The 288,358-nt window shown below is 48.6% G+C and overlaps 1 protein-coding gene and 1 long non-coding RNA gene across 3 annotated transcripts; both read right to left on the reverse strand.

Moving 5' to 3' along the window:
- Positions 1–16,464: 16,464 nt before the first annotated feature.
- Positions 16,465–156,903, reverse strand: LRFN1 (leucine rich repeat and fibronectin type III domain containing 1). Of its 2 annotated transcripts, none has more exons than XM_083753798.1 (3): positions 156,792–156,903; positions 29,906–31,301; positions 16,465–17,736 (listed from the first exon to the last, which is right to left on the reverse strand). In XM_083753798.1, exons 2-3 carry the CDS (start codon positions 31,279–31,281, stop codon positions 16,863–16,865), a joined length of 2,250 nt encoding a protein of 749 aa, XP_083609924.1. In that variant the 5' UTR covers positions 31,282–31,301; positions 156,792–156,903; the 3' UTR covers positions 16,465–16,862. The 2 variants fall into 2 exon arrangements, with proteins under 2 accessions (XP_083609924.1, XP_083609925.1); XM_083753799.1 differs by lacking the exon at positions 156,792–156,903 and adding an exon at positions 58,536–58,651.
- Positions 156,904–186,965: 30,062 nt separating this feature from the next.
- On the reverse strand, positions 186,966–227,586 carry LOC310851831. The gene is made up of 3 exons (XR_014567855.1): positions 227,514–227,586; positions 187,302–187,630; positions 186,966–187,180 (listed from the first exon to the last, which is right to left on the reverse strand). It is a non-coding gene; the product is annotated as an uncharacterized lncRNA (long non-coding RNA).
- Positions 227,587–288,358: the final 60,772 nt, after the last annotated feature.

Raw genomic sequence — 288,358 nt, forward strand, 5'->3', positions numbered from 1 at the left:
CGACGGGGTGAGCTCCCGTTGCTCGGTCCCTGCTCCTGCCAACCTAGCAGTTTGATAGCACATCAAAGTGCAAGTAGATAAATAGGTACCGCTCTGGCGGGAAGGTAAATAGCATTTCCATGCGCTGCTCTGGTTCGCCAGAAGCGGCTTAGTCATGCTGGCCACATGAACCGGAAGCTGTTCGCCGGCTCCCTCGGCCAATAAAGCGAGATGAGCGCCGAAACGCCAAAGTCAGTCACGACTGGACCTAACGGTCAGGGGTCCCTTTACCTTTAATCCCAAGTGTGTAAACCTGAGTTGTGGTTACTTAGACATGACACCCCAAAATTATTCTGGGGTTCAGATATCAATCACGTTCCTTTATTCCATTGCTGCGACTGACTCCCCTGATGGATTTTTGAGATTCCCGAACGTGGTACAAAAAGAGAGAGTCTGGCGCAATAAAGTAATAATAATACTACTAATACCAGTCATAATAGTTATAATAAAAAGCTTGTTAGCATAATGAGTTAATTACCGTGTTGCCTCATTAGCATAATAACGAGCCTCTTGCCACAACAAGCTAATTGCCATGACAAGGGGCTCATTTTGCCTGCTCATTAGCATAACAATGAGGAAATTGCCACTACAATGAGCTCATTATGAGGCCTCATTAGCATACCAATTAGCTCATTTGCATGCCAAAGTGCAAGTTGATCCTTACTGTCTTTTCACGGGAATATTTTTCTAAAAGTTTTCTTGACAAGGAGTCTGTGTCGCCTTCTTGGAGAAAGCAGATCAAGTACAGCAGTCTTGAAAGTGACTCGGAAATTCCTGGTGAAAATTGGTTTTCTGAAGGCATGTTCCTTCTCCTTGGCATTTCCTAATGTTTTTTCGCCTGGGCACCAGAGAGCGTTGTGCCAAGGAGAATGAACCCCAAAGTTCTGAGCGTTTGGACAGCACCATTCTGTAATTATGAAATTCTCTCTCCAAAACAAAAAGTCCCATCCCATCCATTTCAGGACCTTGCTTGCAAAAAGGGTTCAGATCCTGCCCTGGGGTATATTTACTGCAAAAGGAAGCAGGGGAAATGGGAGGCCTGGGACTGAGATGAGCTGGAATCCAGCACAGTTTGTCGTCTTCTCCTTCTTTGGCGATCCCTCGTAGCTGAGTAAGATTCCATAAACACGGTTTTAAGAGTGAGTCCGTAAGTGACTTTGGAGGCCAATTCTGGACCCACACATCCTTCCACAGTGGGGATATTGGTTTCCCGGCGGGAGTTGATCCCGGTGTGGATTTGCCAAGCGTGCCTTCCTCTTAGCACGTTTCTCCCTTGCGTCCTGAGTTTGAGTGTCTTCAAAGCCCAGGACACCTTTGGTCAAGGCTGTTCTCCAACTGGAGCACTCGCAGGCCAGTGTTTCCCAATTGTTGGTGTTTATACTACATTTTTTTTAACATTTGCCTTGAGAAAGTCTTTAAACCTCTTTTGTTGACCACCAGCATTACGCTTTCTATTTTTAAGTTGGGAGTAGAGTAGTCGCTTTGGAAGACGATCATCAGGCATCTGCACAACATGACCAGTCTAACAAAGTTGATGTTGAAGAATCATTGCTTCAACACTGGTGATCTTTGCTTCTTCCAGTACACTGGCATTAGTTCACCTGTCTTCCCAAGTGATGTGTAAAAATTTACAGAGACACCGTTGATGGAATCTTTCGAGGAGTTGGAGATGGCCCTCTTCTGGGTACTTATTTATTTATATTTTATTTATTAAAGATATATGCCGCTTCTTTGCTAAAAAATAAAATAATAAATCTGAGCGGTTTACAACTGTACATAAAACCACAAAATAAAGACCATGAAAATGGACGAGATGGTTGGACAGTGTTCTCGAAGCTACGAGCATGAGTTTGACCAAACTGCGGGAGGCAGTGGAAGACAGGAGTGCCTGGCGTGCTCTGGTCCAGGGGGTAACAAAGAGGCAGACACAACTAAACGACTAAACAGGAAGTCTTCATTCAAAGCTGACCGCAACCTGGTGAGGGAGGTTCAGCTCCTTGCGAGGTTCAAAATGTGAACCTGAGTGGCAGTGACTGGCCCAAGTTCATACCCAGTGAGTTTTGCGGTGGACAGGGGATTCAAACCCTGGTCTCTCCCAGGCCCTAGTCCTGCACTCTCAACACTATGCCATACTGCCTCTCTCTGGAGTGCATGTTATGGCTGTAAATGAGCAGTCTTAGACCTCCTCCAGCTGTGCGAGTTCCCTTTCAGGCAGCAATGCCAAAAGCCTCTGTATTCCAATCATGTCCTCCCCGGCACTGAGCTATGGCTTCTAATTCTCCGGGAAAAGGATCAGCGGCGATAAGGTGAAATTTGCAAATGGCATGTCATTATCCGACCCGGCAGAACCCAAAACAGGACTGATGTATGTGTGTGAGCGTTGGCTGAGCGTGCGAGCCTCGTGCGGAACCAAGTGACAGGAGACTCGGATGACAGGTGACAGCAGCAAAAAATGTTTGGTGGTGCCAAGGGTGGGGAGGGCAGACCCGGGAGGAGGGGAACGAAATATTAACCCTGGTTTTTTTCATGGTTTCTGAGCCAGGTGGCGAGGCTCGGGCAGGCGAGAGCTCAGGCCGGTGGTCCGGAGGTCGGATCAGACGCGGCGAGGGTCAGAGTGGGCCAAGAGAGAGCAGGGAGCAATTATGAAGGGGATTGAGAACAATAATAGCGTTTGACAGTTTCGCCGCCGGAGCTTTGGCTCTGTGGCCTTTTTGAAGCAGGGAGGCAAGATTTCAAGGCCGCCTCGCTTCAGACGGGCCTCGTAGGGCTACTTCCGTCCGCGACAAAGGCTGCAGACTCGCTGTGCATTTAGAAAAGGGCATTTCACAGAGCTGTAGGGTTCGAAGGGGCACCCCAAAGGTCATCTATTCCAGCCCCGAGGAATCAAGAGGTGAAGAGTCCCTCACAGGTGGCCAGCTGCCCTCTGTTGATGGTGGAGAGTCCAAGGTCATTCATCCCGCTGTTGAACAACTCTTACCTTCATAAAGTCCTTTCTTTTTGCCATCTCCTTTTGTGTTTCTAGAATCCCACTGGTTTCAAGTATTGCCCTCAGGGGCAGCAGAAAAACAAGCTCCTTCCTTCTTCCTCTTGACAGTCCATTAGATATTCGAAGATGGCTATCTGATCGCCTCTCGGTCTCCTCTTCTCCGGGTTATGCATTTAAAACGGACAGCTTCTCCAAAAGAATCCTGGGAATTGTAGTTTGGGAATTGTAGTTTGTTAAGGGTGCCGGGCAAAGGACAGGTCCAAGGCTCCTTTGCAGGATGCCAGGTACTTTACATGCACGCAGCCTGTTTTATTTATTTTTAAAATTACATTTATCTCCCTCTTCTGACCCTTAGGCAACACTTCCCCATGTCCCTGTGCCTCTGACACCCTTCCCTCCTGACATTTATATCCCACCTTTTCCTGGTGTGGTGTACATGATCTATTCCTCCCCATTTCATCCTCTGAGAGAGGCCCTGAGAGAGGGTGACTGGCCCCCAAGCGAGCTTCATGGCAGAGCACAAATTCGAACCCATCACCCAGATCTTAGCCTGACACTCTGAACTAGGGGTCAGCAAACTTTTTCAGCAGGGGGCCGGTCCACTGTCCCTCAGACCTTGTGGGAGGCTGGACTATTTTTTTGGTGGGGGGGAATGAACAAATTTATATGCCCCACAAATAACCCAGAGACACATTTTAAATAAAAGGACACATTCTACTCATGTAAAAACACGCTGATTCCCAGGCCGTCCGTGGGCCGGATTGAGAAGGTGATTGGGCTGGATCCGGCCCCTGGGCTTTAGATTGCCTACCCATGCTCTGAACCACCACTACATCCCACAGACCTTAAGGACTCCATAGCCAATCCATTTCCAAGTCATTTCATTGCTTCCAGTAATTGAGAGCCAGTGTGGTGTAGTGGTTAAGAGCGGTAGTCTCGTAATCTGGGGAACCGGGTTCGTGTCTCCGCTCCTCCACCTGCAGCTGCTGGGTGACCTTGGGCCAGTCCCACTTCTCTGAAGTCTCTCAGCCCCACTCACCTCACAGAGTGTTTGTTGTGGGGGAGGAAGGGAAAGGAGATTGTTAGCCGCTTTGAGACTCCTGAAGGCGAGTGAAAGGCGGGATATCAAATCCAAACTCTTCTCTTCTCTTCTTCAGTACACCGATTCCTGCATTGCAGTGGGTTGGACTAGATGACCGCTGGGGTCCCTTCCAACTCTCCAATTCTATGATTCTGTAATACTGTGGAGCCTGTGGCCCTCTGGATGTTGCTAACTACAGCTGCCGTCATATGCACATCCTCCAGCGTTGCCCATTAATCCAGATTTTCCGGACTGCCACCTGTAATTTTATCAATTAAATGACAGGGATGCTCACGACCGCAGAACCCCCAGATACTATTATTAAGGTATTTGAAAAAATAATCACACAGTATTGGAGGTGGACTGTGTGTTAAATTTACTATCTGTGGCAAAAAAGAAGTGAGGATTGCTAAAGCTTAGAAGAAAAGCACAACTTCCTCAGTTTATAAAATTATTTTTTTACTGAGACCTGAAACGGACGTCTTATGGACTTGTTACAGAAGTGCACTGTAAATATGCAGCTTGCTGTAATGGACACTGTTACAGGAGCTGCATAATACCTGGTTTGTACAAAACTGATTGTTTAGTTTAGCCGCATCTGCACTGTGGAACTCCCTGCCTATTGACATTGGGCAGGTGCCTTCACTGTAAGGGATGCAGGTGGAGCTGTGGGTTAAACCACAGAGCCTAGGACTTGCAGAAGGTCGGCGGTTCAAATCCCCGCGATGGGGTGAGCTCCTGTTGCTCGGTCCCTGCTCCTGCCAACCTAGCAGTTCGAAAGCACGTCAAAGTGCAAGTAGATAAATAGGTACTGCTCCGGAGGGAAGGTAAACGGCGTTTCCATGCGCTGCTCTGGTTCGCCAGAAGCAGCTTAGTCATGCTGGCCACATGACCCGGAAGCTGTATGTTGGCTCCCTTGGCCAGTAAAGCGAGATGAGCGCCGCAACCCCAGAGTCGGTCACGACTAGACCTAATGGTCAGGGGTCCCTTTACATTTACCTAGATGCCTTCACTATATTCTTTTCGGTGCCGGCTAAAAACATTTTTGTTTAGACGAGCGCATAAAGGCAATGCATATTATCGATGTGTGTTGTAATCTGGTCTCCGGTTTCTTGCCGATTTTATTTCTTGAATGTTTCAGAGGGTTGCTTTTGCTGATAATTTCATTGTTGCTTTCCTGTTTATAAACTGCTGTGAGGTGTTTTTTTTTAAATAGTAAAAAAACAAAGTGGTGCATAGGTTTTAGGAAATGAGTAGGTAAATAAACAAAGCCCCTGCAAACCAATCGAGACTGCAAGAGATACTGTTGTGTTGCTGTGTTTGTGCAGCCGTCCTAAACCAGCAGAAAGTTCGGCGCCCGAGAGACTTGTGTTGAGTGGCAACCCCCTGTATGCACACCTGCGCCACTGTGTTGCACGCACACAGGCGCACACAGCCTTTGATTTTATGCCTGAAACGCGCAGCAGGAAGCTGAGCTTGGCGGCATCTGTTGATGGTTTCAGCAGGCGACACAGTTTGGCTCCTTTCTCCGCGCCACGATTTGGGTTTCCAGCTGTTGGCCCTGCCTGAGGCTGCAAATACACCATGCATTTAAAGCACACTGAAAGCGCATCTGCTCCCTGCAGGGGACACGGGAACCACAGTTTACCCCTCGCAGATAATGGGCTTTAAATGTATGTTGTGGACGCAGCCCAGGTCTCTTTGCAATGGGAGCTCAAGGATTGCAAGGCTGCACAAACACCATTCGTTTAAAGCCCGTTTAAAGTCCATTGTATAAAGTCCGTTTAAAGCAGAGACATCACCTTGTCCATATAGTTAAAGCTATGGTTTTCCCAGTAGTGATGTATGGAAGCGAGAGCTGGACCATAAAGAAGGCTGATCGCCGAAGAATGGATGCTTTGGAATTCTGGTGCTGGAGGAGACTCTTGAGAGTCCCATGGACTGCAAGAAGATCCAACCTCTCCATTCTGAAGGAAATCAGCCCTGAGTGCTCACTGGAAGGACAGATCGTGAAGTTGAGGCTCCAAGACTTTGGCCACCTCAGGAGAAGAGAAGACTCCCTGGAAAAGACCCTGATGTTGGGAAAGATGGAGGGCACAAGGAGAAGGGGACGACAGAGGACGAGATGGTGGGACAGTGTTCTTGAAGCTACCAGCATGAGTTTGACCAAACTGCGGGAGGCAGTAGAAGACAGGAGTGCCTGGCGTACTCTGGTCCAGGGGGTCATGAAGAGGTGGACATGACTAAAGGACTAAACAACAAACAAAACTCCATTTCAAGGACAGTTTCCAGGATTTGGGGCTTGTGTGTGTGTGTGTGTGTGTGTGTGTGTGTGTGTTTGTGTTTATATGTACCATGTGCAACGCAGTCCAGCCTGTAATGGAATCTCATTCTTTCTTTGATAGACTCCTTAGCACAGTGGATCAGGGAATGCGGCCGTAATGTATCTTGATTTCAGTAAGTCTTTTGACAAAGTTAGAAATGTTAGAAGGAGTGTTTCTGGGCATGTGCAGAGAGACTCTACTACACATATATACACCCTGAGCTTAGTTTCCCCTCAGTTTTCTTCTGCAACACTTTATCTCAAATATCCTCTGAATGCTCTTACTCCCGGTACTTGATACCTGGGTTTGACCTTGGTTGCTTGATTTCTGCATTTGATATCCACAACGTGATAAGTAACGTTCAAAGGTATCTCATCTTTGGCAGCCGGTAGCTTAGGAGATTTTTATTCCTGATGCACGACAGAAGCAATCAGGAGATAGCCAGTGAGATTAAAAGTACAATTCCAGGTTAAAAAGCATGCGCTCGTGTGGATTTGAAGTTCAAACCCCACATTGTGCATTCAAAATTGGAATGGAGAAGTAAATATTTCGGAATATAAGATAAGAACATAAGAAGAAACTGCTGGATCAGGCCAGGAATGCAGCTAGTGCACCATTTAGGGTTGCCATATTTGAAAAAGTACCCCCAAAGTTGCTGAGCTGTTTTATTTTACAAAGTCAACCCCCGAAACACAATGACTTGCCTTGCCTAAGATCCACCTTTCGGGGGAAAACCCCAATTTCACCTTGGAAAGCCCATTGATGTCCGGGAAAATGTAGGGCAGCTCTAAGCATCCTCTTCTCTCAGTTGCCAACCAGATGTCCATTATGGGGAACCTGCAATCAGGATCCGAAAAACAAGAGCCCTCTCCCCTCCTGCATTTCCAGGAACTTGTATTCAGAAGCATTTCTGCCTCCAGCTGTTGGAGGACAGATCATAGCCATTGTGCTGGTCCGGGGGGGGGGGGGGACCGTGCGGTGTGGTCTGAGTCTGGTCCTGGGTCGAGGGTCTGGAGGCTGTCCGTCAAGGGCAAGGCGGGGTCCAAGGCAAGGTGCCGGGTGTGGTCAGGAACTCCAGAAGAGCAGGTCAGGGTTCTGGCAGGGACAGGTTTCCAGCGATGTTGCTTCATCAACTTGGGACTGGGGCTGGCCGGCTTTTATCTGCCCCGAGGCATAGGGTGGCCCCGATCCTCTGGTGACTCGCCTCTCCTGGCCTGGAGGCGAGCCCTCCTCCTGCGGGAACTTAGTTCCCTCCGCCTCTCTGCCCTGAGCCTCGGCAGCTCAGGAGAGGCTGGAGGGTTACTGGACCCAGGAGCAGCTTCACCTTCCCCTGACAGGGCTGAGAGTGGAGGATCTGCAGGCAATGGGTCTTCAATCACCCCCGGAGCCTGAGTGGAATCACCTGGTGTCTGCTCCTGAGGATCCGACACAGGTGAGGGCCCTTCAGATTCAAGGCCCTGCCCCGGCTCAACCGGACCTGGAGGCGGGGACTCCTGTGCAGGCTGGGATTCCTCCGGTTCAGCCTCTGAATTAGATTCCCAGGCCATCACAATAGCCATCTCCTCCTCTATTAATTTGTGTAATCCTCTTGTAAAGCCATCCAGGTTGCTGGTCCTCACTGTTTCCTGTGGCAGGGAGTTCCATAGTCTAACTGGGTGCTGGCTGAAGTAGGACTTTCTTTTCTTCGTCCCCAGTCTTCCAACATTCACCTTCACGGGATGACCACTGCTTTGTAGTGCTCCTATGGCAACCACAAGAGGGGGGGGATGGTCTTAGGTTCAAATCCTGCTTCGCTTTGGGGCCACCGTGAGAACAGCACGCTGGACTAGATAGGCAAATGACTTGATCCAGGAGGCTTTCCTTACGTTCTTTTGAAGTTCAAACCTAGCATGTTGCATTTGAAATTTGGAGAATTTGAGCGCTTATGAATATTTTGGGCTATTTATCTCAATCTTCACATGCGCGTGTTGCAGATGCAAAACACGACATGCCTAATTGGCTGACACACTCCCCATTCATTCATTTCTCTCTCTCTCTCTCTCTCTCTCTCTCTCTCTCTCTCTCTCTCTCTCTCACACACACACACACACACACACACACACACACACACACTGCTGAAACCTCATTGCAATGCTTGAGATTGCTCTCTCTCTCTCTCTCTCTCTCTCTCTCTCTCTCTCTCTCTCTCTCCAAATATCTATTGCATGCACAGCCCGTTCCATTGCAGGCACTATTTGGAATGTCACACACTCCTCTCAAGCCCAGACCCGCTTTTGCAAACAGATCTTGAGGCTGCCTTTCCATCTGTTGCTGCCCAGCCTGAGCGAGACCCTCTGACCCCTTCCTTAACGACGGAGTTTTTATTCTGCTCATGGAAAATCCACCTGTCGGCCTTTGGTCCGCTGTTGAGAGCACGGCATCAGAACCACAGGGCTTCCCCGGAGCACGCTCCCATTAACCCATATATCCTGATATATCTCGGACATCACTTTCCACCTTTGTCTCTCCAGCTCCACCACTGGTCACCTGAAGGTCTCCTGCAGTCTCAAATGACTTTGTCCTTTTTTCTCCTATTGCCTTGAATGGCCTCCCAGAAAATCTTCATGATCCCCTTGGTCTGAATGGGTGGAGTGTTTTCTAAAGGTCTTCTCCTTGCCCGTGCTCTGAATGGGCTGAACGTTTTCCAAAGGTCTTCTTCTTGCCCTTGCTCCGAATGGGCTGAACAATTTCCAAAGGTCTTCTGCTTGCCCTTTGTCTGAAGGGGCTGAACGGTTTCCAAAGGTCTTCTCCTTGCCCTTGCTCTGAAGGGGCTGAACGGTTTCCAAAGGTCTTCTCCTTGCCCTTGCTCTGAATGGGCTGAACGGTTTCCAAAGGTCTTCTCCTTGCCCTTGCTCTGAAGGGGCTGAACGGTTTCCAAAGGTCTTCTCCTTGCCCTTGCTCTGAATGGGCTGAACGGTTTCCAAAGGTCTTCTCCTTGCCCTTGCTCTGAATGGGCTGAACGGTTTCCAAAGGTCTTCTCCTTGCCCTTGCTCTGAATGGGTTGGATGGTTTCCAAAGGTCTTCTCCTTGCCCTTGCTCTGAACAGGCTGAACGGTTTCCAAAGGTCTTCTCCTTGCCCTTGCTCTGAACGGGCTGAACGGTTTCCAAAGGTCTTCTCCTTGCCCTTGCTCTGAACGGGCTGAACCATTTCCAAAGGTCTTCTCCTTGCCCTTGCTATGAACGGTTTCCAAAGGTCTTCTCCTTGCCCTTGCTCTGAATGGGTTGGATGGTTTCCTGAGTACTCCACAGGTCTTTCTTCTCCTTGCCCTTGCTCTGAACAGGCTTACAGAGTGCTGCCACCTCCTCCTTCCTTCGGATCCCTCCTCAAAACCTACTCCTTCGGTGATGCCTTTGGACTACTGCAGCTGGCTCAAATACATGCAAAAGAAATGATGGTGGATTTTATTTCCCCACCACCACAGCCCCGTCTTCATCCCCCTCTCCTGCCTCCTGCACCTCAGGCAGACCACGTCGGTGATATTGAGCTTGCAAAAATCTCTCACTGTCCAGCATGCAAAGGCGCAAGCAGAAACGCGTTTGAGCAGCTCACCATCTGCGATTGATGCAGCAAAGACGGTCTGGCGACCAGTTCAAGGCTGTTCCTTCACCAGGGAAGAAAAAAATGAATCCCTGGAACAGAAAACAAAACAAAAAACCACTTCTCTTCCCACTCGGCTGCCTGCCCTTGTTCATCAGCTCCAAAGCAAGCAGGCAGCCATCCTCATTTCAAAGAATGGATGAGCTCTGCAGGGCTATCGCACCTGGTCCCTCTGATAATGGAAAAGCGTATTTGGATGAAGCTGCAGAGGTCAACACATGGAAATGGCATTTGCAAGCAAGTAATTAGCAGCTAACAGCTACATGCCAGCAATGCAGGGAGTCCAGAAGCTACTGGGTGGGGAGGAAGGGGGCTCTGTATGAAGGAGTCAAGAAAAGGTTTCTTGAATCAGTTTATGTTCAGGGGAAGTGGGGAATCCAGCCACCTTGGGAGGTAAAGGTAAAGGTATCCCTGACCATTAGGTCCAGTTGTGACCAACTCTGGGGTTGCGGCGCTCATCTCGCTTTATTGGCCGAGGGAGCCGGCGTACACTTCCGGGTCATGTGGCCAGCAGAACTAAGCTGCTTCTGGCTAACCAGAGCAGCGCATGGAAATGCTGTTTACCTTCCCGCTGGAATGGTACCTATTTATCTACTTGCACTTTGACGTGCTTTCGAACTGCCAGGTTGGCAGGAGCAGGGACTGAGCAACAGGAGCTCACCCCGTCGCAGGGATTTGAACCGCCGACCTTCTGATCGGCAAAGTCCTAGGCTCTGTGGTTTAACCCACAGTGCCACCCGCGTCCCGCCTTGGGAGAGGTGCCTTCAATTCATCGTGCTGGGTTTTCAAAGAACTTTACAGGTCTTGCCCTTATATCCTGATACATCAGCCATCGCTTTCCACCTTTGTCCACCCAGCTCCACCACCGGCAAGCTCTCCTGCACTCTCAAGAACACCTCCCAGGAGATCTCCATGTTGCCCTTGCTCTGAATGGGCTTAATGGTTCCCAGAGATCTTGCCCTTGCTCTGAATGGGCTTAATGGTTTCCGGAGATTCTGCCCTTGCTCAGAATGGGCTTAATGGGTTTCAAAGCACTTCCAAGGTCTTCTCCTTGCGCTTGCTCAGAATGGGCCTAGGGGGCAGGGCCCACACTCACCCTGAACAGCTAAAAGAGGCTCCTGGGAGATTGCTGGAACAACTCTTGGGTTGGGGCAACTGGCTAAAATGTTTTACAATGTTTTAAACGGTTCGAATTTTGTTTCCTCTGTTTTGGTTGAACTGGTGTTGGTTAAATGTTTAGTTGGGGTTGGCAGTTATTTTAATTTGGGTATAACTGTAAACTTTTTATTATTGTTGCTATTATTATTATTCTTAGGAGGAGGAAAGGGCTATGGATGGCTCCGCCTCTACAGTTGGAGGCAGCAAAACTTCTGAATACCAGTTGCTGGAGGGGAGAAGGCTCTTGTGTTCGAATCCTGACTGCAGGTTTCCCATTGGAGTATCTGTTAGGCCATTGTGACAACAGGGTGTTGGACTAGGTGGTACCCTAGCCCTTCTTCCTATATACTGTTGCAGGAATTTATGTCTAGGTTAGGGGGGGTTGCCCCTCCAGCAGATATCATCCACATGCAGCCCACTACTAAAATCAGCACAATCTCTTTTGTGATTTGTCCCCACAAAACACTTGGTCACAGTTTCTTCCTATCTATTCCTAGGGCCTTTGCTGCACGATACCAAATATAAGAATTCACTGATAAACGTATCTATGTACTGGCTCACTGGGGAAACTTCAGAAATTCATATAGACAAGTGAGCTCAGCTACTCAGCAGCCCCTCTGCCTGAGCGATAATTCCTGGCATCCTGATACCTGAGTGCCAGACAGGTAGGCATTCCAGAAATAACAAACCGAGATGAAGACAAAAGGGTGTGGTTAACTTGGCTGGGAAACAGGGAAATGTAAATATCTTTTTTGTTACACTTGATGGGTGTTTGGTGGAGGGCAAGGGGAACCATGGGGCAGGGTCCAGGATGCTCAGATTACGGCCACCAGACCTCCCCTTTCATGATGTATGAGTGATGTAGTTTGGGGGGGGGTGTAACATGGGGATGAGCAGCTAATAAAAGTTTGGGTTCTCTTTTGTTTGGGGCTTCCATCTTGTTCCACCTGGTGGCAGGTGGGAGTCCTGTCGCGACAGTCTTCAATCAAGACCAAGCCTACTGGCTGCTGTTTTGCTCTGGTATTCCTGGCTGGTGTCCTTGTTTTTTGTCCAAGGGAGCCCTCAGATTTCTCCGTTAACAATACTGTGTACAGCAGCTTTCTCCAACCTCCAGATATTTTGCACTAAAACTCCTATATCAGCCCCGCAGCTAAGTCACATTTTGCAAACATTACGACATTTTGCAAACGATTCACGCGCAGGGCTTGCGGCCGCCTTCTTGCAATGAATTAAAATACCGGTTTGCTTTAATAATGGGTTAGGCTTCGATTTTCATTAGCTGGGCTGGAACTTGAAAGGGATCTTTGGCTCTGGTGCGCTATTCCTAAGAGGGAATGAAATAAATATATATCCCTGGTTGGCCTAAGAATGATGGGAGCTTCTTTCAGACAAAATTACATGTAGCTTCCTTTAGAAAGCCTGCTCTATTGAGGGCTGGCAACGTGCAGATTGATTCCAGTCGATGAATCAGTTAAAAGGAAGGTGATTAATCTTCTGGCATCACATAACATAAGACTGCATTTGCCAATAATAGGCGAATTTGTGGCATTTAAATTTCGGGGTGTGTGTGTGTGGTAGGTTTCCTCTACATATCCAACAGTACAGGTTGAATCCTGACAAGACAGAAGTACTGTTTGTGGGGTACAGGGGGCGAGCGGGTGTGGGGGACTCCCTGGTCCTGAATGGGGTAACTGTGCCCCTGAAGGACCAGGTGCGCAGCCTGGGAGTCATTTTGGACTCACAGCTGTCCATGGAGGTGCAGGTCAATTCTGGGTCCAGGGCAGCCCCATCTGGTACGCAGGATGAAACCCTCCCTGCCCGCAGACTGTCTCGCCAGAGTGGTGCATGCTCTAGTTATCTCCCGCTTGGACTACTGCAACGCGCTCTACGTGGGTCTACATTTGAAGGTGACCCGGAAACTGCAATTAATCCAGAATGTGGCAGCTAGACTGGTGACTGGGAGGGCCGCCGGGACCACATAACACCAGTCTTGAAAGACCTATATTGGCTCCCAGTACGTTTCCAAGCACAATTCAAAGTGTTGGTGCTGACCTTGAAAGCCCTAAACGGCCTCGGTCCTGTATACCTGAAGGAGCGTCTCCACCCCCATCGTTCAGCCCAGACACTGAGATCCAGTGCTGAGGGCCTTCTGGTGGTTCCCTCATTGCGAGAAGTGAGGTTACAGGGAACCAGACAGAGGGCCTTCTTGGTAGGGGCACCCACCCTGTGGAACACCCTCCCTTCAGATGTGAAGGAAATAAGCAGCTATCCTATCTTTAAAAGACATGTGAAGGCAGCCCTGTTCAGGGAAGTTTTTAATATTTAATGGTGTACTGTTTTTAACACTTGATTGGGAGCTGCCCAGAGTGGCTGGGGAAACTGAGCCAGATGGGCGGGGTATAAATAATAAATTATTATTTTTATTACATTGCATGCCACTCTAAAAGCCCAGAAAATGTACACTGTGAACTGGGCACATCATCTGGGCCCTGCAGTTAAAGAAGGATATTGCCAGGCTGAGAGGTGTGCAGAGGAGAGTCTGAAAGTCAAACCTTGTGAGGAACAGTTGAGAGAGCTGGGTCTGTTTAGCCTGGAGAAGAGGAGATTGACAGGAGATATGAGAGCCATCTTTAAATGGCTCTGGAGGGGAGGACCTGAACCAGTGTATTCAATCTGCAAGAACAGAGATGACAACTGATACAGTGGTACCTTGGTTGTCAAACAGCTTGGCTCCCGAACAAACCGGCTCCCAAACACCGCAAGTGTTCCGGTTTGCGAACTGTTTTTGGAAGCCGAACGTCCGACGTGGCTTCCGATTGAGTGCGGGAAGCTCCTGCAGCCAATTGGAAGCCACGCTTTGTTGTTGTTTAGTCATGTCCGACTCTTCGTGACCCCCTGGACCAGAGCACGCCAGGCCCTCCTGTCTTCCACTGCCTCCCGCAGTTTGATCAAACTCATGCTGGTAGCTTCGAGAACACTGTCCCACCATCTCATCCTCTGCCGTCCCAACATCAGGGTCTTTTCCAGGGAGTCTTCTCTTCTCATGAGGTGGCCAAAGTCTTGGAGCCTCAGCTTCAGGATCTGTCCTTCCAGTGAGCACTCAGGGCTGATTTCCTTAAGAATGGATCGGTTTGATCTATCCCCTTCATGGATCACCTGCCTTGCCGTGGCGAAGGGGCTTGAATAACTCAGAGAAGCTATGAGCTATGCCGTGCAGGACCACCCAAGATGGACAGGTCATTGTGGAGAGTTTTGACCAAATGTGGTCCACCTGGAGGAGGAACCGGCAAGCCACTCCAGTATCCCTGCCAAGAAAGCTCCATGGACAAAGACAACAGGAAGCCACGCTATGATAGGAATTTTGAGGTCTTAGATATATGGTAATGTTCACAAGTGTACCAACCAAGCACATACATAGATCAGCCCAGGAAGACCGACCTGAAACCATTTTGATTCCCAAACTGACCAAATGTTTTCCCTGCAAGGAGGGAGGGGGACAATGGCCTTCCCATTGTCTCAGGAATTGAGTAATCAGCATTTTAATGGGTGACAAACTATCAGGAAAGGCAATCGGATAACCTGGCAAACAGGAAAAACAACATGCAAATTTTCTGTTTTAGACCGCCATTTCTGTGATGTAGGTATGATGTATCTGGGGGTGGTCTTGATCTACAGGGTGGCAATTTCAAAAATCTATATAAGGCCTTGCGCACCATTGTTCTGGGTTCCTCCTCCTCTCCTGCGGGTGAGGGGAGACCCTGTTGCAACAGATCAATAAAGATCAGGCTTACTAACTGCTTTGCTTCTCAATATTTTTCTCCTACCAATAGCGAACCCACATAAGGACTCTACATGGGCTCTTGGATACCCCACAAGGGAAAAGGGGCAGATTTTGGTTACAACAATGCCTTGGTTTTTGAACGGCTCCTGGAGTCGAATGGACTCCTGGAACGGATTAAGTTCGACAGCCAAGGTACCACCGTATCAAGAAAAAGTTTATTGCTATTTGACAGTGGAACAGAAGACCTGGGGAGGCGGTGGACTTTGCTTCATTGGAGACTTTGAAACAAGAGGTTGGGTGCCAGGGATTCTTGGGCCGAGATTCCCGCATTGCAGGGGTTGGACTAGATGACCCCCTGGGGTCTCGTTCATCTCTACAGTTCTCCGATTCTGGCAAAATGCATTAGATTGAAATTGAATGCAGCTTTCCCTGGGCGTCCTTGGACCTGTTTGCCACCACTTCCAACCCCCCCCCCCCCGAGTACATATCCTGTCCCCCCCACCCCAGGAATAACATAAACCAGACTGGGCTGCAGTTCACACACAAAAGATTTAATCACCTCCAAAAAAGCAGCCACACCCTGTGATGGAGGAAGAGGAGCTGGATGGCACTGGGAGGGCGGGGAATGGATGATGGCGGGGGGATGGGACAAAGAGGTCAGGGCGATGGCCGGGTGTGGCAGGCACAGGTTTTTAATGTAAAAACTTGTGTTCATCAACACTCAAACGTTTTTTTGGGGGGTTTGACCTTGAAAAGAAATAAGAGAGTCATGGTTTGGGTAGGAGTTAGAAGAGGGCATTTGGGGGGGAGTTGCAGGGGAGAAGGGAGGGAGGGGTCTTGCATGACTTTAAATGGGGGTGGGAACAGGGTCCATTTCAAAGGTTTTAAGGAAAAAGGAAAGGGGGGGTCTGGATGTCATCAATGTTGGAAGTGGGGCAGCTGAGATGGAGGACCATAGATTTTGGGCGAGGGGGGAGGGAGGCGTGGGCTGGCAGAAATGGGGGCGAAGGCAGGGAAATCGGGGGGGGGGGGTTGTCGGTCGACGAGTTCAAATGACTTTTCCGATGAATGAACACACCAAACACAGAATTTCTTTTTATCTAGACCAGCCAGATACAATAAATATAGTAACCGAATATTGTCTCCGTGGGTCGTGGGGGTGGGGTGGGGTGTGCTGCAAATGGGAAGGGGGACCCCCATCCCTCCCTTCCCTTAAGTCGGACCACCACCCCGGTAGTAGTTTTTTCTGTGGTCTAATGCTCAGTTCTCTCCTGAAATAATTCCCCCCCAATTCTCTCCTTTTTTTCCTTATTAATGCATAAAGAGGAGGAAAGGGGAAAAAAAGAAAGAAAAGGATCTTTGTTTAGTTTTTCGTGTCATCTGTGCATATGTGTCTTTCCTTGGCCTCCCGCCCCCCCCAACCCCCCTCCCCCTTTCCCAATGCTCTTGAGCACTGGCACCCCTAAAACCATCCACAGCCCCCCTATCTCTCTCTCTCTCTCTCCCAACACCCTCTTTCCGGGAAACCGAACTTTCTCCCAATTTCAGCGAAAAAAATCATGGTTCAGTTCCCCTTCTCAATCTCTCTCTCTCTCTCTCTTTGTGGCTCGGTTAAGGCACCGCCGCAGAAGATTCTGGAAATGAGCGGTCGATTGCGGAAGAGGTTGGGGGGCAATGGGGGGCGGGCCGGATCCGCCCCTTGCCCCCTGTGAATATTTCGACCTGCTTCTCTCTCTCTCCCCCCCGGTCACCTTCCCTGCCTCCCTTCCTTGGTTGCTCTGCCCCCAACGAGTTGTGCGTCCGGCAAGTCCGTCCGTGCGTCCCCCCCTCCCCGCCCCCGCCCGCCACCCCGCTTTTCAGACTGTGCTTTCGAGCATCCATTCTGTGCTGCTAAAAGTGACCCTCCTATGGCTCAGGGGGTCCTCGTCCGAGTTCAATTGGGAAGTGGACATGTGTCGCTTTGTCCGTGCCCGGCGAGGGTAGCTGTGGCTCTGGAACAGCGAGTAGTCGCCGTCGAAGGAGTGCCGATGATGGTGAGTCCTGGACAACTCGCGCGTGGGGAATCCCACCAAGCCGCCACCAACGCCCATCTTGGCCCGCAACGGCGGCCCCGACCCGGCGTCCTTGACCAAGCACAAGGAAACCGTCGAGCCCCTCAGGGCACCTTCTGTCTGCCCTTCGTCAGAAGACAAGATGGCCACCGTCTGGAGGCTGGTGGCCATCTTGGAGCCTCCTCGGCTGTCCAGCTCCGTCAAGGCAACGTCTTGGCGGCTGGGCGCCTCTCCTGCAGCGTCCCCCCTCGGAGGAGGCTCCTTGGAAGCCAGTTCTTGGAGAGTCTCGTATTTGTCCTTGGAGGCCGAGCGGGGAAGGGCGTGGGCGTGAGGCTGGTTCCCGTTGGTCTGCGAGTAGACGTTGCTGACTTTGGCTTTCTTGTGCTCCTCCTGCCCGCTGTAGACTTTGTACCGGATCATGAGGATGATGATGAAGACCAGGACGGAGGCCACGATGATGCCCCCGATGATGATGATCATGGTGCCCCCCAGGAACTGGGTGTGAAGCGAGTGGCACTGGGTGGCCTCGCCCTCCGTGGTGAACTGGACGCAGCCCACCACACGGGTGGCCGTCAGGGACGTCACGCCGTCGTCGTAGACGGCCAGGACGCACAGGTCATAGTCCCGGCCGGCCGCCAAGTCATTCACCAGGAAGGTCTTGCTGGACGAGGGGATCATCCTGGGGGGGCGAGGAGAGAAGGAGACATTGGGATCAAACAAGTTGAGGGTTAGAAACAGCACCCAGCCACCCCTTCCTCTCTCACGGGCCTCATTCTTGCATGGCTTAGGGCCCTCGTATCTACAGGACCGCCTCTCCTGGTCTGCCCCGCAGAGGGAATAACCATAGTTTAGAGGTCCCGGACGCTAAGGAAGTCAGACTATCCTCCACCAGGGCCAGGGCCTTCTCAGTGATGGCTCCCACCTGGTGGAATGCTCTGTCCCAGGAGACCAGGGCCCTGCAGGATTTAACCTCCTTCCGCTTGGCCTGTAAGACAGAGCTATTCCACCTGGCCTTTAATTTGAATTCAGCCTGATCTTTTATTTCCCTTCCCTTCTCTTCCCTCCCCCTCCCCTTTTATGAAGATCACCCGCTCTGAGACCCCACAGCTAATTCTCCCCTGGCCTCCTCGCTGGCCCAAGTAGGACCAATTCAGCCAGCGAGCCCTGGGGATTATCAAATTGATTTTTGAATTTTATTGTCATTCATGTTTTCACATTGTATTATATATGATGTCTTTATAATTAAGTGTTTTAAAGTGTTTTAAATTTGTTGTTAGCCGCCCTGAGCCCGGTTTTTGAACCGGAAAGGGTGGGGTGTAAATAAAAATTTATTATTATTATTATTATGTAACTTTCACAAAATCATAGAATTGTAGAGTTGGAAGGGACCCAGGGGTCATCTAGTCCAACCCGCTGCAATGCAGGAATCTCAACTCAAGCATCCATGGTAGATGGCCATCCAACCTCTGCTTAAAAATCTGCAAGGAAGGAGAGTCGACCACATCCCAAGGGAGGCCGTTCAGCTGCCGAACAGCTCTTACTGTCAGAAAGTAATGTTTAGTCGGCATCTCCTTTCTTGTAACTTGATGCCGTGGGTTCGAGTCCTACCCTCCAGAGGAGGAGAAAACCAGCTTGTTCCATCATTCACGTGACAGCCCTTTTTATACTGGAAGGTGGCAGAGGAGGGTGAACAAGATGATCGAGGGTCTGGAAACCAAGCCATATGAGGAACGGTTGAGGGAGTTGGGCATGTTTAGCCTGGAAAAGAGGAGACTGAGAGGAGATAGGATAGGCATCCTCGAATATCTGAAGTCACATGAAAGATGGAACAGGTTTGTTTCTGCTTCTCTTGATAATAATAATAATAATAATAATAATAATAATAATAATAATAATATATTCTTTTTCTTTGGCGATCACTCATGTTTGAGTAAGATTGTCTTCCATAAACACGGTTTTAACACTGAGTCCGTAAGTGAGTGTAGAGGTCAATTCTGGATCCACACATCCTTCCACAGTGGGGACATTGGTTTCTGGGCAAGAGTTGATCCCGGTGAGGGTTTGCCAAGCGTGCCTTCCTCTTAGCATGTTTCTCCCTTGCGTGCTGAGTTTGAGTGTCTTCAAAACCCAGGACCTCTTTGGTCAAGGCTGTTCTCCAACTGGAGCGCTCGCAGGCCAGTGTTTCCCAATTGTTGGTGTTTATACTACATTTTTAAAGATTTGCCTTGAGACAGTCTTTAAACCTCTTTTGTTGACCACCAGTATTACGCTTTCCATTTTTAAGTTGGGAATAGAGGAGTTGCTTTGGAAGACGACCATCAGGCATCCACACAACATGACCAGTCCAATGAAGCTGATGTTGAAGAATCATTGCTCCCATCTGACTGTCTTGCTTCAGCCACTCTGAGCCCAGATGACCCAAACCAATGGCTTCACATTGCACCCAAGGAGATTCCGACTAAACGTCAGGAAGAGCTTTCCGACAATAAGAGCTGTTCAACAGTGGAATGGTCTCTTTTGGGAGCTTGTGAACTCTCCATCCTTGGAGGTTTTATTGCAGAGGTTGGATGGTCACCTGCCATGGATGTTTTAGCTGAGATTCCTGCATTGCAGCGGGTTGGACTAAATGTCCTTCAGGGTCCCTTCCAACTTGACAATTCCATGATTCTAACCCTACCTGGCATCTTTCCTTCAAACAGAGTTGGGAAATGATATAAAATTAATTGAAAAAATATGTTTAAAATAACTTTCTCTTAAAAAAAACCCCGAAGCCTTTCTTTTAGGAATTTTAGGTGCCGAAATCCCAAGGGAGCGGAAAAGTTTATTTATGTATGCAACCATGTTTATGTGAATATTATAGGCCCAGAGATGGAAAGAAGATAAAGTCCCGACCAGAGAGGAACGGCTGATGAAGGTGATGGATTATGCCAAAATGGCAAAAATGACTGGAAGAATCAGAAATTTAAATAAAGAAAGGGGAAATTATCTGTAAAACCATTGTAAACAGTTAAAATTGTTAGTAGGATTGGAATAACACTTGTAGTTTAATGTTGAATTGTGGAAATAATGGAGATGTAAAAGATTTGGATTATTATAAAAGATGCAGGAGGAAATGACTAATAATAGATCACAAAGGGGAGGGGGGAAGTCCAGGAGATTCCTTTAATCTTGTTTTTATGTTCTTCGTGTGCCTCCTCTGCAAGAGGTCCGGAGGGCGTCAAAATGAGAACGGGGCCTTTTCTGCCGTGGCTCCCTGTCTGTGGAATGCTCTCCGCAGGGAAGTTTGCGTGGCACCTTCACTATACACCTTTAGACACCAGGCAAAAATGTTCCTTTTCAAACAGGCCTTTGCCTGATTCGATCTACATCCTATACCCTTTTTAAAAATGCTGGGTCTTTTGGGTTTTGATTATTGTTGGGTTCTTGGTTTTGTTTTGATTTTATGTACAGCGGATGCTCGGGTTGCGAATGCGATCTGTGCGGGATGCACATTTGCAACCTGCAGCGTTCGCAACCCGCATCTGCGATTTGGTGCTTCTGCACATGCGCAAAGAGCGAACGCCGAAACCTGGACGTAACCCGTTCCGGTACTTCCAGGTTTCGGTGGTCGGTAATGTGAAAAAACACAACCTTAAGCGGCTGTAACACGAGGTATGACTGTATTTGATATTTTATGTGAACCGCCCTGAGACCTTCAGGTATAGGGCAGTATAGAAATAATAATAATAATAATAATAATGATAATAATAATAATAATAATAATGGTGATGATATTGTATGTTGGATAAGGTAAAGGTAAAGGGACCCCTGACCATTAGGTCCAGTCGTGACCGACTCTGGGGTTGCGGTGCTCATCTTGCTTTACTGGCCGAGGGAGCCGGCGTACAGCTTCCGGCTCATGTGGCCAGCATGACTAAGCCGCTTCTGGCAAACCAGAGCAGCACACGGAAACACCATTTACCTTCCCGCCGGAGTGGTACCTATTTATCTACTTGCACTTTGACGTGCTTTCGAACTGCTAGGTTGGCAGGAGCAGGGACCGAGCAACGGGAGCTCACCCCGTTGCGGGGATTCGAACCGTCGACCTTCTGATCGGCAAGTCCTAGGCTCTGTGTTTTAACCCACAGCGCCACCTGCGTCCCACCAGTATGTTGGATATGTGATTGTAAAGCTGTAATTTGAAAAAAAATCCCCAAATAAATAAAAAATAAAGTGAAATAAAACAGAGGTAGGGCAGGAGAAAACAGATGCTCAGCACCTTACTGTGTGCCCTAGCAGGCGAGGGATGCAGAGGATCCGGGCGGGAGAGGCGGGGGGGGGGGGCCCTTGCAAAGTGGTCCACAGACTGCTGAAGTGCCGCACTTCTGCAGAGCACTCGATTAGTTCCCATTTATTAGCAGGAGCGAGTGATGGAGAGGCCTGAGGAGCAGCAGGCAATTAGCCAAGAATTATAGAACCATGTCGCCAACAGCTGCAATTTTCTGGGGGTGGGAAAGACAGGATGGAGGGGGAGAAGAGATGTCGGGGTTGGGGGACGACACACAGATTGCACGTGGCCCAGGCGACCTGGCGGGAAGATGGATCGATCCAGCCAGGGAGGGGAGAGAGCTGGATCCATCATCCTGCCAGCGGAAAGGATTAGCCGGCGTCAGCCTTCAAAGAAACAAGGTATCTGGGCCTCCACACCAGGGTCTCGCTGGGTCTCCACATCTGTCTCCCACTGCAGGAACATGGCGCCTCTGGAACGGGTGAATTAATCATTGGGAGAGAAGGGGCAAGCTTTCCCCCATGTCCTTGGGAAACTGCCTCCAAGAGGATTGGACAAATTCTGGGAGGAGAAGGCTACCTGTGGCTTCTGTTGGTGGTGCAGGTCCATTCTGTGTCCAGGGCAGCTGTTTACCAGCTCCGTCTGGTACGCAGGATGAGACCCTGCCTACAGACTGTCTTGCCAGAGTGGTGCATACTGGACCAAGGCTGTTTAGGGCTTTAAAGGTCAGCACCAACACTTTGAATTGTGCTTGGAAACGTACTGGGAGCCAATGTAGGTCTTTCAGCACTGGTGTTATGTGGTCTCGGCGGCCGCCCCCAGTCACCAGTCTAGCTGCTGTATTCTGGATTAGTTGTAGTTTCCTGGGTCAAAGGTAGCCCCACGTAGAGTGCATTGCAGTAGTCCAAGCGGAAGATAACTAGAGCATGCACCACTCTGGCGAGACAGTCAGTGGGCCGGGAGGGTCTCATCCTGCGTACCAGATGGAGCTGGGAAACAGCTGCAGTGGATTGACCAGCAGAATTGACCAGCACCTCCATGGATAGCTGTGAGTCCAAAATGACTCCCAGGCTGGGCACCTGGTCCTTCAGGGGCACAGTTGCCCCATTTAGGACCAGGGAGTCCTCCACATCCGCCCGTCCCCTGTCCCCCAAGAATAGTACTTCTTTCTTGTCAGGATTCAACCTCAATCCATTAGCCACCACCCACCCACCAACCACCTCCAGACACTCACACAGGACCTTCACTGGTTCTGATTTGAAAGAGAGGTAGAGCTGGGTATCATCTGCATATTGATGGACGCCCAGCCCAAACCCCCTGATGATCTATCCCAGTGGCTTCATGTAGATGTTAAAAAACATGGGGGAGAGTATGGAACCCTGAGGCACCCCACAAATGAGAGCCCAGGGGTCTGAACACTCATCCCCCCCCCACCAATTTCTGGACACGGCCCAGGAGGAAGGAGCGGAACCACTGTATGACAGTGCCCCCAGCTCCCAGCTCCTCTAGATGGTCCAGAAGGATGTTGCGGTCTATTGTATCAAAGGCCGCTGATAAACCACGGTTGCAACTGACTGGGCATTATGACCGAAGTTGGCGAAGACTGGTCTGCTGTGACATCAGACACAGCCAACACCTCAGCTGCACATAAAATCCAGGCAGGGTGCTATTTCTGGCAGGTGCCCCCCCCCCCAATGCCTCTGAGATGCCTACAAGCTGCTCCTGAAAGCCACAGCCGTTTCCTGAAGTTAGTTGCCATCTGGCCCTCTGAGGTGCACTGCGCCTATCCAAGGAGGTTCTACTTAGCCACCGCAGCTAAAATTTCCAACAGAACAGCTGGCAAACAGCCAGAAATGACACCTGGGACTGTTGGCTTGCAAAGGCAGATGCTCTGAGCTATGACACTCCCCCTAAAAATGCACTAAAATCTCAATTCTGAATAGAAGGGTGTGAATCTAGGAGGTGACCTTATAGCATAGCTGCCAACTTACAGATCTGAAAATAAGGGACCAGCAGCCTCGAAAATAAGGGATCAGCAGCCAAAATAAGGGATTTTGCTTAGCTTATACAGAAATCCGGCACTGAAGGAGCCATGCTGCTTTGGCTGCTAGTGACTGTGTTTTGCAGGGGGTTGGACTAGATGATCCTAAGGGTCTACAACTCCCACCAAAGAAGAGGGGCAGACAAAACTGATGAACGACGTCGAGATGGAAAACCTTACAGGCAGAATTAGAAACCAGGAAGAGGACCTCTTTAATAAAGAACAGGGAAAGTTTATAATTTAGTTGAAAAGCTATTGTCAAGTATTACATACATTGGTAGGATTGACAGAAAAAATTGAACTACGGATGGACAAATGATTTATAAAAGTTATGAAAGGGATGCAGAGGGGGAAATCACTACATTAAGATGCTGCACTGGCTGGAGGGGATGCTAAGCAGCACGTCGGGGCTGCCGTCGTCCTGGCGCGAGGAGTTCCATCGGCCCTTCCCTGCCCGAGAGAGGAGGGGAGAGAGAGACTCTTGCCCACGCCGCCCGTGAGCCCGGCATGAGGCGGTTGTGGCACCACCACAGCCGCTGAAGCGCCGCCCTTCTGCGTCCCTCCCCATCCCCTCCTCTTCCTCCTCCCTCAGGCCGCCTCCGCCGCTGCCGCCTCCAGCTTCCCCTGGCAGCGCGGCGGAAGTCTCGCAAAAGAGGGGCTGCCTGCCCGCCCGCCGCCACCCGTCTCCTCAGGACGCGCCACTGAGGGGGAAAAGGGAGAGATGGAGACGCGGCAACTCATGCGCGCTCTCTCGCGCGGTGGAGGACCCCGAGCCGCTGCTTCCCTCCCGAGCCGGGTGAGTATGAAACCCGGGAAATTTAAGGGACATCATCCATAAGGGACAGCAGCGGGAGATGGCGCTGGGATAAGGGAGTTTCCCGCCAAATAAGGGACGGTTGACAGCTATTCCTTATAGCAAAGTCGGTCCATCGGTATATCCAAATCTGTCTATATGGACCAACGGAGTCTCTATGGGATTTCAAGCAGGGCTCTCTACCTGGCTTACCTGGAGTAGCTACTTCTGCATCGCAGGGAGTTGGACCAGATGATGTTTCAGGTGCTTCTACGAGTCTGTGCTGCTGGGGATTGATCCTGGGACTTTGGGTGAGCAAGGCAGGGGCTCTAACCACTGAGCCACAGCCCTCCCCCGGTTCTAGACAACTGGATAGCTCAGTTGGCTAATCGTGCCAAGGTTGCAGGTTCGATTCCCCTACATCCAACTCAATCCAATTCAATGGTGCAACGTTGTAAAATGTTGATCACTTCTCCTACCTGGGCAGTTATCTTTCCACAAGGGCCAACATTGATGCCGAAATCCAGCATCGCCTGAGCTCTGCGAGCGCGGCTTTCTCCCGATTGAAGTGCAGAGTGTTTGAGGACCGGGACATTCGCAGGGAAACCAAAATGCTTGTTTACAAAGCTATTGTACTACCAACCTTACTGTATGCTTGTGAAACATAAACCACTTATAAATGCAATCTCCAACTCCTGGAAAGATTCCATCAACGGTGTCTCCGGAAAATTTTACACATCACTTGGGAAGACAGGCGAACTAATACCAGTGTACTGGAAGAAGCAAAGATCACTTGTTTTGAAGCAATGATTCTTCAACATCAACTTTGTTGGACTGGTTGTGTTGTGCAGATGCCTGATGATCGTCTTCCAAAGCAACTACTCTATTCTGAACTTAAAAATGGAAAGCGCAATGCTGGTGGTCAACAAAAGAGGTTTAAAGACTGTCTCAAGGCAAATCTAAAAAAATGTAGTATAAACACCAACAATTGGGAAACACTGGCCTGCGAGCGCTCCAATTGGAGAACAGCCTTGACCAAAGGTGTCATGGGCTTTGGAGACACTCGAACTCAGGACGCAAGGGAGAAATGTGCTAAGAGGAAGGCACGCTTGGCAAATCCACACTGGGATCAGCCTGGGAACCAATGTCCCCACTGCGGAAGGACGTGTGGGTCCAGAATTGGCCTCCACAGTCACTGTTAAGGCTGTGTTTATGGAAGACAATCTTAGTTGGCTATGAGGGATCGCCAAAGAAGAAGAAAAATCTAAAGGTTATGGTTTCAATCCCCGCATTGGGCGAAAGATTCCTGCCTTGCAGGGGGTTGGAATAGATGATCCTCAGTTCTCTGATTCTAGGGCTGCCATGCTGAGCACAGAAGGAGAAGGTCTTTGAGGCTTCTTTCATGGCTACTTTCTTGCCTCTGCGCCTGAACTCTGCTTTAATCTTATTGCTGGCTTTGTGACAATTCCTGGCAGGGAATCCCAGTATGAGCAGCTGTTCCACCTCTCCTGCTCTCCCCTTCCCGGGAGATGGCTGCAAGGTGGCAGGAGTGGAGGAGATAAGATGTGCAGGATCGTCAGAACTCTGGAAGGGGAGGGTGTCAAAGCGGGGAATCTCCTCGGGGAGGCAAATGGAGGGGAACGTGCTGGTGGGTCAGTGGTGGAGCACCTGCTCTGCATGCAAAATCGTAGAATCATGGAGCTGTAGAAGGGAATCCGAGAGTCATCTAGACCAACCCCGGGCAATGCAGGAATGTGCATGTGTCTTTGAATGAGATTAAGAACAAATGAGATTAAGATTGTGAGTCAAAGGAGTGGGGAGTATGTGAATCCAGCGCTGCTTAGCTTATTTTGGGGTTGCTATTTCGTTAGTTCATAATTTATGAATATTGTTGTACTCTTCGAATCCTACAATAGGACTTTTGTTGTTCTTGGCCTGTTTAGCTTATCTTTTTAGTTGTTTGGTTTAACGTGGTTCATAGATTCTGATTGTTTCACTGGTAATTTGTAATTGCTTAATTTCTTAACTATTCTACAGGATTTTACGTGATTTATGTTGCATTATGTTGCATTCTGTTCTGTTGTCGTTATTTATTGTTTGTAAGGTGTTTCGCAATTTAATGAAATAATAAATTCAAAGAAAATGGCAAGGCTTTTATTAGCCAAAAATTGGAAATTGCAAGAAATACCAACAGTAGAAGATTGGCAGATGAAGATGTTGGGTTTCTTTGGAGCTGGCCGACCTGACTGGAAGAATCCGCGACCAGAAGGAAGAGGAGACACAAGAGGATTGGAAGAAATTTAAAGGATATTTAGCTAAATATTGTGATATAAGATAATTAGAAAATTCTTGGAAGTAAAAAATAGGCTTAGGGGCAGGATACGAATAGGTGGTAGTAAATATTAAGGATTAGAATATTAATAACAGAGATGAGGACAGTAAACGAAAGGAGTGAATATTATTAGAAATATGAATTTGGAGAACTGCTATACAGGGGTTAAAATGAAATTCAGTTAGAGGAGATTTGAGGAAGTCAGTTATCAATGTAAATAGAGATTTAAAGTAAGAATTTTGTTTTGTGTTTTCCTTTTTTTCTTTCCTTTTTCCTTTTCCTGTTGTGTGTTTTGTAATGTTTTCTTTTTCCTCCTCTATGTGATAAATGTGAAAACCAATAAAAAAATTTGAAAACAAAAAAGAAATAATAAATTCAAAGAAAAGAAAAGAAAGGAATATACAGCTGCCCCTTACAGGGATCGAACCTGCAACCTTGGGGTTATCAACAGCACTCTCACCAACCTCACTCTCTGTGCCAGGCATCCCCAACCTGCGGCCCTCCAGATGTTTTGGCCTACAAATCCCATGATCCCTAGCTAACAGGACCAGTGGTCAGGGATGATGGGAATTGTAGTCCAAAACATCTGGAGGGCCGAAGGTTGGGGATGCCTGCTCTGTTCCCTCTCCCCTCTGTTCACCCAGCTCCTGCAAACACCTTCCCACTTTCAAATCATTTCCCCAGCAAAAACATTTCCTGAGATCCTTCCCCTGCCTTATTTATTCATTTATATTAATCTTTTTCTATGCTATGCTACCCTTCCTTTGTTGCCAGCGCTGAAGGCAGCCCATTACGAAAACAATAATAACTATTAAAAAAACACCCACCAAAAATTAGCATCCCACATAACGATAATTAAGTCAAATTACTCGTAAGATTGTAAATACATATGATTATTCCTAATGCCATAACACGGCGAGAAATTTAACAATAGCTGTGCGCCGATCAAAACCTGCATGGATTTGGGCTGCGAGCCTGCGCATGCTTACTTGGGAGTAAGCCCAATGGGACTCTGTTGGGCTTACTTTGGAGTAGAAGTGCACAAGGTGGGGCTGTGCTGGCAGGCTGCAGGACCAGCTACAAAGTCTGTCCCACTCAAGTCGGTGGGGTTTACTTCTGAGTAAAAGCTCAGACAACTGTATGGAATAATGCATGACGGGAAACTATAGCTCAGGCATTCAGAAGAACAAAAAATAATTAAATCGCAGGGCTGATCTCACTTAGGTAGACTTCGTTGGAGACTTGACTGGGACGTTGCTCAGTCCCTACGTTCAATGGTGTGTCTCTCAGAAGACTAAGAGATGCCATGATAAAAAAGGTAAAGGGGCCTCTGACAGTTAAGTCCAGTTGCAAATGACTCTGGGGCTGCGGCGCTCATCTTGCTTTACTGGCCGAGGGAGCTGGCGTTTGTCTGCAATTTTTCCAGGTCATGTGGCCAGCATGACTAAGCTGCTTCTGGCGAACCAGAGCAGCGCACAGAAATGCCATTTATCTTCCTGCTGGAGTGGAACCTATTTATCTACTTGCACTTGACGTGCTTTTGAACTGCTAGTTTGGCAGGAGCAGGGACTGAGCAATGGGAGCTCACCCCGTCGCGGGGATTAGAACTGCTGACCTTCTGATCGGCAAGTCCTAGGCTCTGTGGTTTAACCCACAGAGCCACCCGCATCCAACCTTACTAGGAGTCAAATACCACCGGCACATCATTTTCATATAGTTTCCTTTCAGTGTACAATGTGCCGAGAATTTCAAATCAGATTTCCATAACCTTTCCCAATCTGAAAGATGGATAAGGGTTAAGGTAAAGGGACCCCTGACCATTAGGTCCAGTCGTGCCCGACTCTGGGGTTGCGGCGCTCATCTCGCTTTACTGGCCGAGGGAGCCGGCGTACAGCTTCTGGGTCATGTGGCCAGCATGACTAAGCCGCTTCTGGCGAACCAGAGCAGCGCACGGAAATGCCGTTTACCTTCCCGCCGGAGTGGTATCTATTTATCTACTTGCACATTGACGTGCTTTCGAACTGCTAGGTTGGCAGGAGCAGGGACCGAGCATCGGGAGCTCTCCCCGTCGCGGGGATTCGAACAACCAACCTTCTGATCAGCAAGTCCTAGGCTCTGTGGTTTAACCCACAGCGCCACCCGCGTTTATCACATGCCGTGATAGATGAAGGGCTGTCCTGTGGAAGATGGAGCAAGCTGGTTTTCAGCTGCTCTGGAGGGAACGACCTGAACCAACAGATTCCAATGACAAGAAAGTAGATCCCAACTCAATGTTAGGAAGAACTTCCTGGTGGAACGGACTCCCCTGGGAGCTGGTGGACTCTCCTTCCTTGGAGGTTTATAAGCAGAGGCTGGATGGCCATTGTCAGGGTTGGGCTGGATGACCCTCGGGGGTCCCTTCCAACTTCACAACAGTATGATTCCATACTTCAGAAGAGGCAGAGCAATTTCAAAAACTCAATACATTTCAACTCCCTGGTGAGCCCTCCTGCTGGAAACTCACATGATAGATCACTGCAGCTTCAACATCTCCGTAACTCTGTTCCTATATGAAGATAAATTCTAGCACGACTTCTCTCTCTCTGGTGACTGGGAGTGGCTGCTGAGACCATATAATACTGGTCCTGAAAGACTGGTCCTGAAAACTCCATCTGGTACGCCGGATGAGACCCTCCCTGCCTACAGACTGTGTGGCCAGAGTGGTGCATGCTCTGGTTATCTCCTGCTTGGACTACTGCAATGCACTCTACGTGGGGCTACCTTTGAAGGTGACCCGGAAACTACAACTAATCCAGAATGCGGCTGCTAGACTGGGGCCTGGGAAAAGCCGCCGGGACCATATAACACCGGTCCTGAGAGATCTGCATTGGCTCCCAGTACGTTTCCAAGCACAATTCAAAGTGTTGGTGCTGACCTTGAAAGCCCTAAATGTCCTTGGTCCTGTATATCTGAAGGAGCGTCTCCATCCCCATCGTTCAGCCCAGCCACTACTGTCCAGTTCCAAGGGCCTTCTGGCAGTTCCCTCCCTGTGAGAAGTGAAGGCCTTCTCAGTAGTGGCACCCACCCTGTGGAACGCCCTCCCGCCAGATGTCAAGATAATAAAAAAACTACTTTTAGAAGACATCTGAAGGCAGCCCTGTTTAGGAAAGTTTGTAATGTTTGAGGTTTTATCATGTTTTTAATATTCTGTTGGGAGCCTCCCAGAGTGGCTGGGGAAACCCAGACAGATGGGTAGGGTATAAATAATAAATTATTATTATTATCTCCACACCCATCCACCCACACCCACCCATTAATACCCCATGGCAATACAAGCCCCAGCCCATAAGTCCATCCACGTGGCAGCCACGGACACTGCCCCAACCACAGCCCAGCGACTCGAACGGTGCAACGGGCCCCGACCCACGTCACTCGCCTGTAAACCAGAGAGTCATCCAGGGAGCTGTTGTACTGGATCTGGTACATACGGATGCCAGGGATGTGCCGTTCAGACGGCCAGTGGATGACCACCGAGGTGGACGTCAGGTCAGCCGCCACGATCCTCTTGTCCAGGTGGTTCTTGGTGTCGTTGGTGCCCGATTTGGCAGAGGTGGTGATGTCCGACGAGCCGGGATCGGGCTCCTTCATGTGACCCGTGTTGTTGACCAACAAGGGGAGAGGGACAATGCAGATCTCGACGGGAGCCGTGGCCTCGCCGGCAGCGTTGGAGGCGATGCAGTTGAAGACCCCGTTGTCCTTCAAGGTGGTGATGAGAACTTCCAGGGTCCCGTTCTCGAAGACTGTCGTGCGGGTGGTGTTGTGGATCAGCTTGCCGTCGGGGGCGATCCAGTGGATGGAGGGCTCTGGGTCACCTACTGCCTTGCATTTGAGGCTGACGCCTTGCCCTTCCATGATGAAGGCCTTGGAGGAGTATTGGCGGGTGATGAGCGGGGGCTCACAGATGAACTCCTCCTCGGGGATGGACCAGAAATACTTGTCCATCAAGTGTTCCGGCGAAGCGCAGGTCTCCAGGTCATCCTCTCGGGTCAACCTACGGAGCCAGAGGAGCTCGCAGTTGCAATGGAGCGGGTTGCCTCCAAAGCTGATGGTCAAGGTGGACGGGTGAGTCCCACGCACGTTGGCCAACACTTGGGCTCTCAAGAAGAGGTTGTCCGGGGGCAGCTTCTGCAGCCGGTTGGAGGTCATGTCCAACCGGACCAGCTTCTGCAGCTGGGAGAAGGTTCCCTCGGCGATGTGGTCGATGAGGTTGTGGTCCAACGTCAAGGTGTTGAGGGTCACCATCTGCCCGATGGCCTCCCAGGGCAGCGTCTCCAGGTTGTTGTAGGAGAGGTCCAGGTCCTCCACGGTGGAGAGGAACTCGTCAAAGGCAGAAGGCTCAATGTGGCTGATCTGGTTGTTCCCCAGGATGAGGTGGCGCAGGTTGCCCAGCCCGCGGAAGTGTTCGTTCTTCAGGGCGGCCAAGCGGTTGCTGTTCATGTGCAATGCCCTTAAGGCACGCAGGTCAGAAAAGGCGTAGGGCAGGATCTGGCTGATGGTGTTGCGCGAGAGAGTGAGGTGCACCAGGCTGGTCATGTTGGAGAAGTCCTTGCGGCGGATGACGGTGATGAAGTTGTCCGTCAGGCGCAGCTCCACCGTCCGCCGGTCGATGGTGGGCGGGACAAAGAGGAGGCCCGTCTTGGCGCACAACATGGTCAGCGTCGGGGAGATGTTCTGGCAGATGCATCGGCCGGGGCAGTGCTGAGCTTTCGCCATGGTGCCAAGCATCAGAAGAGGCAGGAAAAACTTTTCCATCGTACCGGCACACGCCGTACCTGCAGAGGGAAGGGAGAGAGGTGTCAGTTGGGGACACAAGCGTGTCAGCAATGAATCACATGGAAGAAGTGACGTTAACTTTCTCAGAACAAACAAGGTCTGCTCAGGAGTGCCAGGCCTCATGAGTGTAGCAACACTTCTTGGTGGGTCTTGCCACTGTGAGGGAGTTGTGAAGACTAAAGGCAGGATTGCCAAATGCCCACTTTTTCCAGGACATGTCCTCTTTTTCTGGTCTGGTTGCCATAGGTCCATTAGACTCAGATCTAAGGCACATGGCTAAGCTAGTCTGCAGCAGAGAATGGCAACAGAGCAGTATCTTAAACTAGCTAAAGGTGAAGGGGTAAAGGGACCCCTGACCATTAGGTCCAGTCGTGGCCGACTCTGGGGTTGTGGCGCTCATCTCGCTTTATTGGCTGAGGGAGCCGGCGTACAGCTTCCGGCTCATGTGGCCAGCATGACTAAGCCGCTTCTGGCGAACCAGAGCAGCACACGGAAACGCCGTTTACCTTCCCGCTGGAGTGGTGCCTATTTATCTACTTGCACTTTGAGGTGCTTTCAAACTGCTGGCAGGAGCAGGGATGGAAGAATGGGAGCTCACCCCATTGCGGGGATTCAAACCGCCGACCTTCTGATTGGCAAGTCCTAGGCTCTGTGGTTTAACGCACAGCACCACCCGTGTCCCCTTAAACTAGCTATATACTGTATAAATCCCTTCTCTTGTGGCTGAATTAAAAGGATGCTGGTTCAACTACAAGATCTTGAAGAAGGCATTAGCGAGGACAAGAGGTAACACCTCCCTGCTCTTAAGGAGAGTCCATATGCACATGTTAAACAGTTCAATAAATTGTTCTGGGCACACTAATGTGAACACGAGCCCAAATACGTTCATGTGGCAAGTGAGGGAGCAACAGGTATTGTCAGGGAACTGCCGTCGGAGCTAGAGGTAGAGGGAAGGCTCCAGAGGGATGCCGGAGAGGGTCCCAGTAGGGAGAGAGGCAGCCCATCTGCTGGGGAAGGAAATCAGCGTAGCACCAGTGGAGAAGGGGGGCAGATGGGGGAATCGGAGAGGAGGCTCCAGGACTCTTCACCGGAGACCAGCGGGGAGAGCACGGGTCCTCCGCTGCCCACACCCTCCCTGCGCAGAAGAGTTCCGCGCAGGGAGAGTAGGAGGAGACTTGGCGTCAAAGAACTTCTTTGCTGGAAGAAGTTCAAGAAACGCCCACTGACGGATTCTGCCAGCGACTGAAACAGCCACGAAGTGAAGGGCTGTCCAGACAGAAAGGGTTCAACCAGGTAACCCAGCCAGGTGTGGCGACAACTTACGCACGAGCAACCCCTAGAACCATTACAGGTATTATTATTATTTTGCTGCTGAAAGTTAAGAACAGGCACCCCCAAACTCGGCCCTCCAGATGTTTTGGGACTGCAATTCCCATCATCCCTGACCACTGGTCCTGTTAGCTAGGGATGATGTGCAAGCTGTTATTCAGAATTGTGCACGCTAACCACAGCTAAATAGTGTATTGCACAAAAAGTTGAAAATAAAGACCCCACCCATTATAACTGATTGGTTAAGGAAAACCTGGCAAAGTAGCTTAATGATAAAACACAATATATAAAACTCAAGAAAGCAAATTTATTGAGAGGTGGACTCTGCTTTTACATTGTGGAATGACAATGCAAAGCACAATATTTAATCTACTCACTTTATTTTAAAGGTCTCTCCTGCCCCCCCCCCCCCCCGCTGTTTGATGTACACGAAATTCCCGCTATGCAAACACTCGTATGAATATTCATTTATCTGAACACAAAGAATTAGTACCCAAACTTTGCTATACACACTGCAGGTTCAGATATCCAAACATCTGGGCTTGCATATTGTACTGTAAACAGATAATCGGTGCTTTTCTTTCTTTTAAAAAAAATGTTTAGGGGTATTCTCATTTTCCTACTCGTATTGAAATACTGCCCCTTGCTGAGGCCAAACTTAGATTCACAAAATGTCAAGGGGTATGCATCCCCCCAGGAAAAAAAGCACTTATCAGCCTTAAACAAACCTCACTTTTTTGTGTTTTTCTGGTCTGCGGAAGCTGTTTCGATGGAAACCATGGTGGGATCAGAAAATTAAGGGAGTATTTGCCCCTTCCTTGTTTCACTTCTGCACAGTTTCAGACGGTTTCCCTGGGTTTCCTTTTCTCATTTTGGGGTCCACATTCGTGGTTGGGAATGCATTAGCAATTCCTACATAGGAATCAATCGGAATCGCTGACTTGTTACGCGAACGCCCGCCTAACGAACAATTTCCTGCAAACGCATTGTGTTTTATAGCGGGACCTGCATGTATCATGGTCTTGGCTGGAAAGTGCAATTATATAGTGCAAATAATATAGTAATAATGAAATAATTTTTAAAGGGGGAAAAAAGAATGGTGTATGCGTCAAACATGAAATACAGCTACAATCGAAATTATTCACCCCCTCCCATTGCAAATCAGGTTCATTATCAAAATGTACAGACTTTCAGCTGTTTGCAGTGAGCAAAGCAAACAGAAGCAATTGAAATGGCTCAGCTCGACAGAGGCTTTGAGTGGTTTCCCCCAAATTCAGCTGAAAATGCAACTCACTACAGTGGACGCTCGGGTTGTGAAGGTGATCCGTGTGGGATGCACGTTCACAACCTGCGTCTGCGCGTTTGCTCACGCACGGGTTGCGATTCAGCGCTTCTGCACATGCGCAAAGCTCAATTTAGCGCTTCTGCGCATGCGCGACCGCCGAAATCCGGAAGTAACCCTTTCCGGTACTTCCGGGTTTCGGCGGTCCATAACGTGAAAAAACGCAACCTGAAGTGGCTGTAACCCGAGGTATGACTGTATTTGATATTTTATGTGAACTGCCCTGAGACCTTCGGGTATAGGGCAGTATAGAAATAATAATAATAATAATAATAATAATAATAATAATAATGATGATGATGATGTTGGTGTTGATGGTGATGATGATGTATGTTGGATAAGGTAAAGGTAAAGGGACCCCTGACTATTAGGTCCAGTCATGGCCGACTCCGGGGTTGCGGCGCTCATCTTGCTTTACTGGCCGAGGGAGCCGGCGTACAGCTTCCGGGTCATGTGGCCAGCAGGACTAAGCCGCTTCTGGCGAACCAGAGCAGCGCACGGAAACGCCATTTACCTTCCCGCTGGAGTGGTACCTATTTATCTACTTGCACTTGACGTGCTTTTGAACTGCTAGGTTGGCTGTGACAGAGCAACGGGAGCTCACCCCGTCGTGGGGATTTGAACCGCCGACCTTCTGATCGGCAAAGCCCTAGGCTCTGTGATTTACAGAGTTGTGAACGTGATCCGTGTCTGTGCATGCGCGGATTGTGATTTGGCACGTCTGCGCATGCGCAAAGCGCAATTTAGCACTTCTGCGCATGTGCGACCGCCAAAACCCGGAAGTAACCAGTTCCAGAACTTCCAGGTTTCGGCGGTCTGTAACCTGAGGTATGAATGTATTTGCTCATTGCAAACAGCTGAAAGTCTACAGATGTTGATAATGAACCTGATTTGCAATGCTGAATAATTTTGATTGCAACTGTATATACATATATAGATATATCTACATTGTCAGAATTATGTCCTGATAATCTGTGCTGGGCAATGACAAACCTAGACAGCATCTTCAAAAGCAGAGACATCACCTTGCCAACAAAGGCCCGTATAGTTCAAGCTCTGGTTTTCCCAGTAGTGATGTATGGAAGTGAGAGCTGGACCATCAAGAAGGCCGATTGCCGAAGAATGGATGCTTTTGAATTCTGGTGCTGGAGGAGACACTTGAGAGTCCCATGGACTGCAAGAACATCAAACCTCTCCATTCTGAAGGGAATCAGCCCTGAGTGCTCACTGGAAGGACAGATCCTGAAGCTGAGGCTCCAAGACTTTGGCCACCTCGTGAGAAGAGAAGACTCCCTGGAAAAGACCCTGATGTTGGGGAAGATGGAGGGCGCAAGGAGAAGGGGACGACAGAGGACCAGATGGTGGGACAGTGTTCTTGAAGCTACCAAGATGAGTTTGACCAAATTGCGGGAGGCAGTGGAAGACAGAAGTGCCTGGCGTGATCTGGTCCAGGGGGCACGAAGAGTCAGACACGATTCAACAACTAAACAACAACAACATATTGCCAGAATTATGTCCTCGTCGGCCCTCCTTCTCGGCTCTCAGGAGTCACGACACAACCCCGTCGTGAACGTTTCTCTCTGCGCCCGGGCAGACGGTCTGTTTTGTCTGCCCGCTTCTTGAGACGACGTGGTGAAGGGGCAGCGGCATTGTGCTGGAAGAGGCGTCGGAGGACCCAGATGAGGAAGAGGAGCCTCTTTTCCTCCCCTGATGGCGGCTATTAATACGGCTCCTATTATGCCGCCGGGTGTCTGAAGTCTTCCTCGGAGGCAAGGGACACAGAATGCGGCGCGTCTCAGAACAAAGGCTGCCTGCTTTGTGCTCTTTTGAAGAGCCCTTCACCCACCAGCGATTACCTTGGGAAATGAGGCTCCACTGGAAGGAGAAGAAGGAGGAGGAGAGGCAGGAGGGAGGATCTCGGTCGGGGAAGCAGGGGGGGGGCATGTTATAGATGCTGGCAAATTCAGGGTGAAGGAGAGGGCTGTTGGAAGCTATGAGCCACAATGGCTCAGCTCTACCTTTCATGGTCGGAGGCAGCAAGCCACGGAAGAAGAGAGCACTTAGAATTGTTGTTGTTTAGCCGTTTAGTTGTGTCCGCCTCTTCGTGACCCCCTGGACCAGAGCACACCAGGCCCTCCTGTCTTCCACTGCCTCCCACAGTTTGGTCAAACTCATGCTGGTTGCATCTCGCCCTCTGTCATCCCCTTCTCCTTCTGCCCTCCATCTTTCCCAACATCAGGGTCTTTTCCAGGGGGTCTTCTCTTCTCATGAGGTGGCCAAAGTCTTGGAGCCTCAGCTTCAGGATCTGTCCTTCCAGTGAGCACTCAGGGCTGATTTCCTTCAGAATGGAGAGGTTGGATCTTCTTGCAGTCCATGGGACTCTCAAGAGTCTCCTCCAGCACCAGAATTCAAAAGCATCCATTCTTTGGCGATCAGCCTTCTTTATGGTCCAGCTCTCACTTCCATACATCACTACTGGGAAAAAACAAAAAAATTCCTTCCAGTAGCACCTTAAAGACCAACTAAGTTAGTTCTTGGTATGAGCTTTCGTGTGCATGCACACTTCTTCAGATACTGGGAAAACCATAACTTTAACTATACGAACCTTAGAATAGGGGCCAGCAAACTTTTTCAGCAGGGGGCCAGTCCACTGTCCCTCAGACCTTGTGGGGGGCCGGACTATATTTTGAAAGGGGGAAAAAATGAACGAATTCCTATGCCCCACAAATAACCCAGAGATGCATTTTAAATAAAAGCACAAATTCTACTTGTTAGCCAAACAGTGGTACCTCAGGTTACATACGCTTCAGGTTACAGACTCCGCTAACCCAGAAATAGTGCTTCAGGTTAAGAACTTTGCTTCAGGATGTAAACACAAATTGTGCTCCGGTGGCGCGGCAGCAGGAGGAGGCCCCATTAGCTTAAGTGGTGCTTCAGGTTAAGAACAGTTTCAGGTTAAGTACGGACCACCGGAATGATTTAAATACTTAACCTGAAGTACCATTGTATTATATAGCAAAAAAAATGCAATTTATTTCCTGTTCCTCTTTTGTTGCCCTGTAGGGCACATCTGCATAGACCAAGACAAGGGTCAGCAAATGTTTTCAGCAGGGGGATGGTCCACTGTCCCTCGGACCTTGTGGGGGGGCAGACTATATTTGGAAATAAATAAATAAATGAACGAATTCCTATGCCAGATGTGGACAGAGGAGCGTGACCAGGAGGAGGATGGGTGTGGAAACCAAGCCTTGGGATGAACGGTTGAGGGAGCTGGGCATGTTTAGCTTGGAGAAGAGGAGACTGAGGAGAGATATGAGAGCCATCTTTAAAATACCCAAAGAGCTGTCACCTGGAAGATGCTAAGGAGAGTAGGACCTGAACCAATGGATTCAAGGTGCAAGAAAGGGTCATGTAGCCAGAAGGACTAAACTGCTACTGGCACAACGGGACACCGTGACGAGTGCCAGAGCGCATGGAAACGCTGTTTATCTTCCTGTCACAGCATTACCTATTTATCTACTTGTACTGGCATGCTTTCGAACTGTTAGGTTGGCAGGAGCAACTGGAGCTCACCACCATTGCACGGATCCGAATCGCCAACCTTCCGATCGGCAAGCCCAAGAGGCTCAGTGGTTTAGACCAGGTACTGCTGCAGCGGGAAGGTATACGGCATTTCCGTGTGCTCTGGTTTCCGTCACGGTGTCCCGCTGCACCAGAAGCAGTTTAGTCCTGCTGGCCACATGACCCGGAAAGCTGTCTGTGGACTAATGCGGGTCCCTTAGCCTGAAAGCAAGATGAGCACTACACCCCATAGTCGCCTTTGACTGAACGTAACCATCCAGGTGATGTCTCTGCTTTTTTTTTAAAAAAAGCAGAGACATCACCTTGCCGACAAAGGTCCGTATAGTTCAAGCTCTGGTTTTCCCAGTAGTGATGTATGGAAGTGAGAGCTGGACCATAAAGAAGGCTGATCGCCGAAGAATGGATGCTTTTGAATTCTGATGCTGGAGGAGACTCTTGAGAGTCCCATGGACCGCAAGAAGATCAAATCGATCCATTCTTAAGGAAATCAGCCCTGAGTGCTCACTGGAAGGACAGATTGTGAAGCTGAGGCTCCAAGACTTTGGCCTCCTCATGAGAAGAGAAGACTCCCTAGAAAGGACCCTGATGTTGGGAAAGATGAAGGGCACAAGGAGAAGGGGACGACAGAGGACGAGATGGTGGGACAGTGTTCTCAAAGAAACCAGCATGAATTTGTGGGAGGCAGTGGAAACCAGGAGTGCCTGGCGTGCTCTGGTCCAGGGGGTCACGAAGAGGCAGACATGACTAAACAACTAAACAACAACAACCGTCCAGGGGTCCTTTACCTTTTACCTTATGTGTAAATAAACCATATATCATTAAGACCCAACAGTCTCCACTGTGCTTCATTCCCAAAGGTAATACAGATCCCAGGTAAGCATCTGGAACCCTTGGAATTTTGCTTCCCTTGGAGACTGCGGTTTGCATGCAATACTATAAACACTCATTAATTTAAAAGGAATAAATCCCTGGCCACTCACCAATGGCCAGTGGCTTTGTTTCTGAATTTAGCTGAATTTGCTTCCCACAAAGCCATGCCCATGTAAACGTCTATTTATTTAGTGGGTTTATATATCACCTGTCGGGACGCGGATGGCGCTGTGGGTAAAACCACAGCGCCTAGGACTTGCCGATTGCATGGTCGGCGGTTCGAATCCCCGCGGTGGGGTGAGCTCCCGTCTTTCGGTCCCAGCTCCCGCCCACCTAGCAGTTCGAAAGCACCCTTAAGTGCAAGTAGATAAATAGGTACCGCTTTATAGCGGAAAGGTAAACAGCGTTTCCGTGTGCTGCGCTGGTCTGGCTCGCCAGAGCAGCTTCATCACGCTGGCCACGTGACCCGGAAGTGTCTCCGGACAGCGCTGGCCCCCAGCCTCTTAAGTGAGATGGGCGCACAACCCTAGAGTCGGACACGACTGGCCCATACGGGCAGGGGTACCTTTACCTTTATATCACCTGTCACCAAAAAAAATGAGGTGGATAGCAAAAATTCATTGGAAACACAACACAGGAAAGTATAGACACACAAAACCCAGATTAATTAACAGTGACTGATAGCCCATAGTTCAGCATTCTGTTTTCACAGTGGTCGACCAGAAGCCCTAATGGGAAATCTGCAAGTGGCACCAGAACATAACAGCCCTTCTCCCCTCCTGCGGCCGCTTCTGACAATGGATGCAGTGCATAGCACATGTGGCTAGCAGCCTTGAATAGCCCTCTCCTCCATGCGTTCACCTAACCTTATTTTAAAGCCACAAAGATTGGTGGACACCACTGTCTCCTGTGTCAGAGAGTTCCGCAGTCTAACTCTCCACTGTGCAAAAAGTTTATCTGTTCTAGAGCAAGAGAGAGAACTGAGCGGCACAACCGCTTGGGTTGGGGCAAAAAACAAAGTCGCCCCAACCATAGGAGCCCTCGATAAGAAGAAGAAGAAGAGAAGAAGAGTTTGGATTTGATATCCCGCCTTTCACTCCCCTTCAGGAGTCTCAAAGCGGCTAACATTCTCCTTTCCCTTCCTCCCCCACAACAAACACTCTGTGGGGTGAGTGGGGCTGAGAGACTTCAAAGAAGTGTGACTGGCCCAAGGTCACCCAGCAGCTGCATGTGGAGGAACGGAGACGCGAACCCGGTTCCCCAGGATTACGAGACTACCGCTCTTAACCACTACACCACACTGGCTCTCAAAATAAAATATTTGAGCGGGCCATGAGCCCCCAAAGTTGACAGGCATTGCCATTCAAATGGCGTGCATGTGCCCCGCCATATGACTGATTATGCCGGGCGAAGCTTACCTGCTCCCAAATATCTTATTCAAGTTGGCACCCCTGGCACCGGCTGTCACCTGCCACTCATCGCAGGCTTGTTTACACAGGGATTGATTGACAGCGCCTCACTCCCCCCCCTCCCTGACTCAGAGCTGGATCCTGTTTTCCCAGCCGCTGGCGAACAACCGCCTTTGCTCACCTGCCCTTTGCTGGGATGCGTGGAATTAGCCCTCAGACAACCTCCTGCCACGCAAAACCTTTGCATTTGCAACACCTCCGACCTGCGCTGGCCTGTCCCTCAAACCGCAGCCTCCGTGCTCAACTGCTCCAGCCACTGCGCCCTTGGCAAGGTCTGGCAACTTCGCCCGGCTCTTCTTTATTATTATTATTATTTATTATTTATTATATGCCTGTTGTCTTTACCTTTATGCTGCACACATTTTCAGGTGTACACAATTTCCTCCCCTATATTCAATAAACATTTCCCAGTCCTTTTTTAAAAAACGTATGTTCTTCTTGTTCTCTTATTCTATATGCTACCGTATTTTCCGTGTATAAGACGATGCTTTTTGCTTAAAAAAACTAGGGGGGAAATTGGGTGTCGTCTTATAGACGGATAGTGAATACAGGGGGCGGGGTTATGCAATTAATGGCAGCAGCAAGCAGGAGATAGGCAGCAGCGATTGGGCGGGTGATTGGTGGCTGCGGCAAAGCCTGCTGGCGATTGGCTGTGGCTGCGGCAATTGGGCAGGCGATTGGCGGTTGTGGCAAGGCGATTGGCAGCTGTGGGAAAAATACACAGAAAAATACGGTAGGGCTGCAAGCTGCACATATTCCATCAGTTTAAGTTGCCATTCTTCTTTAGTTGGGACGTTGCTCGTTTTCCATTTTTGGGCTAACAAAATACGGGCCACAGTAGTAGCATACATAAATAGCCTTTTTCGACACCTGGGAATTTCTGTCTGAATTATCCCCAACCCAAAGGATGGTCTTAATTCATTTTATTAATTAATCGTTATTATAATTGCTATATATTTATTTGTGCCTCGCCTTTGCCTCTCCTGACAGGGACTAATTACCAATAAATATAGTAGGTCAAGCAAGTAAAATAAGAGAGCGAGACGATTAAGTATATAAAGAGGAGTGGAATTTCTTTGTGGAGTATCCCGAAAATAACGGTAAAGAAGTGAAAACGCTAGCAGCATTTGGGCAAATTCAACAGCATAATATACAACAAAGGAAGAATAAGGGGAGAAAGTGATCTAAATGGATATATAAAAAATATGCAGGAATGGTGGGGAAATCAAAGGAACCAGGAAAGAAGGGAAGTCGTTGAATGTTTTTATTACAAAGAAAGGTATAAACGGTGGGAATGTATATTTGAATGTGAATGTGTTTTTGGAAACGGTAATAATGAAAAAACCTCGAAAAAAAGATTGAATCTTTAGGCATCGAGCTGGAGCCCCTGTACAATTCTAGTGAGCAATATATCTCCCATAATATCCTAACTAGACTAAAGGATGTCGAGAGACAAAATATCATGGCAGCTGTAAACAAAATTTGCTCCCCCATATTCTATGAATTAAATATCTTAGATAGCAGAGCCAATTACGTCACTAAACTAATAATCCCAGCCCAACGTAGGGCTTTTATGCTGGCCCGTTTGAATGTTTTTCCCTCAGCATTTGTCAGGGGAAGATATCAAAACATTCCTAGAAACAAGAGACTCTGCAGATGCTCTATGAATGTCCCGGACACTGTAGAGCATATCCTCCTTCATTGCCCATTGTACAGTACGCTCCGTCAATGCGTGCTGTCCCCTCTTTTGGGTGGTCTGGAACCGCAGCAAGGTGAATGTGTGGGTTTCTACCTATCCGACGTTGACCAAAGGGTAACGGCGGGGGTAGCCGAGTTTTTGGTAGCAGTCCTCCAAGGAGCAGGATAACAAGGAAAACCACTGACTCTATATGTATATATATATATGCATTTAGCAAACTGCTGCCTTTTTATATATATTTCAAGGCTTTTATATGTTATTTTCTCTTTTAAGGTTTTATTTCCATAATGCCTAATAAAGGTTTGATAAAGTAAGTAAGTAATAATGAAAATTATATTTTATTTTTTTTAAAAAATATACAGATAAATATAAGAACAGTTTAAAAACAGAGGGCAGACCTAGTCTCCAACATTCCTCAGATGAAAATGTCCCTATTGTCATCCGACAAATGTTGGAGAGTATGTAATTGTCACATTTTCTCTAAAGGTAAAGGTAAAGGGACCCCTGACTATTAGGTCCATTTGCGGACGACTCTGGTGTTGTGGCGCTCATCTCACTTTAATGACCGAGGGAGCCGGTGTTTGTCCATAGACAGTTTTTCCGGCTCATGTGGCCAGCATGCTTCTGGCGAAAGCAGAGCAGCGCACAGAAACACCGCTACCTTCCCGCCGGAGCGGTACCTATTTATCTACTTGCACTTTGAGGTGCTTTTGAACTGCTAGGTGGGCAGGAGCTGTGACAGAGCAATGGGAGCTCATCCCATCACGGGGATTCGAACCGCCAACCTTCTGATCGGCAAGTCCTAGGCTCTGTGGTTTAACCCACAGCACCACCCACGTCCCTTTAAGTGTGAGTGTAAAGATAAAGGGACCCCTGGCCATTAGATCCAGTTGTGGCCGACTCTGGGGTTGGGGCGCTCTTCTCACTTTACTAGCCGAGGGAGCTGGCGTACAGCTTCCGGGTCATGTGGCCAGCAGGACTAAGCCGCTTCTGGCGAACCAGAGCAGTGCGCGGAAACGCCGTTTACCTTCCCGCCGGAGCGGTATCTATTTATCTACTTGCACTTTGATGTGCTTTCGAACTGCTAGGTTGGCAGGATCAGGGACCGAGCAACGGGAGCTCACCCCGTCACGGGGATTCGAACCGCCGATCAGGCTCTGTGGTTTAACACACAGCACCACCCACATTTTCTCTAAAGAGCCCCAAATGCTGCAATCTTTCCTTATTGGGGCGTCACTCCACCCCCTTGATAATTTTGGTTGCCCTTTTCTGAACCGTTTCCAACTCTATGATATCCTTTTCAAGATGAGGTTACCAGAACCGTTGATAGTACAGTGGTACCTTGGGTTAAGAACTTAATTCGTTCTGGAGGTTGGTTCTTAACCTGAAACTGTTCTTAACCTGACGTACCACTTTAGCTAATGGGGCCTCCAGCTGCTGCCGCACCGCCGGAGCATGATTTCTGTTCTCATCCTGAAACAAAGTTCTTAACCCGAGGTACTATTTCTGGCTTAGCGGAGTCTGTAACCTGCAGTACCACTGTATTCCAAATATGGTTGCACCACAGATTTGCAGAATGGTATTATGATTAGGGCTGGGTGAGATATTGATATATTGTCCAAAACCGGTTTGAAATCTATATTATGATAACGGTTTCACAATTTTTGACCTGGCAATATATCGCGAATCGTGATGTTTGCGTGTGCTATGCAAAATCACCATGTGGGGAAAACCGTGAAGCCAGCCAACGCCTCTACAAAGCTTCACCCTTATTTCTGACATTGTGTTATATTGGTACAGTGGTACCTTGGTTCTCCAACTTAATCCGTTCTGGAAGTCCATTCCAAAACCAAAGCGTTCCAAAACCAAGGCATGCTTTCCCATAGAAAGTGATGCAAAACGGATTAATCCGTTCCAGACTTTTAAAAACGACCCCGAAAACAGCAATTGAACATGAATTTTACTATCTAACAAGACCATTGACCCATAAAATGAAAGCAATAAACAATGTACTGCAGTCGCACAATCAATCAATCAATTAATCAGTGGCTGAACTGGGTTCCACAGTCACAAAAACAAAATAAAAAAGAGCCGCAAAAACGCAAAATAAATAGCAAAAACAAACAGACCTCGACATAACACTCAAATCGGAAGCGTAACACTCAAAATGGAGCACGTTCAACTTCTGAAAAAAGTTCGCAAAACGGAACACTTACTTCTGTGTTTGCAGTGTTTGGGTTCCAAGTTGTTTGAGTACCAAAGCATTTGAGAACCAAGGTACCACTGTATATCGCGATGTTTAGTTGGCGATTTATCACGATGTTGAAAACCAGATATCGCCCAGCTTTAATTCTGATACTGGCAGTTTTGTTTTCAACATTTTCCCTAATTATCCCTAGCATGGAGCTTGCCTTTATCACAGACAATGCACCCTGGGTCGACAACCTCATTCAGCTCATTCCTGTGCAGCCACTGCCAGTTCAGTCCCTACTGGCAAAATGTGAAATTATGGGGTGGGTGTGTTTTGCCTCGATAAGCATCCCTTGTGGGAAGGTTACTGGAGTGCTTTTGTGGCTAGACACAGCCTGTGGATTCTCCACTCTCCAAGTCAGAGGGAATGCACATTATTTATTCACTACAAACCGGAAACCAAAGCTTGGCTGGTTAATACAAATCAATAGGTAGATTTCAGCAGCCTCACCACCTGGCTCCTTGGCCCATGGGGCTTCAAAGCTCCTTTCCCTGCCCACTGTCTTCCTGTCAACATGTGGTATAGTGTGGTATAGTGGTTAGAGTGTTGAGCTGGGACCTCGAGACCAAGGTTCAAATCACCACGTCGCGGGGAAGCTCTCTGGGTGACCTTGGCCCAGTCTCAAGAGCTCAGCTGGAGTGGTTTAGCAATCAGTCGCCAAGAAACTCTGGGAATTAAAGCTCTGGGAGGGGTATAAGGATGGACCCCAACAACTCTCAGCTCTTTTAACTGTTGCAGGAATTTATGTATAGGTTCTAGACAGCATCCTAAAAAGCAGAGACATCACCTTGCCAACAAAGGTCTGTATAGTTCAAGCTATGGTTTTCCCAGTAGTGATGTATGGAAGTGAGAGCTGGACCATAAAGAAGGCTGATCGCTGAAGAATGGATGTTTTTGAATTGTGGTGCTGGAGGAGACTCTTGAGAGTCCCATGGACTGCAAGAAGATCAAACCTCTCCATTCTGAAGGAAATCAGCCCTGAGTGCTCACTGGAAGGACAGATCGTGAAGCTGAGGCTCCAAGACTTTGGCCACCTCATGAGAAGAGAAGACTCCCTGGAAAAGACCCTGATGTTGGGAAAGATGGAGGGCCCAAGGAGAAGGGGACGACAGAGGACGAGATGGTGGGACAGTGTCTTCGAAGCTACAAACATGAGTCTGACCAAACTGCGGGAGGCAGTGGAAGACAGAAGTGCCTGGCGTGCTCTGGTCCAGGGGGTCACAAAGAGTCGGACACAACTAAACAACTAAACAACTAAACAACAACAACATGTATAGGTTGGGGGGGGTTGCCCCTCCAGCAGATATCATGCACTTGCAGCCCACTACCAAAATCAGCACAATCACTTTTTGACTTGTCCCCACGAAACACTTCGTCACAGTTTCTTCCTATCTATCCCAAGGGCCTCTGCTGAACAATACCAAATGTAACAATTCACTGATATATGTATCTATGTTAAGAATTCACTGATAAATGTACCTATGTACTGGCTCACTGGGAAAACTTCAGAAATTCATCTAGACATGTGAGCTCAGCTACTCAGCAGCTCCTTTGCCTGAGTGATAATCCCTGGGATCCTGATACCTGAGTGCCAGACAGGTAGCCATTCCAGAAACAACAAACCCAGATGAAGACAAAAGGGTGTGATTAACGTGGCTGGGAAACAGGGAAATGTAAATATCTCTTTTGTTACACTTGATGGGTGTTTGGTGGAGGGCAAGGGGAACCATGGGGCAGGGTCCAGGATGCTCAGATTACTGCCACCAGACCTCCCCTTTCATGATGTAACCGTGATGTAGTTTGGGGGGGGGTGTAACATGGGGATGAGCAGCTAATAAAAGTTTGGGTTCTCTTTTGTTCGGGGCTTCCATCTTGTTCCACCTGGTGGCAGGTGGGAGTCCTGTCGCGACAGTCTTCAATCAAGACCAAGCCTACTGGCTGCTGTTTTGCTCTGGTATTCCTGGCTGGTCTCCTTGGGTTTTTTTTTGTCCAAGGGAGCCCTCAGATTTCTCCGTTAACAGAAAAAACTACAACTTCCAGAATTCTTTGATGGGGGAGCCATGACTCCTTATAGTGGTTTCATGGGTCTTTGAATGTATGAGATTGGGAACCTTGGGATGAGGCGATTATGTTCTCCTGGGTTTCCAAGCTGAGGAAAAGCTGGGTGTAGTAGGACAAGCACTCTGGAAAATATCTAAAAGGGAAACCAGAAGAATTTTTAGTGGGCATTGTTAAGAATGATATAAATAGAAAGGAATATAAGCTCTTTTTATATGCAATAACAGAATATTACTGGCCCAAAAATGGAAGCAAGAAGAGTTACCGTCGATTGAAGAATGGAGGATGAAGTTAATGGACTATGCAGAGCTAGATAAACTAACAGGAAGGATACGAAACCAGCAGGACCAGAAATTCACGGAAGACTGGAGTAAATTTATGGAATATTTGAAAAGTATTTGTGAAGATTAGACGATGTTTGTAGGTTTGCAAGAGGTTTTGTGAGTAGTATTATTGGAAGTATTGCAAAAATGGAGAAAGGGAAGGATGATTTGTTAAGAGATGTAAAGGCAATATAAAGTTAAGAAGTGGTTAAAACGGTGGATCATCAGAGGTGCTGATGGAAGTCTAAAAAGATTGTATAAGTGATAGGTTTTGTGGCACATTTTATAATTTATATGTTAAAATCAATAAAACATATTTTTTTTAAAAGGAAAATATCTAAAAGGAGAAATATTGAAGGGCCAAATGCAGACAATTCCAACAAAAAGGAAAAGTGGGAGGCGTCTGTTTGGCTCCAAAAGGAGCTTGCAGATGAGATGAGCTTTAAGAAGAGCATGTATAAGAAATGAAAGATAGGGAAAATCACAAAGGAGGAGTATACACGAGTAGCAACCATTGCAGGGAGAAGGTCAGGCTGGCTAAAGCTCAGAATGAGCTCAAGCTTGCAAAGGGAGGTTAAATATAATAAAAAGGTTCCTTTGGCTATGTTAGAAGCAAGCGGTAGGTCCTCTGCGTGGAGAAGATGGGAAAATGGTATGGGGTGACAGAAAAAAGACGGAACTGTTCAACACCTACCCCTATTTTTCGTCCCATAGGACGCTCCGTCCCTTAGGATGCACCTAGTTTTTTGGGGGGGAAATAAATGAATTCCCCCCCTTTATTTCCCCCCCAAAAGCCGGTCGGGGAAACCGAACCAGGTCGAGGAACAGCGGGATGGCGGCGCTGCGCCTCCCTGCTGTCCCCCGAGCTTGTGGGGCTGGCCGATGTCTGCCCGGCGCGAGGGGCGCTCTGCTTCAGGGCACTCCACCCGCCGGGTGGCAGGCTGCTATCCACAGCGTGGGGAGCCCTGCAGGGAACTCCCACAGGGCTCCCCACGCTGCGGATGTGTTCCCGAAGCGCCGGGCGCTCTGCTTTCAGGGCGCCCGACGCTCCGGGAAGCAGGCTGCGGATAGCAGCCTAGACATTCCTGTAGGATCTCCCGCAGGGCTGCCTAGGCTGCGGATGTCTTCCTGAAACTCTCCAAGTTTCAGCGAAAGCCTGCATTCGCCCCATAGGACGCACCCAGATTTCCCCTTCATTTTTGGAGGGGGAAAAGTGCGTCCTATAGGGCGAAAAATACGGTACTTTGCCTCCATCTTCATCCAAAAGGAAAGCGATGCCCAACCTGGTGATAAGAGAATAAATGATGGAAGGAGGGAGCTGCAGCCCAAGATAGGAAAAGAGGCAATAAGGGAACACCTAGCTACAGTACTTTAAATTAATTCAAATCTCCAGGGCCTGGTGTGCTGCACCCAAGGGAACTAAAGGAGCTTGCGGATGTAATTTCAGAGCCTCTGGCTATAAGCGTGGAGAATTGTTGGAGAAGAAGTACGGTCCCTGCAGACTGAGGTGGGCCAATGTTGTCCCCATCTTCAAAAAGAAGGAAGAAGAAGACCCAGGTAACTACCGACCGGTGCGCTTGACATCGATACCAGGAAAAGTCCTAGAAAAAGATAATTAAATGGTTGGTTTGTAAGCACTCTACAAACACACAATTGTTGCCTTCACACTTGCCATATAGACATACATGTAAGGATACCCAGCATGAAGAATTGTCATAGTTCATTTTAACTTTTTGTTGTTGTTGCACTACGGCATGGGTAAGGAAACTAAGGCCCGGGGGGCTGGATCTGGCCCAATCGCCTTCTCAATCTGGCCCGTGGATGGTCTGGGAATCAGTGTGTTTTTACATGAGCAGTATGTGTGCTTTTATTTAAATCAGTGTGTTTTTACATGAGCAGAATGTGTGCTTTTATTTAAAATGCATCTCTGCGTTTTTTGTGGGGCATAGGAAATTGTTCATTATTTTTTCCAAAATATAGTACGGACCACCATATGGTCTGAGGGACGGTGGACCGGCCCACGGCTGAAAAAGTTTGCTGACCCCTGCACTAGGTCTGTATCCCTGCCCTCTCTGTTCACCAAGCCCTTCATATTAACCCTTAAAGCATCCCTCTCCACATCATGCAACTACTAAGCTCACTTTCCACCTTTCCAACGCCATTACTTCATGCAAAGCCAGGATTGCGATGCAGCACTAGGAATCCTCCACTAGGGGCTGCGTGACGACAGCCTTACATTTTTATGGCTATAGGCAGAAAGAGCACTCAGCTTTACTGTTTCAGCATCAGACCAGACATGGACCTTGTATGACCATTGGCCATGCTTGTCGCTGAACCTGATGGGAGCTGTAATTCAACAATGTCTTGGAAGGAGTCTCCCACCCCACTGGTGCAAGAGATCTCCTGTTTAGTCTGTCGTACGATTTCCCTGCAATGGGGCGTGTGTGATTTTTAAAGACATTCTGGCTCATTTATTAAGAAGCATCTTTCATGTCTGGTTTTAAATGTCAGCCAAGTTGCGGGCCTGAAGTTCAAATAGTGGGAGATAGATACACACACTCTATATGGAGCTTCCTTTCACTTAATCTCGAAGCTGAAGTCAGGGCAGAATGCTGCAGCACGATTGCTGACACGAGTAAGGCCTCATCGGCATATGACTGTTGGGCTCAGAGATCTAAGGTTGTTGCCGATTTGCTCTTGGGTCAAGATCAAGGTCTATTGATCCATAAAGCCCTTAACTATCTGGGACCAGTTTACGTGTGAGACTGCCTTACCCCATAAACCATAGCTGTCAACTTACAGATTTGAAAATAAGGGACCAGCAGCCTCAAAATAAGGGATCAGCAGCCAAAATAAGGGATTTTCCAAGGGGCACAGGTATGTTCAACTTCTGAGCCCCTCCGAGCCAAAGGCAGAAAGCCCGGCCAGCAGCCAAACGAAGCCTCAAGCGTTGGTTCCCACAGCGCAGCAACCCGGCAAAGGGGATGCAGCAAGGGAAACCACCGTCACCTCTCTGCTGGGAAGCGCTGAGCAAAGGCGAGTCCCCAGGCAACGCGGCCGATTTGATCAGCACAAGGCATGCCAGCTCCACCCCCCAGTCGTTCTTAGACTCCTTATTGGGTGACCAACGCAGCCAAGCAACACGGTTGGAGCCTCCCTCCTCCCTGGCCAGCAAGGAAGGAGGGAGGGAGAGGAGCTGCTTCCTTTGAAACCCGGGAAATTTAAGGGACATCATCAATAAGAGACAGCAGCGGGACACGGCGCTGGGATAAGGGACTTTCCCGCCAAATAAGGTACGGTTGACAGCTGTGCCATAAATGCCATAAATGCCCAGTCAACCAATACTGGTGAATGCAGTGCTTTTTTTTCTATAAGACTCACTTTTTCCTTCCTAAAAAGTAAGGGGAAATGTGTGTGCGTCTTATGGAGCGAATGCAGGCTGCGCAGCTATCCCAGAAGCCAGAACAGCAAGAGGGATCACTGCTTTCGCTGCGCAGCGATCCCTCTTGCTGTTCGGGCCTCTGAGATTCAGAATATTTTTTTTTCTTGTTTCCTCCTCCAAAAACTAGGTGCGTCTTTTGGTCTGGTGCGTCTTATAGAGCGAAAAATATGGCAGTTGCTTTCACTGATAATTTTATGTTTATTCTCTTTGCAAGTGGCTTTTTGTATACATTTTATGAAAATGAACAGATTAATCGATAGAGATCTGTATCGTGGAGGAAGCCGCTTCCAAAAGCACCGGGGCAGGTAGAATAGACGACAGCGAGCAGATCCTGCAATATAATCCATATCATCGACTGCAAAAAAAAGCCCCCAGAAGGCTGTACCCATTACGCAGGTAAAACTGCAACCGACCTGCCCACGCCTTTCTGAAACCACAAATCGGCCATTTTGACCAGAGTAATTATATCAGTCCTGAGAGGCACAGCCAGCCAGACTTATCAATAATTGCTACAGAGATGCTGAGAGATCCAGCGACGTTAGCAAAGGCCGGACGCATGAATGCTGCATGGCCTGAGCATGGAGGGAAGCGCAGCATCGCTGAGCTTCAGCAAATTAAACCACTCTGACCATCCCACACTCAAAGCTCCTGTCATTTTTTTCAGAGCAGAAGGTGGAGGCAGATGTCACTTAAACTCAGTTTCGATTCTCATCTGTCTCTCTGTCTACCTACCTACCTAACCAACCTACTTAGATGTCTGCCAACATGACAGGAAGGCTGGGAACGTCAACCCTGTGGGAATAATAATAATAATAATAATAATAATAATAATAATAATAATAATAATAATAATTTATTATCTGTACCCCGCCCATCTGGCTGGGTTTCCCCAGCCACTCTGGGCAGCTTCCAACAAAGATTAAAAATACATTAAAATGTCACAGATTGAAAACTTCCCTGAACAGGGCTGCCTTCAGATGTCTTCTGAATGTCAGGCAGTTGTTTATCTCTTTGACATCTGATGGGAGGGCGTTCCACAGGGCAGGTGCCACTACCAAGAAGGCCCTCTGCCTGGTTCCCTGTAGCTTTGCTTCTCGCAATGAGGGAACCGCCAGAAGGCCCTCGGCACTGGACCTCAGCGTCCAGGAAACCCTTGTAGGTGACCACTGAGCCTAGAGACAGACAGGTTGTGCATCTAACAGCAGTGACCAGAGAAGGAATGACCGCTGGGAGGAGGGCAGAGAGAAGAAATGCCATGCTGCATCTGCAGCAGCACAACCGGACGCCTTCATCTTCCCCGGCCGCAGCAAAACATGTCTCTCCCATATCGGTCTCAGCTGCAACTGTCCCAACAGCTTGACCTCACCCCCAAAGATGCACTCCTCCACTGTCTTCCGAGACAGACAAATGCCACGATTATGTGGCACCAGTAATGGTGCCAATTCCACCGATCAAAGCGATCTCACAGGTAAAATGGTGCCAAATTGTGCAGGGCTTTAAAAAAATGACTGCAGTATTCACCAATTCAGAACAAGATTAGTGCAGGAGATGAAACAGTTCTATGAGCTATGCTTGAAAGTACCCGCAACGTTCGCAACAGCACAGAGAGAGCAGAGTAGCTGGAGGTCTCCTCGGGAGTAGGGGGGGAGGAATTTGATCCCGTTTGCATTCAAGGTGAACCTACCTAATTAACAGTTTCTGACCAGGGGAGGAATGACCACTGAATGACCACTGAGGCCACCTGAATCTCAAAAGACCAAGAAGGACCCCAAACCTGCTGCTTCAGGGAGAGCGTAACCCCACCAAGAGCAGGCAACCTCCCATCTATCCAGTCTAGGGAACCTCGGTCTGATCTGAATTGAGCTTCGGTTTGTTAGGTCTCATCCAGTCCCCTACTGATCCAAGCTTTCCTGATGTTCTTATGGAGCCTCCAGCCATAGCTGTCAACTTACAGATTTGAAAATAAGGGACCAGCAGCCTCGAAAATAAGGGATCAGCAGCCAAAATAAGGGATTTTGCTTAGCTTATACAGAAAACTGGCACTGATGGAGCCGTGCTGCTTTGTCTGCCAGTGACTGTGTTTTGCAGGGGGTTGGACTAGATGATCCTAAGGGTCTACAACTCCCACCCAAGAAGAGGGGCAGACAAAACTGATGAACAACGTCGAGATGGCAAAGCTTACAGGCAGAATTAGAAACCAGGAAGAGGACCTCTTTAATAAAGAATGGGGAAAGTTTATAATTTAGTTGAAAAGCTATTGTCAAGAGTTGCATACATTGGTAGGATTGACAGAAAACTTGTAGTTAAAATTTGAACTATAGATGGACAAATGATTTATAATAATAGAGTTGTGAAAGGGATGCAGAGGGGGAAATCACTACATTAAGATGCTGTACCTGTTGGAGGGGATGCTAAGCGGCACGTCGGGGCTGCCGTCGTCCTGGCGCAAGGAGTTCCATCGGCCCGCCTGAGAGAGAGGGAGGGAGGGAGGAAGAGGGACTCTCGCCCACGCCACCCGCGAGCCCGGCATGAGGCGGTTGCTGCGCCGTGGCAGCCACTGAAGTGCCGCCCTTCTGCGTCCCTCCCCATCCCCTCCTCTTCCTCCTCCCTCAGGCCGCCTCCGCCGCTGCTGCCTCTGGCTTCCCCTGGCAGCGCAGCGGATGTCTCGCAAGAGAGGGGATGCCTGCCCGCCCGCCGCCACCCGTCTCCTCACGACGCGCCCCTGAGGCGGAAAAGGGAGAGACGGAGACACGCCAGCTCGTGTGTGCACACTCTCGCGTGGCGGAGGACCCCGAGCTGCTGCTTCCCTCCCGAGCCGGGCGAGTATGAAACCCGGGAAATTTAAGGGACATCATCCATAAGGGACAGCAGCAGGAAACAGCGCTGGGATAAGGGAGTTTCCCGCCAGATAAGGGACGGTTGACAGCTATGGCCTCCAGCTCCAAGAGCAGTCTATCTCGACCCGTAGCTCCTGTGGATGCATTGGGCCGCTGCGAGAACAGGGCGACGGACCAGATGGGCTGTTGGCCTGATCCTGTCCCTTCCTGCTAAGCGGTGAACGAAGCTCCAGCCCGTTCCTTCCGCTCCTTCGTCTGCTAGTGGGAAGTCCTTTATGAGAAAAGGAACGTGCTACGTTCCACAGCAGAAACATGATCTGGCGGGGTGGGGAGATGGAGTGGGGGACAACCGCTGGTTTTTTTGCCGACGGCAGCAGAATAACCCGAGCCAGCTAGCAGCCGAATTGTCCCCCGGGAGCCATGTACCGAGTCTGCAGCGCTAATCAATTTGCTCGGAAGTTGCAAGCGAACAGAACGTGGCTTTACTCGGAAGCAAGTCCCGCTCCGCTCGGCGGGGGCTTAGACCACAGAATGGTGCCCAGAAGAAGGGGGCAAGGTGCAGCTGCCCCAAGACATTTTGACCCTTCAGGCAAAGCAGACATAAGAACGCGAAAAGAGGAATGTAGGAATCTGCCTTAAAGTGGGTCAGCCCCTTGCTCCATCTAGCTCAGTGCTGTCTGCACGGGCTGGCAGGATTTCAGGAAGGAGGGGCTCCCAAAATGTCAAGTAGCTGTCAAGCAAGACCAGGTCATTCACAGGGCAGGGACAGAATGCAAGGATATTTTTATTAATAGAAAATAACACAGCAGAGTCCCTTGGTTCGTCTCCCCCCCTCCAAATTTTTTAAATTCATTTTATAACACAAATAAACAGAAAAGTAGGGACTCGGGTGGCACTGTGGGTTAAACCACAGAGCCTAGGACTTGCCGATCAGAAGGTCGGCAGTTCGAATCCCCGTGACAGGGTGAGCTCCCGTTGCTCGGTCCCTGCTCCTGCCAACCTAGCAGTTCGAAAGCACGTCAGAGTGAAAGTAGATAAATAGGTACCACTCTGGCGGGAAGGTAAATGGCGTTTCTGTGCGCTGCTCTGGTTCGCCACAAGCGGCTTAGTCATGCTGGCCACGTGACCCGGAAGCTGTACGCCGGCTCCCTCGGCCAATAAAGCAAGATGAGCGCCACAAGCCCAGAGTCGGCCACGACTGGACCTAATGGTCAGGGGTCCCTTTACCTTTTTAAACAGAAAAGCAGACAATACAAACAAATTCTTATCTTACCCTTATTTTTTTTAAACATTTTTAGGTGAGCTTCCCCAAGTCTCCCCCCATCTGATTTTCATTTTACCTCATCTTTAGCAGTTTACATATATCATAATTTTTAACCATTGTTTAAAAATCACACTTACTTTTACCATAAAAATCTTGACATTTTATCCCTTACAGGTAATATTATTTTAAAATACACTATCCTCTACTTCTAACTCTACAGCCTATATCCACTTCCAAAGCTATTCTAAGAGTTAAATATTAACAATTTTTTCAAATATTCTTTAAACCTCTTCCTAATTCGTCTTAATCCAGCGGATTAAGTTGCTGAAAGTGACCACGACTTCCTTCCTTCCCCCTTTAGCCTCTCACTCGGGATCCCCTCCCCTGCAAGCAGACGAGAGGGGCTTGAGCTCCTCCTCTGGGCGTGTCTGGCCCAATGCTCAGCAAGGTGCAGGATTCAAACGGGGTACCCGAGGGGGAGGAGAGCTGGCAGGCCTGGGACTGTCCTGCTGCTGTGTACGCAGCACCTAACATCAATCCTGAAAGACCTAAACGGCCTCAAAGGCCCAGTAGATCTGAAGGAGCATCTCCACCCCCATCGTTTAGCCAGCTCCAAGGGCCTTCTGGCAGTTCCCTCCCTGCAAGAAGCCAAGTTACAGGGAACCAGGCAGAGGGCCTTCTCAGTGGTGGCCCCCACCCTGTGGAACGCCCTCCCACCAGATGACAAAGAGATAAACAACTACCAGACTTTTAGAAAACATCTGAAGGCAGCCCTGTTTAGGGAAGCTTTTAATGTTTAACAGACCACTGTATTTTCATAGTCACGAAATTCATATAGTTAAAGCCATGGTTATCCCAGTAGTGATGTATGGATGTGAGAGTGGGACCATAAAGGAGGCTGATCGCCAAAGAATTGATGCTTTTGAATTCTGGTGCTGGAGGAGACTCTTGAGAGTCCCATGGACTGCAAGACGATCAAACCTCTCCATTCTGAAGGAAATCAGCCCTGAGTGCTCCCTGGAAGGACAGATCCTGAAGCTGAGGCTCCAAGACTTTGGCCACCTCATGAGAAGAGAAGACTCCCTGGAAAAGACCCTGATGTTGGGAAAGATGGAGGGCACAAGGAGAAGGGGACGACAGAGGACGAGATGGTGGGACAGTGTTCTCAAAGCTACCAGGATGAGTTTGACCCAACTGCGGGAGGCAGTGGAAGACAGGAGTGCCTGGCATGCTCTGGTCCAGGGGGTCACGAAGAGTCAGACACGACTAAACAACTAAACAACAACAACCACCCCAAGTTAACTCGGGATACATGCATCTGATGAAGTGGGCCACGAAATCGCATGCCATGATTGACGCAGTTGCCTTTAAGCTGCTTCCGCTGCGATGGGGCGAAGGTATCATAACGCCCCTTATTGCCATGTGAACGACATCCCCTCCGACATTTCCCCGATGAAAATAGGGGTCTCCCATTCCATAATCATATTTTTACTTTTTTAACCCTACACATCTTCCTGGCTTGCCCCAGCCACTCTGGGCAGCTTCTGACATATATAAAAACATAATAAAACATGAATATTTTTTTTAAAAAAACTTCCCTACAGGAGATTGCCTTCAAATGGCTCAGATAACTCCATACCCTCCAGTGAAAATAGGGGCATCGTAAGGAAAAGTGGGACATTCTGGGATCAAATTGGAAACCGGGACGGCTTCTCTAAATTAGGGACGCCCCAGAAAAGGGGGACAGGTGGAGGGTCTGGAATGATCTGTTTCTGCTTCTTGGGAAGATGAGGGTCCATTTCCAAAAGGACCTGTCCCCAACCACCCACCATTATGGCTCCCCTACTACTCTGCCGTGACCTTCACGAAGTTGCCTCGAATCTCTCCCTCCAGATGGAGATTGGAGGAGACAGACCACAGAGTGCTGACGCAGGTCTCCCGGGAGCCCTCCGTAGATGCCGCAAAAGCCAGCCTTTCCCTCCCCACAGCCCCCCTGCCTGGCGGTGGGTGGGGTGGCTGGAGCTAGGCTCCTGCGTGTCGAGAGCGAGGCTTTGTGTACCTGGCCTTCCATCTGGGAACTGGGGCAAGCGGCTTGCTGGATCCGGCGTAGCTATAACAAAGGCGGCGTTTTTTCATCTCCACCAAGCTAAGCAGTTGGCTCCTTGCCTCTCTCGCCCTGACTTAGCCACTGTGATCCACGCGACGGTCACCTCCAGACTGGATTATTGTAACTCGCTCTACGTGGGGCTGCCCTTGAGACTGACCCAGAAACTCCAGCGGGTGCAGAATGCCGCGGCGAGACTCCTTACGGGGTCCTCGCTGCGAGATCACATTCACCCAGTGCTATACCAGCTGCACTGGCTCCCAGTGGAGTACAGGATCAGGTTCAAGGTGCTGGTTTTAACCTTTAAAGCCCTATACAGCCTAGGACCCTTGTACCTACAGGACTGCCTCTCCTGGTATGTCCCACAGAGGCCCTTATGGTCTTCAAACAAAAACATCTTGGAGGTCCCAGGCCACAGGGAGGTTAGGCTGGCCTCAGCCAGAGCCATGGCCTTTTCGGTACTGGCCCTGACTTGGTGGAATGCTCTGTCACAAGAGACCAGGGCCCTGCGGGACTTGACATCTTTCCGCAGGGCCTGCAAGACAGACCGGTTCCACCAGGCCTTTGGCCAAGGCACAGCCTGACTCCCTCCTTTGGTAATTCTTCACAGAACTCTAGCCCAATGGTTGCCATTAATTTGATTCTGAATTGATTTTTAGAATGAATTGATTTTAGAATGCTGTGTTACTTTTATTGTTGTTAGCCGCTCTGAGCCTGGCTTCGGCTGGGGAGGGAGGATATAAATAAAATAGTATTACTATTATTATTCTATTACTCTTGGGAGTTTGCTAACACAGCTGTTGCATGTATAACTGTGGCTAGCAGCTCAAACCAGGTTTCAGACACTGAGGTCTTGTGTGAGGTGCAAGGTTTGACCACGGGAGAGACAAAGCCACACCTGAAGATTGCAAGAGTCAACACTGTTTCCTCAGACCGAGGTAGAGCAAAAGCTCTAGTGTCTGAGAGTGTGAGACAGGAAGTCTCAGTACTGTTGGAGTGTTGTTGGAGAGTTTGGTTTCACTTCTGTGTGTGATGCTGTTCTGTACATAGCTGTCAACCGTCCCTTATTTGACGGGAAAGTCCCTTATCCCAGCGCCGTTTCCTGCTGCTGTCCCTTATTAATGATGTCCCTTAAATTTCCCGGGTTTCCAAGGAAGCAGCTCCTCTCCCTCCCTCCCTCCTTGCCGGCCAGGGAGGAGGGAGGCTCCAACTGTGTTGCTTGGCTGCATTGCTCACCCAATAAGGAGTCTGAGAACGACGGGGGGTGGAGCTGGCATGCCTTGTGCCGATCAAATCGGCCGCCTTGCCTGGGGACTCGCCTTTGCTCAGCGCTTCCCAGCGGAGAGGTGACGGTGGTTTTCCTTGCTGCATCCCCTTTGCGGGGTTGCTGCGCTGTGGGAACCACTGCTTGAGGCTTCGTTTGGCTGCTGGCTGGGCTTTCTGCCTTTGGCTCGGAGGGGCTCAGAAGTTGAACATACCTGTGCTTGGAAAATCCTTTATTTTGGCTGCTGATCCCTTATTTTTGAGGCTGCTGGTCCTTTATTTTCAAATCTATAAGTTGACAGCTATGATTCTGAACTGCTGCTGAGAGAGCACAGACATGCTGATGGTTTCTTTGTATATAGCCTGTAAATAAAGTAGTTTAGAGCTACTGATTGACTCTTCTGCTATGAGATGCTTGAAGATGAGTGTGGTCCTCTCAGGAGGGAGGGGTCGCTTATCACCGGTCTCTTGGGACTGAGGAAGATTTACAGCCTGAGGGTGACCATCGGAGAGAGTGTCTTGGGAAGGTAGTGGCCTTTTCCCCCAACACAAACACCCCAAAGAACCTAGGACTTTATAGATAGACTGCCTCTGGACCCGGAGGTTCCTTAAGTACATAAGAAGAACCTGGGCCAAGGTTTCATCTAGTCCAGCACCCTTTTCCCACAGTGGCCAAATATCCTAGGCGCCGAGATAGACTGCTTCTGGGCCTAGAGGTTCCACAATATGTAGGCTTTTCATGAGAAGGCCCTGTGCCTGGTTCCCTGTAACCTCGCTTCTCGCAGGGAGGGAACTGCCAGAGGGCCCTCGGCTCTGGACCTCAGAGTCCGGGCTGAACGATGGGGGTGGAGACACTCCTTCAGGTATACTGGGCCAAGGTCTTTTAGGGCTTTCAAGGTCAGCACCAACACTTTGAATTGTGCCTGGAAACGTACTGGGAGCCAATGTAGGTCTTTCCAGACCAGTGTTATGTGGTCTCAGCGGCCGCTCCCAGTCACCAGTCTAGCTGCCGCATTCTGGATTAGTTGTAGTTTCCGGGTCACCTTCAAAGGTAGCCCCACATAGAGCGCATTGCAGTAGTCCAAGGGTAAGATCTAGGGGCTTCTACCTTGGTTCAGGTCCTCCCTTCCAGAGCAGGAGAAAACAAGCTTGCTCCATCCTCCAAGGGACAGCCTTTCAGATATTAGATGATGGCTTTCAGTCTCCTCCAGGCTAGACATACCCAGTTCCTTCAACCATTCCTCATCAGGCTTGGTTTTTGGACCCTTGATCCTCTGTCTGTCAGCCTTGCTGACTGCAATGGCCTAGATGGAATGAGGAATTAACAGGAGACGCAGTAGATCTCAGGGGCAACTACGCACAATGGCTATAGTCTACCTCCATTGTCGAAAGCAGTGTACCTCTGAAGACCTGTTGCTGGGAACTGCTGATAGGGAGAGGGATGTTTCACCCAGGTCCTGCTTGTGGGCTCCTGGGGCATCTGGTTGGCCACCGCGAGAGCAGGGTGATGGACTCGAGGGCTCCTTTCGGCCCGATCCGCCAGGGCTCGTCTGATGTTCAGAGAATCAGACTCTGCCAGCCATTCATCTCTGTGTTTGCGTTCCAATCTCCCAGAAGTCTGTGCTCAGAGCAGCTCCCAGCATATCAAATGATTGTCGCTACATATCCCAGTTCCAATGCGCCGTATGAATAATTTCAATTGCAAATAACCGTCATGTCTAAAAGTAAACATGAGTTGAGAATATCCGTCTGCGCAACTTTGAACAAGGCGAGACAATTGAATTTACTTGAGCCAACAGCTTAAAGCGATGCAGGAGAGATAAGGAGGCCTAATTCAGAAAGTGCATTCTTCTGCTGGGTCTTAAGGACTAGATAAATGGCCTGATCCAACCATCTCTTCGGATGTTCTTATGCTTACTGAGGTTTCACCCTGACTTTCTTGCACAAACTTTAGATTAAACTGCAACTAATCCAGAATGCGGCAGCTAGACTGGTGACTGGGAGCGGCCGCATAACACTGGTCCTGAAAGACCTACATTGGCTCCCAGTATGTTTCTGAGCACAATTCAAAGTGTTGGTGCTGACCTTGAAAGCCCTAAACGGCCTCAAAGGCCCAGCAGACCTGAAGGAGCGTCTCCACCCCCATCGTTCTGCCCGGACCCTGAGGTCCAGCTCTGAGGGCCTTCTGGCGGTTCCTTCCCTGTGTGAAGCGAAGTTAGAGGGAACCAGGCAGAGGGCCTTCTCTGTAATGGTGCCTGCCCTGTGAAAAATCCCTGTGGATGTTTGATCCTTTATCGTGTTTTAAATATTCTGTTGGGAGCCACCCAGAATTATTGTTGTTGTAGACTTGTGGAATATTTGTAGAGCTGCTCACTGCCCGCTGCCGTGGCGCCCGCCATTTTTCCTCACCAGAAGTCCTCATATGATGTGTTGCGCACAAGACACATCATATGGGGACTTCTGGCGAGGAAAAATAGCGGGCGCCACGGCAGCCAGCAGCCCCTGAAGCCAGCCAGAGCCAACTGCGCTACCAGGCTGGCTCGGGGCTGCTGAGGCTGCCGCTGCCACGTTCCCCAGGGACAGATTTGGAAATCTGGGGACATTCCAGGGACGGAATTTGTCCAGGAACAGATATTCAAATCCGGGGACTGGACATCTGGTATCCCTAGTGTAAGCCCCTACAGTCAAAAGACAATTGGAAAGCTTTTCCTATTTCCTTCCTCCTTGCAGAGAAATATTTGAGGTCAATTTGGGAAGGTCAAAATGGCTTCAGGGTTGCTCTCCTGTACTATTTCAGACACGTGGTTTATATACTTATGTATGTGTTTGCCTTGTACATTTGTGAACATTTATTTTTCATATATAAGACCTTAGAATTCCTATAACGGTATCACAGAATCATAGAATTGTAGAGGTGGAAGGGACCTCAAGAGTTATCTAGTCTACCCCCTGCAATTCCACAACTGTCTCTGGGTGGGCTCGACTCACCAACCTTCTGGTTAACAGCCAGACACACTGACCCAGTGCACCACTAAAGCAGCTTCCTAGATTCTGAATGAGGGGAAAGGGTATAGGGACCAGGAGATGATGCCATCCTGGAGAGATGCTGCCGGTCAGTGTAGACTGTTGTTGTTGTTTAGTTATTTAGTCATGTCCGAGTCTTCGTGACCCCATGGACCAGAGCATGCCAGGCCCTCCTGTCTTCCACTGCCTCCCGCAGTTTGGTCAAACTTATGCTGGTAGCTTCAAGAACACTGTCCCACCATCTTGTCCTCTGTCATCCCCTTCTCCTTGCGCCCTCCATCTTTCCCAACATCAGGGTCTTTTCCAGGGAGTCTTCTCTTCTCAGGAGGTGGCCAAAGTCTTGGAGCCTCAGCTTCAGGATCTGTCCTTACAGGGAGGAGACTCTTGGGAGTCCCATGGACTGCAAGAAGATCAAACTTATCCATTCTGAAGGAAATCAGCCCTGAGTGCTCACAGGAAGTACAGATCCTGAAGCTGAGGCTCCAAGACTTTGGCCACCTCATGAGAAGAGAAGACTCCCTCATGTGGGGAAAGATGGAGGGCACAAGGAGAAGGGGACGACAGAGGACGAGATGGTGGGACAGTGTTCTTGAAGCTACCAGCATGAGTTTGACCAAACTGTGGGAGGCAGTGGAAGACAGGAGTGTCTGGCGTGCTCTGGTCCAGGGGGTCACGAAGAGGCGGACACGATGAAACGACTAAACAACAACTACATTCCTGGCTGGTGTCTTTGTTTGACAATCCAAATGAGCCCAAGGATTTTCCTATATCAAGGCAACCCTGATCTCGCCAGACCCAAGGCCTGCCTCTGTATAACGCAGCTTCTTTTTAGTGTATCTTTCATCTTTGTTGGAAGCCGCCCAGAGTGGCTGGGGAGACCCAGCCAGATGGGCGGGGTACAAATAATAAATTATTATTATTATTATTATTCCTGTGTTCCTAGGCCAGCATTGTCAACACTGACTGGAAGCGGCTCTCTTGAATTTCAGACAGGAGCATCTCCCACCTAATGCCGGGAGATGCTGGGGTTTGAACCCAGAATCTCCTGAATGGGTGATGGACACTTGTGCACTGCGATTCCTGCATTGCAGCGGGTTGGACTAGATGACCCCTGGGGTCCCTTCCAACTCAATGCTTCTCTGAGGCAGCCTTGAAGGCCTGGAGCCCAAATCGCCTCCCCTTGCCCGGCACAGCTACAGGGCAGGAACGCCGCCAGTCTCCACAAGATCCAGGCAGGAGAAAAGAAAAACAGGGCGCCTTCTCCTTGCCCCTGTGAGACCAGGTCCCAGAGGGGCCCAGATGTTGCGTAAGTATCAGTGGTGTCAGAAGTGCAGAGCAGGTGCCAGACGAGAGCAGGAGCTTTGGAGAAGCAGCGGAGCCTGGAAACTAATAACAATTAGCATCCCCAGCTTTATTTATAGACAGTGCTCAAGGTGGTTCGCAGGTTTTGGCTGAGTCATCCTTACGACAGCCTTGTGAGGTAATCCATCATCATCATCATCTCGTTGGAGAATTAGGGTTTGAGGCCGAAAGGGAACTGCAACCCGGTTCACATGCATAAGAAGAGCCCTGCAGGCTCAGCGCAAAGGCCTCTCTTGCCCCAGTGTCCTGTTCCCGACAGGGGACAGCTAGAGGCCTTTGGGGGAATGGTTGCAGCATTTGGGACTTTTTAGTTTGGAGACTTTTTAGTTTGGAGACTTTTTAGAGGGATGCGGGTGGCGCTGTGGGTTAAACCACAGAGCCTAGGGCCTGCGAATCAGAAGGTTGGCGGTTCGAATCCCCGCGATGGGGTGAGCTCCCGTTGCTCAGTCCCAGCTCCTGCCAACCTAGCAGTTCGAAAGCACGTCAAAGTGCAAGTAGATAAATAGGTACCGCTCCGGCGGGAAGGTAAACGGCGTTTCCGTGCGCTGCTCTGGCTCGCCAGAAGCGGCTTAGTCCTGCTGGCCACATGACCCAGAAGCTGTATGCCGGCTCCCTCAGCCAGTAAAGCGAGATGAGCGCCGCAACCCCAGAGTCGGTCACGACTGGACCTAATGGTCAGGGGTCCCTTTACCTTTACTAGTTTGGAGAAATGTCGAGGAAGACACTGCAGGAGAGGACTGTATAAAATGATACACGTTAAGGAGTGAGTGGTAAGGAACAGTTTTTCTGCCTCGCAGTGCTAGGAGAGAGACTGGGGACTCAGCTGTACATCTGCAAATATCACGTTTTAAGAGCATTATACAAATGTGGCACTAGATGGCGCTGACAAGCTAATAGCAAATTCAATATATATACTCTATTAAAAACTTTTTATAAAAGGATTTTTACAGCAGTTTTTTAAAAAAGAATTAATGCATAGATTCCACCTGGGAAAAGGTGTCCCTGTGAATTCTCTTCACCCTCTCAGTGGCTTTGGATACTGGGATGGTAGCCGATGTTGCAGAAGAAAGAATCGGGATTCAAGATGACCTTCACAGATTGGAGAGCAGGGCTCAAATTAACAAAAATAATTCCAGGAAGAACCAGATGCACAAAAATAAGATGCAGGTGAAATAAAAAAAATTAAGGTCTTAGATATATAATAAATGTTCATAAATGTACCAAGTAAACATGTACATAAATATATAAACGACATGTCAGAAGCAGCACAGGAAAACAGCCATGAAGCCGTTTGGGCTCCCCAACTGACCAAATGTTTTCTCTGCAAAGTCAACAGAAAATGGAAAAGCCTCCCCATTGTCTTTTCCTTCACAAATCCTGTCTTAAGGGTATGTCTGTGTATGAATAGGGTGAGCCTGTGACCTGGCTCAGGAACTAAGTATTTATCATTACAAAAGACTGGCCAGGCTCCCCAGGGTATCCAATCAAGTGAGCATTAACAGGTCACCTGTCAGACGAGATAAACAACGCACTCAGATTTCTGCTGTAGACCACCCCTTTCTGTGATGTAGGTATGATGTGTCTGGGGGTGGTCTTGAGCTACACTCCTTTATGTGATGTAAGTATGATGTAGCTGGGGGGTGGTCTTAGACTCCAAGGCGGGCAATTTAAAGTGTCTATATAAGGGTGGGCACACCTGGGTTCTGGGTCCTCCTCCTTTCCTGCGTGTGAGAGGAGTACCCTGTTGCAACAGATTACCGGTAATAAAGATCAGGCTTACTAGCTGCTTTGCTTCTCAATATTCTCTGCTTGGCCTCTGTTCTTTTCTCCTACCGATAGGGAACCTATATAAGGACTCTATAAGGGCTCTTGTGTTCCCCATAAGGGAATAAGGGCAGATTTTCGTTTCTTACACCTGTCTTACTAGCAGTACATGTGAAAAGGATCTTGTGAAAAGCTTAACATGTGAAAAGCTGAACATGAGTCAACAGTGTGATGCAGCAGCAAAAAAGGCTAATGCTATTCTAGAATGCATCCATAGAAACATAGTGTCCAGATCAAAGGAAATAATAGTTCCGTTCTATTCTGCCCTCTTCAAACCACACATGGAGTCCTGTATCCAGTTCTGAGCACCACAATTCAAGAAGGAGACTGACAAGCTGGAAAACGTGCAGAGGATTGCGACCAAGATGATCAAGGGTCTGGAAATGGTTGAAGAATTTGGGTTTGTTTACCTTGGGGGGGGGGGGGGAAGAGACCGAGAGGAGATACAATAGCCATATTCTAATATCTCAAAGGCTGTCACATGGAAGAAGGAACAAGCATGTTTTCCCCTGCTCTGGAAGGCAGGACCCGCACCAATCGATTCATGTTACAAGAACAGGAGATTTCGACTTAAACATCAGGAAGAACAACCCTTGGGAGGTTGTGGATACTTCTTCCTTGGAGGTTTTTAAGCAGAGGTCGCATGGCCAACTGTCATGGATGCTTTAGTTGAGATTCTCGCATTGCAACGGGTTGGACTGGATGACCTCAGGGGTCCCTTCCAGCTGTACAGTCCTATGATTCTACGATGTTTCTCTTGGAATGGTTGGTAAAGGTCTCTCAATACAATAATCTTTATTGTCATGGTCCCATACAGAACAACGAAATTGAAAAAATGTACATCAGACGTTCAAATCCCAACAAGCCAGCTATCCCAGCCTAGTTAACCCCCTAGAAACTTTGATAAAGGTAAAAGGACCCCTGAGCATTAGGTCCAGTCATGGCCGACTCTGGGGTTGCGGCGCTCATCTCGCTTTACTGGCCGAGGGAGCCGGAGTACAGCTTCCGGGTCACTAAGCCACTTCTGGCGAACCAGAGCAGCACACAGAAACGCCATTTACCTTCCCACCAGAGCAGTACCTATTTATCTACTTTCACTTTGACGTGCTTTTGAACTGCTAGGTTGGCAGGAGCAGGGACCGAGCAACGGGAGCTCTCCCCGTCGCGGGGATTCGAGCCGCCGACCTTCTGATCGGCAAGTCCTAGGCTCTGTGGTTTAACCCACAGCGCCACCTGCATCCCTATAAAAACTCTGATACCCCATAATTAAATACAATATACTCCCACAGAGACCACCTTACACTGCGTTTAAAACCAAAATCTCATTTGGATAGAAACTGTTTCTCAGGTGGCTAGTCCTAGTCTTTATAACCCTGGACCTTCTTCCAGAAGGCAGACGCTGAAAGAGATCATTTCCGGGGTGCACACTATCCTGCGCTATCTCTGCAACTTTCTTATGACACCTGGAATAATAATAATAATAATAATAATAATAATAATAATAATAATAATAATAATAATAAAATTTATTATTTCTACCCCGCCCATCTGGCTGGGTTTCCCCAGGCACTCTGGGGGGCTTCCAACAAAATATTAAAATACAGTAATACATCAAACATTAAAAGCTTCCCTAAACAGGGCTGCCTTCAGATGTCTTCTAAAAGTCTGGTAGTTGTTTTTCTCTTTGACATCTGAAGGGAGGGTGTTCCACAGGGCGGGTGCCACTACCGAGAAGGCCCTCTGCCTGGTTCCCTGTAACTTGGCTTCTCGCAGGGAGGGAACCGCCAGAAGGCCCTCAGAGCTGGACCTCAGTGTCTGGGCAGAATGATGGGGGTGGAGACGCTCCTTCAGATATACTGGACCGAGGCCGTTTAGGGCTTTAAAGGTCAACACCTTTATGGAAGCATAGATTTGATCCAAGGTGGGAAGAGTGCACCCAATTATTCTCTCTGCAGTCTTTACAACCCTGGACAGCATTGTTTTTTCCCTGGCCGTGCAGCTCCCAAACCAGACACACAGACCGTAAGTTAATACACTCTCCACAGTATGATGGTAAAATGCCATCAAGGCTCCCTGATGCCTTTAAGAGCAGCTGCCAGCCAGAGCCGTCAGCACTGATCTAAGTGGACCAGTGTTCTGGCTCCAACTAAAGCAGTAGCAGCTTGTGTTCTTAATAAATCTGCATGGGGCTTCCACACACCCTGACTCTAAATAGTATTTCTTTTTTAGGGAGGAAAAAAAGTGAGAGTGTGCATGTGTGTTTTAAAAAGCAGTGAAATTTCTGGTTCTCCTCCTCCCTGCCCTTTTTTCGTGGGAGGAGGGACCTATCAAAAAGAGCTGTTAAAAACATCTATATATAACTCTTCCCCTCGGAGACTTGCAAGATGGGAATGTTGCCATTTGGAGATCTTGGAAGAGGAACTTAGCTGCAAATCGGAATAAACCTTCCACACAGATGTACCGGAGCAGAGAAGGAAGATGGTTGGAGCGAGCTGGGGGTGAGATTAACATTTGTAGAAAAAGCCTTTTTTTGTTAGGGATTGTAGGGAAAGACCTGCCAAGGAAAATGAAGAATATATTTATGTATGCGACAACGGCGGCAAGAGTCTTAGGGTGGAAGAATGAAGAAATCTCGAGCGAAGAACAGTGGCAAGAGAAATTGATGGACTATGCGGAATTGGCGAAATTGACCCACAAACTACATGACGAGGACAGCTGTGACTTTAAAGAAGAGTGGGAACCTTTTACAAAATATCTAAAGAATCAACAAAATGAGTTGGACTCCTTGGCAAGTTTTGAATAAACATAGACTACTGGTTAACATCAGGGACGCGGGTGGCGCTGTGGGTTAAACCACAGAGCCTAGGAGTTGCCGATCAGAAGGTCGGTGGTTCGAATCCCCGCGACGGGGTGAGCTCCCATTGCTCGGTCCCTGCTCCTGCCAACCTAGCAGTTCAAAAGCACACCAGTGCAAGTAGATAAATAGGTACCGCTCCAGAGGGAAGGTAAATGGCATTTCCGTGCGCTGCTCTGGTTCGCCAGAAGCGGCTTAGTCATGCTGGTCACATGACCCGGAAGCTGTACGCCGGCTCCCTCGGCCAATAAAGTGAGATGAGCACCGCAACCCCAGAGTCGGCCAAGACTGGACCTAATGGTCAGGGGTCCTTTTACCTTTACCTTTATAATAGATAGATAGCCTAGAGATTTTTTACATTTTTATAACATGCAGAGAACAATATGTGTTAATAAACCAGAAAGAGGAACTGAGGGAAGTCGTGGGGGGGGGGATATGGGGGGGGAGGAAATGGGGGGAAATACAATAGCTGAAATAATTTGTTATGTCAAAATTGTTAATAAAAATTATTATAAAAAAGGAGCGAGTTGGGGGTGGAATCAATGAGAGGGGAGGGACTGCCAGGATATTGGGGGGGGGGGACGAAGAAGTGCAGGGGAAGAAGGGGCTTGCCTTTGAACTGTCATGGAATTGGAGAGTCGGAAGGGACCCCCAAAGGTCATCCAGCCCAACCCCCTTCCCTTCCACCCCCCCGATGCTTTGATTCTATAAGAATCCCAGATATATGGCCATTGCAACCTCTGTTAAAAAAAAAACCAAGGAAGTCGAGTCTGATCGCGCTTGCAAGAAGCTTCCCTCAACCCCCACAGGCTTTCACGAGTCTTCCCACTTCTTGACAGAGTCAAAGACTGATGGATCCTGGCTTAACATTTCAATATGTGCCACTTCATTAAAGGAACGGAGTGCCGGGGGGAGACTTCGCTGCAAGGGGGCTGCCCTCTAATCTGCCCGACAAAAGCCAGAGTTATTAAACCATTAGAAGCTATACGTTTAATAATTCTTCCGCTGACTTCAGGCTTTGCGTTTGTGTGTGCGTTTTAATTGCAATTATTCGTGGCGAGGTTTACAGAAAAAAAGAATCACAAGGGGTTGGTGAGCTGCCTTCAGACGGGGCTCCTGGAGCCCCCGCGATTCCTGGAGGCCCATTCCAGCCCCAACATCCCCGCTAGTTGCACCTTGACCTTCTGGGCCATAGCTGTCAACTTACAGATTTGAAAATAAGGGACCAGCAGCTTCAAAAATAAGGGATCAGCAGCCAAAATAAGGGATTTTCCGAACATAGGTATGTTCAACTTCTGAGCCCCTCCGAGCCAAAGGCAGAAAGCCCAGCCAGCAGCCAAACGAAGCCTCAAGCGGTGGATCCCACAGCGCAGCAACCCCGCAAAGGGGATGCAGCAAGGAAAACCACCATCACCTCTCTGCTGGGAAGCGCTGAGCAAAGGCAAGTCCCCAGGCAACACGGCCAATTTGATCGGCACAAGGCATGCAAGCTCCACCCCCCAGTCGTTCTGAGACTCCTTATTGGGTGAGCAACACAGCCTAGCAACACAGTTGGAGCCTCCCTCCTCCCTGGCCAGCAGGGAGGGAGGGAGAGGAGCTGCTTCCTTTGAAACCCGGGAAATTTAAGGGACATCATCAATCCGGGACAGCAGTGGGACACAGCACTGGAATAAGGGACTGTCCCGCCAAATAAGGGACAGTTGACAGCTATGTTCTGGACGGAGGTTTGAAGACCTTGTCACCGTATAGCCATCCTGGTTAGCACCCATCCATAGCCCTCTCCTCTTCCATGAACTTGTCCAACCCTCTTTTAAAGCCATCCAAGTTGGTGGCGGTCCCTGCTTCCAGTGGGAGGGAGTTCCACAGTTGAACTCTGTGCTGCTCGAAAGAGGACTTCCTTTTACCAGTCCCGAATCTTCCAACGTTCAGCTTCATTGAACACCCGCAAGTTCTAGTGCTAGGTGAGAGGAAGAGAAGCTTTCCTCGTGCCTCTTTCTCTACACCATGTCTAATTTCATGATAATACAATAATAATAATAATTTATTATTTATACCCCGCCCATCTGGCTGGATTTCCCCAGCCACTCTGGGCGGCTTCCAACCGAATATTAAAAACAATACAGCATCAGACATTAAAAACCTCCCTAAGCAGGGCTGCCTTCAGATGTCTTCTAAAAGTCTGGTAGTTGTTGTTCTCTTTGACATCTGATGGGAGGGCATTCCACAGGGCGGGCGCCACCACCAAGACGGCGCTCTGCTTGGTTCTCTGTAAGTTGGCTTTTCTCAGTGAGGGAACCACCAGAAGGCCCTCGGCGCTGGACCTCAGTGTCCGGGCAGAACGATGGTTCTGAATGACCTACATTGGCTCCCAGGATGTTTCTGAGCACAATTCAAAGTGTTGGTGCCGAAAAGCCCAGAATTAAGTTTAAGATTTTAACTGACGCGAAAGAAAGAGGGGGCTTTGCCCTGCCAGACTTAAAACTGTACTATGAAGCCGCAGCTTTCTGCTGGCTAAAAGACTGGCTACTTCTTGAAGACACTGATGTGTTGGATTTGGAAGGTTTTAACAATGCTTTTGGTTGGCATGCATACTTATGGTATGACAAAGTTAAGATCAATAAGGCCTTTAAGAACCATATTGTCAGGAAAGCAGTATTCAATGTCTGGACAAAATACAAAGACTTATTGGAAAACAAAACTCCGAGGTGGCTGTCCCCTCTGGAAGCTAAGGCCCGAAAAAGACCCAATATGGAGGCCAAATGGCCAAAATATTGGGAAATATTAGAAAAAGACGGTGACAATTGGAAATTGCAGAGTTTGGAGAAAATGGAGGGTAAAGTGCGAGACTGGTTACATTACGCCCAGATTAAAGAAGTTTTTAAAAATGACAAAAAACTAGGGTTCCAGGTGGAGAAATCGAAGTTGGAGACAGAATTGTTAGAACCAAAGACTAAGGTACTATCAAGAATGTATAACTTGCTGTTAAAATGGAACACACAAGACGAAATGGTTAAATCTGCTATGATAAAGTGGGCACAGGATATTGGGCATAACATTATGTTTGAGGACTGGGAAAGGTTGTGGACCACTGGGCTGAACTTCACTGCATATAATGCTTTGAAGGAAAATGTAATGAAAATGATATACAGATGGTACATGACCCCAGTTAAACTTGCCAAAATATACCATTCGTCTGATAATAAATGCTGGAAATGTAAAGGAAATGAAGGAACATTCTTTCACCTCTGGTGGACCTGCCCTAAAGTGAAGGCCTTCTGGGAAATGATATATAACGAGTTGAAAAAGGTATTTAAGTCAGTGGCATAGCATGGGTTGTCAGCACCCGGGGCAAGGCAAGTAATTTGCGCCCCCTAACCCCTGGATTTTAGCACTCGAATGTGAGCGCGCCCCCCCAGATGTTGCGGCCGGCCCCCCTGCACCCCCCCACGCTACGCCATTGGGGCTGGGGGCGAGTGAAGGAACCAAGGACCCCCCCCTTAAGGCTCAGCAGGAATTTATTAAATTTATTATTTGCGGAGCCCCCGCGGGCCGAGGCAGCCGAAGCCCCCTCCCCTCGGGCGCCTCCCCGCCCTCTCCTCTCCTTGGGCGCTCCGAGGCACTCCAGATCCGGGCTTGGCGAGCGCCTCTCCTCCCCCCAGCCTGGTCCGGGGGCTTCCAGCCGCACTCCGTCCTCGCCCGCCGCCCCCGCACCCCCCCCCCCGCGGCTGAGGCTTGCACTGAGAGCCGGAGCCAGCGGCGCCCCCTTCCGCCGGGAGACCCTCGCCCGCCCGCCGGCTTCCTCTCGGAGGGTTTGGCTCCTCCCTCCCAGTCGGCAGAAGCAGCCGCCGCCTGTGGCTGGGCCGAGGGGATGGCGGCGGCGGGGGGGTGTGGAGGCTGCCCGTGCCCGGCCAGGCGTTGGTGGCGGCGTCGGTGCTGCTGCAGCGGCTGCTCCTCCTGCGAGCAGTGAGTGGAGCGCAGCCGCAGTGGCGGCGGCGGCGGGCGCGCGCGCGCTAGGGCGCAAGGCTGGCGGTGGCGGTGGGGAGCCCGGCGGAGGAAGGAACTTGTCCCTTCCCTCTGGACTTGCGCCCCCCAGATGTTGCGCCTGGTGCGGCCGGCACCCCCGGCACCCCCCACGCTACGCCACTGATTTAAGTATACCTTCACTAAGAAACCAGAGGCCTTCCTCCTGGGTATTTTCGGCCAGAAGGTGTTAAAGAAGGACCGAACATTTTTTATGTACGCAACAACGGCAGCAAGGATACTCATTGCCAAGAATTGGAAGACTCAAGATCTACCCACACTGGAAGAATGGCAGATGCAGCTGATAGACTATATGCAACTGGCGGAGATGACCGGCAGAATCCGAGACCTGGGAGAAGAAAGGATTGAAGAAGATTGGAAGAAATTTAAGATTTATTTACAAAAATATTGTAATTTGATTGAATGTTAAGAAGGATGCTTGATCATAAATAATTGGCCACCACTAAATTAGACTGGAATTTGATGATAAGTGAGATCAAGGAAAAGACAAACCCTTTGGGAGAAATATTAGATTATATTTAAATGAGTGGATATAAGATTGTAAACAAGATGATAATTTGCTTGAAAAAACTTTTCAACAATGTAAGTGGGAGCGGGAGACATGAGGAAGTCTAAACAAGTTATGAAATTTTGATATGATATAAGCAATGTTGTTTATTACTTTTGTTTTTCTTTCACAAAAAATCTTAATAAATATTTATATATAAAAAAAACCAAAGTGTTGGTGCCGACCTTGAAAGCCCTCAACGGCCTCGGTCCTTTATACCTGAAGGGGCATCTCCACTTCCATCGTTCTGCCCAGTCACTGAGGTCCAGCTCTAAGGGCTTTCTGGCAGTTCCCTCGCTGTGAGAAGTGAGGTTACAGGGAAGCAGGCAGAGGGCATTCTCGGTGGTGGCACCCGCCCTTCAGATGTCAAGCATATAAACAACTAATGGACTTTTAGAAGACATCTGAAAGCAGCCCTGTTTAGGGAAGTTTTAAATGTTTGATGTTTTATCATGTAAAGCAGAGAAAACACCTTGCTGACAAAGGTCCGTATAGTTCAAGCTATGGTTTTCCCAGTAGTGATGTACGGAAGTGAGAGCTGGACCATAAAGAAGGCTGATGGCCGAAGAATGGATGCTTTTGAATTCTGATGCTGGAGGAGACGCTTGAGAGTCCCATGGACTGCAAGAAGATCAAACCTCTTTATTCTGAAGGAAATCAGCCCTGAGTGCTCACTGGAAGGACAGATCCTGAAGCTGAGGCTCCAAGACTTTGGCCACCTCATGAGAAGAGAAGACTCCCTGGGAAAGCCCCTGATGTTGGGAAAGATGGAGGGCACAAGGAGAAGGGGAGGACGGAGGACGAGATGGTGGGACAGTGTTCTCGAAGCGACCAGCATGAGTTTGACCAAACTGCGGGAGGCAGTGGAAGACAGGAGTGCGTGGCGTGCTCTGGTCCAGGGGGTCACAAAGAGGCAGTCATGACTGAACGACTAAACAACAACAATATTCTGTTGGGAGCCGCCCAGAGTGGCTGGGGCAAACCCAGCCAGATGGGCAGGGTAGAAATAATAAATTATTATTATTATTACTCTGGGAGAGCCGAGCAAGTTTGGGCAACTATGGTGCATTTGCAGCACCTCAAAGGAGAGGATGAGGGTCACCTGAGGAGACCCATCCAGGGAGCTGAACTTTTGGTTGAGCAACTGTGGCATGGAGGAGGGGGTTTCCCTCTCCCCTCGACCAAGAGGGTGCTGGCTCTGCTGTGTGTGTGTTTGTGTGATAAACTCATCTAGACACTAAGTGACGCTGAAACGCTTTTCTCCCTGCAACCAGACAAATTGTGTCGTGCCAAGACTCCGATGCGTTTTTAATAATATAATGTCGTTGGCTTTTATTTCTGACGAGCGAAATGCCCACCAGATGGTGGGCATGGAGCTATAGGCATGCAGCGGCAATGATGAGCTGGAGGCATGCCAGCCCCAGCTTCCCTTCCCAGCTGATTTCTCCTCGCCCTCCTGTCTCCTGGCACGCTGCCTCGCTATCCCTCTGCTGGGGACTTTGCCTCTGGGCTGCAGCTTCAGCTGTTCCTTCCAGTTATAGTAAGTTCAGCAGTCTTTGCTTCTTCATTTGCGTGGCCTGTTGGTTGTTGGAATGTGGAAAAATGCAAATAGGATTGAGGAGAGACTGGGGATTGGTGCTGTGGCTGGTCAAGTCACAAAGCAGGGGGAAGGCAGTTCTATTTCCATATATAGTGGTACCTCAGGTTAAGTACTTAATTCGTTCCGGAGGGCCGTTCTTAACCTGAAACTGTTCTTAACCTGAAGCACCACTTTAGTTAATGGGGGCTCCTGCTGCCGCCGCACCACCGGAGCCCAATTTTTGTTCTTCTCCTGAAGCAAAGTTCTTAACCTGAAGCACTATTTCTGGGTTAGCAGAGTGGGTAACCTGAAGAGTCTGTAACCTGAAGCGTATGTAACCCAAGGTACCACTGGACAATTTCGAGGGGACTTTGTTTTGGTTTTTTGAATGTGGTGTCTCTCTCAAAGGGGACGTGGGTGGTGCTGTGGGTTAAACCACAGAGCCTAGGACTTGCTGATCAGAAGGTCGGCGGTTCAAATCCCCACAACGGGGTGAGCTCCCGTTTCTCGGTCCCTGCTCCTGCCAACCTAGCAGTTCAGTAGATAAATAGGTACCACTCCGGCAGGAAGGTAAACAGCATTTCCGTGCGCTGCTCTGGTTCTCCAGAAGCGGCTTGGTCATGCTGGCCACATGACCCGGAAGCTGTACGCCGGCTCCCTCGGCCAGTAAAGCGAGATGAGCGCCCGCAACCCCAGAGTCGTCCGCGACTGGACCTAATGCTCAGGGGTCCCTTTACCTCTCTTTCAAGTGAAAGGTTTCACGTACGCCAAACACATTCCATTCACCAGCTTTCCTGATACAGTGGTACCTCAGGTTACAGACGCTTCAGGTTACAGATGCTTCAGGTTACAGATTCCGCAAACCCAGAAATAATACCTCGGGTTAAGAACTTTGCTTCAGGATGAGAACAGAAATGCTTCAGGATGAGAGCAGCAGGAGGAGGAAGCCCCATTAGCTAAAGTGGTGTTTCAGGGTAAGAGCAAAAGGGACACGCATACAATAGTTAAAATACCTAAAGTGGATTAAGATCACCTCCGCTTGCAGGTAAACTGGTCCCCGATTTGAACCCTTTAGCTTTTTATTTATTTTTAGGGCTGCATCCCTATCCTGCCTTTCCTTCACGGAGCTCAGGGTGAGTAGCCCGCAGTTCTTTTGCCATCGCAAGGTCCCTTGTCGCCAACCCGATTTCCGCCTCTCGTCCTCCTTGCCGTCTCCAGGGAAGCTCCAAACCTTGCAGTCTGCCTCCTGCCTCGGATTCCAGATTTGTGGGCGCAAAGCCCTCCTCGCTGGTTTTAAAATACCTGCCACCTTCTCTGCTCTGCCAGGTTCCTGTTCCCCTGCCCCCTTTTAAAGCCAGAGGGTATTTTTAGCTTTCTGGCTGGCTCTCTGGCTCTTCCTCGCGGGCTCCCTCTGGTTTCTTTAGCACTCCAGAGGGAGCCAAGAGAGAGAGGCTCCATGGAGATGGATTTCGCAGATGTGCCATGCAGCGGGGCTCTGTGCCGGAAGAGGAGGCCCGTTGGCAAACAGAGAGCCTTCGATTGCAGCCGTTTCCCCAGCTTTAAATCCAGCCCCTCCACATTTTCAGTTGGCATGTGTTTTTCTCGTTAAAATGAGGATGGGGGGAAATAATCAGCGCTGAAGGGACAGCTCATTCGGTAAAGTGTGGGACTCTTAACCTCAGGGTCGTGGATCGGAGCCCCACATTGCACAAAAGATTCCAGCGTTAGAATCATAGAGTTGGGACCCCAAGGGTCATCCAGACCAACCCCTAGGAAGGAGAGTCCACCATTGTCCCAGGGAGTCGAACAGCTCTTACTGTTCTTCCTGATCTTGAGTCCATCTCGTAACTTGAAGCCATTGGTTCGAGTCCTACCCTCCAGAGCAAGGGGTTTGACCTCCCTTCCAATTTTACAGTTTCATGAAATTTCAGGGCAAATTTCCCCTTAACATGCACACTTTGCATAAGCACACTTTTAACATTAGTCTTTTGGCAAAGCGATTTCCCCCAATACCAGGCATTTTTGGTCTGTTGTTATTTTGTTGTTGAGTCGTTGAGTCGTGTCCGACACTGGACCAGAGCACGCCAGGCCCTCCTGTCTTCCAATGCCTCCCACAGTTTGGTCTGTGTTTCGGTGCATGTATTCATGCAAAGACCGAAAGAGGGGAGAGGGGCTTGAGCGACAACAGGATTGGGGGGCGGGTGGAAATCCCCTTGATTTTTATTCCCCGAACCTCACACGTTCAGGAGCCATCTCAGGCCATTTCTGGGGGGGGTGGGGGTGCGTCTTTCGGCAGTCAGATTGACACACTCAATTGGCAGGTGGACGGCTTCTACCAATTTGACAGAGCACTTTGGGATAGAGGAGAGATGGCTTTTCTCCTTCTTCCGGGGAGAGGGAGAGGGAGAATGAAAGCCACTGAATGGCTGATCCCGGCGGTAACTCTTATTACTCTGTCAATTTGAGCTGAATTTTCAGCTTTTTTTCACCCTTCTCCAAAAAGGAGAAAGGCTATTTTGGATTCAAAGCATTGTGAGCAGAGAAAAGTGCCGGAACTCAAGATCTGCCTCTCTTGCACACCAAGAAGATGAAAAAACAGCAAGGCACGCTCCCTGCAAGGCTCACCTAGAGATCTCTATCCTCTTGGCTGCCTCTACTTCCTTCCCACACCCCTCATAATAATGGATCTGAGCAGGGATGGGTCGGGGTGGGGTACATGGTTTCGCAAATCCTCATTTACACTGCACAACGACCCTGTGAGGTAGGTCAGGCTGAGAGGCAGTGACTGGCCGCAAGGTCACACACCCAGAGATGAGATCCGTTTACGGGACGCTCCCCTTCTGGTGGAGTCCTGTATAAACATCGGCGCACATCCAGTATGATAAGTGCACGCAGAATCAGGAGAGATCAGCCGAATCGGGGTTGTGTTGGAATTGTAGCATCAAGCATTTTTTATTTACAGCAAAGAAATAAAAGCAACTGTTGTGTGAGCAGTGTTAATGGAGAAATCTGAGGGCTCCCTTGGACAAAAAACAAGGACACCAGCCAGGAATACCAGAGCAAAACAGCAGCCAGTAGGCTTGGTCTTGATTGAAGACTGTCGCGACAGGACTCCCACCTGCCACAAGGTGGAACAAGATGGAAGCCCCAAACAAAAGAGAACCCAAACTTTTATTAGCTGCTCAGCCCCATGTTAAAAGGTAAAGGTAAAGGTACCCCTGCCCGTACGGGCCAGTCTTGACAGACTCTGGGGTTGTGTGCCCATCTCACTTAAGAGGCCAGGGGCCAGCGCTGTCCGGAGACACTTCTGGGTCACGTGGCCAGCGTGACATCGCTGCTCTGGCGAGCCAGAGCCGCACACAGAAACGCCGTTTACCTTCCCGCTGGTAAGCGGTCCCTATTTATCTACTTGCACCCGGAGGTGCTTTCGAACTGCTAGGTTGGCAGGCGCTGGGACCGAGCAGCGGGAGCGCACCCCGCCGCAGGGATTCGAACCGCCGACCTTTCGATCGGCAAGTCCTAGGCGCTGAGGCTTTAACCCACAGCGCCACCTGCGTCCCCATGTTACACCCCCCCAAACTACATCATGGTTACATCATGAAAGGGGAGGTCTGGTGGCCGTAATCTGAGCATCCTGGACCCTGCCCCATGGTTCCCCTTGCCCTCCACCAAACACTCATCAAGTGGAACAAAAAATATATTTACATTTCCCTGTTTCCCAGCCAAGTTTATCACACCCTTTTAACTTCATCTGGGTTTGATATTTCTGGAATGGCTACCTGTCTGGCACTCAGGTATCAGGATGCCAGGAATTATCACTCAGGCAGAGGGGCTGCTGAGTAGCTGAGCTCACATCTCTATAGGAATTTCTGAAGTTTTCCCAGTGAGCCAGTACATAGATCCATTGATCAGTGAATTCTTACATTTGGTATTCTGCAGCAGAGGCCCTTTGAATAGACAGGAAGAAACTGTGATGAAGTGTTTTGTGGGGATAAGTCACAAAAGTCACAAAAGTGATTGTGCTGGTTTTGGTAGTGGGCTGCATGTGCATGATATCTGCTGGAGGGCAACCCCCCCAACCTATACATAAATTCCTGCAACAGTAGCTTTCTCACACATCCTCTCTGTCGGAGACAGTGGCGTAGCGTGGGAGGTGCAGGGGGGCCGGCCGCACCAGGCGCAACATCTGGGGGTTAGGGTTGGGGGCGCAAATCCACGGGTTAGGGGGCGCAAATCCACGGGTTAGGGGGTGCAAATCCACGGGTTAGGGGGCGCAAATTACTTGCCTTGCCCCGGGTGCTGACAACCCATGCTACGCCACTGGTCGGAGAGAAAGAATAGAGAGCGGACGTTTATCAGCCTGACTTCCCTTTACACAGACAATTCATAACAAATGGAATCATGTGACCTCTGCGATAGTAGCGGCGAAAACACGGACACCCATGGGGATTCAAACGCAGGTCTCAATCAGGTCTTAGTCCAACCAAACACCCTAACCTCCACACTGGTTCTTTCAGATGATGTGGCCGACAAACATGCACAGATATATATTTTGCAGCCATGTGGACTAGAAACTCCCCCCCCCCAATTGTTTCAAGATAATTATTAATGAAAATCCTCTCTGCCCCTATTCCCATCTCCCTTTCAAGAGGGAAACCAGGAGTCCTGACGGCACTGGGGAAACTGTGGCCTTGCAGAGGTTGCTAGACTACAACTCCCATCATTCCCTGCTGTGACCACTGGTCCTGCTGGCTGCTTCAGGCTGCGGGGAGCTGGAGCCCAGCACCATTTAGGGGGCCACCGGTCTGCCCAGTTCCTGGGAGTTCTTCATTGTTAAGTAACGCAAGAAAACCTTTACGCTCTCTTCCCCCAGTTGCTGGGCAGATTTGGGAAGAATTTAGCATCTATTTCTGCAGTTTTCTGCCTTTCTCTCTCTCTCTCTCTCTCTCTCTCTCTCTCTCTCTCCAAGAAGATACGATCATCATTGCTCTCAAGCAAGGAGTGAGTCTGGGCTGAACCACAATGCAAGCAGAAGGAATGATACTCCCATGCAAGGAAGGAAGGAAGGAGGAAGGAGGGAGGGAGGGAGGGAGGGAGGGAGGGAGGGAGGGAGGGAAGAAGGAAGGATGGAAGAAAGGAAGAAGGGAGGGAGGGAGAGAAGAAAGAAGGGAGACAGAAGGAAGGAAGGAAGGAAGGAAGGAAGGAAGGAAGGAAGGAAGGAAGGAGGGAGGGAGGGAGGGAGGGAGGAAGGAAGGAAGGAAGGAGAAGGAGGAAGGAAGGAAGGAAGGAAGGAAGGAAGGAAGGAAGGAAGGAAGGAAGGAAGGAAGGAAGGAAGGGATGCAGCTAGAACCTGCAGTTCAAAACCTTTTCCAATAAACCTTTTATTTCCTAGGTGTCATACTCTTATTAGACCGCGTCCCCACACCCCAACACATTTTTTTTACTCACTTTGCTTTTCTGCCCATGGCTCTGATCTTTTATAATGTGAGCAGTTTAAAATTCTTTAAAATAAAAGTCTTCTATGGGGAAAAAAATATTCCCTCAACTTTTTAGACATCTTCCAGGCAGTTTTGCTTCTGGGTTCTCAATTTGGGTTGGGTTTTTTTGTGGGGTGGGGGAGTGCAGGGCTGACAGTTTTTTTAAAAAAAACACCGGAGGGCCACATTCAACCTTCTGGAAAAGGCCCTGATGTTGGGAAAGATGGAGGGCACAAGGAGAAGGGGACGACAGAGGACGAGGTGGTGGGACAGTGTTCTCAAAGATACCAGCATGAGTTTGACCAAACTGCGGGAGGCAGTGGAAGACAGGAGTGCTTGGTGTGTTCTGGTCCAGGGGGGTCACGAAGAGTCGGAAACCACTAAACGACTAAACAACAACAACAATAGGCTGGTGGCCATCACTGCCTCCTGTGGCAAGGAGTTCCATAGTTCAACTCTGTGCTGCATGAAAGGTCCTTTCTTTCCTCTGTCCCAAATCTTCAAAAGAACACCCCAAAGTCCAAGAAGCATGGCTGCAGAAGCCATTCTGATCCTTCCTCTGCAAAGGCTTGTTCTTCTACAAATTCCGTGCTTCCGGCATTAAACCACACTCTCCCACTATTTCATTGGAGGCTGAAATTACCCCTGTGGCCCTATCATTTCCATGGCTTCCCTGGGATCCCTTAAAAAAAAAAAAAATCACTTGTCACTTTGGCTGTCTTCCAATTTCTGGGCAAGCTGGCCGATTTTAGTAACAAGTCGCATTCTTGTTGGATAAGGAGATCAACAATTCCGGGCCTGACGATGTGTTAATTTTTCAATTTTCAGTTTGCCCTAGAATAATCCTTTCTCAGACGCCCCCTCAAAAACCTTGGTTCAGGCGTGCATTATCTGCCCAAATTTTACACTTAGCACCACGACACAAAGCCTTCATTCAGCTTCTCTGCAGTGGCTGCATCTTCCTTCAGAGTCCTTTCACACCTCTGCGTCTACCACGTCCAGCCACACACCCTCCCATCCGATTTCTGGCTTCTGGTATATTTAAAGAAGGCTGTTATTGTCTCGGTGTTTTTAGCAATATGCTTCCTCATATTGCCTTATTGTCACCCAACTTCTTGCAACAGAAATTATTTTTAATTTCATACGTTTAGCCTATTTATAGCGCGCAACAAACAGACCTGAGTGTTGTTCTAAATAAAATCTGCCCTTTTTTCCCTTATGGGGGATCCAAGAGCCCATATAGAGTCCTTACGTAGGTTCCCTATTGATAGGAGAAAATAACAGAGGCCAAGCAGCAAAGCAGCTAGTGAGCCTGATTTTATTGATCTGTTGCAACAGGGTTCTCCCCTCACACACAGGAAAGGAGGAGGACCCAGAACAAAGGTGTGCCCGCCCATATATAGGCATTTTGAAATTGCTACCCTGTAGATCAAGACCACCCCCAGAAACATCATACATACATCACAGAAAGGGGTGTAGCTCAAGACCACCACCCCAGATACATCATACCTACATCACAGAAAGGGTGGTCTACAGCAGAAATCTGAGTGCGTTGTTTATCTTGTCTGACAGGTTACCTGTTAATGCTCACTTGATTGGATACCCTGGGGAGCCTGGCCAGTCTTTTGTAATGATAAATACTTAGTTCCTGAGCCAGGTCACAGGCTCACCCTATTCATACACAGACATACCCTTAAGACAGGATTTGTGAAGGAAAAGACAATGGGGAGGCTTTTCCATTTTCCTTTGACCTTGCAGAGAAAACATTTGCTCAGTTTGGGAATGAAAAATGGTTTCAGGTCGGTCTTCCTGTGCTGATCTATGTACGCGCTTGGTTGGTACATTCATGAATATTTGTTATACATCTAAGACCTTAAAATTCTTATCACAGTGTCAGAAGCTCTGCTAGAAGGTTTTCTGTAAATCCTTGTTTCAGAACTTAGGACCTGGCTATGCAGCCGCAAATAAAAAGTTTTAAATGAGTTGCAAAGTACGGACTACACTAGATCACAACAGGGAGCTGTGTCAAATTAAATGCCTTTTTCAAAACCTTTTAAAAAACAGCATTTTCACAGCGTTTTTTTAAAAAATATGCGAGTAGATTCTACCTTAGTGTAATTTTCTGAAATCCTGGGCAGCCTCTGCCAGTCCGTGCAGGCTGCACTGAGCTAGGGCAGACCAGTGAGTCTGGCTCAGAGTAAGACAGTTCCTTGTGCTCCAAAGGCTTCAAAGTTATCCAAAAAGCCCTGGCAGAAATCGAAGATCAGGTGTCGTCAGATCACCAAGGCCCAAAATATCCCACTGGCGGTTGTAAAACCATCAGAGGAAGAGCATAAAGACCAGAGGCAAAGCTATTATCGGATGCTATCAAAGGTGAATGAATTGATTTCTGATATCATCGGATTTTTGCAGGTGTTCAGCATCCAGGATCTGCAAAGCGCAACACTGTAACTGGTCGAAGGACAGAGGCAAGCAGGGCTGTTTCAGGTGTGAGTGGAGACTCATAGAATCATAGATTTGTAGAGTTGGAAGGGACCCTGTGGTCATCTAGTCCAACCCCCTGCAATGCAGGAATCCCTGACATAACCCAGGGCCGGATTTAGGTTTGATGAGGCCCTCAGCTACTGAAGGTAATGGGGCCCTTTGTATGTCCAGTCGTCCTTTGTCAACAACAAATTGTCGCTGTTTTTTTGTGCTGAATATATGCTAGATGGTAATTGATGGACCTAATAGGTATCTCAAGCAATTTGCACACCAGTCCAGGGACCCCTGACCATTAGGTCCAGTCGCAGACGACTCTGGGGTTTATTGCAGAGGGAGCCAGCGTACAGCTTCCGGGTCATGTGGCCAGCAGGACTAAGCCACTTCTGGAGAACCAGAGCAGCGCACGGAAACGCCGTTTACCTTCCCGCCAGAGCAGTACCTATTTATCTACTTGCACTTTGACATGCTTTCGAACTGCTAGGTTGGCAGGAGCAGGGACCGAGCAACAGGAGTTCACCCCGTCGCGGGGATTCGAACCGCCGACCTTCTGATTGGCAAGCTCTAGGCTCTGTGGTTTAACCCACAGGAGCAAACCAGTGATATTTTAGGAGCAAGCTAGCAGGCGGGGCCCATGACTTACATCACAGGAGCCTACACAACACAAAAGACTGTTGCTGTATGTAGGTTCTATTTTATTTCTTTTTTATCTTATATTCTGGAAATGTACATCCAGGAGGTTTTTTCCTTTAATTTTTTCTGGGGGGGCCCACTCCTAAGCTATAGCTAGTTTAGCTCATACAGTGGTGCCCCACAAGACGAATGCCTCGCAAGACGGAAAACCCGCTAGACGAAAGGGTTTTCCGTTTTGGAGGCGCTTCGCAAAACAAATTTCCTATGGGCTTGCTTCGCAAGACGAAAATGTCTTGCGAGTTCCTGCAGGGTTTTTTCCCTCCCACCCCCTTTTTCTAAGCCACTAAGCCACTTATCCGCTTAAAGCCGCTAAGCCGCTAATAGCGCTAATCCACTAAGCCGTCAATGGGCTTGCTTCGCAAGACGAAAAAACCGCTAGACGAAGAGACTCGCGGAACGGATTCTTTTCGTCTTGCGAGGCACCACTGTACATAAATCTGGCATTGATCTAACCTCTGTTTAAAAATCACAACTGAGGGAGAGTCACCATCTTCCAATATAGCCTGTTCCGCTGTTGAACAGCTCTTACCATCAGAAAGCTCTTCCTAATTTTTAGTCGGAGTCTTCTTTTTTGCAATCTGAATCCACTGGTTAGGGTCTTACCCTCCAGAGCCGGAGATAACAAGATTCTTCCCTTTTCCACATGAGATATTTGAAGATCGTTATCCTATCTCCTGTTGTCTTTGTCCATGGAGTTTCCTTGGCAGGGATACTGGAGAGGCTTGCTGGTTCCTCCTCCAGGTGGATCACGTTTGGTCAAAACTCTCCACTATGACCTGTCCATCTTGGGTGGCCCTGCACGGCATAGTTCATAGCTTCTCTGAGTTATTCAAGCCCCTTCGCCATGGCAAGGCAGTGATTCATTAAGGGATCCATGAAGTGGAAGTGAGAGCTGGGCCATAAAGAAGGCTGATCACCGAAGAATTGATGCTTTTGAATTATGGTGCTGGAGGAGACTCTTGAGAGTCCCACGGACTGCAAGAAGATCCAACCTATCCATTCTTACGGAAATCAGCCCTGAGGGCTCACTGGAAGGACAGATCGTGAAACTGAGGCTCCAATACTTCGGCCACCTCATGAGAAGAGAAGACTCCCTGGAAAAGACCCTGATGTTGGGAAAGATGGAGGGCCCAAGGAGAAGAGGACGACAGAGTACGAGATGGTGGGACAGTGTTCTCGAAGCAACCAGCATGAGTTTGACCAAACTGTGGGAGGCAGTGGAAGACAGGAGGGCCTGGCGTGCTCTGGTCCAGGGGGTCACAAAGAGGCAGACACGACTAAACAACAACATCCTATCTCCTCTCAATCTCTTCTCCTTGGCCAAACACATCCAGCTCCTCCTAAGTCTTGCTTTCGAGACCCTCGATCATCTCCGTCGCCCTCCTCTGCGCATGTTCCAGCTTGCAAATATCCTTCTTCGATTGTGGTGCCCAGAATTGGACACCGTATTCCAGGTGGGGTCTGTCCAATGTGGAATAGAGCAGTACTTTGGCTTCCCTTGATTTGGACACTAGACTTCTTTTAATACAGCCTGGAATTGCATTGGTCGTTTTCGCTGCTACACCATGCCTTCCTGGGTGGTTTCTACCAGAATCTTCTACGGATGCTCTCTGCATGTGAGACTTCTGTTATCACTTAAGACACACTGACCAGATGCTTGGAAGCTGTGGCTGGATGGCTGCATGGGAGCCGGTTGAAGTTAAATCCTTCGAAGACAGAGGTCCTCTGGCTGGGTTGGGACGATATGGGCTTGGGGGGACTAGCTCCCATCTCATGCGGGGGCTCAATTAGTGCCAGCACCTTCTGTCAAGAGCTTGGGTGTAACCTTTGACGCCTCCCAAGCATGGAGCCACAGCAAAGGTGGCATTTTTCCATCTCCGCCGTATCAAGCGATTGGTCCCTTACCTTTCTTGCACCGATCTGGCCACAGTGATCCATGCGACGGTCTCCTCCAGGCTTAATTATTGTAACTCGCTCTACGTGGGGCTGCCCTTGAAGCTGACCCAGAAACTCCAGCAGGTACAGAATGCTGCAACGAGGCTCCTTACGGGGTCTCTGCCACGGGGTCACATTCATCCAGTGCTTTACCAGCTGCACTGGCTCCCGGTGGAGCACAGGGTCAGGTTCAAGGTGATGGTTTTGACCTTTAAAGCCCTATGCGGCCTAGGACCCATGTACCTACGGGACTGCCTCTCCTGGTACGCCCCGCGGAGGACCTTAAGGTCCACAAATAACAACACTTTGGAGGTCCCAGTTTGCAAGGTGGTTAGATTGGTCTCAACTAGGGCCAGGGCCTTTTCAGTACTGGCCCCGACTTGGTGGAACGCTCTGTCACAAGAGACCAGGGCCCTGCGGGACTTGACATCTTTCCGCAGGGCCTGCAAGACAGAGCTGTTCCGCCTGGCCTTTGGTTTGGACTCAGTCTGACCCTTATGTTTCCCTCCCCTTAGGGTTTTAATTTATGGGCTACTTTTAAAATGAAGCCGCATTTTAAATTGCATTTTAACCTGTATTTTCAATTGGTCCCCCCCCCCATTATGTTTTTACTGCAATTTTATTGGTGTTAGCCGCCCCGAGCCTGGCTTTGGCTGGGGAGGGGTATAAATAAATAAATTATTATTATTATTATTATTATTATTAGTCTGATTATTAGCCAGAGAGGATATTTTTTTACTGCATTGTAGCTGCCTGGGCTCCCCTTATCTTGTTCTCCTTTGGCTTCAATTGACACTCTGCTCGCTGCTCCGACACCTCCTTCCTCTCTGCTACACCCTGAGTCAAAGCTATCTCTCTGCTGGCAGAAACAGCCCACTGTGCATTCCTGGCTGAGGACGGCCACTTGACAGGGGACCTGTCACTCCCTGCTTTGCTTATCGGCAGAGCTCAGGGCCCCCTGCGCTGTGGCACTCGGGAGGGGAGATTTATAGGCCACAAATCTTTGCAAAAAGACAAAGAGGGCATTTGGCAACAGAGGACAGGACAAAAGACCAACCCTCAATTTCTCCAAATCCTGTGTTGTAAGAAAAAACTGCTCCTTTTCCCTATGGGATACCCAAGAGCCCGTATAGAGTCCTTACATAGGTTCCCTATTGGTAGGAGAAAACAGAGGCCAACCAGAGAATATTGAGAAGCAAAGCAGCTAGTAAGCCTGTTCTTTATTAAACTGTTGCAACAGGGTCCCCACTCACCACATGCAGGAGGGAGGGGAGGAACCCAGAACGATGGTGTGCAAGCCCTTATATAGACTTTTGGAAATTGCCTACCCTGCAGCTCAAGACCACCACCCAAAACATCATACATACATCATAGAAGGAGGCAGTCTACAGCAGAAATCCTGCTTTGCCAGGATACCTGACAATGGTCACTGATTGCTTTACCTGGGCAGCCTGGCCATTCTTTTGTGATGGTAAATACGTTTAGTTCCTGAATCCCGATCACAGGCTCACACTTTTCATACAAAAATCCGCCCTTAAGACAGGATTTGCAAGCGAAAAGACAAGGGGAAGACTTTCCCCATTTGCCTCCCTTACTGCAGAGGAATATTTGAGGTTCATGGTATGTAATGGTGCTTCAGGTCAAGAACAGTTTCGGGTTAAGATCAGACCTCTGGAATGAATTAAGTACTTTACCCGAGCTACCACTGTACTTGCACTTTGATGTGCACTTTGACATGCTTTTAATAATAATAATAATAATAATAATAATAATAATAATAATAATAATAATTTTATTGTCATTGCCCCCTCTCGGGGACAACGAAAATTACTTGGCTGCTCCATCCACCCAGGTAGGGCACTCCACACAAAATCAGAACAACTATAAAAACACTAATTAAAACAATACAGTATATTTTGAACAGCTAGGTTGGCAGGAGCTGGGACTGAGCAATGGGAGCTCATTCCATCGCGGGGATTTGAACTGCCGACCTTCTGATCAGCAAGCCCAAGAGGCTCAGTGGTTTAACCCACAGCGCCACCCGCGTCCCAAACTATATACAGTGGTACCTCAGGTTAAGAACTTAATTTGTTCCGGAGGTCCGTTCTTAACCTGAAACTGTTCTTAACCTGAGGTACCACTTTAGCTAATGGGGCCTCCCGCCGCTGCACCGCCGGAGCACGATTTCCCTTCTCTTCTTGAAGCAAAGTTCTTAACCCGAGGTACTATTTCTGGGCTAGCGGAGTCTGTAACCTGAAGCGTCTGTAACCCGAGGTACCACTGTACATAAATATGTGCAAATGGTCTTGTTTGCGTTGCTTTCCAACGGGTCACAGACTCCCAGCTTTTGCCAGGGTGGAATTTGCACGGTGGGATTTTAATTCCGTGCTGATGAGAGCCCAAAGATCTCTTTCCTTCCAGCCTCCTTTTCCAACGAGAGCAGCCGAATGCGCTCAGCTCCTCTGCAATTGGTGCGACCTCAGATATGCTCAAATCTTTATTTCCACCGTCCCCCCCTTTGGCCCCCCTCTCCTCTTCTTCCCGCCTCTTTTCCGTTCCGCAGCACCCACAACCGAGCAGCTGTGTGCAGCGACACCCTCCCTCCTTTCAGCATCTTCCCAGATGTTCCCAAATCCCGCTTTCAAATACGCTCCTGCAATTTTTGTCTTCTCCTCTCTCTCCCTGCCTCTGTCCGCACCCAGCGGCACTTCTGTTTCGGGCCAGGAGGAACATCAACCGCAAATTGATCTCTTGCTTGGGAAATGGGCCTCTTAGCTCTCCCTTTAATTCAGGTTCCAGTTTCGTACAAACGTAGAATTGCAGAGTCGGAAAAGATCCCTGAGGGTGATCTGGTCCAACCAGATCTGCAGGAATCGCAGAAACCTCAACAGATGGTCACCTTGTGGGAAGGGATTTCATGAGTAGGAGAGGATGTATTAATTGCAATTTATCCCTCTAGGTGCCCCCATGTGTGGGTTGGACAGAGTATAAAAATCCCGTGCTTGGCAGCAAAATTGAAAGTATAGGAATTAGGCAAGTCCAGGTATGAAATAAGATGGCTTCGACCTTATTACCCGGCTTAAGACAGAATCAGGAAATAACAAGTAAGTAAGTTTAAAAATAAGATTTACTCGCTGTATAATCAAGCACTGGTTCACAGCAAAGGCAGCAGTAAAAACTGTGCAGGCAAAATACTTATATTTACTGTAAAACCAACTTCGGGTATGAGCTGGTCAAATGAAGACAGAGAGGAACAGGAAGTACTATATGCTCCTCCCCAGGAGAGGAAGGGAAATGACATCACGCAGAGTCCTCTCTACCAATTGTATTTCTATGGTCTGAGAATCTGCCTATCAGCAAAAGAGCTCTGTGTTGTTAGTCCCTTCTTATGCTAACTAGCAAGAATGTGTGTTTGTTAGGTTGGGCTGCTAATGTCCCCCACAAAGCCCCCCAAGGAAGAAGACAGGACTGAATGAACCATCAAGCAAAATAAGCACATTTGGGGCATCTTGGGAAGGGAGCCCCACAGAAATTTCCAATTGCCGGATTTTTAACATTTAACAATGTCACAAAATTGCTCAGCTGAAGTCTAATAATAATAATAATAATAATAATAATAATAATAATAATAATATCTTTATTGTCATTGCCCCCTCTCGGGGACAACGAAATTACTTGGCTGCTCCATCCACCCAGGTAGGGCACTCCACACAAAATCAAAACAACTATAGAAACACTAGTTAAAACAATACAGTATAATACAGCAAGGAAGATTAGATGACTTTCAAAGTCCAGGCTTCCCATTCAGGGCCGAGATCGCTCTGGAGAAGAAGCTGTTCTTGAGACGGCTCGTTCTTGTCTTCATCGTCCTGTATCTCCGTCCCGACGGCAGGAGCTCGAAGAGACAGTGACCAGGATGCAATGGATCTTTTACTATGTCCAGTGCCTTCCTATGGCACCTTGTGGCATAAATCTGCTCTAAGGTGGAGAGTGGGCAGCCAACAATGCTCTCTGCTGCCTTAACAACACCATCCTGTCCTGGGTAGTACAGCTTCCGTACCACACACACAAGCCATAAGTGAGCACGCTCTCAATGGCACAGTGATAGAAGGCAAGCAGCAGTTTCTGCGGAAGATGGTTTTTCCTTAGAATTCTCAAAAAGTACAGTCTCTGCTGCGCAAGAGAACAGAACAACAAGGCAAGCTGGACGCCTAAGTGCAGAAGCAGATGTGTTATGTAAGATGAGTTTTTGAGGTTCTGATCAAAGACTTTGCAATTAGAAAAGGGGCCGGGGAGTATTCAGATGCAGATAAAGTGGAAGGATGCAAAAAAATCAACATTATTTTTCCATCTCGCTGTAGGTTTCGTTTCATCCCCCAAAAATCAAAATTTTATTTGCTGTTTATTATTCTTTACATTTTGAATTAGATATACCGTATTTTTCGCTCCATAAGAAGCACTGTTTTCCTCATAAAAAGTAAGGGGAAGTGTCTGTGCGTCTTATGGAGCAAATGTGTGGTCCCTGGAGTCGAATTGCCCTGGGGCAAAAAGCAGATCATGCTTTTTTTTTTTTTTTTTTTTTTAGAAAGAGGGAAGGGAGTGTTGAAACAAGGCCACTGAGCAGCTGATCAGCAAGCAATCGGGAGGGAGATAAGGGATGCTAGAGATAAAGGAGGCTGCCTGGGAGGGGGAGGTAAAAGCCCATGGATCCTCAGGATTTTTGCATTGGGTCACCCCAAATTCACCATCAGATCACATAGCATGTCCATGGCTATAGCCTGCACCCAAAAAATCACGCAGCCACTGTTTTATGGGGCTGCAATGGCGCAAAAACGTGGTTACAAAGCACGGACCCACATGGATCCTCAGGATTTTTGCATTGGGCTACCCCAAACTCACCGTCAAATCACATGTCTGTGGCCACAGCATGAACCACAAAAATCATACATCCACTGTTTCATTCAGAATATGTATTTTTGTTTTTTGTTTTCCTCCTCTAAAAACTAGGTGCGTCTTATGGTCAGGTGTGTCTCATGGAGCAAAAAATACAGTATATGGGGGCACCCAAATCTTTGGTGGCTTCTAAAGGTCTTGGGAGAAAAGCAATGACAAACCAAGACGGCATCTTAAAAAGCAGAGACATCACCTTGCCAACAAAGGTCCGTATAGTAAAAGCTCTGGTTTTCCCAGTAGTGATGCATGGAAGTGAGAGCTGGACCATAAAGAAGGGTAATCGCCGAAGAATTGGTGCTTTTGAATTCTGGTGCTGGAGGAGACTCCTGAGGGTTCCATGGACTGCAAGAAGATCAAACCTCTCCATTCTGAAGGAAATCAGCCCTGAGTGCTCACTGGAAGGACAGATCCTGAAGCTGAGGCTCCAAGACTTTGGCCACCTCATGACAAGAGAAGACTCCCTGGAAAAGACCCTGATGTTGGGAAAGATGGAGGGCACAAGGAGAAGGGGGCGACAGAGGACGAGATGGCTGGACAGTGTTCTTGAAGCTACAACCATGAGTTTGACCAAACTGTGGGAGGCAGTGGAAGACAGGAGTGCCTGGCGTGCTCTGGTCCAGGGGGTTGTGAAGAGGCGGACACGACTAAACGACTCAACAACAACAACAACAAAGGTCTTGACCCAGCCCTGGAAGGAGAACCCAACACCCTCAGAGGAAGTCTGTTGTGCTCTACAGCGCCCCTGGTGGAACAATGAGAACGTGCAAGATTCAACCGGGAACTTTTAACTGGGTTGTGAAAATGGCTTCGGAAAAGGGTGAAAGAGACCCCCCCTTGTCTGCCTGCCTCCTTCCTGCCAGCCTCAATTAGTGCTCTTTCAGTCACGTGCCCTTTCCATGCCCCCGCACTTTCTCACATCCTTCTCCCCGTCGTATCGGTCTGTCATTGCGCCCCCCCCCCAACACACAGAACATTGGCCTCTCATGACTCCCCCCGCCTGGCCTTGTCCATCACCATTAGACACAAGTGACAGGAGTCTGGGGCAGAGCTGATGAGGTTTAATTTCAGGGCCAGATGGATGGTATTGGGAGGACTTTCGCGCTCAGCCACCGCGAGACGTCAAGAAGAGAACCTCAGTCAGCTGGCCGGGTGGTCATCGATGCCCCCTCTGGACTGTTGCAGGAATTTATGTATAGGTTGGGGGGGTTGCCCCTCCAGCAGATATCATCCACATGCAGCCCACTACCAAAATCAGCACCATCGCTTTTGTGACTTTTGTGATTTGTCCCCACAAAACACTTCATCACAGTTCCTTCCTGTCTATTCAAAGGGCCTCTGCTGCAGAATACCAAATGTAAGAATTCATTGATAAATGTATCTGTGTACTGGCTCACTGGGAAAACTTCAGAAATTCCTATAGAGATGTGAGCTCAGCTACTCAGCAGCCCCTCTGCCTGAGTGATAATCCCTGGCATCTTGATACCTGAGTGCCAGACAGGTAGCCATTCCAGAAAGAACAAACCCAGATGAAGACAAAAGGGTGTGATTAACTTGGCTGGGAAACAGGGAAATGTAAAGATCTCTTTTGTTACACTTGATGGGTGTTTGGTGGAGGGCAAGGGGAACCATGGGCAGGGTCCAGGATGCTCAGATTACTGCCGCCAGACCTCCCCTTTCATGATGTAACCATGATGTAGTTTTTTTGGGGGGTGTAACATGGGGATTAGCAGCTAATGGGTTCTCTTTTGTTTGGGGCTTCCATCTTGTTCCACCTGGTGGCAGGTGGGAGTCCTGTCACGTCAGTCTTCAATCAAGACCAAGCCTACTGGCTGCTGTTTTGCTCTGGTGTTCCTGGCTGGGGTCCTTGTTTTTTTGTCCAAGGGAGCCCTCAGATTCCTCCATTAACAGGACCTAAAACAACAACAACACAGCCCAACAAGGGTAGAAGCAGAGACATAGCTGTCTGGCCCCTCCAACCTTCATTTTAATTTTAAATTTATTTTCACATTTATATCCCAAGGAATTTAAGGTGGCTTGCATGGTCACCCTCTTCACCGATTGACCCTCACGACAACCCTGTGAGGTCTTCTTCTTTGGCAATCCCTCGTAGCTGAGTAAGATTGTTTTTCAAAAACACAGTCTTAACAGTGAGTCCGTAAGTGACTGTGGAGGCCAGTTCTGGATCCATACATCCCTCCACAGTGGGGACATAGGTGTCTGGGCACCTTTTCTAGCCCCTCCCTCTTTTTGGGGGTGAGCAGGTAAAGGTAAAGGGAGCCCTGACCATTAGGTCCAGTCGTGGCCGACTCTGGGGTTGCGGCGCTCATCTCGCTTTATTGGCCGAGGGAGCCGGCGTACAGCTTCCGGGTCATGTGGCCAGCAGGACTAAGCCGCTTCTGGCAAACCAGAGCAGCACATGGAAACGCCGTTTACCTTCCCACCAGAGCGGTATCTACTTGCACTTTGAGGTGCTTTCAAACTGCTAGGCTGGCAGGAGCAGGGACCGAGCAACGGGAGCTCACCCAGTCGCGGGGATTCGAACCGCTGACCTTCTGATCAGCAAGTCCTAGGCTCTGTGGTTCAACCCACAGTGCCACCCATGTCCCACAGGATGAGAAGAGTGGATCCTAAACAGGGCTGCTCAGTCGTGGATACAGCTGCCAAGCTGCTCAATTGCCTCATTCCTTGAGTAAGAGCGACTGAATCTGTATCCACCGCCTGTGTGCCGGTTCATGACTAGAGGCTTCCAGATTTCACGGTCCTGCCCCAGTTACCATTTGTCGATCGCCATGGGACTTTTGGGGTTTGGGTTTGGGATGGGTTTTTGGAAGATGCCTCTGTGTGAATTTATGTGTGCTGACCAACACACAATCTTTGCAGCAAGGCATGAGTATCATGAGGACCGATAGATTCTTATATGCTGCAGCCTTCATCCGCCTTCACAGCCGTTGTAACATACCTCTTGTTATCACCCGCCTGTTCTGCCGTTGAGGACTTCTTGGGTCATTTTTTGTCTAGCTCCTTCCCTGTGACCTTACCGCCTTGGGTGACCCTGCTGGGAGTACGAGATTCCCAACGGCTTCGCTCATAAGAGTCATAGGAACATGGTGATGATCCATAGAGTGAGACCCTGTCAGGTGGGCAGTGGCTGGTCCATAAGGTCACCCAGGGAGCTTCATGGCCGAGAGGAGATTTGAACTCTGGACATAGAAGCATTGTTGTTGTTGTTTAGTCGTTTAGTCGTGTCCGACTCTTCATGACCCCCTGAACCAGAGCACGCCAGTCTCTCCTGTCTTCCACTGCCTCCCGCAGTTTGGTCACACTCATGCTGGTAGCTTCGAGAACACTGTCCCACCATCTCGTCCTCTGTCGTCCCCTTCTCCTTGTGCCCTCCATCTTTCCCAACATCTGGGTCTTTTCCAGGGAGTCTTCTCTTCTCTTCTCTTCTCTTCTCTGAGGTGGCCAAAGTCTTGGAGCCTCAGCTTCAGGATCTGTCCTTCCAGTGAGCACTCAGGGCTGATTTCCTTCAGAATGGAGAGATTTGATCTTCTTGCAGTCCATGGGACTCTCAAGAGTCTCCTCCAGCACCAGAATTTAAAAGCATCCATTCTTCGGCGATCAGCCTTCTTTATGGTTCACCTCTCACTTCCATACATCACCACTGAGAAAACCATAGCTTGAACAATACGGTCCTTTGTTGGCAAGGTGATGTCTCTGCTTTTTAAGATGCTGTCTAGGTTTGTCATCGCTTTTCTCCCAAGAAGCAGGCTTCTTTTAATTTCGTGACTGCTGTCACCATCTGCAGTAATCATGGAGCCCAAGAAAGTAAAATCTCTCACTGCCTCCATTTCTTCCCCTTCTATTTGCCAGGAGGTGATGGGACCAGTGGCCATGATCTTCGTTTTTTTGATGTTGAGCTTCAGACCATATTTTGCGCTCTCCAAAACTATAGCAGCTTTAAAAACCCATCTCTCACAGCCCTAGAGCTCAGGAAGCGGAATGTTGGAAAATTCGGGATAGAGAACAGCATTGCAAAATTAGTAAGAGGTTGCAAATTTCAAGGCATGTCTCTGTTTCCGGAAGTACAGATTATGTAGGTTTGCCTTTTTAGAGGCAACTGAATTAAATTTCTTGCCCTACCCTGAACTCCAGCCTGGGAATCTGTTGCCAGCCAAGCCTGAGTCCCCAAACTCTTCACCCTGGTTGTTGGAATAATATGGAGCCTGTTCAAGTTGTGTTGCCAAGGCTCTTTGCCCTTTCCCCTGGCAGGGGTCCTGGCCTCGCTCAGCACCCAGCCAGCACTTCCAAGGGGAAGAGGTGAGATTATCACCACGGGGGTGCTCTGTGGGAGAAGGAACTACAAAGACTCCCTCCCATGATCTCATTAGGGGTGTTAGGAAGATTAGAAAGGATTAGAAGCCATCAAAGGGGGTGGGAGAGGCTGGAAGGGAAAGGCTGCTTGTTTAGGGGTGGGAGACAGGAGGTAAAATAGAGGCATGAAGCCGGAAGGTACCCAGTGGTCATCCATCCCAACCTGCTACTAAAAGGCTCTGTCACCATCCCTTGCCATCAACCCACGTGGTCTACCAGCTTCTGCTACTTTATATTATTTTTAAAACATATTTTCATTAAGTTTTACATAAATTTAAATTCAAACATTACACACCAACACCATCATTAAGATTCCCTGAACCCTTTGACTGCCCTTCTCCGCCCTTCCATTATCAATCTTTCCCCCCCCCCATCTGCGTCCCTTATTTCCTCTATTTTTAAAAATAATAATCCAGTTTTTCATACATTACAAGCATTACTCAAATCCTGGCAAAATTTTTAGTTATTTACAGTGTTCTCTTAGATACACCCCCCCCCCCATTCCTTCTTAAAGTTCTTCTCTTCCTGGTTTTTTATTTTCCTGGTCAATTTTGCCATTTTGGCGTAGTCCATCGTCTTCATCAACCATTTGTCTCTGGTCAGCACTTTATCTTCTTTCCTTTTTATATATATATAAATTTTTATTAGTTTTTTAACATACCATTTTCAACCGTAATTAAACATACTTTTACATCTTATTCAATTTTTTGGCTTCCATCAGTCCTGTCTGAAAAATTTCCAGTCTAATCGCTTAATATGCATTTCTTACTTTCCCTATTGCATTTAAAACTCATAACCAATATTTCTACCTTTTTCTACTTTGTAACACTTCATATATCACTGCAGATGGTGACAGCAGCCACGAAATTAAAAGACGCCTGCTTCTTGGGAGAAGGGCAATGACAGGCCTAGACAGCATCTTGAGAAGTAGAGAAAGGTTCGTATAGTTAAAGCTATGGTTTTCCCAGTAGTGATGTATGGAAGTGAGAGCTGGACCATAAAGAAGGCTGATCGACGAAGAATTGATGCTTTTGAATTCTGGTGCTGGAGGAGACTCTTGAGAGTCCCATGGACTGCAAGAAGATCAAACCTCTCCATTCTGAAGGAAATCAGCCCTGAGCGCTCACTGGAAGGACAGATCCTGAAGCTGAGGCTCCAAGACTTTGGCCACCTCATGAGAAGAGAAGACTCCCTGGAAAAGACCCTGATGTTGGGAAAGATGGAGGGCACAAGGAGAAGGGGGCGACAGAGGACGAGATGGTTGGATAGTGTTTTCGAGGTTACCAGCATGAGTTTGACCAAACTGTGGGAGGCAGTGGAAGACAGAGGTGCCTGGCGTTCTCTGGTCCATGGGGTCACGAAGAGTCGGACACGACTAAATGACTAAACAACAACAACAAACAAACACTTCATATATTTCTCCTTCTTGTAGTCCTACTAGTGTAATTTGTTGATTACAATTGCTCTTCAAATAGTTCATATACTTCTTCCAATCTTCTGTAAATCTCTGGTCTTGCAGGTTTTGAATCCTTCCTGTCATTTTGTCCAGTTCTGCACAGTCCATTAATTTCGTCTGCCATTCTTCTTTGGTCGGATTTTATTCTTGCTTCCACTTCTGGGCTAACAATACTCTTGTCGCTGTTGTTGCATATAAAAACAATTTAACATCTTGCCTATTAACGGACTTTATCTTCTTTCCATCTCTGGGCCAATAGTATCCGCACTGCTGTCGTCACGTGCATAAATAGTCGTTTCTGCTCCTTAGCCTCTGCTACCGTAGTGTAGTGCCCTCCAGATGCAGCTCTCATCAGCCCCCAGGCAGATGTTGTCATCTAAAACATCTGGAGGGCACCAGGTTGGCAACGGGTGGTGCAGGCTGTATCCCAGAAGAGGTGGGATGTTTAGCAGGCAGTGATTCCAGCTGGAACCTTCCTAGGAGTTTTAAAGCAGAAGTAGGATGGCCATTGGTCAAGGGTGCTGTGGCTGAGATTCCTGGTATAATAATTCCAGCTGTAGACAGTTCAGCTGCCCCTTTTCAGTCTGGTCCCCCTTCCTGCTAACTGATGTCCTGCACATCACTGCAAAACTAGCTACTCAAAGGAGCAGAGTAGATACCAGTTCTATATTGCAGGTGAGCTCTGGCAAAGCTTACCTTGCTCACCCAGGTCTCCCAGACTAGCCTGCCCTTTCATATACAGTGGACGCTCAGGTTGCAAACGTGATCCATGCAGGATGCACATTCGCAACCCGCAGAGTTCACAACCTGCAGCGACGCGTCTGTGCATGCGCGAGTTGCGATTCGGTGCTTCTGCACATGCACAAAGTGTGATTTAGTGCTTCTGCGCATGAGCGACCGCCAACAGCTGCAATCAAAATTATTCACACACACCCCCATTGCAAATCAGGTTCATTATCAAAATGCACAGACTTTCAGCTGTTTGCAATGAGCAAAGCAAACAGAAGCAATTGAAATAGCTCAGCTCAATGGAGGTTTTGAGTGGTTTCCCCCAAATTCAGCTGAAAATGCAACTCACTACAGTGGACACTCGGGTTGCGAATGTGATCTGCATGGAATGCACATTCGCAACCCGCAGTGGCACGTCTGCACATGCACGAGTTGCAATTTGGCACTTCTGCACATGCACAACCACCGAAACCCGGAATAATAATAATAATTTATTATTTATACCCTACCCATCTGGCTGGGCTTCCCCAGCCACTCTGGGCAGCTTCTAACAAATATTAAAATACAGTAATACATCAAACATTAAAAGCTTCCCTGAACAGGGCTGCCTTCAGATGTCTTCTAAAAGTCTGGTAGTTGTTGTTCTCTTTGACATTTGGTGGGAGGGCGTTCCACAGGGAGGGCGCCACCACCAAGAAGGCCCTCTGCCTGGTTCTCTGTAAGTTGGCTTTTCTCAGTGAGGGAACCGACAGAAGGCCCTCGGCGCTGGACCTCATTGTCCGGGCAGAACGATGGTTCTGAATGACCTACATGGTGGGAGGGTGTCACAACCTTCCACAGAGAGGGCGCCACAACCGAGAAGGCCCTCTGCCTGGTTCCCTGTAATTTAGCTTCTCGCAGTGAGGGAACCGCCAGAAGTCCCTCGGTGCTGGACCTCAGCAGAACGATGGGGGCGGAGACACTCCTTCAGATATACTGGACCGAGGAAGTAACCCGTTCCGGTACTTCCGGATTTCGGCGGTCCGTAGCCTGAAAAAACGCAAGCTGAAGCGTCAGTAACCCGATGTATGACTGTACAATTATTTTGTGATACTGCTCTATTTCTTCCCAGCCTTTACTGACCCTCGTTCCCACCACTGCAAATTCCATACTTTGGGCGGTCCCTTGAAAACGGGCTTAAACCAGCAGACTCTGTTCCTTCTCTACACATACGTGGGGAAGTCGGTCTCAAAGCATTTCAAACCACAGTCACCAAACTCTTCTGCTCTGTGTTCAGCATCCCCATCTTTAACCAACCTGCAGGTGACCTCTGGCAAAGCTTATCCTGCTTATTGCTTTCTCGTACATTTCCAGCTTGTGACCTGCACACATACAACCCCCTTTTGCCTTCCTCGGGGGTGACAAGATCGGGTGTCCCCTTTGCTGTAGGGGGGGGGGACCTGCCTTAAATATCTAGATCGCGCGTCCTCCCCAACACCACCTGGAGCTCAAAAAGAGACTGGGACGCAGGTGGCGCTGTGGGTTAAACCACAGAGCCTAGGAACTGCCGATCAGAAGGTCAACAATGCGAATCCCCGTAATGGGGGGAGCTCCTGTTGCTCGGTCCCTACTCCTGCCCACCTAGCAGTTCAAAAGCATGTCAAAGTGCAAGTAGATAAATAGGTACCACTCAGGCGGGAAGGTAAACGGCGTTTCCGTGCGCTGCTCTGGTTTGCCAGAAGTGGCTTCGTCATGCTGGCCACATGACCCAGAAGCTGTACGCCGGCTTCCTCGGCCTATAGAGCGAGATGAGCACCGCAATCCTAGAGTCGGCCCCGACTGGACCTAATGGTCAGGGGTCCCTTTACCTTTACTTAATAACTGGGGGCAAAGCCCAGGAGAGGGCAGCCCTTGCCTAGGGACAGAATGGAGTGGTGCTGAGCACTCTCGCCTTGCCTTTGGAGAATTGCTTCCCCCTCCCTTTGCCCTGCTTCTGAGTGCCTTTGAAGACACCCCCCTCCTCACAGAAGATAAGGCTTGCCTTTCTCTGCAGGCTGCTGGTTGCGGCACACATTTCTGCTCCTCCGACTATGTCTCAGGCAGAATCAGGGCCCCAGGCCCTCAAATCATAAACATACATACATACCAAAAAAAGCAAAAAGGGGGGGGAACCCACTCTCTTCTTTTCAGGTGCAAAAGCTGTGAAGAGAACAAGCAGGCGTGCAGTGAAACCCCAGGGGGGATGACCTTGGCAGAGCCAGCAAAATGCAATGTTATTTCTGCGCCGGCAAAAGGCTCACAAGAGCAGCACATCTACCGTTGGAGCCGCTGGCGGTGCAGCGGTTCGGTTGTCAGACCTGGGAGACGGGGCTTCGAATCCCCACTTAGACATTAAACTTGTTGGGTGACCTTGGGCTAAGTCCCCGTTCCCTAGCCTCCACCTACCTCACAGGGTTGTTGTAAGGCTGAGCCAGGGAGGAGGAGAACTCTGTAGGCCACACTGGCCCTTAAAAGTATTTTATGATTCGTTGCATTTGTGCCCCGCCTTGTTCTCCAAGGACAAAGTGGACAAATGTGTGCTTTTTCCTTCCTCATTTAATTTCAACAACAACCCTGCAAGGTAGGTGAGGCTAATTGCTATAGCCTCTGCCCAGTATTCCTGAAGGAGCATCTCCATCCCCATCGTTCTGCCCGGACACTGAGGTCCAGCTCTGAGGGCCTTCTGGTGGTTCCCTCATTGCGAGAAGCCAAGTTACAGGGAACCAGGCAGAGGGCCTTCTCGGTGGTGGCACCCGCCCTGTGGAAGGCCCTCCCATCAGATGTCAAAGAGATAAACAACTACCTGACATTCAGAAGACATCTTAAGGCAGCCCTGTTCAGGGAAGTTTTTAATGTGTGGCACCTTAGTGTATTTTTTGTCTTTGTGGAAGCCGCCCAGAGTGGCTGGGGAAACCCAGCTAGATTATTATTATTATTATTATTATTATTAGCATACAAGAAGAACTTCCTGACAGTAAGAGCTGTTCGACAGTGGAATTTGCTGCCAAGGAGTGTGGTGGAGTCTCCTTCTTTGGAGGTCTTTAAGCAGAGGCTTGACAACCATATGTCAGGAGTGCTCTGATGGTGTTTCCTGCTTGGCAGGGGGTTGGACTCGATGGCCCTTGTGGTCTCTTCCAACTCTAGGATTCTATGATTCTATGATTCCAGCCATGAAGGACTCACCTACCTCACAGGGTTGTTGTGAGGATTAAATGAGGAGGGCAAGAACTGTGCATGCTACCACGAGCTCTTTTAATAATAACAATAACAATAATAATATCAATAATAATAATAATAATAATAATAATAATAATAATAATAATAATAATAATAGAACCCCACTCATCTGACTAGGTTGCCCCAGCAACTCTGGGAGCTTGTGGGATACGAATCCCATTGAGTCATCAGTGTGATGCAGCAGCAAAAAAAGCTAATGCTATTCTAGGCTGCATCAACTGATGTCTAGTGCCCGGATCAAGGGAAGCAATAGTCCCATTCTATTCTGCCTTGGTCAGACCACACTTGGAATACTGTGTCCAGTTCTGGGCACCACAATTTAAGAAGGTTGTTGACAAGCTTGATGGTGTGCTGAGGAGGGCAACCAAGATGATCAAGGGTCTAGAAGGAGCGTCTCCACTCCCATCGTTCTGCCCGGATACTGAGGTCCAGCGCCGAGGGCCTTCTGGCGGTTCCCTCGCTGCGAGAAGCCATGTTACAGGAAACCAGGCAGAGGGCCTTCTCGGTAGTGGCGCCCGCCCTGTGGAACGCCCTCCCACCAGATGTGAAAGAGAACAACTGCCAGACTTTTAGAAGACATCTGAAGGCAGCCCTGTTTAGGGAAGCTTTTAATGTTTAAAAGGTTATTGTATTTTAGTGTTCTGTTGGAAGCCGCCCAGAGTGGCTGGGGAAGCCCAGCCAGATGGGCGGGGTATAAATAATAAATTATTATTATATTATTATAGAAGCCAAGGCTTATGAGGAATGGTTGAAGGAGCTGGGTATGTTTAGCCTGGAAAAGAGGAGATATGATAGCCATCTTCAAATATCTCAAGAGGGAACAAGCTTGTTTTCTCCTGCTCCGGAGGGTAGGACTCGAACCCATGGCTTCAAGTCACAAGAAAGGACATACTGTCTAAACATCAAGAGGGACTTCCTGATGGTAACATCCATTCAACAGTGGGGAATGTCTTTCTTGGAGGTTTTAAAGCAGAGGTTGGATGGCCATCTGCCATGGATGCTTCAACTGAGATTGCTGCATTTCAGGGGGTTGGACTAGATGACCTTTGGGTTCCCTTCCACCTCTATGATTCTATGAAATGCAATCAATCGATACAAATAAATAAGAGCAGGGTCCTACACAATACATTACTCATCACCCATGGATTCTGGAAAGGCTGCCAACTGACCAGGGCAAAAGCTGAACCAGGCTTGCTTTTAATAATAATAATAATAATAATAATAATAATAATAATAATAATAATAATAATAATATCTTTATTGTCATTGCCCCCTCTCGGGGACAACAAAATTACTTGGCTGCTCCATCCACCCAGGTAGGGCACTCCACACAAAATCAAAACAACTATAAAAACACTAATTAAAAAATTGGGGATTTTGTATCGCCAAGTGGAAGGCCATTGTGCCAAAAATCAGCAGGCAACTCTTTTGAGAAGAACCATCGTCTCCTAAAGTCTGCAGCTTAATCTGCTCTTGAAAGACACAGGTGCACACACACCCTGAAATAGTTGGCAACCTCGTCGTTGGATGTGGAGGCTTCTTTTACCTGTTATCACTCTTCCAGGTAAGGAAACTGCCTGTATCTCTGGGCCTCTGAGCTTTGCATCTCCAATTGTGGGGGAAAGGCTTCAAGTTACCATTTGCGGCTTTGTGGTCTTGTCAGGCTTGGAAAGAGAGCAGCCTTGCCATCAAAGGCCAAAAAAATGAAAAAGGAGAGTTACTAGACGATGGTTGGGTCCCTTCCAATCCTGCAATTCTTTGGTTCTATGACCGTGCTTCAGAAAGAGGATGGCAGTCTTGTGGGGTCATCTCCATGTTGCTGTTTCTTTCCCTGAGTATATTCTGCAATGTATCATCGGTGCAAAAATTGCATGTACATTGTGGATTTCTCTTCTTTCTTCAACAGCAATTTCGTTGGACTGGTCATGTTGTGCGGAGGCCTGATGATCGTCTTCCAAAGCAACTACTCTATTCCAAACTTTAAAAATGGAAAGCGTAATGCTGGTGGTCAACAAAAGAGGTCTAAAGACTGTCTCAAGGCAAACCTTTAAAAATGTATAAACACCAACAACTGGGAAACACTGGCCTGCGAGCGCTCCAGTTGGAGAACAGCCTTGACCAAAGGTGTCCTGGGCTTTGAAGACGCTCGAACTCAGGACACAAGGGAGAAACGTGCTAAGAGGAAGGCATGCTTGGCAAATCCACACCATGATCAACTCCTGCCCGGGAACCAATGTCCCCACTGTGGAAGGACGTGTGGATCCAGAATTGGCCTCCACAGTCACTTACGGACTCATTGTTAAAACCGTGTTTATGGAAGACAATCTTACTCGGCTACGAGGGATCGCCGAAGAAGAAGAAAGCAACGTGTCATCGATGCAAGAATCATGTGTTTGTTGTGGATTTATAATGGACCATCCACACCACATTTCACATCATGAGCTGTTCTGCAATGCTTCCTTATTCCTTATTCCGTTCCAAGATGGCGGCGCGTTCATACGCTGCGGGTCTGAGCTCCCAATACCTCACCTACTCATGCACAAAACTGGTAAACATCGGGCTCGCAAGAAAAACAGAGATAACTAGAGAGTTTCAAAGGTCCCACTGTATACCAAACTGCATAGTAAGACCTCCAGGATCTCTATGGATTGTCCACAGGAGGGGGAAGTGCCAAAAGAAGCAAAAGAGAAAAGAGCGAAAGCAAAAACGTGGTTGCAGAGCTGGTCTGTTAACCCGGCTTCAGAAAAGACCCACCAGACCTAGCGTCTTCCTGACCAACACCAGATCTAGCTGCCCTGAGCCTGGTCTTGGCTGGGGAGGGTGGGGTATAAATAGAATCATAGAATCATAGAATCCTAGAGTTGGAAGAGACCACAAGGGCCATCGAGTCCAACCCCCTGCCAAGCAGGAAACACCATCAGAGCACTCCTGACATATGGTTGTCAAGCCTCTGCTTAAAGACCTCCAAAGAAGGAGACTCCACCACACTCCTTGGCAGCAAATTCCACTGTCAAACAGCTCTTACTCTCAGGAAGTTCTTCCTAATGTCTAGGTGGAATCTTCTTTCTTGTAGTTTGGATCCATTACTCCGTGTCCGCTTCTCTGGAGCAGCAGAAAACAACCTTTCTCCCTCCTCTATGTGACATCCTTTTATATATTTGAACATGGCTATCATATCACCCCTTAACCTCCTCTTCTCCAGGCTAAACATGCCCAGCTCCCTTAGCCGTTCCTCATAAGGCATCATTTCCAGGCCTTTGACCATTTTGGTTGCCCTCCTCTGGACACGTTCCAGTTTGTCAGTGTCCTCCTTGAACTGTGGTGCCCAGAACTGGACACAGTACTCCAGGTGAGGTCTGACCAGAGCAGAATACAGTGGCACCATTACTTCCCTTGATCTAGATGCTATACTCCTATTGATGCAGCCCAGAATTGCATTGGCTTTTTTAGCTGCCGCGTCACACTGTTGGCTCATCTCAAGTTTGTGGTCAACCAAGACTCCTAGATCCTTTTCACATGTACTGCTCTCAAGCCAGGTGTCAAATAAATTGCTATTGTTATTATTGCCACAGAAGAAGGAAAACTCTGACCCTCAACCGCTACTGCTTAGCAGGACATCTTTGGGAGAAGAAAAGGCTCAGGAAGAGACCCGACACAAATCCAGAATGGAATCCCTAAGGCGATTGGATGGCGCCTTGTAGGCCTCCTTCCAGCAATTCCTGCAGCCAAGCTGGTGCCAAACGTCTTGCTCTGATTTCCTTTGGATGGCATCAGTGGGGCAAGAGGGGGTCCTGTCATCTGGACAGCCCAGGACCTCTAGACAAACTGGGCTTGCACCCCAGGGAGGTCACTTGCTAACACAGCCTTTTGACTTCACCCTCGGAGGCACACTCCAATGTCTCTCGGATGCCAACACACATTGCCACCTGTAGGGGCACATTCACAACATAGCCTTAATGCACCGTGACTCCACTTTAAGCTGTCACGGCTTCCCCCGCAATGAAGCAGAGTTTAAACTGCGGAACTCCCTGCCACCAGAAGCAGCCATGCTCACTAACTTGGATGGCTTTAGAAGAGGGCTATCAGTGGCTATATAGTCAGAGGCAGAAATGTTTCTGAATACCAGTTGCTGGAAAACAGAGTTGGGGAGAATGGCTATTGTGTTCTGGTCCTATTTGCAGGTTTCCCATCATGGGCGTCTGATTGGCCACTGTGAGAACAGAATTCTGGACCAGATGGGCCGTTGGCCAGATCCAACAGACTCTTTCCTTCTTACCTTTCCCGCCCCGACCTGGCCACAGTGACCCATGCAATGGTCACCTCCTGGCTTGACTACTGTAATTCGCTCTACGCGGGGCTGCCCTTGAAGCTGTCCCAGAAACTCCAGCGGGTGCAGAATGCTGCAGCGAGGCTCCTCACGGGATCCTTGCCACGGGATCACATTCATCCAGTGCTGTACCAGCTGCACTGGCTCCTGGTGGAGTACAGGGTCAGGTTTAAGGTGCTGCTTTTGACCTTTAAAGCCCTATATGGCCTAGGACCCTCATACCTATGGGACCGCCTCTCCTGGTATGCCCCATGGAGGACCTTAAGGTCCACAAATAACAACACTTTGGTGGTCCCAAGCCTCAAGGTTAGATTGGTCTCAACTAGGGCCAGGGCCTTTTCAGTATTGGCCCCGACTTGGTGGAACGCTTTGTCACAAGAGACTAGGGCCCTGTGGGACTTGACATCTTTCCGCAGGGCCTGCAAGACAGAAGAAGAAGAAGAGTTTGGATTTGATATCCCACTTTATCACTACCAGAAGGAGTCTCAAAGCGGCTAACATTCTCCTTTCCCTTCCTCCCCCACAACAAACACTCTGTGAGGTGAGTGGGGCTGAGAGACTTCAGAGAAGTGTGACTGGCCCAAGGTCACCCAGCAGCTGCATGTGGAGGAGCGGAGACGCGAACCCGGTTCCCCAGATTACGAGTCCACTGCTCTTAACCACTACACCATACTGGCTCCAGAGCTGTTCCGCCTGGCCTTTGGTTTGGACTCAGTCTGACCCTTATGTTTCCCTCCCCTTATGGTTTTGCTCTATGGGCTACTATTAAAATGAGGCTGCATTTTAAATTATATTCTAACCTGTATTTTAAATTGTGTTTTTTTTAAATATTGTAATTTTACTGGTGTTAGCCGCTCTGAGCCTGGCTCCAGCTGGGGAGGGCGTGCTATAAATTAAAAATTATTATTATTATTATTATTATTATTATTATTATTATTATTATTAACAGGAAGCAGGTAAAATGCAGAGTCTGTGCTCAGACTTCAGGACCTCGGAGAGCTCCCAGGGTGAGACGTGCTACTGGCTACAACAGAAAGCTGGAGATGAACTGAGCCTATAAGTACTGAGCCTATAAGTACCAACAAGTATGAGCAACCTATAGCCCTCCGGATGTGACTGGACTACAACTCCCATGATCCCTGGCCATGCTGGCTGCAGGGGCTGATGGGAGTCCCGCAACACACTTGCCTTAAAGAGACGGCACTCCCAAAGAAAGAGATGGCCACAGGGGTAGGTGAACTCTGATGGGCAAGCTCGGTAGCCTAATCACCACTCTGCACATGCTCAGAGGCTCACGGTTGTCGTCGTTTTCACTCCATGTGGTCCCAAGCCGATTCTCCGCATTCAGAACATAAAAAAACCCCCCGAAACCCAGCACCCAAAGCTCAGCAGGCCTGTGATCGCAGAGTGGCAAGAGCCATTATCTGCCTCGGAAAGGAAGGCAGTTTTAATAGGCTTAATCCTCCCTTTGCATCTTGACTCTCGCAGGCCCCTGGCAATCTCCAAAACCTCTGCGTAATGTACCTTTTATTCCATTTCAGGGATAAAGCCGCGAAGCTGGTGGTTTGGCGGGAGGTGGAGGGCGGGGGAGAGAGAACACTAAACACTAAAAGCATCTCTCCTCCTCTGCAACCTGCTTCCTCTCTTCTTCCCCTCCTCCTCTAGGTTTAGAGTCTCCTTATCGCATATCATCAGTTGCCAAAGCTCCTTAGAGCTAGGCTGGCAGAAGACTGGCAGCTCGGGTCTTCCAGGCACATATCTCCAGGTCGGAGAGCAGGGAGGGAGGGAGGGGTGTGAGAGCGGGTCACAGGCTGGAATCATAGGATTTGTACAGTTCAAGGGGAAACCCAAAGGACATCTAGCCCAACCCCCTGCAGTTAAGGGATGGTAGCCAAGGATAGAATAGAATAGAATTTATTATTTATACCCCGCCCATCTGGCTGGGTTTCTCCAGCTACTCTGGGTGGTTCCCAACAAATTATTAGAATACAATAGTCTATTAAACATTAAAAGCTTCCCTAAACAGGGCTGCCTTCAGATGTCTTCTAAAAGTCTGGTAGCTGTTGTTCTCTATGACATCTGGTGGGAGGGCGTTCCACAGGGCGGGAGCCACCACCGAGAAGGCCCTCTGCTTGGTTTCCTGTAACTTGGCTTCTCGCAGTGAGGGAACCGCCAGAAGGCCCTCGGTGCTGGACCTCAGTGTTCGGGTAGAATGATGGGGGTGGAGACGCTTCTTCAGATATACTGGGCCTTTGAGGCCGTTTAGGGCTTTCAAGGTCAGCACCAACATTTTGAATTGTGTCCAGAAACGTACTGGGAGCCAATGTAGGTCTTTCAAGATGGGTGTTATATGGTCTTGGTGGCTGCCCCCAGTCACCAGTCTAGCTGCCGCATTCTGCATTAGTTGTAGTTTCCAGGTCACCTTGAAAGGGAGCCCCCACATAGAGCGCATTGCAGTAGTCCAAGCGGGATATAACCAGAGCATGCACCACTCTGGTGAGACAGTCTGCGGGCAGGGAGGGTCTCATCCTGTGTATCAGATGGAGCTGGTAGACAGCTGCCCTGGACACAGAATCCCCACTTGAGTCTTAGCCCCCAAGGTCTCCCTGCTTCTCCCCCATCTCCGTACCAGCCACACACACCCCAACCCCAGCACTCTTGTGGGCTTAGTCGTGATGGTCTGGGATCGGCACAGCCGTTCTTCCGCTGGGCCTGACATGCTTTGACTTGAAACCAGCGCCTGATAAAAGCGAGAGGGGTTGTCGACAAACAGAGCTGCCAGAGAAATCCTCCTTGCGGAGTTTGTGAGTTGCCTGCTAATTCTTCCTTCACAGACACAGGTGGGCCAGCCAAGCGAGGGAAGAGCTGGCTCAAAACCTGTTTGCTGCAGAAAGGATGTGTTTTGAATCCTGGAATCAGAGAGTTGGCAGGGACCCCCATCAAGTCCAGGGGTCAACAAACGTTTTCAGCAGGGGGCCGGTCCACTGTCCCCCAGACCTTGTGGGGGGGGGGCGGACTATACAGTGGTACCTCAGGTTACAGATGCTTCAGGTTACAGACTCCACTAATCCAGAAAGAGTACCTCAGCTTAAGAACTTTGCTTCAGGATGAGAACAGAAATCGTGCTCCGGCGGTGCGGTGGCAGCAGGAGGCCCCATAAGCTAAAGTGGTGCTTCAGGTTAAGAACAGTTTCAGGTTAAAAACGGACCTCCAGAACAAATTAAGTTCTTAACCCAAGGTACCACTGTATTTTGAAAGAACAAACAACAACGAATTCCTATGCCCCACAAATAACCCAGAGATGCATTTTAAATAAAAGCATGCATTCTACTTGCGTAAAAACACCAGGCAGGCCACACAAATAACCCAGAGATGCATTTTAAATAAAAGCACGCATTCTACTCATGTAAAAACACCAGGCAGGCCCCCAAATAACCCAGAGGTGCATTTTAAATAAAAGCACACATTCCACTCATGTAAAAACACGCTGATTCCTGGACTGTTCAAGGGCTGGATTTCGAAGGAAGATGGTGGAAAAGTTTGCTGACCCCTTTCATGGACTGTGCCGAAATCAGGCACCAAGGTGACAAGGAATTCAGCCAAGAGTGTGAAAAGTCTGTAGAATGTCTTAAAGACCCCTGTGTATACAGTGCTTTAAAAAGTTAACAGGATTGCTGTAACACTTATAATGTAATATAATAAGGTAAAAAAAAGGATGCAAATAAGGGGGCGGGGATGAAAACCATGGGTGGGGAGTCTGAGGGATTTAAGTAATCCCAGAAGTGTAGAAATCGAAAATGATATGAATGTATAAGAATATTGTTTTAAAAATGAAAATAATATATATATATATTTAAAAAAAGAGCTGGGATCACATCAGAAACCGGGGCGGCATCTGTAAATCCAGAATTGTCCCTGGAAAAGAGAGAGACTGGGGAAGATCTCCAGTCCTTACTCTCTCAGGTGAGGATATACAAGGGGGAGAACCACCTTGAAAGGGAGATAAAATACAATAATATACGAGCACAGGCTGGGCCCTGGATTTCATTGTGTCTCTCTCTCACACACACCACCACCACCCCGCCCAACACATCTATCTCCGAAGGAAAACGCGGAGAGAAAAATTATTTATACACATGACAAAGAAATCAATGCGGGAAAATGAAGGGGGCCCAGAAATCTATTTGCTGCAGAGTCCTGAGTGACAGGCAGAGGTTGTCAATGGGGGACACGGGACTTTGGCTCTCCCAGGGAGAAATAAAAAGCCTTCATTTCGTCCACTGCCAGTTAGCTTTAGAACCGAGAGGCGGACGGGGAGCCTAGGCACACTCCTGCCCTTGCGCCGCGATGATGACTGATCCGTTCTGGCAACCTCCGCTTACAATCGGCAGAGGGCTGATATTAGCTGCCATACCCATTCTTTTCCTCTTAGATGTAATTATAGGAGCGCCTTCCCACTGAACCGGGCTGATCCCCTCCCCTCCAGAGCTCTCCCCGAGAAGTTTCTGTCTGATTAAAAACGCGCGCTGGGAACGCGGGGAAAGGAGAGGGCTGGGAATCTGTCTCCGGAGGATCTGTGCATAGCAGTCAACTTTTCCCTTTTCTTGTGAGGAATCCTATTCGGAATAAGGGTAAAAGGTAAAGGTAAAGGGACCGCTGTCCATTAAGTCCAGTCGTGGCCAACTCTGGGGTTGCGGTGCTCATCTCCCTTTACTGGCCGAGGGAGCCGGCGTACAGCTTCTGGGTCATGTGGCCAGCATGACTAAGCCGCTTCTGGAGAACCAGAGCAGCGCACGGAAATGCTGTTTACCTTCCTGTAGTTGTAGTTTCCGGGTCACCTTCAAAGGTAGCCCCACAAAGAGCGCATTTCAGTAGTCCAAGCGAGAGATAACCAGAGCATGCACCACTCTGGCAAGACAGTCTGTGGGCAGGGAGGGTCTCATCCTGCGTACCAGATGGAGCTAGTGGACAGCTGTCCTGGACACAGAATTGACCTGCACCTCCATGGACAGCTGTGAGTCCAAAATGACTCCCAGGCTGCGCACCTGGTCCTTCAGGGGCACAGTTGCCCCATTCAGGACCAGGGAGTCCTCCATACCAGCCCACCCTCTGTCCCGCAAGAACAGTCCTTCTGTCTTGTCAGGATTTAGCCTCAATCTGTTAGCCGCCATCCACCCTCCAACCGCCTCCAGACACTCACACAGAACCTTCACTGGTTGTGATTTGAAAGAGAGGTAGAGCTGGGTATCATCTGCGTACTGATGAACACCCAGCCCAAACCCCCTGATAATCTGCTCTGTTGGATGTCCACTTATTCTAGTGTCACAAGGGAGATTGTTTCCCCTTTCCAGCCTCTTTCCCCGTCCATTCAATAAATTTATAAGCTTCTCTTGTGTCACCTCAAACTCGCCTTTTGTTGTTGTTGTTTAGTCGTTTAGTCATGTCCGACTCTTCGTGACCCCCTGGACCAGAGCACGCTAGGCACTCCTGTCTTCCACTGCCTCCCGCAGTTTGGTCAAACTCATGCTGGTCGAGAACACTGTCCTACCATCTCGTCCTCTGTCGTCCCCTTCTCCTTCTGCCCTCCATCTTTCCCAACATCAGGGTCTTTTCCAGGGAGTCTTCTCTTCTCCTGAGGTGGCCAAAGTATTGGAGCCTCAGCTTCAGGATCTGTCCTTCCAGTGAGCACTCAGAGCTGATTTCCTTCAGAATGGAGAGGTTTGATCTTCTTGCAGTCCATGGGACTCTCAAGAGTCTCCTCCAGCACCAGAATCCAAAAGCATCCATTCTTCGGCGATCAGCCTTCTTTGTGGTCCAGCTCTCACTTCCATACATCACTATTGGGAAAACCATGGCTTTAACTATATGGACCTTTGTTCGCAAGGTGATGTCGCCTTTAGCTTAAACCAAAAAGTCCTGAACACCACAACCATTATTCACTGGGGCCTCGTTCCATTCTCAATTTGGTTGATTTTTCCTGAATCTTTTCCAACTCTGCAATATCCTTTTTGAGGTGAGGCGACCACAACTGTACACAGTATTCCAAATGAGGATGCACCCTAGATTTGCATAATGCCATTATGATACCAGCAGCTTTATTTTCAGTTCCTTTCCCAACGATCCTTCGCATGGAATTTGCCTTTTTTTTTTTTTTTACGGCTTCGGCACACAGGGTCGGCCTCTTCATCAAGCGAGCTGCTATGACTCCGGGGCTTGTTCCTGGTGCGTCACCTCCAGTTCAGACCCAATGAGTGCATATGTGAAAGCAAGAGTTTTCTTCCCCAAATTGCCTCACTTTGCATTTGTTTACACTGAATTGTCTTTGACATTTTACTGCCCATTCACTCAGCTTGGAGAGGTCATTTCGGATCTCTCTGCAATCTTTTTTTGCTCCAGTGGCCATGAACAACTGATCACAATGCAGCAAGAAATCTGCAGCTACCATCCTAGCAAAGGGATTGCTCCAAAATCAGAATAGAGGCTAACCTTTGGAACTCCTTGCAGATACATATCAAGAAGGAACCATCTCTGTTGCTTCTTTTAGCATTTTCCCTCCTTAAGGCTTCATAAACCACTTCTTCTTCTTCTTCTTCTTCTTCTTCTTCTTCTCCTTCTCCTTCTCCTTCTTCTTCTTCTTCTTCTCCTTCTTCTTCTTCTTCTCCTTCTTCTTCTTCTTCTTCTTCTTCTTCTTCTCCTTCTTCTTCTTCTTCTTCTTCTTTCTTCTTCTTCTCCTTCTTCTTCTTCTTCTTCTTCTTCTTCTTCTTCTTCTCCTTCTTCTTCTTCTTCTTCTGCGATCCCTCACAGCCGAGTAAGATTGTCTTCCATAAACACGGTTTTAACAATGAGTCCGTAAGTGACTGTGGAGGCCAAATCTGGATCCACACATCCTTCCACAGTGGGGACATTGGTTTCCGGGCGGGAGTTGATCCCGGTGTGGGTTTGCCAAGTGTGCCTTCCTCTTAGCACGTTTCTCCCTTGTGTCCTGAGTTCAAGTGTCTTCAAAGCCCAGGACACCTTTGGTCAAGGCTGTTCTCCAACTGGAGCGCTCGCAGCTCAGTGTTTCCCAGTCGTTGGTGTTTATACTACATTTTTTAGATTTGCCTTGAGACAGTCTTTAAACCTCTTTTGTTGACCACCAGCATTACGCTTTCCATTTTTAAGTTTGGAATAGAGTAGTTGCTTTGGAAGACGATCATCAGGCCTCCACACAATATGACCAGTCCAACGAAGGTGATGTTGAAGAATCATTGCTTCAACACGGGTGATCTTTGCTTCATCCAGTACACTGGTATTAGTTCTCCGGTCTTCCCAAGTGATGTGTAAGATTTTTCAGAGACAAAACAAAATAAAAAAATTCCTTCCAGTAGCACCTTAAAGACCAACTAAGTTAGTTCTTGGTATGAGCTTTCGTGTGCATGCACACTTCTTCAGATACACTGAAACAGAAGTCACCAGACCCTTCTATATAGTGAGAAGGTGGGGAGGGGTATTACTCAGAAGGGTGGTGGGAATGGGTGATTGGCAGATAGCTGTGATGAGCCTGTTGACGACTCTTAACGACTGCAATAGGTCTTACAGGAAAAAGCAAGGGGTAAAAAGGTTTTTCAGAGACAATTTTTCAGAGACAACGTTGATGGAATCTTTCAAGAAGATGGAGATGACGTTTGTAAGTGGTCCATGTTTTACTAGCATACAGTAAGGTTGGTAGTACAATAGCTTTGTAAACAAGCATTTTGGTTTCCCTGAGAATGTCCCGGTCCTCAAACACTCTGCACTTCAATCGGGAGAAAGCCGCGCTCGCAGAGCTCAGGCAATGCTGGCTTTTGGCATCAATGTTGGCCCTTGTGGAAAGATAACTGCCCAGGTGGGAGAAATGATCGACATTGTCCAACGTTGCACCATTGAGTTGGATTTGTGGTGCTGCAGAGGGGTTATTTTGTACTTGTTGGTGCTTGTATTTATTGGTGTTGGATGTTGAGCGACAGGCCAAGCTCTTCATAAGCTTCTGCGAAGCTTCACACACACACACACACACACACACACACAATGATATGAAGCAAGAAATTACAAGCTCCTCTTTCAATAAGGCTTCTAAGTGTCGAATGATTTCACCCCAATCAATAAATGGCTTGGATTTGAAATGGCTTTTTATCTATGTGACTGTTTTTAACTGTCTTTTTATATGTGCAACGGTCTTTAATCGCTTCTACATCTGCAATTGATTTAACTGACTTTATATATGGTTTTATCGTACTGCAAAATCGCTTTGAGAGGCTTCGTAGAAAGTGATTCTTAAGTGAAATCAAGAACCCACAGAAGAGCAACAAGCTGAATCAACAAAAATCTCAGGTTCTTAAAAGCTTAACTCTGGAAGGGCGACACAAGGGGGAAAGGGGTTCAGAAAGTTATTCCTCGTGTTTAGTCGGAATCTCTTGTCATTTTTATCCACTGGAGATGCGGAAAACAAGTGTGCTCTATCTTCCATGTGACAGCCATTCAAACTGTTGTCACATCACCTCTCAGTCTTCTCTTCTCCAGGAAAAACAGACATAACTCCTTCAACCATTTCTCACAAGGCTTGGTTTCCCAAACCCTTGATTATCTTGGCCACCCTCCTCTGCCCACATTCTACCTTGTCAACATTCTTCTTTAATTGTGATGCCCAGAACTGGACACAGTATTCCAGGTGTGACCTGATCAAGGCAGAATAGAGTGGTACTATTACTTCCCTTAGGGACGCGGGTGGCACTGTGGGTTAAACCACAGAGCCTAGGGCTTGCTGATCAGAAGGTCGGCGGTTCGAATCCCCGCGGCAGGGTGAGCTCCCGTTGCTCAGTCCCTGCTCCTGCCAACCTAGCAGTTCGAAAGCAAGTCAAAATGCAAGTAGATAAATAGGTACCGCTCCGGCAGGAAGGTAAACAGTGTTTCCGTGCACTGCTCTGGTTCGCCAGAAGCGGCTTAGTCATGCTGGCCACATGACCCGGAAGCTGTACGCTGGCTCCCTCGGCCAATAAAGCGAGATGAGCACCGCAACCCCAGAGTCATCTGCGACTGGACCTAATGGTTAGGGGTCCCTGGACTGGTTCCATGACAACATGTGTGCAAATTGCTTGAGATACCTATTAGGTCCATCAATTACCATCTAGCATATATTCAGCACAAAAAACAGCGAAAATTTGTTGTTGACAAAGGACATACAAAGGGCCCCATTACCTTCTGCTCCGGCAGGAAGGTAAACGGCGTTTCTGTGCGCTGCTCTGGTTCGCCAGAAGCAGCTTAGTCATGCTGGCCACATGACCCGGAAGCCGTACGCCGGCTCCCTCGGCCATTAAAGTGAGATGAGCACTGCAACCCCAGAGTCAGTCACGACAGGACCTAATGGTCAGGGGTCCCTTTACCTTTACCTTTTTATTACCTCCCTTGATCGGGACACTGGACCTCTGTTGATGCAGCCTAAAATTGCATTAGCTTTTTTTGCTGCTGCATCACACTGTTGACTCATGTTAATCTTGTGGGCTACTAAGACCCCTAGATCAGGCATAGGCAAACTTGGCCCTCCAGATGTTTTGGGACTACAACTCCCATCATCCCTAGTTAACAGGACCAGTGGTCAGGGATGATGGGAACTGTAGTTCCAAAACACCTGGAGGGCTGAGTTTGCCTATGCCTGCGCTAGATCCTTACCCCATGGACTGCTGCCAAGCCATGTGTCCCCCATCCAATATTTGTGCACCTGGTTATTCCTGTCTGAGTGTATAAACTTCCATTTGCCACCGTTGAAATTTATTTTGTTAGTTTGAGTCCAGTTCTCCAACCTATTGAAGTCATCTTGAATCCTGATTCTACCTTCGGGGTATTAGTTACCCCTCCCAGTTTGGTGCCATCTGCAAACTTGATGCGCACCCACTCAATTCCTTCATTCAAGTTGTTTATAAAAACACTGAACAACAAGGGGTCCAGGAGAGAACCCTGTGGCACCCACTGGTCACTTTCCCCCAGGATGATGAGAAACCGTTAGTGAGCTTGGTCAGTCAACCAGCTACAAATTCATCGGACAGTAAGATGATCTAGCTGACGTCTGACCACCATGTCTGCAAGAACATCAAGGAAGACTTGGCTGAAAGCCTGACTGTCTGGCCAGAGTGGTGCATGCTCTGGTTATCTCCCGCTTGGACTACTGCAATGCGCTCTACGTGGGGCTACCTTTGAAGGTGACCCGGAAACTGCAATTAATCCAGAATGCGCCAGCTAGACTGGTGACTGGGAGCGGCCGCCGAGACCACATAACACCGGTCTTGAAAGACCTACATTGGCTCCCAATATGTTTCCAAGCACAATTCAAAGTGTTGGTGCTGACCTTGAAAGCCCTAAACAGCCTCGGTCCAGTATATCTGAAGGAGCGTCTCCACCTCCATCGTTCTGCCCAGACACTGAGGTCCAGCGCCGAGGGCCTTCTGGCAGTTCCCTCACTGCAAGAAGCCAAGTTACAGGGAACCAGGCAGAGGGCCTTCTCAGTGGGGGTGCCCGCCCTGTGGAATGCCTTAACACCAGATGTTAAAGAGAAGAACAACTAACAGACTTTTAGAAGACATCTGAAGGCAGCTGTGTTTAGGGGAGCTTTTAATGTTTGATGCATTACAGTATTTTAATATTTCGTTGGAAGCCGCCCAGAGTGGCTGGGGAAGCCCAGCCAGATAGGTGGGGTATAAATAATAAATTATTATTATTATTATTATTATTATTATTATTATTATTATTGCTATGATGATGATGATTACTGAAATCAAGATATGCTACATCTACAGCATTCCCCTGATCTACCAAGCTTGTAACTCTATTAAAAACAGAAATGAGATTAGCCTGACATGACTTGTTCTTCAGAAACCTAGGCTTCATCCAAGCCATTTATAAAGTCATTTTCAGGGGGTAGTATTTGGGTTCCTCAGCAACGACATTTGGGGGCTGTAAGAAAGACAACCTCCAAAAGGCTGCCAAACAGATTTAATATTCCTAATGAATGCAGACCATTCATTTCATACTGGGATATTCCCCTTTCATGATATCGAGACAAACGCTAATTGCTGGCAGCCACCCATTTCGCAACACGCTCCCAGACTCAGGGCTCGAAAATCCTCATTTTTAAATCCACATCTTTTAATCTGCAATTAATGAATTAATTGATTGAGCAGCTGATTAATCCCATTAACGCTCCCGAGCCTTGATTCCAGGCATCCTGCAAAAGGAAACGCTTGCCCAGCTGGGATAAAACTTCAGTTCTCAAAGAGTAGGGTCTTCTCCCTCCTTGTCCCCCCCCCCCTACATAATGCTCAAGTCCATGCTTGGGGACGCCAGAGAACAAAAGGAAGGAAATGGTGCAATATTGAATTACCCACCCAAATGGAAGTGTTTCCTTGGGGCTTGACTTAATTAGTCCATATGCCACTTCCCTCCAGTGGCTTCCAATTAGAGAAGATCTTTTGCAGGCGGATATTGTAACAAACCAACCCAGTCTCCGAGCGGCAGGAGAATCTAAGGCTTCCAGGGTTTGGTTTCCTTGGACCTAAAGTCAGCACAGACTGTAGTGTCTTTAGGATATAAAGGTAGAGGTAAAGGCCCCCTGTGAGGAGGAATTAAAGAACCTTTTAATGAGGGTGAAAGAGGAGAGCGCAAAATATGGTCTGAAGCTCAACATCAAAAAAACGAAGATCATGGCCACTGGGCCCATCACCTCCTGGCAAATAGAAGGGGAAGAAATGGAGGCAGTGAGAGATTTTACTTTCTTGGGCTCCATGATCACTGCAGATGGTGACAGCAGCCACGAAATTAGAATAGAATCATAGAGTTGGAAGAGACCACAAGGGCCATCGAGTCCAACCCCCTGCCAAGCAGGAAAAGACGCCTGCTTCTTGGGAGAAAAACAATGACAAACCTAGACAGACCTAGACAGCATCTTAAAAAGCAGAGACATCACCTTACCAACAAAGGTCCGTATAGTTCAAGCCATGGTTTTCCCAGTAGTGAGGTGTGGAAGTGAGAGCTGGACAATAAAGAAGGCTGATCGCCGAAGAATGGATGCTTTGGAATTCTGGTGCTGGAGGGGTTGTGGCGCTCATCTCGCTTTCAGGCCGAAGGAGCTGGCATGTGTCCAAAGACAGCTGTTGTAAGAAAAAACTGCTCCTTTTCCCTTTTGGGGAAAATATAGAGTCCTTTTTGTAGGTTCTCTATCGGTAGGAGAAAATAGCGGAGGCCAACCAGAGAATATTGACAAGCAAAGCATGGGGAAAACCATGAAGTCAGCCCATGCCTCTACAGAGCTCCATCCTTATTTCAGACATTGTGATATATCCGTATATTGCGATGTTTAGCTGATAGGTAAAGATAAAGGACCCCTAGATGGTTAAGTCCAGTCAAAGGAGACTATGGGGTTGTGGTGCTCATCTCACTTTCAGGCCGAGGGAGCCGGCGTTTGTCCACAGACAGCTTTCCAGGTCATGTGGCCAGCAGGACTAAACTGCTTCTGGCGCAACGGGACACCATGACGGAAACCAGAGTGCATGGAAACGCCATTTACCTTCCCGCCATAGCGGTACGTATTTATCTACTTGCGCCAGCGTGCTTTCGAACTGCTAGGTTGGCAGGAGCTGGGACAGAGCAATGGGATCTCACTCCGTCACGGGGATCTGAACCGCCGACCTTCCGATCAGCAAGAGGCTCAGTGGTTTAGACCACAGTGCCACCCATGTACACCTCAAGCGTCAACAGCTAGGGTGAAGGGATGCGTCTCCAGATGGGCACCAAACACACCTCTGTGGGGAGGGAGTTATGCAGCTAAGAAACCCCCACAGCAAAGGTCTTTCCCCAGACTCTCAGAGCAGAGGAACTACCAGAAGGGCTGATCTCAGCACCTGAAAATGTCTGTAATGTGGTCTTTCAGATATTTTGGCCCCGGGTCCATTAGGGCTTTAAACGTGAGCACCTTGAATGAGGCCTGGAAACAGACTGGCAAGCAAGTGCGACTGTTTCAACAACAGGGGTTATATCAGTTCTAAATCTCTTATCTCCCTTCACTGCGTGCGTGCCTAGTGTATGCATTTTAATTTACTTCTGCTTCCCCCTATCTAGGCAGATCTGCAATGGAGATTCTCTGGTACTAATCATGCCCGCCGGGAGCGACCGCCCAGTTGACACTGAGTACATTTCGCCTCCTGAGGGACGAGGGAGAAGCATTCATTAAGTTCACAGCTCCCAATCTGTCTTGCCTCTTTTGCAAGGCAAGGGACCTGCATTGGTTGGTGCTGAGAACACTCTAGAAGAAGAAGAAGAAGTGTTTGGGTTTGATATCCCGCTTTATCACTACCCGAAGGAATCTCAAAGCGGCTAACATTCTCCTTTCCCTTCCTCCCCCACAACAAGTGGGGCTGAGAGACTTCAAAGAAGTGTGACTGGCCCGAGGTCACCCAGCAGCTGCATGGGGAGGAGCGGAGACGCGAACCCGGTTCACCAGATTATGAGACTACCGCTCTTAACCACTACACCACACTGGCTCTCAATTCCTGGAAGCTCCAAGTTGAGGAAAAGGTCCCGGCAGCTGTGCCTCATTCCTTGCCTCTCCATGCCAAAAGGTGACCATCCCTTCCTCTCCTGCAGCTGCCACTCAGTCAGAGTTTTCCTTGGCCTCGCTGCACCTCCTGGCACTTGCCACTGCTGGCTAATTAGGAGCAGCCGGGGCAAATCAAACCAGCCAGGCTTTTCCAATAAAGCACACACAGCACAGCAAGAAGCATCAAGCCAGCCAAGAGACAGAGTGGTGCCATCCCCAAGGTAGGTGGAAAAGACCCAACCAGGCCGCCGCACAGAAGAAGAAGTAGAAGAAGAAGAAGAAGAAGAAGAAGAAGAAGAAGAAGAAGAGGAGGAGGAGGAGGAGGAGGAGTTTGGATTTGATATCCCGCTTTATCACTACCCAAAGGAGTCTCAAAGCGGCTAACATTCTCCTTTCCCTTCCTCCCCCACAACAAGTGGGGCTGAGAGACTTCAGAGAAGTGTGACTGGCCCGAGGTCACCCAGCAGCTGCATGGGGAGGAGCGGAGACACGAACCTGGTTCCCCAGATTATGAGACTACCGCTCTTAACCACTACACCACACTGGCTCTTTTCACTACCAACTTTTCCAGCACTGAGTAGGAAGGTCTCTTATGGAAAAACTGGTCCTTGCTGTGACCACTGTGAGAACAGGACGCTGGACTAGATTGGCCATTGGCTTGATCCAGCAAGGCTCCGATACAACTGAGCACACTGAAAGGTGTCTTATTCAGGAGCTCTCCAGGGTCCTGACACCTCACATAGACAGCTGCGCTTCTATAGGAGCTCTCCAAGGTGCTGCAACTCCCCTTATACAACTGAACACACCAAATGGTGTCTTTTCGGGAGCTTTCCAAGGTCCTGAATCCATCATATTATACACACACACACACACACATAGATAGATAGATGCAGAGATAGAGATATAGAGATAGTTTACAGCAATAAAACAACACTATACAGTAAAAGGTTAAAAAGAAACATCAATCAACCATTGTGGAAGGATTCTTAATTGCCTATACAAACCTAGTGGAATAGAAAGGTTTTCAGCAGGCATTCAAAAGTTGGCACAGAAGGCACCCATTGAATCTCTACTGGCAGGGTATTACGCAGAACAGGGCCGGACACACAAAAGGCTCAGTTTCTTGTTGCTCTCAAGCAAGCCTCACCAACTCTGGGAATGACCAATGACCCTCCTGGAAATTATCTCAGTGACTGAGGTGGGATGTAAGGGTCTTGGCAGTCCCTGAGGTAACTTGGACTTAAGTTATTCAGGGCTTTGTAAACTGGTGCGAGAATCTTGAATCTGGCTCAGTACAGTGGTACTTTAGGTTAAGAACTTAATTTGTTCTGGAGGTCCGTTCTTAACCTGAAACTGTTCTTAACCTGAAGCACCACTTTAGCTAATGGCGCCACCCGCTGCTGCCACGCCACCGGTACACGATTTCTGTTCTCATCCTGAAGCAAAGGTCTTAACCCAAGATACTATTTCTGGGTTAGCGGAGTCTGTAACGTGAAGCGTATGTAACCTGAAGCGGTCTGTAACCCAAGGTACCACTGTATACAGTTGAACACACCCATACGTGTCTTCTTCGGGGAGTTCTCCAAGGTCCTGAAGTCCTCCTTACACAACCTCACAAACTAATAGGTGTCTTGTCATGGAGCTCTCCAAGGTCCCAAAAGTCCTTGATTGATTGGAACTGAGTTACTTACTACAGCTGCAGTGGCTGCATGACCCAGCAATACTTTGAACCAAAGCCACATTTCTTTGGTTCCTCCACATTTTACAGCCACCCAGGACACAGAAATGTGTCCTAACCCACTTTTCCTAAATGGGAGGCAAAGCGATTGTGGGAGTTCCACCTGCTTAAATTTCTGCATGTCACGCTGCCACTACAGAATGCAGGAGAGGAGCCAGGGGAAAAACTGCCAAGCCAATAAGCAAAAGCGTAATGTCTCCCAATGGCTTCGTATTTTGAGCGCTCACCAATATCAGCATGTTATCTGCATGAAATTCTCCCCAGTGATCCACTGGGGCTACATGCCTGTCACAGTCCAGTTCATGGGCAATCAAAGTCCCAGCTGGGGACGTCGGGACCAGGGGCAAGATGGCAGGGTGGGAGCAGGAATGGGAGTCCAGAAGCCAGAAGTCAGAGGGTCAGAGAGCCGGGAGTCAAGAAGCCAAGGGTTCGTGGCTCAAGAAGCAAGGAGTCACGAAGTCAGGGGCACAAGGATCAAGAAGCAAGAAGCCTAATGCAGCAAGGCAAGAAGCTTGTTGCTGTGGCAAAGAGCCAAAGGGAAATGCTGACCTTATATCCCTTCCCAGCTGTTGCCACCAGGTGCTGTGTGTTACCAATCTGCCTCACCTGTGCGGCCACACCTTGCCTCTCCAGAACAAACTTAGGAAGGCCCCAGTCCTGCAGAGTCCTACTGGTCACAGGACCTGGCTCCTGCACGCACGCCTGACAATGCCTTGGGAGTCATGGCACGGGTGCAAGGCAATAGTTCAAGGGGGAATGGGCACCTGGTCTGGAGCGTGGGCACCTAAGAAGAGCCTGCAGGATTAGAACAATGGCCCATCTAGCCAAGCATCCTGTTCACACAGTGGACAAGCAGATGCTTCAATGGGAATCCTGCAAGCAGGACATGAGGATGCCAGGACCATGGAGAGCTCCCCAAGAAGACACCTTGTGGTATATATGCAGCTGCAGGAGAATGTAAGAGCCCTGGAGCCAAAATTTCATCTAGTTCAGCATCCTGTTCTCAGATGCCCATGGGAAGCCAGGAAGCAGGATTTGAGCACAAGACCAACTCTCCCCTCCTGAGGTTTCCAGCTACTGGTATTCAGAAGCATCACTGCCTCCCACTGTGGAGGGAACGCATGATAGTATATAATGCATGTATATAATGTATATAACTTTAGAGTTGTGGTGCTGGAGGAGACTCTTGAGAGTCCCATGGACTGCAAGAAGATCAAACCTCTCCATTCTGAAGGAAATCAGCCCTGAGTGCTCACTGGAAGGACAGATCCTGAAGCCGAGGCTCCAAGAATTTGGCCGCCTCATGAGAAGAGAAGACTCCCTGGAAAAGACCCTGATGCTGGGAAAGATGGAGGGCACAAGGAGAAGGGGATGACAGAGGACAAGATGGTGGGACAGTGTTCTCGAAGCTACCAGCATGAATTTGACCAAACTGCGGGAGGCAGTGGAAGACAGGAGTGCCTGGCGTGCTCTGGTCCAGCGGGTCACGAAGAGTCGGACACGACTGAATGACTAAACAACAACAACAACAACAATGTATATAATGTCTATATATGTATATAATGCATAGCTAGTAGTCTCTGGTAGGTAGTCTTTTAAAAAAATATTTGCACTTAATTTATTTATTATTAATGTTGCAATACATATATGAAATCTTTACATATTGATACATATACATTATATTAGCAAATTCACACCTTCACATTTCATTACGTACCAACATTTATCCATTTCTTATTTCTTCCCTCCACCCGTGTGTGACTTCCTTGTTATTATTTTGTAACTTTATTATTGAGATTGTAATTTTGTATCTTAGTAATTAAACACTCAATCTTATATATCTGCTTAGCTTAGCTTAGTTTAGCTTAACTTTGTGAAATATTGATATACATATCAATAAATTCTTGTTGGAGCATCTTTTGGCCATATATTCTTCTACACATTTCCATTCCTGTTTGAGATTTTGATTAGATTGCATTCTAATTGTTGCGCCATCATTTTTGCTAATTCAATCATTTCAAAAAATTTATGTTGCCAATCTTTCAATGTTGGTACTTCTTTTGATTTCCAATTATTATTATTTTTGCAATCAATATTCACTGGTAGGTAATCTTGTTGTTGTTGTTTAGTCATTTAGTCGTGTCCGCCTCTTCGTGACCCCCGGGACCAGAGCACGCCAGGCCCTCCTGTCTTCCACTGCCTCCCGCAGTTTGGTCAAACTCATGCTGGTAGCTTCAAGAACACTGTCCCACCATCTCGTCCTCTGTCGCCCCCTTCTCCTTGTGCCCTCCATCTTTCCCAACATCAGGGTCTTTTCCAGGGAGTCTTCTCTTCTCATGAGGTGGCCAAAGTCTTGGAGCCTCAGCTTCAGGATCTGTCCTTCCAGTGAGCACTCAGGGCTGATTTCCTTCAGAATGGAGAGGTCTGATCTTCTTGCAGTCCATGGGACTCTCAAGAGTCTCCTCCAGCACCAAAATTCAAAAGCATCCATTCTTCGGCGATCAGCCTTCTTTATGGTCCAGCTCTCACTTCCATACATCACTACTGGGAAAGCCATAGCTTTAACTATTTGGACCTTTGTTGTCAAGGTGATGTCTCTACTTTTTGACATGCTGTCTAGGTTTGTCATTGCTTTTCTCCCAAGAAGCAGGCGTCTTTTAATTTCCTGACTGCTGTCTTCATGGAGCGTAGGTAGTCTTGCCCTCCATGAATTTATCTAACCCACTTTCGAAGGCACCCAGGCTGGTAGCCATCACTGTATCTTGTGGGAGGCGCATTCCATAGCTCTGCCCTGTGCATGAGATCCAGCCTATAAACATAATATTTGACAGCCGAAAAGAGCTCCTAGAATAGGCAAGGGCTGAGTGTGCAGGAGAGCCAGGGTTGCCTAGAGGCAGAGAGAAAAGGCTCGTTTCCAAGATGGAGCTGAGAGCCAAGGAAACCTAATCAAGTCTCTTAAAAAACCCTATTAGGAGCATCAGGTCTCTATTAAGGCTCCGCAATTGCATTCCTGTTCATAACAAGCGAGAGGCAGGAAGCAGAGGAAGGAGAAGCAGAGCACCTCATAAATCTGTTGGTTATTGCAGCTTTTCTGTCTTTTTCTGAAGGTCAGAATCAGGCAGAAACCCAATTAAAACAATAAAGATTAAAAATAGCCATAGAGCAAAAGAGGTGAATTTTAATGAGCTGTTATTTATAAGTGGAGCGGTCCAGTGTGGCAGCAGAGGAAACAAACATTCAGCAGGAGACAAATGGCTTTTCCACCTCAATTTTTTTAGCGCTGGGAACATTTTGTCGCCGTGTGCACAACAACCTGGCAAGGAAGGCTGGTTTCAACCATGATGTGACTGGAGGGCTGGGAATGAGAATGAGAGAAAAAGAGGGACCTGTTTAAAGAGACAGATAGGTAGCCGTGTTGGTCTGCCATAGTCAAAACAAAAAAATTCCTTCCAGTAGCACCTTAAAGACCAACTAAGTTAGTTCTTGGTATGAGCTTTCGTGTGCATGCATCTGAAGAAGTGTGCATGCACACGAAAGCTCATACCAAGAACTAACTTAGTTGGTCTTTAAGGTGCTACTGGAAGGAATTTTTTTGTTCTGTTTAAAGAGAGGCAGCGTGGCATAGTGGTTAGACTGTCGGTCTAGGACAGGGGTCAGCAAGCTTTTGAAGCAGGGGGCTGGTCCATTGACCCTCAGACCATGTGGGGGGCCGGACTATATTTTGGAAAAAATATATATGAATGAATTCCTATGCCCCACAAGTAACCCAGAGATGCATTTTAAATAAAAGCACACATTCTACTCATGTGAAAACAGCAGGCAGGCCCCACAAATAACCCAGAGATGCATTTTAAATAAAAGGACACATTCTATTCATGTAAAAACACGCTGATTCCCGGACTGTCCGTGGGCCAGATTTAGAAGGTGATTGGGCCGGATCCGGCCCCTGGGCCTTAGTTTGCCTACCCATGGCCTAGGACTTGGGAAAGCTGGGTTCGAATTCCCTGAAGCTCTGGCCAGTCACTTGCTCTCAACTTAACCTACCTCACAGGGATGTTGTGAGAATAAAATAGGAGAGCTACATAACCCATCTTGAGCACTTTGGCAAGGAAGTGGGATGCAAATGTAAATTAGTGATAATGATAAAGCCGCCTAATGAGTTTATGATTGAGGCAAGAATCTGGTCACAACCACACCATAATCCTAGGAACTGTGGGTTGTTTTTTAAGGGTGTTGGGAGTTGTAGTTCTGCAAGGAGGAAAAGTATAGTTCCCAGGATTCCTGGGGAAGGGGAGCTATGTGCATACTGTGGATGTGACCTCTGTCTTGTTCTCATTGATTTGCACCCAAAATCTACCAGCTGCTTACTGTAGAAATACTTCCTGCTCAGCCTTTGTCAACCTGCCCTCTGGGTGTCTTGTGTTCCTTTGGTGGTGAGAGAGGTTGGGGTTGGCCAAGGGTGCGGTTGTTCATTTGTGGTTGGCGGTGGTGGTCTTTGTTTTCACGTGTGAGTGGGGTGGGTGGGTGTTTTGGATCAGGTTAGCCATATTGATTTGTAGGGCGTTGGTGGATTTTTGTCATTGTCTTGTTGGGCTGTGTATGTGATAAAGGCTGTTAACGGAGAAATCTGAGGGCTCCCTTGGACAAAAAACAAGGACACCAGCCAGGAATACGAGAGCAGAACAGCAGCCAGGAGGATTGGTCTTGATTGAAGACTGTCGCGACAGGACTCCCACCTGCCACCAGGTGGAACAAGATGGAAGCCCCGAACAAAAGAGAACCCAAACTTTTATTAGCTGCTAATCCCTATGTTACACCCCCCCTAAACTACACCACTCATACATCACGGTTACATCATGAAAGGGGAGGTCTGGTGGCAGGAATCTGAGCATCCTGGACCCTGCCCCATGGAAATTTTTTTGTTACACTTGATGGGTGTTTGGTGGAGGGCAAAGGGAACCATGGGGCTTAAAGTTCATGGAGTAAAATTCCCATCAGTTCCAGCAAGCATGGCTGTATGATAACCGTGGTGCTGAAGGTAAGCATAATCAGATTGCAGAAGTTGTCCTGTGCTATTAGCACAGCTAGGTTTTTATGTTTCAGAAGCTAGCAAATACACCTGGCATTTATGAATGGTGGAATAAATGAATATGCAATTATTGCCAAATTAAGACATTATATACAGAAGAACGAAGGAAGGCAGGGATGCGATAATTTCCTAAACATCTCGCAACCTTTTATTGCATTTTTGAGGGGTTTTAAAACAAATCCATTTATAAACAACGACCCGATGATTGACTTGCTTGGATGTTTCCAATTCGGCTTCTGTGCATTTTATGCATATTTTTAAAAAATAAGAATGAAAGTTGCTTGACACCCACAAATATTCATTCATAAATTTCTTGAATTATTTCCACGCCGCTTTTTATGCTCGCATAAAAGCACTTAAAATACAATAAAAGTGAGAAATGGAACTGAAACCAGCGCAAACGACAAGTTGCGCTGCTTCGCCGGCTGAGAGACTGAGGTGCCACGGTGCCTCCGAGCACCAGGCTGGCATAGCTCTCAACTGTGCCCGAAATGAGCAGCGGGCAGAAGGCATGCAAAGGTGGCAGCAGGAACCACCCAGGAATATAGAGCAGAAGATCCCTTTCGCACTGGAAGGAGACAGGTGTCGCTGGTCGACAATTGGTGTGTGTGTGTGTGTGCCAGCAAGGGAGTTCTAGGGGCAGAAAGACAGCTGGGGCCTTCTCTGTTCATGCACAAAAAAAATGCACACCTGTTTCCCTTCAGAAGTGCATCGTTGACACAATTTCCTCAAAGCAGCACTGCAGCTGAGGGTCTGTTGTGCAGTTTCTCCTTTTATTTATCAGCTACTTTAAAATGGGGGTGGGGTGGCACTGTGGGTTAAACCACAGAGCCTAGGGCCTGCAAATCAGAAGGTTGGGAGTTCGAATCCCCGCAACGGGGTGAGCTCCCGTTGCTCGGTCCCTGCTCCTGCCAACCTAGCAGTTCGAAAACACGTCAAAGTGCAAGTAGATAAATAGGTACCGCTCCGGCGGGAAGGTAAACGGCGTTTCCGTGTGCTGCTCTGGTTCGCCAGAAGCGGCTTAGTCCTGCTGGCCACATGACCCGAAACCTGAACGCCGGCTCCCTCGGCCAGTAAAGCAAGATGAGCGCCGCAACTCCAGAGTCGGCCACGACTGGACCTAATGGTCAGGGGTCCCTTTACCTTTACCTTTACCTTTACTTTAAAATGAGGGCTGCATTTTAAAATGCATTTTAACCTGTATTTTAAATTGCCCCCCTTCTCTTTTCCCCCTATTATGTTTTTACTGTGATTTTACTGGTGTTAGCCGCCCTGAGCCCGGCTCTGGCCGGGGAGGGCGGGGTATAAATAAATTATTAGTTGTTGTTGTTGTTGTTGTTGTTATTTGCAGCTGGGAAAATGCAGTGCCTTTTCTCTGAGAGCACCCTGAGGGCTGTTTCGACTCCCGGGTGCAATGGTCAGAGGCACTTACTGGCCGTTGTCAGGGCCAGTTCTGGGCACCACAGGTTCAGGGGTGATATGATAGCCATGTTCAAATATATAAAAGGATGTCACATAGAGGAGGGAGAAAGGTTGTTTTCTGCTGCTCCAGAGAAGCGGACACGGAGCAATGGTTCCAAACTACAAGAAAGAAGATTCCACCTAAACATTAGGAAGAACTTCCTGAGAGTAAGAGCTGTTTGACAGTGGAATTTGCTGCCAAGGAGTGTGGTGGAGTCTCCTTCTTTGGAGGTCTTTAAGCAGAGGCTTGACAACCATATGTCAGGAGTGCTCTGATGGTGTTTCCTGCTTGGCAGGGGGTTGGACTCGATGGCCCTTGGGGTCTCTTCCAACTCTAGGATTCTATGATTCTAAGTGCAGCATCCTCAGAGGGGACCACCAGGTGCCCTAATGGGACACTCCACAAACAGGATCTGAGGCAACATTGCTCCTCTCCCCTTCAGTTCCCCAAAATTGGAAAGCAGAGGTAACCTGCTTCTGATGTAGAACACATTAAGGTTTCTTGTGCTTGAGTTTTATCCTCTTTTTAAAATGCACTGGTTGGAAAGAAGATAATGTCCCTAGCAGAGAAGAATGGCAAACCAGGTTGACGGACTATGGTGAGATGGCAAAGCTGACTGGAAAACCCAGAAACCAAGAGGATAAAAACTTTATGAAAAAATGGGGGAAATTGATAAGTTACCTAGGAGACCTCTGTAAGCAGATGGAAACAAGAGCAAGATTTTGACTCACTTGTATTGTAAAAAATACTATGGACAATAACAGTCATACCTCATGTTCCATTTGCTTCAAGATATGTTTTTTCAGGTTGTATCCTGCGGTGACCCGGAAGTACCGGAAAGGGTTACTTCCGGGTTTCGCCGCTTGCGCATGCGCATAAGCACCAAATCGCGCCACACACCTGCGCAGATACAGCGCTTCAGGTTGCGGGCTTTTCATGTTGTGAACAGGCCTCCGGAACGGATCCTGTTTGCAACCAGAGGTACCACTGTATGGTCTGATATAAAATTTGGAGTACGTGTGAATACGCATTTACAGATTCTTAAAATGAGATCCCATGAAGGGAATGGGGGGGGGGAGTCTTGAGATTCAGAGAATCTCTTTTGAGAGCCAGTGTGGTGTAGTGGTTAAGAGCGGTAGTCCCGTAATCTGGGGAACCGGGTTCGCGTCTCCGCTCCTCCACATGCAGCTGCTGGGTGACCTCGGGCTAGTCACACTTCTCTGAAGTCTCTCAGCCCCACTCACCTCACAGAGTGTTTGTTGTGGGGGAGGAAGGGAAAGGAGAATGTTAGCCGCTTTGAGACTCCTTAAAGGGAGTGAAAGGCGGGGTATCAAATCCAAACTCTTCTTCTTCTCTTCTTTTATATGGGTATGTTTTTCACTAATTTGCGTTTACTTGTACTTTGTATTTGTAAAACCGATAAAAATGATTTTAAAAATAAATAAAATAAAATTCATTGGTTGTTTTGTGTTTTCAATTACAGTGGTACCTCAGGTTAAGTATTTAGTTCGTTCCGGAGGTCTGTTCTTAACCTGAAACTGTTCTTAACCTGAAACACCACTTTAGCTAATGGGGCCTCCTTCTGCCGCCGCGCTGCCGGAGCCTGATTTCTGTTCTTATCCTGAAGCAAAGTTCTTAACCTGAAGCACTATTTCTGGGTTAGCAGAGTGTGTAGCCTGAAGCGTATGTACAATTTCAAGGGGGCTTTGTTTTGGGATGTTCTGTTTGCCAGGCAGATGCTGTTCTCCTTACCTATGCCCTGCTGTCTTCATCAAAAACAATATTATTCACACTACAAATTGGCATCTGTTTGGTGCCCACCGCACCATCGTGGCTTGCCCCTAAGACGCCTGGGAACTGTGGTTTGATAAAGGGGTTGAGACAGCTTTATTAGAGAGCCCTGCCCTCTAAGACAAAAACGAGGGGGGGGGGGAAGCAAATTTGCTCTGTTTGCAAAATGGACACAGAGCACACACTTATAGCCGGTGCAGTACGAAGCGGCAAGCAACGTTATCTCCCCATCTCCTCATCCATTCCCAACTTGTCCAACTTTGCTTCTGTTTGAACATATTGTTGTTCCGGCTTCAGGGAGGGCTATATATTTCAGCTCTGCAAACACGTCTGGCCAGAAATCTTTCGTTCTGTGCAGGAACATGAAACAAGCAACCCCCCTCGCAGCGGTACAATCCTGTAGTGGTTTTTCCTAAACGCTGCTCCTCAAAGGCTATATGCCCCAGGTTTTACGCAGGGGTCTGGCATTCTTAACCAGGTTCTGTGTATTTAAGGGAAATGAATCACCCCAGAACAGACCACTTCTTCTTTAAGACGTTCTCCTGAGACCCAACTTCAAGCGTCTTCCTTAATGGAATTGCTGTTATGTAAGCATAGCGGGGAGTCCTTAATGTCTTCCCTAAAGAGAAAGAGGAATTGCAAAAGGGCCCTTCCAATTTTGCAACTGAAAGGCAGGGCCGGATTTCGGTCTGATGAGGCCCAAAGCTACTGAAGGCAATGGGGCCCTTTATATGTCCAGCTGTCCTTTGTCAACAACAAACTGCCGCTGTTTTTTGTGTTGAATATATGCTATATGGTAATTTATGGACCTAATAGGTATCTAAAGCCATTTGCACATGTTGCAATGCAACCAGTCCATGCAGAATGTAAGGTAAAGGTAAAGGGACCCCTGACCATTAGGTCCAGTCGTGGCCGACTCTGGGGTTGCGGCGCTCATCTCACTTTATTGGCCGAGGGAGCCGGCGTACAGCTTCCGGGTCATGTGCCCAGCATGACTAAGCCGCTTCTGGCGAACCAGAGCAGCGCACGGAAACGCCGTTTACCTTCCCGCCAGAGCGGTACCTATTTATCTACTTGCACTTTGACGTGCTTTCGAACTGCTAGGTTGGCAGGAGCAGGGACCGAGCAACGGGAGCTCACCCCGTCGCGGGGATTTGAACCGTCGACCTTCTGATCGGCAAGTCCTAGGCTCTGTGGTCTAGACCACAGCGCCACCCGCGTCCCTAATATATGCTAAATTGTATGGTAATTTATGGACCGAATCGTTATCTCAAGCCATTTGCACATGTTGCCGTGCAACCAGTCCATGCAGAATGCCGGCACCCTATATATAGAAAGAAGCAAACCAGTGATATTTTAGGGAGCAGGCTAGCAGGCGGGGCCCAGGACTTACGTCACAGGAGCCTACACAACACAAAACACTGTTGCTGGATGTAGGTTCTATTTTATTTGTTTTTTATCTTATATTTTGGAAATGTACATCCAGGTTTTTTCCCTTTAAATTTTTTTGGGGGCCCCCAAGAGAGTGGGGCCCTAAGCTATAAGTTGTTTAGCTTATACGTAAATCCGGCACTGTTGAAAAGGAACATAGAGAAATCCCAGCTAAAGAATGCCTGAGATATGGCCGTCCAAGCTCTGCTGGAAAACCTCCAAGGAAGGAAAGTCCACCATCCTCCCAGGGAGACCGTTCCACTGTCGAACAGCTCTTGCCGTCAAAGTTCTTCCTGATGTTTAGACAGAATTTCCTTTCTTGAACTCAAAGCCATGGGTTCGAGTCCTACCCTCTGGAGCAGGGGGAAAGACGCTTGTTCCCTTTCCCATGGGACAGCCCTTCAGATATTTGAAGAAGGCTCTCGTAAGTAATAGTGCCACTGTATTCTGCTCTGGTCAGACCTCACCTGGAGTACTGTGTCCAGTTCTGGGCACCACAGTTCAAGAAGGACACTGACAAACTGGAACGTGTCCAGAGGAGGGCAACCAAAATGGTCAAAGGCCTGGAAACGATGCCTTATGAGGAACGGCTAAGGGAGCTGGGCATGTTTAGCCTGGAGAAGAGGAGGTTAAGGGGTGATATGATAGCCATGTTCAAATATCTAAAAGGATGTCACATAGAGGAGGGAGAAAGGTTGTTTTCTGCTGCTCCAGAGAAGCGGACACGGAGCAATGGATCCAAACTACAAGAAAGAAGATTCCACCTAAACATTAGGAAGAACTTCCTGACAGTAAGAGCTGTTCGACACTGGAATTTGCTGCCCAGGAGTGTGGTGGAGTCTCCTTCTTTGGAGGTCTTTAAGCAGAGGCTTGACAACCATATGTCAGGAGTGCTCTGATGGTGTTTCCTGCTTGGCAGGGGGTTGGACTCGATGGCCCTTGTGGTCTCTTCCAACTCTAGGATTCTGTGATTCTATGATCTCCTCTGAGTCTCCTCTTCTCAACTCCTTCAACCGTTCCTCACAAGGCTAGGTTTCCAAACCCTTGACCATCTTGGTTGCCTTCCTCTGCACACCTTCCAGCTTGTCAACATCCTTCTTAAATTGTGGCGCCCACAACTGAAGGTGTCTGATCAAGGCAGAATAGAGCAGTACAGTGGACACTCAGGTTGCGAACGTGATCCGTGCGGGAGGCACGTTCGCAACCCACAACATTCGCAACCCGCAGCACCGCATCTGTGCCTGCGCGGTTGCAATGTGGCACTTCTGTGCATGCGCAAAGAGCGATAGTGCTTCTGTGCATGCGCGAGCGCCAAAGCTCAGAAGAAACCCGTTTCGGTACTTCCGGGTTCAGTGTGGTGCACAAGCCAAAAACTGTACTATCACTTCCCCATACTTCTGTGAACACAACCTAGAATAGCATTAGATTTTTGAATATATTTTTCCTGCTGCATCACACTGGCGCCAGGTTAAGACACTTTTACTTACCCAGGAATTTTTATTTACATTATCTTTATTATTATTATTATTACCCCACCTTTTTAAAAATGCCATATTTTATTATGGTTGTTCATGTCCGTGTTTTATTATTCCTTGCATTAGCTATTAATCATGCTTGTTATCAATATATTAAACTGCCCTAAGTTCTGATTTGAGAAAGGCATGTATAGCAATGTGTTAAATCAGGGGAAGAGGACCTGTGGGGTCTCCCACCCCATAGGTTGTGGGGCTGCAATTCCCATCTCCCCTAACCATTGGTCCTGCTGACTAGAGTGGCTGGGAGTTCAACTGGCGCGTGCGCACCCCAATCTTAAATAAATAGTTACTGGTGCAATGCTGGTGCATACCCGCGCGGAAGGAAGAGTCACTAACTTCAGTGGGGCTTACTCCAAGGTAAATGGGTGTAGGGTTGCAGTCCATAGCTGTCAACTTACAGATTTGAAAATAAGGGACCAGCAGCCTCAAAAATAAGGGATCAGCAGCCAAAATAAGAGATTTTCAGAGCACAGGTATGTTCAACTTCTGAGCCCCTCCGAGCCAAAGGCAGAAAGCCCAGCCAGCAGCCAAACGAAGCCTCAAGCGGTGGTTCCCACAGCGCAGCAACCCGGCAAAGGGGATGCAGCAAGGAAAACCACGTCTCCTCTCCGCTGGGAAGCGCTGAGCAAAGGGGAGTCCCCAGGCAAGGCGGCCGATTTGATCCGCACAAGGCATGCAAGCTCCGCCCCCCAGTCGTTCTTAGACTCCTTATTGGGTGAGCAACGCAGCCAAGCAACACAGTTGGAGCCTCCCTCCTCCCTGGCCGGCAAGGAGGGAGGGAGGGAGGGGAGCTGCTTCCTTTGAAACCCGGGAAATTTAAGGGACATCATCAATAAGGGACAGCAGCAGGACACGGCGCTGGGATAAGGGACTTTCCCGCCAAATAAGGGACAGTTGACAGCTATGTTGCAGTCTGCTCCTCTTTCACTGGGTGCAGCAGGCAGAAATTCCACATCCACAGGTGGAGTTTTGATCTCCACCAGGAACTCTGCACCTGCTGATTTCTGCCTGCGGTGCGGCTCTTAAATGGCAAAGAGACCCACTTCCCCATGAAGGAAAATAGCGATTTCGTTCTTCTACCCTCCTCCCTTCCACGCCACCAGCTTCAAAATTACCTATCATTATCACCATCTCCTTTTGCTGACACTGTTAGCTTTTTGCTCGGGCGCCCTTTCCGATTTTCTGTGGGTCAGAACTTGCCAAGAGTATTGTCGACTTGGAAAAGGCGAGGGGAGAGGGTGGCCGCAATGAGCAAGGGGCTGAGCAGCCCCCCAACAAGAGGAAAGGTTGATTTTTGCTTTAGAGCAGGGGTCGGACTATATTTTTAAAAATATAAATACAGTGGTACCTTGGGTTAGAGACGCTTCAGGTTACAGATGCTTCAGGTTACAGATGCTTCAGGTTACAGACTCCTCTAACCCAGAAATAGTACCTCAGATTAAGAACTTTGCTTCAGGATGAGAACAGAAAGCATGCGGCGGCAGCAGGAGGCCCCATTAGCTAAAGTGGTACCTCAGGTTAAGAACAGTTTCAGGTTAAGAACGGACCTCCAGAACGAATTAAGTTCTTAACCCAAGGTACCACTGTACCCTGAAAGCTGGTCCTGCAGATCCCTCCGGACCTGGAGGAGGAACGCACTCTGCATGCACTCTGCACATGCTGTGGTCCAGGGGGTCACAAAGAGTCGGACACCACTAAACAACTAAACAAGAACAACAAATTTTAAATCAATAAAGATATATTCTTTATAAAAGAAAAGAGAAAGCCCTGCAACATGCCCGTCACAATGCCCATGGCGCGGCCCAGACCCGCTGCCTGACCGCCCACCGGCCTCTCAGTCCATGGCCGTGCCAGGTTTACCTCAGCCGTGGGTGGCGAGGCTTCAGATTGGCTGCAGGAAGTTCCAAACCTGCGGCAGCATCGCCGCCCGCCCAGAAACTGACCAAGCGGGCAGCAATGTCCGTGGGCCAGATTTGCGAGCCTGGTGGGCCACATCTGGCCCCCGGACCGTAGTTTGCCGACCCCTGCTTTAGAGAAACGGCAAATAAAGGATGGCATGAAAGAGATGTATAAAATTATAGGCTGTTCTCACAGCGGCCGACCAGATACCCGTGAGAAACCCACATGTGGAATTTGACCACAAGAGTTTTTTCTCCTCCTGAGGTTTCCAGAAACTAGTATCTAGAGGAATAATGCTTCTGGCAGTGAAGAACATAGCCATCATCGCTAGGAGTCACAGAGAGCCTTGTCCTCCATGGGTTTGTCCCTGCAAGTAGAAAGTTAGCATCTCAGGGAGAAAGGCTCTTGGAGAGGCCTGATGTGCTGCTAATTTACTTCCAGGGATTTAAAAATAAATAAATTCAGTTGAGTGTTCTAAAATGTGATTCCCACATTTGAAATCAAGAGTGCTGTGGCCAATGGCGTCTTCCTCAACTCACGTCTTTAAAGCTCTAAACAGTCTGTATACCTGAAGGAGTGTCTCCACCCCCATCGTTCAGCCCGGACACTGAGGTCCAGCTCCAAGGGCTTTCTGGCGGTTCCCTCATTGCAAGAAGTGAAGTTGCAGGGAACCAGGCAGAGGGCCTTCTCGGTGGTGGCGCCCGCCCTGTGGAACGCCCTCCTGTCAGATGTCAAAGACATAAAAAACTATACGACTTTCAGAAGACACCTGAAGGCTGCCCTGTACAGGGAAGTTTTTACTGTGTGATGCATAGTTGTAATTTTATTTTAGGTTGGCTGGGGCAACGCAGTCAGATGGGCAGGGTACAAATAATAAATGATGATTATGAGATTTGCTGCTTTGTCTTGGTAGTGGGTTGCCTTCCATAGACCTCCTCCAGGCCAATGGCAGGGCCTTTATAATATAATAATTTTATTATTATTTATACTCCGCCCATCTGGCTGGGTTTCCCCAGCCACTCTGGGCGGCTTCCACAAAGACCAAAAATACACTAAAATGTCACACATTAAAAACTTCCCTGAACTGGGCTGCCTTCAGATGTCTTCTGAATGTCAGGTAGCTGTTTATCTCTTTGACATCTGATGGGAGGGCGTTCCACAGGGCGGGTGCCACCACCAAGGAGGCCCTCTGCCTGGTTCCCTCTAGCTTTGCTTCTCGCAGGGAGGGAACCACCAGAAGGCCCTCAGAGCTGGACCTCAGTGTCTGGGCAGAACGATGGGGGTGGAGATGCTCCTTCAGCTCTACTGGGCCTTTGAGGCCATTTAGGGCTTTCAGGGTCAGCACTAACACTTTGAATTCTGCTCGGAAATGTACTGGGAGCCAATGTAGGTCTTTCAGGACCGGTGTTATGTGGTCCTGGCGGCTGCTCCAGTCACCAGTCTAGCTGCCGCATTCTGGATTAGTTGTAGTTTCCAGGTCACCTTCAAAGGTAGCCCCATGTAGAGCACTTTGCAGTAGTCCAAGCGGGAGATAGCTAGAGCATGCATCACTCTGGCAAGACAGAGGGTCTCAGCCTGCGTACCAGGTGGAGCTTTAGGTAGCATTGTCCACCCCCTCTGGCCACCGTGCATCCATCCAGCCTGCCTGGCCAAAACTACTGTTACAAGGAGCTCAGAGGAAACCTGGAGCAGATCTAAATCTTTGCAATGGGTTTGTCTCAAGGCCTGATTTACGTCTCCCTGCCTGGACTCTGATGGCGGTTCCGCTGAATGCTCCTGCGCTATCGATCCCAGAGCCTCGTGTTGTTTTTGGAAACCTCGCTGGCTGCTGAATTCAGGACGTGACATTTCAAATGGCCAGGCGGGGATGGAGATTTGGGGAGGAGGAGAGCGAGGCTGGCGGGGGAGAGAAAACCAAGGCTGGCTGCCATCTCCATGCTTTGAAACTACCGGCCTTTTGGTGCAGAGTCAGCCAAGATGGGCTCCTCAAAGCTTTTGCGGGCTCATCTTAAAATCATTAGCACGCCATGCAATGCGCTAGTCCCTATGGCCTCATCCCCCCCCCCCCGCAACTCAGTTCAAGAAGGACACTGACAAACTGGAACGTGTCCAGAGGAGGGCAACCAAAATGGTCAAAGGCCTGGAAACGATGCCTTATGAGGAACGGCTAAGGGAGCTGGGCATGTTTAGCCTGGAGAAGAGGAGGTTAAGGGGTGATATGATAGCCATGTTCAACTATATAAAAGGATGTCACATAGAGGAGGGAGAAAGGTTGTTTTCTGCTGCTCCAGAGAAGCGGACACGGAGCAATGGATCCAAACTACAAGAAAGAAGATTCCACCTAGACATTAGGAAGAACTTCCTGAGAGTAAGAGCTGTTCGACAGTGGAATTTGCTGCCCAGGAGTGTGGTGGAGTCTCCTTCTTTGGAGGTCTTTAAGCAGAGGCTTGACAACCATATGTCAGGAGTGCTCTGATGGTGTTTCCTGCTTGGCAGGGGCTTGGACTCGATGGCCCTTGTGGTCTCTTCCAACTATGATTCTATGATTCTATGATAACTCCATGCCTCCTGACTTCAGTGCCCGGAGATGCCCTACTCTCTTTCTCCTCTTCCTGTTAACGGAGGAATCCGAGGGCTCCCTTGGGCAAAAAGACAAAGACACCAACCAGGACAATTTGGAGCAAAACTGCAGCCAGTAGGCTTGGCCTTTATTGGAAACCGTCGCGACAGGACTCCCACCCACAACAAGATGAAGCAAGATGGATGTCCTGAACAAAAGAAGACCCCAACCTTTATTAGCTACTAATCAACCAAGCAAACCTAGACAGCATCTTAAAAAGTAGAGACATCACCTTGCCGACAAAGGTCCGTATAGTTAAAGCTCTGGTTTTCCCAGTAGTGATGTATGGAAGTGAGAGCTGGACCATAAAGAAGGCTGATAGCCGAAGAATGGATGCTTTTGAATTATGGTGCTGGAGGAGACTCTTGAGAGTCCCATGGACTGCAAGAAGATCAAACCTCTCCATTCTGAAGGAAATCAGCCCTGAGTGCTCACTGGAAGGATAGATCCTGAAGCTGAGGCTCCAAGACTTTGGCCACCTCAGGAGAAGAGAAGACTCCCTGGAAAAGACTCTGATGTTGGGAAAGATGGAGGGCACAAGGAGAAGGGGACGACAGAGGATGAGATGGTGGGACAGTGTTCTGGAAGCTACCAGCATGAGTTTGACCAAACTGTGGGAGGCAGTGGAAGACAGGAGTGCCTGGCGTGCTCTAGTCCATGGGGTTACAAAGAGTCGGACACGTCTAAACTAGTGTTTCCAAAACTTGGGATTCCAGCTGTTTTTGGACTACAACTCCCATCATCACTATTTAGCAAGACCAGTGGTCAGGGATGATGGGAATTGCAGTCCAAAAACAGCTGGAGACCCAAGTTTGGGAAACACTGGTCTAAACGACTAAACAACAACAATCCCCCAAGCTACACCCCTAGAACTACATCACAACTACATCATGACTACATCATTGGCACATCACAAAAAGGAGGGGTTGAGGGAGGAGTTGTGGTGGTAACCTGAGTATCTTGTCACCTGTCCGGTTCCTCCTCTCCCCCTCCCCATGAGTCATTTCCAGAGGACAAAGGGGATTTGGCAGTTTCCTGCCCCCAGAGGGAAGATCTGCTCATTGTCCTTTGTTCCAGTCTGTGTTGAATCCACTCCCATATGCAAGTCCGTTGTGTCCTTGATGGTCTTCTGTCTGCGACCATCAAGGTTGTCATGCCAACTGGGCAGGGCTCCTGTGTATGTGCTGGTACGGTTAAGGGATTATGGCCGTCCTGTATCAAACCATCCCCCTTTGATAGTCCTTCCTTCATGGAGCAAAATAAAAGTGGGCCGGTGTAAATCCGATGTACGGTTGATTTACTATGAATTTATAACAGAAACGCTGTGTATGTCATGTGTGAATGTGGGTGTGTCGTGTTTGTACAAACTGAATGATTGGGGGGGGGGGGGTTCCTGCAACATTCCCAAGCCACACTCCTCTCAAGAACACAAGAGGAAGAAGCTGGATCCCTTTTCATGGAGGCGCAGATTGCAGCTATAACAAAGGCTGCATTTTTTCATTTCCGCCAAGCTAAGCAGTTGGCTCCTTACCTCTCTCGCCCTGACCTAGCCACTGTGATCCACGCGACGGTCACCTCCAGACTGGATTATTATAACTCGTTCTACGCGAGGCTGCCCTTGAGACTGACCCAGAAACTCCAGCGGGTGCAGAATGGCGCGGCGAGACTCCTTACGGGGTCCTCGCTGCAGGATCATATTCACCCGGTGCTATACCAGCTGCACTGATTCCTGGTGGAGTACAGGGTCAGGTTCAAGATGCTGGTTTTAACCTTTAAAGCCCTATATGGCCTAGGACCCTCGTACCTACAGGACCGCCTCTCCTGGTATGTCCCACGGAGGACCTTATGGTCTTCAAACCAAAACACCTTGGAGGTCCCAGGCCACAGGGAGGTTAGGCTGGCCTCAAACAGAGCCAGGGCCTTTTCAGTACTGGCCCTGATCTAGTGGAACGCTCTGTCACAAGACACTAGGGCCCTGCGGGACCTGACATCTTTCCGCAGGGCCTGCAAGACAGAGCTGTTCCACCAGGCCTTTGGCCAAGGCAAAGTCTGACCCCCTCCTTTGGTAATTCTTCATAGAACTCTAGGCCAATGGTTGCCATCAATTTGATTTGAACTGATTTTATAATGAATTGATTTTAGAATTCTGCATTATTTTACTGTTGTTAGCCGCTCTGAGCCCAGCTTTGGATGGGGAGGGTGGGATAAAAATTAAATTATTATTATTATTATTATTATTATTATTATTATTATTATTAGGCCAATGGCTCACCTACTCCAGAATCCCATTCTCCCATGGAGCAACCAGGTGCCCCAATTGACAAGGAGGATCTGAGAACAAGAGCAGTGGTGTACCGTGGGTTGCCAGTGCCCAGGGCTGCTCAGAAGAGAAGGAAACAGATGGAGTACACATGCACGCTCAATTGCCTAATGACGTCCATGCTACCCAGGAGATAAAATATACGAAAGGAAGAGCCATTCCGTTGTTTGGAGAGGTTGCTTCCTGGTTTGCATGGAGAAGGAGTTTTCAACAGCGTTCAGCAGCGGAAACATGCAGCTGTATTAAGGCAGCACCGGGTGTTGATATGTTGTGACCCTAACAATTTTGCACCCGGGGCAACCGTCCCTGTGGCCCCCCACGCTACATCACTGCACAAGAGCTGTCTCCACTCCTGTGGCTTCCACTGAGGTCCAGCTCCGAGGGCCTTCTGGCGGCTCCCTCCCTGTGAGAAGTGAGGTTGCAGGGAACCAGGCAGAGGGCCTTCTCGGTGGTGGCGCCCGCCCTGTGGAACACCCTCCCAGGAAATAAACAACTCCCAGACTTTTAGAAGACATCTGAAGGCAGCCCAGTACTGGGAAGTTTTTAAGGTTTGATGTTTTATCGTGTTTTTTTATATTCTGTTGGGAGCAGCCCAGAGTGGCTGGGGAAACCCAGCCAAATGAGCGGGGTATATATTATAAAGTATTATTATTATAAAGTATTATTATTATTATTATTATTATTACAGCCAGAGTAGTGGAGGGAGAGCCCAGCCATCAGGACTAGTAGCCATCGATAGCCCTCTCCTCCTCCATTAATGTCTCTGATCGTCTTTTACAACTCTCCAGACTGGTGGCCCTCATAGCCTCCTTGATTCTGAGCTTCGTGAAGACAGACTTTCTTTTATCCATCTTGAATCTTCCAACATCCATCTTCATTGGATGTCCAAAGCTTCCATTGTTAGGAGAGAGGCAGAAATGCTTTCCTCTCTACCCTCTTTCTCTTTCACTTTCATCATGTGATAATTTTCCATCGTGCCACCTCTTCCTCGCCTTTTCCTTAAACCAATAAAGTCCTAAATCATGGGTAGGCGAACTAAGGCCCGGGGCCCGGATCCGGCCCAATTGCCTTCTAAATCAGTGTGGTGTAGTGGTTAAGAGCGGTAGTCTCGTAATCTGGGGAACTGGGTTCGCGTCTCCGCTCCTCCACATGCAGCTGCTGGGTGACCTTGGGCCAGTCACACTTCTCTGAAGTCTCTCAGCCCCACTCACCTCACAGAGTGTTTGTTGTGGGGGAGGAAGGGAAAGGAGAATGTGAGCCGCTTTGAGACTCCTTAGGGTAGTGATAAAGCGGGATATCAAATCCAAACTCTTCTTCTTCTTCTTAAATCCAGCCTGCAGACGGTCTGGGAATCAGCATGTTTTTACATGAGTAGAATATGTGCTTTTATTTAAAATGCATCTCTGAGTTATTTGTGGGGCGTAGGAATTTGTCCATTTCCCTCCCCCCAAAAAATAGAGTCCGGCCCCCCCACATGGTCTGAGGGATAGTGGACTGGCCCCCTGCTGAAAAAGTTTGCTGACCCCATTCCTAAATGCTGCAACCTTTCCTCCTCAAGGAGTTATTCCACCCCTTTTCTGATTATTTTGGCAGCCCTTTTCTGAACCATTTCCCAACTCTACAATATCCTTTGTGAGACAAGGTGACCAGAACTGAGCACAGTACTATACTCCAAACACGGTCACACCAGGGATTTGTATAATAGCATTATGATACTGATGGTTTAATTGTCCATTCCTTTCCTAATGATTCCTAATATAGATTTGCCTTTTGCACGGCTGCTGCACACTAGGTCAACATCCTCATTGAGCTATGCACTCAGTGGTAGAAACTCAGATACATAAGCTAGGTGCCAAATGGCTCCAAGGACTGCAACCAAGGTTACAGTCGCCAAAAACAGAATGTCTGGTTGCCGTTTGGGGGCGAGACAGCTCTGAAGTCTTATTTTTCAAATGATATTCACTGTGATTAATTCTCAGTTAAAGATCTGGCTAGTTCAGATGACAGCCTTGAACCAGGAGAACTTAAAGAAGAAAAGTCTCTTGATACAGTATATATGGTGGCTAACAGATCGAGGTTGAATCCTGACAAGACAGAAGCACTGTTTTGGGGGGACAGGGGGCAGGCGGGTGTGGAGGACTCCCTGGCCCTGAATGGGGTAACTGTGCCCCTGAAGGACCAGGTGCGCAGCCTGGGAGTCATTTTGGACTCACAGCTGTGGGTCCATTCTGTGTCCAGAACAGCTGTCTACCAGCTCCATCTGGTACGCAGGATGAAACCCTCCCTGCCCACAGACTGTCTTGCCAGAGTGGTGCATGCTCTGGTTATCTCCCACTTGGACTACTGCAATGCGCTCTACGTGGGGCTACCTTTGAAGGTGACCTGGAAACTACAACTAATCCAGAATGCGGCAGCTAGACTAGTGACTGGGGGCGGCTGCCGAGACCACATAACACCGGTCTTGAAAGACCTACATTGGCTCCCAGTATGTTTCCGAGCACAATTCAAAGTGTTGGTGCTGACCTTGAAAGCCCTAAACAGCCTCAAGGCGCCAGTAGACCTGAAGGAGTATCTCCACCCCCATCGTTTGGCCTGGACACTGAGGTCCAGCTCTGAGGGCCTTCTGGCAGTTCCCTCGCTGCGAGAAGCCAAGTTACAGGGAACCAGGCAGAGGGCCTTCTCAGTGGTGGTGTCCACCATCCATCCTCCAGCCACCTTCAGATACTCACACAGGACCTTCACCGCCTTCACTGGTTCTGATTTAAAAGAGAGGTAGAGCTGGGTATCATCCGCATATTGATGAACACCCAGCCCAAATCCCCTGATGATCTCTCCCAGCGGCTGCATGTAGATGTTGAAAAGCATGGGGGAGAGGACAAAACGCTGAGGCACCCCACAAGTGGGAGCCCAGGGGTCTGAACACTCATATCTGCTGGAAGCCAGTGGCTGGGGCAACCCACCCAGATGTTTGGGGTATAACAACAACAATAGAGGACGTCCCCATTTCCATCAGAGAAATGTTGGAGGGTACGTTCTTGCTGCAATTGGCCTGCAGCTTAACTCCGGCAGCGACTGGAACCAGCGAAAGGGGCGGGAGGGGGCCGGGTTAAGAAAGCGGAAGATCTTTGCCTCCGCATTACAGCTTGCTTGAAACAAGGAACATGAAGTAGGGAATAATGACTGCAGAGTGGAGAGCCCTCATGCAAGGTAAATGCGCCGCTCAAGTAGCTTTCACGCACTCTCACACTGGCTTGTTTTAATATTTATTGGTGACGTCTCGACAAGGGCTTCAGGACGGGAGAGGCTCTCCCCCCCCCCCCCTGCAGAAACCCATCACCTAAGAACCACCGTATTTCATTCCGGTGATTCAGGGACGTGCCTTGACTGTTTGCCAGCGACAAGATAAGAAGGTGTTTTGCTTTGTTTGGAGAAAATACATCCTTCTGGCTTATTAGTTGTTCCGCAAAGCCTGCCCAGGACTGAGCCAAGAGATCTGCGGCAGGTGCGAAGGAGAGAGCTTTGACAGCAGGCAACGTGTTCCGAACCTGACATGTTAGAGTGGCCTTATCCGGAGGGCTGTTTGATTTGCAAAAGAAGGAAAACACCCACCAACCTCGGTGCTACAAAGAGGACAGACCTGGCTTTCATTTGTGCAAAGGCCTCTCTCTCTTTCTCTTTCTCTTTCTCTCTCTCTCGCACCTGGTGTATGAAGGACCCAGTGACGATATCAGAGGAGGATACTAATAATAATAATAATAATAATTTATTATTTATACCCTGCCCATCTGGCAAGGTCCCCCCAGCCACTCTGGGAGGCTTCCAGCAAAACACTAAAATACAATAACCTATTAAACATTAAAAGCTTTCCTAAACAGGGCTGCATTCAGATGTCTTCTAAAAGTTTGGTAGCTATTTTTCTCTTTGACATCTGGTGGGAGGGCGTTCCACAGGGCAGGTGCCACCACCGAGAAGGCCCTCTGCCTGGTTCCCTGTAGCTTTGCTTCTCGCAGTGAGGGAACCGCCAGAAGGCCTTCGGAGCTGGACCTCAGTGTCCGGGCAGAACGATGGAGGTGGAGATGCTCCTTCAGGTATATACTGGACCGAGGCCGTTTAGGGCTTTCAAGGTCAGCACCAAGACTTTGAACTGTGTTTGTAAATGTCCTGGGAGCCAATGTAGGTCTTTCAAGACCGGTGTTATGTCTCGGCAGCCACTCCCAGTCACCAGTCTAGGTGCTGCATTCTGGATTAGTTGTAGTTTCCGGGTCACCTTCAAAGGGAGCCCCATGTAGAGCACATTGCAGTAGTCCAAGCGAGAGATAACCAGAGCATGCACCACTCTGGCGATACAGTCCGTGGGCAGGGAGGGTCTCATCCTGTGTACCAGATGGAGCTGATAAACAGCTGCCCTTGACCCAGAATGGACCTGCGCCTCCATGGACAGCTGTGAGTCCAGAATGACTCCCAGGCTGCGCACCTGATCCTTCAGAGGCACAGTTACCCCATTCAGGACCAGGGAGTCCTCCACACCAGCCCACTTCCTGTCCCCCAGAGGCCAATCAATCAATCAATCAATCAGTATGTCGCCTTTCCATAATTAAAACCATGCTCAAGGCGGCTTGCAACACACACAAAAACTGCATAGTAAAAGGAGTCACAAACAAAACATTAGAATGTCCACTTGAATCAAAAGATCCAAAATAAAGGTACAAAAAATAAACAGTAAAAACAACTCAAAAACCCAAAGCAATACTGCAGTGCAGTGAGTTTCATGGCCAAGTGGTGATTTCATGGAATTATAGTCAGAAGGGACACCTGGGGGTCATCTACTCCAACCCCCTGCAATGAGGGAATCTCAGTTGAAGCATCCATGACAGTTGGCTATCCAGCCTCTGCTTAAAAGCCTCCAACGAAAGAGAGTCCACAACCTCCTGAGGGAGACCGTTCCACTGTTGAACAGTCCTTAAAAGCCCTTTCCAAAAAATCCCCCACAAAAATAAACCCCCCCAGTCCATTCCCAAAGGCCTGTTGAAAGGCTCAGCAGTGGAAGGACAATAAAGAAGGAGCCAGTCTGGATGCTCTAGGGTCGGGAGTCCCAAACTTGGGTCCCCAGCTGCTTTTGGACTACAACTCCCATCATCCCTAGCTAGCAGGACCACTGGTCAGGGATGAGGGGAACTGTAGTCCAGGAAACAGCTGGAGACCAAAGTTTGGGAAAGCCAGATCTAGGGAGCTCCAAAGTTTTTTGGGAGAAGCCACAACCGAGAAGGCCCTCTCCTTTTTTTATAATATAGCTTATTAATTTTAACATAGAAATTATAAAATGTACCACAAAACATATCACTTATACAATCTTTTTGGACTTCCATCAGCACCTCTGATGATCCACCATTTTAACCACTTCTTATGCATTTCTTAACTTTATATTGCCTTTACATCTCTTAACAAATCATCCTTCCCCTTATCCATTTTTACAATACTTCTAATAATACTCCAAGGCCCTCTCCAAGCTTGCCTGTGAGGATGGCGGGACCGAGAAAAGAGTATCTTTTACTGGTATCTCAGAGCCCAGGGAAGGTTTGTATGAAGGAGCGTCTCCACCTCCATCGTTCTGCCCGGACACTGAGGTCCAGCTCCGAGGGCCTTCTGGCGGTTCCCTCATTGCGAGAAGCCAAGTTACAGCGAACCAGGCAGAGGGCCTTCTCGGTGGTGGCACCTGCCCTGTGGAACGCCATCCCAGCAGATGTCAAAGAGAAGAAAAACTACCAGATTTTTAGAAGACACCTGAAGGCAACCCTGTTTAGGGAAGCTTTTAATGTTTAACAGACTATTGTATTTTAATACTTTGTTGGAAGCCGCCCAGAGTGGCTGGGGAAACCCAGCCAGATGGGTGGGGTATAAGGTAAAGGTAAAGGGACCCCTGACCATTAGGTCCAGTCGTGGCCGACTCTGGGGTTGCGGCGCTCATCTCGCTTTATTGGCCGAGGGAGCCGGCGTACAGCTTCCAGGTCATGTGGCCAGCATGACTAAGCCGCTTCTGGCGAACCAGAGCAGCGCACGGAAACGCCATTTACATTCCCGCCGGAGCGGTACCTATTTATCTACTTGCACTTTGACGTGCTTTCGAATTGCTAGGTTGGCAGGAGCAGTAATAATAATAATAACAATAACAACAATAATAATAATTTTTTATATGAGGGAATAGGGCCTTTCAGCTAGCCTAGCCCTAGAGAGACAGCTTTCTTTGTCCCTGTGTTCAAAGGAGGATTCTGGCTGAAGGCAAGGAAGTCTGATCCTCTCCTCTCCTCTTCACAACAACACACACACACCCTGACAGAGCTGTGTAGCCACCATCCCTTCCACACCTGCCTCTGATGTGTGTTTGCAAGTGAGAAAAAACCACATCTCAGCATCGGGTGGAGGCAGGGAAAACGACCAACTCTACAACTGCTCTCAGCTCTCCCCGCCAACGCCCCACAGGCCTCCTTCCTCCCGTCCTCGCACCTGCTCCCCCCAACTTGCGTCCACCGTCCACATCTCTGCATCTTTGCCCTCTCCCCCTCCAACCCAGTGCATTTTGGCAGAGGAGGCAGACCCCTGCCGAACAGACCAGCTGTCCCTTTTGCCCGCGCAGAATGCAGAACGCTTGCTGCACGCAAACAAGGCGGGCTGAAGATCTTCACCGGGATGGCAAATCTGGTTGGGAAGACCCAGGAGGGGCAGAAGAGAGAGCCCTTCTTCATGCAGGGCAATGTTAAACAGAGGAACTCGCTGCCGCAGGAGGCAGCGACAGCTGCCAACTTGGATGGTTTTAAAAGAAGACTGGAGAGATTCGTGGAGGAGGAGAAGGGTATTCATGGGTACTGGCCAGGATGGCTGTGTTTCTGAATTACTAGTTGCTGGGGAAAAGACAGGGAGGGAGAAGGCTCTTGTGCTCGGATCCTGCTTCCAGGCTCTCAAGAGGCATCTAGCTGGCCATTGGCAGATCAGGATGCTGCCAGATAGGCTGACACCCAGCTCTACCTCGCTTTTAAATCAGAACCAGTGAAGGTGGTGAAGGTTCTGTGTGAATGCCTGGAGGCAGTTGGAGGATGGATTGAGGTTGAATCCTGACAAGATAGAAGTACTGTTTTGGGGGGACAGGAGGCGGGTTGCTGTGGGGGGCTCCCTGGTCCTGAATGGCGTAACTGTGCCCCTGAAGGACCAGGTGTGCAGTCATTTTGGACTCGCAGCTGTCCATGGAGGCGTAGGTCCATTCTGTGTCCAGGGCAGCTGTTTATCAGCTCCATCTGGTACGCAGGATGAGACCCTACCTGCCCATGGACTATCTCGGCAGAGTGGTGCATGCTCTGGTTATCTCCCGCTTGGACTACTGCAATGCGCTCTATGTGGGGCTACCTTTGAAGGTGACCTGGAAACTACAACTAATCCAGAATGTGGCAGCTAAACTGGTGACTGGGAGCGGCCGCCGAGACCATATAACACCGGTCTTGAAAGACCTACAATGGCACCCAGTACGTTTCCAAGCACAATTCAAAGTGTTGGTGCTGACCTATCAAGCCCTCAATGGCCTCAAAGGCACAGTAGACCTGAAGGAGCATCTCCACCCCCATCGTTCAGCCCAGACACTGAGGTCCAGCTCCGAGGGCCTTCTGGCCTACCTGCGAGAAGTGAGCTTACAGGGAACCAGACAGAGGGCCTTCTCGGTAGTGGCGCCCGCCCTGTGGAACACCCTCCCTTCAGATGTGAAGGAAATAAGCAGCTATCTTATCTTTAAAAAACATCTGAAGGCAGCCCTGTTTAGGGATGTTTTTAATATTTAATACTGTATTGTTTTTAACACTTGACTGTGAAACTCAGCCAGATGGGCGGGGTATAAATAAAAAAGTATTATTATTATTATTATTATTATTATTATTATTATTATTTGGACTGATCCAGAGCTTCTTCTTAAGCAGCAGCTACAACTTATTCTATGCCCACCTCCCAGATTTTCACCAGTACTGGTTATTACTGAGAAAGCCCCATAATTGCGTAGCTCCAAGCTATCTGAAAGATCCTATTCCCTCATACAAACCTCCCCCAGACTCTGAGATCTTCGAAGGAGGCCTTCTATCGGTCCCTCAACCATCACACACGCGCTTGGTAGGTGTTAGGGAACTGCCATCGGAGCCAGAGGCGGAGGGAAGGCTCCAGAGGGATGCCAGAGAGGGTCCCAGTAGGGAGAGAGGCAGCCCATCTGCTGGGGAAGGAAATCAGCGTAGCACCAGTGGAGAAGGGGGGCAGATGGGGGAATCGGCGAGGGGGCTCCAGGACTCCTCGCCGGAGACCAGCGGGGAGAGCACGGGTCCTCCGCTGCCCACACCCTCCCTGCGCAGAAGACTTCCGCGCAGGGAGAGTAGGAGGAGACTTGGCGTCAAAGAATTTCTTTGCTGGAAGAAGTTCAAGAAACGCCCACTGACGGATTCTGCCAGCGATTGAGACAGCCACGCGTGAGAGGCTGTCCAGACAGAAAGGGTTCACTCAGGTAACCTAGCCAGGAGTGGCGACAACTTACGCACGAGCAACCCCTAGAACCATTAGAGTAGGGATGCAGAAGAGAGCCTTCTCAGTGGTGGCCCGAAACATCTTTGGAACTCCCTAGAGAAGCATTTCCCAAACTTGGGTCTCCAGCTGTTTTTGGACTACAATGCCCACCATCCTTGACCTGCAAGCCAGGGATGGTGGGAGTTGTAGTCCAAAAGCAGCTGGGGACCCAGGTTTGGGTCACCCTACCCTAGAGCATTGAGATTGGTCCCTTCCTTGTTGTACAACCATTCCTGGTCACAGGCCAGGAAGCCATCAAATCCAAGCCTTTCAAATGGGGAGTGCTTGTGAAGGGCTGGCATTTTCCTAGAGATTATTATTACGGTATTATTATAATTAAAAAACAGAGACATCACTTTGCCAACAAAGGTCCGTATAGTTAAAGCTCTGGTTTTCCCAGTAGTGATGTATGAAAGTGAGAGCTGGACCATCAAGAAGGCTGATCGCCGAAGAATGGATGCTTTTGAATTCTGGTGCTGGAGGAGACTCTTGAGAGTCCCATGGACTGCAAGAAGATCCAACCTCTCCATTCTGAAGGAAATCAGCCCTGAGTGCTCACTGGAAGGACAGATCCTGAAGCTGAGGCTCCAAGAGTTTGGCCACCTCATGAGAAGAGAAGACTCTCTGGAAAAGACCCTGATGTTGGGAAAGATGGAGGGCCCAAGGAGAAGGGGACGACAGAGGATTAGATGGTTGGACAGTGTTCTCGAAGCTACCAGCATGAGTTTGACCAAACTGTGGGAGGCAGTGGAAGACAGGAGAGCCTGGCATGCTCTGGTCCAGGGGATCACGAAGAGTCGGACACCACTAAACGACTAAACAACAACAGAAACACATGAATAGTGGGGATTTTTTCAATCGGAACTCAGTTCCGGCACCTCTCACATGGGCGCCATTGCCATTCTAAGGGAACAAGGTAGGCTTTCATGGTGAGTTATGGCCCCTCTTTTTTAAAAAAAAAAAAAATAGCAACTGCAAATCCTGAATCAAGCTGTTGGTGCATCTCAGGGGTCAGCAAACTTTTTCAGCAGGGGGCTGGTCCACTGTCCCTCAGACCTTGTGGGGGGCCGGACTATTTTGAAGAAGAAAATATGAACAAGTTACTGTGCCCCACAAATAACCCCGAGATGCATTCTAAATAAAAGGACACATTCTACTCATGTGAAAACACGCTGATTCCCAGACCATCTGCAAACCGGATTTAGAAGGCGATTGGGCCGGATCCGGCCCCCAGGCCTACCCATGGTCCATCTAATCCACTGCTCTGACTTGCATTGGCTTTGAAAGATCTCAGACAAAGTCTTTTCCTGCTCCTCAATTTTTTTAACTGGAAGCTGAATCTGGATGCAAACCAGGCACTCTGTGACCATGAGCTATTGGCCCTTCTCTTAATGACAAGATGAACGAGGCTCTCGGAAAGATGCTTCGAGTAGCGCTATCAATTTCTCCGTGTCACGTTGAGGATGAGCTCTTGAGCATGCTTTCGGCTCATGAGAATGGCCTGGCCAGTGTTTTGCACCAATGACACGTGGGTCCCAGAAAGTGTGACCCCCCCTGAGACCTGTGCCCCACATCGTGGACGGACAGGACCCATGGCAGTTGTGCAAAATTACTTGGCCGTTGTGCGACTGTGGAAAGTATCTCCTGAAGGTGGGAAGGCAAGAAGCACATTGCTGCACCAAAACACCTTCCCGGATGCAACCATCCCCAGAGTTGTACCCCCTATGAACGTGATTGGTTGTACCCCCTATGAAAAGATGTTTGGCAAGAAACCATACATCAAACACATGAGAGTTCTTGGTTCTGACATGTGGGTTCACACACCACAAAGCTCCAAGTTAGGCAAGCGTGGTTTGCATGGTATCTTTCGAGGGTATCAGAAAGGTTCTTGCAGAGTAATGATGACTGACTCTAAGACAATTAGGCTCACTAGAAGTGTTGAGTACAATGCCAAGTGGGGGGAGAATGTGGGAATTTTCCAATGTTATTCTGATGACAGTGAAGAGTCTGAGGATAAGCAACAACAGCCACACCCAACACCCACTGATGAAAGTCCTGATTCTGAATCTGAGACTGAATCGGATGGTTCAGAGGATTTCAAGAGTGCGAAAGCCTCTATGCGACCCTCCGAAGGCTCTGATCGAGAATTGGAGTAACCATTGTTCACTATTGGCCACTATTCTCCTAAGAAAGAAGAGGAGAATGTTGAAGACTTATGGCTAATTCACAGGTCTGAAAGAACCATACCAGGTAGGCAAACAGGAAACCAGGAAACGTCACATCCCGTCTCCCTTTCCCGTGGGAATCCAAAAGCATCTCGACTGTGGAATGAAAACATAGTCCCATGACTTGCAGCTGCTGCTCAGTGAGGGAAACAGAAACCAACAGGCTGCACCAACTACTGTGAACACGCAAAGCCTATAAGGTCGAGACAAACCATGTTCCCATATCACCCCAGTGACCCCGCTATGACTTCTGTCTTGCTCTCAAGGGCTTCAGGCAGAGATCATCACTCACACCTCACGCTGGACAGAAGGACCAGAGTTCAGAGGGAGAGAATCTGCCTTGCAAGCAGAAGGTGAGTCTCAGGTTCAGTCCCCAAAGGCTTCTCCAGTTGAGACTCCCAACCTGAAAACCTAGAGAGCGGCTGCCTGCCAGTGTAGACAATACTGGGGAAGATGGGCCAATGGTCTCACTTGGTCTAAGGCTGCTTCCGATTATTCTTATTCTTATTACCCAGCTACTCTGCAGTTTCCAAGTCACCTAAACAGGGCTGCCTTCAGATGTCTTCTAAAAGTCAGGTAGTTCTTTATTTCCTTGGCATCTGGTGGGAGGGCATTCCACAGGGCGGGAGCCACTACCGAGAAGGCCCTCTGCCTGGTTCCCTGTAACTTGGCTTCTTGCAGGAAGGGAACCGCCAGAAGGCCCTCGGATCTGGACCTCAGTGTCTAGGCTGAATGATGGGGGTGGAGATGCTCCTTCTGGTATACTGGGCGAAGGCCATTGAGGGCTTTCAAGGTCAGCACCAACACTTTGAATTGTGCTCAGAAACATACTGGGAGTCAACGTAGGTCTTTTTAGGACCGGTGTTATATGGTCTCAGCAGTCGCTCCCAGTCACCAGTCTAGTTGCCGCATTCTGGATTAGTTGTAGTTTCCAGGTCACCTTCAAAGGTAGCCCCACGGAGAGTGCATTGCAGTAGTCCAAGCGGGAGATAACCAGAGCATGCGCCACTCTGGCGAGACAGTCTGTGGGCAGGGAGGGTCTCATCCTGCGTACCAGATGGAGATGATAAACAGCTGCCCTGGACACAGAATTGAACTACACCTCCATGGACAGCTGTGAGTCCAAAATGACTCCCAGGCTGCACACCTGGTCCTTCAGGGGCACAGTTGCCCCATTCAGGTCCAGGGAGTCCTCCACACCCGCCCGCCCTCTGTCCCGCAAGAACAGTCCTTCTGTCTTGTCAGGATTCAACCTCAATCTGTTAGCCGCCATCCATCCTCCAACCGCCTCCAGACACTCACACAGGACATTTGCCGCCTTCACTGGTTCTGATTTAAAGGAGAGGTTTAAATGTTCCTGTTGAGATAGAGATGCAGTTGGTAACACACTGGGGACCTTCTACATGCCAAGCAGGTGTTCTGCCATTTGGCAACCTCTCCATGGATCGTAAAGCAGTCCCCAAGAATTTTCCCCAGCAAAAGAGCCAAGGCATGCCTGAAGGAATGATGAACACTCCTCTAAATCTTTCCCTCCAGGATAGTAGCCAGCCAATCTGAACTTGGCCACAGGGAGGCAGGGTGGTGTAGTGGTTAGAGTGTCTGACCAGGACCTGGGAGAGCAGGGTTCCAATCCCCCCCCTCCACTCAGCCATGAAACTCACTGGATGGGACCTTCGGCCTGTCACTTCCTCTCAGCCTGACCTACCTCACAGGGTTGTTGAGAAGGTAAAATGGAGAGGGAGAATAGTGTGTTTGCTACCTTGAGCTCCTTGGATATAAATCTAACAATAAGTAAACAAACACCACAGCAGCATTCAAATCCTGACATCTAGGTATTTTAGGCCGTTCCAATAAAACTATTTATTTGTTTAACAGGATTTCGACACAGCCTGTCAGAGAATAATTGGGTGCACTCTTCCCACCTTGGATCAAATCTATGCTTCCAGGTGTCATAAGAAAGCTGCAGAGATAGCGCAGGACAGTGCACACCCCGGAAATGATCTCTTTCAGCTTCTGCCTTCTGGAAGAAGGTCCAGGGTTATAAAGACTAGGACTAGCCGCCCGAGAAACAGTTTCTACCCAAATACGATTTTGGTTTTAAACACAGTGTAAGGTAGTCTCTGTGGGAGTATTTAAAAAAGCGGTATCAGAGTTTCTAGGGGGTTAACCCGGTTGGGATAGCTGGGATAGCAGGCTTCTTGGGTTTTAAATGTCTTATGTAGATTTTTCAATTTTGTTGTTCTGTATGGGACAATGACAATAAAGACTATTGTATCGTATTGAACCTGGCTGGGCTGGCCTAAGCAAAAAAAGGGGGGGTTGGCAGGCATGAAAAGAAACACAGCATATGTCTCTGCTCAATATCAGTGGGCCGGGAGTTCCAAAGTGTAGATGCCACCACTGCAGACGAAATATGCAGTCTCTGCAAGCATGGCACAAACATTATGGGGCATGTCAGGCCAACGGCAGTCAATCAGCCACACGCTGGGCAACCTGCCTCATGATTCCTTTCAGCAACAAAGGGGCATTTTACTGAAATTCTGGGATGGGTCACAAGGCGGGTCGGTTCATGTGGAGCCAGGCTGTGGCATCGCACAAACGAGCGGACATGGAGCTGTGAGGATCAGAGCCGCTGTTCGCCTCCTCCCCTGGCGTTGCTGCTGCTGCTGCTCCTGTGCCAGGGCAAAGATCTGGCTTGGCGCAACATCCCCTCTGAACCTCCTGGGCTCATGGCTCATCTCCCAGTGTGACATGAGAGATACCTTCAAATATCTGAGGGGTTGCCACGTGGAAGATGGAGCAAGCTTGTTTTCTGCTGCTCCAGAGGGTGGGACTCGAATCAACAGATTCGAATGACAAGAATAGAGACTCTGACTAAACATCAGGAAGAACTTTCTAACAATAAGAACTGTTCAACAGTGGAATGGATGATGGCAGGAGGTGGAGAACTCTCCATCACTGTAGGCTTTCTAAACGGGGTTTGGGTGGCCATATGTCAGTAAAGAAGGCTGATCACCAAAGAATGGATGCTTTTGAATTCTGGTGCTGGAGGAGACTCTTGAGAGTCCCATGGACTGCAAGAAGATCCAACCTCTCCATTCTGAAGGAAATCAGCCCTGAGTGCTCACTGGCAGGACAGATTGTGAAGCTGAGGCTCCAATACTTTGGCCACCTCATGAGAAGAGAAGACTCTCTGGAAAAGACCCTGATGTTGGGAAAGATGGAGGGCACAAGGAGAAGGGGACGAGATTAGGGTTACCAGGGTTAGACTAGATTATGGTTACCAGATTTGGTCTGGTAACCCTAGACTAGATTCCTTTCCAATTCTGGTATCACGGAGCAAGAGAAACAGTGAGCCCAGATTCAGACGTAATGCAAAGCCAAACCATGGTTTAGTGTAGCAGCAGCAGCACGAACAGGGTGAGAGCACTGCAGGAACTCACATGTTTTCCCATTCCTGCTAAGCCACGGTTTGGCTTGGCGTTACGTGCAAATTGGATGGAGCGAGGAAAAAGCAGGCAGCAAACTTGCGGATGGCCTGTGATATGAACAGGTCAGAGGCTGCACACCTTTGAGTACCAGTATCTGGAAACACAGAATTGCTGAGGTGGAAGGGACCCAAAGGGTCATCGAATCCAACCCCCTGCTGTGCTGGGATCACAGATAAAACAGGGAGGGTGACTGCCTGCAAGCCATGCCTCTGAAAGGGTGCTGGAACAGATGTGACTGTGGCCAGCAAGGCGGTTCTATGGTTTTCTGTGATAAGACACTGCCATGACCCACTACTGTTCAGTGGAGCTTCCACATTCAGAGGCAGTCTACCAGCCCTGGAGTCCAAGGAAGCACACAATAAGATTAGGGGCTGCTGAATGCCTGAACCTGCCTCCAACCAGCTAGAATACGGTCCGCCTAGCCCCGTGTCGTCTGCCCAGCAGCGCCTCAACCAGGCACCCTGCAGATGTTTTGTACTACAATTCCCAATGGGGCTGATGGGAACTGTAGTCTGAAACATCTGCAGGGTGCCAGGATGCCCCAAGGACTCATCCCCATCACTTTGCTGCTACCTGATACCTTTTTTAACAGGAGATGCCAGGATTTGAACTTGGGAACTTCCGCAGGAACAGTGAGTGCCTAACCACTGAGCAACGCTGCCTCCCTCCCTTCCTCCCGGCTTCCCACTGGACCTTCTTGAAAACAGGGCACCCGGGCGGACTTTGCAGCGCTGTTTGCATAAGAGAAGCAGCTGTTTGCAAGGTTTTGTGTTTTGGTTTTTTCCAGCGGCCCAAATCTAGGTGGAGAATCTAGGCTACAGCACATGGCGGCCTTCTCAGGAGGAAAAGAAAGGACATATGTCCAAAACAGGCAGGCGAGTCCCGGCAGCAGCATCTGTGGCCGCCTGCCTTCTCCTCGCCCTGCGGTTAGGCGGGGGGGGGGGGGAGCCGAATAGACGCCGCAGGCAAGGAGGCCAGGATGAGGCCTCACCTGCAGAACTCAGTCCCCAAGTCCCAGTTCTGACACCTGCAAGCCTCCATCACTGCTCTGAACCTCTGCTTTCTAACCCACATTGGAAAGAGCGACGCAAGAGAGAGGCAGTGTAGTGTAGAATCGTAGAGTTGGGACCCCGAGGGTCATCCAGCCCAACCCCCTGCAGTTGGAGTGTTGGACCAGGGTTCAAATTCCTAACTGGCCACGAAGTCCACTGGGCCACTTCCCTGCCTCTCAACGCCACCTGCCTCGCAGGGCATAAAACGGTGAGGGAGAGAACCGCGCATGCAAAGGAATAAATACGTAAGGCACCAGTTTTCGAAGACCTGACTGCCTCCCCCCTCCTTCTTTTTCTGCCCCTCTCCTTCCAGGTGGGTTTTCTTGCTTGCTTGCCGAATGGATAACACAAACGGAATATGACATTTCACACCCGGGGATCAAACACACACTCGCTCACACAAGCCTTGCAGCTGCGCAGGAACTGTCATGCGGTCTTCTAAAGAAGACGCAGCCATGCACAGCGAAGCTCCCACTGGCTTCTGTGAGAGCCTAAGGAAAGCCTGTTGGATCAGGCCCATGGAAGCCAGTATGCCTATGCAAAACAGGCAAGCAGGATTTGAGCACAAGAGCAGAACTTTAGCCTGGAGAAGAGGAGGTTAAGGGGTGATATTATAGCCATGTTCAAATATATAAAAGGATGTCACATAGAGGAGGGAGAAAGGTTGTTTTCTGCTGCTCCAGAGAAGCGGACACGGAGCAATGGATCCAAACTACAAGAAAGAAGATTCCACCTAAACATTAGGAAGAACTTCCTGACAGTAAGAGCTGTTCGACAGTGGAATTTGCTGCCAAGGAGTGTGGTGGAGTCTCCTTCTTTGGAGGTCTTTAAGCAGAGGCTTGACAACCATATGTCAGGAGTGCTCTGATGGTGTTTCCTGCTTGGCAGGGGGTTGGACTCAATGGCCCCTGTGGTCTCTTCCAACTCTATGATTCTATGATTCTATGATTCTAACTCTCCCTTCCTGTGGTTTCCAGGAACTGGCATTCGGAGGCAGAGGAGAGCCATTGTGGCTATTGGCCCTTGATAGCCTTCATAGAATCATAGGAGAGATGGGAGGGACCACAAGGGTCTTCTAGTCCAACCCCCTGAAATGTGGGAATCTTTTTGCCCAACCCACCACCCAGAGATTAAGTGTCACATGCTCTACCGACTGAGCTATTAATAATAATCCTCATCTAAAGCCATCCAAATTGGTGACCGTCACCAGCTCCTGTGGCAGCGAGTTCCAAAGTCTAACTATGTGCTATCCATGCATGTATCCTCTATGACTCTGGCCAGTCTCCAGAGGGGAATCTAGCCCAATCCAACGGGGATCTCGCTTTCGTAAGGACATAAGAGAAGCTTGCAGGATCAGACCAGTGGCCCATCTACCTTTCCGAGCACAATTCAAAGTGTTGGTGCTGACCTTGAAAGCCCTAAACGGCCTCAAAGGCCCAGTAGACCTGAAGGAGCGTCTCCACCCCCATCATTCTGCCCAGACACTGAGGTCCAGCGCCGAGGGCCTTCTGGCGGTTCCCTCATTGTGACAAGTGAGGTTACAGGGAACCAGGCAGAGGGCCTTCTCGGTGGTGGCACCCGCCCTGTGGAACGCCCTCCTAGCAGATGTCAAAGAGAACAACAACTACCAGACTTTTAGAAGACATCTGAAGGCAGCCCTGTTTAGGGAAACTTTTAATGTTTGATGTATTTTAATATTCTGTTGGAAGCCGCCTAGAGTGGCTGGGGGAGCCCAGCCAGATGGGCGGGGTATAAATAATAAATTGATGATGATGATGATGATAATGATAATAATAATAATATCTACTCTAGCATTCTGTTCTCACAGTGGCCAACCAGGTGCCTCTATGGCCAACCCTCAGGCAGGAAGCGAGAGCCTTCTCTTCACCCAGAAGCTTTCCTGTCTAGTAGCCAACAGCAGCCTCTCCTCCTTGAATTTGTCTTGTAAAGCCATCCAGGTTGGTGGTCCATGGGACTGAGTTCTATAGTTTATCGATGGCTGTTTAAAATCCTCCAGGCAAGGTGAGTCTACCCCGCTTCTGAGGTTGTCCCTTCCATCATCAAATGGCTCATATGAGAGCCAGTATGGTGTAGTGGTTAAGAGCGGTAGTCTCGTAATCTGGGGAACCGGGTTCGCTTCCCCGCTCCTCCACATGCAGCTGCTGGGTGACCTTGGGCCAGTCACACTTCTCTGAAGTCTCTCAGCCCCACTCACCTCACAGAGTGTTTGTTGTGGGGGAGGAAGGGAAAGGAGAATGTTAGCCGCTTTGAGACTCCTTAAAGGGAGTGAAAGGCGGGATATCAAATCCAAACTCCTCTTCTTCTTCTTCTTCCCATCAGAAAGTTCTTCCGAATGTTCAGTCGGAACCTCCTTCCCTGTCCCTCGAATCCGTCGGTTCAGGTCCTCCACTCCAGGAACCGGAGAAAACAAGCTCGCTCCATCCTCCATGGGACAGCGCTTCAGATATCTGGAGATGGTTTTCATGTCACCTATCAGTGCCCTCTTCTCCAGGCTAAACAGACGGTGGCATGGAGTAGGACTAAGCTCAGCTGTGCCGCGCGATCAACATTTCCCAACTTTGGCACGGCCAGAGCCCTCAAGGAAGGCTGTTTCGGACTGCGCTGCTAGAGAAGCCCTACCTGCGTGCAGTCGTTGAGTTTGCCTGCGCTCAGATGTCAGCAAACAAGTGTGGGAGTGACAGTCGACATGCAGCCGGGTGCACAAAATCCCTGCATATATTTGTTGCCAAGGATCAGGCCTGGAAGTGTGAAGTGCGCTTCCTTCCTGGAGGAAGTGCGGACTTGCAGGAGTGCGGACCTGTCTGAGCATCCACTAGTGCCCGACACTTCTGAATATGCATCAAGGAGATTAGCCAGGTATCATTTAGGCAGTCCCAACTCTCTCCATCCTCCCTCTATGTGAAAATGTGCATTAAGAACACAAGGAAGGCCTGAGATCCAGCGTCTACTCCAGCGTCCTGCTCTCACAGGGGCCAAATGCCCCTAAGAACCTAGGAATCAGATAGACTGCCTCTGGACCTGGAGGTTCCACAAGAACATAACAAGACCCCGGGTGCTGGATCAAGAAAAATGGCCAATCCAGTCAAGCCTCCTGCTCTCGCATGAGCCAACCAAATGGCCCAATGGGAAACGCAGAATCTGGACCCAACCACAAGAACCCTCTGCCCTCCTCTAAGGTAAAGGTAAAGGGACCCCTGACCATTAGGTCCAGTCGCGACCGACTCTGGGGTTGCGGCGCTCATCTCGCTTTACTGGCCAAGGGAGCCGGCGTACAGCTTCCGGGTCATGTGGCCAGCAGAACTAAGCCGCTTCTGGCAAACCAGAGCAGCGCACGGAAACGCCGTTTACCTTCCCGCCTTACCTATTTATCTACTTGCACTTTGACGTACTTTCGAACTGCTAGGCTGGCAGGAGCAGGGACCGAGCAACGGGAGCTCACTCCGTCACGGGGATTCGAACCGCCAATCTTCCGATAGGCAAGTCCTAGGATCTGTGGGTTAACCCACAGCACCACCCGCGTCCTCTGCCCTCCTGTAGTTGCCAGCAACTGGTACTCAGAAGCACTGCTGCCTGCGGAGCATAGCTTTCATGCCTAATAGCCACCAAAGTTTTTTCCGGAGGTTATAAGAAACAAAGATCATTATGCCCTAGAAAAAACAAAATAATTGCCTCAGTTTCTTCCATCTGTCTGGTCGTTTCAACTGTATCTTGTTCTGAAATTGTTTTGTGGGTTTTTGGACTGCAATAAAGTATTGAAAACAGCCCTCTGTCATATTGTAAGCTCTTTGGGACAGAGACCTGTTTGGGGAGGGTTGTTTATTGCTTCTGTAAAAACAGGGATGGGGACTCCAGCTCCTATAGCCCCAGTCAGGAGGGCCTATTGTCATGGGTTATGGGTGTTGTAGTCTGAAGGCATCCGAGGGGGTGGGCACAGGTCTCCCTTCCCTTCTGCATACGCTACATAAATAACGGCACTCCCCAGGCCTCTCTGGCGTACTTGCTCCCAGGCCCCTCTCTAAATGCACGCGGGTGTGTCATAAAGCGTGCATATTTAATGCGTGTGTACTTAAGTGTGCGGGGCTGTTCTTGGCCGGGCGTCAAGTATCTGGAGGTGTCTGTTTCCCCCCCCCCCAGCTGGGCGTGGGAGAGGGGGGTCGCGCTGCTTCCTCCTGCAACTCGGCGCGTGCATTGTGTGTGTGTGTGTATGTGTGTGTGCATTTGGCAGTGTGAATGACAGCGGGCGAATGAGCATTCCGTATGTCCAGGAGCTTTACAGAGGAGCGATGAGGCGGTCAGGCGTTTGAGGCAAGCGAGCGAAGCTCCATTTGATGCGCTCTCAAAAGCCCAGCATCCATCCTTCATCCCCGTTCGCAAAAAAAAAAAAAGAGAAGAGAAAACCATAATACATCAACCTGGAGGGCAGAAGACAGACCAACTTGTGGAGAGGGAGAAGGAGGGAGGGAGGGAGGGAAACGCTGGAATATAATACTGCCTGCAGTTTAGTTGTGAAAGGTCCCTAGGGACATCCGGATCCCAAAATTGGGGCGAGAGTGGGGTGAGTTGTGGATCTCCAAGGGAGTGTAAAACCACGTAACAGAGACCCACCATTAATCTAATAATTCACCCTCAGGTGAGCACCATTAACCATCAAAACCTGGCTGCACAGAGGCTGGGAATTCTTTGGCAGGTGTTCCCACGGATCAGGTCCAAAAAAGAAAAGGCGGGGAGGGGGTGAAGAAGAGCGGGTCTGTTTCCCCTTCCTGGCATTGCTCAGATCCATCAAGAGTGAGTGAGATGGTTTCCAGTTCATGTGTATGTGTGTGTCTCCCATCAGAATGCAGCAGAGGGTGGTTTTGAAATTCAGCACCTTGGACAGCATGAGAAGAGGAGAAGGGGATGCCAGCTGCCCTCGCTGGCAGGTGCCAAGGGAAAAGAATGGCCCCTCTGTTGCCTGGCAGAGCTTCCCCGCTTCCCAACCAGCTGCCACCCCCAGAGTCTGGCGGCAGAAGCAGCGGCACAGCTCTAGGAGACAGAAGCGGTTTTGCCAGCCCCAAGTGGCGGCTGGTTGGGCTGGGGGTGGAGGACGACTGAATCGCGCCAAAGAGACAACTTGGGCATCTCAGCGCCCCCTAGATACAACAGTGTGGCCCCCTCCAAAAAAAAAAAAGCCACACACACACACTCAGAAATCTCCGATCTTTGGCACAAGGGCAAATAACCCAGGTTGCCTGTTCCAGTTCCAAGCGCTCTGGTGCTAAGGGGAGAGAGGACAGCAGCCCAGTGCCCACCAGAGTGCCAGGGTCCCTGCCTGGCACACAGCAGGGTTCAGAAGCAAAGCAGCAGCAGCAGCGACGCTTCATGAGGCTGGCTGCCGCTTGAGCCCAACGCCCCCATCTGTTCTCCTCGCCAGGACGAACAGCCCCCTCCCCAAAACTGCAAAAACAACTCTCCATCCCCAATCGTTTGCGGCAGAGGAGGGGGGAAATACAACCCCGTCTCGCCCCTAACGAAGCGAGCCCCTTCACCCACTAACCCGGGCGCCCGCCCCCCCGCCCCCAATTTTCTGGCACCCCACCCAGCCCCTCCCCCAAGAAGCATAACCTCTGGCACCAGACGAGCGAAGAGACATTACCGTTCCATCCATCTCAAGGAATACCAGATATAACAACCCCCCCCAAACACACACACACACACACACACACACACACACCTCCCCATCATTTTTGGCAAAGCCTCCAGCCTGGGCTTCATCACATCAACCCTCACCCAGCCCCTCCCCTCCATCCATCCATCCATCCTTCCATCCATCTATTCACCATGCGCAAATGTCGCTCCGACGGCCTTCTCCTCCCTCCCTCCCTGGAGGAAAAGGCAGGAGGGGGTTCCCTTACCTTTGGGGGTGCAGCGGGGTGTCACCCGACGGGAGGTGGGCTCATCCTTTCGGCTGGGCAGCGCGGCCGCGTCCAGAGGGGCTGCGCCGCCGCCGCCCGCCCGCCCGCCCTGCGCCAAAGGGACTCCGCCTTGGGGGCGCCTTGGAGGGGGGCCCTAGGGGGCTCCTCCGGGCCGACTCCTCGCAGGCTCCATCGGCGGAATCCACAAACAAAGGCGCGCCTGGCGGCGAGATCCGCAAAGGGAGGGTGGGGTGGGGGTTAACGGAGCGCTGTGGCCCCCGAAGGGCGTCTTAGCTGGGCTCCGCCATGGCTGCGGTGCGCCGGGGCGCAGAGGGGTGCGCGGGGCCCGGTGGCTTCTCCGGGCGATCCAGAGCCACAGAAGGGGCCGAGTCTCCCTCCTTCCTCGGCTCTTCCCAGCCCCGCAGAACCGGGGTTGGGCTGGGGAGGGAGGGAGGGAGGGGGAGAAGAGGAGGAGAGGGAGGAGCGCGCGGTGGAAACGCCTCCCCGGAACCGGGCAGGAAAGGCCGGGGCGCAGCGCGGGAGCGGTGCCTCGGAGGGGAGGTGGGGGGCTTTCCCCCCACCCCCGAGCACTTGGACGGAGAGGGAAGGAGAGGCGGGGGACGGCCGGGGATCGGGGCCGCGAGGGTCGGGCTGGGTGTTGGCATGAGGGGGAGGAGGAGGAAGAGTGAGGGGGAGGCTGGAGAAAGCGCCGGCCCCCTTTCTGCAGAGGGAGAGGAAGGCGGGGACAAGGAGGGTCTTGCATTGAAAATCTTTAGCGTTGCAGCTGCTGCACCGAGTGCGGGGGGGAGGTGGGGGGGAGGCAGGTGAAGGAGGGAGGAGGGGGCGCAGAAGGAAGGACCCCCATACCCCAAAGAGTGAGGGGGTTCAATGTCAGGAGGTGCCATAGATTAGAGAGAAAACCGGGGTGGGGTGGGGTAGAAACATCTTTAAGAGAGTGGATAGGGGGCTCTGGGGGGGGCACAGAAGGGGCAAAGTATTGTTTGGGGGAACGGTGTGTCGTGTCTCTCCCCCCCCCCCAATACATGTGAATATCTCTGGGAGGAAAAAAACAGCGCGTGTTAGTGAGAGGAGTCCAGCAATGGGGGGGGGCGGTGTGGGGGAGCTGCCTGTTTGCGGGGGGGGGGGGGGGGAGGGACACTTGCGACCCTGTGGTCCCGCCCCATCTCGGGGCATCAGAGGAAGGGGGAATCGAACAGCCGGCTTCTCTCTCCTCCCCGATGGGGCAGCACATGAGTGGTTGCCAACTGATGGGCGCTTTTAGGGGGTGCTTGTGGCAGTCCGGCCTCGATTTGCCGGGACTCTTTTTCGCAAAGTAGGAGGAACCTGCCTTCTAAGACAGGCTGCGGGTCTTTCCCACCCCCCACCCCCGGCTGCAAAATAAAATAAAGCACAGGCGCAATGGCAGGTCGCAAAGTTGGCCGCCGCCAGCAGAAAGTGGGTTCTGAGTTCTGTGGGGGGCCCCCAATAGCGGCTGTGGGGGGTTTCCCCACGACCCTGCAAGCCAGAGCCATGCTGTGACTGGTCTTTGAGAAGGGGGTTGGGGGGGTGGGCCTCTCCAGGGTTCCCTGAATGTGGAATCGACTTTGCTTCTGATCCAAGAAGCCAGCTGGTTTCTGATTAAAAACTACAGGCTGTTGGTTTGATGGGCTGCTTATAATAATTGGTGGCTTATAGAATGGTGGACTTGGAAGGGTACCCAGAAGGACATCTAGACCAACCCCCTGCAACACAGGAATCGCAACGCAGGTTGGCGCAGCAGTAAGAAGGGAAGCTAGCGGTGGATGGTGCTGGGAGGGATGTGGGTACAGTGGTTAAATCAAGAAGGCCAGGAAGCTGCCCTATGCCAAATCATAGGTCCGCAGACTATCAACAGTGGGGTTTCAGAAGAGGAGTCTGTCCCAGATCTACCTGGAGGTGCTGTCAGGGTTTGCACCTGGGTCCTTCTGCATGCTGAGCAGGTGAGCCACAGTCCTTCCCCACTGTTGGTCCACCAGCATCTGGAGCCAAGGTTGAAGAACACAAGGCCAGATTGGTTGAGATCAGGCTTCCTCCGACCTGGGGCTTCCCATTGAACATGCCCGGCTGGCAGCTGTAGTCCAGAACATCTGGGGAGGGGCTTCTTCTTTGGTGAATCCTCATAGCCAAGTAAGATTGTCTTCCATAAACATGGTTTCAACAGTGAATCCGTAAGTGACTGTGGAGGCCAATTCTGGATCCACACGTCCTTCCACAGTGGGGAGTTGATCACAATGGGGAGTTGATCACAGTGTGGATTTGCCAGGCGTGCCTTCCTCTTAGCACATTTCTCCCTTGCGTCCTGAGTTCGAGTGTCTTCAAAGCCCATGACACACCAGGACAGGAAAGACTTGATGGAGCAAAGTTCTGGCTCTTGGACGGTAGCTTCATAGAACCATGGAATTGTAGAGTTAGAAGAGTTGACCCCCAAGAGTCATGTAGTCCAACTGCCTGCAATGCAGGAAACCCAGCTGAAGAACCTCTGGTTAGAAACCTTCAGCGAAGGAGAATCTGCCCCCTTCCAAGGGAGTCCATCCTATTGTAGAACGGTTCTCACCATCAGAAAGGCCTTCCTAGTGTTTAGATGGAATTGCCTTCCTTGCGATTTGAATCCACTTGCTCTATCAGATGAATGGTGATGCAGGTGGTCCCCCAACACAGGGCGCCGAGCTGTGGGGTCACCAAATTGAGAAGATCCATAATTGAGAAGATCCACTTGCAGCTGCCAAGTTTTGGCCTTGCTCAGGGAGCCATGCTACCAAAGATGACCAAAGTCTGCCCCAGGCTCCATATGCTAGCTCTTCAGATATTTGAATCACAGAATTGTAGAGTTGGGAGGGACCCAGAATCCTCTAGTCCAGCCTTTCTCAACCCTGGGTCCCTAGATGTCATTGAACTACAAGTCCCATCATCCCTAGCTAGCAAGGCCAGAGCTCAGGGATGATGGGAGTTGTAGTCCAACAACATCTGGGGACCCAAGGTTGAGAAACACTGCCTAGTCCAACCTCCTGCAATGCAGGAATATGCAGCTGTCCCTTATGGGAATCGAACCCATGATGTTGGCGTTATCGGCACCATGCTCTAATCAACTGAACTATCCAGACGGCTGTCACGGTCTACGGGCGATCAAAGTCCTGGCTGAGGATGTTGGAACCAGGGGCAAGATGACGGGGTGGGAGCAGGAACAAGAGTCCAGAAGTCAAGGATTCAAGGGTCGAGAAGCAAGAGGTCACAAAGTCAAGGGTTTGAGGATCAAGAAGCAAGGAGTCACGAAGTCAAGGGTCGAGAAGCAAGGGGTCACGAAGTCAAGGGTCCAAGGGTTGAGAAGCGGGGAGTCATTAAGTCAAGGGTCCGAGGGTTGAGAAGCAAGGAGTCATGAAATCAAGGGTCCAAGGGTCGAGAAGCAAGGGGTCACGAAGTCGAGGGTCGAGAAGCAAGGGGTCAAGAAGCCGAGGGTCGAAAAGCAAGGGGTCAAGAAGCCGAGGTCCGAGGATCAGGAGGCAAGAAGCCAAACACAGCAAGACAGGAAACGTGTTGCTGTGGCAAAGAGCCGAAGGGAAGTGCTGACCTTATATCCCTTCCCGGCTCTGGCCACCAGGTGCAGCGAGTTACCAAGCGGCCTCACCTGAGTGGCCGCACCTTGCCTCTCCAGAACAAACTTAAGAACACCCAGTACTGCGAAGCCCTGCTGGTCCCAGGGCCCGGCTCCTGCATGCACTCCTGACAATGGCTATCCTATCACTTCTCGGTCTTCTCTTCAAGCTGAACATTCCCAACTTCCTCAACCGTTCCTTGCGCCTACAAGTCCCATTGCCCCTGCCCGTTGGGCTAAGCTGGCTGAGGGTGGTGGGTTTTGAAGTCCAGCAACATCTGGGGCCCTGAGGCTGGACTGTCTGGGTCTTTTCAGAGCCCCAGGCAGGTCCAGGGCCTTTCCCAGACCTGCTTCTGGGGTTCAGCTTCAGAGTCGACAGTGGAGGACCCCCTGCAGCAGAAATGGGCAGCTTCAGCCTTCAGGCTGGGGTGGTTCTGGGAAGAGTTGTCTCCAGACAGCAGGCCCTCCATGTGGCTCGTACCCCATAGTTTCACAGAGACAACTATAGAGCTCTAAAATCCGCCATCAGCCAGGCGGTAGCTAATAAAAGCAGCAGTTTTCAAGCTGTTTTCTGGGCACCCCTGGGGTTCATTGGAACCTTCTCAGGGGCTCCTCAACGAGAAGATCAACAACGGCAGGGATGATTCGCTCAGAAACATTTCCTGTGGCTGCTGATCTTCCCCATGAGAAAACAACAACACCGCCCCACAGCCATGGGGGAGAGCTTGAGGGGTGGGTGAGTGGCCATTCTGGGAGTCTCTCCTGGTTCGAACGGTGCCAGCAACGAGAGCTGCACCCTCCTAGCTGGCTGGTGTCTCCCCAGAAGCTCTTGCCAGGAGTTCCTTGGCAGATGAGTCAACCTGGAGACGATTCCCCGAAAATTTGGAAATTGCAGCAATAAAGCAATCAAGGGCGCCGTCAAACAATGGAACTCGAAGGTTGCGACGGGAAGATAAGGCATATATTTAGGATAGAAGCAGACAGCTCAGAACAGACAGAGCTCAGCTCGCTTCCTGAATGGTCCTGAGAGACCTTCCGCTTTTGGCGTTCTTGGGAGGGAGAGCCACAACAAGGAGGGAGCCACCATCAGAAAAGGCCCTAATCCTCATAGCTGCTAGGTCAGAGGTGTAGTGGTTAGGGTGTTGGACTAGGACCTGAGAGAGTCGAGAGTTCAAGTCCTCCCATTCAGCCACAAGGCTTACTGGGCATGGCCTGGGCACCAGTCACTGCCTCTCAACCAAACCTACCCCACAGAGTTGTGGGAATTAAATGGGAAGGGAGAGAACTGTGTGTGCCATCATGCGCTCCCTAGAAGGTTGTTTTTCTACTTCGGGTCGTGCAGGAATTCTGGGTCACCCAATAAAATTGGATTGGCAGCGTTTGCTGGATTCACTGCCAACATGTTGGGGTCACCAGCTTTGACAGTTTTCTGAAGAGAATGGGCAAGTGCAGGATGATGATAATAATAATAATAATAATAATAATAATAATAATAATAATAATAATAATAATAATTTATTATTTTTACCCCGCCCATCTGGCTGGGCCTCCCCAGCCACTCTGGGCGGCTTCCAAAAGAATATTAAAATACTCTGATACATCAAACATTAAAAGCATCCCTAAACAGGGCTGCCTTCAGATGTCTTCTAAAAGTCTGGTAGTTGTTGTTCTCTTTGACATCTGGTGGGAGGGCGTTCCACAGGGCGGGCGCCACCACCGAGAAGGCCCTCTGCCTAGTTCCCTGTAACTTGGCTTCTCGCAGTGAGGGAACCACCAGAAGGCCCTCGGCGCTGGACCACAGTGTCCGGGCAGAACGATGGGGGTGGAGACGCTCCTTCAGGTCTACTGGGCCTTTGAGGCCATTGAGGGCTTTCAAGGTCAGCACCAACACTTTGAATTGTGCTCGGAAACGTACTGGGAGCCAGTGTAGGTCTTTCAAGATCAGTGTTATGTGGTCTCAGCAGTCGCTCCCAGTCACCAGTCTGGCTGCTGCGTTCTGGATTAGTTGTAGTTTCCGGGTCACCTTCAAAGGTAGCCCCACATAGAGCGCATTGCAGTAGTCCAAGCGGGAAATAACTAGAGCATGCACCACTCTGGCTAGATAGTGTGCGGGGAGATAGGATGAAGGATGAGAGACCCACCAGTGGACGCCGCTTGCAACAACTGCCTGGAACCTCCAGGTTCTCCCACTTTTAGCGAGCTCAGCTGGGGGGGCACCGCCAGGAATGAAATGGAAGAAAAACAAGAGGGAGGGGCAGCATGCTCAGGGAAATCTCGAGGTCTGCAGAACTACCAATCATCTGGGAGGTGGGATGGAGAAGACCCGACAGGTGTAACCCCCTCCCAAACAACCAATGAGAACTGAGCATGCTGGAATGGAAAAAGAGCATTGGCAATGGGATGGAATGGAGTTCTGGTAGAGAACAGGAGCACTGCACATTGTGTCATTTTCCTGCAGGTCCCTCCTGTAACCTCTGAATAGCAGCTATTAAGGACATTGCAGAGGGGTGGGCCAGATGAGCTTTGGGGGGCCCCTTCCCTTTCTATAACTCTATGGAACAGATTTGGGGCAGAGCTGATGCCTTCATGGCCTTTCTGAGGGCTTCCCAGAAGCGAGTGGCTGTCTACCTTAGGGAATTATTATTATTATTATTATTATTATTATTATTATTATTATTTATTATATATAACCCGCCCATCTGGATGTGTTTCCCCAGACACTCTGGGTGGCTCCCAACAGAATAATGAAACATCAGTCATTAAAAACTTCCCTAAACAGGGCTGTCTTCAGATGTCTTCTAAAAGTCAAATAGTTGTTTATTTCCTTGACATTTGATGGGAGGACATTCCACAGGGAGGGCGCCACCACTGAGAAGGCCTGGTCTCCTGTAACCTCACTTCTTGCAATGAGGGAACCACCAGAAGCCCCTCGGAGCTGGACCTCAGTGTCCGGGCAGAACGATGGGGGTGGAGATGCTCCTTCAGGTCTACTGGACCCTTGAGGCCATTTGGGGTTTTAAAGGTCAGCCCCAACACTTTGAATTGTGCTCGGAAACGTCCTGGGAGCCAATGAAGATCTTTCAGGTCTCGGCAGCCGCTCCCAGTCACCAGTCTGTCTGCCGCATTCTGGATGAATTGTAGTTTCCAGGTCACTTTCAAAGGAAGCCCCACGTAGAGAACATTGAAGTAGTCCAAGCGGGAGAAGAAGAGGAGGAGTTTGGATTTGATATCCTGCCTTTCACTCCCTTTAAGGAGTCTCAAAGCGGCTAACATTCTCCTTTCCCTTCTTCCCCCACAACAAACACTTTTGTGAGGTGAGTGGGGCTGAGAGACTTCAGAGGGGTGTGACTGGCCCAAGGTCACCCAGCAGCTGCATGTGGAGGAGCGGAGATGCGAACCCGGTTCCCCAGATTACGAGACTACCGCTCTTAACCACTACACCACACTGGGAGATAACTAGCATACTAACTCTTCGGTTCTTCTCTCTCAAGAAGCTGCAGCCCGGTTGCTGACAGGAGTGAGGCCTTGTCAGCATCTCACACCTGAGCTCAGAGATAGTGCCGGCTGCCCATTCGCTACCTGGCCAGGTTCAAGGTGTTCCTGCTAGTATATAAAACCCATAACTTTGCTTCATTCCAGCAAGAAAGAGAACTTCCTTTTGAGACTGTGCTCCCGGGGGATAAGTCGCCAACTGAATTTTCTGCTTCAGACACTAACCTGTTTGGGACCATCCTTTCTGACATATGAAACCTCACCTTCTGCAGTGAGAAGGGAGCTAAACTAGGTCAGGTGTTGCTCGGGTACAGAGGCAAGCTGTCAGATGGCACAGAGTTCTTCAGCGGGGGGAGACACCCACCTACTGCATGAAGCATTCTGTGTGCATTCCAGAAGCTCTCTTAACGGGTGCAATTTTCCTAAGGGAATAAACTCCCCCCCCCATAGCCCCTTTGTTGGCGTGCTTTCTCTCCATAGAACAATGCTGTGTGACTCAGAAGCTGGCGGCCTTTTCCTGGAAACCATCGTGCGCGTGACTCTCCGCCGGAAGGAGCGCAAAGCCCAAATTGGCATGCCGTCCTAGCCTCCACGCCTTGGGGAGAGGCGCCGCGCGACGCAATTCATAAAACCACTAAAATAGAAGAATTGTAATCAAGCAAATGAATAATTGGGATTAATAATGCAATGGGATAATAAAGCTCTTGCCAGGGAATTAGGCAGCCGTGCTTCCGTCAGCACAGATGTCTGCTCAGGTTTTGCTAACTCTGTGGTGCGTGTCCCTCGGGCGCAGGCAGCGAAGGAAAGGAGGGGGGGTCCCCTCTTTAGAGTTTTTTGGGGGGGGGCTTTCAGTCCCCTGCTGCATTGGTGATAAGCTGCAGAGTCTCCTCTTGGTCCTTTCTGTGGGTGGCAGGGAGAATTATTGAAATATACACAAACATATACAGTGGTACCTCGGGTTACATATGCTTCAGGTTACATGCGCTTCAGGTTACAGACTCCGCTAACTCAGAAATAGTACCTCGGGTTAAGAACTTTGCTTCAGGATGAGAACAGAAATCGTGCGGAGACAGCGGGAGGCCACATTAGCTAAAGTGGTGCTTCAGGTTAAGAACAGTTTCAGGTTAAGAACGGACCTCCGGAACGAATTAAGTACCGTATTTTTTGCTCTATAAGGCTCACTTTTTCCCTCCTAAGAAGAAAGGGGAAATGTGTGTGCATCTTATGGAGCGAATGCAGGCTGCGCAGCTATCCCAGAAGCCAGAACAGCAAGAGGGATAGCTGCGCAGCGAAAGCAGCGATCCCTCTTCCTATTCTGGCTTCTGAGATGCAGAATGTTTTTTTTTCTTGTTTCCTCCAAAAACTAGGTGCGCCTTATGGTCTGGTGCGTCTTATAGAGTGAAAAATATGGCACTTAGCCCGAGGTACCACTATACCCATATACATACACAGGGTGTTCAGACTGTTAGAAGGAGTGGTATTTCTGGTGGGGGCACATCATGCTCCTTCTGGGGTATTTTGCCCACCTTTGGTCCACCACAGCTCTCACCTGTGCCCCCTAGAAGCCGTCAGCAGGCAACAGCGGCCACAATCCCAGGAAACAGCTTCGACTGGCCAGCTAAACCAGGCCAGGAGAGCCGACGGGGCTCAAACGCTTAGGGTTTGACTCTAGCACACTGTTTCTCAACCCATGGGTCCCCAGATGTTGTTGGACTACAACTCCCATCATTCCTAGCCGGCATGACCAGTGGTCAAGGATGATGGGAGTTGTAGTCCAACAACTTCTGGGGACCCACAGGTTGCAGATGGGAGCGGACAAGACCAAAAGTGGGTTCGACAGTCAAGGAGGCAGTTTCTGCACCTGGGAAGGGAGCCCACCTAGAAGAAGGAAAACACTGACCCTAAACCTCCTCTGCCTTCTGGAATATCTTGGGCAGAAGAAAAGGCTAAGGAATAAAAGGTAAAGGTATAAGGACCCCTGACAGGTAAGTTCAGTCACAGACGACTCTGGGGTTGTGGTGCTCATCTCGCTTTACTGGCCAAGGAAGCCAGCAGGACTAAGCCGCTTCTGGCGAACCAGAATAATAAATAACTTTCCTGTTCTAACCTAAGCTAACTGTTGTTGTTGTTTAGTCATTTAGTCATGTCCGACTCTTCGTGACCCCCTGGACCAGAGCACACCAGGCACTCCTGTCTTCCACTGCCTCCCGCAGTTTGGTCAAACTTATGCTGGTAGCTTCGAGAACACTGTCCCACCATCTCGTCCTCTGTCGTCCCCTTCTCCTTGTGCCCTCCATCTTTCCCAACATCAGGGTCTTTTCCAGGGAGTCTTCTCTTCTCATGAGGTGGCCAAAGTATTGGAGCCTCAGCTTCAGGATCTGTTCTTCGAGTGAGCGCTCAGGGCTGATTTCCTTCAGAATGGAGAGGTTTGATCTTCTTGCAGTCCATGGGACTCTCAAGAGTCTCCTCCAGCACCAGAATTCAAAAGCATCCATTCTTCAGCGATCAGCTTTCTTTACGGTCCAGCTCTCACTTCCCTACATCAATACTGGGAAAACCTTAGCTTTAACTATACAGACCTTTATTGGCAAGGTGATGTCTCTGCTTTTTAAGATGCTGTCTAGGCTTGTCGTTGCTTTTCTCCCAAGCCTAAGCTAACGAGTCTACAGGAAACACAGGCAGCCGTGCTCCCTCCTTTGTTTTCACAGTATAGAAGGAGGAAGAGGAAGTCTACCCAAACTTCAAAGGATAGAGAGGTCAGCAAAGAGGTCAAAGGGACAGGGACAATCCAGGGAACTGAAGGTCCCTTATAAGGAAGGAGATTCTGACTAAACATCAGGAATAACTTTATGAACGGAAGAGCCGTTTGGCAGTAGAACAGCCTCCCTCGGGAGCTTGTGGACTCTCTTTCCTTGGAGATTTTAAAGCAGAGATCAGATGGCCATCTGCCATGGATGCTTAAGCTGAGATTCCTGCATTGCAAGGGGTTGGACTAGAATCAGTGTTTCCCAACCTTGGGCCTCCAGCTGTTTTTGAACTACAATTCCCATCATCCCTGACCACCGGTCTTGCTAGCTAGGGATGATGGGAGTTGTAGGCCAAAAACATCTGGAGGCCCAAGGTTGGGAAACACTGGACTAGATGACCCTTGGGTTCCCTCCCAACTCTAAGATACTGTGATTCTATTATTCTACTCTGTTTGGGACATGTGCAGAGGAGGACAACCCAGATGACCAAGAGTCTGGAAACCAGACTTACAATGAATGGTTGAGGGAGCTGGGTATGTTTAGCCTGGAGAAGAGGAGACTGAGAGGTGATATGAGAGCCATCTTCAAATCTCTGAAGGGCTGTCTCATGGAGGAGGGAGCAAGCTTGTTTTCTCCTGTTCTGGAGGGTAAGAGCTGTGTTTGACTGTAGAACAGACTCTCCTTCTCTGGAGGCTTTTAAACAGATGTTGGGCGGCCACAGGTCAGGGCTACCTTAGCTGGGACTCTTGCATTGCAGAGGGCTGGACTGAAGGAATGGGGTTTTGTGCAGCCAGTTTGAAACTGACCCCAAATCCCAATTTTTCCTCCTCCAAGGGAGCATTTCTAAAATGCATTAACTTGAGCTTTTCAAGCTCAGGAAGCTTGAGCTTGAGTCAATGTATAAACAGAAAACCCAGCTGTATAAACAAGTGCTCAAAGCCCTCTCTTTTATCAGTCCGTGATGGCAATGAGTGGCCTTGCCAGTTCCAGTAGAGCAGGGATGGTATGTCTGGGTCTTATATTACATCCTGACCACAAAGACCACAAAGACGCACAGACCTTGTCAAGTCCGACAAGAGAGCTGGGAACCTGCCCCAAGATAAGAGTATAGGAACAGGAAGAGTGTCGGTCAAGAGTGGTCAAGAGTGCCGGAACAGGAACAACTGTTTATGGTCATGGATGTCAACTTACGTGTATAAGCTGACATGGTTGGATTCCTGGGGAAGGGGTGAGAAGGTGCCTGGAGGATATATATACTGCATGGAATCCCTCATTTCTTTGGACTTGCTGTGAACTGACCACGCAAGTGCCTTCTGCTATCCGGAGAGCAGAATAAACTCTTTCTCTGAATCAACCTCGGTGCCATTTGACTTCCTCCCTCCCTCCCAGGAGCAACACAGACCCCACCAGTCGGTAAAGTCTAATAAGGCTACAGGACTAGATTTCCACTGAGGTCCCTTCCGAATCTGCAATTCTCTCATTCTATTTTAACCCTACGCGGCACGTCTTTCTGCAAGCTGAGCTGCACCCAGACTTCCAGCAGGCATTCCCAGCCCTAACAGGAAATGGCTTGCACCCGAGACCTCAGCTCCCCACCCTGCCAGGCCTGTGTGTCTGCCTTTATCACATTGCACACTTTCTGAATGTGTGTCAATTTCATGCCAGCTTCATTCCAGAGACAGGCTGTTTAGAAGCCGACTTGGCCTCCTGGGTTTGCTTGGCAGCCGAACTGACATGAAAATTGTCACATCTTAGCTGTTCTCAAGGTGAGGCTGAGCGGGGTCCCGAGGCAAAGCCTGGCATGTGATCTCCCTCTGCGAGGAGGGCAGGACACTCCTGAACTCATCCCAAGTGGCGCCGCCAGTCCCCCAGGACCAGAGGATGTGAGCCCGAACCCCAAAGCAGCCACCCGGAAAGGAGTCTGCCTGTCGCAGCACTGAGTGAGTTACTGCTCTGGGCTTGCTACCCCCCCCCCATTGAAGCAATGGCTCAAGCAGGGGCACAGCGCCCTCTTCTGGTAGGTAACTCTCTTTCCCATTCTCACACTGTCCTGTCCTGGGATGAAGTATTCCTCCAATATGAGTTCAGAGGTGGAAGGTATGCATAGGACAATGTGAGTCTTTCCTTTTGAAAAAGAGATGATGGTACACGACACCAGCACAGTTAGGGAAAATCTACAAAACTATTTCAAATATAGGGGGACATTTTATCATATGTGGTGGGATTGTAAGGTAATTTAAAAATTCTGGGAAATGATATACAACAAATTGAAGCAAATGTTCCATTTAACATTTGTTTAAAAACCTGAAGCATTTTTATTAGGGATTGTAGGGAAGGATCTGCCAAAAAAGCTGAAAAACATCTTCATGTATGCGACAACGGCCACGAGAGTTCTGGTAGCACAAGGATGGAAGACTGAAGAAACCCCAACTAAAGAATCATGGCAAGAAAAATGGATGGACTATGCAGAACTGGCAAAACTGACATATAAGCTACGGGACAAGGATAACTGTGACTTTAAGGATGAATGGAAACCTTTCACAAAGTATCTGAAGACGCAACAAAGCGAACTGGACTCCTTGGCAGGTTTTGAATAAACATTCACAAACTTTTTATTGATAATAATCAGCTAAATAGTTTGAGGATCTATACAACTGTGTAACATGCAGAAAACAGCAGTCTCAGAGAAACCAAAAGACTGGAACTGAGGGAAGTCAGGGGGTGGGTGGGTTCTGTGGGGGGAGGGAGGGGAGGGAGGGGGAGGGGGAAATAAGGGTGATATGTTTCTGGATAATATGTTTGGTTTTAATTTTGAATAAAAAGTTATTTTTAAAAAAGGGGGGGAAAGAAAAAGAGAGAGCAACGTTCTAGTCCTCATTGAGAAACAGCTGATTTAAATAAGAACAGAAGAAGCTGTCTAATCAGACTCCTGGTCCATCCAGTTCAGTATCATCCACCCTGACTTACAGCAGATTTCCAGAGGATGTTCCCAGCCTTATATATAACCAGGGACGCTCTGCATTCCAAGCAGATGTCCTAGCACTGAGCTGTAGCCCTTTCCCAATGCATTGCTGCTCTGGGTGTGGTTGGCATCCGTCTGCCTTGAGAGACAATGGAGTGCGCCTCTGGGGGTGAAGTGACCTCAAGCCTGGGCAGCGTGCCCAGATGACAAGACCTCCCCCCCCCCCCAGCCTCACTCATGGGGCCCAAAAGAAAGCAGAGCGAGACGTTTCCCACCTGCTTGGCTGAAGGAGTTGCTGGAAGGAGGAGTGCAAGGCGCCATCCAACTGTCTTGGGGACTCCACTCCAGATTTGTGTAGGGTTTACTCCTTAGCGGGACGCAGGTGGCGCTGTGGTTTAAACCACTGAGCCTCTTGGGCTTGCCAATCAGAAGGTCGGCGGTTCGAATCCCCGCGACGAGGTGAGCTCCTGTTGCTCCATCCCAGCTCCTGCCAACCTAGCAGTTTGAAAGCACACTAGTGCAAGTAGATAAATAGGTACCACTCTAGCGGGAAGGTAAACGGAGTTTCTGTGCACTGCTCTGATTCGCCAGAAGTGGTTTAGTCCTGCTGGCCACATGACTTAGAAAGCTGTCTGTGGACAAACGCTGGCTCCCTCGGCCTGAAAGCCAGATGAGCGCTGCACCCCATAGTCACCTTTGACTGGACGTAACCATCCAGGGGTCCTTTACCTTTACCTTTTACCTTGCACTCCTAGGCAGGAAGGAAGTTGGAGTCTTTGTGGCCTTCCAGACCCAGAAGGACTCCCATTACCATCATTCCCGGTTCCGTTAACCAGGCTGGCTTCCGAGGCTGATGGGAGTTGGAGTCCAACCATATCCGCAGGGTATTTATCATTACAAAAGACCAGCCAGGCTCCCCAGGGTATCCAATCAAGTGAGCATTAACAGGTTACCTGTCAGACAAGATAAACAATGCACTCAGATTTCTGCTGTAGACCGCCTTTTCTGTGATGTATGTATGATGTTTCTGGGGGTGGTCTTGATCTACAGGGTGGCAATTTCAAAATGCCTATATAAGGCCTTGCGCACCTTTGTTCTGGGTCCCTCCTCTCTCTTGTGGGTGAGGGGAGCACCCTGTTGCAACAGATCAATAAAGATCAGGCTTACTAGCTGCTTTGCTTCTCAATATTCTCTGGTTGGCCTCTGTTATTTTCTTCTACCAATAGGGAACCCACGTAAGGACTCTATATGGGCTCTATAAGGGAAAAGGGCAATTTTTGTTTACAACATTACCCTCCAACATTTCTCCACTGGAAACGGGGACATTCCATGGGAAAGCGGGACATTCTGGGATCAAATCAGGAGCTTCTGTAAATCTGGGACTGTCCCTGGGAAATAGGGGCACTTGAAGGGTCTGTACACAACAGCCGCAATGACTTTGCACCACTTTCACTGACAGAGATAGCAACACTTCCGAATGCCATGACCCGTAAACTGCAGGAGCTCTCAGGCTCAGATTCTGCTGGCTAGTTTCCCCACAGGCAACTCTTTGGCCACTTGAGAACAGGAAGCTGGGCTAGATGGGCCCGATCCAGCACGCTCTCTTTATGTTCTTATGGAGGGACCTCAGGATGGAAGGCAAAGTCACAGGCTGGAATCAAATGGTTTTTATTGGACTTGGAAGAGAGGAGGCTGGGGAGATCACCTGGTCACTCGCTGACCTCCTTCCGCTCGCCATCTCCCTGGAGCTGCTCTTATCGTCTCTGCATCCCTCCAGGTGAATGCGCAGGCCAAGGTACCGTGTGGAGATAAAGAAGGGCAGCATGCAGCCACACGCAACGCCGAGAGGGAGAGGATGGAAGAGGAAATAACAGAGCCGCAGCCGAGACTAAATTCCATGGTTAATTCCGGCTTATTGTTTAGTTGCACCATGTTTGGCCTTTTTTATGTTTCATTTTCAGGTCGACTCGGGTTTTATAGGAGATTGTGAGCTACATTGGGGGGGGGGGGCTGTCCTCCAAAAGCAGGCCAGACATTCTCACAAAATAAGTACCGTAATTCCCGCAGCAGCAGGAGGAGACACCAGGATAAATATAGGCAGGTAGGCAGGTAGACAACAACCTACCTGGATTTCTAGAAATTATTATTATTATTATTACTGTACTTACTCAAATGTAATGCACACCTTTCATGGCCAAATTACGATGTGGAAATTAGGGTGCACATTAAATTTGATGGCACCTTAGATACTTTTTTGGGGTTTCAAGGTTTTGAAAATTTAGGTCACATTAAATTTGATGGTGCATTATATTCGAGTAAGCACGGTATTAATTGCATTTTCATCCCACCTGGATTTTTCTCCCTTACCATTTAATCTGCACAATAATCCTGTGAGGTAGGCTAGGCTAAGAGATGCAGTGAGCAGCCCAACGTCACCCAGTGAGCAACGTGGGGATCTTAGAAAATCAAAAAAAGAGGACACTATTCAAGGCAAAAAAAAAAGCAGAGGCATCACCTTGCCAACAAAGGTCCGTATAGTTCAAGCTCTGGTTTTCCCAGCAGTGATGTATGGAAGTGAGAGCTGGACCATAAAGAAGGCTGATCGCCAAAGAATGGTTGTTTTTGAATTCTGGTGCTGGAGGAGACTCTTGAGAGTCCCATGGACTGCAAGAAGATCCAACCTCTCCATTCTGAAGGAAATCAGCCCTGAGTGCTCCCTGGAAGGACAGATCCTGAAGCTGAGGCTCCAAGACTTCGGCCACCTCATGAGAAGAGAAGACTCCCTGGAAAAGACCCTGATGCTGGGAAAGATGGAGGGCACACGGAGAAGGGGACGACGGAGGACGAGATGGTGGGACAGTGTTCTTGAAGCTGCCAGCATGAGTTTGACCAAACTGCGGGAGGCAGTGGAGGACAGGAGGGCCTGGCATGCTCTTGTCCAGGGGGTCATGAAGACTTGGACACAACTAAACGACTAAACAACAACCACAACATTCAAGGCAAATAAATGCAATTTGTCTCGATTTTTACCCCTGAAAAAGAGGACATTTCCTGGAAGAAGAGGACACATGGGAACCCTAAGGGCTGTTAGCTGTTTGCAATAATCGCTCAGTGAGCCCTGCTTTTCTTTTGCCTGAATAGCAGGGTAAAATTGGTTGCAATCCAGTCACTGATGGAGCACCCATTGGAAAAGGCAGTCTGCCTCTCAATTTGATGATACGATAATCTTTATTGTCATTGTCCCATACAGAACAACAAAACTGAAAAAAATCTACATCAGACATTCAAAACCAAAAAGCCTGCTATCCCAGCCTGGTTAGCTCCCTAAAAACTCTGATACCCCATAATTAAATACAATCTACTCCCATAAAGACAACTTTACACTGTGTTTAGAACCAAAATTGCATTGGCATAGAAACTGTTTCTCAGGCGGCCAGTCCTAGTCTTTATAACCCTGGACCTTTTTCCGGAAGGCAGAAGCTGAAAGAGATCATTTCCGGGGTGCGCACTATCCTGCGCTATCTCTGCAGCTTTCTTATGGCACCTGGAAGCGTAGATTTGATCCAAGGTGGGAAGAGTGCAGCCAATTATTCTCTCCGCAGTCTTTACAACCCTGGACAGCGTTGTTTTTCCCCTGACTGTGCAGCTCCTAAACCACACACACACATACCATAAGTTAATACACTCTCCACAGTACAATGGTAAAATGCCATCGACAGGTCCTTTGAGAGATTGTTTTTCCGGAGGATTCTCAGGAAATATAAGCTCTGCTCTCTTCATCAGGTCTTTGCTATTTTCTCCCCAGGTTAGGTCATCCCTCAACTCCATTCCCAGAATTCAAAGCACCAAGACCTGTTCCACACACTTCGCCTCAATAATGAGTGGCTGAATATTCAATTTACATTTCCTAAAGTCCACAATAATCTCTTTTGTTTTCTTTAAGTTAAGGAGTAAGTTGGGGCCAGAAAATGGGACGCGGGTAGCGCTGTGGGTTAAACCACAGAGCCTAGGATTTGTCAATCAGAAGGTCGGCGGTTCAAATCCCCACAATGGGGTGAGCTCCCGTTGCTCAGTCCCTGCTCCTGCCAACCTAGCAGTTCGAAAGCACATCAAAGTGCAAGTAGATAAATAGGTACCGCTCTGGCGGGAAGGTAAACAGTGTTTCCGTGCGCTGCTCTGGTTCGCCAGGAGCGGCTTAGTTATGCTGGCCACATGACCCGGAAGCTGTACGCCGGCTCCCTCGGCCAGTAAAGCGAGATGAGCGCCGCAACCCCAGAGTCAGTCACGACTGGACCTAATGGTCAGGGGTCCCTTTACCTTTACCTGGGGCCAGAAACAGAGGGGTGGCCCTTGCGCCCCCATTCTGAGCTCCTCCCTGAGGCATCTTGCTGGCCCCTGTTGGAAACAGAAGTCTAGGCTACACGTCCTGGCCTAGCTGGCAGCAGGGAAAGAGAGTATTCACAAAACGTGTTTGACGGACGGATTAATGGAGCTGTCTCTGCCGGGAGAAGCACCGCCATCATCCCATCATCCAGCCTGGCCTCTTCCCTGCCATCTCTTCCCAACACTAGCTAGCTTCTTCCAGCCCACTATAGAGAGATATCCATTTCCTAGACACCTTGCCTTGAAATCTGGTAATAAGTGCAGTGGTCCGGAATAATAGTCCGCTAGTATTTCATCTGCGTGCTTCCCATTGTCTGAGAGCCTGTGTGCATCCCGGCCCTGACAAGCTATCAGTTCCCCTACCTTTATTTTAACCTCCCGGAGCTTCAGAGTTTTCCCCGACTCTAACCTGGGAGCCATCGTCTGATCTCAGCGGCAGCGGAAGATTGCCACATTTCAAGAAGCAAAAATCCGGACGCAAAAGTTGTTGAGCTTCCCTGTTCTGTTGAACGCTTCCTTGTTCCCTTGACGAAAACAATGGGCATTTTGCTAGTTTTTCAATGCTAATTTCACTGTTGAATTTCCAGACATATGGCGATCCTCATAGCGCATAGACCACCAACAACTTTCTAGAAACCGTAGGTAAGTACCATTGGTCCAATGCGGCCTAGGACCCACGTACCTACGGGACTGCCTCTCCTGGTATGCCCCGCGGAGGACCTTAAGGTCCACAAATAACAACACTTTGGAGGTCCTGAGCCTCAAGGAGGTTAGATTGGTCTCAACTAGGACCAGGGCCTTTTCAGCACTGGCCCCGACTTGGTGGAACGCTCTGTCACAAGAGACCAGGGCTCTGTGGGACTTGACATCTTTCCGCAGGGCCTGCAAGACAGAGCTGTTCCGCCTGGCCTTTGGTTTGGACTCAGTCTGACCCTTATCTTTCCCTCCACTTATGGTTTTGATTTATTGGCTATTTTAAATTGCATTTTAACCTGTATTTTAAATTGTTCCCCGCCCCCTCTCTTTTCCCCCTATTATGCTTTTACTGTGATTTTATTGGTGTTAGCCGCCCTGAGCCCAGCTCTCTCCAGGGAGGGCAGGGTATAAATAAAATTTATTATTATTATTACTATTAAGGGGGTGGGGAATCCACAGGTGACAGTAAAGGAATACAGTAAAGGAATGCTGGTTTCCAGCAACTGAGATTCAGAAGTATTGCTGTCTCCATCCAGGGCCATCCTGGCTAGTGGATATTGACAGCCTCCTCCTCTTCCTCCATGAATTTGTCCAATCCTATTTTAAAGCGGGATTTGTCCAATCCTATTTTAAATCCTATTTTAAAGTGGGACGCAGGTGGCGCTGTGGGTTAAAGCCTCAAGCACCTAGGACTTGCCGATCGAAAGGTCGGCGGTTCGAATCCCTGCGGCGGGGTGCGCTCCCGCTGCTCGGTCCCAGCGCCTGCCAACCTAGCAGTTCGAAAGCACCTCCGGGTGCAAGTAGATAAATAGGGACCGCTTACCAGCGGGAAGGTAAACGGCGTTTCCGTGTGCGGCTCTGGCTCGCCAGAGCAGCGATGTCACGCTGGCCACGTGACCCGGAAGTGTCTCCGGACAGCGCTGGCCCCTGGCCTCTTGAGTGAGATGGGCGCACAACCCCAGAGTCTGTCAAGACTGGCCCGTACGGGCAGGGGTACCTTTACCTTTACCTTTATTTTAAAGCCATCTAGGTGAGTGGCCTTCACTCCTGTGTTTAACATTCTGTTGTTTTTTTAAATATATTTATTGAAATTTTCCACTTTAATACATTAAAAAATCAAAAAAGAAAAACAAAAAAAGAAGAGGGAAAAAAATTAAAAACACATACAATTTACAATCCTTATTTTTCTATAACATATTTCCCTGACTTCCCCACACCTCCCCTTCTTATATTCCAATTCAAAATTGTTAATTCAACAAGTTCTTATCCCCAATTTTTAACCTTTTTATATTTAGTTCATTTTAAAAAGCCAATTTTACCTTGTAAGCATCAATATTTGTACATCAATTCTCAATCTTAAAACTTTTTTCTAAAGTCGACCCAAATTCCCTTCCACGAATTCCCCAATTTTCATACTAATAACATGACAAAAATAAAAAAGAAAGAACATATTATAATTATACACCATTTGGATTCCCAAACCCCACCCCTCCCAGGGCACATATCCGGCGCCATGGTGCAAAGCTCCCTCTGGTGCCCCCCCCCCATTTCCCAGAGTTTTTTAGAGAGGACGGCACTGCCGGCGGGGCTGGAGGAGGCGGGCAGTGGCTGGAGGGTGGCTCCTCCGGAGGGGAAGAGACAGAGGCTGGACGTGGTGCCTCCTGTCTCAGCTGGTCACTTTGTGCCACGGTGGCCACGGCAGACAGAGGCTCTGGGCACGGCACTGCTTCGGCGTGGCATGGCAGAGGCGGGCGAGGGCGGTGAGCTGATGCTGGGAGGTGCCACATCCAGCCTCCGCCTGTGCTGGTCCCAATGGCTAACCGTGCGGCGAGGTCCAAGTTCAGTCCGAGGTCAAGGGTGCGGTATGGAGGCTGTCCATCACAGCTGAAGCGGGGTCCAAGGCAGGGAGTCGGGTGAGGTCAGGAACTCTGGCAGAAGAGCAGGGCTGGGACTGGGCTGGCTGGCTGGCTTTTATCCACAGCCCTGGTCCACAGGTGACTCGCCTCTCCTGGCCTGGAAGTGAGCACTCCTCCTGTGGGAACTTAGTTCCCTCCGCCTCTCTGCCCTGAGCCTCTGCAGCTCAGGAGAGGCTGGAGGGTTACCGGACCCAGAGGCAACCTCAGCTTCCTCTGACGGGGCTGAGAGTGGAGGACCTAAGAGCAATGGGTCCTCCATCACCTCTGGAGCCAGAGCAGACTCAGCTGGTGCCTGAGCCTGAGGATCCAGCACAGGTGAGGACCCTCCAGGCTCAAGCCCCGGCTCAGCTGGTTCTGGAGGCGGGGACTCCTGTGCAGGCTGGGATTCCTCAGGTTCAGCCTCCGAGTCCGAATCCCAGGCCATCACACCGCCTCTTCCCTGGCGCCCTCCAGAACGTGGCGCCCTGGCACCCCGCACCACTAGCCTCTATGGATAAGATGCACCCAGTTTTTCTGAAGGCCATATTAAGTCTTCCACTTGGGGATACTATGGAACAGCAGCTGCCTTATAGATTGATATAAAGCAGGCTTTGTGTTATATTTTCAGTAAGGGAGAGCCTATGGTCATTCCAACGTGGCAGAGCAGAATTCGAATCCAGGTCTCCCGTGTCCTAAGATGGGGATAGGGAGCCTGTGGCCCTGCAGATGCTGTCAGAGTCCCACCCCCATCGGCCCCAGTGAACAAGGGAGGGTGAGAATCGTAACCCAACAATGTTTGGAAGCTACTGATTCTCCATTCTCTCTCTCATAATTTAGCCTGCTTCTTGCCCATCTATCATCCTATAATCTTTTAATTTATCTCCTTCCCGTGCTCTTTTCTCATCCGTCCATCCACACACTTATGCATGTTACCTCGTCAGTCCAAATCACTCAGCGTCTCCATGCATCTTCCGCAACTGACATCCGTCTTTCCAATCTCTTCATCGTGGTGCCGGAGGAGAGAAGGTGTGCTGGTCCCGGGGGGGGGGGGGGAGGTTACTGTTGGCGTAGTCACTGGCCTGGAAACCGTTCACAAGGAGCGAGGCGAGGTCCGAAGCAGGAAGCCGGGTGGGGACAGGAACACTGGAGGGTCCGGGCAGGAGCAGGTACTCAATGACGTTGCTCCTGCAACCTGGGACCGGGCTGACTGGCCTTTATCTTCTCTGAGGCCAGGGGCAGTCCCGGCCCCCAGGAGACCCGCCTCTCCTGGCCTTAAGGCGAGCACTCCTCCTGGGAGAAACCAGTTCCCTCCGCCTCTCTGCCCTGAGCCTCTGCAGTTCAGGAGAGGCTGGAGGGTTACTGGACCCAGGGGAGACTCACCTTCCCCTGACAGGGCTGGGAGAGGCGCACCTGTAGGCACCTTAATCACCTCTGGAGCTAGAGTGGAATCACCTGGTGCCTGCTCCTGAGGATCCGGCACAGGTGCAGGCGCTTCAGATCCAAGGCCCTGCCCCAGTTCAGCCAGCCCTGGAGGCGGGGACTCCTGTGCAGGCTGGGGTTCCTCCGGTTCAACCTCTGAATCGGATTCCCAGGCCATCACAGAAGGAGCCGTCGTGTTGGTAAGAAGGAGAGACGGTACCACACAGGGGTTAAAAGACAAGAGTTGGTCAAAGCTCACCTCAGCAGCTCCACTCCAATACGAGGACTATAATACTGGCCTACCTTACAGGGATGTTTTGCAAGGATTGCATGAGATATTGTGTTGCCTATGAGTTCCATATATTGCTGCAACTGGTGCATACTCAGAGCCAGAGACAATATCCTCCTCTGAGGGGGACCCCACTATGTATTGAGATAAAGGGAACTCTGAATACCATGGCAGACACCCAGGGATTATGCATTTGGGGGCCCAGCGTCTCCTGACTGGTCTTGGCAGAAATGGTAAAGGTAAAGGGACCCCTGACCACTAGGTCCAGTCATGGCAGACTCTGGGGTTGCGGCGCTCATCTCGCTTTATTGGCCGAGGGAGCCGGCTTACAGCTTCCGGGTCATGTGTGACTAAGCCACTTCTGGCAAACCAGAGCAGCTCACGGTAACGCTGTTTACCTTCCCGCCGGAGCGGTACCTATTTATCTACTTGCACTGGTGTGCTTTTGAACTGCTAGGTTGGCAAGAGCTGGGACAGAGCAACAGGAGCTCACCCCGTCGCGGGAATTTGAACCGCCGACCTTCTGGTCGGCAAGCCCTAGGCTCTGTGGTTTAACCCACAGCGCCACCCTTGGCAGGAATGGTACACGTATCTTAACCCCCTCCCTGCCTATTTTTTATTTGATGTGATTTACCCACTGCTCAGTTGTAATAAAAATCTTCAAAGCAGATTTAAAAAAAAAAAGATTTAAAAAAAAATCAGTAAGAAAAGTGAACACCAACAACTTAAAACATCCAAAAAGTTAAAATAGCAATACAGAGGTACCTCGGGTTACATATGCTTCAGGTTACAGACTCCGCTCACCAGAAATAGTACCTTTGCTTCAGGATGAGAACAGAAATTGTGCTCCAGCTGCGCGGCTGCAGCAGGAGGCCCCATTAGCTAAAGTGGTGCTTCAGGTTAAGAACAGTTTCAGGCTAAGAACGAACCTCCAGAACGAATTAAGTTCTTAACCCGAGGTACCACTGTAGATTGAAAGCAGATTAAAACTTGCATCAAATGTTAACTTGGAAATGCAGCTTTGACAGTGATGAATCTGGCTAGGCTTGTTTAAACAAGAACGTTTTTAGCAGGTGCCGAAAAGTGCGCAGTGAATGTGCTTGCCCAATATCAATAGGCAGGGAGTTCCGAAGGGTAGCTGCTGCCGCACTGAAAGATCGAGGCCTCTCTTGCAAAATTCCAAGCTCAGGCCCCTGGCTGCCTCATTAATACTGTGGATTTATGAATGATGCAAGCCTTGCGCTGCAGGCGAGGCGAAAGCACCGCCATCCCTCTCCCCCTCCCTCTCCCGCAGCCATTAGCGTCTGATTTGTGAGGCAGCGTGGCTGGCGCGTCTGTTTTAAAGGCTGTTCCTCCAGCCCCTCAGGTACCCATGAAAATCAGTTTTACGGCTCAAGAGCAGGAGTTTGGCTTCTTTAAAAGGCAGCAGAGAAGGAGAAATGGGCTGGATAATCAGGCCGGTCTTTGAGGTGAGATTGCAGATGCGGCGAGGGGGTGTGTGTCCCTCCTTGCCTGCCTTCACCCCCCAAAATGAGATGCTTCATTTAAATGTTCTTCCAAAGACCCAACCAAAGTAATGGCATGCTAAGTGTTGTGTTTTTTGAGCCAACTGGCATCTAAGGGACAGGTGAACTACGCAGCAAGGGCTGCAATTATTTTGACAGCAACTTGGCCCCAACGCAGGCAGGGGAAACAGCAGCCCTGCGGATATGGGTGGACTCCAACTCCCATCAGCCTCAGAAGGCAGCCTGGTTAACGGAACCGGGAATGGTGGGAATGGGAGTCCTTCTGGGTCTGGAAGGCCAGAAAGACTCCAAATTCATTCCTGCCTAGGAGTGCCTAGGAGTGCAAGGTAAAAGGTAAAGGTAAAGGAACCCTGGATGGTTACGTCTAGTCAAAGGCAACTATAAGGTTGCAGCACTCATCTTGCTTTCAGGCCGAGGGAGCTGGCGTTTGTCTGTAGACAGTTTTTCCAGCTCATGTGGCCAGCAGGACTAAGCCGCTTCTGGCACAACGGAAACCAGAGCGCATGGAAACGCTGTTTACCTTCCCGCCGGAGCGGTACCTATTTATCTACTTGCACTTCATGCTTTTGAACTGCTAGGTTGGCAGGAGGAGGGACCGAGCAACAGCAGCTCACCCAGTCGCAGGGATTCGAACCGCCGACCTTCTGTTCAGTAAGTCCTAGGCTCTGTGGTTTAACCCACAGCGCCACCCGCGTCTCTGCATCACAGGAGGTTGGGCTAAATGACTCTTGGAGCCCCTTTGAACTCTCCTATGATTCTTTGAACCCTCTTGATGGCAACCTGCTTTTTAAAAAATAAAATCTTGCAGGTTTTGTGATGCCTCCAGCTAAGTTGCCCTTGCTTGCCCCCCAAATCATTTTAACTGCTCCGGTGTTCACCACGTGTGGAATAGGCAGGCCCTGACTCTGCAACAATGTCACTGAGACTATGCCTCAGTGGACCCCTCGATGCCAAGGGGAGCATCGCTTCCATGTGCGCCAGAGAAGGTTTGCAAAAAGCAGCGACGCCATCAAAGCCGGCAGCCTCCCATCTCTTGCGCTCGGCGATTCACTGACACCCAGCTGGTCCATTGTGAGGCACTTATCTGCAGCTGGAAGCTGTGCTGTGAGATGAAGCCCAGTGGAGAGGGAAAGTGTGGGTGCAGAAAACCGGATCTTTAGCAGGGTCAGGATGAAGCAAGCTGGAAAAACAAGAAAGGGAAACCTTCATCTAGCCTGGGCTGCATCCACTCCCAGCCTCTGAAACATCGACTGTCGCCTCTCCTGAAAAATGGATATTGCTGAGTTTGAAAAGGTCCAGGAAAGGGAAGCCAAAATGATCGAAGGTGTTAATGGAGAAATCTGAGGGCTCCCTTGGACAAAAAACAAGGACACCAGACAGGAATACCAGAGCAAAACAGCAGCCAGTAGGCTTGGTCTTTATTGAAGACTGTCGCGACAGGACTCCCACCTGCCACCAGGTGGAACAAGATGGAAGCCCCAAACAAAAGAGAACCCAAACTTTTATTAGCTGCTAATCCTCCAAGCTACACCCCTAGAACTACATCACAACTACATCATGACTACATCATTGACACATCCCAAAAAGGAGGGGTTGAGGGAGGAGTTGTGGAAGTAACCTGAGTATCTTGTCACCTGGCTGGTTCCTCCTTTCCCCCTCCCCATGAGTACTTTCCAGGTGACAAAGGGGAGTTGGCAGTTTCCTGCCCCCAGAGGGAAGATCTGATCATTGTCCTTTGTCTCAGTCCGTGCTGAATCCACTCCCATATGAAAGTCCTTTGTGACCTTGATGGTCTTCTGTCTGGGACCATCAAGGTTGGCATGCCAACTGGGCAGGGCTCCTGAGTAGGTATTGGTACGCTCAAAGGATTATGGCCACCCTGTATCAAACCACCCCCCTTTGATAGTCCTTTCTTCATGGAGCAAAATAAAAGTGGAACGGTGTAAATCTGATGTACGGTTGATTTTCTGTGAATTTATAACAGAAACATCGCGTATGTCGTGTGTGAATGTGTGTGTGTTGAGTTTGTACAAACTAAATGATTGGGGGGGGGGAGGTTTCCTGCAACAAGGGGCGAAGCTACTCCCCTGTGAAGATCGGCTGCAACCTTGGGGCTTTTGAGTTAGGAGCAGAAAGAGGCAACATAATCGAAGCTTATAAAATTCCGCATCAGATAGAGAAAAGTTTCAGATAGAGAAAGCAGATAGAGAAAAGTTTCCCTCCCTGGAACTTGGGGACATCCAACGAAGCTGAATGAAGCTGGAAGTTTCAGAACAGATGAAGGAATAATAATAATAATAATAATAATAATAATAATAATAATAATAATAATAATTTATACCCCTCCCATCTGGCTGGGTTTCCCCGGCCACTCTGGGCGGCTGCCAACAGAATATTAAAAACACGATAAAACTTCAAACATTAAAAACTTCCCTAAACAGGGCTGCCTTCATATGTCTTCTAAATGTCAGATAGTTGTTTATTTCCTGATGGGATGGCGTTCCACAAGGCGGGCACCACCACCGAGCAGGCCCTCTGCCTGGTTCCCTCTAACCTCACTTCTTGCAATGAGGGAACCATCAGAAGGTCCTTGGAGCTGGACCTCAGTGTCTGGGTAGAATGATGGGGATGGAGACGCTCCTTCAGGTATACTGGACAGAGGTCATTTAGGGTTTTAAAGGTCAGCACCAACACTTTGAATTGTGCTCGGAAACGTACTGGGAGCCAATGTAGGTCTTTTAGGACCAGTGTTATGTGGTCTTGGCGGCTGCTCCCAGTCACCAGTCTAGCTGCCGCATTCTGGATTAATTGCAGTTTCCGGGTCACCTTCAAACGGAGCCCCACGCAGAGTGCATTGCAGTAGTCCAAGTGGGAGATGACTAGAGCATGCACCACTCTGGCAAGACAGTCCGCGGCCAGGGAGGGTCTCATCCTGTGTACCATCCTGCGTGGTGGACAGCTGCCCTGGACACAGAATTGACCTGCACCTCCATGGACAGCTGTGAGTCCAGAATAACTCCCAGGCTGTGCACCTGGTCCTTCAGGGGCACAGTGACCCCATTCAGGACCAGGGAGTCCCCCACACCTGCCCACCCCCTGTCCCCCAAGAGCAGTACTTCTGTCTTGTCAGGATTCAACCTCAATCTATTAGCTGCCATCCACCCTCCAACTGCCTCCAGGCATTCAAGGTGGTCCACAGCACAAAATCAGAATATGAAACCACAAAGTACATAATCAAAACGAAAACAGCAACAACCCAATCAAAACTATTTAGCTCCATCAATTCAACCAAATGCTTGAAATTGAACCAGTGATACCAGCTTTTCAAAGACTGGCAATCATTGATGATGATGATGATGATGATGATGATGATATTTATTTATATCCCGCCCTCCCCAGCCGAAGCCGGGCTCAGGGCGGCTAACAACAATAAAACAGTACAAAAGTACAGCACAAACAACACTCTAAAATCATTCATTATAAAATTAATTAAATTCAAGCCACTGGCCACCATTGGGCCAGAGCTCTGCGAAGATTGCCAAGGGAGGGAGTCAGGCTGTGCCCTGGCCAAAGGCCTGGCGGAACAGCTCTGTCTTGCAGGCCCTGCGGAAAGATTTCAAGTCCCGCAGGGCCCTGGTCTCTTGTGACAGAGCGTTCCACCAGATTGGAGCCACAGCCGAAAAAGCCCTGGCTCTGGTTGAGGCCAGCCTAACTTCTCTGTGGCCTGGGACCTTCAAGATGTTTTTATTTGAAGACCGTAAATTTCTCTGTGGGGCATACCAGGAGAGGCGGTCCCGTAGGTATGAGGGTCCTAGGCCATTCACATCTCCAGCACCCAATTGGCACCCTCTCCCTTCCCAGTGCCCCACCCCCCACCCAAGGGGTGCTACCACCCACTTCTGTACAGTCCAGAATAGATCCCTTTTTTTTCTAGCTTGTTTCACTTTTCGGCTTGTGAAGACAGTTCCGCATTAGAAAACTTTACTCAGACGCGCATGGAATAAAGTCTTGTTTTCTTCTTTCCCTGTATATCTGCTCCTGGGTTTTCTGACAATAATTTAATATCTCATTGGTTATCCTTTCCGGGATTGTGTAAGTATTCACGCTGCCTCCTGACTCCGCGTGGTATTTGATTTGCAGCGCCTGCTATCATAGCCTACAAATCCTCGGGGAATTGTGTTTATTGTCTGTGCTAATGCTGGGTATTTTGGGGGGAGGGGTTGCCTACTTAATAAAACAGGCCTGCCCCTGGTCGCTCGATGCCTTTCCTCAAGATGACGCATAAATCCGGAAGGCTTCAGGCGATGGCAGCAGAACCAGCTGCTTATCCAGGGTAGTTAATGAGAAACGTCCTCCTGATCAATAACTGATTGATAGGACGGGAGGCAGTGGCAGCACTAAGCAATGGGTGGATCTGATCACACCCCCATCCCAGAGGGTGAGTCGGAGGGCATTAGCCCAGTGAATAACTTTATAGGGCACCATTTGCCAACCTAGTGCCCTCCAGATGTGATGAGAACTTGGAACCAAGTGAGAACTTGGGACCAAGTCACATAAGACCTGTTCTGCAGAAGCAAAAAATTCAATGTTGTTGTTGTTGCTGCTGCTGCTGTTGTTAATATTAAACCAAGTTTCTGCAACATTAATATTTCTGCAATATTAAACCAAGTTTTTGCAAGGATTTGCAAATGTTATACATTATCGGATGCCTGATGATCGTCTTCCAAAGCAACTGCTCTATCCTCAACTTAAGAATGGAAAGCGTAATGCAAAACAAAAGAGGTTTAAAGATGCTCTCAAGGCAAACCTTAAAATTTTTAGTATAAACACTGTCAATTGTGAATCACTAGCCTGTGAGTGTTCCAGTTGGATAATAACCTTTACCAAAGGTGTCAGTGATTCTGAAGAAGCAAAAACTCAGGGCGAAAGGGAGAAATGGACTAAGAGGAATGCACATTTGGCAAATCCACACCATGATGAACTCCTGCCTGGAAACCTCTGTCCCTACTGTGGAAGGATGCGTGGATCCAGATTTGGCCTCCACAGTCACTGACGGACTCCTTGTTAAAACCGTGTTTATGGAAGACAATCTTACTTGGCTACGAGAGATTGCCGAAAAAGAATAAAAGAAGAATTGTGAGATGCAGATTTTGCTGAGTGATTTTATTGCACTGAAGCTTCCCGGAATCTTGTCGATATGCCAATAAAGTTTTGAGAACTGAATATGTCTAATCCGTTTTTCAAAAAACCATCCAAGCTGGCAGTCATCACTACCTGCTAGGGGAAGGAGTTCCACAGGTAAACTCTGCGCCGTGTGAAGAAGTCCTTTGGGCTGGGTGTTCATCAGTATGCAGATGATACCCAGCTCTACCTCTCTTTTAAATCAGAACCAGTGAAGGCGGTGAAGGTCCTGACTGATGTTTTAATGTATTTTTAATATTTTGTTGGAAGCTGCCTAGAGTGGCTGGGGAAACCCAGCCACATGGGCAGGGTATAAATAATAAATTGTTGTTGCTGTTGTTGTTAGGTGGTATATAAATTATATATATACATCATCATCATCAATTTGTAGAGCTGAAGAGGGATTGCCCCCCCCCCAAAAAAAAAGTTTGGGAACCCCTGCTATACAGCATAGGTCTTCAACCAGTGGGTCAGGACAAGGTGACTGTTAAATGGATTTGTAGCTGGTAGACTGACTGAACCCAAAGAGTACTCCTTAATGGTTCCTTGTCATCCTGGGGAAATGTGACCAATGGGGTGCTGCAGGGTTCTGTCCTGGGCCCATTGTTGATCAACATCTTTATAAATGACTTGGACGAAAGAATTGAGGGGATGCTCATCAAATCTGCAGATGACACCAAACTGTGAAGGGTAGCTAATGCCAAAGAAGACAGAATCAGGATTCACAACCACATTAACAAAATGAATTTCAGTAGGGACAAATGTCAGGTTCTGCACTCAGTCAGGAAGAACCAGATGCACAAATATAGGATGGGAGACACCTGGCTTACTAGCCAGTACATGTGAAAAGGATCTGGGGGTCTTGTTGTGGTTTAGCCGTGTCCGACTCTTTGTGATCCCATGGACCAGAGCATGCCAGGCACTCCTGTCTTCCACTGCCTCCCCCAGTTTGGTGAAACTCATGCTGGCTGCTTTGAGAACACTGTCCCACCATCTCGTCCTCTGTCGCCTCCTTCCCCTTGTGCCCTCCATCTTTCCCAACATCAGGGTCTTTTCCAGGGAGTCTTTTCTTCTCATGAGGTGGCCAAAGTATTGGAGCCTCAGCTTCAGGATCTGTCCTTCCAGTGACCACTCAGGGCTGATTTCCTTCCGAATGGAGAGGTTTGATCTTCTTGCAGTCCATGGGACTCTCAAGAGTATCCTCCAGCACCAGAATTCAAAAGCATCCATTCTTCGGCGATCAGCCTTCTTTGTGGTCCAGCTCTCACTTCCATACATCACTACTGGGGAAACCATAGCTTTAACTATACGGACTTTTGTTGGCAAGGTGATGTCTCTGCTTTTTAGCAGACCACAAACTGAACATGAGAATTGTGATGCAGCAGCAAAAAAACCCCCAACCAACCAACCTAACTAACTAACTAACTAACTAACTAACTAACACTATTACAGGCTGCATCAACAGAAATCTAGTATCCCGATCAAGGGAAGTCATAGTCCCACTCTATTCTGCCTTCTTCAGAACCCATCTGGAATACTGTGTCCAATTTTGGGAACCACAATTTAAGAAGAATGTTAACAAGCTAGAACATGTTCAGAGGAGGGCAACTAAGATATTCAATGAACTGGAAGCAAAGCCCTATGAGGAATGGTTGAAGGAGCTAGGTCCGACTGAATTTTGTACATTCTCTAGTCAATGTGCATAGCCTCCATGGAACATGCTCTTTTCTCCTGATTCCTTGCTCAAAAGTGTGCAACCTGCACTCCGGTCCCACTGCCTAATCTTCCAAGACCCACAGAATCACAGGGTCATCTAGTCCAACCCTCTGCAATGCAGGAATCACAGCTGTCCCTTACCCCCACTGATCAGGCAAGCACCAGGAAGAAAAGGGGGGAGGGACCCCCAGATCAAGGTAATCATTTTTTCCTGAAGAGCCCGACTTCCCTTCCCCTTAACATATGCAAAGCATTCCTCCCTCTGAAATTTATTTCTTGCGCTGGGCTCGCCTGTCATCAAATTGCACTTCCAAGGAGCTTCTTCTGCCAGATCTCAGCCTCCTCGCCTTTGATTCAGGCCAAGTTGTAGAAAAATCAGTTTGCAAGGCAATCATTCAGGAACCTAGGAATCAAGCATAGCTTCTGCAGGGGGACTTGAGCCCTAGGTCAGGCTGCTGTTCAAAGTTGAGGAAGAATAAAGAGGTCAACTTCATGGGTGAAGCCGGGGGGGGGGGGTGCAGAGGTGCAGCTAGCCCCCCCATCAAGTTAATAAATAAAAATATTAAACTAACTGACCAATTGCATCACAGACACCTCTGTTCTGTCCTCCTCACAACATTGTTAATGGAGAAATCTGAGGGCTCCCTTGGACAAAAAAAAACAAGGACACCAGCCAGGAATAATCAGAGCAAAACAGCAGCCAGTAGGCTTGGTCTTGATTGAAGACTGTCGCGACAGGACTCCCACCTGCCACAAGGTGAAACAAGATGGAAGCCCCAAACAAAAGAAGACCCCAACTTTTATTAGCTACTAATCCCCCATGCTACACCCCTAAGACTACATCATGACTACATCATTGACACATCACAAAGAGGAGGGGTTCAGGGAGGAATTGTGGTGGTAACCTGAGGGTCTTGTCACCTGTCTGGTTCCTCCTTTCCCCCTCCCCATGATTAACGGGACAAAGAGTTCACTGTTTCCTGCCCCCAGAGGGAAGGGCTGGTCACTGTCCTTTGTTTCAGTTCGTACTGAATCCACTTCTGTATGCAGGTCCTTTGAGAGTGTAATGATCTTCTGTCTAGGACCATCAAGGTTGGCATGCCAACTGGAGAGGGCTCCCTGCAGGCTTGGAGGATTATGGCTGCCTTCTGTCAAGTCTCCCCCCTTTGATAGTCCTTCCTTCATGGTGTAAAATAAAAGTGGAAGGGTACAGATCCGATGTGCGGCTGATTTTCTATGAATTTATAACAGAAGCGTCGCATATGTCGTGTGTGTGTGTGTCGTGTTTGTACAAACTGAATGATTGGGGGGGATCCTGCACCCCTAAAATAAATCCTGGCTATGCCTATGGTCGACTTCTCACAAGTGGGGGGGTTTCCCGTGGTGCTCCAGCCCCCATTGACCACAGTGGCCTTGGTCACCCAAGGTATTCCTTCTTCATACAATTGTTGTTCTCCCTTTGTGTGCAAGAAAAGTAATTAAGTTATCCTATTTTTCCAGACCCCAACCTGAATGTTTGTTTTTATTGTGCTAATGACAAAACCAAGCAGCTTATAATCTTCATTGCCTTTGTACATGCAATATACCGTATTTTTTGCTCTATAAGACTCACTTTTCCCATCCTAAAAAGTAAGGGGAAATGTGTGTGCGTCTTATGGAGCGAATGCAGGCTGCGCAGCTATCCCAGAAGCCAGAACAGCACGAGGGATTGCTGCTTTCGCTGCGTAGTGATCGCTTTTGCTGTTCTGGCTTCTGAGATTCAGAATATATTTTTTTCTTGTTTTCCTCCTCCAAAAACTAGGTGCGTCTTATGGTCTGGTGCGTCTTATAGAGCGAAAAATACGGTAACTAAATATCATTGGCTAGGCCAATTTCTTTTATTTTATGTGTTGGCTACAAAATAATTCTAAACTGTTACATTATCCAGACTTCCTTGTGTTACTCGTGAAATGTACAGTACGTGTAAATGTCTTATTTTGCTTTGGTAGTAGTCTTAACAAATTGAACCCTCATCCTGTATGTTTAGCACTTGGTGTGGGGGCAACTTTGTAAAATGCAAGGTGAACAAGATTTAAATGGAGACTCCCAAAATATGTATGCAAGACTCCCAAAATATGTATGTATGCAGTGAGCTGAAACAGCATTTTACCTTTCTGAACATCACGTGATAAGATCTTAAGAACAAATATGTTTCTTCATACAGTGTAGAGTTAAACTGTGGAACTTGCTGCCTCAGGAGGAAGACAGAAGTACGGCTCTTCTTTTGGGACCTCGAGGTCCAGAGGCAGTCTGTCTAGATTCCTAGGTCCTTAGGGGTATTGGACCAGTGTGAGAAGAAGATGCTGGACTAGGTGAGCCATCGGTGTGATCCAGCATCTGGGCTCTTCTCATGTTCTTCAGGTCCCCAACCTCAACCTCTGGCAGCATTTCCAGGTGAGGCTATGAAAGACTCTTCTTTTGCCTTCAGGTAGGTAGCGGTGTTGGTCTGACATAGTCGAAATAAATAAAAATTAAAAAATGGTCCAGTAGCACCTTAGAGACCAACCAAGTTTGTTCTGGGTATAAGCTTTCAAGTGCATGCACACGAAAGCTTATACCCAGAACAAACTTAGTTGATCTCAAGTGAGAGCTGGACCATCAAGAAGGCTGATCACCGAAGAATGGATGCTTTTGAATTCTGGTGCTGGAGGAGACTCTTGAGAGTCCCATGGACTGCAAGAAGATCAAACCTCTCCATTCTGAAGGAAATCAGCCCTGAGTGCTCACTGGAAGGACAGATCCTGAAGCTGAGGCTCCAAGACTTTGGCCACCTCATGAGAAGGGAAGACTCCCTGGAAAAGACCCTGATGTTGGGAAAGATGGAGGGCACAAGGAGAAGGGGACAACGGAGGACGAGATGGTGGGACAGTGTTCTCGAAGCTACCAGCATGAGTTTGACCAAACTGCGGGAGGCAGTGGAAGACAGGAGGGCCTGGCGTGCTCTGGTCCAGGGGGTCACGAAGAGGCGGACACAACTAAATGACTAAACAACAACAAGATGCTACTGGACAATTTTTTTTAAAAAAATTATTTATTCCTCTTCTGCCTGTGACTTGGTGTGTGTGGTGGCGGCCTTGCCAGCTGCTTTGCAGCTAATACTCATTTAGATGGTCTGATTCATTAGGAGACATCTTCTGATGAGTCCCAGTTGGTGTCTGCCAACAACAACACAACCCCCCCCTCCAGTATTAGCTAATCCCCTCTAGGCCCTGCAAAGAGTGACTCAGGGAGGGAGAATGAGACAAGATCAGGAGTATCTGCGTGGTGATGGGGGGGTTGTGTGTGTTTTCCTCTGGTTCCTGGTAAGCACTGACTTCTGGGAAGGTGTCTGCAATTTTGCCATTCCCAGATTTGTCCTCTTGACATCACTACTGCCTGCTATGCATCTGTAGTGTGGCTTTCATAGAATCCTGGATTTGGAAGGGAACCCCAGAGGTCATGTAGCCCAACCCGCTGCAATGCTAAACAATCCCTGAGAAACAGCCACCCCAAACTCAAAAACAATTCCGGACATCTGGGTCCCCACCCTTGCTTTTGGTTTCCTGCCCCAGCTTGCACCGTTGTGCATCCCAGGTCGTTGCAGAGCAGCAGAAAGGAATCCAGCTATTGAGGGGTGGCTCCTTCGTAGAAACGGGGAGCTGTAATGCTCTGGATCCATTCCAATCCGGCTTCCGCTCTGGTCATGGGACCGAAATGGCTCTGGTCGCCCTAACAGATAATCTCCGTAGGCAGCTGGATCGAGGCGGGTTGGGGCTGCTGATTCTTTTAGACCTGTCAGCAGCCTTTGACATGGTCGATCACCCAACTCTATCTGTTGATGGGTGGCCATCCTGACTCGGCCCCAGACACACTGATCAGATGCTTGGAAGCTGTGGCTGGATGGTTACGTGGGAGCCGGTTGAAGTTAAATTCTTCAAAGACAGAGGTCCTTTGGCTGGGTTGGGAAGATATGGGATTGGGGGGGCAACTCCCATCTCTTGTGGGGGCGCAATTAGTGCCAGCGCTGTCCGTTAAGAGTTTGGGTGTAATCTTCGATACCTCCCTTTCCATGGAGGCGCAGATTGCAGCTATAACAAAGGCGGCATTTTTCCATCTCCGCCAAGCTAAGCAGTTGGCTCCTTACCTCTCTCGCCCTGACCTAGCCACTGTGATCCACGCGACGGTCACCTCCAGACTGGATTATTGTAACTCGCTCTACGTGGGGCTGCCCTTGAGACTGACCCAGAAACTCTAGCGGGTGCAGAATGCTGTGGCGAGACTCCTTACGGGTTTCTTACCGCGAAATCACATCCACCCAGTGCTTTACCAACTGCACTAGCTCCCGGTGGAGTACAGGATCAGGTTCAAGGTGTTGGTTTTGACCTTTAAAGCCCTTCACGGCCTAGGACCCTCATACCTACGGGACCGCCTCTCCTAGTATGTCCCATGGAGGACCTTACGGTCTTCAAACAAAAACATCTTAGAGGTCTTGGGCCACAGGGAGGTTAGGCTGGGCTCAACCAGAGCCAGGGCTTTTTCGGCTGTGGCCCCGACTTGGTGGAATGCTCTGTCCCAAGAGACTAGGGTCCTGAGGGACTTGACATCTTTCCGCAGGGCCTGCAAGACGGAGCTGTTCCACCAGGCCTTTGGCCAAGGCACAGCCTGACCCCCTCCTTTGGTAATTCTCTCAGAACTCTAGCCCAATAGTTGCCATTAATTTGATTTTGAATTGATTTTAAAATCAATTGATTTTAGAATGTTGTGTTACTTTTATTGTTGTTAGCCGCTCTGAGCCCGGCTTTGGCTGGGGAGGGCGGGATATAATTAAAATTGTATTATTATTATTATTATTATTATTATTATTATTATTATTATTATCTAGCCCAACCCACTGCAATGCAGGAACCCCAGCTAAACAATCCCTGAGAAACAGCCACCCCAAACTCAAAAACAATTCCGGACACCTGGGTCCCCACCCCTGCTTTTACTTTCCTGCCCCAGGTTGCACCGTTGTGCATCCCAGGTCGTTGCAGAGCAGCAGAAAAGAATCCAGCTATTGAGGGGCGACCCCGTCGTAGAAACGGGGAGCTGTAATGTTGAAAAGGGATCCCTGAGGGTCATCTAGTCCAACCGCCCTGCGATGCCGGAATCGCAGCCCTAGCATCTCTTTAAGGTGGCTCGGTCCTTTTCTGACATCCTTGCTGGCCCAGCCCAGTGGTACCCATGGAGCAGGAGGAGGCAATGTTGCCTAGCAACCAGAACGCACTCCAAAAGCAAACAGGGGAGCCCTGGACCACCATCACCACCTTCGCCACTCAAACTGGGCCACAGCCCATATAAAGTGTTTGTAGTTAGGTAGGCAGGCAGGCAGGCAGGCAGAGAGAGAGAGAGAGAGAGAGAGAGAGAGAGAGAGAGAGAGAGAGAGAGCAATGGCAGCTCTGATTTGGAAAGGAGAGATGCTTCCCTGCAAAGCAGGCGCTGATCAGGGAGGGCTTTCTTTGCCTGAAGGAGAGCAGTGCCAATTAGCATCACATCCTAGCCTCCAGGCTGTAATTAGCAATCCAGGTCATCTCTCTTGACATATCTTATTTTCGTGTTGTTGGGGGGGGGGGAGAGAGAAAAGGTAAGCACTGGGCGGCAATTGGCAAACAGGGTAGAGACTGACTGAGCAGTTGCTAGAGAGAGAGAGAGAGAGAGAGAGAGAGAGAGAGAGAGAAAGGAAGGAAGGAAGGAAGGAAGGAAGGAAGGAAGGAAGGAAGGAAGGAAGGAAGGAGGTAGAAATCAGCCCTGGTTTTTCAGATTCTCCTTCCTTCCTTCCTTCCTTCCTTCCTTCCTTCCTTCCTTCCTTCCTTCCTTCTTTCCTTCCTTCCTTCGATGTTGCCAGTCCGTGTGGACATTATTGAGCTTGGATGGGCTATGCCCCTGACTCAGCTCCTTGTGTTCAGATTTTTTTTATTTTAAATAGATTTTGTTAAAGTTTTGGGGGAAAGAACACAAAGGTCAATACAGTGGTACCTCGGGTTACAGACGCTTCAGGGTACAGACTCCACTAACCCAGAAATAAGGGGGTTAAGAACTTTGCTTCAGGGTGAGAACAGAAATCGTGCGGCGGCAGCAGGAGGCCCCATTAGCTAAAGTGGTGCTTCAGGTTAAGAACAGTTTCAGGTTAAGAATGGACCTCCGGAACGAATTAAGTTCTTAACCCGAGGTACCAATGTATCAAATATCATTTCATCAAGAATAATATAAAAACTAACCTGAATAAAAACACAAACCAAAAGGAGAAAGAAAAGAAAGAGGGAACAAAAAAAAGGGAACTTCTAATTCTTAGTCTGTCAGCTATATGTAGAAAATTGTCCAACACATGCATTCAGAGATAATACCAATTAGGGTTGCCATGTGTCCTCTTTTTCCAGGCCATGCCCTCTTTTTACAGGGGGAAATTAGAAAAAAAAATTGCATTTATTTGCTTTGAATGGCCGTCATAGCATCCTTTCCTTTGCTCTTCAAAATATGACAACCTTAATTCCTATTTCTATAAACCAATATTATCTTCAGTCTTCAATTCCAGATTATGTCTATAAGGAGTTTGCAATCTTTAGCAAATGTTGATAATGATTTTCTGTGATGAAACACGTCAATTTCTCCATCTCAGTTAAGTCCGATAATTTTAACAACCGTGCCTCTGTAATGACGAATCTTTCCATCCCTATGTTCAGATTGAAGGAGAGTTTTGACTAAACTTGATCAACCTGGAGAAGGAACTGGCAAGCCACTCCAGTATCCCTGCCAGGAAAACTCCATGGACAAAGACAACAGGCATATAAAAATTATGACGCTGGAAGGCTGATCGCCGAAGAATGGATGCTTTTGAATTCTGGTGCTGGAGGAGTCTCTTGAGACTTCCATGGACTGCAAGAAGATCAGACATCTCCATTCTGAAGGAAATCAGCCCTGAGTGCTCCCTGGAAGGACAGATCCTGAAGCTGAAGTTCCAAGACTTTGGCCACCTCAGGAGAAGAGAAGACTCCCTGGAAAAGACCCTGATGTTGGGAAAGATGGAGGGCACAAGGAGAAGGGGACGACAGAGGACGAGATGGTGAGACAGTGTTCTTGAAGCTGCGAACATGAGTTTGACCAAACTGCGGGAGGCAGTGGAAGACAGGAGGGCCTGGTGTGGTCTGGTCCAGGGGGTCACGAAGAGGCAGACACGACTAAACAACAACAAAGTGTAGTGCATGGGTGTGAACTTCTCCAGATACTTGAATGCAGGTGAGCGACCATCTTTCTCCCTTCCTTCCTTCCTTCCTTCCTTCCTTCCTTCCTTCCTTCCTGTGCATTCTGACAAACGTTCTGCAAATCTCCTTCTTAGAGGAGTCCGCCTTGCTCCCTCTAAGTCCGGACACTGTCTCATCCAGACAGGGGGAGAGGCCTTTTTGGGTCTGTATCTCCCGCTGATGCTTCACCACAAAATGTTTCCTGTCATTCCTCCCTGACTTTTTTTTTATTTTTCTGCCGCCTCCCAATGGTTCCTGTCGCGTTTTGTCTTTGATAGTGATTGACACCTTGATTGTGCTCTATCGTTTCTGACTCTTTTGTGGTGAGCTGCTTTGAATTCTTGGCATCTGAAGGAAAGCGGGGATCCGTCCTTAAGACGCTCGGCATCTGTAATTTGCACTCCTAGAGAACCTGGAATTTGAAATTAAAACCAAACGAGGCAGCCTCTGATTCCTGCTCCCTCCACCAATTGTTATTTGCTGCGCTCAAGTTGGGGGGTACATGGTTCTCTCCTTCCTCATTTAATTTCCACAACACCCCTGTGAGGTAGGTCAGGTTGAGGGGCAGTGACTGGGCCCCATGGTCAACAAGGGCACTGCAGGGCCAAGTGGGGTGGGGGTGTCAAATCCTCATCTGACATTCTAACCACTAAGCAATGCTGCCTTTCCACAAATATCCACCTGTCAGCAGCTCTCCTTCCCTAGGCATGGGTGGCTCTTCAGACACCCTAGACTGACACCCAGTTCCCCACATATCCAACATGTGGGTATTGTAATGAATGAAAATCTGCCCTTATTCCCTTATGGGGGACACAAGAGCCCTTATAGAGTCCTTTGTAGGTTCTCCATCGGTCGGAGAAAAGAACAGAGGCCAAGCAGAGAATATTGTGAAGCAAAGCAGCTCGTAAGCTTAATCTTTATTGATCTGTTGCAACAGGGTGCTCCCCTCACACGCAGGAAAGGAGGGGGGTCTCGAAAAATGGTGCGCAAGGCCTTATATAGATAGTTTAAATGCCCTGCCCTGGAGCTCCAGACCACCCCTCCATACATCATACATACCGTATTTTTCGCCCTATAGGACGCACTTTTTCCCCTCCAAAAATGAAGGGGGGAAATGTGTGCGTCCGATGGGGCGGATGCAGGCCTTCGCTGAAGCCTGGAGAGCGAGAGGCGTTGGTGCGCACCGACACCTCTCGCTCTCCAGGCTCCAGGAACCTATCCGCAAGCCTTGCGCGCCCGGAGGGAGTTCCCCTGGGCGTGCAAGGCTTGCAGGCGGCAGCCTGCAGTGCGGAGCACGGGGCGCCCTCCGGAGGACGCCCCATGCTTCGCGCAGGTGTCGGCAAGTCTTGCACACCCGGGGGAACTCCCCCCAGGAGCGCAAGGCTTGCGGGCGGCAGCCTGCAGCGCGGAGCACGGGGCACCCTCCGGATGACACCCCGTGCTTCGCACATGTGTCCGCAGCCTGCCGCCCGGCGTCTCAGCCGTTCTGAAGCAGAGCGCCCCTCGCGCCGGGCAGACATCGGCCAGCCCCACAAGCTCGGGGGACAGCGGGGAGGGACAGCGGGGAGGCGCAGCGCCGCCATCACACTGTTCCCCGACCTGGTTTGGGGGGGGGAATAAAGGAAATTTCCCCCCCTTTATTTCCCCCCCAAAAAAGTAGGTGCGTCCTATGGGACGGAGCGTCCTATGGGACGAAAAATATGGTACATCACAGAAGGTGTATAATCTAAGACCACCACCCCTTCATACATCATACCTACATCACAGAAAAGGCGGTCTACAACAGAAATCTGAGTGCGTTATTTATCTCCTGTCTGGCAGGTTACCTGTTAATGGTCACTTGATTGGATACCCTGGGGAGCCTGGCCAGGCTTTTGTAATGATAAATACTTAGTTCCTGAGCCAGGTCACAGGCTCACCCTATTCAAACACAGACAGACATACCCTTAAGACGGGATTTGTGAAGGAAAAGACAATGGGGAGGCTTTTCCATTTTCCTTTGACTTTGCAGAGAAAACATTTGGTCAGTTTGGGAGTCAAAATGGTTTCCGGCTGGTCTTCCTGTGCTGATCTATGTACGTGCTTGGTTGGTACATTTATTATATATATAAGACCTTAAATTTCATTTATTACATCCACAAATATCCATGTGCTGGTCCCGGGGGGAAGGTACCGTTACCGAAGTCCGAGTTCACAAGACGAGAGGCAAGGTCCGAAACAGGGAGCCGGGGGGGGAGCAGGAACGCTGGAAGGTCAGAAGCAGGAGGCCGGGCAGGGAACAGGAACACTGGAAGGTCCGAAGCTGGGAGCCGGGCGGGAACAGGAACGCTGGAAGGTCAGAAGCTGGGAGCCGGGCGGGAACAGGAACACTGGAAGGTCTGAAGCTGGGAGCCGGGCGGGAACAGGAACGCTGGAAGGTCTGAAGCTGGGAGCCGGGCGGGAACAGGAATGCTGGAAGGTCAGAAGCAGGAGGCCGAGCAGGGAACAGGAACGCTGGAAGGTCAGAAGCAGGAGGCCGAGCAGGGAACAGGAACGCTGGAAGGTCTGAAGCTGGGAGCCGGGCGGGAACAGGAACGCTGGAAGGTGCGAAGCTGGGAGCCGGGCGGGAACAGGAACGCTGGAAGGTCAGAAGCAGGAGGCCGAGCAGGGAACAGGAACGCTGGAAGGTCTGAAGCTGGGAGCCGGGCGGGAACAGGAACGCTGGAAGGTGCGAAGCTGGGAGCCGGGCGGGAACAGGAACGCTGGAAGGTCAGAAGCAGGAGGCCGAGCAGGGAACAGGAACGCTGGAAGGTCTGAAGCTGGGAGCCGGGCGGGAACAGGAACGCTGGAAGGTCAGAAGCTGGGAGCCGGGCGGGAACAGGAACGCTGGAAGGTCAGAAGCAGGAGGCCGAGCAGGGAACAGGAACGCTGGAAGGTCAGAAGCAGGAGGCCGGGCAGGGAACAGGAACACTGGAAGGTCAGAAGCTGGGAGCCGGGCGGGAACAGGAATGCTGGAAGGTCAGAAGCAGGAGGCCGGGCAGGGAACAGGAACACTGGAAGGTCTGAAGCCAACAACGACGTTGCTCCCGCAACCTGGGACCGGGCTGACTGGCCTTTATCTTCTTCTAAGGCCAGGGGCGGTCCCGGCCCCCAGGAGCCCCGCCTTCCTTGGCCTTAAGGCGAGCACTCCTCCTGGGAGCAACCAGTTCCCTTCGCCTCTCTGCCCTGAGCCTCTGCAGTTCAGGAGAGGCCGAAGGGTTACTGGGCCCCGGAGGAGGCTCACCTGTAGACACTGAGTCCTCAAGCACCTCTGGGGCCAGAATGGTTTCACCTGGTGCCTGCTCTTGAGGATCTGACACAGGTGCAGGCTCCTCAGAATCTAGGCCTTGCCCCAGTTCAGCCGGCCCTGGAGGCGGGGACTCCTGTGCAGGCCGGGATTCCTCTGGTTCAGCCTCCGAGTCCGAATCCCAGGCCATCACAATCCACCTGTCAGCAGCTAGGCATGGGTGGCTCTTTAGACACACCCCAGACTGACACCCAGTTCCCCACATATCCAACGTGTGGGTATCCACTGTGAGTACAGGACGCTGGACTTGATGAGCCCTTGGCCTGATCCAGCGGTTGGGCTTTGCTTAGGTTCTTACGGAGCCTCCAGCTCCAGGGGCAGTCTATCTGGATCCCTAGGTTCTTTGGGGCATTTGGCCACTGATTGCTTGCTCCCTGTTTTCGGTGGGGGGGGGTTTGTTTCCGACCTCCCTTCAGCCTCCGAGTAACACCCCAAGCTGATAAACAAGCCCAGGAGGAGACTTTTTTAAGCAGGGTGGTTGTGTTAGGCGAGCTGCCTTGAGCGCTGTGGTTTTTGTCAAAGCCGGATTCATAGATAGCCAAGCTGGTTGTGTCTCCACCACCCACGAGGGTGTTAATGAGGCCGTGACAAGTTGCTGGGCTGGAAGCAGAATGTAATTAAAGGGTCTTTCCACACTGAACCATGGAGGGTCCTTTTTTAAAAATCACTGTGTTACGGCTAAAATCTGGGTGCGGGGCTACTCTGCCACCCAGCTCGTCGGACTAAGTCCGCGGGTCACTGCGGAAGAAAATGAGCTTAGCCGGGCACAGGAGCAAGCTGCAGAAGATCCAAGTTTATTGCGCAACAGGTTCAAGACCAGATTGAACCGCGAGAAAGGGGTGACATGAACTTTTGAAACTCCCTCCATGTCCCAGAATACAGTGCAAAATACATCCCAGTTACATCATGAATACATTAAGGAAAGGTTGGGTTACACAGATTACATCATGAATACATTAAGGAGAGGTTGGGTTACACCGGATTAACATATGGAGGAGGTAGGAGGGAATATGCAGAGCTGGAGATATGCGCAGATAAGCGTTTCCTGAGTGCCAGTGATGGGAAGACAATGATCCATGTATGCATAGTCTGCCACCTGGCATTGCCCGGAGGAAAGGCTTGGCAGAGTGATTTGACAGGATTAGGGTCTTGACACCTTACTTGAGGGATTATGGAGGACAGGGGAGGGGTGATGGAGTCCTAGAGAAATTGAGCAAATTGGCACGTTGATTTTCTATGGATTTTATAGATTTTAGTCCCTTTTGACATTGACAATTGGGAATAAATGGATATATTGTAGCGAAGAAGGTGAAGAAGACATGCCCCCCCCTTCCGTAACAACTGCAATTCACTGGTGTCTGTGGTGTCAGACCAGGCCTCCAAAATGAGAAATCTAGGAGGCAGGTTATCCAGGTCTGGACTAGAGAGCTTTTGGCAGCAACAGTTCGCACAGAGAGAGACTGAAATATACTCATAGTAGTGAGGCATTAAAGTTTCCCCAAAATATCTGCTTTATATACATTATTTACACAATGGGTCACACATGATTGGCTAATTCTGGGATTCTCCTGTAGGCCAATCAGGTTGCGGGTTCAATTCCACCTGGAGCTGGATTGGGTGGCTCCTGCAGACCAATCATACTGCTGCATTGTTCTAGGACCAATCAGACTGCTGCTTTTTGGATCCTATTCAACTCAATACAGAACGGAGACCGTTTCAACCGGCTAATAACGAAACCACCTTCGTCTCTGAATTTTCCCCTGGAAAGGAAGCCAGATCCACCAGCCGGACACCCTCAGAACACTTGCCAAATAGTCCGCTATCTCTAATTGGACACCAGTTATATTGAATCTCCTTCTTCGACTCGGAGTCCTCTTTGGGAGCTAACATGCAATGGGGTGTTTCTGTGGAATGTGGCAGGTGTGGAGGACTCCCTGGTCCTGAATGGGGTAACTGTGCCCCTGAAGGACCAGGTGCGCAGCCTGGGAGTCATTTTGGACTCACAGCTGTCCATGGAGGCACAGGTCAGTTCTGTGTCCAGGGCAGCTGTCTGCCAGCTCCATCTGGTACACAGGATGAGACCTTATCTGCCTGCGGACTGCCTGGCCAGAGTGGTGCATGCTCTGGTTATCTCCCGCTTGGACTACTGCAATGCGCTCTGCGAGGGGCTCCCTTTGAAGGTGATTTGGAAACTACAACTAATCCAGAATGCGGCAGCCAGACTGGGGACTGGGAGTGGCTGCAAAGACCATATAACACCGATCTTGAAAGACCTACATTGGCTCCCAGTACGTTTCCAAGCACAATTCAAAGTGTTGGTGCTGACCTTGAAAGCCCTAAGGTAAAGGTACCCCTGCCCGTACGGGCCAGTCTTGACAGACTCTGGGGTTGTGCGCCCATCTCACTTAAGAGGCCTGGGGCCAGCGCTGTCTGGAGACACTTCCGGGTCACGTGGCCAGCGTGACAAAGCTGCATCTGGCGAGCCAGAGCCGCACACGGAAACGCCGTTTACCTTCCCGCTGGTAAGCGGTCCCTATTTATCTACTTGCACCCGGAGGTGCTTTCGAACTGCTAGGTTGGCAGGAGCTGGGACCGAGCAGCGGGAGCGCACCCCGCCGCAGGGATTCGAACCGCCGACCTTTCGATCGGCAAGTCCTAGGCGCTGAGGCTTTAACCCACAGCGCCACCTGCATCCCGATTTGAAAGCCCTAAACGGCCTCAAAGGCCCAGTATACCTGAAGGAGCGTCTCCACCTCCATCGTTCTGGCCAGACACTGAGGTCCAGCTCCAAGGGCCTTCTGGCAGTTCCCTCTCTGCGAGAAGCCAAGTTACAGGGAACAAGGCAGAGGGCCTTCTCGGTGGTGGCGCCCGCCCTGTGGAACGCCCTCCCACCAGATGTCGAGGAAATAAACAACTATCTGACTTTTAGAAGACATCTGAAGGCAGCCCTGTTTAGGGAAGCTTTTAATGTTTGATGTATTACGGTATTTTAATATTTTGTTGAAAGCCGCCCAGAGTGGCTGGGGAAGCCCAGCCAGATGGGCGGGGTTTAAATAATAAATTATTATTATTATTATCATTATTATGTGTGGTGTAGTGGTTAAGAGCGGTAGTCTCGTAATCTGGAGAACCGGGTTCGAGTCTCCACTCCTCCACCTGCAGCTGCTGGGTGACCTTGGGCCAGTTACACTTCCTTGAAGTCTCTCAGCCCCACTCACCCCACAGAGTGTTTGTTGTGGGGGAGGAAGGGAAAGGAGAATGTGAGCCGCTTTGAGACTCCTTAAAGGGAGTGAAAGGCGGGATATCAAATCCAAACTCCTCTTCTTCTTCTTCTTCTTCTTCTATTATTATTATTATTATTATTATTATTATTATTATTATTATTATTATTATTAATGATCTTGTATGACAGGTGCAGCGGCTTCTGAAGTTTTCGTCATCGGACACCAATTCAGAATAAATCCAGGGGGGTTAGTGGAAGTCCATGGCAGACCCTTGACTCCTTGTGCAAGCACAAACATACCCCACACCCCAGGAACGGCTTCGTGGGCTGGTCTCGGGGGCTAACTGAGAGGCGAGGTCCGAGTCCAGTCTGAGGTCAAAGGTGTAGTATGGAGGCTGTCCGTAAAAGTTGAAGCTGGATGCAGGGCAGGGAGTCGGGTGAGGTCAGGAGCTCCGGCAGGATAGCAGGGCAGGGTTCAGGCAGGAACTGTCAACCAATGAAGTTGCTCCCACAACTTGGGACTGGGGCTGACGGCTTTTATCTGCCCCGAGGCATAGGGCGGCCCCAGTCCACAGGTGACTCGCCTCTCCTGGCCTGGAGGTGAGCACTCCTCCTGTGGGAACTTAGTTCCCTCCGCCTCTCTGCCCTGAGCCTCTGCAGCTCAGGAGAGGCTGGAGGGTTACTGGACCCAGAGGCAACCTCACCTTCCCCTGACGGGGCTGAGAGTGGAGGACCTGCAGGCATTGGGTCCTCCCTCACCTCAGGAGCCAGAGCAGACTCAGCTGGTGGCTGCACCTGAGGATCCAGCACAGGTGAGGACCCTTCAGGCTCATGCCCCAGCCCCGGCTCAGCTGGTTCTGGAGGCAGGGAATTCTGTGCAGGCTGGGATCCCTCAGGTTCAGCATCCGAGTCCGAATCCCAGGCCATCACACATCAACTGACCAGCTAAACCAGGTGAGGGGAGCCGATAGGTCTCAAACGCTTGGTGGGACCTCTCCTGCATGTGAAGACAGGATCTGGCAGATTGAGTGGATGAGACCAAGTGGGGGTCCAGTGGTCAAGAAGGCAGTTTCTGGGCGTCACTCCATCCGCCGTGTCCATGGACAACTTCGGAGGATGGGCTGAAAGGGTGGAGCAGGAGAAATGGCCTCTTCCCTGGTCAGATCCACTGTTCGGTCTGTGAGCGAGAGGAAGATTCAGTGTGCTGGTCCCGGGGGGAAGGTTACCATTGGCGTAGTCAAAGTCCGGTCCTGAGTCACTAGCCTGGAAACAGTTCACAAGGAGCGGGGCGAGGTCCGAAGCAGGAAGCTGGGCGGGGACAGGAACACTGGAAGGTCAGGTCTGGGTCCGGGCAGGAACAGGTACTCAACAACGACGTTGCTCCCGCAACCTGGGACCAGGCTGACTGGCCTTTATCTTCTCTGAGGCCAGGGGCGGTCCCGGCCCCCAGGAGACCCGCCTCTCCTGGCCCTTAGGCGGACACTCCTCCTGGGAGAAACCAGTTCCCTCCGCCTCTCTGCCCTGAGCCTCTGCAGCTCAGGAGAGGCTGAAGGGTTACTGGACCCAGGGGGAGACTCACCTGCAGGCACTGAGTCCTCAACCACCTCTGGAGCCAGAGTGAATTCACCTGGTGCCTGCTCCTGAGGATCCGGCACAGGTGCAGGCACTTCAGAATCAAGGCCCTGCCCCAGATCAGCCAGCCCTGTGCAGGCTGGGATTCCTCCAGTTCAGCCTCTGAATCGGATTCCCAGGCCATCACATTCAGGCCCTAGAGCCACCCTTAAACTGACCCCATCTGTGCAGAAGATAAAACAGCTGCTTAAAGACAAACATGACCATGGAGGCATTAAAGTTGGTGTCCGTACAAGAGACTGTAAATGGGCTTTCTTATACACTAGAATACACAAAATCAAAGGAGGACTCTGATGAGGAAGTAGTACAAGATGGTGTTAGAGTATTGAAACGAAAGCGCAACTCACACTTCTAGGTACTGAAATGGACTATATAGAAGACAAACTGTCCAGTGAATTGGTTTCCAATAACCCAAACATCAAAGGAACATGTGGTTGTGGAGAAAGCTTTAACATTTAAAGGACTGTAACTTTTAAGTTACATCTTAAAAAGTAGAGACATCACCTTGCAAACAAAGGTCCATATAGTAAAAGCTATGGTTTTCCCAGTAGTGATGTATGGAAGTGAGAGCTGGACCATAAAGAAGGCTGATCACCGAAGAATTGATGCTTTTGAATTCTGGTGCTGGAGGAGACTCTTGAGAGTCCCATGGACTGCAAGAAGATCAAACCTCTCCATTCTGAAGGAAATCAGCCCTGAGTGCTCACTGGAAGGACAGATCATGAAGCTGAGGCTCCAAGACTTTGGCCACCTCATGAGAAGAGAAGACTCCCTGGAAAAGACCCTGATGTTGGGAAAGATGGAGGGCGCAAGGAGAAGGGGATGACAGAGGACAAGATGGTGGGACAGTGTTCTCGAAGCTACCAGCATGAGTTTGACCAAACTGAGGGAGGCAGTGGAAGACAGGAGTGCCTGGCGTGCTCTGGTCCAGGGGGTCACGAAGAGTCGGGCATGACTAAACGACTAAACAACAACAACAACCGCAAAACTTTTAAGACCACAAAACTGCTTTCTGAAGTAATCACTTGGTTTGTGTGTTTTCACATCTTTAGGCTTCGTAATATACAGCTGCCTTTCCAGGAGATTAAAAGTACTGTGTTTTGAAAGTGAAAAAAAAAGAAAGAAAGAAGGCAGTTTCTGCATGTGCTTCAGAGGGAAGTGAGAGGCAGGTGGGGCTCATCCACCTGGGAAGGGAGCACGTCTAGGTGAAGGAAAACTCTGATCCTCAAACCTCTGTTGCCTTGTGTCAGGAATGAGCCAGCTCCCAGCAAAGGTTTGCAGCCAACTGCAGAAAGCAGCCAGGAACAGAGAGGCTTAGATGTGAGCCAGGCAGGGGAGAGCGGGAAGCTGCAGACGTCGGCTCTTCCTGACCTTATCAGGCTGGCTGATAAGGCAGTAGCTGACAACAGGCTAGAACACAGCCAAAGCTCACAGGAAGCACAAATAGGAGCGAATAGACTCAGAGATAGTCTCTCGAAAAGGAAGAGGCTGGAGCTGATCCAATAAGTCCGAGGAGTAGGGGGGGTGGTCTGCTCCCAGCAGTCGGTCATGTCGGTCCAGGCAGAACCGGTTCAGCACAAGATCCACCAGGACTGGGCCAACCGCGAGTACATTGAGGTGACCACCAGCTCCATCAAGAAGATCGTGGACTTCCTCAATTCCTTCGACATGTCCTGCCGCTCACACCTGGCCATGCTTTAACAGGGAGAAATGTAAAGTATTGCACTTGGGCAAAAAAAATAATGAGAGGCACAAATACAAGATGGGTGACACCTGGCTTGAGAGCAGTACATGTGAAAAGGATCTAGGAGTCTTGGTTGACTACAAACTTGACATGAGCCAACAGTGTGATGCGGCAGCTAAAAAAGCCAATGCAATTCTGGGCTGCATCAATAGGAGTATAGCATCTAGATCAAGGGAAGTAATAGTGCCACTGTATTCTGCTCTGGTCAGACCTCACCTGGAGTACTGTGTCTAGTTCTGGGCACCACAGTTCAAGAAGGACACTGACAAACTGGAACGTGTCCAGAGGAGGGCAACCAAAATGGTCAAAGGCCTGGAAACGATGCCTTATGAGGAACGGCTAAGGGAGCTGGGCATGTTTAGCCTGGAGAAGAGGAGGTTCAGGGGTGATATGATAGCCATGTTCAAATATATCAAAGGATGTCACATAGAGGAGGGAGAAAGGTTGTTTCCTGCTGCTCCAGAGAAGCGGACATGGAGCAATGGATCCAAACTACAAGAAAGAAGATTCCACCTAAACATTAGGAAGAACCTCCTGACAGTAAGAGCTGTTCGACAGTGGAATTTGCTGCCCAGGAGTGTGGTGGAGTCTCCTTCTTTGGAGGTCTTTAAGCAGAGGCTTGACAGCCATATGTCAGGAGTGCTCTGATGGTGTTTCCTGCTTGGCAGGGGGTTGGACTCCATGGCCCTTGTGGTCTCTTCCAACTCTATGGTTCTATGAGAAGCTGACGGTGCTGGAGGGGTGGATCGGATACATCGAGACCCGGGTAACAAAAGGTGAAACGCTGACACAGGATGGCGGAGGCTGGCAGGGAGCCAACCTGGGGGAAAAATGTGCAGCTGACGATCCGGCATCAAGTTTCTTCATTACTTGATATGGATGGGAGTTCTCTGCCCCTTGGGAAGCTGCATCCCTCGTTTGGAGCCTGTGACTTTGCGCGGGTGATTTCCACCTGAAATGGCAAAATTGTACAGTAAAGGTAAAGGGACGCCTGACCATTAGGTCCAGTCGTGGCCAACTCTGGGGTTGCGGCGCTCATCTCGCTTTATTGGCCGAGGGAGCCGGCGTACAGCTTCCGGGTCATGTGGCCAGCATGACTAAGCCGCTTCTGATGAACCAGAGCAGCGCATGGAAATGCCATTTATCTTCCCGCCGGTGTGGTACCTATTTATCTACTTGCACTTTGAGGTGCTTTCGAACTGCTAGGTTGGCAGGAGCAGGGACCAAGAAACAGGAGCTCACCCCGTTGCGGGGATTCGAACCGCCGACCTTCTGATTGGCAAGTCCTAGGCTCTGTGGTTTAACCCACAGCGCCACCCGCGTCCCCCAAAATTGTACAAGAGCATGTTTAATTATGTGGTTTTTATACAAGCCAATTTATGAGCTTACAAAGCTCTCTTTAACAGAATATTTATGAAACTAAATCTTCATTTTTGGGAACACAATGATGGTGATGTTGTTTTTAAACAGCTGAAACAGACTAGGATGTTGGGACTGTGCATGTTGGACAGTTTCAATATAGACAGTAAGAGCACCCTGCAGCTGACTTTTGCTGCTGGAAGGTATCAATTCATTTCGCTGTGGTTGTCCAACAGAATAAATGTGCAGTGTGTTTGTGGGGCAGGGGGAGACTATCATGCGTCAAGGGAGGGGGGCTTAGTTTTCTAAGTATTTTGTATTCTCTGATGTAACTTGGGGTGTCTTTTTTCCATTTGTGTTTCAACAATAAAACCTCCTGTGCTTAAAAAAAAAAGTCTGAGGAGTTGATGAATGGGAGGGCTGTTAGACAGGAAGCAAAAGAAGAGATGCAAGGGGCATCGGTTCAATATATTCTGTAGACACCGGAAGGAGCCTTCAGAAGGGTCATCTTGAGTAATGATGACGGAGGCTTTGTCCAAGCCGTCCGGAACTATCTGGGGTTTTTTTGCAACAAATCCTCCTTTTTAATTACCTACGCTTAATAATAATAATAATAATTTATTATTTATACCCCGCCCATCTGGCTGGGCCTCCCCAGCCACTCTGGGCGGCTTCCATAGAAACCAAAAATACAGTAAAATATCACACTTTAAAAACTTCCCTGAACAGGGCTGCCTTAAGATGTCTTCTGAATGTCAGGTAGTTGTTTATCGCTTTGACATCTGCTGGAAGGGCGTTCCACAGGGCGGGCGCCACTACCAAGAAGGCCCTCTGCCTGGTTCCCTGTAGCTTTGCTTCTCGCAATGAGGGAACAGCCAGAAGGCCCTCGGCGCTGGACCTCAGCGTCCGGGCAGAATGATGGGGGTGGAGACGCTCCTTCAGATATACTGGACCGAGGCCGTTTAGGGCTTTAAAGGTCAGCACCAACACTTTGAATTGTGCTCGGAAATGTACTGTGTTATCAAGCTGGGAACCTGGACTCCTGGCACTTGTGGGGTATCTTCGGGAGAAGAAAAGGGTCAGGGGTAAACCCCACACAAATCCAGAGTAGCGTCCCTAAAATGGTTGGAGCTGATCCTTCCTGCAACTCTTTTTTTTAAAAAGATTTTTTAAAATGCTTTTCGGGTTTATCCATTTCATTCATTTTAAAATCATTTTAACCTTTCCAAACTTGACTTCCTTCCCCCTCTTTCTACGGTTCCTAACTTTATTTTTAATATCTTCTGCATATCCAAATTAACTTAATTTGCTCATTTTTTATCTACTTTAAGTATATACTCTTATAAAACTACAGGTTATTGCACTAATCCTGCCAATGTTCTTATCTGTTCACAATTTATCTGCAAATGTTCAAATATTTTTTAAAAAAATAATATTTATTAAAGTTTCAAAAAAATACAAAAATAAAGAAAAAGAAAAACAGAAAATACAAAATGCAGAGAAAGTAAAAACAATTAAAAAGAAATCCATCTTTCCATGTCTTGTCTTTCATTTACTTGTTTCTTTGACCTCCTCACACCTCCCTTTTTTGTATTCTAGTTCAATTGATTATTTCAGCAAATCCTTTCCATTCTTGTTTTTATCTTACTAATTTATCTTAATATATTGTAACTTTACATTCTGACCTGTTAACAATACATTCTTCCCTAACCCTATATAGCATTACTGCAAAAACCACATTACATCATTCCAACATCCTTTTAGCATTCCTTGATTTTACAGTGTTTCTGTAGATAGTCTTTAAATTTCTTCCAATCTTACTCCACTGACTCTTCTCCCTGGTCTCGGATTCTGCCAGTCATTTCTGCCAATCCCATATAGTCCATCACCTTCATCTGCCATTCTTCCAAAGTGGGTAGATCTTGTGCCTTCCAATACTTTGCAATAAGTATTCTTGCTGCTCTTGTTGCATACATAAAAAAAGTTCTGTCCTTCTTTGGCACCAATTGGCCGACCATGCCCAGGAGAAAGGCCTCTGGTTTCTTCAGGAAGGTATATTTAAATACCTTTTTCATTTCATTATAGATCATCTCCCATGTAAATGTTCAAATAAACCCTTGCCATTCTCTTATGAAAAGTTTGTTGTCTTGATTTCTTATTCTTCCAGCGAGTTTTGCCATTTCTGCATATTCCATAGGTTTTTGTATCCATTTTTCCTTCGCTGGGACTTCTGCTTCTTTCCATTTTGGGGCGAGTAGCGTTCTTGCCGCATTAATACGTTTCTCTACAGTTTACGGTATTTCTGTCCCTATAATTTCCAAAATGAAAGCTAGGTATCTTCCACCACATGTGGTGGACTATAAAGAGGCAAAGCCTTTCTGGGAAATGATGTATAATGAGTTAAAGAAAATGTTTTAAAAATACTTTTGTTAAAAAGCTAAAACCTTCTTAATGGGTATACTGGGTGAAGAGATACCAAGGGAAGCTAAAAGACTGTTCATTTCTGCAACAACTATGGTAAGAATTCTTTTAGCCCAAAAACGGAAAAAGAAGAAGTACCAATGACAGAAGAGGGGCAGATGAAGATAATGGACTTTGCAGAACTGGCGAAGCTGATGGGAAAAATCCAAAACCAGCACCATCAATATTTCAAAAGGTTTGGAGTGAATTTATGCAATATCTGAAAGATCACTGTAAGCAATTAACAACACAAGCAGGGTCGTCCGAAGGCTTGTAATGAGAATTTTTCTATCTTTCTATCTTTATTTAAATTTTGAGTCCTTCTGTAATGAGGGTAATTAGAAATGGAAAATGTATAAATTGCAATGTTATAAAGGTTAATTTTGAAAGCCTTGAGGCAGGAGGGAAGGAAGTCAATAGGCTCTAAGAGCCAGGGTGGTGTAGTGGACAGGGATGATGTGAATATATAATATTAAATGGGGGAATTTATCTATATCTATATCTATATATCATCTATATCTATATTCCAAAACAAAAGCTTATGGTTGTTGTTTTTTACAAAAGTTATTTTATTTTATTTTTTATTTTTTAAAAATCAACTTCCATTTTATTTTCTTTCTTTTTTATTAACGTTCTTATGTCACAATGTATACATTATCATATTTCATTACAGGGCATATTATAATATAATTTCCAACATGTATACAAAGTTTATATACCAAATTTATGTACCTAAAGAAAGAAAAAACAAAGACATAAAGCCATTTCAAAATAATATTTGTACAATCTCATTGTATATTCTTTTTTTACAAATGAATGTACTCTTGTGATTGTATATTTCTTTACATTTTATCTAATACATTCCTATATCAATATGCACCCTTAATCTTGTTTCTCAACTCAATTTCTCTCCAACGTTATTTTAAACATCCTTTTCGATTCATTTCCCGGTAAGCTTTAACCTTACTACAAGACTACCACATATGATAAAAAGAACCTTCTTACCTTCCTGCAACTCTTGTGGCGTACATAAATAGTTTTCCCCCCACTCTTTTGGCAAGTCTTGACCTGTACTACCTAGCAAGAAGGCTTCTGGTCTTTTAACAAAAGTTGGGAAACTATTGGGAAATGTTACAGATAGGTAGCCGTGTTGGTCTGCCATAGTCAAAACAAAAAAAATTCCTTCCAGTAGTACCTTAAAGACCAACTAAGTTAGTTCTTGGTATGAGCTTTCGCGTGCATGCACACTTCTTCAGATACACTGAAACAGAAGTGTGCATGCACACAAAAGCTCATACCAAGAACTAACTTAGTTGGTCTTTAAGGTGCTACTGGAAGGAATTTTTTTTTATTGGGAAATGATTCATAATGAATTGAAAAGAATGTTTAAGTTATCTTAAACATTCTTTTCAATTCATTATGAATCATTTCCCAATAGCTTCTGATTATTTTGCAATTCCACCACATGTAATAAAAGGTGCCCAGATTCTCTTTACACCTCCAAAACTTATTGGAGCTTGTTCTATACAACACTCCATTGCCTCTTGAGACAGACAGATGCCAGCAACTATATCCATACATGAAAACTTTATTGACTTTTCATAGAAGTACGTTAGAAAATTCTTCTCAGTGCTACCAAACAGATTTACACCTTAAAACCATATGACCAAAAGGAACATATGAAAACAACCCGAATGAAATAAATTGTCAATAAACATAGAAAGTATTCTACAGTACGGCCATTATTTTCACTGCTGTTTTGGGGGCCAGTGGTCTCAGGGGAGAATAATGAATATAATTCATAATTATATTCATAAATATGAGAATTATAAATATAACTAAGGAAGGGAAACCATGTGATGTCAAAATTATCCCATTACATTTTACCCTCCATGACTCACCTGTGTTGTGTCAAACGTTCAGAGAATGCTATGTCCCAAATTTGGGGGGGAACCAATTCTTCTTGGGGGGCACAGAACCCCACTTCAAATGACTAGATGGTTCCAGCCTCACTGGACCCAGTCCTGTCACTAATAATTCTCTCTATTGAATTCCATAATTATTATCATTTCCACTTTAGAAGAGGGCTAGAATTGGCCTCTAAGTAGAGAATTTGGCTGGTAATTTTACAGAGTTCAAAAAAATACCGTATTTTTCGCTCTATAAGCCACACCAGACCACAAGACGTACCTAGTTTTTGGAGGAGGAAAATATATATATATATATTCTGAATCTCAGAAGCCAGAACAGCAAGAGGGATCACTGCACAGTGAAAGCAGCAGTCCCTCTTGCTGTTCTGGCTTCTGGGATAGCTGCACAGCCTGCATTCGCTCCATAACACACACACATTTCCCCTTACTTTTTAGGAGGGAAAAAGTGAGTTATAGAGCAAAAAATACGGTACCTTCTTCTATTTTGATTTTTGAGCTCCAGGGTAATCCCACTGCTTATGAAGCACTGATCCTGTTTTATTGATTGATTGATTGATTGATTGATTATTGATTGCCTTTCTATCCCCTCCTCATTTAATTCCCCTCAACATCCCTGCGAGGTAGGTTAGGCTGAGAGGCAACGACCGGCTGAGTGGGGATTCGAACCCAGATCCACTCCCCCCCCAGGTCACGGTCCAACATTCTAACCAGTGCAATGCAGCAAGACTATTGGGGGGGGGGGTTTGCGTTGCCAAACGCACCAGCACCCACCCAAGTATCCTTTGCTTTGGATTTAACAGCTTGGCGAGATCCGCATGATCCCTGGCCTCAATTAATCCGATATCCCAAAATGACATTGATGTTTAACAATTGCAACGTTTTGCTCATTTGGTTTCGTTTTAAAGAGACAAACCCCCCCCCCGCCCCCGCCGAAGCTGAGTTTGCTAATCAACTTATGCCAAACCATCCCTAATGAAAGCTCCTACCGCCCCATCATGGAAGAGCGGTCAGCCAATCAGAAATTATTTGAGTCCTACACATCAGAGCTGGAAGGGATTTGCAGGGGAGAGGAAGTTCTGCATGTAAATTCCCCCACTCCAAATGTGCATGCAAAATTTATATATATATATAAATATATATATATATATATTGGGGGAGGGGTGCGGCAACAAAATTGTTGCAGTGTGGACTGCTTCTGCCCATCTTCTCAGCCAAACTGTCATTTGAACACACACACACATACACACACTTCTGCTAATTTGTTAATAAAGCTTGCTTTTTTTATCCTGCCAAAACAGACTCCCAGGCCGACTTTCAAATACAGTGGTACCTTGGTTCTCAAACTTAATCCGTTCCGCAAGTCGGTTCCAAAACCAAAGCGTTCAAAAACCAAGGCGCGCTTTCCTGTAGGAAGTAATTCAAAATGGGTTAATCCGTTCCAGACTTTTAAAAACAACCCCTAAAACAGCAATTTAACGTGAATTTTACTACCTAACGAGACCATTGATCCATAAAATGAAAGCAAGAATCAATGTGCTGTACTATGAAACAAGTAAGACAGTATTGTAGATGATGATTTTTTTTAAAAAAAAAATGTTTTCTTACTTGCTCTGATGATAGTCATTTTTTGGACCGGGGGCTTTTATCCATTTCCGTAGTCATACAATCAATCAATCAATCAAAAAATCAATCAGTAGCTGAACTGGGTTCCACACAGTCACAATAACAAATTGACCAAAAAAAGCCTCAGAAACAAAAACGCAAAATAAATAGCAAAACCAAAAGCGCCAACTACAGTGGTACTGAGGCATCTAATCATAAGCCTGCATTTTTATTAAGGCTTGATCAGGGCCTGAATCTTAAAATGAGCTTAAAGATTTTCAAATGTTTCATGCCAGGCAAAAGACCAGCTGCCTAAAAGGCCTTGGCAATGTTTTTTCCTCCTAGACAAGGGGCCCCCTGATTTATAGCAGAAAACAATTCTCAAAGTCATAAAAAAGGAAATTACAGGCTGAGAGCGAGGACACTGATCCTACATGTTACAGAAGATAAAAAAAGCAGAGATAAACATAATTAGGAATGAGTAAATAATAAAATGATACCATGTGCCTCCCAGTAAAATGAGCCATATCTTCTTCCTAAGGTTAAAAAATTGCCAAGAGCAATGGAGAGGCATCTAGCTGGCAGAAAAAGAGAGCATTTTTAGGAAATCTTTTAAAGCTGTTTCTTTTTTAAACTGAGAGAGTTAAAGGGCAATAAATGTTGGGAAGAGCTAATGGGAAAGGAGGGGTGAAAGGAGGGGTGTAAACTGAAGAGGCTTCTTTTTTGAAGCTGTTTTTTTACTGAGTTCCTTTTTTACTTTACAAAGGCCTTATTCCTTTTAAAAGGCTACCTATGATAATGTATTAAATATATTGGCTTAAATGTAATTATGCAAAGGATTTAAGAAATGCTAGATTCTTATTTCATATAGTTGTAAGAGTTTTAACTATCCTGAAATTAAGTCAGCCACCAGCCTAGCCCCCCTGCCAGACAGGAGACGCCATAGAGCACTCCTGATATATAGTTGTCAGGCTTTTTGTTTAGAAACCTTCAAATGAAGGAGATCTTTCAATGTTGATGTGAACTCAAGATCCTTGACATCTGTTGAAGATAAAAATTCAAGATTAACTATCTGTTTTGGAAGGCAATAGGGCAAGGAGGGCAAGAGGTGAGCTGGTAATTAAGATTCCTTGTTGAGACACATGTAAGATATATTACTACTTATTTGTCATTTATATATAGCTCTTTGTGTTCCATAAAAGGACAGAAGGAAGTGGGTGTATCTTTTGTGATTGGTTCTAGCAAACAGCCAATAGGAATTTCAACCAGGCTGATTGGACAGAGGCAGCCAAAGGAGGAGCAAGGGGGCTGGATTAAGGAAATATAAGTGCTGGCCAGAATGGCAGGAGGCCAGGCCAGAGCTTGGTAACCATATACCACTGTGCCTCTCATTTATTTGTCTGACAAATAAATTACTATTTTAATTTCTCTATTGCTGCGTTGAATATTTCATTCCAGCTAAGCGTTAACCACAAGCAGAGGTGCTACAGTACCTTGGTTCTCAAACTTAATCTGTTCTGGAAGTCCATTTGACTTCCAAAATGTTCGAAAACCAAGGCGTGGCTTCTGATAGGCGCAGACCCTCCAGAAACAATAGCCGATAGCCTCATCGGTCGTTCGGCTTCCGAAAAACATTTGAAAACACTTACTTCTGGGTAAGGTATCACTGTAAATCTTGCATTTTTATCCTGCTCCGCAGCCGGAACAAGACTCCCAAGCTGACTTTCAAATATCAACAAGGAAATTGTACGGATCCTCAGGTTTGCAATCTAAGACACACAGCACAAAAGGAAAGGGGCCTGGGAGGGAGGAGGAGGGGAAGGCACCATGCTACAGAGTTCTTGTAGGAAACAGCAGGATTGGAAGAATTTGGAGAGGAGCCAAAATGTGCACGTTGTTCACCAGAGTTAAATAGCATCAGAAGTCCTCTTCTCGATGAGCCCAATGGCCCATCGACTCCAGAATCACAGTGGCCAGCCTGATACCTGTGTATCTGAGACCTGCATGTCAGCCTTAAAACAAAAAATGCAGGCAGAAGGTTATAGGCCACACAGCTCTATGCAGAGAAGTCCTGATGGGAATCAAAGACCTAAGTTAGCACCTAGATTTGATACTGATTTGTTTAAAAATATGAAAATCAATAAATTGGCAAAGGCCTAAGTTAGCCATGTCCATGAATCTCAGTGGGCCTACTCTGAGTAGGGCTAAAATGGGAATCATAGACTTGTAGAGTTGGAAGAGATCCCAACGGTCATCTACTCCAACCCTGCAATGCAGAAATCAAAGGGTTCTGTCTGTAAAAACGAAAATCTGCCCTTATTCCCTTATAGGGGGACACAAGAGCCCTTATAGAGTCCTTTGCAGGTTCTCCATCGGTCAGAGAAAATAACAGAGGCCAAGCAGAGAATATTGAGAAACAAAGCAGCTAGTAAGCCTGATCTTTATTAAAGCTGTTGCAACGGGGTGCTCCCCTCTCACGCAGGAAAGGAGGAGGACCCAAAACAAAGGTGTGCCTGCCCTTATGTAGACATTTTAAATTCCCTGCCCTGGAGCTCAAGACCACCCCTCCATATATCAATAAAAGAAGGGGTGTAGCCCAAGACCCCCCCCCCAATATATCATACCTACATCACATACCGACAGCAGAAATCTAAGTGTTGTTTTTCTCCTGTCTGACAGGTGACCTGTTAATGCTCACTTGATTGGATACCCTGGGGAGCCTGGCCAGTCTTTTGTAATGATAAATACTTAGTTCCTGAGCCAGGTCACAGGCTCACCCTATTCAAACACAGACATAACCTTAAGACAGGATTTGTTTTTTTCCCCAAAAGATTTTTATTAAGGTTTCAACACATTTTATCATAACAAACAAAACAAGACAACACAATAACAAACAATAAACAATATAAAACACAAAAATCAAACAAAAATATATAAGTTCAACTCTTAGTTTCATGTATCTTACTTTCCCAACTTCCTCACACCTCCCTTTTCTGTATTCTAATTTCCAATTTAGTCTCAGCAAATTCTTCCTCTATTTTGACTGATTTTAATATTGCTTAATTTCTTTTAAATTAACCATTACCACTGCTATCCACTTATCTTCTAATCCCCCATCATTTATTAATTTTGCTGTATTTCTTTACTTGTTACTTATAAAACATCTTTGCACATTCCCTTCAACTTTGTCACTAATGCCGCATTATCTCTATATCCTGCATCACCTTAACATTCAAATAATTTACAAGGTTTTTGCAGATAATCTTTAAATTTCTTCCAATCTTCTTCTGTTTGTTCTTCTCCCAGGTCTCGGATTCTGCCAGTCATTTCTGCCAGTTCCATGTAGTCTATCAGTTGCATCTGCCATTCTTCCAAGGTGGGCAAATCTTGTGTCTTCCAATACTTTGCAATAAGTATTCTTGCGCTGCTGTTGTTGCATACCCTTAAGACAGGATTTGTGAAGAAAACGACAATGGGGAGGCTTTTCCAATTTCCTTCAACCTTGTCCAGTTCACAGGCAATCGAAGTCCCGGCTTTGGGCGTTGGGACCAGGGGCAAGATGGTGGGCAGGGAGCTGGAACGGGAGTCCAGAAGCCAGGAGTCCGAGGGTCAGAGAGCCAGGAGTCATGAAGGCAGGGGTCCGAGGATCAAGAGGCAAGAAGCCAAACGCAGCAAGGCAGGAAACGTGTTGCTGCGTCAAAGAGCCGAAGGGAAATGCTGACCTTATATCCCTTCATGGCTCTTGCCACCAGGTACTGTGAGTTACCAATCGCGTCTTGCCTCTCCAGAACAAACTTAGGAAGGCCCCAGTCCTGGTCACAGGGGCTGGATCCTGCACGCACACCTAACATCCTGTAGAGGAATCACTTGGTCAGTTTGGGAGCCAAAATAGTCCTAGGGTTGGTCTCCTGTACTGCTTCAGAAATGTGGCCCATACATTTTTGTATGTGTTTGCTTGGCATATTTATGAACCTTTATTATATATATATATATAAGACCTTAATGCTTTTGAATGCTTTAATGCTTTTTTTGAGGAGACTCTTGAGAGTCCCATGGAATGCAAGAAGATCAGACCTCTCCATTCTTAAGGAAATCAGCCCTGAGTGCTCACTGGAAGGACAGATCGTGAAGCGGAGGCTCCAAGACTTTGGCCACCTCGTGAGAAGAGAAGACTCCCTGGAAAAGACTCTGATGTTGGGAAAGATGGAGGGCACAAGGAGAAGGGGACGGCAGAGGACGAGATGGTGGGACAGTGTTCTCGAAGCGACCAGCATGAGTTTGACCAAACTGCGGGAGGCAGTGGAAGACAGGAGGGCCTGGAGTGCTCTGGTCCAGGGGGTCACGAAGAGGCGGACACGACTAAGCAACTCAACAACAACAAGACCTTAAATTTGTTTATTTCACCAGCATTCCTGGTTCCCACATTTCACACCGCCTCCTGTCTTGTATTGTCCTTTCTGCTGGCAGGGCAGGCCAAGGCTCTTCAAAAATGGGCAAGCCAGCCTACAAGATGGGCAGGCTGCGCAAGAAGGCTGTCAAGAGCCTAGAGACGCCCCCTTCCCCATCTCCTCTGCCCACCCCAGATGGCGGATCTCGTTTTTCCAAGCCATTTCCCCCTCTGCTCCAGCCTAAGTCGCAGTGACAGGCTGGGGTTACTCTGTTGCTCCAAATGCATCAGCGAATCTCAGCTTGACTCTGGATTTGTGGAAGCAGGAAGCAGGGGGGACGGCGATGGGAGGCCGGATCTGCCTGTCTTTCTGGAAACCGGGCTCGTCTCTCAGCCGCCAGTCATTCTTTCCAGGTATTCCTGGAAGCAGTCCCTGTTTCCCGACAGACACCTGCCTTTCCCACCTCGCTCGTGTTCTCTGCCAGTCCCGCTCAATGCAACATGAGTTTTCGCTGCTCTCGCCCGGAGGCAAGGATGTTCCAGCTGCAGGCCCCAAACCACAGCCGAAGAGGTAGCTGAAGAAGGGAGCTGGGTTGTTGTGGGGGAGGCTGCACGTAAGGACACGAGAAGAGCCTAGAAAGGAAACAATATACCAACAAAAAGAGAGCGGTTAAGCAAACTATGCAAGTACCTGGAGCTAGCCAAATTGACCAGCTTCATAAGGCGAAAACCTAAAAACATGGAAAAGATACAGTGGGATTGTTTAAATAAACAGGGCTCAACTACGAATATTTGGTTGTGCCTATGCTCCAACTACCGCACAATTGCACTCGTTTCACACGCTAGCAAGGTTATGCTTAAAATTCTACAAGGCAGGCTTAAGCAGTATTTGGACTCCCAGAAGTGCAAGCTGGGTTTCGAAGGGGCAGAGGAACCAGAGACCAAATTGCAAACATGCGCTGGATTATGGAGAAAGCTAGAGAGTTCCAGAAAGACATCTACTTCTGCTTCATTGACTATGCAAAAGCCTTTGACTGTGTTGACCATAGCAAACTATGGCAAGTTCTTAAAGAAATGGGAGTGCCTGATCACCTCATCTGTCTCCTGAGAAATCTCTATGTGGGACAAGAAGCTACAGTTAGAACTGGATATGGAACAACTGATTGGTTCAAAATTGGGAAAGGAGTGTGGCAAGCCTGTATATTGTCTCCCTGCTTATTTAACTTATATGCAGAATTCATCATGCGAAAGGCTGGGCTGGATGAATCCCAAGCCGGAATTAAGATTGCCGGAAGAAATATCAATAACCTCAGATATGCAGATGACACAACCTTGATGGCAGAAAGTGAGGAGGAATTAAAGAACCTTTTAATGAGGGTGAAAGAGGAGAGCGCAAAATATGGTCTGAAGCTCAACATCAAAAAAACCAAGATCATGGCCACTGGTCCCATCACCTCCTGGCAAATAGAAGGGGAAGAAATTGAGGCAGTGAGACCACAAAGAAGGCTGATCGCCGAAGAATGGATGCTTTTGAATTCTGGTGCTGGAGGAGACTCTTGAGAGTCCCATGGACTGCAAGAAGATCAAACGTATCCATTCTGAAGGAAATCAGCCCTGAGTGCTCACTGGAAGGACAGATCCTGAAGCTGAGGCTCCAAGACTTTGGCCACCTCATGAGAAGAGAAGACTCCCTGGAAAAGACCCTGATGTTGGGAAAGATGGAGGGCGCAAGGAGAAGGGGACGACAGAGGACGAGATGGTGGAACAGTGTTCTCGAAGCTACCAGCATGAGTCTGACCAAACTGTGGGAGGCAGTGGAAGACAGGAGAGCCTGGCATGCTCTGGTCCAGGGGGTCACGAAGAGGTGGACACGAATTAACGATTAAGCAACAACAACCGTGTTGGTCTGCCGTAGTCGAAACAAAATAAAAAAATTCTTTCCAGTAGCACTTTAGGTAAAGGTAAAGGTACCCCTGACCATTAGGTCCAGTTGTGACCGACTCTGTGGTTGCGGCGCTCATCTCGCTCTATGGGCCGAGGGAGCCGGCGTTTGTCCGCAGACAGCTTCCAGGTCATGTGGCCAGCATGACTAAGCCACTTCTGGTGAACCAGAGCAGCGCATGGAAATGCCGTTTACCTTCCCGCCAGAGTGGTTCCTATTTATTTGCTAGCACTTTGACGTCCTTTCGAACTGCTAGGTTGGCAGGAGCAGGGACCAAGCAACGGGAGCTCACCCCATCATGGGGATTTGAACCACCGACCTTCTGATCGGCAAGTCCTAGGCTCTGCGGTTTAACCCACAGCTCCACCCGCGTCCCTCAAAAGAAACTTACATGTTTCCACCCGGTTTCGAACCGGGGACCTTTCGCGTGTTAGGCGAACGTGATAACCACTACACTACGGAAACTTCTATGAGACCAACTAAGTTTGTTATTGGTATGAGTTTTCGTGTGCTCATACCAATTTCACCATTTCGGGGTGAACATCTCTGGTCCCGACAGGCGGTCGGTTGTTCTTCATTCCGCAAATGGACGCCTCTCCGGTTCCCAGCGCCTGGCGAGGCAGGCAAACCTGGAGTCGATGGCGCCCGACGGTGGAGAGTGCCTTCCTGCGGACAAGACACGGGACGTTGGTTGCGTGTAGCTCCTCTGCCTCGGCTCCTGGCCTGATGCGCAGGAAGCCTAAGCTGATGTGACGGGCTACATGCCTCCTCCTTGCTTTCATGCGCGGAGGTAGAAAAGGGGATGTAATTAATTTAAAAGAGCAAACTCCAAACAGGGGAGAGACCCACCAGTGCCCAGGTAGAGAAGCGAATCTCATCCACTCAGCATCGCTCAGACCTCCCGGCAGACGCTGACATTTTGCGGGATTATTCCCTTTTGGACTTTTTCTGTCTCTCACACACACAGAGGAAGAATAATGAAGGGGCAGGGAAGAGAGAGGGAGCGCATCTAAATGGATGGCTTTCGCAGAGAAGGCACCAAAGGCATTAATCGCATTAAAGCAGTGCGGCCTCATGCCAATTCCATACCCTCCAACATCTCTCAGATGAAAAGAGAGACATCTCCATCTGGTACACAGGATGAGACCCTCCCTGCCTGCAGACTGTCTCGCCAGAGTGGTGCATGCTCTGGTTATCTCCCGCTTGGGCTACTGCAATGCGCTCTACGTGGGGCTACCTTTGAAGGTGACACGGAAACTGCAACTAATCCAGAATGTGGCAGCCAGACTGGTGACTGGGAGCGGCCGCCGGGACCACATAACACCGGTTCTGAGAGATCTGCATTGGCCCCAGTACGTTTCCGAGCATGATTCAAAGTGTTGGTGCTGACCTTTCAAGCCCTAAAGGCCTAGGCCCAGTATATCTGAAGGAGCGTCTCCATCCCCATCATTCTGCTCGGACACTGAGGTCCAGCGCTGAGGACCTTCTGGCGGTTCCCTCACTGCAAGAAGTGAGGTTACAGGGAACCAGGAGAGGGCCTTCTCAGTGGTGGCGCCTGTCCTGTGAAACACCCTCCCACCAGATGTCAAGGAAATAAACAACTATCTGACGTTTAGAAGACATCTGAAGGCAGCCCTGTTTAGGGAAGTTTTTGATGTCTGATGTTTTATCGTGTTTTTAATATTCTCTTAGGAGCTGCCCAGAGTGGCTGGGGAAACCCAGCCAGATGGGCGGGGTATAAATGATAAATATTATTATTATTAATAATAATAATAATAATAATAATAATAATCTCTCACTTCCACTGCATCTGACCCTCCTCGATCCCCCATTTTCGTCTCCTTCCCTGACTGCAGAACATTTCCAGCGTCGCTTTGCCAATGGGACGCAGCCTTCCACCGTCCCGAGAATCGCCCCTTAATCCCAGTTTCATTTTATCCTTTGGTAAATTTGCCAAATGAAAAGCACACACCAATAAATAAATAGGGGTACTTGGGGGGCATGAAATCCAGGCAGAGCGGGGGGCTGCCCGTGAAGAGGCTTCATCCGCCGCAGTTGGTTCTCAGGTGCTAAACAGGAAACCAAGCGCCTAGTTCTTATGGTTACAGAGCTGCCGTGCCAAACAGCCGCTTGGCCGGATCTTCTTATGAGAAATACAGGAATTACTGGGACAGAACTACCCGAATTATAGAAATTTATTCATGTATACGACCACGGCGGCAAGAATGTTACTTGCCCAAAAATGGAAAGGAGAAGTCTCAGTGAAAGAAGAATGGATAGAAAAAAATTATGGAATATGCAGAAATGGGGAAAATAAGAAACCAAGACAACAAGCTTTTTATAAAAGAATGGAAATGGATTATTGGATATTTACAAATAAACTGTCAACAGATCAGAACTTTGGCAGGATTATTGTAATAACCTTCAGTTTTATAAGAGTATATATTTAAAGTAGATGAATAAATGAGTAAATTAAGTTAATTTGGAATATGCAGAAAATAAAAAAAAATAAATTTAAGGAACCGCAGAAAGAGGGGGAAAGGAGTCGAGTTTTGAAATGCTGAAATGATTGTAAAATTATTGAAATATATAAAACTGAAAATTGTAAACAAAATAATGATAATATTTAGAAGAGTGGATCTTGCCAACTTGCAAAAAACAAACAAAGGAATACTAGAAGCAAGATCTTTTGTTCATTAGCTGATGAACGAAAGGTCTCCCTTCTTTCCACGAGTCTGCCTGTTGCATCTCTGTATGATGCCAAATCCCTGCAGAGCTGAGACGGAGGTTGGGGTTTGTGTGAAAGGGGTTACGCTGCGGAATAGCCGCTGAGGGAGAGCCCTGTTGAGACAGAGGGGACACAAGCTGTCCCTGGGGTGAGAGATGGGGCAGGAAAATGTTGCTAAGGCCATTTGCTTATTTGATTCAATGACAAATGCTAATTGCTGCTTTCGCTGCACTTTATAGCTTCATTTGCTTTATAATGGAGCTGTTAATTTGTTTGTGTTACTTATAGGACTTTTTTTTAATGGGTTCTATAATTTTCGGATATCATTTGTTGTTGTTTAGTCGTTTAGTTGGGTCCAACTCTTTGTAACCCCCTGGACCAGAGCATGCCAGGCACTCCTGTCTTCCACTGCCTCCCGCAGTTTGGTCAGACTCATCAAAGCTACCAAGAACACTGTCCCACCATCTTGTCCTCTGTCATCCCCTTCTCCTTGCGCCCTCCATCTTTCCCAACATCAGGGTCTTTTCCAGGGAGTCTTCTCTTCTCCTGAGGTGGCCAAAGTCTTCAGGATCTGTCCTTCCAGTGAGCACTCAGGGCTGATTTCCTTCAGAATGGAGAGGTTTGATTTTCTTTCAGTCCAAGGGACTCTCAAGTCTCCTCCAGCACCAGAATTCAAAAGCATCAATTCTTCGGCGATCAGCCTTCTTTATGGTCCAGCTCTCACTTCCATACATCACTATTGGGAAAACCATGGCTTTAACTATACGGACCTTTGTTGGCAAGGTGATGTCTCCACTTTTTAAGATGCTGTCTAGGTTTGTCATCGCTTTTCTCCTAAGAAGCAGGCGTCTTTTAATTTCGTGACTGCTGTCACCATCTGCAGTGATCATGGAGCCCAAGGAAGTAAAATCTCTCACTGCCTCCATTTCTTCCCCTTCTATTTGCCAGGAGGTGATGGGACCAATTAGGATCAAGTTATAAGGGGAAACTGGGGAGAGGCAATCTCGCAGGTAAACCGGTCCCAATGTGTTAAGGGTTTTGTATACTAACAGTAATACTTTTGTTATAAGAAAACAAAATCTGCTTCTTTTTCCTTATGGGGTACCCAAGAGCCCATATAGAGTCCTTACATGGGTTCCCTATCGGTAGGAGAAAATAACAGAGGCCAACCAGAGAATATTGAGAAGCAAAGCGGCTAGTAAGCCTGATCTTTATTAAAGGAACTGTTGCAACAGGGTCCCCACTCACCACATGCAGGAGGGAGGGGAGGAACCCAGAACAATGGTGTGCAAGCCCTTATATAGACTTTTGAATTTGCCCACCCTGTACCCAAGACCAACCCCCTTAAACATCATACATACATCACAGAAGGGGCGGTCTACAGCAGAATCCTCTCTGGCAGGAAACCTGTTGATGGGTTTACCTGGAGAGCCTGGCCATTCTTTTGTGATGGTAGATACTTCATTCCTGAGTCCCGGTCACAGGCTCACCCTATTCATACCCAAATGTGCCCTTAAGGCAGAATTTGTGAGCACAGAGACAATGGGGAGGCTTTTCCCATTCCCATCCAAACTGCAGACGAATATTTGAGGTCACTGAAAGAGTCAAAATGGCTTCAGGATTGTTCTCCTGTACTATTTCAGACATGTGGTTTATATATTTATGGATGTGTTTCCCTAGTACATATACATACCGCCCTATACCCGGAGGTCTCAGGGCAGTTCACATAAAAAGATTACAGTATATAAAATAAAATCATATAAATATAAATATAAATATAAATATAAATGGGATGCGGGTAGCGCTGTGGGTAAAACCTCAGTGCCTAGGACTTGCCGGTCGTATGGTCAGCGGTTCGAATCTCCGCGGCGGGGTGAGCTCCCATCTCTCAGTCCCAGCTCCTGCCCACCTAGCAGTTCGAAAGCACTCCTAAGTGCAAGTAGATAAATAGGTACCGCTTTATAGCGGGAAGGTAAACAGGTTTCCGTGTGCTGCGCTGGTGCTGGCTAGCCAGAGCAGCTTCGTCACACTGGCCACGTGACCCGAAAGTGTCTCCGGACAGCGCTGGCCGCCAGCCTCTTAAGTGAGATGGGCACACAACCCTAGAGTCGGACACAACTGGCCCGTACGGGCAGGGGTACCTTTACCTTTATATAAAATAAAAGCAATAACTCAATATTACCCCCCCCCCCATAATAAGGCATATTCTGATTATTATCTTATTTCACTGTTCCCTGCTATGGGATGGAAATATTCTGTGCAGAGCAGGTTATAAATGCTTTGCGGTAGCAGCAAAGCACAACACTTCCCTCTATTCCTGAGCTTTTGTTTGGTCTTTGAGTTTTTCCTCTGCCACAATTGTCAGGCACAGCAACTGGGCTCACTTCCCTGCTCACCATTTTGCATCGTCCAACATGCCCCAGACTTTGAGATTAACAAAACTGTCCTTAGCATTTGTCTCTGTTTCTCTCTCCCTGCCCTGGAGCTCCGGACCACCCCTCCATATATCAAGACCACCACCCCAGATACATCATACCTACATCACAGAAAAGGCGGTCTACAGCAGAAATCTGAGTGCGTTGTTTATCTCCTGCCTGACAGGTTACCTGTTAAGGCTCACTTGATTGGATACCCTGGGGAGCCTGGCTAGTCTTTGGTAATGATAAATACTTAGTTCCTGAGTCAGGTCACAGGCTCACCCTACTCAAACACAGACAGACATACCCTTAAGACAGGATTTGTGAAGGAAAAGACAATGGGGAGGCTTTTCCATTTTCCTTTGACCTTGCAAAGAAAACATTTGGTCAATCTGGGAATCAAAAAATGGTTTCAGGTCGGTCTTCCTGTGCTGATCTATGTATGTTCTTGGCTGGTACATTTATGACCATTTATTATATATCTAGGGACGCGGGTGGCGCTGTGGGTTAAACCACAGAGCCTAGGACTTGCCAATCAGAAGGTCGGCGGTTCGAATCCCCGCGACGGGGTGAGCTCCTGTTTCTTGGTCCCTGCTCCTGCCAACCTAGCAGTTCGAAAGCACCTCAAAGTGCAAGTAGATAAATAGGTACCACTCTGGCGGGAAGGTAAACGGCGTTTCTGTGCGCTGCTCTGGTTCGCCAGAAGCGGCTTAGTCCTGCTGGCCACATGACCCGGAAGCTGTACGCCGGCTCCCTTGGCCAATAAAGCGAGATGAGCGCTGCAACCCCAGAGTCGGCCACGACTGGACCTAATGGTCAGGGGTCCCTTTACCTTTTCTTATATATCTAAGACTTTAAAATTCTTATCACATAGAATTGGAAGGGACACCATGGGTCATCTAGTCCAGGCCCCTCCAACTGCCCCAACACAAGCACACTTACCATTCCAGAGCTGTTTGCTGTGTGCCTTGCCCCACCAGCAAGTCGGAGAATTTTTAAGCTTCCTGGGCTCCAGGATGCTCTCGCAAGCTAGCTATTTAGATATCTGAAGACATCTCTCCTGTCATCCCCCATTCTTCTCTTCCGCAGGCTGAAGATACCTTCAGCTCCTTCAACTTTTCCTCACAAGGCTCAGTTTCCAGACCTTTCATCATCTCGGTCGCCTTCATACACAGCTTCCAGCGTGTCAAACCTTTTCTTAAACGGCTCAGGGTATTGCAACTGAATCAGGGGGAGTTGAACAGCTTCTTAAAACCTTGCAAAAAGTAGAAGAGGGTGCCCAGTACTCCGCCATAACGCTAGAATTTGGCTCTAGGGAGCGACTAGAGAAAGGGCACGCCAGCGCACAAATCCTCTGCAAAATGCAGAAAATAATGTATGGGATCTGCTGCCACAGAGCAGGGCTGGTTACAAGCTTCAGTGGTTCCATAAACAAGAGATTTTGTGGAGGAGGGAAAACTCGTCTGCATCTATTAAACAGAGATGGCTGAATTGATGCTCAAGGGACAGAAGTGCTCAGCCTCTGAGTGCAAGTTGCTGGGGAGCACCAGCAATGAGGGGCCTATGGCGTGCCGGTCTTGCTTGTGGGCTCCCCGACGGGGCAGGCGATTCACCCAGGTGAGAACAGGGTGCTGGCCGAGGACGCTGGTCCCCCATTTGGCTGACCCAATTGTGGCCTGTGGGTGGCGCTGTGGGTTAAACCACAGAGCCTAGGACTTGCCGATCAGAAGGTCAGCGGTTCGAATCCCCGCGACGGGGTGAGCTCCCGTTGATCGGTCCCTGCTCCTGCCAACCTAGCAGTTCGAAAGCACCTCAAAGTGCAAGTAGATAAATAGGTACCACTCCAGCGGGAAGGTAAACAGCGTTTCCGTGCGCTGCTCTGGTTCGCCAGAAGCGGCTTAGTCCTGCTGGCCACATGACCCGGAAGCTGTACGCTGGTTCCCTCGGCCAGTAAAGCGAGATGAGCGCCGCAACCCCAGAGTCGGCCACGACTGGACCTAATGGTCAGGGGTACCTTTACTTTTACCTTTAATTGTGGCCTCTCCTGATGCTCTTCGGCGATCCCAGAAACTGTGGGCATCCTATAACATGGGTAGGCAAACTAAGGCCCGGGGGCAGGATGCAGCCCAATCATCTCCTAAATCCGGCCCGTGAACAGTCCAGGAATCAGTGTGTTTTTACAGGAGTAAAATGTGTCCTAATGTAAGGATCCTGGCCACTGGGCCCATCACCTCCTGGCAAATAGAAGGGGAAGAAATGGAGGCAACGAGAGATTTTACTTTCTTGGGCTCCATGATCCCTGCAGAAGGTGACAGCAGTCACAAAATTAAGAGACACCTGCTTCTTGGGAGAAAAGCCATGACAAACCTAGACAGCATCTTAAAAAGCAGAGACATCACATTGCCAACAAAGGTCCGTATAGTTCAAGCTCTGGTTTTCCCAGTAGTGATGTATGGAAGTGAGAGCTGGACCATCAAGAAGGCTGATCGCTGAAGAATTGATGCTTTTGAATTCTGGTGCTGGAGGAGACTCTTGAGAGTCCCATGGACTGCAAGAAGATCCAACCTCTCCATTCTGAAGGAAATCAGCCCTGAGCGCTCACTGGAAGGACAGATCCTGAAGCTGAGGCTCCAAGACTTTGGCCACCTCAGGAGAAGAGAAGACTCCCTGGAAAAGACCCTGATGTTGGGAAAGATGGAGGGTGCAAGGAGAAGGGGACGCCAGAGGACGAGATGGTGGGACAGTGTTCTCGAAGCTACCAGCATGAGTTTGACCAAACTGCGGAGGCAGTGGAAGACAGGAGTGCCTGGTGTGCTCTGGTCCAGGGGGCCACGAAGAGGCGGACACCACTAAACAACAACAGGAATTCTTTCATCCCCCCCAAAAAAAATATAGTCCATCCCACCACAAGGTCTGAGGGAGAGTGTACTGGCTCCCTGCTGAAAAGGTTTGCTGTCCTGTAAGAACACACGAAGAACTGCTGGATCAGTCAGATGATGATTTTTAAAGCCATTCAGAAATGGAAACAAGAAGAAATTCTGACGAAAGAAGAATGGCAGACGAAAATAATGGACTGTGCAGAATTGGACAAAATGACAGGAAGGATTCGAAACCTACGGAACCAGAGATTTACAGAAGGTTGGAAGAAGTATATAAACTATTTGAAAAGCAATTGTAACCAACAAATTGCGCTAGTAGGACTACAAGAAGTTTTGTAAGGAGGACTATATGAAGTGCTACAAAGTAGATAAAGAATAGAGATATGGGTTATGAGTTTTAAATGTAACAGGGAAAATAAGAAATGTATACTAAGAGATTCGAAAATTTTCAGACAGGACTGATGGAAGTCAAAAAAATGGAATAAGATGTAGAAACATGTTTAATTACTGTTGAAAAGAGTATGTTAAAAAAAAACACAACCTAATAATTATATATATATATACAATGGTACCTCGGGTTAAGAACTTAATTCGTTCCGGAGGTCCATTCTTAACCTGAAACTGTTCTTAACCTGAAGCACCACTTTAGCTAATGGGGCCTCCCACTGCCGCCGTGCCGCCGGAGCACAATTTTTGTTCTCACCCTGAAGCAAAGTTCTTAACCTGAAGCACTATTTCGGGGTTAGTGGAGTCTGTAACCTGAAGCGTATGTAACCCAAGGTACCACTGTATATAAAATTATTATTGACTCTTCTCATGTGTGTAACAGGGAGTTGCACCACGGCTCTTCTTCTGCAATGAGCCCGAGCCGAGCTATTCCCACCGAAAGGAGAGAGAAATAGGCAGTTTCTCAAACATTTCCTGGCAAGCGGCTGACCTAGATTCCGGCGATATACTTGTTCGGCTCTTAACAGGCCTCTCCAGAGGAGGCGGAAGAATTGTTTTCAATATGATTCATTTATTTATTGCCATGTAGATGCCGTGCCGGCGCCAGGGGAGCCCTAGGAGGGTCCAGCTGCCTTTGTTTAACCAGGAATTGGGCAGCACTGCCTTGCCTGGGCAATGCTGCCAGCCACTTGTAGGCTCCCCACTGGTCTGGCTTTGTTGTTGTTGAGTCATTTAGTCGTGTCCGCCTCTTCCTGACCCCCTGGACCAGAGCACACCAGGCCCTCCTGTCTTCCACTGCCTCCCACAGTTTGGTCAAACTCATGCTGGTAGCTTTGAGAACACTGTCCCACCATCTTGTCCTCTGCCATCCCCTTCTCCTTGTGCCCTCCATCTTTCTCAGCATCAGGGTCTTTTCTCATGAGGTGGCCAAAGTCTTGGAGCCTTGGCTTCAGGATCTGTCCTTCCAGTGAGCACTGAAGTCTGATTTCTTTCAGAATGGAGAAGTTTGATCTTCTTGCAGTCCATGGGACTCTCAAGAGTCTCCTCCAGCACCATAACTCAAAAGCATCCATTCTTTGTTGTGAAGAGAAGCGGACACGGAGCAATGGATCCTGTTACAGGAAAAATCCGAGGGCTCCCTTGGACAAAACAAAGACACCAACCAGGATAACTTGGAGCAAAACAGCAGCCTGTAGGCTTGGCCTTTATTGAACTGTTGCAACAGGGTATTCCCCTCACGTGCAGGAGAGAGGAAAGACCCAGAAGAATAGTGTGCAAGGTCTTATAAAAACTTTGAAATTCCCCTCCTCTAGGTCTAGCCCACCCCCAGAAACATCATGCATACATTACAGAAAGGAGGAGTTGAGGGAGGCATACATTACAGAAAGGAGGGGCTGAGGGAGGAGTTGGTGGTAACATGAGTGTCTTGTCACCTGGCTGGTTCCTCCTTTCCCCCTCCCCATGAGTACTTTCCAGAGGACAAAGGGGAGTTTGCAGTTTCCTGCCCCCTGAGGGAAGATCTGATCAGTGTCCTTTGTTTCAGTCCATGTTGAATCCACTCCCATATGCAAGTTCTTTGTGATCTTGATTGTCTTCTGTCTGGGATCATCAGGGTTGGCATGGGCAGGGCTCCTGTGTTATGTGCTGAGACAGTGAAGGGATTATGGCTGACCAGGACTAAGTCACCCCCCTTTGTTAGTTCTTGTCACATGGAGTAAAAATAAAAATGGAACAGTGCAAATCCAATGTATGGTTGACTTTCTATGAATTTATAACAGAAATGTGGTGTTATGAATTTATAACATAAATGTGGCATATGTAGTGTGTGAGTGTGAAGTTTATACAAACAGAAGGATTGGGGTGGGGGGGTTCCTGCTACAATCCAAACTACAAGAAAGAAGATTCCACCTAAACATTAGGAAGAACTTCCTGACAGTAAGAGCTGTTTGACAGTGGAATTTGCTGCCAAGGAGTGTGGTGGAGTCTCCTTCTTTGGATGTCTTTAAGCAGAGGCTTGACACCCATATGTCAGGAGTGCTCTGATGGGTTTTCCTGCTTGGCAGGGGGTTGGACTCGATGGCCCTTGGGGTCTCTCCCAACTCTATGATTCTATGATTCTAACCCCCTCGAACTCTCCCTTCCTCTGCAGAAGAACCGTCCATTCAGCTCAGGCCAAGATTTCTGTGTAAGACATGCTGCGCGGGGGATTCCTGCGGGTTGCCTTCCTGCGCTGGCTAATCAGAAGCAGCGCAGGTTGAGGAGAGAATAAGAGGCCTTCCGCCGAGCACATCCATATGCATGAGCTGTAGCAAAAACAGTGACGCAAAGACAGAGGGTGCCGCTGATGTTTATGAATGGAGAGATAAAGCACCAAGAGTTTGGCGTGTATTCAGAAGCCCTCCCTGGGCCAGAAGGGGCGGGCAGGCCGGAGGCGAAGGAGGAGGTTGTTATTGATGGTCCTGTTCGTCTCAGCAAATAATACAATAACTCTCAGAAGATGTGCATCTGGTCAATTGTCTCGTTGCCGAAGGGAAACAGTGTGAGTGGAAAGCAGAGGGGCTTCTGTGTTTAAGAGGGGGCAATTCTCAGAATTTGGAGGCACTGCAAGAAGTAAGAGGATGCATTTGAATCGCCAAAGAAATCCAACACGGTCATGTTCGATTTCAAAAGAGGAAACAGCGTCCAAACGAGGAGGCTGGCCCAAAAAGGAAGTTGCGAGGCCAAGTCAGGAGGGTGAGATGGCTCCAAAACGTTTGGGAGTTTTCCCAAGAGCACAATGTCAGAAGTTCTACTCGAGTGTATACTGCAGAACAGAAAGGTTGGGAAGCAAGAGTCCAAAAGGCTTTTAGGGGCAAGAAGTCTTCCTTCGAAAAAGCGGAATCTTATACAGTATAAAACGTGAATAACAATAAATTCTGAATTCAAAAATTTGGGGGAAATCCATCCAATAAACATTAGATGATCACCAGGGCTAGCTGGCTAAATTAGTCCTATTTGGGCCAGCGAGGAGAGATGGGGAGAATTAGCTGTGGGATCCCAGAGCGGATGATCTTCATAAAAAGGGGAGGGAAGGAAGGGGAATTAAACATCAGGCTAAGTTCAAATTGTAAGCCAGGCGGAATAGCTCTGTCTTACAGGCCTGGCAGAAGGAGGTTAAATCCTGCAGGGCCCTGGTCTCATGGGACAGAGCATTCCACCAGGTCGCAGCCATCACTGAAAAGGCCCTGATCCTAGTGGAGGATAGTCTGACTTATCCAAATGAAGAGAACAGAAAGGAAGACAAATTTTGGCAAAGAATGTGCAAAGCAATGATAAAGAATGCTATAAAAAAGTCTTTGAATAATACATTGCTGAAAACATTAAGACCAGTAACTATTATGATATATTTATTTATCCATGGACTACTTATTAACATGGACCACTTATAAACGCCATCTCCAGCTCTTCGAAAGATTCCATCAACGATGTCTCCGGAAAATTTTGTGGGATGTAAAACACAGGAGCAGCCAATGACAACATTCATAGAGTGTACATGTTAGAAGATGGGGAGGGATGTCTGTCCAGCAAGCAGGTAAACTCCCTGGAACAGACTTCCTCCGCATGTGACCAGAGGTGGGTGTGGCCTCACCTGTGCAGGTAATGATAAAAGCACAGGGCAGGCAGCCATCTCTCTCTCTTGCCTCTCTCATCTCCATCTTTCGAAGAAGCAAGATGCTCTCTTGGCTCTCAGCCAAGAGAGGAGGAAAGGACTATCTTCCTATAGGATAGATTCTAAATATATTTTACCTTTTTAAGCCTGTCTGCCTTCTGGGATCATATTGTGAACAGAACGTGAGTAAACTCTTTTATACCTTTATAAAGACTGTGTCGTGTCTTGTATTTTAAGAGGGAACAAAAGGGGAAATTGCCAGGGTAATTATTATAGAGGTTCTAGCGAACCTGTGCACACGTTACCGTTGCGAACTTAAAGGGGAATGTCTATAAACTCTGCTGATATTTTGGGAACTTGTTAGCACAAGTTGGATTAGGATATAATCTCACAATATATCCTCTCCTGCACCCCTGAACATTCCCACAAATTTGACACATCACTTGGGAAGACAGGAGAACTAATACCAGTGTACTGGAAGAAGCAAAAATCACTGGTGTTGAAGCAATGATTCTTCAACATCAACTTCATTGGACTGCTCGTGTTGTGTGGATGCCTGATGATCATCTTCCAAAGCAACTACTCTATTCCAAACTTTAAAATGGAAAGCGTAATGCTGCTGGTCAACAAAAGAGGTTTAAAGACTGTCTCAAGGCAAACCTTTAAAAATGTAGTATAAACACCAACAATTGGGAAACACTGGCCTGCGAGTGCTCCAGTTGGAGAACAGCCTTTAACTGAAGGTGTCCTGGGCTTTGAAGACACTCGAACTCAGGATGCAAGGGAGAAAAGTGCTAAAAGGAAGGCACGCTTGGCAAATTCACACTGTGATCAACTCCCGCCCGGAAACCAGTGTCCCCACTGTGGAAGGACATATGGATCCAGAATTGGCCTCCACAGTCACTTACGGACTCATTGTTAAAACACAAAAATACAAGTTAAAAAACACAAAATACATAATAAGAACCAGAACCAGTGCTTTAAGCAACCACATTGCTCCTGGTGCAGCAAAACAAGCTTTCCTCAGTATCCAGGCGCCGCGATGACAGGGCTGGGGAGGGAGAAAGCCTCACCTGTTGCATTTCTGCCTGCCACCCCAAACACACACTTCCTCCTCCTGGAAGCCAGCACTGTGTGTTCCTCTCCAAGCTGTCTAATGAGAAAAAACAAGTTCTGAGAGGAGTTTCCCCCCCCCTCACACCCATTTCCTTGTTTTAATTCAGCTCCACGCGTTATAAGAGATCCCTGGGGCCCGGCTGGACAAACCCAACCTCTCACCTGTCTGTGTGCCAGGTAGTTAAGGCTCTCAATTTAGCCGCTTTTAATTAAGCTGGGAGAGGTGTCGGCAGCAGGTAGAGGAGGTGGGGGGGCGAAGGAAGCAACCGTTGCCAAGAGTCGGAGCTTGTGTTGAGGAGAGTTTTGCTCTCCGCCAGCAGTTCAGAGGCCGGGGCCACCAGAGTTATGCTTCCCCCGAGGATGTGGCAGAGATGCTTCCGTTTGCCTTCCTTTCTTTTTTCCTGCGGTCTTCACTGATCATCGCTGCTGGCTGCCTGGCTGCCTCGCCAGCCTTTAATATCGGGGTACCTGCAGGATATGGGATTGGATGTCCCAGAACGGTTTAATTATTAAAATTATTATTTATTGCTACCTAAAGGTGTATATCGCTGCTGCTGCTTCTAAAACAGCGGGGAGGGGGAGGTTTCTCAAAGCTGTTCCGCGGTTCAGATGATAATAAGGCACGATCAAGCAAGAATTAAATCAAATTAGCATTAAAAATAATAATTTTGAGGCAAGAGGTGAACAGTGCTCCGATTCATGAAAAAATCCTGATCAGGCCTGAGTGGAGAGTTAGGAAAGGACAGCTTCAGCCTGGTTTTTTAAGGTAGACATGGCAAAGATAGACCTTCCAAGTGTTTGTATTTTCCAGAGACAGCTCTGGATTTATAGAAGCAGTTTCTGATTTGATCCCGGAATGTCCTGCTTATCCTTAGGATGTTCCTTATTTCATCAGAGAAATGTTGGAGGGTATGGAGTCATGCGGCCCCTGAGCCAGGGAGATAAGTAACTCTACAGCCTTTAGAAGACATCTGCAGAGGGAAGTTTCTTAAAGTTTAATGTTTTATTATGTTTTTATATAATATTGTAAGCCGTAAACTATTATGGAATAGGACAGGGGTTGGCAAACTAAGGCCCGGGGGCCGGATGTGGTCCCCAGGCTCGTAAATTCGGCCCACGGACCCTGCCTCCCACTCGGTCAGTCCCTGCGCACTGCGGATGCCTCGCCGCACGGAGACTGACTTAGGCGATGCTGGCATGACTCCTGGGCGGGCGGCAATGCTGGTGCGGCTTCTGATTGGTTGCAGGAAGTTCCGAGACATGGCACCGAGACGTGCTCCTGAGCGCGTGCAGAGTGCGTTCCTATTCCAGGTCCGGAGGCAGCTGCGGGACCGGCTTGCAGGGTATTTATATTTTTCAAAATATAGCCCAGCCCCGCACAGGTCTGAGGGACAGTGGACCAGCCCCCTGATTAAAAAGTTTGCTGACCCCTGGAATAGGATGTCCCTATTTTCATTAGGGAAATGTTGGAGGGTATGTGGACAAGAAGGCCCTGCAGCCCTTCTCTGTGTCCCTCAGGACATCCCCTTGGGTCTTATGCCCCCCCTCAATTGAGTGTCTGGCAGGAAGGCCTCTTGCATACATTGCCCTGCCCACTTGTGCTTTTAGCCACACCCACTTTTGCTTTGGCCCCACCCACCACCAGCCTGTGGCCTCCATAAAGCTCCCTACTAGGGAATGCGGCCCTCGGGATGGAGAAGGATCTCCAGAGCTGGTCTAAAGGCAGAAAGAGGCTGGCATCCAGGTCTCCTCAAATAGGGGTGTCACACGTGCCCCCCCCAAGGAAGACCCCCAGATCTTAGCAACATAGGAACCTGTCTTACACCAAGGAAGACTGTTGGTCCCTCTACCGTGTCCAGAAAGTGGTGTTGGGGGATGAGTGTTCAGACCCCTGGGCTCTCACTTGTGGGGTGTCTCAGGTTCCATACTCTCCCCCATGCTTTTCAACATCTACATGCAGCCGCTGGGAGAGATCATCAGGGGGTTTGGGCTGGGTGTTCATCAGTATGCGGATGATACCCAGCTCTACCTCTCTTTTAAATCAGAACCAGTGAAGGCGGTGAAGGTCCTGTGTGAGTGTCTGGAGGTGGTTAGAGGATGGATGGCGGCTAACAGATTGAGGTTGAATCCTGACAAGACAGAAGTACTGTTTTTGGGGGACAGGGGGTGGGCTGGTGTGGAAGACTCCCCGGTCCTGAATGGGGTAACTGTGCCCCTGAAGGACCAGATGCACAGCCTGGGAGTCATTTTGGACTCACAGCTGTCCATGGAGGCACAGGTCAATTCTGTGTCCAGGGCAGCTGTTTACCAGCTCCATCTGATACGCAGGATGAGACCCTCCCTGCCTGTGGACTGCCTCACCAGAGTGGTGCATGCTGTAGTTATCTCCCGCTTGGACTCCTGCAATGCACTCTACATGGGGCTACCTTTGAAGGTGACCCGGAAACTGCAATTAATTCAGAATGCAGCAGCTAGACTGGTGACTGGGAGTGGCCACCGGGACCACATAACACCGGTCCTGAGAGATCTGCATTGGCTCCCAGTATGTTTCCGAGGACAATTCAAAGTGTTGGTGCTGACCTTTAATGCCTTTAATGGCCTCGGTCCTGTATACCTGAAGGAGCGTCTCCATCCCCATCGTTGAGCCTGGACACTGAGATCCAGCTCCAAGGGCCTTCTGGCGGTTCCCTCGTTGCGAGAAGTGAGGTTACAGGGAACCAGACAGAGGGCCTTCTCGGTAGTGGCGCCCACCCTTTGGAACACCCTCCCTTCGGATGTGATGGAAATAAGCAGCTATCCTATCTTTAAAAGACATCTGAAAGCAGGCCTGTTTAGGGAAGTTTTTAATATTTAATGCTATACTGTTTTTAACACTCGATTTGGAGCCGCCCAGAATGGCTGGGGAAACTCAGCCAGATGGGTGGGATATAAATTATTATAGTCAACTCTTTATTCAAAGAAACAAAACAGCTCAGGCCTATTGGTCACAGCAGCCCTTCCCAGTAGGTCTTGCCCCAATGAGGCAGTTGCGAGAACTGAAGGTCCCCGTTTTCCCTCCTCCTCCTCCTCTGGCTCCTTCCCAAGCAATCTGAGACTTCTTCACCTCATCTGTCTCTGCTCCACCCTCTTCAGACCTCTGCAAGTTCTGCGAGACCAGGGTGGAAGGGAGCTAGTCGCCGCAGGAGGGGAAGACCCCCTGGCTTCTTCACCAGTCTGACTCATCTCTGCTTCTTGCTCCCCCTGCTCCAGCCTCCCCTCCTGCCCCTGAGGCTGGACAGCTCTCCTGCTCACTAAACCCTGTTGCCTCTCCAGCTCCTGACACCTCCTCCTCTTCCCTGTTTGCTTCCTCTTCTCCCTCTTGTGGGAATGTTCAGGGAGGCAGGAGAGGCAGGAGAGGATATGTTGTTTATTAATATCCTTCCTAATTTGCACTAGCAAGTTCTATTTTACATTCCCAGCGGGTAGTTGGCTGCAGGCCTGTTAAAGCCTCTCACTATTAGGTTCCTGGTAAGTCCCCTTATGGGAAGCGGGTGACGCTGTGGGTTAAACCACTGAGCCTAGGCTTGCTGATCAGAAGGTTGGCGGTTCAAATCCCCGCGACGGGGTGAGCTCCTGTTGCTCGGTCCCTGTCCCTGTCCCTAGCAGGTTGAAAGCACGTCAAAGTGCAAGTAGATAAATAGGTACCACTCCGGCGGGAAGGTAAACGGCATTTCCGTGCGCTGCTCTGGTTCGCCAGAAGCGGCTTAGTCATGCTGGCCACATGACCCAGAAGCTGTACGCCAGCTCCCTCGGCCAATAAAGCGAGATGAGCGCCGCAACCCCTGAGTCGGCCGCGACTCAACTCCATTGCCTGGCGTGCTCTGGTCCATGGGGCCACAAAGAGTCGGACCGACTAAAAGACTAAACAACAACAACAAAGAGGAAATGGTTTTAGAGAAAGAGTTAAGTTTGCACACATCCAAGGAGAGTCTTGGGGCATGGATTTTTTAACTGTGGGCTGTGGTGGTTGCGATAGTGTCAAAACCGAGCCTGGGTTGTGCCTCCATTGCCTGTGGCATCTTGAAAGAGGCCACCTCTGTCTTAAGTTCCTCCTGCATAATACATCGCGCAGATGGGCTGAATCCACTTAGCGCCTGTCTTCTGACCCAACATCCCTTTTTATATGCCGGGGATGGCGGGTGGCGGGGGGAGAGGAGGCAAGGAAGTGCATGTGAGAAGCCGCAAGGGTGGCCTCCAAGCTTCTGGCTGAGATACTGCAGCGGGGACACCGTGCGAATCCTGAGCAGGCTCTGCAAAGGAGCCCCAGTGACCTTCGGCAAACGAGGAGACAAGAGCTGGCTTCTCGCCCAGAAAGCAATGCTAGAGGGAGCTGAAAGGTCCACAGCAAGGGTCAGCAACATTTTTCAGCCATGGGCCAGTCCACCGGCCCTCAGATCATGTGGGGGGCCGGACTGTAATCTGAAAAAAAATATATAAACGAATTCCTGTGCCCCACAAATAAGCCAGAGATGTATTTAAATAAAAGGAGACATTCCATTCATGTAAAAAGTTACGCTTTCCATTTTTAAGTTCGGAATAGAGTAGTTGCTTTGGAAGACGATCATCAGGCATCTGCACAACACGACCAATGAAGTTGATGCTGAAAAGATATTGCTTCAACACTGGTGATCCTTGCTTCTTCCAGTACACTGGCATTAGTTCACCTGTCTTCCCAAGTGAGGTGTAAAATTTTCCAGAGACACCGTTGATGGAATCTTTCGAGGAGTTGGAGATGGTGTTTGTAAGTGGTCCATGTTTCACAAGCATACAGTAAGGTTGGTAGTGCAATAGCTTTGTAGACAAACACTGAAGAAGAAGGACTAGATCTTTTAGGGGTCCCTTCCAACTCCACATTTCCAGGAATCTATTTCCAAGCACGCAGCAAAATGCAGGTGCAAGATCTCATCGTGCGTGTAGGTTTCATGTCCTTCCACATAAAGGCTTCCTGAGTTGTAGAAATCAGCTTCAGGAGGGCTTCGTGAACTGAAATAGATCTTTTCGAATTGAAAAGAATGTTTGAAATGATGTTTGTATAAAAAAAACCACCCAGAAGCCTTTCTTTTGGGTATTATATGGACAGAACTACCTAAACTCTATAGAAACTTATTCATGTATGCTACTGTGGCAAGAATGTTTGTTGTGGTTTAGTCGTTTAGTGGTGTCCGCCTCTTCGTGACCCCCTGGACCAGAGCACGCCAGGCACTCCTGTCTTCCACTGCCTCCCGCAGTTGGGTCAAACTCATGCTGGGAGTTTTGAGAACACTGTCCCACCATCTCGTCCTCTGTCGTTCCTTTCTTGTGCCCTCCATCTTTCCCAACATCAGGGTCTTTTCCAGGGAGTCTTCTCTTCTCATGAGGTGGCCAAAGTCTTGGAGCCTCAGCTTCAGGATCTGTCCTTCCAGTGAGCACTCAGGGCTGATTTCCTTCAGAATGGAGAGGTTGGATCTTCTTGCAGTCCATGGGACTCTCAAGAGTCTCCTCCAGCACCAGAATTCAAAAGCACCCATTCTTCGGTGATCAGCCTTCTTTATGGTTCAGCTCTCACTTCCATACATCGCTACTGGGAAAACCAGAGCTTGAACTATATGGACCTTTGTTGGCAAGGTGATGTCTCAGCTTTTTAGGATGCTGTCTAGGCAAGAATGTTACTCGCCCCAAAATGGAAAGAAGCAGAAGTCCCGCCAAAGGAGGGATGGATACAAATACACATGGAATATGCAGAAATGGAGAAACTCACCAGGAAAATCAAGAGAACATATTTTTTTAAAAGGAATGGAAATGGTTTTTTTGAATATTTACAGATAAATTGTGAACTGATTGGCAGGACTACTGTAACAACCTGCAGCTTTATAAGAGTATATATTTAAAGCAGACAAATAAACGAGCAAATTAAGTTAATTTGGAGATGCAGAAGATATTTAAAATAAACTTAAGGAACTGCAGAAAGAGGGGGAACGAAGTTGAGGTTTGAAATGTTAAAGTGATTGCAAAATTAGTGAAATGTATAAATCTGAAAAGCATTTAAAAAAAGAAAATAGATTTTTTTTTGTGGTGGCTAAAAAAGGCTCCAGCCTTGGCTGCACTCGTCTCTCTCCAGTTTTAATTTTCCTCCAGCTGGGCGAGCTGTCGGAGGTGCAGAGCAGTTCAGGCAGAAGGCGGGAGTTCCTGGCCATTGATCTCACGCCACAACAGGGAAGGATGACGCTCCTGGGGCCACGGACTCCACCATCTGCTTGTGGAATTCAGAACCGAACCCTCTCCGTCTCCCTCTCAAATCTTCTGCCTCCCATCCACAGCTCTCTCTCTCCCCCACACACAGGGCATTGGCACCGAATCTCACACCACATGAATGGAACGCACATTAGAACAAAGACACTTCTCTTGAATTTAAGGGGTGTGTGGAGAGGTTCTCTTAAGGAAAACCCTTGGAGGAATGGTGATGAGGTAAGGTAAAGGTAAAGGACTTCTGGACAGGTAAAGGTAAAGGTAAAGGGACCCCTGACCATTAGGTCCAGTCGTGGACGACTCTGGGGTTGTGGCGCTCATCTCGCTTTATGGGCGTACAGTTTCCGGGTCATGTGGCCAGCAGGACTAAGCCGCTTCTGGCGAACCAGAGCAGCGCACGGAAATGCCGTTTACCTTCCCGCCGGAGAGGTACCTATTGATCTACTTGCCCTTTGAGGTGCTTTCGAACTGCTAGGTTGGCAGGAGCAGGGACCGAGCAACGGGAGCTCACCCCGTCGTGGGGATTTGAACCGCCGACCTTCCTATCGGCAAGTCCTGGGCTCTGTGGTTTAACCCTCAGTCAAAGGCAACTATGGGGTTGTGTTGCTCATCTCGCTTTCAGGCCAATGGAACCTGCACTTGTCCACAGACAGCTGTTGTAAGAAAATACTGCTCCTTTTCCTTTATGGGGTACCCAAGAGCCCATATGGGATGTGGGTGGCGCTTTGACTGGACCCCGTCCAGGGGTCCTTTACCTTTACCTACCAGCTAAACATCACAATGCTGGCCACAGGACCCAGAAGCTGTACGCCAGCTCCCTCGGCCAATAAAGCGAGATGAGCAGCTCAACCCCACAGTCGGCCATGACTGGACCTAATGGTCAGGGGTCCCTTTACCTTAAACATAGCAATACAGTGGTGCCCCGCAAGACGAATGCCTCGCAAGACAAAAAACTCGCTAGACGAAAGGGTTTTCCATTTTTCAAGGCGCTTCACAAGGCGATTTCCCTATGGGCGATTTCCCGGGATTCTCCTGTAGGCCAATCAGGTTGAGGATTCACTTCCACCTGGAGCTGGATTGGGTGGCTCCTGTGGACCAATCAGGCTGCTGCATTCTGGGTCCTATTGTTTTAGGACCAATCAGACTGCTGCATTCTGGATCCTATTGAACTCAGTGCATAACACTTGCAGAACCAGAATACTTGCAAATATATGAATGAAACTGTGATTATTCCAGGAACTGCCCTTACTGCCCTTTGAAACCTGAGAAAGGATAAATGTCTAAATCTTGAGACAGGAGGAAGACTATTTGGGGTGATGAGGGCACGGATTTACTGTCCCCGCAACACTGATGAGTTCAACTCAACGCAGAGATTCCAGATGTCCCACTGTGAATGATCCAGAGTTAATCGCCCATTGCCCGTCTCCCCAACCCCCTCAAGGGCCCCTTGTCCAATCGCCTTCCTCCCTGCCTGCTCCCATTTGCATAGTCAAAAGGAGCTCATTAATATTACACAGCGGAGCAGCTTTCGGTTAATTATGGAACACGATTCCCAGCCTAACTTACACGCTATTAATCAGATGTCTTCTCAGCTAAGCCAGCACATGGCGGGTGTAATTAAGTGCTGGCTAATGAATTTTGGTAATTAAGCCGGTTGTCGGAGGGTACTGTTTCAGAAAAGATGGAAGAAAAGATGGAGAGGAGGAGGAAAAAAAGCAAAAGTGAGTGGTTTGTAAGGGGCCGCCGCTGAGATCTGAATGGGTGGAATGATGTACTGTGCTGCTATATAATAGAAATGGAACGTCCTACGTGCTGCGCAGGCCATAGAACTGAGTGGCGCTGTCTATGTACAAAGAGCCAAGGATGTCCATTCTGAAGCGAGATCAAGGGATACACCAGTAGCCACCTTTGCCAACGTGGACCCATGCAGCCGTTTGGGAGGGCTGGTGACTGGCTGCCCCTCTCTGGGGGTTCAGGCAGGAGGGACCCCCGCACACTTGATGTGCAGATTAAACTTGTGACCTTTGCCAGCTCCCTCCATTGGGAAGGACCCAAAACCTGGACCATGCCAACAACTGCCAGGGATGGAGTCAAACAAATGGTCCTAAAACCAGTGGCATAGGAATGGGGGGTGGGGTCAGTGGCCCCGGGAGCAAAATTATCAATGGGAGCAAAATTTCAAAAGAAAACATTCCTAACACTTCAAAGTTAGCTGCTGTCCTCTTCCACGCTGTGATTTGCACCTAATCGGATTCAGAAAGTTTGCTATTCTGCCTCTGATTTTAGGGTTATTGAAAGTGAGGAGGAATTAAACAACCTCTTAATGAGGGTGAAAGAGGAGAGTGCAAAATATGGTCTGAAGCGCAACATCAAAAAACCGAAGATCATGGCCACTGGTCCCATCACCTCCTGGCAAATAGAAGGGGAGGAAATGGAGGCAGTGAGAGATTTTACTTTGTTGGGCTCCATGATCACTGCAGATGGTGACAGCAGCCATGAAATTAAAAGACGCCTGCTTCTTGGGAGAAAGGCAATGGCAAACCTAGACAGCATCTTAAAAAGCAGAGACATCACATTGCCAACAAAGGTCCGTATAGTTAAAGCCATGGTTTTCCCAGTAGTGATGTATGGAAGTGAGAGCTGGACCATCAAGAAGGCTGATCACCAAAGAATGGATGCTTTTGAATTCTGGTGCTGGAGGAGACTCTTGAGAGTCCCATGGACTGCAAGAAGATCAAACCTCTCCATTCTGAAGGAAATCAGCCCTGAGTGCTCAATGGAAGGACAGATCCTGAAGCTGAGGCTCCAAGACTTTGGCCACCTCATGAGAAGAGAAGACTCCCTGGAAAAGACCCTGATGTTGGGAAAGATGGAGGGCGCAAGGAGAAGGGGACGGCAGAGGACGAGATGGTTGGACAGTATTCTTGAAGCTACCAGCATGAGTCTGACCAAGCTGCGGGAGGCAGTGGAAGACAGGAGTGCCTGGCGTGCTCTGGTCCAGGGGGCCACAAAGAGTCGGACACCACTAAACGACTAAACAACAACAACCCAGTCTTTCTCAATCATGTGTTCCCAGATGCCCTTGCACTACGAATCCCATCTTCCCTGAGCACTGGGCATGCTGGCTAGGAATGAGAGGAGTGGTAGCTGAACAACATCTAGGGACCCATGGTCGAGAAGGGCTGCTCTAACCACTACACCACACTGCCAATGGTCTCGTTCACTCCTGCATTTCAGGGGGTTGAGATAGATGACCCTCGGAACCCCTTCGACCTTCAGAATTCTGGTTCCTTTTTACACAGAGCTTGTGCTCAGAAGGCACCTTGAATTCCTCTCTTGACTTTTTCTCTCCCCCCCCCTTAAGTAAACTTTGAACACCTGCTGGAATTTGTTTTGTTTTTTAAAATAATATTTATTAAAATTTTAAATTTTAAAGGTTACAAAAAGCAAAAATAAAAACACCATATTAAACAAAAACAAAACAACACATCACAATGAGGAAGAAGAAGAAAAAACCCACAGCTAATCTTCCCATAACTTATCTTTCATTTGCTTGTTTCCTTGACCTCCTCACACCTCTCTTTTTTGTATTCTAATTCGGTTAACTATTTCAGCAAATCCTTTCCATCTTTTCCAATTTTTGTTCTGTAATTTATCTTAATATGATATAACTTTACTTTCCCTGCTTTCACCAATTAACAGTCTATTTTTTCCTAAACCCTTATAACATTTCTGCTAAAACCACATAACTTCATTCCAACATCCTTCTAACATTCATTAATTTTACAATGTTTCTGTAAATAGTCTTTAAATTTCTTCCAATCTTCCTCCACCGACTCTTCTCCCTGGTCTCGGATTCTGCCAGTCATTTCCGCCAGAACACCTGCTGACACCTGCTGGAATTTGATCAAGTGGGGTTGATTTCGGGTTGCTGTCCTCTTGCTCTGCAGAGTAATAGGCAAAATGATAGGCATTTATAAAATTATCCCTGGGATGGAGAAAGTAGAGAGAGAGAAAAGGGGTTTTCTGCCCACCCCCCTCATAACACTAGAAACCGTGGACAGCCGCTGAAGCTGAAGATTGGGAGATTGAGGACAAATTTGAAAAAGGAGTTCTTCACACAGCGCAAACTGCGGAACTCCCTGCCACAGAAGGCAGTGATGGCCATCAGACATATTCACAGGGGAGAGGGCTATCGAAGGCTACTAGCCACAATGGCTGTGATCTGCTGCCACACTCTCAGGCAGAAATGGATCTGAATACCAGTTACTGGAAACCAGGGATAGGCAACCTAAGGCCCGGGGGCCGGATGTGGCCCAATATCCTTCTAAATCCGGCCCCTGGACGGTCTGGGAATCAACATGTTTTTACATGAGTAGAATGTGTGCTTTTATTTAAAATGCACCTCTGGGTTTTCTGGGGGGCATAGGAATTCGTTCATTTTTGACCCCCTTCAAAATATAGTCCGGCTCACCAAATGGTCTGAGGGCCGGTGGACCGGCCCATGGCTGAAAAAGGTTGCTGACTATGACAAGGACAATCTTGACTTTAAGTACGAATGGGGACTTTTTTACAAATTATCTAAAAAGACAACAAAATTATTTGGACTCCTTGGCAGGTTTTTTGAATAAACACCCACAAATTTATTAGTTGAATACATGATAGATGAGGCAATGATATGTACAATTTTATAATATGCAGAGAACAGTATGTGCAAATAAAAACCAGGGAAGGTTGCTGAGGGAAGTCCTGGGGGGGGGAAGAGGGGGAGAGTGTAAATGGTTATTGCTGTTGTTGTTTAGCCGTTTAGTCCTGTCTGCCTCTTTGTGACCCCCTGGACCAGAGCATGCCAGGCACTCCTGTCCTCCACTGCATTCTGGATCCTATTGTTCTAGGATTCTGCTCAGTACATAACAAGTGGCGTCTGACCAAAACCCTTTCCCCATTTAACTGAATGCAGTTATGATATTTTCAGGTCGTATCCAGTAGCCCAATAACCTTTCCACCATGTTGCCCCTCTCTTGCTCTCCTTCCTGCAGTCAGTGCAGGATGCTGCAGCACGATTGCTGACAGGAGCGAGGCCTTGTCCACATATAACTCCTGTGCTCAGAGATCTGCCCTCGTTGCCAATTTGCTGCTGGGTCAGTTTCAAGGTATTGCTGTTGGTATACAAAGCCCTGACGAACTGGGGACCAGTTTACCTGAGAGACTGCTGTACCTCACGCGCTGCCACTGGACCATTCTGATCAGCAGAATTGCTACAGACGCCACATAATACCCCTTCCACATTTGTAAGATATCGATTGATCAGTGCGGCAGCGCCTACACTTTGGAACTCCCTGCCTCTTGATACCAAGCAGGTGCCTTCTCTGTACTTTTTTGCGGGGTGCCTGCTAAGAACATTCTTAGAAAGCCGAGGCCCTTCTAATCTGTTTTCCTATTTTAACCTCTGCATGTATAGAAGTATGGTTGTGAATTCTTTTTCGTTTCGCCGCTTTATCTTTTGAAAAAACCCAGCAAGTCTGCAATTCTGTGGTTTCCAACTGATTGCAGCCCCGAGACTCTGTCTGGCCAGGCAAGAAAGCCTCTGTCTGCCCCAGAAGCAGCTGTTGCTTTTGCTACAGATGAGCCTTCCAAGCGTTTTGCTCCGATTCTCCAGAGCTGGCATGCGGGAAGGCCAACTGGTTATTCTGCCGCTTTCGTTCCTTGTAACCTCTGCCACATCCGATCAGGGAGAAACTGCCTCTCAATCTGCTTTGACGTCCCCTGTTATCGCTGGACAAGGCAGAGGTTCGCCTGTCCCTGCGTCCCACACGCCCGGATTAGCCCAATGGCCCACCCAGGACCAGCTGTGCGGAGGCAGGAACATGCTTGCGCAGGAAAGCCACAGCCTCAGCCTTGCCAAGGGAAGTTGCCCACCAGCTGTTGGGATGAAGAGAGGCGCTTCTTATTCTCACCCGCCTAAGACATCTCCCCCTTCTCATACTGGCCATGTTCAGGGAATGTTCAGGGCGGCAGAACCTCTCAATTCTGAAGGAAATCAGCCCTGAGTGCTTACTGGAAGGGCAGATCCTGAAGCTGAGGCTCCAAGACTTTGGCCACCTCATGAGAAGAGAAGACTCCCTCTGGAAAAGACCCAGATGTTGGGAAAGATGGAGGGCACAAGGAGAAGGGGACGACGGAGGACGAGATGGTGGGACAGTGTTCTCGAAGCTACCAGCATGAGTTTGACCAAACTGCGGGAGGCAGTGGAAGACAGGAGTGCCTGGCGTGCTCTGGTCCAGTGTCGGACACGACTCAACGACTCAACAACAACTTTTCCATTCCTCCAAGGAGCTCAAGGGAGAAAGTGTCCGCATGGCCCACAATTTCTAGGCACAGATCCGAGCGCTTTCCCTTTGCCCTACTCCTTACCCAGGAGAAAACCTCCTCTTTGGTGCTGAACTGGAGCAAATGTCAACTGGACCAAACCCGAGTTGCCCTTTGCTCCGATTCTGCGCCAAAGAATGGTTTTCCCCAGGGGTAAACAGCATGACAAGTGGAAGCATAGACGAGCCCTAAACCTTGGGAAGAACTTTCTGGTGGCAAGAGCTGTTCGATGGTGGAATGGCTGGAGGGCACCAGGTTGGGGAAGGGGACTTTATGACAACCTTGTGAGGTGGAGACACTCATGGCTTTCTCCTCTTCTCTGTGCACTCCTCTCAAGACAGCGCTGCAGCTCAGGCAGAGAAAGATCTAGCAATTGGCTAAATCTCTGCGCTCGGCACCTGCAATTTTATGAATGGAGCCAGTTCCAGAGATCACCATGGCAACATGCCTGATTCCACCCCCCCCCCCCTGCTATTTCTTAAGGAGACTGACAAAAACCTGGGACTCTTCTCCCCCACATCTTCCAAAAGCTTGTCCGCCAAAAGAGGCTTGCAGAGGATTACAATGGATTCTTCATCCCTGCCTCCCAACCCGGGCAGACCTCTGTTTCTGCAACTTGCCCTCCTTCTGCCTGCTTATAGAGTGTTCCCTCTCTCTCCAGTGCCTGCCTTAGAATCATGGAGCTGTAGAGTTGGAAGGGACCAGGAGGTCATCCAGTCCAGCCCCTGCAGCAGCAGCAACAACAACAACAATAAATTATTATTTATACCCCGCCCATCTGGCTGGGCTTCCCCAGCCACTCTGGGTGGTTTCCAACCAAATATCAAAATACAGTAATACATCAAACATTAAAAGCTTCCCTAAACAGGGCTGCCTTCAGATGTCTTCTAAAAGTCAGATAGTTGTTTATTTCCTTGACATCTGGTGGGAGGGCGTTCCACAGGGCGGGCGCCACTACCGAGAAGGCCCTATGCCTGGTTCCCTGTAACTTTGCTTCTCGCAATGAGGGAACCGCCAGAAGGCCCTTGGCGCTGGACCTCAGTGTCCGGGCAGAATGATGGGGGTGGAGACACTCCTTCAGGTATACTGGACCGAGGCCATTTAGGGCTTTAAAGGTCAGCACCAGCACTTTGAATTGTGCTCAGAAACGTTCTGGGAGCCAATGTAGGTCTGTCAGGACCGGTGTTTTATGGTCTTGGCAGTCACTCCCAGTCAGAGAGGTATAATAATAATAATACACTGGTACCTCGGGTTACATACGCTTCAGGTTACAGACTCCACTAACCCAGAAATAGTACCTGGGGTTAAGAACTTTGCTTCAGGATGAGAAGAGAAATTGTGCGGCGGCAGCAGGAGGCCCCATTAGCTAAAATGGTGCTTCAGGTTAAGAACAGTTTCAGGTTAAGAACGGACCTCCAGAACGAATTAAGTTCTTAACCCGAGGTACCACTGTAATAATAATAATAATAATAATAATAATAATAATAATAATAATAATATATTTATACCCCACCCATCTGTCTGGGTTTCCCTAGCCACTCTGGGCGGCTTCCAACAAAATATAAAAAGTGCCATTACTTTCCCTTGATCCAGAGAGAAGACTTCTGTTGATGCAGTCTAGGACTGCATGGGGGGAGCAGCTGCAGTTGTGGGTCCAGGTGTGGGACATCTGCAGCCTTCCAGGTGCTTCTTAGAAACTCACTCAGGTATCAAGATGCCTGGCAGGTGAGTGAGCTGGCTGCTCTGGTTTCATTTAGCTGTCTGTTTTTGCTCCATCTGTTCTCCTACGCTCTCTCTGCCCCCCTCCCCTGCAAGCACGCACAGAGCCCTCCATGGCACAGAAAGCAGCTTGCAGCTCATGCCAAGGGCGCCCAGTCCTGTGTGGCGCCGCAAGGAAAGTGCACAGATGTTCTGGGCGTCACCCCTCGCTCTGCCCTCCATCAGCGGAGGATGATACTGCCAGCCTCTGGCTGGAACAGAGGAGGCCAAGAACAGAGATCTCTCATGGAGGGCTCTGCTACAGCGCCAGGGCCAAAGTAAAAGGGATGCGTTCCATTCCCATAGAAATGGATCTAGGAGTCTTGGTTGACCACAAACTTGACATGAGCCAACAGTGTGACGCGGCAGCTAAAAAAGCCAATGCAATTCTGGGCTGCATCAAGAGGAGTATAGCATCTAGATCAAGGGAAATAATAGTGCCACTGTATTCTGCTCTGGACAGACCTCACCTGGAGTACTGTGTCCAGTTCTGGGCACCACAGTTCAAGAAGGACACTGACAAACTGGAACGTGTCCAGAGGAGGGCAACCGAAATGGTCAAAGGCCTGGAAACGATGCCTTATGAGGAACGGCTAAGGGAGCTGGGCATGTTTAGCCTGGAGAAGAGGAGGTTAAGGGGTGATATGCTAGCCATGTTCAAATATATAAAAGGATGTCACATAGAGGAGGGAGAAAGGTTGTTTTCTGCTGCTCCAGAGAAGCGGACACGGAGCAATGGATCCAAACTACAAGAAAGAAGATTCCACCTAAACATTAGGAAGAACTTCCTGACAGTAAGAGCTGTTCGACAGTGGAATTTGCTGCCAAGGAGTGTGGTGGAGTCTCCTTCTTTGGAGGTCTTTAAGCAGAGGCTTGACAACCATATGTCAGGAGTGCTCTGATGGTGTTTCCTGCTTGGCAGGGGGTTGGACTCGATGGCCCTTGGGGTCTCTTCCAACTCTAGGATTCTATGATTCTATGAAATGTTTTCCTCCCCTGAGAGAGGAAGGATGTCCCTCTCGCTATCTGCTTTCTTCCCCATGCAGAACCACCGACCTTTGGTCACATCCCAACACTTGCAACAAGGACACATGTTCCCAACAGCCGGCTGCAGAGGAGGGTGACCAAGAGAATCGAGGATCTGGAAACCAAGCCTTATGAGGAACAGTTGAAGGATCTGGGGACTTTTAGTCTGGGAAAGAGGAGATGTAAAAGCCGTTCTCAAATATCTGGAAGAGGGAACACGCCTGTTTTCTGCTGCTCTGGAGGGCAAGACTCGAACGCATGGCTTCAAGCTACAAGAAAGGAGATTCCGACTCAACATCAGGAAGAACTTTCTGACAGTAAGTTTGAGAGTGGAACGATCTCCCTTGGAGGCTTTTGAGCAGAGGTTGGACGGCTGTCTGTCACGGATGCTTCAGCTGAGATTCCTGCATTGCAGAGGGGTGGACTAGAGGACCCCAGGGGGTCCCTTCTAACTCTAAAATAGAAGGTAAAGGGACAATAAAAAAGGCCGAAAAATTGATGCTTTTGAATTCTGGTGCTGGAGGAGACTCTTGAAAGTCCCATGGACTGCAAGAAGATCAAACCTCTCCATTCAGAAGGAAATCAGCCCTGAGTGCTCACTGGAAGGACAGATCCTGAAGCTGAGGCTCCAATATTTCGGCCACCTCAGGAGAAGAGAAGACTCCCTGGAAAAGACCCTGGTGTTGGGAAAGATGGAGGGCCCAAGGAGAAGGGGACGCCAGAGGACGAGATGGTGGGACAGTGTTCTCGAAGCTACCAGCATGAATTTGACCAAACTGCGGGAGGCAGTGGAAGACAGGAGTGCTTGGCGTGCTCTGGTCCAGGGGGTCACGAAGAGTCAGACACGACTAAATGACTAAACAACAGCAAAGTGACCTTTGACCATCAGGTCCAGTTGTGGCCGACTCTGGGGTTGCGTGCTCATCTCGCTTTACTGGCCGAGAGAGCCGGCATACACCTTCTGGGTCATGTGTCCAGCATGACTAAGCCACTTCTGGCAAACCAGAGCAGTGCACAGAAACGCCGTTTACCTTCCTGCCAGAGAGGTACCTATTTATCTACTTGCACTTTGACGTGCTTTCGAACTGCTAGGTTGGCAGGAGCAGGGACCGAGCAACAGGAGCTCACCCCGTCGTGGGGATTTGAACTGGATCAGCAAGTCCTAGGCTCTGTGGTTTAACCCACAGCCCCACCCACGTCCCTCTAACTCTACAATACTACGATTCAATTCTATGCCTCTAGATGGGCCCTTGGCCTGATCCAGCAGCCAGACTCCTCTTATATTCTCACGCTCCACACCTGTTCCCCTCCTCGCTCTCCCACTTGTTCCTGTGGCAGCCCTGCTGTCCCCTGTGGGGCAGTGGCACAGCGGGACTCTTGTATGCCGAGAGCTGCCAGGAAAGAAAGGGAAAGGGAGGAAAGAGCGCTTGTAAATTCAATCCCGATCAAAGAAGCTGGGCTCTCGCTTGGCCCCCGGAAGCCTCCAGCTCCATCTGCTCAGAATTAATGTCAAAAAAAAAGCTCTGCCCTAGGTCTCCAATTGCTCAGCTTTGTGTCCTTTTCTTCTCCAGCAAAAGAGAGAGAGAGGTGGAGGAAGAGTTCGCTGACTAATAGGATTATGCACACTTCATTATTGAGATTGTCTCCACCGACTCTGGCCTCCTCGCTTCCAAGCAGAATTTGGGGACCTGAGAGATGACCGGATTATGTGTGGAGGCTGTAAGAAATGGGGCAGTGGGGTTGGGTTGAGTTAGAGGGTTGCGCGGGGTTCATGCGCCTGGTGGAATCCAGCAGAGGCCATGCTTCCTGCCGACTTCCGTAGCCAACCCTTCCCCAACTCCGAAAGTCAAATTCACCTCCAGCGGAATAATTGATGCAAATTCCTCCGCAATTATGCAAGTGTTATTGGCTTATTTGATCTAGTACATCAATCACATTTATTCCACTGATTTATTAGATTGTGGAGGCAAGCTTGGCTGGGCTCTGGCAGGAGCGGGGAGGGTACGCTTTGTTTGCGCCGCCCTCGCACATTGTTAATCCCCCAGAGAAAAGGCCTCGTTCGGCTTTGTGTGCGCGGCTGAGACAATGCATCCCGCCACTGGGAGATGGGAAACATCCGCCCAAAATAAGGGATGTGGGAAAGGGGGCTGTCTGTGCATGCCGCCTGGGTGGTTTCAGCACTCTGGACAGAGGCTGCGTCTTCCTAACGCCCCGCAGAATCATAGAGTGGAAGAGTTGGAAGGGATCCCCAAAGGACATCTAGTCCAGCCCCCTGCAAATGCAGGAATCTCAGCTATAGAATCCAATCTTCACCACTGTGCCCAGCTCCAGGTACCCGGCATTAAGAAGGATAGATGATCAAGGGCCTCTCTCGCCCTGACCTAGCCACTGTGATCCACGTGACGGTCACCTCCAGACTGGATTATTGTAACTCGCTCTACGCGGGGCTGCCCTTGAAGCTGAGCCAGAAACTCCAGCGGGGGCAGAATGCCGCGGCGAGACTCCTTACGGGGTCCTCGCTGCAGGATCACATTCACCCGGTGCTATACCAGCTGCACTGGCTCCCAGTGGAGTACAGGAACAGGTTTAAGGTGCTGGTTTTAACCTTTAAAGTCCTTCATGGCCTAGGACCCTCGTACCTATGGGACCGCCTCTCCTGGTATGCCCCACGGAGGACCTTACGGTCTTCAAACAAAAACACCTTGGAGGTCCCGGGCCACAGGGAGGTTAGGCTGGCCTCAACCAGAGCCAGGGCCTTTTCGGTCGTGGCCCCGATCTGGTGGAACGCTCTGTCCCAAGAGACCAGGGCCCTGCGGGACTTGACATCTTTCCACAAGGCCTGCAAGACAGAGCTGTTCCACCAGGCCTTTGGTCAGGGCGCAGCCTGACTCCCTCCTTTGGTAATCCTCACAGAACTCTAGCCCAATGGTTGCCATTCATTTGATTTTGAAATGATTTTAGAATGAATTGATTTTAGAGTGCATGTCAATTAATCGATTGTGATTTTATGTAAACTGTGTTACTTTTATTGTTGTTAGCCGCTCTGAGCCTGGCTTCGGCTGAGGAGGGTGGGATATAAATAAAATGTTGTTGTTGTTGTTGTTGTTGTTGTTGTTGTTGTTGTTGTTGTTGTTACTACTACTACTACTACTACTATTATTATTATTATTAATGGTTGATGGAGTTGGGTATGTTTAGCCCAGAGAAGAGGAGGCTGAGAGATAGGGTAGCCATCTCCAAACATCTGAACAGCTGTCATATGAAAGATGAGTATTTATTTGTATGATAAAATTTATGCACTGGTTGATTGCAAGAAACCTCAAAGAGGAAGAGTGGCTTATAAAATGAATGGTTTATGCCATAATGACAAGGTTAACCAGTGTAACCAAAACTAAGAGGAGGGGGGAATTATTAAAGATTGGGGGATATTGGTGGAATATTTGAAAAACTCATGTATGCAAATAAGCTCAGTAGCAGGATTAACGTAAAACAAGCAGTTAAACAGATCGTTATGTGATAATAAAGAATAACCTAGAGATGGAGTAATGTGGAAAATGCAGTCCGAAAATTAAAATTTAAAAGAAACCACAAAAGGAGGGAAGTCAAATATATGTGCATGTGATTTTTGTACATCCATAAACTTCTTTTGAAAAACCGAAAAATAAAATATTTTTTTAAAAAAATCAGATGGAAGATTATGTGTTTGTTTGATAAAATTTATGGACCACTTGATTGCAAGAAACCTCAAAGAAGTTTAGAAAAAGATAAAAATCAAAGGGAGGGAATCGCAACCCTACTTTAAAATGTACAAAAGTAAAGATAAAGGTAAAGGTAAAGGTACCCCTGCCCGTACGGGCCAGTCTTGCCAGACTCTGGGGTTGTGCGCCCATCTCACTCAAGAGGCCAGGGGCCAGCGCTGTCCGGAGACACTTCCGGGTCACGTGGCCAGCGTGACATCGCTGCTCTGGCGAGCCAGAGCCGCACACGGAAACGCCGTTTACCTTCCCGCTGGTAAGCGGTCCCTATCACCCGGAGGTGCTTTCGAACTGCTAGGTTGGCAGGCGCTGGGACCGAGCAGCGGGAGCGCACCCCGCCGCAGGGATTCGAACCGCCGACCTTTCGATCGGCAAGTCCTAGGCGCTGAGGCTTTAACCCACAGCGCCACCTGCGTCCCAAAAAGTAAAGATACTAAACAAATTAAAATTGTTTCAACTTCCTAAGCAACTGGGTAGACTTGTCTAAACAAGAATGATGGACTCTCCTTCCTTGGAGGTTTTTCAACAGGGGTTGGTTGGTTGCATGGCTGTCTGTCTGGGATTCTTTAGCTGTGATTCCTGCATTGCACGGGGTTGGACTAGATGGCCTTTGGAGGATCCCTTCCATTTCTGCAATGCAGCGATTCATCCTGATTTCAGCACTGAAGCTTTCAGCAGAGATCCTGAGTTCGAGTCCTACCTCCAGCAAGAGCCAGGACACCAACAATCGCATCCAGCATCTTTGTGCTGGCCAGGACTGATGGAAGATGTTATCCCAAAATCTATGGAGGGCACCCAGTTGGGGAAGCCTAGGCTGATTTGAAGATGTTGTTTCTCTGCCGAACCACTGGGGAATGACATGCAATATCCCTGGGGCAGGAGACCAGCTTGAGAACTTTTCTGTTCAGCAGCCGACTTGAGAGAGGGTTTGCATCGTAATTCAAGACAGGCGCTGTTTCTCTGTCTCACCAGCAAAGCTTGCAGGCCTGTGATTTGATTATTTTTTTGAGAGAGAGAGACTGGGGGGAAAAAACCAAATGCCACTAATGTGTGCTATTTAAATCACCTCTCCAAACACCCCTGTAGGAGGGCGGCCACATCGTTCCATTTGCCATCGCTTATCGGCAGTCCCTCCCAGTGGATTCCATTAGGATCCTTGGACTGTTTAAATATTGAAGGCAGGCGGAGTCTGCTGATCTACCAGAAGCCTGTTTGAGAGGGGAGGCAGAGAGCAGTCAGAGGGAGCCCAGCTTGTTAGGAAAGCGGGGAAAGGAAGCTAATGGACACTGGATCGTCTCACATCAAGGCCCGGAGAGGAGAAATGTCTGCAAGATGGGTGTGTGTGCCAGCCAGCCAGTTCCCCTCGCATTCCCCAGTTCCCTCTGGCTGCCAAGGTGAGGGGGGCGTCCACATCTGATAACAGGAGCTGGCTGGTACTGTCATTGAAAGAGAAGCAGCAATCGCCTCCCCGTGGTGACATTTTTCGCAGGTGCAAATTCCATTACCAGCATTCTTCTAAGGCAGGGGTCTGCAAACTAAGGACCGCGGGCCGGATAAGGCCAGAGGGACTCGTTTATCCGGCCCGCAGCAAGCCCCGTCGCCCGCTCTTACTGGCACTGCCCTGCGCAGCTGCCCACTTCTGGGTCGGAGGAGCACCGGAAATAACTTGTGCGCATGCGCAAGCGTTATTTCCGGTGCACATCCGGGTCGGAGGAGGCCCGTGCACTGTTAGTTTCTGTGTGTTGCCACTGAGAAGTGCTTTGGAGCCACAAGACTCTGTTTACATTCCACACATTCCATACTGCTGGAAGTCTCACGGGAGATGGATGTGACGTTAGTGGTTTCCTGTTCCTTTTTCCCTTTGTTGTGAAGGAATGGGTTTCTGTGCAGTCAGTTTGAAACAGGACCCAACACCCCCCTTCTTTCTCCAAGAAAGCATTCCTAAAATGCATAAACTTGAGCTGTTGAGCAAATGCATAACAAGAACACAGCTGTATAAACAAGTGCTCAAAGCTCTCTCCCTTATCAGTCTGTGACGGCAGTGAATGACCTTGGCTGTTCCAGTGGAATAGGGATGACATGTCTAGGTCTTATCTTACATCCTGACCCACAAACCTAGTCTGGGAACAGCGCCAGAGGGTGTTCTTGGAGTTGGTGACCTCTTGCTCCAAGATAAGGGTAGGAACAGGAATACCGTTTTATGGTCAGAAGTACAGGAAAGAATACCCTTTTGTGGTTAAGAATACCGGAGCAGGAACATATGTGATGTCAACCTGCGTGTATAGGCTGACGTGGCTGGATTCCTGGGGAAGGAGGGAGAGGGTGCCTGGAGGATATATATACTGCATGAAACTTCTCATTTCTTTGGACTTGCTGTGGACACACCACGCAAGTGCCTTTCTGCTGCTCCAGAGAGCAGAAATAAAGAACTCTTTCTCTGAACCAACCCTTGGTGTCATTTGACTTCCTTCCTCCTGTCCGGGAGCAACGCAGACCCAATCGGCGAACTCCATAAGATAAAATAAATAAATAAAGCAATAAATAAATAAAGCATAGCGATGTAGCCATAAATCTTATCACTTCCCTGCGTGCTTTGATACTCTGTGTAATGGGGTGTGTGCCTGGAGCCTTATCAGAGGCTCAGGTCGTTAATCACGTCGGAGGCGATTCCGAAGGACTCGGCCGGAGGAAGGTGAGCTTTATCAGCTTGGCCGAGCGCAGGTTCCGACATGCACTTGTGCACAAGCTATTTCCGGTGCTCCTCCGACCTGGAAGTGCGCCGGAAATAGCATGTGCGCACGCGTATGGGCGTGCCCTCCCCCGCCCTCCGGCCCACCGTGCAATCAGTGCTGGAGACATCGGCCCGAGGCGCAGTAAGTTTGCTGACCCCTGTTCTAAGGCCTTTGCACGGAGCCGCTAGGTAATCCGAGGAGGGCAGAGCTGTGTGATTATCCCCATAATGCAGATGAGGAAGACTGAGGCTGACTGACACCAGAGCTTCTCTGACCTAAAGGCAGCTGGCGTGTTTGCAAAATGCGGCTGACAGAATTCCTGGAGCACAGTTCCTACGCTTCAGCCATGATGGCGCTCCAGTTCCTCGCTCAGCCTCTGTGGCATCCAGCTGGCCAGAATTCACTTGTTTCTTACTCACTGGATCACAGGCCAGAGAATCGTGAAGTTGGAAGGGACCCCCAGGGATCATCTAGTCCAGCCCCCTGCAATGCAGGAATCGTGCCCGCAGCCATCCCTGGGTGGACTCGAACCACCAACCTTCTGCTTGACAGCCAGACGGACCGGCTGATGGAAGCACCTTTCTACAACAGTTATTTCTATATCCCACCTTTCAAGATCCAAGGTGGCTTAGAAGTAATGTTAAGGGGTTTTTAATAAAAATAAAAATAAAAATAAATAACTTGCAGTGTGGTGTAGTGGTTAGAGCACCTGATAGGCAAGGGTTCGAATCCTCACTCAGTTATGAATGAGATCTCCTTACTCCATGTATGCCGACCTGATTGATTGACAGAACTGGAACTGTTACAGGTGTGACATATTATACATTCCACATTCATAAGAAGTCAATCTGTCGGCACCTGCACTTTGGAACTCCCTGCCTAGTGATCTCAGAAAGGAACTGTACTTTTTTTGGCACTTGCTAAAAACATTTCGGTTGACGCAAGCCTACCCAGATGTCTTGAGTCTTATTTTAGCTTTCCGAAAGCCTAAAATTACGGTTGCTATTTTTTTCCTTATTGAGAATTTTATCGCTTTCGTCTTTTATGTAAATCGCTTTGAGGTTGTTGCTTTTTAGCAGTCGAGCGGTGTATAAATTCTGTGAAATAAATAGACAAAGCCCTTGGGCCGGCCACGTTCTCGGCCTAGTTTGGTTTGCTCTTGTTTTGTATTAGAATCGTAGACTTGAACGGTGGGAAGGGACCCCAAGGGTCATCTAGTCCAACCCCCTGCAATGCAGAAACTTTGTGCCTGATGTGAGACTCGAATCCATGACCTTGAGATCAAGAGTCTCATGCTATCCCAGATATTATGTACTTTGTGTTTTAATGTTGTGGACAGCCCTGAGATTTGCAGGTGAAGGGCGGTATACAAATTCTAATAGTAATAATAATGATCAGGGCTTTTTTTCCCCCAGCCGGAACTCTCCGGAACTCAGATCCAGCTGGATGCGCTTGCCACTGCCATTCAAAGAGAACAGGGGCAGTTTTTGATGTTTGATGTTTTGTCGTGTTTTTGATATTCTGTTGGGAGCCACCCAGAGTGTCTGGGGAAACCCAGCCAGGTGGGGAGGGTATAAATAATAAATTGTTATTGTTGTAGTTGTTGGTGGTGTTCATGGTGAGACCCAGCACCTCTTTTTTAATAATAATAATATTATTATTGTACCTACGGGACCGCCTCTCCTGGTATGCCCCATGGAGGACCTTATGGTCTTCAAACAAAAACATCTTGGAGACCCCAGGCCACAGGGAGGTTAAAGGTAAAGGTACCCCTGACCGTACGGGCCAGTCATGTCCGACTCTAGGGTTGTGCGCCCATCTCACTTTAGAGGCCGGGGGACAGCGCTGTCCGGAGACACTTCCGGGTCGCGTGACCAGCGTGATGAAACTGCTCTGGCGAGCCGGCACCAGAGCAGCACACGGAAACGCCGTTTACCTTGCCGCTATAAAGCGGTACCTACTTATCTACTTATGGGACGCGGGTGACGCTGTGGGTAAAACTCCAGCGCCTAGGACTTGCCGATCGCATGGTCGGCGGTTCAAATCCCTGCGGCGGGTTGCCCTCCCGTCGTTCGGTCCCAGCAGCTGCCAACCTAGCAGTTTGAAAGCACCCCCAGGTGCAAGTAGATAAATAGGGACCGCTTACCAGCGTGAAGGTAAACGGCGTTTCCGTGTGCTGCGCTGGCTCGCCAGTTGCAGCTTCGTCACGCTGGCCACGTGACCCAGAAGTGTCTGCGGACAGCGCTGGCTCCCGGCCTATAGAGCGAGATGAGTGCACAACCCTAGAGTCTGGCAAGACTGGCCCGTACGGGCAGGGGTACCTTTACCTTTATTTATCTACTTGCACTTAGGGGTGCTTTTGAAACTGCTAGGTGGGTAGGAGCTGGGACCGAAAGATGGGAGCTCACCCCGCCGCGGGGATTTGAACCGCCGACCATGCGATCGGCAAGCCCTAGGCACTGAGGTTTTACCCACAGCGCCAACCGCGTCCCTACAGGGAGGTTAGGCTGGCCTCAACCAGAGCCAGGGCCTTTTCAGCTGTGGCCCCAATCTGGTGGAATGCTCTGTCCCAAGAGACTAGGGGGACTTGACATCTTTCCGCAGGGCATGCAAGACAGAGCTATTCCACCAGGCCTATGGCCAAGGCGCAGTCTGACCCCCTCCTTTGGTACGCCGCACAGAATTCTAGCCCAATGGTTGCCATTCATTTGATTCTGAATTGATTTTACAATGCTGTGTTACTTTTACTGTTGTTAGCCACTCTGAGCCCGGCTTCGGCTGGGGAGGGCGGGATATAAAAAAAAATTTATTATTATTTTTTATAATAATACAGTGGTACCTCGGTTTAAGGGACACGGATGTGCTGTGCGTTAAACCACAGAGCCTAGGGCTTGCCAATCATAGGCTGGCGGTTCGAATCCCCACGACGGGGTGAGCTCCCATTGCTCAGTCCCAGCTCCTGCCAACCTAGCAGTTCGAAAGCACGTCAAAGTGCAAGTAGATAAATAGGTACCGCTCCGGCAGGAAGGTAAACAGCATTTCTGTGCGCTGCTCTGGTTCGCCAGAAGTGGCTTAGTCATGCTGGCCACATGACCCAGAAGCTGTACACCAGCTCCCTCAGCCAGTGAGATGAGCGCCGCAACCCCAGAGTCATCCGCAACTGGACTAACAGTCAGGGGTCCCTTTACCTTTACCTTTACCTTTACCTTGGGTTAAGTACTTAAATCATTCCAGAAGTCTATTCTAAACCTGAAACTGTTCTTAACCTGAAGCACCACTTTAGCTAATGGGGCCTCCTGCTGCTGCTGCGCCGCCGGAGCACGATTTCTGTTCTCATCCTGAAGCAAAGTTCTTAACCTGAGGTACTATTTCTGGGTTAGCGGAGTCTGTAACCTTAAGCGTCTGTAACCCGAGGTACCATAATAATAATAATAATAATAATAATAATAATAATAATAATATGTCTGGAAGGACAGATCCTGAAGCTGAGGCTCCAATACTTTGGCCACCTCATGAGAAGAGAAGACTCCCTGGAAAAGACCCTGATGTTGGGAAAGATGGAGGGCAGAAGGAGTAGGGGACGACAGAGGACAAGATGGTGGGACAGTGTTCTCGAAGCTACCAGCATGAGTTTGACCAAACTGCGGGAGGCAGTGGAAGACAGGAGTGCCTGGCATGCTCTGGTCCAGGGGGTCACGAAGAGGCGGACACCACTAAAAAACAACAGCAACAACAATAATAGAGAGGGCAGGATGGAGAGCTCTAAAGAAGCATCTTCTTTCAGGGCAGGAATAGAGCAACAGTCGCCCCCCCTCGCCCTCCCCCCCCCCCAGTTTTCCTGGCACCGCGATCCCAGGAGTGGAGTCGTCTTCATCCTCAGCGTCTCTCGTAAGAGTCGCCTGACGTGCGCTCCTGACGCGCTTGAGGCTGGGAAGCCCATTAGTGGCTCTGGCTCTCCAGAGCTTGGCGCGCACACTCTGCCATCTGCTCCCGCCTCTGGAGGCCCCCAAGACGGAGGAGTGCGAGGCGGGAAATTGGTCGAGAGAGCTAATCTCTTCCCTTCCACATAAACATGATAGATGAAGTCTAGATGGAGCTCGCAGACAGAGTCGGAGGCGGGGAGGGAGGCGGAGAGGAGAGGGGGGACCCGGGCAGGCGGGAGGGAGGGCGCACTGGCTCTGCGCAACGGGTGTCCTGATATATATACCGTATTTTTCGCTCTATAACACGCACCCGACCATAACACGCACATAGTTTTTAGAGGAGGAAAACAAGAAAAAAAATATTATAACGAAACAGTGGATGTATGATTTTTGTGGTTCATGCTGTGGCCACAGACATGTGATCTGACGGTGAGTTTGGGGTAGCCCAATGCAAAGATCCTGAGGATCCATGTGGATCCGTGCTTTGTAACCACATTTTAGGTGGGGAGGGAAGGAAAAGCGCTCAAGGGACAAGGAGCATGCGAGGGGTGTGTGGAGAAGGATGCTGCTAATAATGCAGAAGAGGGGTATAAGCGGAGAACGCTCCTCTCCTCTCCCGCTTTGCTCCTTTAAAGAAGCAGGCTCCCTGTCCCTCTCTCCTCCCCACTCAGCGGCTCTTCTCCCGCTTTGCTGTTTCAAAGTCACGGAGGAGAGAAGGAAGGGGAACCATGGATCCTCTGCTCACGACTGCAGCAGATCCCCCCGCCATCCGTAGGCATTCGCTCCATAACACACACAGACATTTCCCCTAACTTTCTAGGAGGAAAAAAGTGAGTGTTATGGTGCAAAAAATACAGTATATACACCGCCCGCTCTTGAAGGAAGAGAGGCGCTGAGCTCCGTGAGGACCGTCCTGCGTGGCCAGGGGCTTGCAGAGGACGTTCTGGCAGAGAAGAGGGAGGCAAAAGAGCAAGGCAGCCCAGCGGAAGTGTCAAAGGATGGAGGTGTGTTGCTTGTTGCAAGGAACCGGGCAACCTATGCTGGGGCAGCGAGCTCAGAACTCTGGACACTGGCCGGCAGCCGCTCTCCAGGGCGGGGTCCTATGCCAAAATAAAAAAAAATGTGTGCCTCAAGCTCAGGGCTGTCAACACTGGCCAGCTCTCCAGGAAAGTGCCTCGTGCCATCAGTGCATTGAGATCAGTACTGTCAACACTGGCCGGCAGCTGCTCTCCAGGGCGGGGTCCTATGCCAAAATAAAAATAAAAATATGCATGCCTCAAGCTCAGGGCTGTCAACACTGGCCAGCTCTCCAGGAAAGTGCCTCGTGCCATCAGTGCATTGAGATCAGTACTGTCAACACTGGCCGGCAGCTGCTCTCCAGGGCGGGGTCCTATGCCAAAATAAAAATAAAAATATGCATGCCTCAAGCTCAGGGCTGTCAACACTGGCCAGCTCTCCAGGAAAGTGCCTCGTGCCATCAGTGCATTGAGATCAGTACTGTCGACACTGGCCGGCAGCTGCTCTCCAAGGCGGGGTCCTATGCCAAAATAAAAATAAAAATATGCATGCCTCAAGCTCAGGGCTGTCAACACTGGCCAGCTCTCCAGGAAAGTGCCTCGTGCCATCAGTGCATTGAGAACAGTACTGTCGACACTGGCCGGCAGCTGCTCTCCAGGGCGGGGTCCTATGCCAAAATAAAAATAAAAATATGCATGCCTCAAGCTCAGGGCTGTCAACACTGGCCAGCTCTCCAGGAAAGTGCCTCGTGCCATCAGTGCATTGAGATCAGTACTGTCGACACTGGCCGGCAGCTGCTCTCCAAGGCGGGGTCCTATGCCAAAATAAAAATATGCATGCCTCAAGCTCAGGGCTGTCAACACTGGCCAGCTCTCCAGGAAAGTGCCTCGTGCCATCAGTGCATTGAGATCAGTACTGTCGACACTGGCCGGCAGCTGCTCTCCAAGGCGGGGTCCTATGCCAAAATAAAAATAAAAATATGCATGCCTCAAGCTCAGGGCTGTCAACACTGGCCAGCTCTCCAGGAAAGTGCCTCGTGCCATCAGTGCATTGAGATCAGTACTGTCGACACTGGCCGGCAGCTGCTCTCCAGGGCGGGGTCCTATGCCAAAAACTAATAATAAAGGGTGCCTCAAGATCAATGCTATCAACAGTGGCCAGCTCTCCAGCTAGGTGCCTCGTGCCAAGACACAGCATCAGTGCATTGAGCTCAGAGCTGTCAACACTGGCCGGCAGCTGCTCTCCAGCAAGGTGCCCCATGCTGAGACAGACTGTTGGTGCATCAAGCTCGGTAAAGTCTACAATTACCACTCTGCAGGTGTGGGGTCAGGAGAAGCTGCCAGCCTGAGCTGGAGATGGTGCAAGAGACTAAAGCTGGGCCTTTGCGCTTGCAAAGCAGGGGCAGTGTGCTGCCGAGTCAAGGATCCAGTCCTCATGGGTCGGAATAAACAAATAATAATAATAATAATAATAATAATAATAATAATAATAATAATAATAATAATATCTTTATTGTCATTGCCCCCTGTCGGGGACAACGAAATTACTTGGCTGCTCCATCCACCCAGGTAGGGCACTCCACTCAAAATCAGAACAACTATAAAAACACTAATTAAAACAATACAGTATAATATAGCAAGGAAGATTAGATGACTTTCAAAGTCCAGGCTTCCCTTTCAGGGCCGAGATCGCTCTGGAGAAGAAGCTGTTCTTGAGACGGCTCGTTCTTGTCTTCATCGTCCTGTATCTCCGTCCCGACGGCAGGAGCTTGAAGAGACAGTGACCAGGATGCGATGGATCTTTTACTATGTCCAGTACCTTCCTATGGCACCTTGTGGCATAAATCTGCTCTAAGGTGGAAAGTGGGCAGCCAACAAACAAACCATCGGTCGTTCTCATAGAACCATAGAATTGTAGAGTTGGAAGGGACCCCAAGAATCATCTAGTCCAGCCCCCTGCAATGTAGGAATCTCAGCTGAAGTATCCACCCAACCTCTGCAAAAAAAAACTCCGAGGAAGGAGAGTCCACAGCCTTCTGAGGGAGTTTGTTCCACTGTCAAGCAGCTCCTACCACCAGAAATTTCTCCCTGATGTTGAATCTCTTTTCTTGAAGCCATTGGTTCAAGTCCCAGCTTCCACAGCAAGAGAAAACAAGCTTGCTCCATCCTGCCTGTGACAGCCCTTGGGATATTTGAAGGTGGCCATCATATCTCCTCTCAGTCTCCTCTTTTCCAGGCTAAACCTAGCCAGCCTCCTTCAACCGTTCCTCATCAGGCTTCATCTCCAGACCCTTGATCATCTTGGTTGCCCTCCTCTGCACACCTTCCATCTTGTCAATCTCCTTCTTAAATTGTGGTGCCCAGAACTAGACACAGTATTACAGGTGGGGTCTGACCAAGGCAGAAGAGAGTAGGACTATGACTGATGGTGACAGCAGAAATTAAAATACACCTGCCTCTTGGGAGGAAAGCAATGACAAACCTAGACAGCATCTTAAAAAGCAGAGACATCACCTTGCCGACAAAGGTCCATATAGTTCAAGCTCTGGTTTTCCCAGTAGTGATGTATGGAAGTGAGAGCTGGACCATAAAGAAGGCTGATCGCCGAAGAATGGATGCTTTTGAATTCTGGTGCTGGAGGAGACTCTTGAGAGTCCCATGGGCTGCAAGAAGATCAAACCTCTCCATTCTGAAGGAAATCAGCCCTGAGTGCTCACTGGAAGGACAGATCCTGAAGCTGAGGCTCCAAGACTTTGGCCACCGCTGAGCACAAGAGGGAAATCACTCTGCATATGCTCAGAGAAACTCCCACTTTTACAATTGATTCAAGCATTTTGACAAATACTGCTGATGTAGGTCCAAGACTTTGACCACCTCAGGAGAAGAGAAGACTCCCTGGAAAAGACCCTGATGTTGGGAAAGATGGAGGGCACAAGGAGAAGGGGACGACAGAGGACGAGATGGTGGGACAGTGTTCTCGAAGCTACCAGCATGAGAGAGGCAGTGGAAGACAGGAGGGCCTGGTATGCTCTGGTCCAGGGGGTCACGAAGAGGCGGACACGACTAAATGACTAAACAACAACAACAATGACTTCCCTTGATCTGAAGGCTATAACTCACTTGATGCAGCCTAGAATAGCATTAGCCTTTTTTGCTGCTGCATCACACTGTTGACGCATGTCAATCTTGTGGTCCACCAAGACCCCTAGAACCTTTTCACATGTATGGCTAGTAAGCCAGGTGTCCCCCCATCTTATATTCTAGTTGAGGATTCAATACAGTGGTGCCCCGCAGATGAATGACTTGCAAGACGAAAAACCCCCTAGACGAAAGGGTTTTCTGTTTTGGAGGCACTTCGCAAAACGAATTTCCCTATGGGCTTGCTTCGCAAGACGAAATGTCTTGCGAGTTTTTCCGACTTTTTTCCCTTTTCCCCCCTTTTTCTAAGCCGCTAAGCTGCTTATCTGCTTATCTGCTAAGCTGATAAGCCGCTAAAAGCCGCTAAGCCGCTAATAGCGCTAAGCCGCTAAACTGTCAATGGGCTTGCTTCGCAAGACGAAAAAATCGCTAGACGAAGAGAATCGCGGAACGGATTCTTTTCGTCTTGCGAGGCACCACTGTATACTGATGGAAAACCACACTCCAAGATTTCAGGCAGTGGTCTTGGTCCCCTGGAAATGTTGAGGGGTTGAACCAGGGACTTTTTCCATGCCAGGCAGGTACCCTACCACTGAGCTAGAAACCTCTGCCTCATGCTAAAGATGGTTCTGAATAAGGTTCTGAATAGTAGAGACAGGGGAGGCTGCCTTATTCAGAGTCAGAACATTGGCCCACCCAGCTCAACACTGACTGGAAGCAACTTACAGATATGAACCAGAACGGACAACTCAGACTTCCCCACAAATGTGGCATGTATCATCACTGAAGCAGTCAAATACCAACATTTCCTGTTGCCTAGAGTGGACGCACAGGGGAATGTGGCTCCAGACAGGGAGGACTTCCCTTGTGTGTGACCAGGTAGATGGGCATGACCCTAGCAGACCCTATAAAAGGGCCAGTCATGCAGCCATCTTCCTCTTTTGGCTCTTTGGCCTTTTTTTGGCCATCTTCCTGTCAACATCACCCTTGAGCCAGTGTCACCAACTGGACTCATGCACTTCAACCCCGACTGGGCTAGGCGAGCTGGGTAGCACTTCCAGAGACCACCTTTTACACAGGAACAGTGCTGTGGACTCACAGCCTGGAGATGTGAGCACCGGATTCACTTCCACAATATAGTCGTCGCACAGCAGAGTATAGCAGAGTCTAGCAGTGTATACACGACTCGGAGAGCAGCTCTGTAGAATATCTTCTTTTATTCTATAACTACAACTATAATACAAAACCATATACAGAGCTAAATAGGTCTAAGCATAAATGAATGCTGCACTGAGTGTCTGCAGCTGCTCTTAGCAGCAACCTTATCTCTACACACAATCTCTAACACTCAGTCTCTCTCTCTCTCCGACACACTGACTGACTGACTGACTGACTGACTGACTGACTGACTTGGTGCTGGGGCTGAATAAGTAGAAAGCAGAACACTGCTCCTCCTCTCTAGAGAATCAGCAGACTCGTCAGGAGATTCTTGGATATGGGAGGGGTGAAACCTCCTCACTTCCTCTCTGCTGGCTCTTAGCCAGCAACACATGGCACATCCTCACAGAGGATGGAGGCCACAAGGTATAAAGTTGGAGGCCTAACTCAGACTTCTTTTCTCTACAAATGTAACTGTAACCACAAGATAAAGCCTGCCTTCAGAAAACTACTGTGAACTGAACTCTCACTGTAAACGTTACTCTCACTTTTAAACAAGACTGTCATGTTATTATTTCAAGAGGGAAATAAAAGGGGAAACTTACCAGGAACAATCCAGATTAGACTGCTCATCTTAAATGATTCTAAGGAATCCATCAACTTGTTTCCAGAAATGTGCAAGAGAATGTGCTCTGCTACTTGCTCACTGGCGTGAGTGCAGAGGGATAACATTTAATCAATATTACCTCTCCAACTCTCCTCAACATTCCCGCACCGCTGTACTACAAACCATCATCTAACGATAAAGATGGTTCTGAATAAGGTTCTGAATGTGGGATGTGAAACCCAAGAGCAGTCAACTACAAACTTCCTCGAGTGAACATGTTTACACATGGGGAGGAATGTTGGTCCAGCCAGCAGGTAAACTTCCTGTTTCCTTCTGGGCTGGGACAGACTTCCTCGGCATGGGACTAGAGGTGGGCGTGGCCTCACCTGTGCAGGTAACAACAAAAGCACAGGGCAGGGCAGTCATCTCTCTCTCTTAGACTACATGCATCGAAGAAGCAACATCTGCTTAGCCAAAGATGCCCTCTTGGCAAGAGAGGACAAAGGAACTGTCTCCTTATGAGATAGTTTCCAGGTGTATGTTACTTTTCTAAGCTAAGTCTGCCATCTGGGATCCGACTGTGAACAGAATGTTAGTGAGTAAACTCTTTTTCTACTTTTATAGAATAATGTGTTGTGTCTTATCTTTTATGAGGGAATAAGAGGAAAATATCAGAACAGTTATTCTAGAGGCTTTAGCGAGCCTGAGCAAATGCATCCGCTGCAAGTTTAAAAAGGGGAATGTTACTCTGCTAAAATTGTGAACATGTTAACACAAGTTAGAAAGGCTATAATCAAACAATATATCCTCTCCTGTATCCCTGAACATTCCCACATCTTTGACTTTTTTTGCCATCTTCCTCTCTGTGGCTCTTAGCCAGCAGCACACAGAGGACGGAAGCCACAAGGTAGAAAGTCGGAGGCCTAACTCAGACTTCTTTTCCCCTGCAAATGTAACTATAACCGCAAGACAAAGCCTGCCTTCAGAAAACTACAGTGAACTGAACGCAAGTAAACTTTACTCTTACTTTTAAACAAAACTGTCGTGTTTTTATTATTTTAAGAGGGAAATAAAAGGGGAAACTTACCAGGAACAATCCAGATTAGATTGCTGAATTTAAATGATTCTAAGGCAGGAGTCAGCAAACTTTTTCATCAGGGGGCCGGCCCACTGTCCCTCAGACCTTGTGGGGGGGCCAGACTATATTTTTTTGGGGGGGGGATAATGAATGAATTCCTATGCCCCACGAATCACCCAGAGATGCATTTTAAAGAAAAGGACACATTCTACTCATGTAAAAACACGCTGATTCCCGGACCGTCCGCAGGTCGGATTGAGATGGTGATTGGGCCAGATCTGGCCCCGGGCCTTAGTTTGCCTATCCATGTTCTAAGGAATCCATCAACTTGTTTCCAGAAATGTGCAAGGGAATGTACTCTGCCACTTGCTCACTGGTGTGAGTGAGGAGGGATAACATTTATTCAATATTTCCTCTCCGTCTTTCCTCAACATTCCCGCACCGCTGTACTACAAACCACCATCTAACACTAAAGATGGTTCTGAATAAGGTTCTGAAGAGCAGAGACAGGGGAGGCTGCCTTATTCAGAGCCGGAACATTGGATCATCCAGCTCAGCAGGCACTGAATGGTAGCAACACTCCGATTCGAACCAGAACGGAAGACTCAGGCTTCCCTGCTGCCCAGGGGCTGGTGGGAGTGGGAGTCCCAAACTGGGATGGATGGCAGCTAACAGAGTGAGGATGAATCCTGACAAGACAGAAGTGGGGGTGGGCGGGTGTGGAGGACTCCCTGGTCCTGAATGGGGTAACTGTGTCCCTGAAGGACCAGGTACGCAGCCTGGGAGTCATTTTGGACTCACAGCTGTCCATGGAGGCGCAGGTCCATTCTGTGTCCAGGGCAGCTGTCCACCAGCTCCATCTGGCACGCAGGCTGAGACCCTCCCTGCCTGCAGACTGTCTCGCCAGAGTGGTGCATGCTCTGGTTATCTCTCGATTGGACTACTGCAATGCGCTCTACATGGGGGTCCCTTTGAAGGTGACCCGGAAACTGCAATTAATCCAGAATGCAGCAGCCAGACTGGGGACTGGGAGTGGCCGTCGGGACCACATAACACCGGTCCTGAGAGATCTGCATTGGCTCCCAGTACGTTTCCGAGCACAATTCAAAGTGTTGGTGCTGACCTTGAAAGCCCTAAATGGCCTCGGTCCTGTATACCTGAAGGAGCGTCTCCACCCCCATCATTCTGCCCGGACACTGAGGTCCAGCTCTGAGGGCCTTCTGGCAGTTCTCTCATTGCGAGAAGCAAAGCTACAGGGAACCAGGCAGAGGGCCTTCTCGGTGGTGGCGCCCACACTGTGGAACACCCTCCCTTCAGATGTGAAGGAAATAAGCAGCTATCCTATCTTTAAAAGACATCTTTAAAAGAGAGCCAGTGTGGTGTAGTCGTTGAGAACGGTGGACTCGTAATCTGGTGAACTGGGTTCGCTTCTCCGCTCCTCCACATGCAGCTGCTGGGTGACCTTGGGCTAGTCACACTTCTCTGAAGTCTCTCAGCCCCACTCACCTCACAGAGTGTTTGTTGTGGGGGAGGAAGGGAAAGGAGAATGTTAGCCGCTTTGAGACTCCTGAAGGGGAGTGAAAGGCGGGATATCAAATCCAAACTCCTCCATCTGAAGGCAGCCCTGTTCAAGGAAGTTTTTAATATTTAACACTGTATTGTTTTTAATACTTGATTGGGAGCAGCCCAGAGTGGCTGGGGAAACTCAGCCATATGGGCGGGGTATAAATAATAAATTATTCTTATTATTATTATTATTATTAAACATCTGGGGGGCTCCGGCTTGGTGAAGGTCGTCCTGCGCAGATTCCTAGGCCTCCGTTTCCCAGCCTGGGCTGCCAAGCGAGAAACTTCGACTGCTCCCAGAGGCACGGTGAGCATTGCCCGTCTCCGGGGGAGTGAAGACTTCCTTCTGCGCAGTTCTAAGGGAGTACGGCATTGCCGTGAACCCAATAACAGGCCTGTCAGCTCCCCTTAGCCCCAGAAGGTGCTGATGGCCCACGCGGCAGCCAGGGAGAGAGAACGAGCGCCGAGGGATAATGGTGACAAATCATCCAGGACGTGTTGTTCCGAGCTGCCGGTGAGAGTCGTGGGCTGCCTCTTCCAGCCAGGAGTCCTTGTTCTTTAGGGGGGGCGGAATATTACACACCAGGGGGGAGCCCGGATCTCCCCTGGACCCCTCGAGAAGGCTTTTCTCCGTGAAAGGAGAGGGGTTGGCGCAGGATCAGGGCTGGGGACCGGAGTGGCTAGGCCGCGAGGGACCAGCTCTCAGAACATGCTCAGATGCCCTGGACTCTGAAATAAATGAAAATGTGCCCTTATTCGCTTATTGGGACACAAGAGCCCTTCTAGAGTCCTTTGTAGGTTCTCCATCGGGAGGAGAAAAGAACAGAGGCCAACCAGAGAATATTGAGAAGCAAAGCAGCTCGTAAGCTTAATCTTTATTGAACTGTTGCAACAGGGTGCCCCCTTCACACTCAGGAAAGGAGGAGGACCCAGAACAAAGGTGTGCCCGCCCTTATATAGACATTTTAAATTGCCCACCCTGGAGTCCAAGACCACCCCCAGAAACATCATACATACATCACAGAAGAGGCGGTCTACAACAGAAATCTGAGTGCGTTGTTTATCTCCTGTCTGGCAGATTACCTGTTAATGCTCACTTGATTGGATACCCTGGGGAGCCTGGCCAGTCTTTTGTAATGACAAATACTTAGTTCCTGAGCCAGGTCACAGGCTCACCCTATTCAAACACAGACATACCCTTAAGACAGGATTGTGAAGGAAAAGACAGTGGGCAGGCTTTTCCATTTGACTTTGCAGAGAAAACATTCGTTCAGTTTGGGAGTCAAAATGGCTTCATGGCCACTCCCCTGCGCTGCCCCAGACATGTGGTTTATATATTTACGTACGTGTTTGCTTGGTACATTTATGAACATTTATTATATACATAAGACCTTAATTTTTTATTTCAACTGGGTGAAACAGCAGGAGCCTTTCTGTTCAGAAAAATCGTAAATAAGGGATACCGTGATGCAGGTGGCTATATGGGGGACAGTAAGGATACTCTTCCTTATCTCAGCTATTTAATGTATAGAATCACAGAATGGCAGTGTTGGAAAGGGACCAAACGGTCATCTAGTCCAGCCCCCTGGGATGTTTTAATGTTGTCGCCCGCTCCAGGGTCTCAGGGTGATGTGCAGGTAGAATCAAAGAATCATAGAATCCTAGAGTTGGAAGAGACCACAAGGGCCATCGAGTCCAACCCCCTGCCAAGCAGGAAACACCATCAGAGCACTCCTGACATATGGCTGTCAAGCCTCTGCTTAAAGACCTCCAAAGAAGGAGACCCCACCACACTCCTTGGCAGCAAATTCCACTGTCGAACAGCTCTTACTGTCAGGAAGTTCTTCCTCATGTTTAGGTGGAATCTTCTTTCTTGTATTTTGGATCCATTGCTCCGTGTCCGCTTCTCTGGAGCAGCAGAAAACAACCTTTCTCCCTCCTCTATGTGACATCAGGTAATAAATTCATTGTTATTATTATGAATTTGTTGTTACAAAAATTATGGGGAGGGGGCACATCTTTAAAGTTGTTAAATGTTACAAATATTATGCCTGAATGTATCCTTTCAACTTGACGGCACAGGGAAGTTACCTAGCTTAAAAAATCATATAAAATGAACTCCTTTGCCAGTTTCCTTCATTCCACCGCCAATTTGCTTCATTGGCCAAGGACTTGGAAACCACTTGGTCCCCATCACCTACTCACAGGAAGGTACTCATAGGTGTAAATCGCTGGGCAAAGGCACTCCTTTGGACTTGCCCAGTTGGCAGACTATGCAAACCAAAGTTCTATTGTCCCTTTGTAGTAGGTGCTTAGAATGCAAGTACTTCTCAATACATATCCTGTATCCCGCCTGTTGCTCCAACACATTCCTCCTATGTTAATCATGTATAAAAAGGTAAAGGGACCCCTGACCATTAGGTCCAGTCGTGGCCGACTCTGGGGTTGCGGCGCTCATCTCGCTTTACTGGCCGAGGGAGCCGGCGTACAGCTTCCGGGTCCCGTGGCCAGCATGACTAAGCCACTTCTGGTGAAACCAGAGCAGCGCACGGAAACGCCGTTTACCTTCCCACCACAGTGGTATCTATTGATCTACTTGCACTTTGACGTGCTTTCAAACTGCTAGGTTGGCAGGAGCAGGGATCGAGCAACGGGAGCTCACCCTGTCGTGGGGATTTGAACCGCCTTCTGATTGGCAAGTCCTAGGCTCTGTGGTTTAACCCACAGCGCCACCTGCATCCCATAGCATTATGTTAGGTAAAGGTAAAGGGACCCCTGACCATTAGGTCCAATCGTGGCCGACTCTGGGGTTGCGGCGTTCATCTCGCTTTATTGGCCGAGGGAGTCGGCTTACAGCTTCCAGGTGATGTGGCCAGCATGACTAAGCCGCTTCTGGTGAACCAGAGCAGCGCACGGAAATGCCGTTTACCTTCCCGCTGGAGTGGTACCTATTTATCTACTTGCACTTTGACGTGCTTTCAAACTGCTAGGTTGGCAGGAGCAGGGACCGAGCAATGGGAGCTCACCCCGTCGCGGGGATTCGAACCGCCAACCTTCTGATTGGCAAGTCCTAGGCTCTGTGGTTTAACCCACAGCGCCACCCGCGTCCCTTAATCATGTATAACCCTCCACTTTTCTGATGTAGCAATGATGTAGTGATGATGCTTAATGAACTGTATGCTGGGATAAGATAGAAACTTTAAAAAGTCCTTGTCACCTCATCCTCGGTTTCAAATTTCCTCTTTGAACCTGTTGCGCAATAAACTTTGGTCAACAGCTTTTTGCTCCAGTTGGTGGCTGGACTCCTTCTTTTATTCCGCAGGGACCCGCGGGCTCTGCCCGACCAGCTGGGTGACTGAGCAGCCTCGCACCTAGATTTTTCTATAACAGTTATTTATATGAATTTTTTATTTATTTATTTGTCCATGCCTCCCACAAAGTGGGTCACTGTTGTAAATAAAAATTGCCCTTTTCCCTTATGGGGTATCCAAGAGCCCATATAGAGTCCTTACATAGGTTCCCTATTGGTAGGAGAAAAGAACAGAGGCCAAGCAGAGAATATTGAGAAGCAAAGCAGCTAGTAAGCCTGATCTTTATTGATCTGTTGCAACAGGATGCTCCCTTCACCCACAGGAGAGAGGAGGGACCCAGAAAAATGTCATGGAAGGCCTTATAAAGACTTTTGAAATTCCCTGTAGATCAGGACCACCCCCAGAAACATCATACATGCATCACAGAAGGGGTGTAACCTAAGACCAGCCACAGAAACATCAAACCTACATCACAGAAAAGGCGGTCTACAGCAGAAATCTGAGTGCATTGTTTACCTCCTGTCTGGCAGGCTACCTATTAATGCTCACTTGACTGGATACCCTGGGGAGCCTAGCCAGTCTTTTGTAATGATAAATACTTAGTTCCTGGGCCAGGTCACAGACTCACACCCTATTCGTATCTTAAATGTGCCCTTAAGACAGGATTTGTGAGGAAAGAGACAATGGGAGGTTTCCCACTTTGACCTTGCAGAGTAAACATTTGCTCAGTTTAGGAATCAAAATGGTTCCAGGTTGGCCTTCCTGTGCTGATCTATGTATGTGCTTGGTTGGTACGCTTATGAACATTACCATATATCTAAGACCATAAAATTCCTATCACATCACGTAACCAGATTGGTCACATAACCAGGCAAATGTGCTCGGAAGAAGAACGACTGTACCATTTCCCCTTCCCTCAAGTCACATTCATTCCAAAATCCCTCCAAAAGCCAAACACTTTCCATGAAAACGCTCCCTGGCCGCTGGAAAGCAGAAGAGGAAGATTTGGGCAGAGCAACATGTTTTGAAATTCTCTTAACCGTTTTTTCCTCTAATTAACAAGAATCCCTTCCCTCCACAAACATTATCTTCAAAGAGGGTAATTTGCTTAGCTTTGTTGGGGGAGGGGAGAAAATCCCATTTGCAAAGTTAATGGAAGTTTACGCTTGAGAGGGGCAAATTGTTGCCTGGGCTAACACCCAGGCCATTATCGAAAACAAGAGAACTGTTCCCTAAATGTGGAGGGGGGGAGTTCTGAAATGAGAGGTGGTGAGAATTAGTAATGCCTGGAACCAGTTCTCTGTGGCCTTTTCTTTCCAACATCTCTGTGACCGACATCAGCAGTAGTCTAGTATTTGTTGAAATGCTTGAATCAATTGCAAAAGTGGGAGTTTCTCTGAGCATATGCAGAGTGATTTCCCTCTCATGCTCAGCAGACAAAATTTGCACCTGCCTCCCTCAACTTTGTTGTTGTTGCTTAGTCGTTTAGTCGTGTCTGTCTCTTCGTGACCCCCTGGACCAGAGCATGCCAGGCACTCCTGTCTTCCACTGCCTCCCGCAGTTTGGTCAAACTCAAGAACACTCTCCAACCATCTCGTCCTCTGTCGTTCCCTTCTTGTGCCCTCCATCTTTCCCAACATCAGGGTCTTTTCCAAAGAGTTTTCTCTTCTCATATGGTGGCCAAAGTCTTGGAGCCTCAGCTTCAGGATCTGTCCTTCCAGTGAGCACTCAGGGCTGATTTCCTTCAGAATGGAGAGGTTTGATCTTCTTGCGGTCCATGGGACTCTCAAGAGTCTCCTCCAGCACCAGAATTCAAAAGCATCCATTCTTCGGCGATCAGCCTTCTTGATGGTCCAGCTCTCACTTCCATACATCACTACTAGGAAAACCAGAGCTTTAACTATACGGACCTTTGTCCCTCAACTTAGTGCCCACCAGATGTTTTCAGGAAGGCTGAGAGTAGTATAGGGAGCCTGCCTCCTGTCAGATTGCAGAAGTCCCACCCCTTTTGAGGCTAATTGATGATGTTACAGGATGTCCTGTCGCAGATGTTGAACCAGTTCCAGTCAGAGTGTATAGCAGTCCAGAACTGCTTCAAAGCTTCACCCTATTGGGCCACTGCGGCATGACCTCACTGTAGACGGGGTCACATGCTTTGATATGGCCAATCACGTCCCATATTTTGACTTAGAAGAATACAACCTTGTACCATTGATCCATCGGTCCATCGCATGCTCACAGAGGGGCCATGCACCTTGCGTATCCTGGATTCTACCACAGGGGAGACAGAACATCTAGGGCAGGGGTCAGCAAACTTTTTCAGAGGTTGGCCGGTCCACCATCCCTCAAACCATGTGGTGGGCTGGACTATATTTTGGGAGGGAAATGAATGAATTCCTATGCCCCACAAATAACCCAGAGATGCATTTCAAATAAAAGGACACATTCTACTCATGTAAAAACACCAGACAGGCCCCACAAATAACCCAGAGATGCATTTTGAAATATACTCGGAGTCGAGAGTGGATTTCATGCTCTTTATTCAGCTCATAGTAGTGAGGAGGAATGGAAGTTGCCCAAAACATCTGCTTTATATACATTATTTACACAATGGGCCCCGCGTGATTGGCTAATTCCAGGATTAACCTGTAGGCCAATCAGGTTGCAGATTCACTTCCACCTGGAGCTGGATTGGGTGGCTCCTGTGGACCAATCAGACTGCTGCATTCTGGGTCCTATTGTTCTAGGACCAATCAGGCTGCTGCATTCTGGGTCCTATTGTTCTAGGACCAATCAGACTGCTGCATTCTGAATCCTATTGTTCTAGGACCAATCAGGCTGCTGCATTCTGAATCCTATTGTTCTAGGACCAATCAGGCTGCTGCATTCTGAATCCTATTGTTCTAGGACCAATCAGGCTGCTGCATTCTGAATCCTATTGTTCTAGGACCAATCAGACTGCTGCATTCTGAATCCTATTGTTCTAGGACCAATCAGGCTGCTGCATTCTGAATCCTATTGTTCTAGGACCAATCAGACTGCTGCATTCTGAATCCTATTGTTCTAGGACCAATCAGGCTGCTGCATTCTGAATCCTATTGTTCTAGGACCAATCAGACTGCTGCATTCTGAATCCTATTGTTCTAGGACCAATCAGACTGCTGCATTCTGGATCCTATTCAACTCAGTACATAACACATTTTAAATAAAAGGACACATTCTACCAGTGGCGTAGCGTGGGGGGTGCAGGGGGGGCCGGGCAGGCTGGGCGCAACATCTGGGGGTTAGGGTTAGGGAGCGCAAATCCACGGGTTAGGGGGCACAAATTACTTGCCTTGCCCCGGGTGCTGACAACCCACGCTACGCCACTGCATTCTACTCATGCAAAAACACGCTAATTCCTGGACTGTCCATGGGCCAGATTTTGAAGGCGATTGGGACCACAACTCCCAGGAAGGGGCTTCCTGTCCTGTGGATGCCATCAATCAATCTCAAAGGGAGTGGGACTTCCAGTATTTGACAGGAGGCATGCTGCCTCTACTACTCCCAGCCTTGCCCAAAACTTCTGGAGGGCAGTAACTCAATGAATCACAGAATCATAGAATTGGAAGGGGCCACAGGGGTCATCTAGTCCAACCCCCTGCAATGCAGGAACATTTTGCCCAAGGAGGGGCTCAAAACCATGACCCTGAGATGAAAGGGACCTCCTTTCAGAATAGATTAACAAACGAGAGGCACAAATACAAGATGGGTGACACCTGGCTTGAGAGCAGTACATGTGAAAAGGATCTAGGAGTCTTGGTTGACCACAAACTTGACATGAGCCAACAGTGTGACGCGGCAGCTAAAAAAGCCAATGCAATTCTGGGCTGCATCAATAGGAGTATAGCATCTAGATCAAGGGAAGTAATAGTGCCACTATATTCTGCTCTGGTCAGACCTCACCTGGAGTATTGTGTCCAGTTCTGGGCACCACAGTTCAAGAAGGACACTGACAAACTGGAACGTGTCCAGAGGGCAACCAAAATGGTCAAAGGCCTGGAAACGATGCCTTATGAGGAACGGCTAAGGGAGCTGGGCATGTTTAGCCTGGAGAAGAGGAGGTTAAGGGGTGATATGATAGCCATGTTCAAATATATAAAAGGATGTCACATAGAGGAGGGAGAAAGGTTGTTTTCTGCTGCTCCAGAGAAGCGGACACAGAGCAATGGATCCAAACTACAAGGAAGAAGATTCCACCTAAACATTAGGAAGAACTTCCTGACAGTAAGAGCTGTTCGACAGTGGAATTTGCTGCCAAGGAGTGTGGTGGAGTCTCCTTCTTTGGAGGTCTTTAAGCAGAGGCTTGACAACCATATGTCAGGAGTGCTCTGATGGTGTTTCCTGCTTGGCAGGGGGTTGGACTCGATGGCCCTTGTGGTCTCTTCCAACTCTATGGTTCTATGATTCTATGATCCTGCTCTACCAGCTGAGCTAAGGAAGGCTGAATCTTCTCTCTCGGGTGTGAGCTGGGAAACCACTCTGCATATGCTCAGAGAAACTCACGGTTCTATAATCAAGTCATGTGTTTCAAGAAAGAAGAGAGGGAGGGTGGCATAAGGCATGTGTGATGGGCACTTGAACAGAGGACACCCAAGAAGAAAGGAGGTGATGGTCAGGAGTTAAGCCTACACTCGAGTAGGACCCTGGCAGAGACACTTGCCGGCAGTGAGCCCCCGCACCACAAATACGATCCAGAGCTCAGCCCTGAAAAACACTCCAGACCTCCTTTCAGAATAGATTAACAAACAAACGCTATTGAGATCTGCTTTGCACAAGCCCCTAAAACATCAGTCAATGTTTTATTTGTGTTCAATTCCGCTTGCGAGGCAATGGGGTTGGGAGGCTGTCTGAGGCTAAACAAATACCTCCTCTGCCTCCTCAGATGATTAAATATCTCAAAACTTAATTAAAGAGAGTTTGGGGCTTTTTTTTAAGAAAAGCAGGAGGTGGATGGGTGAGGAGAGGACATCGTGCTGCCTTTGAACAGCAGAGAGAGCAGAAAGGCCGTCTTCACCGGTCAGTGACGGGTCACCGGCAGCGGAGGCAAAGGCAGGCGCGAGATGGGCCGGTGGGATCTGGGATTGGCACGGATCAGGAAACAGCTGGGCAGAGGCTGGGTCATTGGACGGTCAGGGATTCTTCCAAAGGGAGCAAGAGGCAAGGCGAGGAGGCAGGAGATCAGCCAGTTGGCTGGCGGTAGATGCAAGCAGGAAAAATGGGAAGCAAGCTGGCAGGAACATCAAAGGAAAACCGTGCTGGAGAAAGTCAAAGGTCTACCTCACAGAATCCAAGAGCTGGAAGGGACCTCTCAGGGTCATCTAGTCCAACCCCCTGCAATGCAGGAATACGCAGCTGTCCCATATGGGGTCAACGGCTTCAAGAAAGGAGATTCCGACTCAACATCAGGAAGAACTTTCTGGCGATAAGAACTGTTTGACGGTGGAACCTACTCTCCTTCCTTGGAGGTTTTTAGACAGAGTGTGATGGCCTGGGATTCGGATGCTGAACCTGAGGGATCCCAGCCTGCACAGGATTCCCCGCCTCCAGAACCAGCTGAGCTGGGGCTGGGACATGAGTCTGAAGGGTCCTCACCAGTGCTGGATCCTCAGGCGCAGGCACCAGCTGAGTCTGCTCTGGCTCCGGAGGTGAGGGAGGACCCATTGCCTGCAGGTGCTCCACTCTCAGCCCCGTCAGAGGAAGCTGAGGTTGCCTCTGGGTCCGGTAACCCTCCAGCCTCTCCTGAGCTGCAGAGGCTCAGGGCAGAGAGGCGGAGGGAACTAAGTTCTCGCAGGAGGAGTGCTCGCCTCCAGGCCAGGAGAGGCGAGTCACCAGAGGATCAGGGCCGCCCTGTGCCTCGGGGCAGATAAAAGCTGGCCAGCCCCAGTCCCATGTTGCGGGAGCAACATCATTGGTTGCCAGTTCCTGCCTAAACCCTGTCCTGCTATCCTGCCGGAGCTCCTGACCTCACCCGACTACCTGCCCTGCTTCCAGCTTCAACTTTTACGGACTGCCTCCATACTACACCTTTGACCTCAGACTGGACTCGGACCTCGCCTCTCGGTTAGCCCACAGGACCAGCACACAGAGGTTGGATGGCCATCTGCTATGCAGCTCTCCTCTCAATCTCCTATTTTCCAAGCTAAACATACCCAATTCCCTCAACCGTTCCTCATATGGCTTGGTTTCCAGACCCTCGATCTTCTTGGTTGCCCTCCTCTGCACACCTTCCAGCTTCTTAAATTGTGGTGCCCAGAACCAACCAGGATTTGTGTGCTGGGTCCGGGGGTATCCCTTGAAATGCGGTCCAGGACCAGTCTAGAATCTGGAGGTTCCACGAGGAGTCAGTCCGACAGGGCCAAGGCAGGAAACCAGGCAAGGAGAGGTACAGGATCTCAGGCAGGATCTGCCATACAGCAATGTTGCTCCCGCAACCGGGGGCGGGGTCTGACAGCCTTTTATCTCTGTCGGGGTAGCGGCCATTCCTGATCCCCCGGCGACTCACCTCCCTGTCTCGCCCGAAGGCGAGCACTCCTCCTGCGAGTCCTCAGGTCTCTCCTTCTCTCAGACTTTCATCTCTGCAGCTCAGGAGACGTCGGTGGGTGACTAGACCCAGGGGCCGCCTCAGCCTCCCCTGACCCAACCGGTAGTGGAGCAGCTGTAAGGGATGGCCCAGCTGGAGGCAACGAGGTCATCCCCGCGTCTGGAGCCAGGGCAGGCTCAGGCCCCTGACTCGGCCCAGCTGGGGTTTGCTGCAGGGGAACCTGTGCAGACTGGGGCTCTTCAGGATCAGGCCCCAGACTTGGTTCAGGTGATGCCCAAGGCAAAGGATTGGGTGCAGACTGAGACCCCTCTGGTTCTGAGTCCGAGCCTCAGTCCCAGGCCATCACAATTTCCAACTCAAGCTTAAGGACTTCTGGGAAACGAGTTATAACAAGTTTAAAAAAAAAAAATGTTGAGAAAAACATTTGTAAAGAAACCAGAAGCCTTTTTACTTGGAATAATAGGACTGGAATTGCCAAAAAAAAGATGTTAGATTATTTTTGTATGCCACTACAGCGGCAAGACTGCTATTAGCTAAAAATTGGAAATCTCAAGAAATACCAACGGTAGAAGAATGGCAGATGAAGATGTTGGAGTTTTTGGAGCTGGCAGACAAAGAATCCGCGATCAGAAAGAAGAGGAATACCAAGAAGATTGGAAGAAATTTTAAGATTATTTAGTTAAATATTGTAATATAAGAGAAGTAGAAGACACTTGAAAGTACCAAACAGGCCTAGGATCAGATTAAGAATGTTGTATGAGGCAGAGGATCTGGTGTGGACTGAGTCTCCTCTGGTTCCGAGCCTGAGTCCCAGGCCATCACAAATACCCAATTCCCTCAACCATTCCTCATATGGCTTGGTTTCCAAACCCTCTTATTTGCCCTCCTCTGCACACCTTCCAGCTTATCAACATCCATCTTAAATTGTGGTGCCCAGAACCAACCATCATTTGCTCCTCATGGTCCAGAAGTACAGCCTTAAGATCGACTTCCGGGTCGGCGCCATCGCCGAATGGCGGACTCCCTCCGAGCTCCGGAGGGAGCCGGCTTGGCAGGGGCTGGGTCCTACCGCACCGGCGATGCGGGGACCCTTAAAACCACGGCCAGAGGAGGCCGTGGACATGGAGACTCGGCTGGCACCGTTAGCGCTCTCCCGACTCGTGAAGGAGCCTTTTTAAAGGCTACGGATCGGGTGCCGGGGAGAAGCGTGGTGCTTTGAGTTCTCTGCTATCCCTGCCGAGCGCAGCCGCATGCCATCCGGCGGAGAGCGCTGACTTCTTCTATTGAAAATTCGGCTCTAAAGAAGAACCCGTGAGTAATTGGAATATGGACTAAAAAAAAGGGGATAAATTTTTAAAATTCGGAGCGAACGGGGGAGGTGGAAAAAAGGAAGTCAGCCCACCCCTAAATTGTAGAAGAGCCAAAACAAAGGACTGGACAACTAAGATCGAGTGTAACCTTATCTTGCCGAATCAGCAACTTCGCGAGGGAAAATTATAAGATTGAGCTGGAGGAGAAAAGTGGAATTGCTTTAAAAAAAGCAACCCCCCCCCCCCCCCGGAATCCCTGGAGCGATTCGTGAAACTGCCTGGAGAAAAGCGATGGAGGTTTTGACAGCTGTCAAAGAGCTGTCAAAAAGGAAGATTAAAATAGAGATTTTGTTATGAGGACTTTGCTGGTTATATTTGTTATAAATTGAATATAAACTGTTTTAAATATCGGTCAACAAGCTACTTGGTTTGGTGGATGTGAATCTGGAAGGGAACTTTGCTACTGCAATGCACCTAGAGGAGCCGAGGGATATTGCATGTGTTTTTCACAGGAAACTTGAACAGTTGAATGGAACTTTTAATCTCCTGGGAAACTGCAGGAATGGAACATTATTTTGTCTACAGAGGTCTACACACTACAGGAAACAATGGAACTATTTGTTGGAAAATGAAAGGAACATGATGCAATGCTTTGCTTCAAGAATAACAAACCTCTGCAGAGACACTAGAAACTTTTGGAAAAAGAACATTTCTGTGGGAGAACAGAGAAATAAAAAGGAGGAGAATGATTGACAAGAATAAGGAAATAACAAGAACTGGACAGAACTGGGGGAACATTTGGGATATTCAGGTTTGACAAGCTTATGGATACAAAATTGGAGTTTTTACTCCTGGATATAAAAACCTGGATAGAAGAAATGGGCCCTTATTTGATAGACTCCTTCTATGATTGGACATCCGTAATTAAAGACTGGCAAAGAACCTGAGGGACATAGTGTAATGTGGGAACTCCAGGAAGATATTAGAAGTGGAGGGATAGGTGAAACGCAAAGGGGAAAGAGGGGAGGGAAAATTGGAATCCAAAGGTTGTAAAATTACTATTCATATTTATCTTATTTCCATCTGTACTATGTTTGAAAGGGGGAAACTCGTGGAAGGGTATAGATCGATCTTAGGGGATGGGAATTTGGATAAATTGGGTTATTGATGATGAGTGTAATTTGGGGATAAGAACTTGTTGAATTTAATTGCTTATTTGGAGGATTTGGAACACAAGAGGGGGTAGGGAGGGGAAGTCCTAGTTATTGGCAAAAAGTTTATAGATTGGATTTAATTTGTTTTGATTTGTTTTAATTTGGAAAACCTTAATAAAAATTATTATAAAAAAAAAAAACAGAAGTACAGCCTTAAGTCTGGAGGTGTGCTGTGGAACAATGAGGCCATACATTCGACTAGCCCCAGGCCTAGTTGGCATTACGCCAGAAATGATAAAAGCACAGGCGGATTGGTGGGCACCTTTCTTAGCCACCCTCTTCACTTACATAGATGAAACTGGCCGCATCCCAAGGGAATGGGGAACAGCCATAATAGTTCCAATCTATAAAAAGGGCAACAGAGGGGACCCAGCAAATTATAGGCCGGTTAGCCTATTAAGTGTGATCAGTAAACTCTACGCAAAGCACCTCCTTAATAAGTTTACAGAATGAAGATATCCTGGCAATAGAACAAGCGGGCTTAAGACTCGGAAGGTCCACGACAGATCACTGCCTAACGCTACAACATCTCATTGACAAATACAAATCAGGAGGACAGGCCTCTCTATACGCTGCCTTCGCTGACCTAAAAGGAGCCTTTGATACAGTCTCCAGAACCAGACTCTGGGATAGACTATAGGGTACCAATATAGATAGAAGACTCCTGCTCTTAATTCAGGCGCACTGCACGCAAACACGGCTCTTAGAGTCAGGTGCAGCCACCTAGAACACCTAACGGACCCTATTAAAACCTTCAAAGGTGTCAGGCAAGGGTGCCTATTGGCCCCTCTACTATTTAATTTCTATCTAAATAACTTAGTATCTGCACTCAATGACTCAGAAGTCCACCCGCCAAAGCTTGCAAATTGGCATATTTCGGTCCTGCTATATGCCGATGATGCGGTAATTCTATCTAGAACCCCCATTGGACTCAAAAGAGCACTAAGAAAGCTCGCAGCATACTGTGAATCTGAATGTCTCAAAATCAACTATCAAAAGACCAAGATACTCGCTTTTGGGGAAAAACCAAAGCTCAGAAGCTGGGAACTCCAAGGCCATAAATTAGGACCTCTCTGTAAGCATTGGGTTTCCAGGTTCTGGGTCCATTCCCCTCTGGTTGTTAACACTGGGGTTCCCCCACTGCCGCCGTCGAATCCAGACAGTCTCCCCCAACCCAACTGAAATGACACCAGCGATATTCCTGGTGGGGAGATCTCTTGGGCACACCTTAGACCAAAAACACTGCAAATCTGGCTTCCGGAGGCGGCGCCTATCGGCAATGGCGGATTCCCTCTAACCGGAGGGAGAAGCTCCGCAGAAATCGGGTCCACCGCTGCAGCGAAGCGGAGGATCCTAAAAAAACCCGCAGGCGGGAGAAGCCTGGGGCCGTGGGACTCAGTGGGCACACGGAGCGCACCCCGAACTGTCAAAGGAGCTCTGTAAAGAGCTCCGGAGCGGAGCGGGGGTTTCGCGCTGTGCTGGGAGTCGATCGCTACTTCTGCGGAGTGAAGCTGCATAGCAGTTGCCGGAGAGCGCTGACCTTTTTCCTGTGAACATCAAACTGAAACATCTACCCGTGAGTAAGAACTGGGGAAATTTGAAAGGATCAAAGAATAGGACTTAAAAGAAGTGAACTTGGAATTTGACTTTGACTTTGACACTTTGATCCTGGACTTTGATCTTGAATTTGAACCTGAAATCGGCAAAGTTTAAACAGGAAGCCAGCTTTGCCGATCTGTAGACAGAACAAAAGCAAGGGATAAAGGAGCTTTGAACCAAAGAAACTGACTTATTATAAAGAGCTAAATCTCACTGCCTGACAGACGAGGCCCCCCCCCCACAAGTTGGGAAAGGGGGGGAAAGAACCCACCATTCAATCTTTGATATCGGACTGCCTTAAATAACTGAAAGGTCACTCTGAATGCACCGTTTTATAGACATTGTAATCATTACTGTAGATCTCTGCAAGAGAATGGCAACTTTTTAAGGGAATATCTGAGCTTGCAACTGTTGCTATCTGTGTAACATTGGCATACTTATGAAGTTACTGTTTTACAATCATCATTCATGAAACATTTTGCTACTCTGCTCCCCTAGAGGAATTTTGTGTCATAGCTGGGGATTTTCCCCTGCAGCTGTCCTTTTTTCTTTACTGCTGAGAAACAAACCTGGGAGTTATGAGAGCTGTGTGAGTGACCTTGACTCTCTGAGGCACAGGAATGGATCAAGACAAGCAACAAGATAAGACTCAGGAGAAGCCTCAAGAGAAAGCAACAAGACTTAAAACTAGACAACAGCAGCAATTACTGGCACAGCAGCAGCAACAACACTACAGAAGAGCATCTGTAACAGGTCTTTCTGTTCCACAAGAACCAAAAGGAGCAGGACCAGATTCTACAACATTAGATAAGATTCTTTCAGCCTTACAAAATCTGACAGCTAAGATAGATTTAAATACTTCAACTATTAAAGACCTCGGACAGAAAGTGAATGACGTAGGACAGAAAGTGAACTCTAATACCCAGGCAATTGACAGGTTACTGCAGGAATCCAAGGAGACAAAACAGACAGCAGAGGAAGCGAAAGAGAGGATTGTGGCGGTAGAGGAAAAAATACCGCCAATAAATAGAAAATTGGATGATTATAAGGCACAATTTTCTCTGATCGAACTGAGGGAAAAGCAGGCCAATCTGAGAATAAGAGCGGTCCCAGAAACAGAGGAAGGAGAATTAATAGAGTTTCTTACATTGGAATTTGAGACTTTCTGGGGCCTGGATCCATAAGAATTTAAGATAGTGAGTGCTTTTCGACTGGGAACGGTCAAAAGGAAGAACAGAGCGAGGGACTGCTTGATTTTGTTAAGATCAAAAGAAGAAAGAGATAAAATACTGAGTCTACATTACCAGAAAGCACTTGAGATTGGAAGCGAGAGAATTGAAATTTTTTAAGTTATCCCAAAATACCTACTAGATCTCAGAACTAACTACGGAGATCTGGTAGGCCTACTAAGGAAGAACAACATTCCGTTCAGGTGGGAATTTCCGCAAGGCCTCTTGTTTACATTCAAAGGAAAGAAAATAAAGATAAGATCAAAGGAAGATAAAGTGAGTTTCCTGAGAGATTTTGGTGAAGAACTACGAAGGGAGGCCAGAACAAAAGAACTGGAGATACTAGGACTGGGACCACCTGATCTAGAAAGGCACCCCTTAGGGCTGGACCAATTAGAGAAAGAGACACAACCATCAGAAGAAGAACAACTTTTGGGAGCGATTGGAGGAACCTTACAATAACTACAACATGTCTCTGCAGATGTTAACCTGGAACATTCGGGGTCTGAATTCCCCCAGCAAGAGGAAGAGAATTTTCCACATGTTGAAAAAGGAACAATTGGACCTGATTTGTTTACAAGAAACACATATAACAAGACTCCACAGGAAATTATTGATAAATAAGAGACTAGGCCAAGAATTTATCTCATTGGACAAAGTCAAAAAAAGAGGAGTTGTGATATACGTAAAGGAGAAATTGTCACCAAAATTTCTTTTTAAAGATGAACATGGACCATTTGTAGCAATTGAAATACAAGTACAAGGAGAGAAAGTATTAATAATTGGAGTTTATGCACCTAATGAGGGGAAAGCAGAGTTTTATAAGAAACTGCATGAGACGTTGTTGGATCACATGGACCAGAACATTATCTTGATGGGAGATATGAATGGCGTTGTGTCAACAAACATGGATAAATCTGAAAGACAGGTAGTCACAAAAGATGGAAGACTACCAAAGACTTTTTTTGAAATGACAGACAATATGGACTTGATTGACATTTAGAGAACTAAAAACCCCCTAAGTAGAGAGGGGACTTTCTTCTCTGAAGCTAACATGACTTGGATAAGAATTGACCAAATTTGGATTACAAGAGGGATGGCACCCAAGATCCGGAAGGTGGAAATCTGCCCAAAAATCTGCTCCGACCATAACCCCGTGAGAATGGACATGAAATTAACACCGATTGGTTCCTTTAGATGGAGAATGAACGACACCTTGTTCAGGGACCCTGAAATTATTAAGAAGGCCCAAAAAATTATGAAAGATTATTTTGAAATAAACTTGTGGGGAAAAGAGTAATCTGGGACGCGAGTAAAGCCGTTATGAGAGGTTTTTTGATTCAGCAAAATGCTATAAAGAGGAGACTTCAAGAGGAAAGAAAAGAAAAGATTTTAGAGAAAATTGGAGAAGGAGAGAAGAGATTAAGGACTAAACCAAAGTCACAGGAGATCCTGCGAGAAATTAAATTATATCAGGCACAATATTTGAAATTGGTTAATCAGGACATAGAATGGAAGATTAAACAAATGAGACAAAAAACTTTTGAATCGGCTAATAAGTGCGGAAAGCTGCTAGCTTGGCAGCTGAAGAAAAGACAAAAATTAAACACTGTGACCAATCTTGAAGTAAATGGAAGGAATATACAAAACCCACAGGAGATTAAAGATTGTTTCCAGAGATACTTCAAACAATTGTATGCACTAGGGCCACCGAATGAGACCAAGATTGAGAAATTTTTAGAAACAAATGTATTACAAAATATATCCCAAGAGAACAAATTAATAATGAATGACAGAATTTCTGAACAGGAGGTTGAAGGTGCCATTAAGAACTTGCAACTAGGCAAGTCTCCAGGCCCGGATGGGCTTTCCTCCAAATATTACAAAGTAATGAAAGACTATTTAATTCAACCATTAATGGAGGTTTGCAATGAAATTATGGAGGGGAAAAGAGCGCCGGAGTCGTGGAAAGATGCTTACATCACGCTTATACTGAAAAATGAATCAGAAAAGACACAACTTAAGAACTACCGCCCCATATCCCTACTTAATGTGGATTACAAAATTTTTGCGGATATTTTAGCCAAAAGATTGAAAAAAGTTATAGCAGGAATTATACATAAAGACCAAGCAGGCTTTCTCCCAGGCAGATATATGTTAAATAATACGAGGAACTTAATTGACATTTTGGAAAAACTACAAGTTAACATCAATACAAAAGCTGTTCTGATATTCATTGATGCAGAGAAAGCCTTTGATAATATTTCTTGGAGTTTTATGAAGAAAAATTTGCAAGGGATGGGGGTGGGAGAAAGGTTTGGAAACGGTATAGGGGCGATTTACTCGGAACAAAAGGCAAAATTAATAGTGAACAATGCAGTTACAGAAGAAGTTAAGATAGAGAAAGGGACACGACAAGGCTGCCCAATTTCCCCTTTGCTTTTTATTTCAGTCCTGGAGGTCTTGCTGAACATGATTAGAAGGGACCAACAGATTCAGGGTATACAGGTCGGAGCCAAACATTACAAACTGAAAGCTTATGCAGATGACCTAGTTTTGACATTACAGGAGCCAATCCCTAGCACTAGAAGAGCTTTGGAAATAATACAAGAATTTGGTCAGGTGGCAGGGTTTAAATTGAATAAATCAAAAACTATGGTTTTAGAGAAGAATTTAACATCAATTGAGAAGGAAAGGTTTCAGGGAGAAACAGGCTTAACAGTGGTGAAAAAAGTAAAATACCTAGGGATGAATATGACTTCGAAGAATGTTAATTTATTTAAAGACAACTATGAAAAGTGCTGGTCTGAAGTGAAAAAAGATCTTGAAATGTGGACAAATTTAAAGCTTTCCTTACTGGGTAGAATTGCAGTTATTAAAATGAATGTATTGCCAAGATTGTTGTTTTTGTTTCAAACGTTACAGATTATTGACAAGATGGACTGTTTCAAGAAGTGGCAAAAAGAAATTTCTAGATTTGTCTGGCAGGGCAAAAAGCCCAGAATAAAATATAAAATTCTTACTGATGCAAAGGATAGAGGGGGGTTTGCCCTGCCGGACTTTAAACTATATTATGAGGCAGCAGCTTTTTGCTGGCTGAAGGAATGGCTACTTCTTGAGAATACAGACATTCTTGATTTGGAAGGATATGATAATGTTTTTGGATGGCATGCATACTTGTGGTACGGTAAGGACAAAGCACATAAGGCGTTCAAAAATCATATTGTCAGGAAAGCATTGTTCAATGTCTGGGTCAGATATAAAGATTTCTTGGAGAATAAAACCCCAAGGTGGCTCTCACCTATGGAGGCTAAGGCCTTGAAAAAATTTAATATGGGATCGAATTGGCCAAAATATTGGGAAATTCTGGAACAGGAGGGGGACAAACTGAAATTGCAGAGCTATGAGAAACTTAAAGATAAGGTGCATGACTGGTTACATTATTTCCAAGTAAGAGAGGCCTACAATTCGGACAGGAAAAATGGCTTCCAGGTGGAAAAATCGAAGTTGGAAACAGAATTGCTAGAACCCAGTGCTAAGGTATTGTCGAGAATGTATAATTTGCTGTTGAAATGGAATACTGAGGACGAAACGGTTAAATCTGCTATGATAAAATGGGCACAAGATATTGGTCATAACATTATGTTTGCTGACTGGGAATGGTTGTGGACTACCGGTATGAAATTTACGGCATGTAATGCCTTAAGAGAGAATATTATGAAAATGATTTACAGGTGGTACATGACCTCAGTCAAGCTAGCAAAAATCTATCATTTGCCCGATAATAAATGTTGGAAATGCAAAGAAACAGAAGGAACATTCTTCCACCTTTGGTGGGCCTGCCCAAGGATTAAGGCTTTCTGGGAAATGATCTATAATGAACTGAAAAAAGTATTTAAGTATACTTTCCTAAAGAAACCAGAGGCCTTTCTCCTGGGCATGGTCGGCCAATTGGTGCCAAAGAAGGATAGAACCTTTTTTATGTATGCCACAGCAGCAGCAAGAAGACTCATCGCAAAGCACTGGAAGACACAAAATCTACCCACCCTGGAAGAATGGCAGATGCAAGTAATAGACTATATGGAACTGGCAGAAATGACCGGCAGAATCCAAGATCAAGGAGAAGAACAGGTGGAAGAGGATTGGAAGAAGTTTAAAGTTTACCTACAAAAATATTGTAAAATTTATGAATGCTAAGGGCATTGTAAATGAAATGAAGGGGTTCTGGTGATTAAGATAAATAAGAGTATAAAGGGAAGGACAAAGGATGAATTTGAATATTAAATGATTTTGCTGAATTAATTTATAAAGTGGAATACAAGAAAGGAAGGCGGGTGGAAGTAAGGAAAATAATATCTGGAAGGGTATTAATGTGAAAGAGAGTGTTTTTTATGCTAAATTTTCTTCTTTATGTTTTTCTTTTTTCTGTTTTTCTGTGTGTATTTTTGATGTGTGTTGTTTGTTGTTCTTGTGATTTTAGTTAATTTTTTATTGGTTGTTAACTTTTGTAAAATCTAATAAAATATGATTTAAAAAAACAAAACAAAAACACTGCAAATCTGCCCAGCTTGCCTTTCATCTTTGGCGATGCTCTCTGAGCCGTCCCAGCCTATAAAAAGACTTAGTGAAAAAATCTCTCTCCTAACAGGGGAAGGTTTTGTATCGACTGTGTCTGGCTGACATTTTGCATGGATCGTTAGCCGGTGGATAGAGATGTTTCTGCAGCAGTAACGGAGGACGTGGCACAGTTACAACTCGCGGAAAACAAAGAGGTTTCAGGGAAATGAGAAAGCGCCTTTGGGGGTTTTCTATAGCGCTCAAATTGCTTGCACACTTCCTATAGGAGCGCCCCATTTTAACACTGCTGGACTGGGTGGGTCACTGGCATGATCCAGAAAGCTCTCCAAAGTAAAAATTACATTTGATGCTTTCTCTACCTCTGGCATTTGGCACTCAGGAGGTTGTGCAGAAGCTGATGGAATCACAGAATCTGTAGAGTTGGTGCATCTCTGGGTTATTTGTGGGGCCTGCCTGGTGTTTTTACATGAGTAGAATGTGTGCTTTTATTTAAAATGCGTCTCTGGGATATTTGTGGGGCATAGGAATTCATTCATTTACCGTATTTTTCGCTCTATACGACGCACCAGACCACAAGACACACCTAGCTTTTGGAGGAGGAAAACAACAACAAAAATATTCTGAATCCCAGAAGCCAGAACAGCAAGAGGGATCTCTGCGCAGTGAAAGCAACAATCCCTCTTGCTGTTCTGGCTTCTGGGATAGCTGCGCGGCCTGCATTCACTCCATAAGACCCACACACGTTTCCCCTTACTTTTTAGGAGGGAAAAAGTGAGTCTTATAGAGCAAAAAATACGGTATTTATTTTTCAAAATATAGTCCAGCCCTCCACAAGGTCTGAGGGACAGTGGACCAGCACCCTGCTGAAAAAGTTTGCTGACTCCTGAATCGGCGCAGCCTTTTGGAAAAGTTTGGAATGCTCCCCTCTCATGCGCACAGTTCCTCCCCTGACCTGACAGAGGGGAAAAGAGGGAGAGAGAAAACGAAAAAGAGAAAGAGACTGTGTCTGGCGACCATCTTGTGACAGAAGCACATTTCCCCATGGCCAGGCTGCTTCTGCAAAGCCTGGATCTTCTCAGCCCGAGCGAAAATCCACAGCCAAGATCTCATTTGTGAGCGAACGCCTGTGAACAAAAGCTCTGCCTCCCCTCCCCTGTCGGCGCCGAAATCTTCCAGCCACGCCGAGCTGCCATGAGACTCGTTTTCCATTTTCACCTTCAAGCGGTCCCACCAACGTGCAAGAATCAAATAAAGCAGGCAGTCATTTGGCGTCACTCGAGGCAGAGGAACTGAGAGGAGCTGAATCGTTCTTGGAGTCATGGAATTGTTGAGAAGGGATCTCAGAGACCATCTAGTCCAACCCCCTTGCGATGCAGGAATCTCATCCACAGACAGTGTTCAAAACTCCCATTGTTCCAGGCACATTTTGTGACAGGGTATTTCATTAGCGTGAGCAGTTTCTGAGCTTTGGGCGCAGAACTGCAGCTAAGATTTCAGATTAAAACTGCAGAGTGGAAGGAAAGGAGGAGCTTTTTCTGCCTCCCCATTTCCAGCTATTCTCTAAAGACTGGAGAAGAGACCGTCTTAAGAATATTGGGGAGGTGGGCACAGAAGGGCTAGACCATGTGAAAAAGGAACATAATATTTTAGCTGCAGTTCATTCATTTTCAGCTTTGTATTCTTGTTATAAAAAAGCATGGCTAGATATTGTGTTGTTGCACCCATAACCTAGGTTTAATAATAATAATAATAATAACAATAATAATATCTTTATTGTCATTGCCCCCTCTCGGGGACAACAAAATTACCAGTTAGCTCCAGAAAGGTGCCAGTTAGCTCCTAGCTTTCATATCTCAGTTTTAACACTGATGATGTCACAGTCTGGTCTACGGGCGATCGAAGTCCCGGCTGAGGACATCGGGACTGGGGGCAAGATGGCTGGATAGGAGCAGGAATGAGAGTCCAGAAGCAAGGAGTCGTGAAGTCAAGGGCCCAAGGGTCAAGAAGCAAGGAGTCACAAAGTTGAGGGTCCGAGGATTGAGAAGCAAGGAGTCACGAAGTCAGGGGTCCGAGGGTCGAGAAGCAAGGAGTCATGAAGTCAGGGGTCCAAGGTTCGAGAAGCAAGGAGTCACGAAGTCAGGGGTCCAAGGGTCAAGAAGCAAGGAGTCACGAAGTCGAGGATCAGGAAGCAAGAAGCCAAACGCAGCAAGGCAGGAAACGTGTTGCTGTGGCAAAGAGCCAAAGGGAAATGCTGACCTTGTATCCCTTCCCGGCTCTTGCCACCAGGTGCAGCGAGTTACCAAGTGGCCTCACTTGTGAGGCCGCGCCTTGCCTCTCCAGAACAAACTTAGGAAGGCCCCAGTCCTGTGAATAGCTACTGGTCCCAGGGCCTGGCTCCTGCACACACTCCTGACAGATGGCCACCCAACCTCTGCTTAAAAATCTCCAAGGAAGCAGAGTTCACCACCTCCCAAGAAAGCCCATCCCACTAACAGCGCTTCCTGTCAGAAAATTCTTCCTGATGTTGAGTCGGAATCTCCTTTCCTGTACTTGAAGCCATGGATTCAAGTCCTACCCTCCGTAGCAGGAGAAAACAAGCTTGCTCCACCTTCCATGCGACAGCCCTTGAGATACTTGGTCAAAGGCCTGGAAACGATGCCTTATGAGGAACGGCTAAGGGAGCTGGGCATGTTTAGCCTGGAGAAGAGGAGGTTAAGGGGTGATATGCTAGCCATGTTCAAATATATAAAAGGATGTCACATAGAGGAGGGAGAAAGGTTGTTTTCTGCTGCTCCAGAGAAGCGGACACGGAGCAATGGATCCAAACTACAAGAAAGAAGATTCCACCTATACATTAGGAAGAACTTCCTGACAGTAAGAGCTGTCCGACAGTGGAATTTGCTGCCAAGGAGTGTGGTGGAGTCTCCTTCTTTGGAGGTCTTTAAGCAGAGGCTTGACAGCCATATGTCAGGAGTGCTCTGATGGTGTTTCCTGCTTGGCAGGGGGTTGGACTCGATGGCCCTTGTGGTCTCTTCCAACTCGATGATTCTATGATTCTATGATTCTACTTGTGAAGATGGCTATCTTATCTCCTCTCAGTCTCCTCTTTACTAAGCTTACCCAACTCAACGCCCTCAACCATTCCTCATCAGGCTTGGTTTCCAGACCCTTCATCATCCTGGCTGCTCTCCTCTGCACACAGTCCAGCTTGTCAACATCCTTCTTAAACTGTGGAGTTCTCCCTGCCCTGTCAGAAGCTATATTCCACTGAACATGAGCTGTT

This window comes from Podarcis gaigeae, assembly GCF_964106915.1.
Source record: "Podarcis gaigeae genome assembly, chromosome: 8".
Lineage (NCBI taxonomy): Eukaryota > Metazoa > Chordata > Lepidosauria > Squamata > Lacertidae > Podarcis > Podarcis gaigeae.

Bases quoted from the DNA above. Each gene is read 5' to 3' on its own strand.
- LRFN1 (XM_083753798.1), bottom strand. From the start codon at position 31,281: ATGGAAAAGTTTTTCCTGCCTCTTCTGATGCTTGGCACCATGGCGAAA. The intron at 17,737-29,905 runs GCGAGTGACGTG...TCGCCCCCCCAG, and splicing joins GATGACTCTCTGGTTTACAG to GATGATCCCCTCGTCCAGCA.